Source organism: Maylandia zebra, linkage group LG20 (genome assembly GCF_041146795.1).
Source record: "Maylandia zebra isolate NMK-2024a linkage group LG20, Mzebra_GT3a, whole genome shotgun sequence".
Lineage (NCBI taxonomy): Eukaryota > Metazoa > Chordata > Actinopteri > Cichliformes > Cichlidae > Maylandia > Maylandia zebra.
Genome location: NC_135186.1, coordinates 35,639,137 through 35,890,315, shown reverse-complemented (window position 1 = coordinate 35,890,315; position 251,179 = coordinate 35,639,137). Strand labels below are relative to the sequence as shown.

The window sequence follows — 251,179 nt, the reverse complement described above, 5'->3', positions numbered from 1 at the left end:
CACGTTAGCAATCATTGGTCTACGGCGTCGGTCACTAGCTTAGTTTAAATGTGAAACAGCAGGTTTGACCCGTCTGTGGCCAGTGAGCACGTCAGACCTGCCCTCACTGATGCCACAGTGGCTGTCCATCTTTTATTTACAGTCTCTTATGAAGGTTCTGGAGCTTTATTGCTCAGACGTGTAACAGATACACTTTTTGTGGTGACAGAAAAATGCCAGTGTGGTTTTGTGGAAAATGTTTAGAAACCAAAAGCACAGTTTGGATTTCTTTGTTGAAAACGAGGGGGCGACTTGAACTCCAACTGTGGTTCTTTAGTGAGAATAATTAGTTATAGCTCCAGGTGTGAATACTGCAGTGCAGCCACTCGTAATAAATAAATAATGATGACAAAAAGTAGTTAGAAACTAAAGGTACAAAATATTTTCCCTCAATTTCGCTCCTTGCTGTCCCTTTCAGTTGGAGTGTGTCTGGAATTTAATCAGCTGCACAGGTGAACTTTTTCCTGTGTGGATAAATAAAAACTGGATTCTTGGTTTTCAGTCTTAAAGTTCTGGCCTGTGAGAGAAGAAGAGCAAAAGGAGGAGGGGGCAGACTGAACTGCCTTCACTGCCCAGCAAGAGGCATCATTCTCACACCTTATTGGTGAAAAGGTGCAATGGGAGGAGCTCCGTGGCTTCTTCGTTTGATAAGCAGTGAGAATGAGCCCAGGAGGCAAAGTGTCACAGGGTGTTTTACAAAAGCATCCTCAAACTAGGATCAAACTCAGAAAAATAGCCAAAAAGAATTCAGCAGAATCGGAGACATGGTGACTGTTGGCCTGTGTTACAGGTTCATTTCCAAAATCTGCTGCTTGAAACTGCATTTCCCATAATGTCAACATATCCTACAACTGTTTCCACGGGATAAGCCAGTGAGCTTAACCTAATGCAAGTACAACTGCAATTTAATGTAATTCAGAGTTTCAAAGTAAAGGTTTAAACGGAAAACGGTCCTAACTTGTTTTTAAATAAAATCATATGCAGTTGCAGATAATTACAAAGTTTTCGGATGCTTGGAAAAACCCTGCCTAACTGGACATAATCAGCCTCACGTTAATACTCTCAATGTTATTGATTGTTATGGATGCTTTATTAAGAGATGCACAGTTTTGTATCAATGTAAAAACAAAATGCTCTTATTCAGCTCAGTGAAGTTCAGTAGCCACTTAATTTAAAATATAATGTACCTGAAATTGTTTTTTTTCTTCCTCTCTGGTTGTATTTGTGGTGGCGGCCGTTTTACGGCGCCAACTGTATCCGTTTTATTTGCAATAAAACTTTTGGTGTTTTGATCACCGCATAGAGAAGCATAACCTTTGAGTCTGGCTGCTTCTATGACTCCTCATCCACTGCTTGTATGTTCACCTTTAGAGATTTGGTGCTTAACAATTTAATTACTTGGCAAAATAGCACCTGAAAAAGTGCATTTTTTTTATTATCACGACAAAGTTCATTTGTTTGGGCATTTATACATATACTAAACTACATTGTCTTGTTTTGAGAACCACGGAGTAGCTACAATAGATCTCTGAGGAACTCCTAATTTGGGGAGATAATATATTTGAGGTTTGTAATTTGATTTAAATCTGATGTCTGACAATGGTAAACTCACTGATAAATTGGTTTTAAATTTGTCTTTTGAGGCTTTAAAAATATGGAAATATCATGGAAAATAAAATTGTTTAACATAAATTTGAATGTTGATGCCAAAAAATACAAATAATCCTATCTCTGATGCTCTAGTAAAATTAAAACAGTAAAGTGTCTGGCTTGGAAAGAAACTTAAGTCCAGTCGCTTTCTTTGCGACTTCCTCAAACGAAAGCAGTTTTAATGTCTTTTAGGTCCCTAGACACTTTTACTTAGTTTTATTGAATTATTTACTAGATTTGGGGAACAAACTTCACTTTTCTGAGGTGTCTCTGTGCCAAACACATGCCACTTGTAAGAGAAAATTCTAGAGCCATCTTTATGTGGCGTTTTAACGGACCGTTTATCATTTAACTTTGACGGTCACTGAAACTGTAAGTGTAGGATTAATATTGGAATTTGTTAAAAACAAATAAATGAATTTACCTCAAATTTCGGTTTTAAATTTTTTTTCACTCTGGCTATTTTTTGTCGTTTTATCTTGAAATCCGATACCCGGAAGTCTTACTACGTTTCCGGTTGCCGATGCTAACGGTGCACGGTCGTTTGCTTCTGGCCAGTTTTAGGTTTTGCCTTAATAATGGGAGAAGCTGATGTGACGCTGAACCAGACCGACGAGAAGCCGCCGGATTCGGCGTTGGCTCCCGGAGAGGACTCGGTGGTGTGGAGCCACGAGGTGGAGGTGTGCCTGTTCCACGCGATGATCGGACATAAACCAGTCGGTAAGACCAGAGCTAACGTTAGCATGCGGCTAGCTGGAGCATCTCCTCTAGTTAAACCAGTTTAACTTGGACTGCTTTCAGGAGCCTCTGAATCAATATGTAAACACTAGGAAACCGTTAATTTCAGTTTATTGCAATAACAGGTGTTTAATGGAGGATGCTTATTTAAAAAGTTAAAAACCAGAGATTTCGCCTTGCAGGTGAGACACTTAGGTTAGCAGGTCAAGAGTGAAACTGATTCTAAGGAGGAAAACGATTGTTAATTGTGTTTGGCAGGACAGAGAACCCAAAGAGGGAATTACACGCTGACTTCGAGATAAGTTGAATAAAAATCGTGAGATCAGCTGAGCTGTGCGGACTCTGAGGTTTACTGCTCTTTGTTTGTTTACTTCACTGCATCCAACCCATGGCCAGTATTAAGGAAGCCTAACCTAACTCATATTACACCGATACCTTTGACCAAACCTAACAGTGCTCATCAACACCACAATCAGATTTAACCAACTGCTGCCTTTGTTTCCTTTAATGACGTCGTGTGTTAGTGTTGATCTCATCAGTATTTGAGTTCCTCTTTGTTGGAACAGGTCTTGATCCTTATGTTACTTTGGAGTCTTACTGCTGTTACAGTCCAACTCAATTTACTTGACTTCTTTTAAGGGCCCACCACTGTTGCTTTTAACTTTTCTAATATTGTTTTTGCATTTATGCATTTTGAATTTATTTATTTATGCATAAAATACCTTCATACCGTGTACATTGTAACCCATTTTTGTAATAGAGCTATAATATTGCCTTCTGGATTAGGGCTGCCACAAACGATTATTTTGATAGTCGACTAGTCACCGATTATTTTTGCGATTAGTCGACTAATCAGATCATCATCCATTGGATGTAAAACGTACAGCTTATTGCACCAGCAGCATCTGCTCTTATATAACTATCATTAGCTTACAGCTTGAAGTGTTTAAGGTCTGTGCTAACTAAAAATAAAGACAAGATGATAGTTTATTCAATTTTAATGAAATTTGCAGATTGTTTCAGTGAAGTTTAATAAACTCCTTGCTATCTAAAATATAACAGGACACCAGTAAATTCTCGAGCATCTCACACTTCTGATAATCAGCTGTCTGCTTGAGGTTTATTCAGCTGTGTAAAAACTATAACTATAACTGATTTACTCAGGAACAAATAAAATACTAAAAAAGCCAAACAATAACATTTGTAAGTTATCTAAGTGACTCATATATCATGTTTAACCTGAGTAGGAAAGACGGCGGTGGGTTTGAAAACGATTTGCCAGGAGTCCGGTGTTCTCACGGCTCTAGTTAGCCTTGCCCCCGCCTAGCTAACGAGCTAGTGGGTAACAGACGTCTCCGAAAACGTCGGAGCGCTTTTGAAAATACGTGGTGTCTTGATAAACTGAGCAGATATTTGAGGTTTACACAGCTACATTCTCGCCTGAAAATATGTTAAACGTTTATTTTGTGACCCAGAAAGAATAATAAGAGTAATATTCAAACTAACTAGCTGCCGCCATTGTTGGAAACTGAGCTGGGCTGCGCTATGAATTCTGGGACACAGCTTCTTCTTCTTCGGGGTTTAACGGCAGCTGGCATCCTTGTACATGCAGTGCTGCCATCTTCTGTTTCAGTCCATTATTACACTCTTAAATCCTGCTACTTATTCCTGCGTCTTTTGTGATCTTACAAAGCTTCAAACGACGCGTCAACTATTAAATCAGTCGTCGACGATTTTGATAGTCGACGTAATCGTGGCAGCCTTATTCTGGATGGATGCAAACTGCATTTAGTTGCCTTGTACTTGTGACATGTGCAATGACAATAAAGTTGAATTCTATTCTATTTCCGGGTAAAATAAAGTCCAGGTGTTTGGAAAACTACACCACTTTTCTTGTGCGTCCAGCCTGGTTCCTCGCTGTGTGAATGGTTGAATGCAGTGTGCAGTTGAACATGCTTTGAGTGCTCAGTAAATGTGGAAAAGAGCTGTTTAAGTTCCAGTACAGTTACAGTTTCACTTCATATTTTTCCAATTTTTTTTATTTTTATTTTTGCTCCTGCAGTTTTGTAAGAGTAAAAAAGTTCAAAGAAGTCATTTAAAAATCCAATTTTGGATTTATGTGTAAACAGAGTGACTCAGTATTTTCAAGAAAGAAAACTCTACAAAAAAGAAGAAAGGTGTATAAAGTAGAGAAGCTAAGTCCCTCTAACTGAGGGAGGAGGATTATAAAGGATTTGGGTTCCTCTATAAAATACAGCTAATATGAAAAGTTATGGTCCAATAAATGTACTGATCTGGCTTAGCTGGCCTGTAGGTGGCTCCGTCAGACTGCAGGAAGGCAAAAGAGCTGATGCGTTAATGTGTTTCCTGGGAAAAAACAGTGACCATGATGCAGTGCATGCTGTGTGTCTCTGTCTGCAGGCGTGAACCGTCACTTCCACATGATCTGCATCAGAGACAAGTTCAGTCAGAACATTGGACGGCAGGTCTCCTCCTCCGTCATCTGGGACCACCTGGGAACGATGTACGACATGCAGGCGCTGGTGAGGACGTACACACACATGCTGAGTGTTTGTTACATGCCGCGCTGAACGCGGTCATCACCACTGAGACTGTCATTTCTCTGTGACGCAGCACGAGTCGGAGATCCTGCCGTTCCCAAACAACGAGAAGAGCTTCTCCCTGCCCGATGACATCATCCAGGAGGTGAAGGAAGGTGAGGGAACTGCCGTCAGAAATGCAGCTTTTTTAAATTGTTTACACCAGTACAAAAAAGTTAACATCGTTTCTTTGTCTAAACGGACGCTAATTTGTGCGTTTGTAGGGAAGCTGGGCTCAGAGGAGGAGTCCAAAGAGGAGTTCAGGATGGAGAGAGAACCTCCAGCTACACATGAAGAAGGTACCAGACTGTGTCTCGCATTTAAGGTGCAGTCAGCTGGGGCGTCCTGGCGCCTCAGCGGTTCTTTTACACTTAAATTCAGAGTTAGCTGCTCGCTTTCAGACACATGTGCATGTGATCCACTGGGTTTAAACAAATAATGCACAGCTTGATATAATCAAACATATATTTCTGACCTCTCCTCACGGAGAGCATTTTGATACATTTTGATAGCATGTGAAGTCTGAAAAGGTTAAACCGACTCAGAGCGTCAACCATGTGTAAGGCTTGGAGGTTTCATTGGGAGCTGCTAGAGTTGGTCGATCCGCTCTGTAGTCCAGTCGTTCCATCACACCTTACACCCTCCAGCTGCTTCTGCTCGCTGAGCAGATGATAGTGACACTTGCAGAAGTTTGTAAAGTCAGACTTTGGTCAGAGCACAGCGCCCACTAGAGGACGTCTGGCCGTCGGGCGACCCTCGTGATGTCTGTTTCTGATTGTTTGGTCAGAGACATCAGAGACATTCTCACCAGTGTCCTGCTGGAGGTCATGTTGTAGCTCTGGCTGCACTCATCCTTTTCCTCCTTGGATAAAGGAGCAGATACGGGCCTGGAGGATCCACAGCAAACGTTCTGCTCCAGGTGTCGCCTCGTGCTACCAGTAGTGACACCGACACCAGCCAAGTGTAAATCTAATAAAATCAGTCAGAAAAGATGAGGAGAGATTAAAGTCCCAGCAGTCTTAGAAGAATATAAGCGACGAGGTGAAGTTTGTGCAGTCTGGAGAGTTTAGACCACACCAGGTTTTAATATGATCCTCCGTCTCTCTGCTTCAGGGAGTAACTCCTCTGTGAAGATGTCGGAGCGAACAAGCAGCATTCGGGATAAGGAGAGAGAGCGAGACAAGGAGAAGGGAGGAAGTGACGGAGGATTGTCGTCAGCGGCGACGGGAGGAGGCGGCGGAAGCGGTAGTGGAGGGAAGGAGGCAGAGAAGAGGAAGAGGAGTCGAGCGGCCGAGAAGCTCCTGTCGTCTTCCAACCCGGCGAGTCCGGGAGGAGCCAAGAGGAGGCGCACCTGAGCGGGGGACGGACAGACGGAGGAGCGCGGTGGAGAGAAGGAGGTGAATGTTGCTGCTGCCGTCGCAGAAGCCGAGCTTGCGAGCTTTGTGTCGTGTAATCCTGGAGTGAGGTCGTCTAAGTGCTCTCTGTCCTCTTACAGTCGCCCCCTCTGTGGCTGCTCTCTGATTGGCTGCTTGTCACCCGGCACCTGTGCTTTCATCTCATCGTGTGATTACAGTGGGAGGAAGCGACACGTCTGGAAGCGCCTCTGGAGTGTTTTTAGCGTGCAGACAGCTGACCCGACCGCAGCGTGAGCGGCGTGTGTTGTCTTATTGTTTTTAATGCCAAGGTTGGAGTTTGCCCCGAGTCTTGCCTGTCAGGCTACAAAGAAGCCATCCAGGAGTATTGAGCACATCGTCGTAAACTCTGCTACAGTTATGTCCTGTTGTTGTTTCCTGCCTTTTCTTTTACCTTTTTAAAGCCGTTTCACCTTGTAGTGAAGCAGGAAGTGGAAGAACGTTCCAGTTTTCCTCCATTTTCATTTAAACTTTCTCGGTTGTACAGAGGAGTGAAGGAGCCCGGGTGAGACGGGTTTCCAACCTTTACGCTCTTTTCGCTTCAGTAGAAACGAGAGTAGAAGTGAATATTCCAGCGTGCACCTGCGATCAGAGTGCACGCCATGTTCTCACAGCGTGTGAAATACAAATAATTGAGTCTGTTTTATGTTCTGATGATCATCTGCTTAGAGCAGTGGTTTAATGTGACAGGAGGTCAGCATGTTGGCTGTCTGAGCTGCGTGTTTGTTGCTGCAGTGACTGTTTTTAGTTTCTGATCATCTGAAACTGCAATAATTGTGTTTCTCTCTGAACTGGACGTGGCAGCATGTTGTGCTTTTGTTTCTGTGTGAGGACACGAGCAGCTCCGAGTGATTCCAGTTATGTTTTTTAATCTTTGTTTCATTTGTGTCATTTGAAAATGCGTCTTCTGTGTATTTAGTTTAGTGTCGGCTTGTTTTGAGGCCACGAGAATCAAATGTTCCCTTTAAGTATTTTTGGGGTGTTAATTTATGGCTGCTGATGAGCTGATGTGTGAAACAGCTGTTTGTGTCATTAAAGCTGAAGCCGAGTCTCCCGTCATTCATCGTTTTCCTGCAAAAATGTTTGTAAAGAGCTGAATGTTTAAACATTAAAACTTCTGCCCCTCTTTTAACTCCAAGTTTGTTTTGTTTTCAACAAAGCGGTCGACCTTTAATGTGAAGTTTCCAGACTGTTCGCCTTCACATTAAAGCTCCACAAAGTCTGATATGTCTGTGAAGGTTCTCAGTCATCCAGGTCATCGTAGTCTAAGGAGCTTGGAAAGAAAAGTGTCTGGACTTCTTTAAGTTGCTTGAAGACGTTTCACCTCTCATCCGAGAAGCTTCTTCAGTTCTAAGGTCAAATGGTGGAGAGTCCCAGATATAAACCTAGTGGGAGTGACCCCCCACAGAGGGACAAAGGACCCCCTGATGATCCTCTAATCACCTGAGCCAAGGTGTGAAACTGGGTGTGGGTCACAATCAGCCAGAGTTTCGGGTGAGTTCATTGTGAAACCTGGCCCCACCTTATCATGCGATTTCCTGAGGTCAGATGGCCCAGGATGTGAGTGGGCGTTAAGGCGTCTGGGAAGGATCTCAAAACTGGATTATAGATGGCAGAGAGTTGGTGTCGTAAGCCCCGCCTCTGTTCAAAGATGGTCGCTCACAGTGGACATAGATGCTTCTTTCACTCCTCTTTCAAACCATCTGTCCTCTCTGTCCAAAGTGTGAACATTGGCATCCTCGAAAGAGTGACCTTTGACCTTTAGATGCAGATGGATCTGGGACTCTCCACCATTTGACCTTAGAACTGAAGAAGCTTCTCAGATGAGAGGTGAAACGTCTTCAAGCAACTTGAAGAAGTCCAGACACTTTTCTATACAAAAGTCTGTAATTAATACAAATATTCTAAATCGTGTCATTTTTGCGCCTCAGCCGTAAAAAGCTCACGGGGCATGTCATCGCCTCGCTGGGTGGCGTGGACGGCGAGTTTGTGAATGTGATAACTCGAGAACGAAACGACGTAGGATTTTCAAATTAATAGCATAACTGCAGCTGCCAGGAGGCTGAGGGCTAACACTGTTCTTAATAGTGCACCTAAAAATGAGACATCTATGTTAATCATAAGTAAATAATTTAAGCCTCTTTACTGCTCATGAGAAGCAGAGCTCCAGTAACTCAGTGTTAGAATATTTCATTTTCACTTGAGAGGTCAGAGGACGGACGGTTGCTCAAAGGTCCGAAGTCCTCTTCTCAGGTGAAAGTAAACTTTTTCTTGTTTGTGAAAATCTGATGATTTGTGGTGTCGTCTGCTCGTGTGGTTGGTCCGCTGTGCTTCATCACATCCAAAGCCACCGTTTCGTTCTCCAGGGCCTGCTGCTAAAACTTGCACCAAATGTTTGGAAGAGCACAGTTTGAACCCCACAGCGTCTTGGCAGTGTTGTTCAGAATGAGGTGTGAAAGATGTGATCCAAAAACACAGACCAGCTGAAGGTCGCTGTCTAAACATCCTGGGCTTCAGAGACGCCGCAGCAGCCGCGAGCTCGACGCCTGATGCTCGGCAGCAGTTTAAGGCAAAGGAGCTTCAACCTACCAAAGTAAAATGATAAAGCAGTTAAAGTCTATTTTAAATGTGCACCACTGATTCGTGTCATTAAAAGACCTCTGCATCTTCTTTCTGCTGCAGCAGTGAAAGTCTTACTGAGACTATTAATGACAAACAGCCTCTGTGTGAAACGCTGTGACATCATCAACACTGGACATAAACCTGTTTCTGTTCTGTCCTGTACTGTCGTCAATAGAAAGTTAGGAAAGTACGACATTTGAAGATAATTGCAGAAACAACAAACACGTCAGCATTACTGCTGCTGTTAGAGCCTCGGCTGTTTAAGCTGCAGTGTGCTCATGCAGACACAGGGGGGCGACCTCCCCCTGCAGATGTCAGCAGCTGTGCTGCTCAGTAAAACATGTTCAGGTACAAAATCAGTGCCAGTTCAATGTTTGTCTGCCATCCTGATATCAGTGGAGCAAACTCAGGCCTGTGGCTCTTACTGCGACTGTTGTGTTTGTGTTGTGGGCACCTGCACATGGAAATGATCGTGTAAGTGAAGCTGGTACGATGGGCTCGCTGCTCCGGGCCACTGAAGATGCAGCTCATGAAGTAAAGTGAGTTTGATGCCTTTGCTCTAAATAAGTCTGAGCGAGTTATGAGATGACGGGAAAATTCAAAACAAACTTCTGGACTTATTTTTAGATTTTTATGAGACGTTTGCTGTTTAATATTAGAATATTTGATCAAAGATATTGTATGATTTGATGCTCGTGTGCAGGCCTGTGCCTCTGCATGAAATGGCCTGTATTTATATAGCGCTTTACTAGTCCCTAAGGACCCCAAAGCACTTTTACACATCCAGTCATCCACACATTCACACACACATTCACACACTGGTGATGGCAGCTACATTGTAGCCACAGCCACCCTGGGGCGCACTGACAGAGGCGAGGCTGCCGGACACTGGCGCCACCGGGCCCTCTGACCACCACCAGTAGGCAACGGGTGAAGTGTCTTGCCCAAGGACACAACGACCGAAACTGTCCGAGCCGGGGCTCGAACCGGCAACCTTCAAAAGGTAGAAAAGTCTTCTCCAGAGGGAAACGCGTCCTTTACTTCAGACAGTAACAGTGCAAAAGTCTTGGTATTAAAATCTGCATGCTGTGGTCCACTAGGTCATGTTTAATTCATTAATGTGTAAATCACTTTAATGTTGCAGCTGCGGATGATGACACACATGCATCATATACAAAACATAAAACATTTAATGTATCCAAAATATCCAAATGAAAAATACTTCAATAAAGAACAAGTGCAGTACTTGAGTAAATGCACTGAGCCGCCGTCAGTCTGTGGTCCTGCTCATGTTCTCGTCACCGGGCAGTGTAACAGTTACTGCAGGACCGGTGAGGACCAGAGGGGGCAGCACCTCCCCAGCTTCCCTCTGCATCCTCATGCAAGCTGCTCGTGGAAAACTCTGGAGAGGAACTTTCTGGACCTGCTGCTTCTTGTTCTGCTTCATTTCTTGGTGCAAATGTTTTTATTTATGGAAAGAAAAACTCAAAGCCAACTCGTGACTCTCGTGTGTGACAAAAGCTGCTTTTGCTTCTTGTGTTTGGGAGCATGATGTGCATGATGCTGCTAACAGCAGGCATAAGTGTAGATGTTTAAATGGTCCACAGCTGGATTTTTTGACCTCTGAGACGTGGCTCCAGCCGGACTCATGACCTGCATGCTGGACAGAGATTTGAACACAGTGTGTAATTTTTCGCTCTTTTCTCGTAGATTTGTTCTGTTTTCTTAGCGGGGAGGACATGTCATTGTGAAGAAATAATGAAGTCTTGAGATGTGCTCGTCAGTGCATTTTGTAAAACGACATTTTCTGCAGAATTCCAGCTTTTTAGGAGTTTTTTGTGTCTTCGTACTTTGCTGATACACGGGCCACTTTGGTCATTTCTCCTCCACTAAATCGGACCTGACACATTCTGAATGCTGAAATGTACTTTGACCTTTTAAAGTTTGTGTTAAAGGTTTTGGCCCGACTCTGTGGGGCCCGCAAATGATCGAGCTAAATAATGTAAAAGTAAACAAGACGGTGGATTTGAAACGATCTGTGTGTCCATCGGAGAGGGAAAGGTCACAGAAAGGTCTCCGCCTGTAAACAAACACACTAAAGGTCTGAGCACCGCACGACTTCACCTTTCATCGACTCTCTGTGACTTTCCTTCTTTCTGCTCAGAAAAGCTGCTTTTGTCTGCTTTTAGTTTTTATTTAGTCTCAGTTTTTATGCAGCAACTCCTCGACTGTGAGACACGTCTCCAGGTGCTGCAGACCAAATAAAACCAACATGTGTGTGAAACACGGAGCTTAGTACATCAGGATGATAGCCTCCCGAGACACGCTGCTCCAAGAAAGCCTCAGGCAGCTGAAGACAGACGTGATGAGGAACAGGAAGAGGAACAAGCGTGGACCATCAAGTCGCTGCATGACAGGCTGAGGAAGAGGCAGACATGAAGAAACCAAGCGTCTACCAAGCGCTAGGAAAGACCAGCTTTAAGATACTTTGATCATGGCAGCACAAAACAAGCCCTAAACTTCCACCACAGCTGCAGCAGTAACATAACAGCAACTGTGCAAACACAATGGAAGATGCGAGCTAGGACAGCAAACACCTGGAAGTTTCCACTAAAGGCGGTTTCTGTGTCTAATATCTAAGAGAAAGTTTGATGTTTGCATGATGTGAAAACACTGATTGCTGGAATATTTCATCACCTGTGGAAATATTGTTAAGATTGAGCTCTCTGAGGTCTAAGTAACCATCAGTGACGAGCCCGCCCCTGACAGCCAATAAGAATATGTCATTTCTCTGATTGCCAAGACTTCTCCCACTTCTCTTGGCAATCACAGAACAAAGGAATTAATTATTCCAGCTGACACAAATCAACAGCTATTCACATTTTCTTCCCAAAAGTCAGGTTTGTGTTTCTCTGAAATGTAGTTAGAGAAGGGTCAGACGTTCCTTCAACGATGACTTAAACCAGTTATTGTTTCCAGATCTGTGAGCTTCATGCCAAGCACTGAGGTACGAAGAGTCTGAACTCAGTGTTGTTTAACTAGCCTATCGTGAAACATATTTAAATAGTAATCTGTCATTCTAAAGTTTGCAAAGCTTTTTATTTTTTCACGAGACTTTTCATTTTCCTTGTCTCTCATGCATCTCCTGTTTCTGTAGCTGTTCATATTAAAGACTTAAAATAATCAGACTGTTCCAAACACTCAGTTTCAGACAGTTTTTTTACCCTACTCTTCTGTATGATGTCATCATGAGCAGTTATCCTTATATGGTCATGATGACCGCCATCCTCAGGTAGAAGAAAGCTGGCTTAAATCTTGATCTTCTCAAATTCTTGATATTTAGAATTGGTGCTATTTCTTAAATTTGTCAGTTCTGTAACATTTTGTATTTTTAGTTTAGTCTGTTATTGTTACTGTCTTGGAGCAACTGCAACACACATACTTTCCTCAGGGATTAATAAAGTATCTGATTCTGATTAAATGGGAGGAGCTTGTTTCAGACAGAATGAGATAAGTTAGGATTATTCTGACCTTTGAATCATGCAAAGCTGCTCTAGCAGAGTCCAAGCACTAAAACACGGAGCTGGAAATGAGCCGAATGGATCAATTTAAATATTGTTCTCACCTTTCACCTTAAAGTACACGTGTTACAATAGAAATGCATTATATTCATAAAAACCATCACGTCTTTATCTCACAGCAGTCGGATCCTGTGTCGTAGCTGTCAGTCGCCTCATCAGTTACACCCGGCCACCAGATCATTAGCGACTAAAGGCCATTTCCGATCCGGCTGCTAACTCACCTGCTCCGTAACACGCCGAACTCTGTGGAGTCAAACTTCAAAAATACAGCAGGAAGCTCCGGGACTCCCTCGGCTTTCTCCAACACAAACAGTCTGCAGCATTTTAACCTGCTGTCAGATTTCTGTATTAAGATCAAGTCCACTGACTGGAAAACCAAATTGTAACAGCATGTCTGACCTGCTTCCATGTGTTTGTGATCTTTTCTTCTTTCTTGTTTGTTCATATTGGTAATAATTGTTTTTAAAAGCATAACGCCTTCAAAATAAAGTCACACTCATGAAACATTGACTTTCCTCCATCTTGGACCCACAGACCGCTGTTAATACTCCTGACTCTGAGCTGGAGGCCTTTATAACTCACCTCCACTTAAAACGAATTAATCTGGAACAGCAGAGCCTCCACGCGATGAAGCTGGACGTGCTGAAGCTGGTCTGGAGCTGGGCCCTAATGTTCAAGAAGATATGATGAAGCATCATAACGAAACCTCTAAACTGTTACAAAATATCCAGATTTTAGTCGTAAAGCTTCTAAGACTGCAGGACCAAAGTGAACAGCTTAAAACATAAAACACTGAATATTCACTACGTCTGATGAACAAAAACAACAAAGCCACTGTGGAAATGTTTTAGTTGGTGCATTAAAACCTGAGGAGCAAGGAAAGGAGACGAGGAAGGAGGAGAGAGAGGTCAAAGAGTGGATGACCTCATTGAGAGGCGACCAAAGAAGACATGAAAAGGAAGAAAAGATGGAGAGGAAAGTGTGGCAAGTGAGGAAGTGATGGCTGCCCTGTGTGTGTGTGTGTGTGTGTGTGAGAGGGGGTGGGTTGGTGGGTAAAGGTAGAGGAACAGAGGAGAGTGAAGAAAGAAGTGAAGGAGGAGAGAGGAGAGGCTTAGTGGGACGAGTGTCAATCCAGCCTGAGAGAGCCGTCAGTCTGAGAGGAAAACAGAACGAATGAGTGTGAGAACGAACGACAGAACCGCTGCCTGAATATTCATGAAGCACTGAGATTTCCCAGCAGTGTGTGTGTGTGTGTGTGTGTGTGTGTGTGTGTGTTCACACTGCTGCCTCGTACATGTTTATTCATAAATCATCTCATGTTTATTCATATTGGATTATGTAAACAAGTAAGTAGGCGTATTCAGACACACACAGGTCCTACTGGTCAACCTTTAAACACACACACACACACACGTCGGGTATTCATATCTTGTAGGGACATCAAATAGACATAATGCTTTCCCTAGCCCCTCCCCCTAACCCTGACCCTAAACCTAACCATAACCTAACTGTAACCCTGACACTAAAACCACATTTTGACTCTCAAAAATGCCTTCAAACTTGTGAGGACCTGGATTTTGGTCCCCATAAAGATATGAATACACACACACACACACACACACACTGCACCTGATTCTTTGGAGATAAGGTCGAGAGCAGGGTCAGAGGAGAATCGGGACTGTGACAAACTCAGTGTTGGTCACTGAAATCATCAGAAAGACCTTAAACAGCTTCTTATGTAACAAAGAGGCTTAAAGAGCCTGAAACCTGAATATTAGAGCTCTCATGTTGATGTCTGAATTGTTTTTGTGCTGAAACATGATCTGTCCAACAGAGCTGCTCGGAAATGATCTGATGAAATTCACCCTCCTCATGTAACACAGGTGTAACACACAATCTTTGTGTGCCTGAAAACTGTCAGAAGTGTTTGTTTCAAGTTTCTTTATATAAAAGATTTTATTGGTAAGATTTTATTAATGAATCGATCGTTTAAACGATCAGACAGGAAGTGTCAACAGTCAGACCCGGGGACAGCAGGAAGAAAGAAAAGAGGAGCACAGAGGCCAAAACAAACCGCAGAGACGCAAGTTAATGACATACAAGCACATGGTGTCCACAAAGCCAAGCGTGGACTTTTATCAAGGAAGCACAAATAAGCCAGAGAGAAGTGCTTTACTGGAGTCGTGTGATAGATGAGGATTCTGCATCATTTCTCTGTTCTCAGCTCTCACTTTGAAGCCTAAACGGCTCCCTGAGTGCAAACTTAGAGAGTTAGAGAACTCGTCCTTGTTGATTTCTCTCAACTCGTGTGAATGAGTGCGTGTGATGTCGCCCCGGAGCTCCATCAACGTTCAGCCTTTCTGCAGCAGGCACGAGTTTTTGCACACACTGCAGCTCGACTGAGACGTGTTGAGTCTCATCTGAAGCACCAGCACCGCACCTCCACCTTCCCATCCTCCCTTCTCCCCTCTCAACATCTATTTCCGTCTCCTCCATCCAACCCTGTCCACTCGTCCTCCTCTCCTGCAGAATAGCAATGTCTTTGTAGTCTTTGAAGTGGACGTGCATCTTTCCCAACCAATCAGAGACAAGAGAGTGAGACCGTGACTGGGAGCCGAACAGAAACTGGAGGAGAAAGTGATGTGAGATGAAAAGGGAAGGAGTCCTCGTCCTCTGAAAAGCCAGAGACAGAACCCGAGTGCGAAATAACGTATAAAGTCATAAATTATTCCGCGTGTTGGTTCCCTCAGGGACATTAACGCTCTTACTTAGGACTTCATATTCCAGTCAGGCCATCGTGGAGCGTTACCAGCTCCCCTCGGCTCCACGAACCCTCTGCCCTCACCTCCTGTTTACGGCGATGTGGAGGAAGATGAAAGACAGCGTGGCAAATGACCTCCAGCTCCTGTCAGCTCCAGTAAGAATCAGAATCAGAATCAGAATCAGAATACTTTATTGATCCCTGGGGGAAATTATTTTTTGTTACAGTGCTCCATTTTAAACCAACATTAAGACAAGACAGACAATACGCTAACTAAGAATAGTACAATATATACATATATATACATACATACATACATAAGTCACTCATAAATAAATAGTTGGAAAAGAAACATGTGTAGTTGTAGCAGTAACCAGTGTGTTAAGTGGATGCGTTGTACAGGGAGATGGCCACAGGCAGGAATGATTTCCTGTGTCGTTCAGTGGTGCATTATGGGTAATCTCAGTCTCTCACTGAACGTGCTCCTGTGACTGACCAACATGTCATGGAGTGGGTGGGAGGTGTTATCCAACATTGTCTTTATCTTGGACAGCATCCGCCTCTCCGACACCACCTTGAGGGAGTCCAGCTCCATCCCCACAACATTGCTGGCCTTACGGATCAGTTTATTAAGTCTGTTGGCATCTGCGACCCTCAGCCTGCTCCCCCAGCATGCAACAGCATAGAGGATCGCACTGGCCACCACAGACTCATAGAAAATCCTCAGCATTTTCTGGCAGATGTTGAAGGACCTCAGTCGCCTCAAAAAATAGAGACGACTCTGGCCCTTCCTGTAAAGTGCTGTGGTGTTTTTAGCCCAGTCCAGTTTATTGTCAATGTGTACTCCAAGGTATTTATAGTCCTCCACAATGTCAACACTGACCCCCTGGATTGAAACAGGGGTCAAGTGTTTCCTGGTCTTCCTGAAGTCCACGATCAGTTCCTTGGTCTTTGCCACGTTGAGCTGCAGATGATTCTGCTCACACCACGTGACAAAGGAGTCGACCACAGCCCGGTACTCTGTCTCATCATCCCTGCTGATGCATCCAACCACCGCAGAGTCATCAGAAAACTTCTGAAGATGGCAGGTCTCTGTGCAGTGGCTGAAGTCTGTGGTGTAGAGGGGGAAGAGGAAGGGGGAGAGGACAGTCCCCTGTGGTGCCCCTGTGTTGCTGATCACCTTGTCAGACACACACTGTGGGAGACGTACATATTGTGGTCTTCCTGTCAGGTAATCAACAATCCAGGACACCAGAGAAGCATCCACCTGCATCGCTGCTAACTTATCACCCAGGAGGGTCGGCCTGATGGTGTTGAAAGCACTGGAAAAGTCAAAAAACATGACCCTCACAGTGCTCGCCGGCTGGTCCAGATGGGTGTAGAAGAAGATGAATATCTCAGATTTTCTTTGATTTGCACATATATTAAACTAAATAAAATCCAGATAATGGAAATAAACAGGCGGGACTGAAGAAAACAAGATGCCAAGGCTACTCTGTCTCCGTTCTCTCTTCACTGCAGAAAACTTTGTATTAAAAAGAAAGAAATAGATTTGAAGTGGATGTTTTTTCTCCTCGGGGCAGAGATTGAAAACCGACACAGCGGACGAGTAGCAAATTAATCCTTTTCCTCTCGGACTGAATCCATCTCCTGTGCCGATCTCTGTATTGTGAGAGTATCCTCTGTTCCATCTTCGTATCATCTCTGAGAACCGACACACGACGTTTGGCCTTGCAAACAGAAATAGTTCAGGATGGCTCTGCAGGTGATATCCCTGCTTATCTTCAGTGTCCATTCACTCCAGCAGAAAGGCAACACACAGATAACACCAGTGGCACGAACGATCGCTCATCGGTTTGTGAAGTCACATTTAGTCAGGATTTCTACAAGCTTAAAACACCTCAATGCAGCCTGGACTTAAATTACATAGCAGCACTTATGTTAGCACACAGACTGTATTTAAAAGATGGACACACCCACAGTGAGCATGTTTTTCAGAGCCAGACCATATTTGGATTACTGCTGAGCAGCAGACTATTATAAAACTAGAATTGACCTTTGATGGACCAACAACAGCACCAGCAGCTCAGACGTGGTGGAGGAACTGGACATTTTAACATGGGAGGGTTGACTGCTTCCGGTGGTCATTAGAGGAACTGCAGCTTCTGGATCTATGGTGTGATTCAGCGTTGCTTCATTTTTACATCAAACCGACGTTAAACAGCTTAAAGTGAGAGCACTGACCTGACCTTTAGTCTGAGGATGTGTTGATTTCCTTTGTGCTCAAACTAAAGCTTCAGTGAGGGTGAAAGAAAAGCTTCTTGTTAAATATGAAGTCTTGCTGGTGATGAGTTCAGTGACCCTCACGCTGATCGCACTGGGAGCGCAGTCAGCCTGGCACTCAGCACATGGCTGCACACTTACAGTAAGACTCTGTGGCAAAGAGCCTCTGCTAAATGCCTCCACTGTAAACATTATGTAACGCCGGCCTTTAGAGAGTCTAACCGCACACTGACCGTCTGAACCAAGCTGCAAATGAACTTAGCCGAGCAGAGAGGCGAATGAAACAAATTCTGTTTACTTTACATTTTTATTTGTTGAAACTTGTCGTGTTGAACGCAGCTGAGCTCCACTGCCTTCATGTAGGGATTCAGTGAAATTAGCTAAATGCAAGCTCAGAGAGATGAAAAACATGAAATATTAGATTGTGTCATTATTTAATTAACAAACATGAAGCCAACATGATGAAGCGGTGTGAGGAAAAACTAAGTACTAACTATGTCATGATTCAGCAGTTTGCAGAGCCAGCATCAGCAGCAATAACTTGAAGTAATCAGCCTCCACATGGTCGTAGATGCTCTGCAGCGCCGTTTCACGCGGCTCTGTGTGGTTATGGACTTTGATTCTTTTTCAGCCATCCTGTTGGAGATTGGCTGCTGCTTGGAGTCGCTGTCCTGTTGTATGATCCAACTTCAGCCACGTTGTGGCCTCACGTTTGAGGAGTTCACGGTTGATTTCATGTCTGCAAGGTGCAAATCATCGCCACCTCCCTGCTGATGCTTAGTAGACGTGTGTTCTGAGTGATTGGCTATATTTGTGCACATTGTTCCAGAGGTGGTTTGTTCAGATGCAGCTATGCAGAGCTACACCATGCTGAGATGTTCTTAGAGAGAGCAGCTGTAGCTCAGGAGAGAAGGTCGTCTGTTGGTGGTTTGATCCTTGGCTGCTCCAGTCTCTGTGCCAGTTTACCATTTAGGGCAAGATACCAAGCCCCAGTTGCTCTGCGGTGCGTTCACTGCAGTATGAACATGTGCGAATGAGGCCTGCTGTATGAAGCGCTTTGAGTGCTCAAGTAGAATTTACAAAGCGCTCTATAAAAGCCAGTTTATCAAGCTCTCTGCATCCCTGCCAAACAAGCCAATGGTAAATGGCCTGTATTTATATAGCGCTTTACTCGTCCCTAAGGACCCCAAAGCGCTTTACACATCCAGTCATCCACACATTCTCACACACACACACACACACACACACACACACACACACACACACACAGGTGATGGCAGCTACATTGTAGCCACAGCCACCCTGGGGCGCACTGACAGAGGCGAGGCTGCCGGACACTGGCGCCACCAGGCCCTCTGACCACCACCAGTAGGCAACGGGTGAAGTGTCTTGCCCAAAGACACAACGACCAAGACTGTCCAAGCCAGGGCTCGAACCGGCAACCTTCCGATTACAAGGCGAACTCCCAACTCTTGAGCCACGATCGCCCCACAATACTCTGTTTCTAACTGTGCTGCCATGAACTCGAACATTTAACATGCTGCGTGAGGCCGGTAGAGTCTGAGATGGAGCTCTGGGGCAGTTTCCTAGTTTCTGTGAGCATTGGGGGGAATTTGCTGGGACGTCCACTTCCAGGAAGACAGTTGGATGTTTTTCAGTTGTGAATAATTGAATATTTTAGAATGATGGACTTCAGATGGGGGTGGCACGGTGGTTAGCACTGTTGCCGCACAGCAAGAAGGTCCTGAGTTCAATTCCACCATCAGGCCGGGGTCTTTCTGTGTGGAGTTTGCATGTTCTCCCCGTGTTTGCGTGGGTTCCCTCCGGGTACTCCGGCTTCCTCCCACCGTCCAAAGACATGCAGCTTGTGGGGATAGGTTAATTGATTAATCCAAATTGCCACTAGGTGTGAATGGTTGTCTGTCTCTGTGTGTTGGCCCTGCGACAGACTGGCGACCTGTCCAGGGTGTACCCCGCCCCTTGCCCCATGACAGCTGGGATAGGCTCCAGCACCCCCCACGACCCTGAAAATGAGAAGTGGAAGCGAATGGATGGACTTCAGATTGTTTTTAATGACTTTATAACTTTTCGTTAAACATGGAGGTGCTCCAACTGCTGCTGATCATTTAATGAGTGCATTTGATTAGCAGTGCCTGGCTGCTAATTACCCTGAACTCCTGTGGAAGCACAGGACCTGATATGTAAAACCTGGGAGCTGAAAGAGTCTGTTTCTTTGTGCTGCACCAGTCTTTTGATTGTAATGTTAGCGTAGCTCCACCCAGGTTGCACACCTGAGTGGAACCAGTCAGAAATCCCAGCCCGAGAGAATCCGGAGCGGAAACAGGAAGCTCGTTTTCTCCGCCTCACAGATTACTGGGATTGCTCTCTCATGCACTTTTTATTTGTTATCACATTCATAGAAGGTTTTAATAATGATGATGTGCGAATGAGTGTGTGTTCAGGCAAAATGTGTGAAGAAAGGAAGCAGAGAAACTCCCACGCCACAGAGCTGTGGAAAATTTACATTTTCTCTCGCCCCTCTCTCTCTTCTCTCGCTTTTATCTTTTTCTCTTTCTGGTTTTGCATCATTCTTCTTTCACTGGGTTGATTTTCATTTTCTCTGCGTGTCTGAAGCTTTTATTTTGTGCAAACTGTTGCCTGTCAAACTATCATAGTAATCATTGTAAATGTTAACATCGAAGCGTTTTGTTAGGTCGGGCTGCGGAGCCGAGGATTAGGACACGGCGCCTTCATGTCACAGCGACCACAGAGGAAGCAGCAGGTGTTACTGATAGTTATTAACATTGATCGGTTTCTGCTGCGACGGTCAGAATAGATGTCAGGAAGATGAAAGCAGCGATCGCTGGTGCAGACGACATTTCCTGGACACACTTTGGGTCTCTTAGAACCAACTGAGCAGCATTTAGACACCACGGCCGACCTGAGTGTTGCTGCTGACCATGTACATCAGCGTCTGATGGCTGCTTTCAAGAGGATAACACACCACGTCATAAAGATCATCACAGGCTGGTGTCTTAAACACGACAGTGAAATCTCTGAGGAATGTTTCTTCATCTATTACATGAAGTCAGCTGAAAGGCCGAGTAACGGTTAAAAGCAGAGCTGTGAGCGACTCGATGAGCAACTCAGAAACCGAATCCAAGTAGCTGAAGGCTCTTCGGACTCACTGACGAGTTTGGACCTGAGACCAGTGCGGCCTTTCAGCTCGCACTGTGACATCACAGTTGGCCACTGTGTGTAAGCTGACATGAGAAGTGATGTCATGAATGCTTCCTGTCGCTGACATGATGGGATTTCTTCCTCAAGTGTTAGAGTTAGTGTTCGAAGCCTGAGAGCTGAGACCGATTTAGATGTTCCTCTGTCAGTTTGTTTAAAGCACACAACACACACACACACACACACACACACACACACAACGTGCTCATTAGCCATGTATGGTGTATGTGTGCCAGAAGTCATTTGTTTGTCTTTAAGCAGCTAAACTCTCTTTTATCCAGCTGATAATACAACGATTAGCATCTCAAAACCACAAAAGAGCTTTTTAATCAAACCTCAGGCTCTCACACACACACACACACACACACACACACACACACACACACACACACACACACACACACATACTCGGGGGTCCCAGGCCTCCTGTTGTGTAGCGTGTGATGATTACAAAGACGATATGTGTGTGTGTGTGTGTGTGTGTGTGTGTGTGCACTGACTGGTAGTTTACACAGAAATGTGCCAAGCAGCTCATTTGCTGGTTTTATATATAAACGTATATACGTGTGTGCAGATGGTAAAGGACTCTGTCTGCTCCAGTTTGACTCTGAACCTCTGATGAAATCATTTCTACATTTCGACCTTAAGATGCTCGTCACTCAGCATCTCTCAGCTCAGATGTTTCATATTCTAGCAGTGTGCCTAATATTTTGCATGCACTATAGCATCATATTATCCCACTTTGCAGCTTATTTGTGGTTCCTTGAGTGTGAAGAATGGGAGTCCCATGATGCACCGAGCACTTATTCTCCACTCACTGTGGTCCCCGTGCATTATATGCTACTGCTTGACTCTTTATGCTCTCATTTTTTCTTTTCTATTTTCCCTCAACCTCCAACCGGTGGCTGCCTCTTGCTTGATACTGTGGGAGTTCTTCCTGTTAAAACGAGAGGTAACCTCGTGCTTGTTCCTCAGATATTTTATGGTCTTTACCTTGCAAAGTGTCTTGAGGTGGCTGCGAAAGAGCACCAGATAAATAAAACGTAATTGATGTGAACTACTTCTGAAAAGGGCATGGCTGTGCATCCTGCAGCATCCCCCCCCCCTCCAGATATATTTTATGAATTAAGACATCCTTTAATGTGACACTGAAATTGATCTCTGAGTCACAGTCGGGATGACAGAGGGTACAAACTTTCCAAAACCCAAATGAAACGGTAAACTAATGTAGTTTATGCAGTGAGACAAACTGATCGAATGTGTGGCACAAACAGAGCCTCTAAAATAAAATTATAATATTTGTACTTTGGCAAAACATTTGCTTGATGCTGCATCATAAAAACACATAAGACAGGATTGATGCCACTGACAACCGGGAATGGAGGAGGAGCTTATTGACGTGATTTCAGAGTGCGACAGCTGATCAACAACATTTCAGTTCAATTTGTTTTCCATACCAGCAAATCACAAGAACAGTCACCTCGAGGCGCTTTATCTGCTAAGGACCTTAAAATAATACAGAGAAAACCCAACAATCACATGACCCCCAGCGAGCGAGCACTTTGGCGACAGTGGGAAGGAAAAACTCTCTTTTAACAGGAAGAAACCTCCGACAGTTTAATAAACGTAAAGCAGCCAAAGAGGAAACAAACATGAACAGGAATATGTGGAAAAGCTTAATCACACATTGGTCATGAGAAAGTGACTGTGGGCGTGGTCTGCGGTGCCGCTGCAGGAGAGGGGGACGCACCTGCAATCACGCGTCGTCAGCTCAAAGTGTGGACTCACTCCTATTATTGTTGTTGGTGATGTGTTCGGCTGACGGCTGAAAAGCTGCAGCCGTGTGTGCTGATAAAAGAACAGCATGGAAATGTCGCCGTGTCATTGTTACAGTGACCGGCGCTCTGCTGCAGACTGATTGTCGGGTTTCTCTTTTGCTTCTGTCTCACGTTCCCTCCTGTCTAATTCATGAACCATTTTGCATCTAACTTAATGATTATTCATTGATTTCTGTCACCACGCAGCCACTCTAATATTTTCTCTTTTCTTTCTTGTCAGACCCTCCAGCAGGACCCTTACTGCTAAATTAGTGTTTTTCAGTGCTGATTGCAAACAGTGGGGCTCGAAGCTCTGCACAAATTTCCTTTTCTTCTCTCATTTACTTTTTCTCAATGAAAACTTGCAAGAAAATGGAGCAAATCAACATTTATTCATTTGGATCTCCGTCAGCCGCTAGTTATTCTGGACTAATTGTAGTTTTTCCAAGAACTAATTTGACACACTTAACTACCGCTATTAATCAACCGAAACAAGCAACAAAGCTTCTGTGTTTATGAGATTTTGATGAATTCAACATGGAACACGACTTGGCCTGACGGGAAGAGGTACAGAGCTTTCAAAGACTCCCTCTCATGAGAATGACTGTGCTTCTGCTTGGTTCTGCGGTGGTTCTGCTTGGTTCTGATGTGGTTCTGCTTGGTTCTGTGGTGGTTCTGCTTGGTTCTGCGGTGGTTCTGCTTAGTTCTGATGTGGTTCTGCTTGGTTCTGCTGTGCTTCTGCTTGGTTCTGCAGTGGTTCTGCTTGGTTCTGATGTGGTTCTGCTTGGTTCTGCAGTGGTTCTGCTTGGTTCTGATGTGGTTCTGCTTGTTTCTGCTGTGGTTCTGCTGTGGTTCTGCTTGGTTCTGATGTGGTTCTGCTTGGTTCTGCTTGGTTCTGATGTGCTTCTGCTTGGTTCTGATGTGGTTCTGCTTGGTTCTGCTTGGTTCTGCTGTGCTTCCGCTTGGTTCTGATGTGGTTCTTCTTGGTTCTGCTTGGGGACTTTTTTTTTTGTCATCGCTAAAATAAGTCCCATCATCATCATCGTCCGTGCATACAGCTGCAGAATCTCGTTTCTTTAGGATTTGGTTTCTTTTGCAAATATCTTCGCTCTGTTTGCAAATGGGACAATGGACAATAATCCAAGTCTTCCACTTCATCCCGAAGTTTTTAAGGTGTTCTCAAACCTGAGGACATATGCAATATGCAGTATCTAAGGGCATGCACCGGAGATGTGTACCTCCATATCCTATCGTGAAAAAAAAGACCAGAGTGGATAAATTCAGGGACAGTCTCATAATAAATCCAAGAGTATACCATCTGTTTAATCAATCACAGATCAGAGAAGAAGGTGTAAAAGTTTTAACATGACCTTAGAACATGAAACTGTCACGAAGTTAGAAAGCATCTACCTTTGAATAAAAAGCTGTCAACAAGGAGCTTCATATCTCATCATCAACACACCACTTCAACAGTTTCTCTCCTGCTGAGCCTTTTTAAAAACATTTATGACAGGTACAGAAATCACAGAATGAAGTTTCTCAGAAAAGAGAGAAGCTATTCTGTGATCGTCCATCATAACCTCACCTCCTGTTTGAGGAGCAGCTGCTCTACTCCGAGTTCCCTCTCGATGCCTGAGTGTGTCACCCTTAACTCGTTTACAGTCCCGCCTTTGTGCTTTCTGAGAGTCATCCTGCATGTAGACAGGTCTGAGAGCTGAACGTTGACTGGCTGAATGTGGAGTCATTTTTTTCTGGGAAGAAAACAATGTCAGGCAGAATATTTAGACTGTGTCTGTGAATTGTCAGTGAATTTCTGGCAGTTATTGCTCCCAAAGCCATTTGGCAGAACTGCACCAGTGTTTCTTTCTTTGGAAATATCTGGAGGGGTCACATGTTCTCGACACCACACAATGGTATAAATCAGGTACCTGTCAAAAACATTATGCCTAAATACCCTGTGGAGGAAACTGAAGTTCTGAATTTCAGGTTTGAAAGTACATCAAGTGGTAAATCTGGGTCTTTTTCCGCACTTGGTTCCCTCTTCAATACAACATCGTTGTCAGGTCAGTCCACCCGTACCTTCATTTTTACATTTAATATTGAAACCAACTTGGAGATCAGTCAAACAAATGGCCTGGATGGAACAATCTACAACTTCCCAGCAGAGAACCAGAGATCTCAGCAGCTCCACACCCAATCCTGCCTCGCTCCTACTCCTCAAGGTTGTTCATCAGCATCACGTGTTGCTAAGGGATGTTTACACCAGAAGCTACTAAAACATGTGTCAACCAGAAAAATTGCAGAATAGCTGCTGGTGATGCAAAGTGGTTGATCCCGAGTTAGACTTTTCTCAAGTCTGAGGCCAGCGAGTGCATCAATTACCCGTGAATTGATTCACATGTGGACGGGACTTTAGAGATCGCTTCTTGTCCGTCCCGTGGCAAGACCTGAAATCATCAGGAAAAAGAAATCTGAATATTTAATTAATCCTAGAGCAGGGATTAGTCAAAATAAATTAAACAAAGATAAAATCGGTCAGGTGTCACAGGAGGAGTGAGTCTTTCACTGAACATGCTCGTGTGACTGGAGAAGGTCTGAAGGATTAATGCTCCCTGTAACTCATCAGAGTCAAGCTTCTCACCCTCAGTGTTGCTGGATGTATGGATCTGTTTGTTCAGTCTGTTGTTATCTGCTACCTTCAGTCTGCTAGCGCAGCACAGCACAGCGCTGGCCACTGCAGACTCATAAAGCATCCTGAAGCACCGTCTGGCAGATGTTATAGAACTGTTTCATAAAATAGAGACCGCACTGGCTTTGGCGCTTCATTTAGAGGGCGTCTGTGTAGTCCACTTTGTTTATTTGAGTTTTTATTTTATTAATATTAACACAATTAAATGAATGCAAATGAAGCTCAAGCTAAATACATACAGCGGGTCATTTAATGGAAGTGTTAGCAGGATTGGCAGCTAGTGGCAGCTTTGAGCTTTGCAGGGGTTCGTCACCCTCAGGCCTCAGAAGCTTACCACTGTGGAAGAATCATGATGATTTAAATGAGCTCTGCTTCTTTTCAAAACCTTTTTCCTATTCAGCTTTAAAGGGGGAAACATACTTACCTAGGCCCGCATTCTTTTTAATGACCAGCAGGGGGCGACTCGTGTAGTTTTAAAGTCTGCCCACTGTGACATAAACATGATCCTAATTCCTCTAGGCTCAAATGCTACAACATGGTCTTCATTTATGAATTAGTTTCCAGATTAGTGTCCAGATGGACGATGAAGCTGCTCTGCAAAGACACCAGTCACTAACATATGCACTGAAAACGGAGCGCCTTCAAAGATGGGAGTTTCCATGTATCACTATTTCACAGATGATATTTAAACACAGACTTTATAGTAAAGATGCAGACTGTGTAACAGAGCCTCTTCAGTGACCTCCATGTACGAAGTTTTAATCTACTTTCCATGACAAGAACTCTGCATATGCTGAGTCGTGCTAAATGTATAAAAAAACCGAAGCTCGGACGTTTCTGCAATTTGCACTGAAATCCTTCTTTGTTTAAACTGTGAAGTGATGTGAAACCAAGAGTAGCCAATTATCTCTGACAGCGAGGAAACAGTGCGAGGGGAAGAAGAAACCTAAACGAGGACGGTGCTTCCTTTTATTTTTTACATTTTTTGTTTAGTTTTGATTTTCATTAAGAAGAAAATAATTTACTTAAAAATGAGAGGAAACAATTTCACAGGATTTCGAGTTAATGCGAGGACAGGTGACAGAGATTTCATGCTTGGAAATGTGTGTGTGTGTGTGCGTGTGCGTGTGTGTGTGGACTCCAGTGGTCCAGACCTCTTTTAGACAGCAAACAAGTCATTCATTATTCAAAACGAGCTCCCTCTCTCTTTGCTCACCGTCCTTCCTCTCCGCCTCATCAGTTGTTTGTCAGCTGTGTAGTTGTCAAAACTTCTCCAGATAAACAGATAAATCCGGCGCCTTCGAATCTTATTGATCATCGGAGAAGGTCACGCGGGACGCTCGATGCGTGTTCACGAAACACTTCCTGCCAGTGAGTGGTGTCTTTGTTCTCTCCGGCTCTCCTCTGAAGTGTTTCCTCCTCTGGCTCTGCCTCACGCCGCTGCTTCTGTTCAGCACAGACACTGAGTCACTTCACAGTAAATTGGATTTCCTGAACTCTGATTAGTTTGTGTTGTAATTGAGTTTGTGGATGAGACGTCTTTCTCTCATCCAACCTTATTTCAGACCAGTGCTGTGCCCGTGTGGCCCATTAGGTTTGGGTTTGTTTAAGCTGTGTGTTAAAGACAAATATCAGAAACCAGACGATGTTACATTTAAAGCAAGACTCATGAATTCTGGAACAGCAGCTGCTGCCATGACAGTAGACGAGAACTCTATGAAAACAAAGCATAGCCAATGATCTGGTGGAAGTCAACAGGCTGAAGCCACGCCCCTTTAAGCCAAGTTACTTCTGATTGGTTCCCCTTGTAAACAGACTATATCACTACACGCACACACATTTATACATGCAGCAGCTTTAACACCTGTTACCTGTGACTACCTGACTCATGAATACCGAGTCCTCCTTTCACTACTATGCTGATGATACTGAAACATTTCATCCTCTTCAGTCCCAACAAGTCCAGGCTGGATGGCATCATCACAGAGCATTAAGAGCTGGAAAGCACACAACGTCCTTCAGCTGAATGAGGATGAAACTGAAATTGTTCTCTTCAGTGGATGAAAGCAGCTTTTTCTGTGCCCCGTATCCAAAATTAAGCCTTTTCTTTCTTTGAGAGAACACGAAATTATCAATCATGCCCTCATTTCCTCCCACTTGGACTACTGCAGCTCATTCCACACTGGCCTCAGACCAGTCCTCGCTATTAAAATGTTGCTGTTAGGCTCCTCGCAGGCACCTGCTTTGGCTTCTCTCCACTAACTGCCAGGACTGATTTCGAGATCCTCCTGTTTGTCCACTAAACCCTTCACAGCTCTCCTGTCAAACTCCTGCTCAGCCTCCAGACCCTCGGGTCAGCTGATTGGATCCTTCTGACTCCGCCCCCTCTGCAGAAACAGCTTTACGGACACATCTTTGTATTTTAAAACTGTTACATTTTTTTTATCCATCGTTATTTACGTCTGTCTGATTTGCTTATTGTGTCCTTTTCAGCCGCTGCTGTGCATGTTTAGCACCTACTAACTTGTATTTTATTTATTTCATTTCTATCCTCCTATATATTTTATCCATTCTGTTTTTTGTGCAGCACTTTGGTCAAAGGGAGTTCTTTTTAAATGTGAATAAATTTGAGTTGAGTCATTACTATTTTTACAGCTCGTGTGGCTCGGGTCGCTCGTGTCGTCGGGCACTTGTCATTTTGTTAAGCTTTGTGACTGCAGCAAAATCTGTTCACAAATAAGCAGAAGGATGACTTCTGTGATTTTAAGTCCAAGTTATTATCCTGATTAGTCAGCTCGGTGTGTCTGAACACAGCGGACCCTTCACACGTAGAAAGAAGAAGTTTGAAACCAGCTCGAACAATAAAGTTTGACCTGAGATTAAATCATGGAAGGAAAACAGAAAACAGCTGATGTGAACAGAGATTAATGAAGCACAAAGTCAGGGGCAGGTTTGAAGGGCTTGCTGTTGTCTAAAACAATAATCTATAGCATCCATAGCATGAATATTTGCAGCAGATCATCAGGCTGCTTGGATTTGTCAGGTTTTGTGGATATTTTGATTTGAGCAGAAATCTTCAACCCTCTGCAGGAATCATTGGCCAGCTTCAGTATTTCTCAGTGTGGTGTTACGCCACAGGGGAGCCTCAATAAGGCTTCATTAATTCAACTTTCACTTTAGAGGAAGCTATTAAGTAATCAAGGGTTACGCTTGTTCCTAACAAGAGCTAATCAGGAGGAAATTATTGTTTCTCCATCTATGTGCTGTCGGTCTAATGTGCGTGCTGCTCATTTTTATGACTCCTGCAGAGTTCTTTTTCACAGCAAGCACAAACAGAGTCAGGAGCCGTATTTACCCAGTGCATGAAGTGGATTAATTAGATCATTTTCTTTTTTCTATTCTGATGAAGAATGTGTGCAGTACGCGAGCAGAACTGAACCTTATTCCCAGTTTCTTTGTGCTGCACGTGGGGGGAAAATTAGTTCTCTGAGGCTCATTGTCTGTGACAGATCGGCGACCTGTCGAGGGTGAATCCCGCCTCTCAGCAGCTGGGATAGGCTCCACCCCCCGCGACCCTGAATTAGATAAGTGGAAGAGAATAGATGGAAGCGTTTTCTTCTGCTTATCTGAAGGTTCAGGTTGCGTTAGCACCAGACTAAACAGCTGAGATATACAATCTCCAAAGCTGGCTCCGGGTCTAATGTGGGCGGGAGCTCCTCGGGAGCTTTTTAAGCAGTGGCCAATAAAAATATTGGGGTGGGGCACCAAAAACAAAGTTTCCAGTTTTATTATGCTGTTGTCAGATATATGTTACTTAAAAATATGGAAAAAATGAGAAAAAGGCCGGCTGGCAAATGTGCCCCACCCGAGGTGCCCCTAGTGGCGCCCCTGACTGTGGGGTCTCCACCTGTGCTGGGGAGGCTTCTGGAAGTGTGCGAGCTCCTTACATTTATGAGCTCTGCTGGACTACAGAAGAAGATCCTCATTCTTGCATCAGAGCTCATGATCAGAGATGAGGACCGGATCGTGGCCTGACTGATAATCACAGCCTTTGTCAGTCCAGTACAATGAACGAGTTCTGCAGATAAAACATAAACCCAGCATCACTGTGACGCTCCACCGTCACGGCACTCGTGCAGAAACTCCCTCGCTTGGGCTACCAAGTCTGATCCTGTCCAGAGGCAGCGATACTTTTCCTTCATAGCACAGATCGCAGCACAGCTGAGGAGGAACTCCTTCCTGCTACCACACGTAATGTTGGGAGGTGAGGCTCTACATCCACGTAAAGCTGGATTCCTTAATGAGAGGCAGCGTTCACCATGTTTTGGTAAATTATTATTTTTAATAAATGTAAACAAACTTTCTAAGCGCAGCCTCTAAGAGCTATTTATTTTCCTGTTATTATCCATGAAAGACATTTGCCTCCATCTTTACCTCCTCCTCCTCCCATTTCATTCTGTTTTCACCAAAATAAAAATCTGATGTTCTTTCAGTTTGATTTTCCTTGAATCAAACCCAGACACCTATTATTGATGACACCATGGAAGTACGTTTCCCCTTCCCCTCTCTGTCAGCCGTCTCTTCTTCTTCTCTGTCTGTAAACCTTTCTGTCCACTCAGTCACATCAGCAGCTGTTAACAGGAGCTCATAATCCCCCCCGAGCTAAACTCCGACACATAAAGGCGGCGAGGGGCTCCATAGCAGCCGGCAGGAGAGCAAACCTCGCTCCGTCTCGGTCTCCATTGAGTCATCAGCGGGTCTTTGTGTTGTCATGGTGACCCCCACCAATCGCAGCATTGTTTCCCACTGTGGTGATTGACAGGATGGCATGGTAACTCGTGGCAACAGGTTGTCACAGTGGGGGATGATGCAGTTTTGGGAGAGGGGGAGGTGTGCTCGCGGTATTGTTTTATTGTTTTGTTCCATCCTTTCGACTTGTGACCGGGACAAGAAAGGGTTAATGTGATTTCTGAGGCCACGTCACACTCGTCCCGCAGGTTCTCATGGCCATTAAATCCAGTTTTGCTCTAAAGTGAAAAACGAATTCTCCAATTTCACGCCTTTTTAATGACATAATTATTGGAGATGGTTGAACTTTGGTGGCTCGGTGTGACAAAGCAAAGCAACAGCGGTTTCATCAAAGGTTACAGACTTTGATTCAAACAGTCTAATCTCTGTGGCTTTGTGAGGATTTAAAGGTTCCAACAGAAGATGACAGAATACAAATGAATGCTTTTTTATAGTAAAACATTCAAATCATTCAGTTTAAGCCTTAGTGCTGATTTAAAGTGGGTCAGAGTGAATGAATTATACACAGTAATGTGTACAACAAAGAGCAGTCACCTCAGTTTGAAATGATTTATTACAGGAGAAGATTGTTTACCATCCTCACAAACATGATGCAGATAGAAACTGTGAGTGATGAGTAAACATGCCTGAGCCTCCACATGTATTCAGAGCAGCGTGCACGGACCTGCAGAGGCAGAGCAGGAAATCGAAGCTTAAACGGACGACTAAAATAGGAAGGCGTGTTTGGTATACGAGATGAGATCAAAAAGTTCTGTAAGCAGGTCCAAAAGCTGGACCTGATTTAAAATTTCACAACCAAGATCATCTTCTTAGTTTTATTTCTAGAGGACGTACAAACAGTTCTTTCTGGACTCTGTATCTCCCTGCTAGAAAGAAAAGATAAAGACCATCCATCACTCTGGCTCAGGTGCTCGAGATCCCAACCTGCTCTCAGCCCTGGATGCTTCATCAAAGCTGCCGGCGTGGCGTCGTATGAGGCGTCCTCGTGGCTAAACCTGATCACTGAAGAGCAGGTGACAACGAGGGATGCACACCTGGATCTGTGGGCTGGTAAACCTGGAAGAGTGTGCCACCACCTCCCCTCCAACTTCCCCTTTGTGAACATCTGTTAACATCTGTTAATGTGGCTCAGGAGGCATCTCACATGTTGGAGATCCACAGTATGTTACAGACCTATTGCCTCTGAGGTCCACTATTATTTTTATTTTTATTATTTATTGCGTGTGTTTTCATGTTTAGTCTTTATATTTTGGTGTCTTGGGAGCGAGATAACTTTTTATACATTTTCTTTCTGTCAGCTTCTTTTAAAAACATTTTAATGCACTTTGTGTTTAAAAATGATCTGATTGTTTTACTGAACAACGCGTGATCTGCGAGGGACCACAGGCAGCCCTGCGCCCATGGCGAGCACCAACAAAAGGCCTGTTTTTAATAGATTGGTTCCTCTCAGCCTGTTGTGTTATCCACATTGATTTTGTCCATCTGCAGTGTCAACAGCGCGATGTGTTCGGGGTCGGGCTTTACAGCCTCGGATGTTCACCGGCACGAAACACAACAGAGGGATTTGTAGATTTATTGATTTTCTCCTGAGAGCTTCTCGTGCGTAAAAAACCCTCCTGTCCCCTGTTCAATACAGCCTGATCGGAGTGTGTGTGTGTGTGTGTGTGTGTGTGTGTGTGTGTGTGTGTGTGTGTGTGTCCTTGCAATAGATTAAGCTGACACCCGTTGATCGTTCCTGTGCATTAATCTCATGTTTATGGGTTAAGTGGTCCACGCAGGCGCTTCCAGCCACAGGGGAGATGTCACACACGCAGATAAAGAAATGTGCAATGAAACAATCGTCATTATTTCCTTATTTTTTGAATTTGAGACGAGGACAGAGGAGACGAGCATGAAAGAAATCGACTCGAGTGAGGTAACAAACTTTATTTCTGCCTCATTAACGCTGTTTACTATGAAGGATGCAAGCAGAGGATTACTGATGACGGCAAAATCTGAGTCATGCACGTGGACACGTCACGGGTGAAATCCTGCTTTTGCCTTCCAGGACTGAGGCGAGTTTTTTTATAGGACCAGAAAACTAAAGAAGCTGACCTGAAGTCAGTTGGCAGTAAGATGTGTTGTGTTCAAACCAAACTGTGCAAAAATAATCCAAGTAAGTAAAAACTGAGGCGAGTAAATAAATAGTGTGAGCTGATGGAAGCACGTTACTTTGTTGAGATTAGGAAGCGAGCAGATGAAACACTTCTAGAACTTTAAACGTGATGTTCGTCTCGTATTCGTGATCAAACAAAACAAAGGGAACTCTTTATATTAAATACATACAGTAATTCCCACAATGATCCATAAAGGCTTCAGTCTTAGTTTTAACTGAGTTCGTGTTTCGTGTTATAAAGTCATTCTCCATCTCTTTCATACGAACCAGGCTGCGATCAGTGGAGTCTGCTCACAAAGCTCTTTTTAAATAGGATTAACATTTCAGAGGGATGTGAGGTGGGATATGTGGCTCCTGGTGATTTATCTTCTTGTTTTGGGATTTAGGATGAACGCTGTTTTAGATGTACAGGCCTGGTTGATGAAAACGCTGAAAAATAATAGAAAAAAAGCTTCGTTTCCGAGTTCCGAGTTTCCGAGTGTCTCTGCACATCAGTGAGCAGCTTATGGCCACAAGCTGTAATAAAGACGCGGCATTAATAACATTTATGGGTGCACAGGTACCTGCTGATTAGTGATAATTAACACACTAATAAAATATTTGGGTTTAACTCACCAGTTCTAGGACAGTCTGCAGCACATGGAAATGAACATTATTTGTCAGGTAAATTAATTAAAGTGCTCCAAAAGGCTCCGGCAGTACAGTCACAGTTGCAGAGGTCCGGTTCACTGACTTGCATTAGGCCAAGCAAGCACCAATCAGCACTGGCTGCCAAGGGAAACCTTTAAAATATTTTTCTACCAGCCTGTAAACATGTTTATTTCTGCACGAACTGGCACTTGGACACGGGACCCTTCGGGGACCGTCTCGCTCTTGGAGCAGGTTTCGAGTAGCCGTTCGAGGACCTGGAGGTGCATGTGTCGTTTACCAATCTCATGTTTCCACGAGACAAACTGTCACACTCGAGAACGGAGGAGGGAGAGATGTCGTTTTCTTTTTTTAAATGCAAGAACGTGTCTCTGTGTGCGGGTTAAATTAAAGGACAAGCAGCGAGTTTGCTGAAAAACGAGAGGTAATTTTAGTCGTAGTTATTACTTGGGGAGGAGGTGAAAGATTACCAACCAAAGCAGGTAATATTAAAAAGCCTGCTGCACCTCTGGAGACCTATATTTCATCTGAATGAGACCTAAGCTGAACTGGTTTCGTGAAAATAGTTTTACAGCTTCTCGTACATGTAACGTCACAAACAGGAGGCCTGTGAGTCCTGATGATGGACAGACTGATGCTTTCTGAAGCTTTGGTGTTTCAGACTGCCATCTTTCATCCTCTCTCATCTTACCATCTTATCTAAATGCATATTTAAATGCTCTTTTCTGGGACCCACGGGTACGAAACAAGTTGTTCTTTGCTCTGCGAGAAGCTGGGAGAGTTTCGAGTGCAGTCCCCGCAGTCCTTCCTGTCCACATTATAAACCTGGAACAGCTGCTCCCTGCTTTTGATCAGACAACCTGAATCTGATAACGCCCACAGAGCCGCTCGCTTTCTGCAGATTCGCCGCTGCCAGGACTGAGAGAGGCAAAAATGTAAGGCTCATTAACATTCATGAAAACGCTGTCCCATGGCTCCCACGCGCACACTCTGACATCAAACTTCCCTCCAACTGCAGCCTCCCAGAGAAGCTGCGGCTTTGGAGGGAAGGCGCTGTCCTCGGGGTGGTAATTACCCACAGCCGTTTACTTCATTTCATGTGACGGTGAGTCATGTTAATTTATTTCTCATCACATGTTGTTTCTTGTGCAGCAGCCCCGCAGCCTTTGATATCCACACGGGTAAAATGCATTAATTGGTCTGCTTACACTTCCATAATTTCCCACCTGCCTGCGGCTCTTGTTTGGCTCTGATTTGTGTCTGTAAGCTCTAAACCTGAACTTTGACACAGAGGTGAGCGCTGATGCCTGCATATAACCGAATGCATTCAGGAAACTTCTTTTCCAACTATTTATTTGCTCTCTCTGTGCTGACAAAACCTCTTCCTGTGGATGCTGGGTCCATTTCCGCCTTAAGTATAAAAACGAGCAGCACTGAAGCCATTTAAGTAATGAGCACGTTTTTCCTGTCTGGGTTTAAATTAAACCAGAGGAAGAGAGTGCATTCTTAACTGGTGGCTTTTCAGACACATGTGAAACTTGGATTTGTTATTTTTCATCCAGAGTGTTTGAGGAAGGACGGAAACGAGATTATAATCACCTGCGTTGGTCCTTACTGGCGAATAAGAGCGCAGCCATCGGGTTTTTGAGACCAAGCTGTTGTAATTTAAAGCTTAATGACATTTTCCTCATATTCAGGTTGACTCAGTACGTCACATTTTTCAGCCCATCTGTATCCTGTGATGACTCATCTATAAGGAACATCTTTATAGATAAAGATGATATATAGATCTGATATTGCTGTATTGGTGTTGCTCAGGTGGAGAAGTGGTATCATTTGATGTGGTGTGGCTGCCTGGTCATAAACTCTCTTTATCTTGTCGTTCTGTTGACGTTTAGGTGAACATATTTCTGATAAGGTTTTGTTTCACTTTGTTGGCGCTGTAAAAAGTCCAAATGGTGAATGGGCTGCATTTTTCAGGACGTTTTGTTCACTGAGTCATAAATTAGGGAGCCACCTCGTGTCTGCTCCGATGATGGTGGTTTATGTCTCACTTTTGCAGAATTCTAGCAGATTTTTTCCACCAAATTAACTTTTTAACCTTCACCTAACCTTCCTTCCGTAACAATGGCTTGAATAAACTTATCAGTGGCTCGTGTCATGTTGGCTCTGAGTTATCAGAAACCCTTTTCAACTCTTATGCACGTGACTGGTCGCTGTGTGTTGGCTTGAGTTCAGGGAGTTTGGATTGAAATCAAAAAGTTGCAACTTTAAAAATAAGAATCATGTTTGCATTAAAGTGTGACAACAATTATGTGCAATCGACTCGCTCTGGTCATTTCTCTGGTCCATGAAGGTCATTAGTTGATAAGAACATCAGTCCCTTCAACCCTTGTGTGAACACTGAGCCATTAAACACATAATCTCCACCCATGCACCTCTGATGATATGATCTCCTTCCCTCAGGCAAATGTTACAAGTCCCACAGTGCAAATCTGTCATTCAGCACAACCTCGTTTAGACTTTAAATAGCACCACTAGGACACACAGCTATTTTTAAATTATTGACACTTATACACCTTCCAATTTGTGTTTAATTGCATTTCACTCAGACACACCGCTACACTTTCTGCTGATGGTCTTTGTCTGTGTATAGATACAAACTTTCTTAAAGAATCATTATAACAAAGCTATTGGCAATAATCTTAATGTAGTAATCAGTTTCCTTTTCACTGATCCTCTTGCCCTTTGGATGCACCCCAAATCGACAATCTTGGACTGCAGATGGCAATGGCTGCAGCCTCTGGGACCCCCTTTGCCATCTGCAGTCGAAGACGACAGAGTTATATTCCATCCTACAGCTATAGGAGCAGTCCACCCCGCAAATGAGCCGGAATAGAAAACACAAAATGAGAAAGACCCAGGACTAGCAGTGTCTGCACTTTAGTGTCCACCAGTAAATTGTGGATGGTATTTTATTTTCAGACAGATTAAATAAAGTTCTCCACTGAAAATGTTTGGACTGATAGACGTAGCCACCACGATGCAGCATTAGTGTTTGCTTTGAAGAGAAGTGAGCTAAGCTAGCTGCTAACTTAGCAAGACTGTGCAGATGCAATGCACAAAAACACATATGACAGTATGTGTAAGTAATAACATGCTAAAATTTAACCCACCGTAACTGAAGCACACAACCCTTAAACTTGTTGAGCTGCGGCACACATTGTCAGATTATGTGTCAGCTAGTTCTAGACATAGATCAGTTAGATCTGTCAGTCACAGCGGCCCATGCATGACTCAAAAATCCAGAACGAATAGTTATAACAATAATTCTCCACCATAGTGTGGTAACAAAGGGGAAAACTGCTGAGGAACAATGATGCATTCAGATGCATATCAAATGAGAAAATTAATATGGATCATTATCAACACAGGTTATTCATTAAATTGATTTAAATATTTTGTGAATTTGTGGGTTAAACAAATGAAAAAAGGCAGAACATCTGATCATTTTAACTAACTGGTGTTTTTATGTGACTCTGCTGTATAAAAATCCTGAAATCAGAAGCTTAGAAAGAAGACTCACCTGCAAAATGACACTTATCAACATGCAGCCCTGGGAACGTTACAGGTCCTGATGGAATCCCACAGAGGCTGCTCAGGAGATGTTTCACCTTTCACTGTCACATTGCACAGGCCTAAATGCCTCGAGTCTTCCACCATTGCACTTGCTTCCCCCCCCCCCCCCACTAGTCTCTAAAATAACCAATGACTGCACAAAAACCCACAACACCAACTTAGACATCAAGTTTGCAGATAGGACCACTGTAATTGAATTAATGCACCATGGTGATGAGTCTGCCTACAGGGATGAAGCCTGCTGACCGTCCCAATGGTCCTCCATCATCAACCTGCCAATCAATGTCTCCAAGACAAAAGAGCTGATCAGCTTCAGGAGACAGAAAAATGTTCCATCATGCAGGCAGAGACATTGTGGAGATAGTGCCAAACTTTAAATTCCTCAGCAGACATTTCCCAGGATCTGAGAGACTTGGACCCTAAATCCTAAACACAACTTCTCCTTTGAGGAGGGCAAAGAAGTGGCTCTACTTCTTAAAGAGAGTGTGGCATGTCAACTCCATTGAGGCTGACAAGAAGGCTCTTCATCAAAGGATTCATCAAACCAGCACAGAGGACCACCAACACTCTGCTACCTTCACTTGACCAGATCTACATCAAGGCCTCTTCTCATCCTGACTGCCACCTTTTCACTCCTTTGCCTTCTGAAAGGTGCCACAGATTGATAATCTCTGTACCTCCAGACTACAGGACCTGTATTCAGATCCCATCAAAGTGTTTATCTCTATCACTATGGTCTGTAGAAACGATATGTGCATATATCCTTTGTAGGACCTGCCTGTGTGCATGCATTGCATAAAAACTTTGCAAAAAAATATAGAAATTAGTGTTGATTGATTGTTGTTCATTTCCCCTTAAATGGGCACCAGAGTTGAGCAGCAGAGTTTGTGAGTTGCGTGCAGGAAAAAGCTGCCAAACAGCTTATTCTGCTTGTTTGGTGTCATTTATTCCATTGGATAATTGAAGTATGAAGTTTTTGTTGTAAACCTGTAGAACGACCAATGAAGACATTCTGTTATATTCTATACGACAGTTGTTGTGGTCATATCTTCTTTGTGGCCCTTCCTTCTCAGACACCAAACTCAGAGCGATTAAGTAATGTGGAAGGAATTAAATTCGGTTAATTCAAGAGAAGCCATGATCAGGTCCGAGGTTTAATCTGGGCTTTATTTTATTCTGGGAAAATGCAGCATCAAGTCCTCAGTTGGCAGGAAACCAGCAGATACACTCCTCCCGTGCATCTCTGTGTAATTAGAGAGCAGACTTATGTTCACTACTTTAACTTGCACTAACCTGCGTTTTCAGTTTCTGAAGTCTGTTTGGTTTGGCAAAAAAAGTCAGCAAAGGAATTTTGTGCCCAACCCACGAACAACAACGGTCCCATTCACATCCCACTGTGAACATTTTGACTTGGCATCTGTAGCTAATAATGGCAGAGCTCCACTCGGGCGTGGCAGTGCCGTGACACTGTGCTATTGTGGTGGCGGTTTCACGCTGTAACTCTCTGTTGGACTCGTGATGGACGTGAAACCGTCACAGATATGATCCGAGACTTGTTTTTGCTCCTGCGTCCTCCTTCCTACCTTATTAATGCAAATCTTCACGAGTATAAACAATGATGTGTTGAGCTTATTGGACTGTTTCCATAACAGCTTTAGTGTCACGGTCCTGGGTCTCCTGACCCAGCGTTTTTAGTTCTTTGTGATTTTTTGTATTATTGTACTTGTGTGTGATTTATTCTATGGCTTCTAGTTTTGATCCCTTGCCCTTCATGTCTCTCTGTGTCCCCTCTGTTCTGTGTAATTGTGTCTTTGCATGTTTGAGTTTCTTGTTTTCTGTCACTCTGCATTGTGCATTATGTTCTCATGGTTGGTTTTTTGTTACTCTCTCTAGTCTAGTCTCTTGTGTTCCCAGCTGAGTATTTCCCTGTGTATTTTGGTTCTTAGAGTCCTCTGCCTTATGGTTTATGTCTCTGTATTTCTTAGTTGCTGTCTCCACTGTGTCAAGTTCGCGTCTCTGTGTGATACTTCCTGTTTTACTTTGATGGTCCGTGTCTCATGTGAATGCGTCCTGCTTTGCTTGTCTCGTCAGTCCTGATTTCTCCCAGCTGTGCCCTCCTTCTGTGTCTCATTCCCCTCGTTACTTCCCAGTGTATTTAAACCCTGTGTTTCTCTGAGTCAGTGTCGCGTCGTCCCTCATGCTGTGTGTGGATCTCCCTGTGTCTCGCTGTAGTTCTTAGTTTGTGGCTTCCCAGTTTAGTTTAGTTTGTATGTTTGTTTTACCAGCAAATAAAGCTGTGTTTTGAGTTCATTCCCTCGAGTCTGTGAGTCCTGCATTTTGGGTCCAACTCCCGCCTGCCGCACAGCGATTCATGACAGTACGACGCGACCAGACATGGACCCAGCAGGCTCCTCCCGGGAAAGCGATTTGGCCCGCATCTTCAGCCTGTGGGAGCGAGTTTCCCATGCCTCGGACATTAAAGCAATGTCCATTGGGATAAACGCCATCGAGGCAATTCTCAAGGGGAATCCCCATCTTCACGAGCTCTCAGGATTTTCGGGCCTACTGTCCAATCTGCAGAAAGCCAAGGAGACAGTACAAGTTCGCGAGCTCGTCATACCGCAACAGCGACCGCCACAATCGGGAAACGTTTCCACGCTGCTGCCACTGGACTCCTCTCCATCCACCCTCCACTCTGACTGTCACTCACCCGCTGCTTTTCTCGCAGCAATGTGGTCGGAGGATGAGGAGCTGGCCGTGATCTCTCCGTCGTTGCCGGTTTCCTCCATCACCGCACCTCCGGCTTCCCGAAGAAAACAGCATTCACGCCGCCGACGCGCCACCCCACAGCCGGACATTCGGCCTTCTAATTCACCTGCTGTGGTGAGTGAGGACTCTGTGTCTTTTCCAGACATTATGACTGTTCATTCAGGGGCTGTGTTTTGTGTGGCGGACGTCAATGCAAGCTGCTTATCGCCTGTGCAGCTACCAGAAGCTCAGTCGGCTCCCTCGCAGCTACTTCCAGTTCGGTCAGCTCCCTCGCAGCCCTTCCCAGCTCGGTCAGCTCCCTCGCAGCCCTTCCCAGCTCGGTCAGCTCCCTCGCAGCCCTTCCCAGCTCGGTCAGCTCCCTCGCAGCCCTTCCCAGCTCGGTCAGCTCCCTCGCAGCCACCCTCAGTTCAGTCTCCTGTGTCCCCCTCAGTTCAGTCTCCTGTGTCCCCGCTAGCTCAGCCATTAACTCCACCACACGCTCCATTTTCACCTCTACCATCGCTTCAGTCATCAGTTCGGTCTGCCACTCAGTCGCCCTTAGTTCCGTCATCCACACTACCACCTGTTTCCCTTCCACCCCAACCATCACTACACCCAGCCATTCAGGCTGCTACTCAGTCAGACATTCAACCCATAGCCCCGCCGTTACTATACTCTGTAGCTGAGCCACTAGCCGCCCGACCCGCAGCCACTTCAGCCACTCCTCCACCCGTCACACCTCCACTACAACCATCACTGCAGTCTCTAGCGCAGTCTCCTGCAGCTCTGCTTTCTCCAGTGCAGTCTCCAGTGTCCCCAGTGCAGTCTCCAGTGTCCCCAGTGCAGTCTCCAGTGTCCCCAGTGCAGCCTCCAGTGTCCCCAGTGCAGCCTCCAGTGTCCCCAGTGCAGCCTCCAGTGTCCCCAGTGCAGCCTCCAGTGTCCCCAGTGCAGCCTCCAGTGTCCCCAGTGCAGCCTCCAGTGTCCCCAGTGCAGCCTCCAGTGTCCCCAGTGCAGCCTCCAGTGTCCCCAGTGCAGCCTCCAGTGTCCCCAGTGCAGCCTCCAGTGTCCCCAGTGCAGCCTCCAGTGTCCCCAGTGCAGCCTCCTGCAGCCCTGCTTTCCCCAGTGCAGCCTCCTGCAGCACAGTCATCCACTCAATCACCAGCTCCACTTTCCCCTCAACTATCACTACCACCTCTAGCTCAGTCTCCTGTGCACTCACCTCTGGTTCATTTTCCTGTGAAGTCATCAACTCCACTGCCTACTCCACTCTCACCACCTCCGTTACAACAGACATCAGTTCAGTCCCCTGTGCCAGTGCAGACGCCCTCAGTTCGGTCTCCCGTGCAGTTATCTACTTCACCACCATCAGTAGCTCAGCTCCCACTCTCATCCGCATCTCCAGTAGCTCAGCTCGCACCTGAACCATTGGCCCAGTCCCCGATAGCGATACGGTCTTCTGTTCGGCTTAACATTCAGCCAGGGGTCCCAAACCTCTCTGGCTCTACATCAGCTCCTGCTGGAAGCTCGGATGAGCTCATCCAGGACTCCGCGGCTCCCACGCCGCCATCTACCTCGTCCGCTGGGGGTTCCAGTGAGCCCGGCCAGCACCTCCTCGTCTCCGCTGGAGGGTCCGAGGGGCCCGTTCAGCCTCCTCTGGTCCGGCCTCAGCCTCTGCGTCCTCGCCTGGTCCGGCCTCAGCCTCTGCGTCCTCGCCTGGTCCGGCCTCAGCCTCTGCGTCCTCGCCTGGTCCGGCCTCAGCCTCTGCGTCCTCGCCTGGTCCGGCCTCAGCCTCTGCGTCCTCGCCTGGTCCGGCCTCAGCCTCTGCGTCCTCGCCTGGTCCGGCCTCAGCCTCTGCGTCCTCGCCTGGTCCGGCCTCCGAGTCTTCGTCCTCGTCTGGTCCGGCCCCCGCATCGCCACCGTCTGGTCCTGCCTCGACTGGTCCTGTGCCCACCAGGCCATGGCCAGCACGCCTGAACTGCTCCGTCGTCTCCTTCGCCGCCGCCGCTGCCTTGCGCGCGGCCGGCCTCCTGAACTGTTTCCGCGTCGCCGCCGTTGCCTTGCGCGCGGCCGGCCTCCTGAACTGTTTCCGCGTCGCCGCCGTTGCCTTGCGCGCGGCCGGCCTCCTGAACTGTTTCCGCGTCGCCGCCGTTGCCTTCCGCGCGGTCGGCCCCCTGAACTGCTCTGTGTTTGGGTTGTTTTCTTGGGCTCCGGTGTTTGCCGTGCTCTTCTTTTGTTTTCTGTTCCGAGCCCTCCGTCCTGGGCCCCCGCCGCCCGCCCTGGGTTGTTTTCTGTTTGGTTTTGTCTTTCTGTGTTTGGGCTGTCTGGAGCCAGCCCTTGAGGGGGGGGTACTGTCACGGTCCTGGGTCTCCTGACCCAGCGTTTTTAGTTCTTTGTGATTTTTTTGTATTATTGTACTTGTGTGTGATTTATTCTATGGCTTCTAGTTTTGATCCCTTGCCCTTCATGTCTCTCTGTGTCCCCTCTGTTCTGTGTAATTGTGTCTTTGCATGTTTGAGTTTCTTGTTTTCTGTCACTCTGCATTGTGCATTATGTTCTCATGGTTGGTTTTTTGTTACTCTCTCTAGTCTAGTCTCTTGTGTTCCCAGCTGAGTATTTCCCTGTGTATTTTGGTTCTTAGACCTCTGCCTTATGGTTTATGTCTCTGTATTTCTTAGTTGCTGTCTCCACTGTGTCAAGTTCGCGTCTCTGTGTGATACTTCCTTTTTTACTTTGATGGTCCGTGTCTCATGTGAATGCGTCCGGTTTGCTTGTCTCGTCAGTCCTGATTTCTCCCAGCTGTGCCCTCCTTCTGTGTCTCATTCCCCTCGTTACTTCCCAGTGTATTTAAACCCTGTGTTTCTCTGAGTCAGTGTCGCGTCGTCCCTCATGCTGTGTGTGGATCTCCCTGTGTCTCGCTGTAGTTCTTAGTTTAGTTTAGTTTGTATGTTTGTTTTACCAGCAAATAAAGCTGTGTTTTGAGTTCATTCCCTCGAGTCTGTGAGTCCTGCATTTTGGGTCCAACTCCCACCTGCCGCACAGCGATTCATGACATTTAGGGCTCACCCTGGTTGGTTTGAATCCCTGTGAATGTCGTCACGGTTGTATCATCTACTGGTTTCTTAAATCCTGTTTCAAACCCTGTAATTTAGCATTTTAGCAACAACCATCTTGGCTTTTGTACCAGAAGTGATCATATTGGGATAAGAAGGTGAGGTATTAATGCTAGTAAGTGAATCCAGAGACATTACAAGTGCATACAATTTAAATGCATCTTAAATAGCGCCGCATAGTGTAGGAATAAAAAAAACAGCAGCTAGCCTCACAGCAGCCACAGGCAGTACAACCGTGACTGTGTTAGACTGCTTCTAGTGTCCTGAGTTTGTGGTTCCAGTCGTACTAGTTAGCGAACATAAACTAATATTAGTCCATTAGATGCATTCAACAAACCAACCCTGGCCCGAAGGTTCAAAACATGTTCACAATATAAGTTTAAGTTTTTTACATTTTGGATTACTTTCTGAACGACGGTTTTTCTATTTATTTATCTTAGACACTATTATGTAAATGACTTTTTGGTTTTCAGATAAAGTAAAAATTCAGTGTGTTGTATTCATTGCAGTACTCACTCCTATTATATTGTATATTAGTATGAACTGACCAGCTGAGCTGCCCTTGTGTATTTCTACACTCCTGTCTGATTTAGGTTTGGCCACTAGCATCTTAGTATTGAGCAAATCTAGATTCACCTTCTTAGCTACGTCTTGCTAGTACAGGGTTGGAGCCCTGCCTTACGTCTTTGTAGAACAGAATAATGAATGTAGTCAGCAACAATATTCGGGTTGGCTGTGGTGTTTAAACAATGCTCTCTTGGGACTAAGGAGCTGAAGTGTGTCCCACCACCGGCCTGAACTGTTGTCTTACTTTGGTTAGCTTGTGTGTATTGTAGCCTGAGTTTCCTGCTAGCTGAGAGAGGTGGTACCTGGAGTGGTCGTCTGCTGCCAGAACCCACCTGCTTTGACCTTTGACGTGCTGTGTCTTCAAAGATGGGCTTCTGCATACCTTGGTTGTAATAAACTGTTTTTATTTTCGAGTTACTGTTTCCTTTCTGTGAAGCAGACCTCTCACATCAAGACATTTTCAGTCAGAGAACAGCTGCTCACTGGATATTTTCTGTTTTTGACCTCTCTGTAGGTAGAAACAACCACGACATGTTCAAAGCCACCTAAATCACCCTTCTTCCCTCGTCTGATGCTCAGCTTGAACAGCAGCAGGTCGTCTTGACTGTGTCTATAGGACTAAATGCACTCAGTTGCCATTCGATTGGCTAAACAATTATTTGTGTTACTGCAGATTGGCAGGGGCAAATAACATCTCTGAAGGTCTTGTGCTATTCCTAAAGCTTAATTGCTGTGAGTGCTGCACTCATTAAAATCGATCTCGACGAGCATATCAACATTTTTATCAGCTCCACTCGCCTCTCATCTGAAACATGACTGCAGGACAGTAAAAAGACTGTTCTGGGGGAAATCTTAAGTCAAACATATTAGAAGTTTGTCAGTGGAAAGCATCTAAATGCAGATTTAGAGAGAATGTATGTGGTCTGTACCTAAAGTACACCAGCTGGCTCTAAAGCTGCTGTTTGCATTCCTTAACTGTGAAATAACAAACCAAAAGGAAGCAAATACTGATTCATGAGCATGTGCACATTGTGCTGCGTCACATTCAGCCAGCAGGACAGACTCTACAGACAGTTTGTTCTCTCAGGACATTTTCTATAAGCGAGGGAGAAACCGTGTGTTGACATTTTCCCTTCGGAGCAAAGTAAATGGTAGAAAAACGCTGATTTAGACCCAGTTGTGTAGCGTGCAGCTGCGAGGACAACAACTGGTGTGTGCGTGTGGATGTGACTGCGTAGCCCTTGTTGCCATGTAGCGATGCATCGATGTGTTTGTGCGTGTGCAAGTCAGAGGTATTGATTAAAAAGCGAGCCTGCTGGCTGCAGTTATTAATATTTGAAGCCGACTTCTAATGGAAGCCTTTGAAGCCGAACAGTTTGAAGTGCTCTGACATGAAGTTAAAGCTCAGTCAGGACAGAAACACTTAGAATGCTAGCCTGAAATCTTCACCCAAATATATTTTTTATATGAATAGATTAAATAAAAACAAGACAGCAGCTTGATGCTGGGGTGGGTGTTTGCTGGACTGCTAACCATCAGCAGCACACAGATTCTTCTCCATCGAAGGACTTTGCAAAACAAACTTCCATAGAAGGCTTCTTATGCGTTTTCCCCTTCCTTGTGAGGGATACACATACAGAGATTATTGGTTGGATGACAGGACAGGACAATAGCAGCAGCAGTTTTCTTCTACCACAGATGCAGAGGCACAAACTGGCAGTTTCTGACACACAGTTGTTCATCCAGCATCTAAAGGCTCCACGTGCTTCTACAACCACTGACCTTTGACACTCACCGACAGATGTGTGCTTTAAAATCATTTATTTTTCTAGTTTAATCAGTCTGTATATAAAAATAGTTAAGATCTCTCTTATGGCCAGCAGGAGACGACCGTGGGGTTTACAAAGACCTTTAGTTTTATAGAAGTCTGTTACTGTTGGTACAATTCATTAATAACCACAGTAAACACTTACCTCACGAGTTTATGGCCTCAGTCACAAGTTTCAAGTCTTTTGTAGAAACAGAGTTTGGAGACACAACTATAGTTGGGTTACCTGGATCGTTGGCCCAGTGTTTTGAGTTTTGAGTCTTATTTATTCATTATTAGGTTCTCTGTGTGTCGTTTTCTAGTTCAGTTCGCTTGGGCTCTTGAATTTTTCAGTATTTCTGGTTTAGGTTTCCTTGGTTGTTAATCGGCCCGTTTGTCTCTTTGTCTCGTCTCTGTGTGTGTCTTTCTGTCCTCGCTCCCTCGCCTTCTCTATCCTCCCTCTGTTCCCTGGGTTTTGTCAGTCTGCGTCTCAGTGTGTGTGTTTCCAGTACTTCCTGTTTTACTTTGATAGTAATTCTCTGTTTGAACCTGTCTATTGCTGTTTGCCAGTTAGCCTTCCAGTTTTGTTGTTTCTGTAAAACCAGCAATAAATCCATTTCCGAGCACAGTGCAGCCTGCGAGTCAGCACTGTGGGCCCACAACTCTGCCTGACACCAAGGTGCAAGAGGCTAAAGCTGTACCACACTCGCAATATTATCATCAATTTACTTTTGGCTTCAAACACACGTCTGAGGTAAAAAGAACAATTAAGCGGGGTGCTCTGCAAAAAGGCCCAGTGTAGCTTGAAAGCTACCTTTGGCTGCTCCCTTTTCAGAAGGGGTCACCACAGCAGGTAGCTCTAAATATTTAATTTGGCAAATTTTTAGACTGCCAAGTGATTTATGTCTCTGGCAGGGATCAAACCAGGGACATGTTTTAATGTGGGCACCATTACATCATGGATCCACTGGGACAATAGAGTAGTTGGCCCTTTTACTGTCCTTACATAGTGCAGGGACAGTTCAAGAGAATCAGAATCAGAAAGGGTTTTATTGCCAAATGTTGAGCAGGTTTACAACATTAGGAAATTGCTGCGGTGCTTCAGTGCAAACATACTGTTATAAATTAAGCTTAAATAGACATGAAAAAATAAAAGTAAGAAGAAGAAGAAGAATTAAAAGTGCTACGTAGAAAGATATATGCATGAGATATACATGAGATATATACATGAGAATAAGAATTAAGTGCTACGTAGAAAGATATATACATGAGTGCAGGTGGTGATCAGTGCCAAACATGGAATGATGCAGTGAACAGAGCGTAGGGTCATGTGTTAGTGGTGGGAACAGTCGTACGTTTATTGTTCATGTGTCCAACAGCAGAGGGGAAGAAATAGGATTAAACTCAACTGTAAATTCCAAAAAGATCTATTTAGAGTTGAAGAATGAAAATTTGGAGATGACGACAACAAGTAGCAGGTCTCCTATAATGAACCAGCTAGAACCCACGTGTGTGTGGAATCGTCCTGTGTGGACCCAAGTGGGCCTCATGTTAGATGCCCGTGTGGTTCCCCCTACAAAAAGAACGTGAGACCCATAAAAATGTGGGCGGGATCTTTGTGACACAGACTTTTGAATTTCATAAGACATGCAGCGTGTGTGTATCCTGATACTTCAACAACGTGGAACTGAAACATTCTGCTGGTTTGTAGACATTTGTGTTACTGTCGCAGTGACGCTGGCTGTCTCCAAAGCTCCACATTTGGTCAACGTCGACGTTTCTTCTTGCAACTGCAGTTATACATAATTACACCATTATAAAAAAGTCCCCCTAAAGTGAGCAGAGCTAACATAGATTTTAATGTAAAATTCCTGTTTCTACGTTTTCATCCCAAAAACGGTGAATCAGGAAACTCAGTTCCAGCTCGACTGCGTTTCAGTTTGTATACAGACAGAAAACACTTTTGCTCCACACTTCAGCTTCTCTCTGGTGTTTGCATTGCACCTTAAATTGTTCAACCTTTCATCCTCTTTCTTTTCTCTCTTGCATCCACTGGGATATTGATAAGCCTGGTCCCCGAGGAAGCCATTAGTTCATTGGCTCTGAGGACTGTATTTGTGTGTATGTAAAATACTCCCTCCTGCTGTGCTGGTCCATTCCTGCTTTTTCAGGTTCTGGCTTTAGAAGAAAAGACCTTCATCTATTATTGAATGACTGCAGAGAGCTGCCTCATTGAAAGAGGTGAGCACACAGGTAGGAGGTTGGTGATGTAGACGGGTTAGGTGGACAGACGCAGCAGAAAAAACTCATTTTACAATGTTTGTTACGGGTTGCATTAGTGATTTGACTCATGCCGACACTGTTTGTGCTCCGGGGGCTGTATTTACTGGTGAGGTAATATGAGTAATCTGTAGAAATCACTGAGTCCAGTTCCAAGTAATGCCATCAGTTTAATCAGTTTTAATAAGAGGGTGTTCCAATCCCCTAAAACAAACAGCTTGATTGCATTGTCTCTTTCTATCTTCATCAATATCTTCAAACAGGTTTTGGAAGAATATCAGAGCCAGTGTGGTAAAGAGAAAAAATGATAGAAAAACAAACATATGAGCAACTGTGCTTAGCCTGTATGCTGCAGCAGCACTGTTTATGGAAATATGGATTATATGCAGAAAACCAAACAACACTGCATTAAGACCAGGTAAATAAACCAGAATAGCAAAGGCCTGCAACTATTTCATTTAGCATCACTTAATCCAGTCTTCAGGTTATATCAGTCAAAGCCACTGGCATGGCTCAGTTATGTGTAAATGGACTGGTTTGTATAGAGCGCTTTCCTAACTCATACGAGAAACTTGCAGTTAGTATCTTCCCTGAGGGTGCAGACTGGAGCAGATGAACCACCAACCTTCTGGTTTGCAGGTGACCTTCTCTGCCAACTGAGCTAAAGCTAGCTTGTCTGTGGAGCTGATACTGCCACCAACTTTGGGACCATTGCCAAAGGTTGTGTGTCACGATGGTATCCCACAAAAGGGGGACAACATCCCACGAAAACAAATTTCTCCAGACTACTGAAGCTCTAAACACGGGGTACTTTGTGTTGAAGGATCTTTATTTACCACATAGTTTGTTTCCATATTTATTTAGTGAGATTAAAGGAATGTTTAATGATTCAAAGGAATAAAATAAAATGTTACGACGGATGTAGTTTTTGTTGAACTTGATTTCTGCTGCAAAAAAGAAAAAAAGAAAAAAGATATGCAGTAAACTTTCTGAAACCTGGTTAAACAACAACGCTTTTCCTGACTCATTGTTATAAAGCTGTTAAATGTGATCTGGCAGAAATGTTTTCTCATTCCAGTGTGATGTTGTGCATTAGGAGATTTATGTATTTCAAAGATCCTCCCAGTAGTATCTGATCCAAAGAGCCCCAGGTCAGGCAGCTTTGCCTTCAGTTTGGTAGCGCTCACTGACTTAATTTGTGGATGTTTTGAAGTGAAAACATCCTGGAATAATAACACAGCCTAAATATTACTTGGACTGTGTTTGCTGAAACAATATATTTTCCACGCCTCTGTCAGTGCGCCCCAGGGTGGCTGTGGCTACATTGTAGCTGCCATCACCAGTGTGTGAATGTGTGTGTGAATGGGTGGATGACAGGTTGTGTAAAGCGCTTTGGGGTCCTATGGGACTAGAAAAGCGCTATATAAATACAGGCCATTTACCATTTACAAAGTGCCATAATTAAGCAAAATAAGTAAGAATTAGAGATTTTATATTTTGGACTGCCTGATGAAACGTTATAATCAGTAAAACAATTATTTCAGATACACAACATAACAAATATAACACAAGGTCAAAGATGAGCCTTAAGCCAAGCACTTAAATGAAGAGAAACAAGCGCGCAAAACAAATGACAGAACAGCTAAGAGGGTGAAAATAATCACACTGAACACTGGGACAAGACTCCTTTGTTCTTGTTATCTCTTCCTACTTGATACCATTCAGCCATTAGGAGCCTGAGTTCGGCTAACAGCTAGTCCCGTTTGCATGCAGTTAGTCAATGACGTCGAGCCACGTATGAGACGGAGCGCGACAGTGGAGCCTCGGTTTCTTAACATAAAACTCATTGTTGCACCCGGGGCGGCACAAAGGTTTTAGTTTTAGTGTCCTTGTTTTCCTCTCAGTTACGTCACTAGTTTGCTAACATAAGCTAATGTAAGTCTACAGCTGCAACCAACCAACCAACCAACCAACCGACCATGTGACGTCACATTTCGTGTTGAACATGTTTTTAAAACTTTAACTTTAAGCACTTATATTTAAAATCTAGCTTCACAGACAGAGTTTCATCTATTTTACATCTATCTATTTTTTGAGCGCAGGGCTCCATGATGTAAATTATGGATATGTGTGTGCTACATGTCCCCTTTAAACGTGTGTCTGCATTTCCACACCTGAACGTCTACCGGGGTCCACTGGAATCTAACTGATTTATATTTTACCGTCAGATCAGACTCATCTGTGGAGACTTTGCATTAAAACGCACCAGTTATGCCCCCTTCAGGCAGACTTCAAGCGGTTTTCATTATTAAGTATAATGAGAATGGCTGCTGATCCATGGTGTCTGCAGCTGTCTGTGTCACTGTCAACAACCGAGTATAATCCCCGTCTAGCACTCGTAGCATCCAAACACCCAGTACTTCTGTGATTCAGCACATGTGGCCAGATGCAGCCAGTGAGCTCAGATGATGATCTCAGCTTCAAAATGAAACTACTAAAAATTTGCCGTGATAAAAACTTATAAAAATGACATAAGTTTTGTCATTTTGTGTCGAGTCTCAGCTCTGACTCAGAAGCCTGGAGCGATGATTTTGCATTGCTCGTCATTTTAATTGCAAAGGCATTGTTTTTATCTCCAGATACATATTTTCCAGTTTTTGTGTGTCTGTCTGTCTGTGTGTGCTTGTGCTTTATTTGTCTGCCCCGGTGTCGGGTCCTGACAGGTGTGCTTTGGCTCACGCACAAATGGCACAAAGCTGTGCACACATGCACAGAACGTAGCTGTGCAGGGTGTGCGTGGGCTTCGGGTGACTCAGCAGACATTGATTTGTTATTCAGGGAGTGCCGTGAACCTGGACTTAACCGCCCACCCTCACACAGGCAGACACACACACCCTGTTACCTGTGGGGACCTGTTGCAAGTGATGAATTCAGACTGTTGGATATAAAACTTCTCAGGCTAGTTTGCCCTAAAAACCAATTTATTGATTCCACATCTGTTAAAAATGATTCATTCTGTTTTATGATTAAGCTGTTTTTTTCCCAGTGATGCATTTTCACTTTAAAACTCTATATTAGGATAATATTTTCAGGCTACACAGACTGCCTATGTGTTTCTGCTCCTGTGTGTCCATTTGCCAAAGACTGTGTTGCCTGGTTTTCAGTGTATTTGTGTTCAGTTTTCAGACCAGGTTAAATTAGATTCAGCAGCCACGTAACCGCTCGCAGGACTTGAAACATGTTAACTGTCTGAGTTTCCATATGAATAATTTGAACCTATTAAATCAGACACAAAAGCATAACACTGTAAACTGAGTGAGTGGAGGTAAAGTTGGAGTTAACATCAACACCTTTTTTTAATTTGTGCCTGTTTGGACCATTGAACTTTAAAAGCTCTAACAGGAAAAAACTTTATTGGAAATCTACCATCTTCTACTTCCTGAAAATTTAGCACGAGGCTAAAACGAGACACAAAGGTTGGGTTAAACATGCAGACACAGAGTTGAAAAGTAAACTTTGTGCACCTTCATGTTATTTACCTGTTGATTATAGGACGACACAGTTAATCTTCTCACCTCGTGCAGGCTGTTGCATCATGTTGCATGAATCTTCTGTTAAATCTGTTACCTTCAAACACGTTTCTAGACAACTGAACAGTTTCCTCAGTCGTGTTCAGGTGAACTTATTTATCTTCTTTACCAGCTTTCACATAATTTGTGAACGCTTACATCAAACATAGCTGGAGTTTCAAATAACGGGGTCAGCTACAGGTACTCCCTGAGAGCCAAAGGCTGCTTTCAACGCTTCGTTGCACACTTTTATCACGCTATAATAATTCCCACCATTTCACAGCTTACAGAGCCGACTTGAGTTCCTTTTCACGGAAGGTATAAAAACATTTTTGTTGCATGATTGACACAAATCACACACCTGGATATGCCTCACAGCGCACAGCGTTTGGGAACCACTGGTCTGTGACTGGTTCCTGATCATCTGGCACGATATCTTAATAATTATCTCTTTGCATGTTTGTTAACTCACGAAAGACGTGTCGCTGCACCTGCACGCGGTGTTGTTCTTGTTCAAAACCGCCACTTGGTTGGTTCGGCTCGAGTTACTCTGAACTTTCGCTATGTTAAATCAAAACCCCCTGTTTGCAAAGATACTTTGCTCCATGACTGGATCCTGGGGGAAAACATCCTGTCAGTGAACAGATTATTTAGACGCAAAGACTCCAGCGGCGCGGCTTTACCAGCTGAGCAACGTGCTGCGGCTCGTGGCCTTCGTAGGGGTCATTGCAAAGTGTTTGTGTTTTTAAATAAAAAACAGGAAACAGAAAAAACAGATTATTGAAATGGATATTAAATCAAATTAGATTGTTTTTTTTATTAACAACATCATCACAATATTAACAAATGAACAGAATCTCATTTACTCTACTATTACCTCCTTCTAGTTAATACATATAAAACTTTATGGCACAGCACATGATTGTCTTTTAATAATTGTAAAATGATGTCTCCGCTGATACAAAGAGGACCAAAGCTGTTGCAAATATCATGTATTTGTGTTTCAGCGTTAATGGAGGATGACAGGTTTTCATTGTTGCTCGGTGTGTCCCAGTCTGGATCCACTGAATCCATCCAATCTCCCTCCATCTGTCTCTCGTCTTTCCCTCCGTCCCTGCGCACCATATGTTGGTCATTATGTTGTTAGTGCCCGTGGTCATTGAACCCACAATCCTCCATATCTAACGACCACAGCAACTGGACCACAGACAGAGGGAGGCGTTCGGATGAGATTGCAGTTTCAGGCCCTCCAGTTTCTCAGCACAGGAGATTTATAACCTGCAGCAGCAATGGCAGATTAACAAGGTTGTGGGCCTAATTTCCGAAACCATTTATTTACCTTACTTAAACTGTACTGGGAGTTATAGCTTAAGGCCGGCAAAGTCCTTTCAGTTCTTTTTGGCTTCTGCCTAACAGAGCTTTGGGAAAGGACAAGGCATTATCTCCAGTATGAGCTGACACTATGGTGAGCAGAGCACAATAGCAAGATGTGACACAGAAGGCAAAGTAGGAGAAAAAAGTTGGTATGTGTTAGAGTTTCATGAATTATGCAACACATATTTGCATTTGTATACAAACCTCAGGGTGAAGGTCCTTCCTGACCAAGTAGGCTTGTCTCTGTGTGTGTTTATGGTCCTCAGCAGTTCCTGGACACAATCAGCCTGTTTTCACTTACTAAAGCATATATCAAAGCCTCTGTAAGCCTGGAGATCGAATTAATGAGGATCTATTTTCAAAATGACCACCGGCACACTTATTAGGCAGCCCAGATTTACTGGTTCAGATAATAATGACTCACTAAAGTGGAAAAAAGAGCTTTGGATTTAACCTCGGATAGTTGGAGCTTAATCAGCTGAGCATACAGAGGTTTACAAAGTACAACAGCAAAATGTGACATTAAAGCAAAGTAGGAGAGAAAGATGATATGAATCATTTAACACATATTTGCATTTGTATGCAAAACTTATGATGAAGGTCCTTCATAACCACGTAGACCTCTCTATTTGTGTTTGCATGCTCCAACATTGTCTCCCAGCAGTTCGTGGGCACAATCACCCCTCCCTGTTTTCATTTATATGGACAGTTTCATCGGGCCGTGTGTCATATCTGCTGATAGTGAAGAGTCTCCACATTTAAATGGCTAAAAAAACACACTTTCTGAGACAGACAGGTTTAGGATTGGACGTGTTCTCTACTATCTTGATGTTCAGAGACACAAATGAAAGGTGACTGGTTAAAAATCTCAGTATCACATAGAGGAAGCTTGAAAAAACGGTCGTCTGTTACATTCATGAGGTTAAATCTGACAGAAAAAATATCAGCACATCTCAAAATTAGGCGAAGAGTGTGGTCCAAACTCCTTAGCATTTACTAATATGCTGACTAAGCGGGCAGGTATAGTAAGGGAAGAAGTTGAACATGAAACTTATTATATGACAACATGCTGAATATGGTCAAAACTGTGGACTTAAGGTGGAGCTCCTCTCCACTGCCACGCTCACCTCACTCAACATCACTGTGTCTGATATTGAGGTTTTTAGAATCCACAGTCTCCCAGGAAGTGTACTGAAAGAAAAAAACAGAGCCTAGTTCCTTGTATGTGTACACATACTTGGTCAATAAAGCTGACTCTGGAAACTCAAGCACAGGAAATAAATGAGCCGTTGGCCAACTTGCTAAGGCAAACATCAAAGTCTCTGTAAGCCTAGAGATCAAATTAATGAGGGTTCAGTTTCAAAATGCTCATCAGAGAGCCCAAATTTAGTGGTTCAGATAATAACGTGTCACTAAAGCAAAAACAGAGCTTTGGATTTAGCCTCAGATTGTTGGAGCCTAATCAGTTTAGCATACAGAGGCTGACAGTTTTCACAAAGACTTTCTTGTCTAATGTAAATGTTAACATTACTAATGATCAGTAAACAATCATCATTTAATTGTTTATTGCTACCAGTATAAAATGTATCAGCAACGCTTCACATATAGTTAGATTTGTTATGATTTTATATGGCTGAGATGTCAGGACTTATATTTGTGCAAACAGCAATTGCAGATGCCGGATCTCAGCCACAGCTGTAGACCCAATAATGCCCATGTGGTGCATATCTGGTAATTTTGCATCTTCTCTGGCTGTAACACAAGTGACGTATTTTAAATTAGCGAGGTCAAAGCAGTGGATTCCATTAACATACTACAACCTCGGTGCTGATAAGAGAGTCAGAGAAAAGGATGTTATTCTTTCAAGCATGTCTAAACTGGTCCATTAGAGCCCGTCTAATGTACAGTCAACAGTTTCCCAGAGCCTCATTACACAAACACACACAAGTGCACACAGACACTGATCCTCCGATTAAAAAGGTCACATATTGGACAGTTTGATGGAGCCTTATTACACCCAGACTCAACAGCTGAAGGAGATCAAACTGCTGATCTGCTGACAGACGCACTCGCTCAGTTAGCTGCCACACACACCGGTGATGTATCAGATCTCAGCACACACACCTGCTCCAGATGTCAAATCCCCGCTTTATCTCTTCCCTCTTTCCTCTGCCAAAGTTCACATCGGGGGATCTGTCATAACCAGTCTGAAGGCAAGCTACCATGTCTTGTTACACTTCCTGTTTGAGAGTCAGAAGGTCTCACAAGCTGTTTTGGGTAAAGTCCTGAAGAGTTTTGTCTAATGAGGCCACTACAGCTGAAGGTCAGCCTGTGTGGACACAATCAGACATTAGACGCTCTGAGAAATGACTCAGAGTTTAGAAACTTACCTTATTAAAAATCAAGTTAGATCTTTTACCTTGACTTACAGACTTTTACTTTCTTAACGATATACAGAGTTATTAAGGACCGTGGTGGCTGTGTAGGTGAAGAGATATTACAGACAATTGAGCAGTGTCTTCAGTCAAGCCTCAAATGAAAGAAAGTTTTGATGGACTGTGGTTCAAACTTTCTTGGGTGATTTTTTTTTTTACCTTTGGTTATCCAATGTAAAATTGTGACAGTCTAGGCATCTGTGGATCTCTCTAACCATCGCCTAAATTTCTTCAGGGTGGACATTGAGGCATATCCTAACCACTTGCTAGATGGACGCTCCCAAAACACATTACCTAAGCTGTGGAAGCAACTTGGTCAGACACTCAAACCACGTCCTCCGGATCGAAGCAGTTCATCCTCTCACACTTTATCCAAGGACGAGTTCAGAGGACCCTTCAGAGGATGCTCATTAATAACTTCTTCTCAAACTCATTCTGCTCTTTTTCCAGATAACTTTGAGGTAATAATTCTAGAGGTACAGCTTTGAGGTACTAACTTCTATCCCACTTCATGGTAGCAAGTATATAAGGATGGCTGGATTACCAAGAAATGTGGTTCATGTTCCTCTAGGGACTCATTCCGATACATTTTTTAGTCCTCTATACTCATCAGCAGTTTATCCAGCAGAATTGTTCGTTTACTTTTTGAATTAATCTGATGATTGTTTACATCTCATGTAGTATTTTAAAATCCCTCCATAAGAACTGCGAAGATGATTCGAAAGCTGGAAACTTTACTCACTTTACTCGGCTTCTTTAGAAACTTCATAGCTTTTGAATTTTGTCCAGAAATTTTTCCGGAGCCTAAAGCTCCTCCAGTACTTTGTGTCTGGCATTTCAATGGCAGGGCAAAAGTCCCGGGAAGAAGAAAATTAGTCCATTGTTGCATATAACGTGAAGCAGTTTCTGATTGCCTTGCTTACAAAAACACAAAACAAAGCCTTGTCAGTTCATCTGCTGTGAAATGTTTAGGCTGCTCCAACCCGATTGCAGTCAGCCACAAGCTACAGGCAGAACAGCTCGTTTGCACTTGACGGGTTTAACGCTGTAGTGTTCATCAGTGGGACAATCGCTGGCAATACTTTCACGAGGAGAAAAGCACTATGTCAATAGTCTTTAAACATTGTTACAGTATTTTCTTACACATTTTTACACAGATTTACACGTTTTGAACTTTGCACCTAAAATATCCATATCTCAACAGTTTAAGTGTTGGGAAGCTGACAAATAGAAATTATTGGTTAATTTCACACAGAGAAGAGTTGTAAAATATGTCTGCATATTCAGAGGCAGATGCACTTACATTGTGTTAATAAGACATCATCTAATTGGAGCAACTTCAGCCCGTCTATAACGCTTCCCTTCGTATTTACACCTGGGTTTTGAGCCATCATGTAGTGATTTATTCCTCCAAAGAGACCTGCTGTAATTTTGGAGTTCACATTCTCCTCACCTAAACAGTGGTATTTTACCTGAACATATCCTGTGATGGAGTTCTGAATTGTATTTTATTTTTCATGTGTAGACACAGCACAACCTAAAAGCACCCAGGCCTTGGATTTAAGGGCAAATCTCATCTTCCTCCTGCCAAGTTGCAAAGCTTTTAACATGAGTAACATCTGAGAGAGAGGTGGTAACGGAATCTCCCTCAGATTACAGAGGAGCCTAACTGATTTAAGCTGTTTGAGCTGTTTTCTTTACTACTTGTGTCTTTGTTGGAATACACGTCCAGCACGTTAATGTTAGACGTGGTTCTTTTTAATCAGGACCTGCTGACATTTCACTTGTGAGATCCTGAGTGTATGTGTACACAGCAGTTATTGAGTGCTGGGGTGTTTCTCTTTGATGATTTGAATGGCTACAAACTAAGTAAACTCCTATCCGGGCTTTAAGTCTGACGTCATTAGCCATGTCTGGGCCCAAACTCCGCCGCAGGTCCCTAAGTAAAATGATCACTGCAGCATTACTGAGAGTTGAAAAACTGTCTAAATTCTTTCATCTGTAATAAAAATGATCACTGTTGCTGCTCCACCAGGTGTAACAATTAAGTTTAACATCCAGGCATCCATGAATATGGAATTTATGACATTTAACGGAGTTAGAAGTTAGCAAGGAGTTAGCTCGCTAGCTTCCCTCTAAGTATAATATAGCATGTTCTGACTGAGAGATTTATGAAACAAATTCAAACGTACAGCTCTGCTATCACTTCCAACATAAATGAAGACAGGAAAGTAAACAGCAGTGACGTTTGAAAGGTTACTGAAGTTGGGCTAGCTGGTATATAATGTTGTGCTACGTGATCGCTAGCCACACAACTACGTTAGCATAACAAACACAGTGAAGCTTTTTTCCACTCGATAAAAGTTAACGTGAGGGTTCCCGATGGTTAGGGACAAATGCAATCGCATGGCAGGATGCTGTAAACGGACCAAACTTAATTCAGGAGAACAACTGAGATAATCCATCCACAATATCAGGGTAGTCATTAATATACTGCTGCATGGGCTGGGCTGTAGTTGCATCACAAGGGTCTAAAAACTGAGCTTTAAAATGATTAGCGGTAATAAAAACCAAGAGAAGCCAACTGTGATCACTGACTGTTTTTACGGGCTTGTTGAGATTAAATAGAACAACATTAAAACATGTTAAAAACATGTTAAAAAAGTTACAGACCGGATAGACTCGCATTGATATCGTCCGTGTTTGTGCTATTGGTACTGTTGTGAGCTACTGCCTGTCTAAAAAAAATGTAACTAGTGCTAATTAGCAGATATGTATGCGGATATGATTAACCCGTATAGTTTATGAATCACCTGTACAGTCTATGATGCAAAATTGCTAAACAAGGTAGCTAGCATTAGCTGATAATTTCCATCCTCACTGAAAGGAGCTAATTGGGGTGTTTTGTGCATCTGATTGGGATGGTTTCTTAGCAGGCTCCCTGGTTGAGGTGTTCTGGCTATGTCCTAACAGGAAGAGGCCCTGAGATAGACCCAGGACACACTGGAGAGATTAGGCTGCATCTTTCGGCTGGCCTGGGAATGCCTCAGTGTTCTCCTGGATGAGCTAAAGGAGGTGGCTGGACAAAGAGGTCAGGGCTTCTCTGTTTAAGCTCCTGCCCTGGTGACCCAGCTCTGAATAAGTGGCAGGAAATGGATAAATGGATGGCTCTCAATGAATGGTCACTTCTGATTCAAAGTTTCTTGGGACTCAAACTCAGTCCACTGCATTTCAGCCATGCGTTGTCTGCCCAACCAGTAAGCTAAACTGGTGCCCGGGTTTAGTGTTCCTGAAATATGCAAGACCTAGACCCTTAAAAAGATGTAATCTGGAGCTTATCTTGCTCTAAAACTTGTATATATCTCTCAGCTCTGATGTGATCGTTCCATAAGTGCGAGTTTTTCGCTATTTAAATGAAATATTATTGACCCCCGTACAATCAGAGATGCAGACTTAAGAACTGAGCAATTACAACAAGTCAGACTGAACCTCTGCCTTTTAGTCCGGAGGATGTGGAGTCCATGTTTTCCAAAAAAGAATATAAAATTTTGATTTCCAGTTTTTTCACTTTGCCTCAGTCCATTTTGAGCTTTTGCAGTCTATAATGCTGCACTGCCCGTGGGCCCAAAGATATCCCATATCCAATGTCGATTTTCGACCCCGTCCATCTTAAACGGAGACGTCTGTGAAAAGATAATGAGATGTTCAAAGTCTTGAAAATTTTATATCGAGGAACATTTTTCTGAAATTGTGCCACAATTGTTAGCTACAACGGTTCACTCACTTGTTCAACGGTTTTAGTTTCAGTCCTTGCAGAGCTCTACTCACATCTTAAACATCCAATTTTTTTCTGGGAAAACAAACAATAAATGGTTGAATTGTTCCACTTTGTAATCAATCATCAGATGTGTTAGACTCTTGGCTTGCAGTTTCCAACACCTCTCCCTGCCTTTTTCCTCCTTTTAGGGTCAGTGAGGTGACCTTGTTGTTTGTCTGTCGAGGAGATCCCTGCAGGATCTCTGACAGATGGATAATCCATAATCCTGAATGTATGATGCTGCTGTTGGCTTTAAATCCTCTATACTGGATGTCCCATGTCATGTTTCCAGGGTCAAGAGTTAAAAGGTTGCATCTCTTTCATGCATCTCTAAATACATCAACAGAAAAAAAATGACAGGTGGTGTTATTGCTTCTGTGTGGCAGCCCCCTGCCACATTATCACCCACCCACATAACACTTATTTCTCCATCACCTCCTCCCAGCCTCAGTGTTGGTCTCTTATGAAACGCAGCTGATGAATCCAACCTGCCAGAAGGACGTTTTGCTCATATTACAGCCTTTTAAATCAAGGTTCTCTGTATTTTCTGCAGCAACATTCAACAACTGAGCTGTTCACGTCTCATCATGTCAAACTAGTGACCTGAAGTGAGTTAACACTGAAGGCAATCACTGTACATGGACAGTCATATGAAAAGGAAAGTACACCCTCTTTCAGCTCTAAGGTAGAAATCACTGGGTTCAGTTTTAGGTCTTAAAATGAGGTAAATACAACCTGACATATGACAGATTACAAGATGTTGTTATTTATTTGTCAAACACTAAAGAGAAAGAAAAAAGTGTGAAAAATGAAGTGCGTCTCCATAGGAGTATTCCCACTAATCAAATGCACTTGATTAAATGATCATGAGCCAGTGTGAGCACCTCTGTCAGAGAAGATGTTTTGGATGTTTGCTGGTCTTAAGAATTCAGGGATGTTTTGACAAAAGGCCAAGAAGGGAAAATATCAGCGATCTTAAAGAAGCAATTGTTGTCCATCATCCTACAGTGAGACAGATTAAACATTCATCGCAGACGCTAATCAGGAAGCAACCTCACCCCAATAAGGTGCGATGCTTAAAGAAAGCATCTCAGACTCTGCAGGCATCAGTCAAATGTTAAAGTCCATGGCAGTGTTAGCCCTTGTGAATAAGGTGTTCTCTTATTCATACAGGATTGCCCACAGAGAGTAGCTCTGCATGTTTGACTAAGCAGACTTTTATACAAGATGCCCTTAATGATGCAACCCCAAAGGATTTGTGTCTCCTGAACCCTGGAGTTTATACTTGTTATGCAAATGTGTAAACCACCACACTATGAGCCACTGTTAAAGTTCATGGCAGAGCAATTAGAAAAAGACTGAAAAGGCTTGTTTGGAAGCTGATGATCTAGTCCAGTATTTACTTGGACGTGACCAATTAACCAATACCAACCTGTTATGTGTCAGCTGTTCTATCTATGAAGATGTGATTGGTTAATTTGAATTTTTTTTGTTCCCTGTCTTTTATTTAAGCACACTTCTACAATGTTTTTCTATGACCCTGATGAAGGTCACAAGCCGAAATGCGTTGGTCAATCAATCAATCAATCAATCAATCAATCAATCAATCAATCAATCAATCAATCAATCAATCAATCAATGCTTTATTCGCCACGTGCAGGTTGCCCTGCAGTGAAATGGGACCCCCTCCCCTGACCATACACACACAACACAGACATCACATGGGGATACAGGTCGGAGATCGGTAGCGTTACAGAAAAAACACTGAAATGTACACTACAATGGGAAAGTACAAGAGGAAAAAAAGAGAGCTCTACTCATGCTGGGCTCCTGGGAGGACAGCATGAGAACAGGAAACAAAAAAACTCCTCTGCACAAAAAAGCACATAAATGTCCACAGCACAACATTATGGAACACGTGACAAGCCACAGGGTCGGGTGGGGGGTGGGGAGTAATCTGAAGCAAACACAGCAGCCATCCTGCCCAGCGCTACCATTCCAGCGCGGGCTCAGACCCGCCGTGTTCCCAGGAGGTAACAAGCATCGAAGGCGTTTGGAAAGGGAGGGGTGATGCGTGTGTGCATATCAGTGTATATGTATGTGTGTGCGTGTCCAGAGTTCAGCTGAGACAGTGTCCTTCGCCCTGCTAGGCTAAGTAAACAGTCTGCCAGCCAACCCAGGTAGCTTTGCATGGAATGGGAAGGAACAGACTAAACAGTCGTTATCAGGGTGTTGTTGTTCGGCTCCAGCCTTGAGCCCACAGCTGGCGCCGAAGGGATAGCCGCATCGTAATGGTGGTTTTTCTTTTATGCGAACAACTCATGAGAATTTCAAAGCTGTTCTTTAACACTCCAACACTGGTCTCTGAATCTCCCGTTGGAGAGCCGCGAGCTTCTCCATGATGTTATCAAACTTGCGCTCCGTGGTCTTGTCATTCTTGTGCTCAAAGAGCCGATTCTGAGACCTCACGACTGCAGTGAGCTGCTCCACGATGTAATCCAACTTTCACTCAGAGGTCTTATTCTGATTGAACTTCTCCCTGATGTAATCCAATGTACGCTCAGAGGTCTTATTCTGAGTATTCACAGCAGCTGTAAGGTCTTAACCATGCTGCTCTCAATGAGCCCGTTCTGAGAAGTCGCGCCTCGTCCCATCGTTTCAATCCCAGCGGGCAGCCTTGGGGGGGTTTGAACAGCCGGTTCCGCTTTCTTAATTCTCCGATAAGCCAGGGCCAAGCCAGCTCCGATCAGCAAGAACCCTGTTACCATGGTTCCGAATAGGTAGATATCTTCAGCGTCCTCGATCGACAGTCCCGCCAGGCACACGACCCTCCATGTCTGCCACCCGTCCATCGTGTATCCAGCAGGGAAAGTCCCTCCAGGGCACTCGGGTTCTCCCGAGCCCAGACTTCTCGTTGAGGAAAGGGTGTCAATAGCATTCAGAGACCAGTTGAGCAAATCCATAATTCTCTTTTAGGTTTTAGAAACAGACTGTGAGAGAGTGTTCCAGGGAAAAGTAAAAACACAAGACAAGACAAGGACATAAGAAGCTAAGCAGAGAAGATAAGGGAGAGGAGAGGAGAAAAGTGAGACCGCCTTCGCCGAGAGCCAAACGAGAAAATGTCAGTCAATAAAGTTGTTCCTCTTCCCTTAAGTGTTGCTGGAGTTCCTGCATTGTGAATTGTTTGGAAGAGCTGCCAGAAGAAAGCTCTTCTCTAAAAAGGACACGACAGCGAGGTTCAGGTTTGCAAAGTTGAGCAAACCACAAGACTTCTGCAACGATGTCGTTCAGACAGATGAGATGAAAGTAGAGATGTCTGGCCGTTATGCACAGCACCACGTCTGGTGAAAACCAAGGACAGCGTATCAGCGAAAACACCTCACGCCAACTGTCGGCAGGGCTTAGTATTTGGGAACCTTGCATTCACTGAGTTTACCACCAACTCCTCTGTGTACCAAAATATTCTGCAGTCAGATTTGAGGCCATCTGTCTGTCTGCTAACGCCTGACTGTAATTAGTTATTGCAACAAGACAATCATCCCAACATGCAGATCTCCAACAAAAAGGGAAAAAGAAGAAAATAAATTTCTGCAATGACTCAAAGTCCAGACCTCAACCTGATTTGAAATGCTGTGGCAGGCTCTTCAGAGAGCTGTGCATACACTAATACTTACAGCCTAAATGAGCTGACATGATGCTGTCAAGAGCCAGAATTCATCCACAACTCTGTGAGAGTCTGATAAAGTCAAACAAAACAACATATTCCTTCTAAAAGTGGTTCTACAAAATACTGAATCATTAGGCTAAAACTAATCGACAGTGGGTGTGCTTTCTTCTTCACATGACTGTAAATCTGTCCTGAATCATGTGATATAATTTTGTTCATTACAGATGAATCAGAATCACTCCTGTCAGTGAAAAAGTCCCCTGCTTGTAATGTCTAGTTTGTGCAGATATGATTAGGGATGGAACTTACTGAAGGACTCATCGAGTTTATGTTGTTTTAGGTTCAGGAAGTGTTCCAGACCGGAGTCTGAGACGGCCTCAGAAGGTTCGAGGTGTAAATTTGTTATGGTTGACGAAAAAGACACAAAAATAAAAGAATTTTAGTCCAGACTCACAAAGAAAGCAGAAAGACGAGACAAAACCCTGACAGTAATCCACACAAGTAACTAACCTTCAAACAGAAAAAGAAGTAACTGGAATAAGAACAAAGAACCACTCAGAGTCAGAAACATGAGAGCAAAGTAAAACCCAAGGATTACATCAGAACCAGCATGGAGACTTTGGCATTCAAAGTATTTGCTATATACTGTCAGAAATCTCATGAACTGTCCTACCTTTAAATACACAGTAGTGTTTGAACTAGGGCTGTTCGATATAACGATATATATCGGATGACGATATAAAAACGTCTATCGTTTCATTTTACGCTATCGTTTGTTTCGTGGTGTCGCAAAATCAACTGTTTACAGCAATATTTCTTCATGGTTTTGATGGTCACTGTAGTTATTATTCATTTCTTAAAGTTCTCTCTTTCTCTTATATTTAATATAACCACACTACAGACGGACAAGCGCCTGTTTTTATGCGTTGTCGTTAGCAACAATGACGGTAACAGCATCGCGTGTCCGCTTGTTTATGTTCCACATAAACCTTTCACAATAAAGCTCAAGATCCTGTTGAGACTTTTCAAAATAAACTGAATCACGTGAAAGAGCAGATTATTTACAGATGAGAAGTAAAAAAGAGCCATCAGGTGCTAAAAAATAGACCTTAGACTCAAACGTTAGAACAGGCAGTTCCCTGCAGCAAGCGAAAATGTAACATTACAAAAAATGTTACATTTTTTTGATTTATATCGTTATCGGGACGATAGAATTCTTATATCGGGATATGAGATTTTGGTCATATCGCACAGCCCTAGTTTGAACATCTGTATTTGTGGCAGGAAATCTTGACCTGCAGGGAGTAATCTGTTCCAGCACCATGGCCCTAAAAGTGGAAGAGCTCCTCTTCTTCCGCTACTTTCAAACTGTCCCAGCACACACTGACTTTGGTGTGATGAAGCCAAACACCACCACATCAAAAAAGCAGACTGCCGCCCACTTTCTGAGATTTCAGCAGGACTTTAGTACAACGCCTTTGAAATGTAGGGAAAAAAGCCCCCTCCAGATTGATTAGTAGGTTACCTGCTGATGTGTAATACCTACTCTGATTAGGGATAAAGCAAAAATGCATTAAAGGGAGAGCAGATATCCTGTGACTGCTGTTGTGCTTTCAGGTAAAACTTTGACCTGGGATTAAAAGCAGGCAGATTATGTCTGGAATATGATACTTTTATAAGACGAACCTGAAACAGATGCAATCTAATCCACCCTAAATACAGCTAAGGATGAGCAGAGCCGTGTGCCATGACAGAGACATTAGAAAACAGTGACCCTTTCTGTTAGAGCAACAAAGGAGTGTAGAGGAGGAGGAGGAGGATGTGAGGAATTTGGTTATGTGTCAGAGAGTGAGAGCATGGAGGCTGCAGGAGGAGGACGGCTAGAGTGACACTTAAATTACCATCCTGATGTTTTTTCTCTTTTTGTTTTTATGCAGCCATGTTTCCAAAAAAGTTTGGGCACTATATGAAATATAAATCACAAGAAACTACAAAGATCACATGTCAAATACTGAGTGTATTCAATCGATGAGCGGCTCATCACTGTCTTTGTTACCTGTTAATGTTCAGGCTGCGGTCGACACTCAGCTGTAACTGTGTGTTCTTGGCTAGCTTAGCGTTAGCATGCTGTCTGTGCAGGTGCTTGCAAGGAGCTGTTGTTGCGTTAGCAGCATAATGCGGTTGTTTCTGTCCTGGATGCATTTTACAGTCGTACTCGTATCTTTTTGTGCAGTAACAATAAAAGTCAGGTCTGTATCTCCACTCCATCATTTTCCTCCCCACGCACACGGACTAATACCAGCTGACTGCAAGTGCAAGAAGAAAATTGAAAGTTTGTTTTGTGTTTGTTTCTTTCTGTCTGCCTGCTGCACAGATAACTGAAGAAGCTTTGTTATGCAGTGTAATTACTGAATTTAGTCCAGTAATATGTTACATTCAAAAAGAAAAGAAAGCAGAGGCTGCATTTTTGTTTCAGTGTTTTAGAGTTCGGACGCTGCATTTGTTAAAACTGATGTTCAGAGCCGCTGCTGAGTCCATGCAGTTATTTCCACCACAAAATCCTATTAATTCCTTTACTTTACAATATAACGCAGCTGTAAGTCTTTCCATGATAAACTCTGTCATGTTCTGTCGACAAACTTTACTCTTAAACTGTCAAACTGCCCTCAGAGTCTTCACGGGATCATGAATCAGTATTTCTGAAATGCTGTATTCATCCCAATCATATCAGTAGTTAACCTCTTTAGCTGTGACCCTCTGTGCTCATGTGATATTAATCTTGGATTTTCTGCACTTTACACTTTACACATTCTCCTCAACAACTTTAACTTTGTTCAACTATGTAAACTAAACTCATGTGAGGTCATCCTTAGTTTTTATACTAATATCAAATAGTTATGAGATATTAGCCCCAAACAAGAGGTGTCAGTGTTTGGTTTCCCTTGTCTGTTGTCTGTCTGCCGTTTTCCTTTTTGTAAATAAACATAGTTCTGTGCTTCTATATCTTATGAATCCCACACTGGGTTTCCATAATCACAGTTGCTCTGTGTTGTATTTTCCCATGTCCCGTGAGTTTTCACTGAATGAAGGCCTTGTATGTATATTTTGTGTTTATGTGCAGATGCATGCCCTGGTTTTGAGGATTATCCCAGTTCTGATCACGTTTAAGAAACAATAATCCTAAAGAGGGACGGGGCTCAGCGGGAAACTATATCAGAAATAAATGCCAAACCAAACCTGACTGTACCATTACAGCTGCAGCATTAAAGTAAAAGAATGAACTACAAGGACACAAAGCTGATAAAATGTGTCAAATGTAAACATGTTTCATTGTGTTGAGTGGCTCAAATAAAGGGGCGATTAAACTTCAGGGGTGGTAGGTGTTCCCCCAGGCCGTCCCCGCAGTATCTTTGATTTAACATCAAACTTTATAATAATAACTACATGGAAATGCTCTGAAACACTAACTGTGGAAATATGTATGGTTTTGCTTTTTTCCTCATCTTAAACCAAACTGTTTATAGTTTCAGTATTTTACAGTCTAATACTTTGTGAATCACCATCAAATATATGTGCAGTTCACTGCTCCTCAACAATTTTTTATCAGTGGTGCGGTGTTTAAACGGACCGACCGACTGACGTCCTGCTGCTGTGATGAAAAACAGGACAGAAGGAAAAGAGCTGATGCAGTGAAGAGTTTTATTGTCTGTCTTCCAGGATGTAATCAGACTGGAATCTGCTTAATGGGAGGCAAACACTGAAGTACTGTCTGTACTGACATAGTGTGTGTGGGGGTGTGCCTCAACTAATAGACATTAAGGGTAATAGAAGGCACATGCCGGGAATAAAATAATAAAATCTTACACTGGGCAGCTAAAATAAGACGAGGTAGAAAGAGACAGAAGAAGAGAAAACCGATAAAGGTGAAAAATAAGACAGTTAATTTAGATGAAGAGATGATATCAAGTGGAAAGAGTGAGAAAAAGAGAGCTAGGGGTGATAGATAGAGGTGACCTCTCTGAATATTGATCAGCGTCTCCCAGTCATCAATAAACTGATAGAGATCTGATAGGAGGCTGTCTGCATGCACAGGCACTCTCAGGGCAGCTCGGAAACGGAGGATGCTGCTGTGTTCGCTTTGTGTCTGCTTCCATCTGATAAAACAGGACACTTAGTCTTCATCCCGGCCTCTGCTGTGCTTCTGCTTCCTGAGTGTTCAAATCGAGATGAAGTCACGGCTTGTTCGCGTATTTCCGTTAGTGTTGTCGGCGTCGCACAGCAGGAAAAGATCTCGGATGTAAAACGGGGAGGTGCAACGTGTCGGAGGCCGATGCATCGGGAACTGATAATGAGTCAATAACCTTATTGTTCAGATGGCTGAATTCCTGTCAAAACAAACTACGTGACTGATGTTCTCAGCGCTTTCTCGCAATAGCCTCAGGCTAGACAGGCAATAGACGGGTCTACACTCTACGCCTGCACAACACACTATATATGAGATATGCTCTGAGCTGAGCTTAATTGTCCATATCAGGCCTGCCTGCGAGTGAACACACGGCTCTGTTTTCACTCTTATAAAACTTTCTCAGTCGAACTTCTCGGTTTTAGCTGGAACTGAGTGTAAAATGATGAAATGCTGGCAGCAGCAGTAACTAACGTTACATGTTTGGCATGCTTGATGACAGGTGAAATGAAACTTGAAGAACATACAGGCCATAAAGTGCTAGTCCAGATATCTGTGTGTGGATGAGAAGAACATCGCAGATGGTTTGCTGCTCGCTCACTAATCGGTTTCTCCTCCTGATGTGTTTCTTGGCATTCGTATCGTTGCCAGGCCTTTAATAAGGAAGCTTAGCATGAAGGTGAACCACTTGATTTATGGGTCAATCTACATTTCCACCCTCACCTTTGACCACAAGCTGTTGCTACTGAATACAGGATAAGATTTTTTTTATATATATATTTTTTTTAAGCAGCCGAAATGTGCTTCTCCTGCAGGGAACATGAAGTTACCTTTAGAGAATCTGGACGATTCCTCCACATTAGAAGAGACAAGTTAACGTAGTTTGAGTATTTGACTAGAAAGCCTCCTGCCTTAGGTGTTTTGGGTTTGTACAGCTGAGGAGCCTGCAGCAGATCCAAGGCATGCTGGAGAGATTAGATAGTGGATAGAGACCCTCTGATTCCCTTAGGGTCAAAAGCATTTTAGCGATTAGCCTGAGTGTCTTGCACGAGCGGGGCAGTGAAGGCTAAATTAGCCTGCGGCGCGGTTCCAACTGGTGGCTAGTCTCCCATTGCTATCTTAAGCTGTATTTAGCTCCCCCGGCTGTGTGTCCTCTGGTTTCTTCAGTTTGTTGACTTTCACAGCATCTGGTAGTGAAATATGGTTGCTTGCTATTTTTTGAGTCCCACTAAACAAATCTACATTATAATTTCATTAGTTATGGTGCAATGTATAACCTGCCATCCCAAGATGCTTTCTGTTCAGCCAGTAAGAAGTCTCCTCTTTAGATCCACGTCCCAGTCAGAAGCTGTTAAATGGGGGCCAGTTTCCCTGCAGTTTATCTCGGCCTACCAGCCTTATCTCCTTCTCTTTGTAAACTGATGACTTTGATGATGTTTATTGGCTTCAGCCTACACAGACCGCATCATTCCTCCATTTGCATCAGCCTTCTGCTGCGTTACAGCATCCAGTCATGATGTGGCTGAATGACAGTGAATCTTTGTCTTGTCGGGAGATTTAAATGATGAATGTATTTATATTATTGCAGGATGTATATACTTCCCTGGGCTCTTACACTAAAACCTTTTCATACTCCCTGCATCAACTCTGCCAGCTGCACACCTAATAAAGTAAACTGCATGCCCAAGTTTGGACTCTTTCGTGAACTTGTTGTTGGTGGGTAACAGGTTAGGCCCAGCACTAAGGCTTGCAAGGTGCTCCTCTTGGGCTACGTCCCCACTAGCCCGGATAAATTTGAAAACGGCATTGTCGTCTGAAAACGCTCCGCGTCTGCACTATCGTTTTCAGTCGTTTTCACAGAGTTGTGACGTTCCAGTCCTGCGCATGTGTGAAGCGCAAAACGATTCGACCTGCCTCATTTCTGTCTGCTGTTTATTTACTGTCCGGCTCTTCGAATCGTCGCGGCAAAATGTCGAGTTTTTTAAATGGACTAACAATGAGGTGGAAGGGTTCAGCAATCATTGACAAAAGCAAAACTTTATCAGGTCTTCTGGGACATAATTCAACCTGACACTAAAGCTTTTACACCAACCGTATTCCTGAATGTTGTCAAGTTCGGGCTCTTCCGTTAAGTCATCATTTGACACTGAGATAACTTTATATAGCAAGCTAGGTCTGGTCCTGAAGTTTGAGTACAGCGTTCCAAAGCTGCTCCCAGCCCATCAGGTAGAACCGCTTCCTGCTGATCTGAAACGATCACAGAAGGAAGAACAGCTGCTGATGATGACGTGTGCTGCGACGCACCACTGGAGACATGAAGAGTGTGTGTTGGAAGAAATGATCATACACTCCTACGCACATGCTTCCTCTCTCTCTCTATTAACACTGATGATGTTTCCCAGAAGTTGTTTCTGACAATGAGACCTGTTGGCTTCCAACCACACAGCTGCTAATTACTTTCTGTCACACACGGGCTCATTTGAACATCTATTCTAAGAAAAACGACTGCTGGATCGCAGCAGACTCGAGCAGATCTGCGGTTCGGTCTTGCTTTCGAGCTTGGAGCGAGTCTACAGTAAATAGCTCAGGTTTGAGCTTCACAGGCTGATTGTGTCGTTTGTGTCCTCACGGAGACAGAAGTATGAGACGAGTGTGTAATGAACAGGAGCAAAATAAAATAAAATAACATGACAGGCAAAAATAATAATAATTCAACACTGATAAAGGATGGATCTGTGTGTGTGTGGTGAGCTGCACACACACCACTGAAGGCAGTTAGCCGGGGCTGATTTGTGGTTTGGCTGCGTCACATGTTTATACAGTCGGAGTCCTGCGTGTGTTCATCTTCTTTTTCATTTCCTGCGAAACTTTGACTTTCTTATTTTCTTTCAGTAGTTCAATCATCGGGAGTCATGCACAACAGGTAAATGTTCCACTTTACAAAGGCGGGGAGGAACACGGCGAGCTTGTTTAGAGCAGCAAAATGTAGAAACGCTGGCAATAACTTTGCAGCAGCTTTTATTTAGAGGAGGCTTCTGTTGTTTCACGAGCTGTTTGACATTCAGTCGGAGCATCGCTGTTAAAGCAGAGACAAAAGCCCTTCTCTGAGCTCCAGCTGCATAGACTGCTACAGTCACGTGTAGCGCAATTAATTGTCCACTGAGCAGATAGTTAAGCACAAGATGAATGAGAAAGCTCGAAACCTAGCGTGTGTTTTTTTGGCAGTGCACCTTTTAGCCTAGCAACCTTGGCCACATGCATAAAGCCACAGAGATGATTGGAGGCCTGGTGCACGCAACACGCTGACATCAGGAGGCCTCTGCTGCCAGCACGCTATCATGAAATGGCTCACGAACCACATGGAAAAGCATCTGACTTGTTATTTATGAGCTTAATTTTTGCTTTTCATGAGTCATTTCACTTCATTAGCGATGACCTGAACTTAACCCTATCCTTTTCTTTTCTCCTGTCATTGGACTGAAGGCACACTGGATGCTAAAGTGACTCACTATCCTCTCTTTAGACACAACGTGGTCAGACACCTCGAGGCACTTTGTATTACAGGTAGAGACCTACAATCGTGTCTTCTTGTCTTGTCAGGTGTTTCCAGTCTGCAGTGGGCAGCCAAGGCTCACTGAGGAGCAGTGATGGGAATTACAGCGTTACTATTTTCAGTAACGAGTAATCTAACTAATTACTATTTCTATTGTTACAACGCCTTTACCGTTACTAACAAGAAAATGCGGTCACGTTACTATTTTTCAACAAACAGACGGTTGAAGCTGTGTTCAGCCTTATATCAGTTGCACGGAAGTAGCTGTAAGTAATCTGGGTGCTACAGCTTTAAGCAGCTGCTCGCGCTCCCGCGGACGGCAATCACTTTATGGCACAACACCTGGTAGTGGTGCAACGGATCACGGTTGATCCGAAATCCGAACCGATCCCGCTCCACAGTTCGGTACGAACGTGATCCGAAGATTCGAAAAAGCTGCAGACGGGAGGCCGTCGTCTGTTGTGCAAAACAAGGGGTTTAAACTATGATTTCACGTTGCGCGTCCACTTTAGTGGATCGTTCCAAGCATGTATGAGCAGGAGAAGTTTAAAGTTATGGCTGAACTGTCCCAGGCATCTTTTGTTACCCAACTACAAATGGGTGGAGCTCCAGGTCAACGGAAAGCTACATGACCGTGACCGCTCGTTACATCCCAGCGGAGTGGTAGATACAAGCCCTGTACTGCCCTGTGCTGCACCTTAATTTGTTTTATATAATTGCATGGAATGAGTCTTGAGTTGAATGTTTTTAATAGGCAAAAAATACTTAAAAAGTTAATAAGTAAATGGTAAAATCTTGTCTTTTTTTTCTTTTTTCCTGATCCAAAAGTTGAGCCGATCCATGACTTAAAACCGTGATTTGATCCGAACCGCGAGATTTTTGATCCATTGCACCACTAACACCTGGAGCTAAGGGGGCAAAACAATCGCATGAGTGCTGCTGTTTGACTGAGGAAGGATAAAGTAGTCGTGGTAAGACAATCACATGACCACTTAATGACAAAGCAACAAGGTGACATATACCAGTTTATAAACTGTGTTGATAGGCCACGTAAAACCAGAGTCGTGATAAACAATATATACGTGTGTTTTTCCTCAATAGTTTCATGTTTACTGTCTAAGGACAGCGCAGCGACACTCTCTGCTTATGAGCAACAAATAATAAAACAAAACAAAAACAGCCCGTTTGTGTTGGTGGAAGAATGCACCATGTTGACCAATCAAAAAATGATATGGCAACATGACATTTGGTTGTTTAGGAAGAGAGAGAGAGAGAGAGTTTTGAGATGTGAGAGATTTGTGAGGTTTAGCGTGTTTGGAGTGTGTAGTTAATGTGTTGTGTAGTTAGTGTGTAGTGTTGTGGATAGTTTTGTGTTGTGTGTCAGAACAATGAGGCGACTGCTGTCTCCAGGTAGAAACAGGAGTGACACACCTGCTGCTGTCAGACCTGCAGGTATCAGGCTGTGATGTTTCCTTTATAGTGGACAGAAATTATTATTTTGCAGTGGCACAAATAATTTGTGGCATCTTTTTGAAGAACAGCTGATTGTTCTGTAAATAGTTTGAAATGGTTATTTAAAAAATCAAGGTAAAAGGTAAATGGCTGCAAATAACTTGTTGTTTGCAAAACTTGTGCATAGGATTTTAAAATTGACAATTTATATTTGCATTTAAAGTTATGAAATATGATTCATTAAACATGTTTGTGGTTGTTACAGTAAAAATATAACTTTTTAAACTTGGATTGTATGTTTTTTTGTCTGATTTTAGCTCAATTGTGTTAATACAGTTTGTCAAAATGAAAACATGACTGTAAATTCAGACACGTGAGGTTGTGCTGAAAAGGATGAGACCAAACAAGGCAAAGTAACTAGAGGGAACATCAAAAGTAGTTAAAAATGGCCAATTATAATCTGGACCTCAGAGGGTTAAACATTTTTTTTTAAAGTAACGCAGTAGTTACTTTTCAAGTAATTAATTACTTTTAGAATCTTGTAACTTAGTTACTAACTCAGTTACTTTTTTGTAGAAGTAACTAATAACTATAATTAATTACTTTTTCAAAGTAACTTGGCCAACACTGCTGAGGAGTGAAGGCTGGTCCGTGTGGTCCAACAGATCAGCAGCTGTAGCTCAAACTGCTGAAGACGTTCATGCTGGTTCTGATAGAAGTGCAGCGCAGGCTGTTGTCTCTGAGGCTGCATAGCTACACGCCAGTCAGCGTGCCTATGCTGACCCCTGTCCACTGCCAAAACAGCCAACAGCAGATGCAGTATGGAAAGAAGGCAAGCCAGAGGAGACAGCGTGACGCTTTGGGCAGTGCTCTGCTGGGAAACCTTGCCCACAGGAAACCTTGCCTGCTGACACCACAGCACAGCTCCAGGGATCTTAGTGGAGTCCATGCCTTGATGGGTCAGGGCAGTTCTGGAAGAAAAAGAGGGACCAACACAATATTAGGCATAATTTCAAGCCTGATTGGTGTATAGATAAGGACCAGACACATAATTCAATGAAGTCTTTTATGAAATGTAAAATTTTATTGATAAATTTTGGTAGTTTTTGACTTTTACACAGTGGCTCTAACTTCTCAGAGATTTCACTTAATAGTTAACAATGAAAAAAGAGTTTCAGATCATTTTTAGTGAGAGAAACATTTTCCTTATTCATTCACTTTACTTTTACACTGTTTTTGTTCCACTTTCAGAGTTTTTATGCCCGACGCATGAGATTCAACTCCTGTTTGATCATAGACAGCGGTCAGATGATCACGGCTCTTTGCTTCATCGTTTCATCACCTCAGACTGTTTTGTGGTCTAAGAAAAATAGATTTTCATCTCCTAAACGTGAGCGCCGGGGACTTCAGTTTGAAGAAGCTAACATAGCAGTTTGAGAAAACACAAATATGTGTTTTAAACTAAGACTTCAGGTAATTTGATTACTTTTTATTTATTTTCAATCTAATTATTTACACATCTTTGCTGGAGCTGTATTTTCGTTCCCGCTGCAGGTGGGTGCAATTTTCCAAAACTTTGTGACCAGCATTCTCAAAAGTACAAAATAATCCTCATTACTGAAATCATGCAGGCTGAATCAGTTTGGTTTGCCAGTAATCAGCCATCCTACAGGCACGGATGATTGAAGACAGATTCTGCTGACAGCAGAAATGTGTTTTAGATGAAGTGGGATCCCTTTATATTCAGGACTAATGATTTGTTTTGTTTTACTGCACTACTGCTTTGACCTCTTAAGTGTTTTTTCTTCAATTCTGGATGCGGGCGACTTGATTAGCATGCTAGCTTCCCCTTAAATGACCAACAGCCTGCTGTACCAGGAAATAGAAATATGTGTGATGTCTGTGAAGCTGTAAGAATTCAGGTAGTTTAGTTATTCATCTGAAACAGTTCCAGTTTAATCATTTAAACTAATGGATGCTCGCTGGAGCTGTCTTCTAGTACATGCTGGGCCTGTGTAATAGTTCCTGCTGCAGGTGGATGCAATTTTCCCACAAAATTGTGGCCAACATTCTCCAAACTAACAAGTTAAACTGAGTGAGTGAGGAAGATTTCTGTAATAAGGATTAGTTTCCCAGTAATCAGCTGTCCTGCAGGCAGAAGCGATTGAAGGCAGATTCTACTTACAGCAGAAACATATTTTAGATGAAGCAGGAGGTCTTAATGTTCAAGACTAATGATTTGTTTTGTTGTACGGCACTACTGCTTTCACCCCCTCAGTCTTCATTTTGTTCATTCTGGATTTCTGCTGAGTGTTGTCATGTAAATGCTGCAGAGTCGAACTCTCTGCGCTGTCTGCAGCGCTGACGCAGGAGGAGCTGCAGTTATCTCTTATCTCCCCTCTCTCATAGACATGCATATGTGTGACTCGAGAACATGACTGTTTTAAGAGTTTTTGTGCATCCTTGCTTTTAAAGGATGATCCCATCTGTTCGGGTTTTAGGGGAAAACACAGTTAGGACCAGACAAGGACACACCAAGGAGGGATGTGTGAGTGTGTTTGTGTCCATCAGCTACAGATACGATCTGACACTCAACAATGTTGCTCTGACAGAACGCCTCGTCGCTGGAGGTGATGAAGAGAATACACGTCCAAATATGGGCAAAGAGTGATGGATGCTTCCTGTTGACATTCTGACCTTCAGGTGAGGCGTAGAGGTTAGTCTTTAATTTGTAGGAAAATGTGGCCAAGAGGAGGAAAACCGATGATTAGATGAGAGTGAGGCAAAGGGGAAAGGAGGAGAAGAATGCAGATAAGGAAGTATAGTAACAAGGACGAGATAAGACCAGAAGAAAGATGATCATGTAGAAGAGAGAGGTGGGAAAGGGGAATGGGGGGTAGACAAGAAAAATGGTGGTGAAATAAATGAACCTCAGAGGGAGGAAGGGAAATCAGATGTATCACATTCCTGTGTAGACCTTTGTGTTTTGCATGTGATTTAACTTTTTGAAATCCCAGATTAAAAAGACTGCGACTCTGTTTCCTGGTGTTCAGCCAGAGCTACACCATCCAAAGTGTGATGGAGGCTGTCGCGCCTAATAAGACCAGGTTTCCTCAGGAAGTTTTCCAATCATCCATAGATTGGGGTCACTCTGGCTCAGCAGATAGGGTGAGGTCATCTACCAATCAGAAGGTTTGGTGGTTTGAGCCCCAGCTACTCCTGTTTACATCTCAAAGTGTCCTGAGGTGACCCACAGTTGCATCCAGCAGAGTGTGTGTGGGTGTTAGACAAGGTGCTTAGCTTTACAACAAAATTCTACATTATATGTTAAGAGCCCTACAACATTAAAGAGAGAACCACAATGATCTCTCAGAGCAAGTATCTGGTGATGGTGAGGAGACAGAACTCCCTTTTTACAGGATGATCCCACTGGAAGAGCCAAGAACCACCATGACCAGTTGATTGCTTATAGAACAAGAAGCCGAAACAGAGGAGCAAAGAGAGATGGGATTAAGCACAAACTATGGAAGAGAGAGAAAAAACAGGTAATAATAGTCGCAAATAAATGAGTGACAGCAGGGAAGTAGACAAGAAATATTCGGTGCATTATGGAAAGCAACCAGCCTGATTCTACCTGTCTTTAAGTCTGACGTCATTAGCTGTGTCCGCTTCAGGTCCCAAAGTCAAACGAACACTGCAGCATCACTGAGAGTTACAAACTGTCTAAATCATTTCATCAGTAATAAAATCATCAGCGTTGCTGCTTTACCAGGTGTAACAATTAAGTTTAACAGCCAGGCATCAACAAAAACAGGATTTATGAAGTTTAACAGAGTTAGAAGTTAGCAGGAAGTTAGCTTGCTAGTTTCCACCTAAGCATGATATAGCATGTTCTGACTGAGAGATTTCTGAAAATTTCAAACGTACAGCTCTGCTGTCACTTCCAACATAAATGAAGACAGAAAACTGAAGTTGGGCTAGCTGGTATATAACGATGTGCTACGTGATTGCTAGCGACACAGCTATGTTAGCATAACATAAACACAGTGAAGCTGGAGCATGAACGCTAACTTTTTTCCACTCAATAAAAGTGAACGTGAGGGTTCCCGATGGTTAGAGACAAATGCAATCGCATGGCAGGATGCTGTAAACGGACCGAACTTCATCGTACACTACAATGTAAAGTTTTAAACTGAGTTTTAAAATAAACAGTAGTAATAAAAACAGAGAGAGGCCAACAGTGATCACTGACTTCTTTTAAGGGTTTGTTCAGATTAAATAGGACAACATACAAAGAATTACAACATGTTAAAAACACAACAGCCTTAATAAACACAGAGTAGTTTGGACCCAAAACCATAGTTCATACGTCATCACTTAAAGACCGGCTAGCAGTATTGTTCAGGGTCACCTGATACATCCCTAAATAAAAGCTTTATCAAAAACAAAAGTTTGAAGCCTCGAGTCCTGTTTGATGGACATGTGGAGGTCGTTGTTGAGAATCCCTGGTTTGTGGTTTGAGGACATGACTTTGCTAGGAGCACTGGAAAGATGTTAAGAGTGGATAATTGGCACAGGTGCACTGCTCAGAGTTGTTCCATCCATACTGTTGCACCTCCTCACTGAGGTATCTGAAGGGTTGTGCACATCCCCAGAATTCAGGGGCTTATCTCAGAATCTTTTTACAGGAAAGTTTGGAAAGTCCCTAAGCTTTTACTGAATGTGTGCTCTCCCAGTGGCTTACGTTGTGGCGACAGCTTTGAAGAACTGAGGCTGGGAATCGAGAAGTGCTAAGAGAGAGACGGAGACAGAAAACTAAAGGAGAAGAGAAGATGAAGAGACAGGAGAGGAGCGGAGTTATCAATAAGCCCCAGGACGTTGAACACTGTGCACTTAACTTTGCTCACCTGCTCTCACTACTGTGTGTGTGTGTGTGTGTGTGTGTGTGTGTGTGTGTGTGTGTGTGTGTGTGTGTGCCTGTGGGCTAATTAGCCGCACTCGCTATGAATTTATTTAAACACAAATTGGACTTCACTGTTGCTATGGTTACGAACATACATCCCTGCTCGTCTCTTTTTCGATCCACTGCTGTCGCCCCCCAAGAGGACCTAGGTCTCTGACCACACACACACACACGCACACATGCACAGTTTCCGGTTATAGCTACTGTAGCTGTACAGTCCTCAGCCTGTTGGCTGTTGCTTAGTAACGGCTGATTTGGAGCCAGCGGACGTCGACAGCATTTCTCCGTTTTGTTTTTCAAGTTAAAGCTGCTGGAGGCAAATTTGGAGAGCAAAGTTTGAAAGTACACATGCAGCATACCCACAACACTTTTTTATTCCACAGTGTCACTGTTGCTGTTAATGCTGGAAGTTCTGAGGCTGAAAACTGATGAAAACTTTGACGGTAACATCTGTGCACACGGGAGAAGATGGAGCTTCAGCAGTAGCACTGACTCGCAGCTCACGGAGGCAGATGAGGAACTTTAATGCCCCTGGGGTGTGTTCGAGTTCTTGACTCAGTCACTATAAAGTGAATCAGCCATTTCGTACTGCTTCAGATTTTCAACTGTTAATTTTTTCCACTATATACCCACCCAAAGGTGGAGTGCAGAGATTTATGCACTCAGTCTGTGCATAAGAAGACATGTTTCACTGCACAGTGTGACCGCGAAAGAGTGGAAAGTAATACAATTCAAACAGTTCATCGATCGTGTCGTTTGCTGAAAAGTGAAAGCTCTTTTCACGCGTGCACTGCAGCGTGAACATCTTTTTAAAGCCAAAGTGACCAAACCTTTCTTGGCAAGCCGCTCCACTTGGCAGCCATCTTGATAACATCATGAGGGAGTTATTCCAGGGTAGTGAGACCAGGCTAATCAGTGAACCGGCAGAGAACCACAACTCTAGTTTCAATGGTAAACAGAACATTAAAAAGCTTATGAATAGATAAAAATGTTCGGTGACTACGCCCTGATATAACACACGCACGCAGTTTCACATTCATTCGACCACCAAGCTAAAGTTCACTTTAGTGAACCTTAAATCAACATTACATCTATGCTGTACGTAACTGCAAACCCCTCTGAAAGACGACTGCATCATTTCTTCTCCTTTTCTTAAAGAAAACTAGTGTTTTAAAATGCAGAGCAATGCAGGCACATCACACACAACTATTAGCCTTTTCTGTAGGTTCGATTTGTGCATATTGATTGTATATAGTAGCAGGTTCTCAGTAATCCAGATCATAGGTGGATAGGTGTTCTTAAATATTCAACTTCTTTAGGTTTTCTGGAGACATTTCACTTCTCACCTAAGAGGTTTTTCAGTTCAGAGTAACTTGGTTTCCAGTTGACCCTTTGTTATTTTTAATTGTTCGGGTAGTTAGGGTCTAGGGTCCAGACTTCATGGGGCTATCGCTCATCTTCCCACCACATGGTTGAAACTGTTGGGAACCTTAGGAGTTCTCTTGCTTTGATGCAACAAAATGATTGGTTTGTTTGTTTATCTGGTTGGGCTATTTTAAAGCAGATGATTGGCTCTTTGGGGAGATGGGTTAGGCCACTTGCAACTTTAATGATACCCGTTCATCAGTCAGTGTTTGTAGACGACAGGTGGCTCCCATATCTGATGGGAATATTGCCAATGGAAGGTTATTTTAGAGGAATTCCTGGATTCCTTAAGTCTACTCATCGCTTGCTGGGCAGGAATGTAGATCCATCACGTTCAGCTCTCTGTTTACCAAAACAGGTTTCAAGCATCAGCTTGTTAATTAGTAGAGTGCTCTTTGTGCCTGTCCTGCTCCAGATTTCCTCCAGTCAAGAACAGGATAATAATGTTGGGTATCACTGCCACATTTTCCATGTTGTACGAGGACAGATTGCAAAAGGCGATTAAACAAAGTTTCTGTATTTTCACTGAAAAGCATTTTCTTTTCTTTTTTGTATGATTTGCACCAACCCATATTCTTGATTTTGAAGTAAGTTATGATTGTATTTCATCTGCATAAACATATTTGATATAGTTGAAAACTTGAGCACTAATATTTTAAACGCCTCACTTGTTAAAATGACTCAGTTTCCACGTCCAAGCATCTCCTGCGTAAGTTTTTTTTTCTGACCCGACATAAACATCCAAAAACACTTTATTTGTTGTTCTCAGCCTCTCTGGGTTTTTATTAGCATGACTCACGTGCTGCACACCCGTAGACGAAGGTTTTCGAAAAAGCCTGTGGGGTCGTTTTTCAATGCTTCCAAGTATCTGGACCTGGAAACGGCTAATAAGCTGATTAAATAACGTGTGAGCTCACAGGAACTGTGCTTCAGTGTAGTCCTGTTTCATAAATCAGTCATAATAGCAGCGGTTCGCACTGTTTGACAAAGTGCCACGAGTCTTGGCAACATGATGCAACAGGTGCAACAGCCTCCACCGCGTTTCGACGATACGTGAATTTTCCCCTCACAGTGTGACTGAAGCACGATGCATGTATCGCTATAATCATTTTTTCACATTTCTCAGTGCATGTTTGCATATTTGCATCCAGACACATCCATTCATCCTCTCCTCCACCTAAACTCCCAACTGTCTGCTCATTCATCGATCCAGCCAGCCTGTCCTCCGTCCGTGCCTCCATCCCTGTACACCCACCATCTTCACCCATCTGTCCATCCCTCCATCCATCAGCGTCTGCTTTAACTGTTCTGCTGCCTTTTCTGCCTCTATTGTAGAGCTAATGACCCTCTCCCCCTCGTTTCCCATGTCTGTCTGCTGTGAATGTGTGTGCGTATGTGTGTGTGTGTCTGTGTGGTCTGACCGATGGCCGGTCTGTGTGTCAGGCCATGACAGGGCCTCTAAAGATGGGAGGCAAAGTGAAAACAAAGAAGAGAGCCAGCCAGCCAAGACGAATAGAGCGAGAGGGCAGAGAGCATGCTCGGATTGTGTGTGTCGGTGTGTGTGTCGGTGTGGGTTGGGGAGGTTCTAGGAAAGGGTCAGTCTAATTTGCAGCTCATTGAATAGGAACAAGCTTCCTCTGATGGATGGGTTGAGGGGTCGTCTGTGTGCTGGTGCGTGTGTGGAAGAAAGCAGCAGGAACAGTTTATATCTGACAGCAGCTCTCCAGCTACTTTACAGCTATTTTACTCTGAGATGCAGTTCATTTATCAGCATTTTGCCCACATTAAGATGCCACAAATAGTTCAGCACCGGCCTTTTTTCACACATCAGACCTCCGGACAGTGCCAGGAGAATCGCATCAGCTGCTTGTAGAGTTGTCTTCTCTCACATGCCACAAACAACAGGAGAAAGCGCTTCAGGAGAGTTCTCAGTTTGCTTTAGCTGCAGGAGACATGACATCCACCCACTCCAGACTCCAGACACTATTTCATACTTTTATGCAGTTCACAATAAAGTAATGCTGTTTCATTTGCCTTGGAAGTTGGATGTTGGGGCTGAGAGTGACGTCACTCCCGAGTTAAGCGTGTTCTGGTTTTAAAGTTGGAAAAGCAAAGAAAAACTGGATTTCTGTTCCTCCTTAACAAACCGGAGCCATTCCTGCATCTCTGGCAATACAGCCTCAGCGATGTATTTCTGATCTATATGCACTGAATGGGCCACTGCGTCCAGGCGGCATGTGGTTGCCTGCTCATGCAGGGTCGCCTGCATTTTACTTCTCTGCATGATCCACACAGGGAGGGAGGATTAATCGGTATCGTTAATGTAAGTTTCTCATTGTCAGTGTTGGTTACCGCCGCTTCAATTATGCTTTGTCTCTGTCTGCGATGTAGCTTCAACATAGCTAACTGCTAATCTAACACTGAAATACTTATAGTTACAATATAAAATTCAATGTTTATGCTGCTTCAAACGAGGGATTTAAACCCAGATGTGTTGTTCCAAAGATGGCAGTGTTGCTAACACGCTATGTAGCTAAACTGCTCACATGCCCCAAACGTTCTCCAGGCTACCCAACATGTCTCGTGTGGTCGTACAGACAGAGAAAAAGCTTTGGTGAAGCAGATGTAAGCAACACCACCCCAACATCTCACTGATCACCAAACTACACCAGCACTATGAATCCTGCTCTGAGGAGACTCACTCAGCGAGAGATGGAACAAAGGCAAAGCAGCACTAAGCAAGGAAACGACCTCTTTCCAATAAGTAAACGCACGTCTCCGTTTCAAAGTTACTAAAGCCAAGCACACAGCACATACAGGCTACGTCAGCAACACGTCGCTACGTCTGAGGCTGTGATCTCAGCCTCGCCGAGGAGGAACAGAAATCCTGTTCTTCCTTGTTTCTCCAGCTTTGGCACTAAAATGCACTGATAGTGACGGACGGTGCTGTGTGGTGTTTTTCTGTGATTAAAAACTCTGCTGCACCACATTCATGGTCAGTGCTCTGCATATGGTTTATTTAGTGAGTCACAAATACACAACAGTGGGAATCCAGATGAAAGGTTTTAGGGTTGCTGCTGTTTACGTTCACTGTCGCCATCCCGGATTGTTAAGTCGGGGTAGTGGGGCTGCTCCAACTGGGAACTTGGAAATTCCAACCTCCAACTTCAGCTGGAATGCACTAAAATACAAACACATGACACACAGTCAGATATCCCACTCAATAACCATGCACACATAACCAGTATCTGAAAGGCTAAAACTTAAGACTTTCCCTTTGAATTTGAATTCACCAGAGAACCGTCGACTTTATTAACACACACGGTGTGAAAAATTTAAGCCGTGCTCGACTTGTACCAGCTGTACCTGTGCACCTCCAAAGGTGGTACATCAAGATGTTGGCATCAAGCCCCAAGTGACATCTGACAAACTATATTATTTTACACTGAGAATAATGTGAGAATACCGAGTTAAAGACACGGGGTTAGATCTTTAGCTGTGTGCACATTTGTTACATTCTTAAAAGTCTGCTTGTGTTTCCAGTGTTGTTGTGTTGTGTGTGCATAACTGCATTATACATAGAGGGGAAAAGGTACTTCCTTAAAAACTGGTGCTCAAGCAGATGCTGTGTGATTTTAAAGGTGGGCTTCACAACAGGCCAACTGGAACAAATTTGAACCTTTATTGCATCCATAATAGGTGCTTTGGTCTGGCTGAATAAAGTTCAGTTCTTAATTATGCAGGTTCAACAAGAGGCTTGAGTGGTCAAAAACGGATCATCACTGTGTGCTTTGTTCAGGAGAGTTTTCTGTGTGTTTGATTCATTCATTAGAGGCAGTGTGGTTGTGCAGGATTAGTAGAAGAGATGGGGAATAAAATATTCAGGGAATTTAACTCACGGTTCATTGCAGAGAGTATAAAACAAGAACTCATTCACACATTTTAAGGGTTTCTTTAGCTTCACTGACGGCTGTCTGTGCATCCACAGGTATGTTACAAACAGGAGCTGCTGTTAGCTGATTGGCTTGATTTTATGGGCTCCACTTCAAAAAATAAGTACGACTACATGATAAAAATATGACACTTGGCAGAACCTACATGCACAGTGAGCCTGTGGGCTGCAGCTCTCCTGTCTGCTTTAATTTGCTCAACACATTTTCAACTTCCACCACTTTTCCAAAAAGGCTTGGTGTCACACAGAGCTGTTAAAGGCTGACGTCCACAGCTGCTTTATACTAAAAGCTTTTTGGCATTTCACGAACCCCCAGCATTAAATCACAGCAACCCTTCATACCATGTTTACTGTAATTAAATCACAAATTACATCCAAATAAAACTGCACACATCAGAGCGGCCAGTTAGGACTCTTTGTGCAGCCTCAGAGACGTCGCATTAACAAGGCTTTCTGAGCAACGGCCTCCTTTTACTTTCCTTACTTAAAAATGAGCAATTCATGTTTTACTTTTCAGACACTTTAGGGTTGAAGATGCAGCTGTGATGTGAACATTTGCGTAGGGCAGGAATATACTGGAAGAGTTTCTCATAGACAGTCAGTCAAATTCCTCCACCCAGGAGAAGGTGCTGGGTTTTAATGATGTTTCTCAGCTTCTTCTTCATTGTCTGAAAGAAAGGTAGAATATCTGCTCCAGGCAGACAGCAGCATGAATTATGTTTCCACCCATTAGTTTTATTAGTTCATGCATTTCTTACTTTTAGATTCTGCATGTCCATAAAGCGAGCCATCATGTGAAGATGGCCACATTTATCAGTGTGATTAGAATCATCTGCTTGGTCACCCGATATGGAAAAGATTTATATAAATCTTATAAAGTTTGTGTCTGTCTGGTGTGAAACTTGTATGAAAAGCATAAAGAGTGAAAACAGATATAAGAGCCCTTGAAAAATCATATAAATGAAACTTGTATCCTTTGGATACTTCCTATAACAATATATGAAAGTGGCCACTTTCATGAGTAAATCATATAAGCCTTACATGATTCACTATATGAAGTTGGCCACATCTTATGCAAGTCGTTTTTTCTATTTCTTTTCCATATGGGACAGTTCTCTTTGTTTAGACAACCATATAGCATAGCAGAGGAAGTCATACAGACTGATTACCTATAAATTATTTTCAGACATTTAAACAGTGTTGGTCAAGTTACTTGAATAATAATAATAATGGATTGCATTTATATAGCGCTTTACAATTCCACTGTTCATTCAGTCTCGCATTCACACACTGGTGGAGGCAGCTACAGTTGTAGCCACAGCTGCCCTGGGGCAGACTGACAGAAGCGAGGCTGCCATATCGCTCCATCGGCCCCTCTGGCCATCACCAGTAGGCGGCAGGTGAAGTGTCTTGCCCACGGACACAACGACCAGGACAGAGAGCCCGGGGATCGAACCGGCGACCTTCCGGTTACAGATGCGCTTCCCAACCCCCAGCGCCATGGTTGCTGAAAAAAGTAATTGGTAACTAATTACTGATTACTTCTCCAGGAAAGTAATCCTGTTACTTTACTGATTACTTATTTTCATAAGTAATTTGTTACTTTATTACTTCCTTTTTAAAAAACATAATACACAACCTGAATACGTAATAAAGCGAGAGACCTTTCAGCCCAATTCTACTTTTTCTGCATAATCCATCATATACAATTGAATCAAATGAAAAACTGTTTTATTAGTTTTACTCTTTTCACTTTGAATTAAGCAAAAATTTAATTATATGCAACTCTTTGACTGGAAGAAATTCTTTAACATTTAAACCTGTTTTCTGCATATTCCAGCATATAAAATAAAATAATGTTTTGTGATTACACTCAGTCTGTCGAGCAGATGAAATAATAAATACAATCAAAGATTCCTGTCGCTCTTAAATCTATTTTCACCTGTTTAGCAGGAGTGGGGCGGGGGAGGTTTGCCCGGTGCTGCAGTGGTCATGTCAGTGGGCGTTTCTCTGTGAATTTCACATTTCGGCGACTTGCTTGGTGTTTGCTCTGATTTGAAATTACATTTTTCGCTCTAGAAAGAGGGTTTCTTCCCACGTAGAGTGCACAGTGGACGCTAATGTTTTTGTCACTTTTTACGGACTAAATACTTATGGAAAAGGTTCTTTTACAGCCTTAAAGTAGACTGAAGACTCAAGAAGTTTATTGTCATTTCGTATGGTGTTACCCAGTCTGAAACGAAATACTGTTTCTCACCTGCCTCTACAGTGCAATAAGCAATACAGTTTAAAAAGAATAAGTTTAAAAAAGAGCAGCAAAAAAAGACATAAATAGCATCAAATCTAAAACAAATTCCAGTCACGTTTGTTCAGGTAGACAGCAGCAGTCCTTTCACAGAAGGGGATGGTTAAATTAGGTAGTGTGTGTATCTGGGGAGTGTGTGTGTGTGTGTGTGTGTGTGTGTGTGTGTGTGTGTGTGTGTGTGTGTGTGTGTGTGTGTGTGTGTGTGTGTGGGGACAGGGGCAACACAGTCTGCTTGTTGATCTTACAGTGTAGCTGTGTGGGTGGCTGTGTGGGTGGGGAGGGGGCACAGTCCATTTATCCGTCTCACCGCTTGTGCAAAGAACCCTCCAGCATCCTGGTGGTTCTGCAGCTGATGCTCCCGTACCTCTTGCCAGACGGCAGGAGGGTGAACAGGCCACGAGAGGGGTGGTGGGGGTCTCTGATGATGGAGATAGGTCTGCGTATGCAGCGCTGTTTGTAGATCTCCTCCAGTGGTGAGAGAGGGGCACCAACAATCCTCCTGGCAGTCTTAACAATCCTATTAAGTTGACGCTTCTCGCAGGACTTGCAGCTGCCAAACCAAGCTGCAAAACTTTGTGTCAGGATGTTTTCAATGGTGCCTTTGTAGAAAGTTGTGTATGAAGTGTGGAGAGTCCTGCTTTTCTGAAACTTTTGTGCTTTTCTGATAACTCCTGTGGTGTTAACGGAGAAGGACAGGTAATGTCAGTACTTCCACGCTTTGACTGCTGCATGGTCGTACTCTCTCTCTCCCTCCATATTAGCCACTGTTGATCTGCACACGTCTGTTGATGCCATGAGCGTCACGCACTCGTACGTCATTGTCATGAGACGCTCTCACAAACAAAATCACCAATTAGTAACGCAGTAACACAGCGTGCTTACGGGAAAGTAACAGTAATCTAATTACTTTTTTGCAATAGTAATCCCTTACTTTACTTGTTACTTGAAAAAGTAATCAGATTACTTTTGTTTTGTTTAAATCCGAAAGTAATCGGACTGCCCATATCTGCATTTAAATAATGGATTCAGCCCCATTGTGTTAAATATTTTTTACATTATAATCTTTTTGTGTTGCTGCCTGTTTTATTTATATAGCAAATGTAAACAGTGGAAGTTGACTTAAAGAGCTTTAAAGACAGGCACGTTTACACTCCAGGTCTCCATAGAAACCCAGTTTCAAAATAAAAGATGTCTAAAATGTGTTATTTTTGTTTTTGTGCAGAGTTCAAATCATTAAAGGTTCATATCTGGCAAACTGATAATGTTTCATCTCATAAATCAAATCGATACCAAAAATAGCAGTTGTGCCTGTGTCACTGTTATCCCTGAATGACAAATAGTCAGGTGATTGCCGTGCATCATTTCAAATAAGCAAGAGCTGTTAGAGGTGTGGAGGAATCCCAAAGCTCACTGACGGTTTGATCTGTTTTCACTTCTCTTAAGAATCTCACAGATGCAATCAAACTGTAAGGGGACAAATAAAAGCATCACATCTCACCCGTATGTGGCTGTACTCTGATATATTTTCTCTTTGGTGACTCATTACAGCCTGAGAATAGAAATACGTGCACGTGGAAACATGAGAAAGAGAGAAGTGTGATCTAGCACAATGAGTCAGCCCAGGAGTTGTTTCTCTGGAGGAGAGGTTAAAATGCTTAAGTTTTTATCTTGGGATGAGAATGAAATAGTTTTTTTTGTGGGAGATTTTCTTTCTTGAAGGGAATATGTGAAATGCAAGTTTAACATGAGGAGGGTTAAAAGCAGCACTTTTTTCCCAGAAAATTGTCCCCGCTCCAGCAGGCGATAAAAGTACTTTCCAGCACTCAGCTACAGACAGTCAATCCAGATGCATTTCACCGAGGATTTCAACAAGGCTAATATTAAGTCTGTTTTACTCCATTTCTACCAGCATGTTATATGCACAGCAAGAGAGAAGATATGTTCACATGTATTCAAACATTAAAAATGCATTGACTGGAGCCCTGTTTGCCTCATATTGGCAGCTCTGATTATCTCACTGTCCCTTCAGCGTACAGAGAAGAGAAGAGCCCCTGGTAGAGAAGGACATTGTGTGTGGAGGCTTTTCTACCTTTACAGGACAGCTTTGAGTGCACACAGTGGTGCATTTTCAAAAAAGACAGTAACAACTGGGGACTGCGTAGACCTTGAGCCATATACTGAGGGTGTGATTGGATTTATTAAAAAATGCAATGATGACGTGACTGTTATTAAATCTGTCAAGCTGCATTCCACCAATACACCTTGGCTAACTGGGGAGATCTGCTCCTTGTTGAGGCTCTGTGATGCTGCGTTTACAGCTGGTGATATAAGACAGCAAGAAACAACCTAAAAAGAGAAATCAGGGAGTCTAAAAAGCCTCATGGGAAAAACGTTGTCCAATCACCAACACCAAAGACATGAGGCACACACAGACAACAGAGCACTACAAAGATAAGCACTGCCTCCTAGCAGCCAGGGTGCTGCTGGTCCAGATCACATCCCAGGTTGTGTGCTTAAGAGCTGTGTAGAAAAGCAGGATGCCTTCATGGACATGCTCAGTATCTCCTCCAGCCAAGCCAGATCGCCATTCTGTTTTAAAAGCACCACCATAGTACATCTGACTCAAGACCTGAAATCAAGTCTCTATGAACAGCTGTTGGCCTTGACCCCCACAGTCATGAAATGCTTTAAGAAGCTGGTCATGAATCAAGTCATACCTCCCAACTGATCTGGACCCACCCTGTTTCACCTCACTCTGACTCGTGACTTACTCACTTATGGAGTGAAGACCCAACAACACCTTTGCTCCCTCTGCAGGCTGAGGAAAGTGGACCTCCCCTCTTTTACCATATTTTACAGAAACACCACTGAGCAGATTTTCACTCACTGTATCTACTCCTGTTTCTGAAACACTGTGACAGAGGAAAGACATAAACTGAGCAGGGCAGTTCACACTGCTGAGGAAATCACTGCCACATCTTCAGGACCTCTATACTGAGGTGTAGGTGCGACTCAGTCAGTTTGATAATGGCCTCCATTCACTCTCATGGTTTGTGCCTAGTAATGCAGTCTGGACAAAGATACTGAAGTATCGGATCAAAGACCACTCAACTGTTAAACAGCTTTTTTTCAGACAGCATTCAGACAGCTAAACCTGAGTGTGAGGACTGTTCATGAGAAACTGTGATTGATTTTTACAGTATGGAAAGATGATGACAGCTGCATAGAGTCTATATAAAAGACAGAGGTAACATGATGTAACGTCAGTGGTTGTCTGTCAGGGGAAGCAAGGCAAGTAGTGTTTTTCCAGTGAAATCTAATTATAGCTATCAATTAAAATGAGATGAGATGAGATGGCCTTTATTTGTCAGTTGCAGGTCTTTTGCCCACAACCGAGATGACAGATCTTGCCGACCGTACATACAATACAAACATCACATTGGGGAGACAGATCAAAGTGAAAGCATCGCAAACCGAATTCTGTCCCATAATCTTCTCTCATTGCCTGTTTGCTCCAGCCTTACTAAGGTTACGGACACCGTGTGGCTGCAGTTGGTTATTGTGCTGGAAGCAGGATGAACTCCGCTTGCCTTTGATTCCACTGAAAGCTAAAGCATCTGTTGTTTTCATGGGTGTGTCTGTCCTGAGGCCTTCTTTTGGTTGTTGGTTAAACTCCTGCTGTTTAATTGGAAACTGAGGGTAGGCTAGTGTACTAGTTAATCTGCCACTGGCTCTGCATCGACTGTTCTGAGATCAGTTACCATCAGCACTTGTGTGGAAACAGATCTAGCATTAGCGAATGAAAAAGGGTTCTGGTTTAGCACTGTAGCAGATGTGTTTTCTCTTACTGACAACCTTGGCCAGCATGTGTGATGTGGATAAATTACAGTGCTGTATGATAAAACTCCTTTAGCATGTGAGCAATGGAAGCCTCCATGATAGCCTTCAATGTCGTGTTTAATAGAGCAGGCAATAAAAAAAAAAAGGATAATTTTAAGCTCTAAAAAGATTTTTTAATCTTTTACCACACAGTTAAAGGCATACAGCTATAAAGACCATTTTATTTTGTATCAGGCTGTAAACATGTTTGTTTTTACTGGACAGTTGAATATTTTAACATTGTTCTAAATTACTTTCATTTTTTAGCTTCGAGGGTTGCTTTGAAGAGAATGATAAGACTAAAAACATCATTTATTTCTAAAGAAAACCCAATAAAATAGTTTCCTGTTTATCTTTGATTTAATTTTACTAAAAGTTAAGTATTTTATTTATTTATTTTATTTTTCATTTCCAAACACAGACACCAAATCCGTGCTTGTTTCTTAAAAAGTTCAGTTTTTACAGCTACCATGATCTCTGAGAAAATTTGGGAATTCAGTAAATAAATAAAAAAAATTAAAAAAAAAAAAAATTAAAAAAAAGTAAATAAATAAATAATTTTGGAGATCATACAGTGGGAAAAATAAATAAGTAAAACCCTTCCATCTTTACCTAGCTGGAATGGAAACAGCTTTAATGTTGTTTTATTTAATTGTTTGAGGGAAGTGACCTTCTCAGTTCGCCCTCAGTGTTTCTGCATTTTGTCATCAAATTAAAACCTTTGAGTACTCAAAGGTCAGTAATGCCTGAAGGTCAGTGTGTGATCTCATTGGTCCTCCAGAGATGATGTCACTGTGGTATCAGGGCTTACTGCTCAACACCCAATGACATCACTTCCTGCAAAACCATGGAAAATTTGATTTCAGATGAAATAGTGAGGCCAAAGTCGCTCTGTTCGGGAATGTGTGTGTGTGTGTGTGTGTGTGTGTGTGTGTGTGTGTGTGTGTGTGTGTATTTGTCTTGGCTGTGGTCCTCTATTAATCCTGTTCAGTCTGACATTAAGTGTTGTTCAGGTTGAGAAATGAATTACCCTGCAGGGTGGCTAGCACACACATTCATCACCGTCTCTCTTTCTCATACAAACACGCACGCACACATGCACGCACGCACACATGCACGCAGACACACACACACACACACTGTTCACATGTCTAGCTGCAGTATTTTCCTGTCATTGTGTTTCGGTGGCAGCAGCCGTCCTCCAGTACGATGGTTTCTGTGCCACACTTTTCATCCTGAGCTGAACCTCTGTAGCACTCTGGAAGAATCAATCTTACTCCGACTGGACCTTCAGGTTTATTGATTTGAGACCCTGAAAGAGACAATGAAACACAGCGGTGTGTATTTTGCTCTCTCTGCCACTAATAAGTACCTGCAGAGAATGTATAAAATCCCCCATTTTTGAGTAATGTCTCTGCTGGGTAAACTGCACATGCATTCTGATTTCTTTTGTTCTCTCTCACACTTTTAAACATGGAAATGGTGACTGACCAGTACAGCTAGCCTACCTCACCTTTGAATTGCTAAAAAGGTCAAAATTGAGCTGTATATGTCAACTCTTTTGGAAGAAAGGGTCCAGCGTTTAATTTTCTTACCCTGTTGCACTGTGCAAGCTGCTTTGCAACCCACACCACGCCTCATCATTAATGCTCTGACTTACTTCAATCATTATCATGTCTGTTTTTATTCAAGAGCATCCTGTCAAAAAACTCGATATTCTGTTGTTCCTTCATCTGCAGAAGAAGATCAAGAAAAACTGGGATTAATGGGAAAACATTGTAACATTTTTAAAGGAAACAAAGTTACAGTTATAGAAACTGACTGACAGCAGGTTGTTCTGGATTCACCCAGAGGTTTGTTAAGTATCTGTGAAGTATAGTCGTGTTGATCTCTCGATGAAATTTCATATATATTTGCCATTGCATCAGAAACTGCTGGTTTTTCAGAGGTAAGGCAGTGAGGACAGGTAAAGCGTATGCTGTGTCCAGTAATAAAACCTTACTTTGGTATGGAACTTTGACCTTATTTCCAAGTCTATGTGTGGCTTTCCTGCTGGTTTCACAGCTCTCAACCAGACTGTGAACTTTCCATGAATTTTTTGAACAATACAACATTAATGATCCTTTAAAAGTGCTAGCTAAAAACAGGAAGCCAAGGTTGCTGATGTTGCAATAATGGAAGACCTGCTTTCAGAAAGGAGAGTGTTTAGTCCTTGATTATCTCTCTTCTGTTTTGTACATCACTGATTTAGTCAGGTTAATTTGGTTATTTCCACCTGCAGTGAATTATATTTGGTGACACTGGCCTGTTCCTCCCCACCATTGCATTTACACTGTTGCAGCACAGAGCAGGCATCAGTGACAGCACAAAAAGAAAATAGTGGAGGTGGGTTTCACAGTAGCTTGCTGCAAAAAGGCGTCTTAAACAGTGGACAGTCTTCATCTTGCAGGACTGCAGCTGGCATTGACTTTGTGGCCTGCCTGAACTAATGCTATGCTCAATTTGTGCTGTCTTACATGAAGAGACATTGCTATGCCTCTTAGATCAGTTTGTGATTTGTAGATCACAAATGCATAGCTTACAAATTTGATGCTCAGAATCTTATATAAACTGTTTGGTGTGATCTTAAAGGCTCACGAGGGCTCATAGGTACAACTGACTGCTTTACTAATATTCTAAATCATAATGCAGGATTTTCTCTTCATTGTTCAGTAAAAAAAATAATCAGAAAATTTATATATTGTTATTGAGGTGGATGCGACCGTTACTCAAGACACACATTTTTGATTTTTAGATATTCGGATGCTCTGAATTGGCTTGATTATTAGAAAGCTGCAGTGAGAGAGAACAAGCAGCATCACAGTCAGCTAATTTGCTGCTCCATGGAAGACATTAGAGGAGGATAATGTAGTGAGTCATGCAGTCAGAGTGCTCACGTTTTAGTGAGAGGAGAAAAAAAGAAGAGAAAATGTGTGCTTGGTGGGTTTTTTATGTTTTTTATGATCCTCGCTGAGGTACAGTGCTGTGCAAAAATCTTGAGCCACCCCTTATTTCTTCATATTTTTCCAGTAAAATGGGAAATACGTGCAAATTTGTACAATTGTAACAACCTTGGTGAGTCATATTTGATAGGAGGACCTTTACTTTTAACAGATCTTGCTTAGGAATCGTTCTTGTAATTTCTTTGTTGGCTGCCTGTTGCACTGGGAATCAAAATCACACGCTTGAATGCCTTCTCCAAGTCTGCAAAGCACATGTAGACTGGTTGGGCAAACTCTGTGCACCCTCGAGTATCCCTGAGAGGATAAAGAGCTGGTCCAGTGTTCCTCCTCTATCTGAGGTTCGACTCACGGATGGACTCTCTTTTCCAGCACTGGCAGACTTTCCCGGGGAGGCTGAGGTGTGATCCCCCTATAGTTGGTTCCCCTTCTTAAAGATGGGAACCACCACCCCAGTCTGCCAATCCAGAGGTATCGCCAATTTGATCCAAAAACTTTAATTTTGGATTCATCCATCCATAAATTCAGTTACCATTGATATTCAGTCCAGTTCTTGTGTAATTAGAGATACCTCAGACTTTTCTCCTTTTTCACTAAAAACCTTGAAAGACCTTCGAAAGGCCTGGAGAATTAAACTCAACTCCACAACACTTTGCTGCAATTCCAGCTGCCAGTCTTTTAGGGTCTGTCTCTACCAGCTTTGCACATCTACAGACTAAAATCTTTGCTCATTCTTATTTGCAAAGCAGCTCCAGCTCAGTCAGATTAGATGCACAGCATTTGTGAACAGCAGTTTTCAGATCTTGCCACAGATTCTGGATTGGATTTAGATCTGGACTTTGACTGGGCCATTCTAACACATGGATATGTTTGTTTTAAACCATCCCAGTGTTGCCCTGGCTTTATGTTTCGGGTTGTTGATGCTGGAAGGTGAACCTCCGCCCCAGTCTCAAGTCTTTTGCAGACTCCAAGACTGTCCTGTATTTGGCTCCATCCATCTTCCCATCAACTCTGACCAGCTTCCCTGTCCCTGCTGAAGAGAAGCCCCCCAGAGCATGATGCTGCCACCACCATATCTGACAGTTGGGATGGTGTGTTCAGAGTGATGTGCAGTGTTAGTTTTCCACACATAGCGTTTTGCATTTTGGCCACAAAGTTCCATTTTGGTCTCATCTGACCAGAGCAGCTTCTTCCACATGTTTGCTGTGTCCCCACATTGCTTGTGGCAAACTGCAAACGGGACTTGTTATGGTTTTCTGTTAACAATGGCTTTCTTCCTGCCGCTCTTCCATAAAGGCCAACATGGGCCTCTGGGCTGCATTTCTGATCAGCGCTCTCCTTGTTCGGCCTGTGAGTTTAGGTGGTTGTCTTGGTAGGTTTACAGTTGTGCCATACTCCTTCCATTTCTGAATGATGGCTTGAACAGTGCTCCGTGGGATGTTCAGGGCTTGGGAAATCTTTTTGTAGCCTAAGCCTGCTTTAAATTTCTCAATAACTTTATCCCTGACCTGTCTGCTGTGTTCTTTGGACTTCATGGTGTTGTTGCTCCCAATATTCTCTTAGACAACCTCTGAGGCCGTCACAGAGCAGCTGTATTTGTACTGACATTACACACAGGTGCTCTCTATTTAGTCATTAGCACTCATCAGGTAATGTCTATGTGCAACTGACTGCACTCAGACCAAAGGGGCTGAATAATTACGCACACCCCACTTTGCAGTTATTTATTTGTAAAACATGTTTGGAGTCATGTCTGATTTTCGTTCCACTTCTCACGTGTGCACCACTTTGTGTTGGTCTTTCACGTGGAATTACAATAAAACTGATTCATGTTTGTGGCTGTAATGTGACAAAATGTGGAAAAGTTCAAGGGGGCCCAATACTTTTGCATCCACTGTAGTAAAGAAAACAGTCCTAAAGCATGAAGTCCAGTCTGAGGAATAAACTGGCAGTTATCCATGTTAAAACCATAATCTCTGTCAGCTGATCACCGCTTGATATGTTTTTTAAACCTTCTTGCAGATCCATTTTGCTTTAATTAGAAAGACAGTCAGAGCTTATCTTCATACTTTCTGTCAGGATGTCTTTGCAGTCTCTGCTGTGAGTGCCGTACCTGCCAGCAGTGCAAATAACACAGCACTCCAATAATAAACCTGATTCAGGAGCTCTGTGGACCGAAGCAGACAGCAGGTATTTTAACAGACACTGCGGTGCTGTTAGAGTCCAGAGCACAGGGCCATTTGTCTCCTTGTCGATGGTATTGACAGTTTCAGAGCCTGTTGGGAGCCTAAAGAGAAAATCAACACTCCACAGTAAACAGGATTTATGTCCAAATAGTGTTTTCTAACGAACTGAAAAGCTGAAGTGTCGAATCTGGAACACTTGTGTGATTTATTGTGTTTCAGTTAGGTGGCGTCCCTCAGGACTGATAATTACTTTTTTTCCATTTCTTTTCTTTATACAATGTTAAATCTGTGGATGGGGATTCTGGGCATAATTGTAGTTTTACAACTTTGCTGGACAGAAAAGCTTGTTGAATGTTGAAAACAGGACTGTGAAAGATTGAGCTGATGAATCTTCGCGTCTCCTGAGGTTTCAGACTGTTGGTCAGAATCAGAATAAAGCCACAGAGACGACGTGCCATATGTGAGGCATCCAGACTTCTGCTGGTGGTGTAATTCTGTGGGAATGTTTCCTTGGCACGCTCAATACCAACAATCATAGCTTGAATGCATAATAAGCATTGTCACTGATGGCTCGCATCCCTCGATGGCCACAGTCATTCTCTTAATGGCCACTTCTACCGAGATAATACTTCATGGCAAGTCTAACTTGTCTAATGAAACAGTGATTTCAGTGGCCTTGAGTGGCCTCCTCGGTAAGCAGATCTGGATTGAGTATAACAGCTGTGAGATGTGTTAAGACCAGGGCATCAAATACTGTTTACTAAAGCTGCTGGTGTCTTAATGAGATACATTTCCAGCGTCATCAGTTATGGTTGTAGGAGGATGGGCCTTTCAGTCCCAACTCATCATAAATCGGGGCCTCAACTTTGCATTTAATCACACAGGGTCAGCGTAATTCTTGATCCCACAATCCCATCCAAAACATAACCACGTAGTTATTCCAAGCCTGAACCAAACGAGTGAGCAAAAGCCAAAAAGCAAAATAAGGCCAATGCCAGTGGACATGTTGATGTGTTGGATCATCAGGTTTTCTGACGGAATAGCGGCATCGTACAAAATTACTGCAACAAATAAAATCTCAAAATGCAGCAGAATCTCATAGGAAGGGACACGCAATTTCCACTCAGTGTGGCTCAAACCTTGTGTTTGTGAGGGGCAACCAATCAGAAGAAAGCGGCCTTAAAGGGAGGGCAGGGCTAAGAGGGAGGAGTTATTTATATTTACCACAAGTTATTTAAGATAAACAAGACAGATAACAGTGTGAGATAAATTAAATTATTTTGAACTGTCAATCATGCAGCGCTGTTCTCGCACTGTGTAAGAATAAAATATTGAACTGGAAACTTAAAATTATAGGTCCATTTAAAACAGATAAACCAGTAAACAACTAGTAGAAGCATAGTGTTTCAATGTTGCCTTCTGGCAAACACTTTAAAACAATAGTACCAGCCTTATTACTAATATTTCAGTAAGGTGTAAAGTTTTCTGTCAGTGGTTCTGACTGAGGTGAAACATGTTCAGGCGGGCTGAGAATGCACCACCTTAATTTGAAAAATATGCGTGACACAGTAAAGGGAAAGTCAATCTGTATTTGGTTTCCCAGCCATCAGCAGAAATCAAACAGGTAGGACAAGCTGAGTAATGGCTTTTGGTTTCCCTGAGCTGCATACTTGACAGATGCACCAATCTGCTCATTAGATCTAAACATTTCTTGAGCGGATGGAGACAGGAGAGGAAGTGTCACATGCATCTTAAGAAATCATGTATCCTTAGAAGCACAATTATTGATTTGATATGTTTTAGAGTAATTCTAACCAAAAAATTAGCATGCCATTTAAAACTGGATGCAGTAAATTGGCATAACCTCTTCAAACATGTTCTACAAAGCAGACAAACCTCTGGGTTGTCACTATCCATCCATTTTCTCACACTTAATGTAGGTCTAGTTTGACTCGTCTCTTCCTCCCATCAGTCGATCAATGGATAGTGATAGATGGATGCTGTTTTTCAAATGCCAAAACTTTCAGGAACTTGAACCAAGTGGTTTTAAAGTCTAAAACTGACAAGACCTGAGAACCTTGGCTGAATGCTGCTGCCTAGACTCCTCACCTCTGTACGTCCACTGTGAACTGTGACCTTAGGCCTATATAAGGTTCTCCAAGCACAGAATCATGGCCCTAAAATAACTCTTCACATAATCAATGGAAAATGAAAAGCTGTAAAATGCCATCTGCGTTTGGATGTTTCAAACAGGAAGGCTGTCAGCCAGTTCGCCTTCAGAACGCATCTGGTGGTAAAACAGGAAAAGTCCATTCTGACTTGGAAAATCTGCACGGACGAAGATTCAACCTGAAGTCGGAAAATGTTAGTGACCTAAATAAAATAAAAAAACTAAATCTTTGTTGGTTGCCAGAAAACTAAGGTCAGTGGTTTGACCTTATATATTTCACTGCAGTTCACTTGACAAGAATACTTCGAAATCTCCGCTCACCCCCAACCGGTTGCAGCTGAGTTTTTACTTCCCACTGTTGCCAAGTGAAGCTTGAGGAAGTTATTTTGGCATACAGTAAGTGCCCAAGGAGGAACTTTTACAAGAATGAATGGGGAACAACCCTGTATCAGTTTCTATTGCTCCTTCTTCACATCCACGAGCTAGTCCAGCATTATTGTTCGTCTCCAGCACTGCTCCTGCCTGGGTAAATATATCCACTCGGAGGCAGATCAGGGCTGCATCATCCCTGGCTGTCACATTTTCTTTTGAACCAAGTAAACACTCTGTGTCACTTGGGGAGGCTGCTGTATTGTTAATGAGAAACAGTAGAAAATGCTGCTGTTTCTCTTAGGTTTCCTGCATACATGCTGTAGTTTATTCAGAGTTTGCTGCTGAAGCATCCAATTCACACTGTTTCTTCTGCACGCCTAATTGTATCTTACAGAAACTGCATTTAGCATTAACATCTGACAACACAGGATTAGAGCTTAATGCATGGGGTGAATTGTTATTCATTTATTTAGTTTTGGCAAAATATCGATCATGTATATTATGTTCAGAGGGATTTCTAAGATCCGATATGTTAAGAAATTATTTTAATTAATAGTGAAATTTTCAGCGACAGTCGTGTAATTGTTTATCACACGTTAACTGTCATCAGTTTTAGGTTAGTGGATGGATTTATGTTGAAACTGTAATTAAAAGATCTTGCAGATCTTCTTTGCATGGTGGTTTGTAGATGATGTTTGGTAAATTCAGTCTGTCAGGAGTAAAGCTCTGCATCTTCTACATAATATTAATATCATGTACAGCAGCTCACCAGGCAGCCCCACATGTTCGATTTGACAGATTTTTATACCACATGTTCCTGACTCAGCTCCAAAAAGCCTCCTCCTGAGACTGGAGCAGCGTCTCACTATGTGCCCTGATAGAAAAGATCCTGTGATCATCTCCCAGTGGTGTCTTCTTCAAAGGCTGTTTTCTTGTATTTGTGTCAGTGTTGACTTGGACATAAACCACTACAGTGGACACTGATGTGTCACTCCATACCCTGCCATGTTTAAAAAAAATGAAAAAAGTACATGTATATAAGTTAAAAAATGATTTTTTCATGCCTAAAGATGAATAAAAATACTTCCCGATTGAGGTTTTCATAATTAATGCATGAAAGCGTTAATGCTCCTTGTTATTGCTAAACTTTGCTTACCTGAATTACAGAGCTGAAGTTCGTAAACCCTTCATCCAGGTTTGATGCGAACGTCCTCAAATTAAAGCTAGTAGTCGGCACAATAGCCTGAACATGGTTTAAACAGCAAGAAAATGTGCACCCAAAATATAGGAATCAAACTTTATGTATGCTGAGAATGAAAGAATGAAAAAGAAATATAATTTTGCCTTTAGGAAAGATCAAGGCCGGGAATAAAAGTCTTTGACTGATCAAAAGCCTGAGCCGCTCATTATTCTCCACAGTAGGCCCAAGAAACAAACAGAGGCCTCATGTAACGTCAATAATGCTGCAATTTTAAACTACAGCAGAGAGTCAGCAGCAGCAAAATATATTCGCGCACTTTAGTTTATCCATAGAGAATCTATTAGAGATAGACATGGCCACCATAATATACATTTGACTGGCTTTTAGCTTTGATGACAACTGAAGGATGCTGCACATTTTATTTTATTTTATTTTATTATATTTTCCCCTACTGTATCATGCTGCTGAGTGACTGCTGCTCGTCAAACACATTTCATTGCAATGTTGACCCTGTGCTAACTTGCATATTACAAATAAAACTGAAAACTGAAAACATTCATAAAGCATCTTGTAAATAACCCAAAGTCTATCTTTATTTTACTATAATGAGACATAATTAACATTGTGTAAGATGTTTAACAAGTGACTGAGCTGGAAACTAACAATTGAATTTGAAAACTAATTTCTCAGACATCTGTACAGTCAGGCTTCTTTTTGCAACCAGATGACTGAACCCCTGCTGGCCGTTATAAAGAATGCAGTTTCAAGGCACTTCAAGATTGGTTCACTGTTCAGACCTGGAATAATAATAATAATAATAATAAGTCACATAAAAACTGTAATAATCACCAGTGTGAGAACCTTCACAGACACCAGTGTGATGTAAGCAGCTGTTTCTCACTCAAAGATTGACATATTATTATATAATATTATTGAGAAAGAAAAACCTCACCTGGTAGAAAATGTATTTATTGAAATTGTAAGATGTCAAGTATGAGCTGTAATGAGATTGCTGAAACTTGGATCCCCTGTCATCATCAGTTGTTCGGTAACAGGAAACCCAGCCACACTTCTCAGGATACTGTAATGTATATAGCCCCGCCTTCCTCTGTGACCTCATGTATACAAATTAAAAAATGTCCACGCTGAACATAAAGAATGTAAGTGGAATTCATGGCAGAGCAGTGTGGGTGTTTTTCTTGGGTGATTTCTTCCATTTGTCTGCAGATGTGTTCTCACAGGCTTGTTAGTGTGTTGCAGGGGATCGAGTGCAGTTCAGTCAGTGAAGGCTTGACTGCAGAGAAAACAGACTGCTGAGTAAATATCTGCAAGTCTGTCGATGATTTAATGTGCATTTTTTCTGTAAATGCCTCAAGGCTGCAGCAGCTGGACAACTGCTTTCCCAGGATGCTTTACAGCTCAAAGACCCAGGAGGGGGTGTGTGTGTGTGTGTGTGTGCGCGCAGCAACTTGGGCAGATTTCCAGATGGTACCATTCCTGTGCCGTCCTGGAGCTGTATGCATACACTCACACAGAGATATTAGAGATATGCGCGTGTATACTTTCTCTGACTTGCACATTCGTGCTAATAACCCTGCTCTGGTTTTCACCTACACCCCGAAATCCCTCCGGGTGCATTGTAGCCTGGTCTGTTTCTCATTAATGTGTCTGATGTCTCTCTGTGGGTCACTGTAGCTTTGCACTCTGTACAGTAAAACAGAGTGACGCACAAACAAAGAGCCAATGCATGATTTCTACATATCTGAGGAAGACGTCTCCCAGGTGTTTTGATCCGAGGGGAACGTCGGTCAGGTGGAGTTCCTCAGTTCTTTTGTTAGGATCAGTTTGCATGATGGAAATTGCACAATGTGTCACAAAACGGCCGGAGGCCGAGCACCAAAATTCAAACCCACGTGCAGAAAACCCAAGGCGGAGGCAGAGTAAAGGGTTTAACAAAGGTTTATTTACTAACACCAAAAAATGACGTGGATTGGATTTAAGGCTTGACACGTGGGGTGTGAGGGTATTGGCCAGGGGAGTGGGGATAAGCAGGGGACAGGTCCAAGAAAGCAGCGGCAGCTGGCTGGTGATTAGGTACGTACTGGAAGAGAGGAGAGCAGTGTTAGAGCGGTAGCCAATGAAGGGTTCTGGAGAGGGTGGAAGATATGAAAATCGTCGTCTTACTGTGCAGGTGAGAGATGGAAGCGTTGAGGGAGAGGTGATGCGGTCCGGGTGGGTTTGGTGGTGTGTGGCAGCTGTCCTGAGCGGCGAAGGTCCAGAGGTGGTGTAAGGGCAGGAGGGCAGGCAGGTGAGGCAAGGAGATGATTCTAAAAGCAGGCGGGTTAACCAGATTTCCAAGACGAGTGGTTCAGTGTGATGGAGTTTTCCTGGAGTAACTAGAACACGAGATTACAAGGTTAGTAGAGCACTTGAGATTCATAGACATGATGCGTGAGGCCTGGTTACCAACATAGGGTAGTGGACGAATTGGCGAGGATGCAGTGTCAGCAAGCAGCTTAGATCTCCAACCTGATTGCTTCAATCAGCTTCAGGTGAGAGAGGCTGTAGGCCCTGCCCATGGGTGGATACCAGGGAGGTCCAGACCTTCAATGGAATTTTACAGCCACACACCCAGACCATGACACAATGTTTCTTTGATACGTAACTCTGCAAACACACAGCTGCACACGTGGACACAAACAGGTATGAGACGATGAAAATGCTGGAAATGGAAATCAATGAGCTAACAGCTTTTGTCTTAATATATCAAAGTCCCTCCAGAAGCAAGTCTTGGTGCTCAGCAGCCATCTTTGAAACTTCTGGTAAGGTATTCTGAAGCTCTTTAATTAATATGAAGAGAGCAATAAAGTTCATCTCAATGGTCACCAGGAAATAAAAACTGCACAGAACAAATAGTCTAATCAGATTTAATAAATGCTAAAAGTTTACTGGCTCTGATCAAAATAAGGATCAAAATGTGTCCCTTGCACAAGTTTCACTTCTACAAGACATGCACATAGTTACACAACAGTATGTTTAATTAACAGCTCAGATCCAGAGAGCCAGCACAGTCAGTGGCTCTGTCTCCTCCTGCATACAGGAGGGAAGCAAAAAGAAAGAGAAATCTCCCCTTTAAACTTCCCCCTTTAAGTGTAAAGAATTACAAGTGTATAAAAAAAATCTGCATAATGACATACTGTATTCTGTTTCTGAAACAATCCCCAGAGCAGGCGTTTAAAGGGCGTTCTCACAGAGTCCCTGCTTCTGGCACCGTCAGCGGAACAAATAGGCCGTTAGAACACTAAACATCTGATTTGCTCACTGCACCACCGAGGATTTCCTCAGCCTGCATATTTCATTCTGTTTAACTGTCTGCCATTATTCATTGCTGCAGTAAAATTGCAACGCTGCTCGTATCAATACTGCAAAAACCTGCTGGACAGAGTGGAAACGTTTTGATGTGGATGCTAATGCAAGTTTCAGCCACGGAAGCCAGTGAGTCCCAGGAGCATAAAACTACAGTTAGTGCTAAAGATGGTCTACTGAAAAAACCCACACTTACCAGCAACTGGACAACGCAAGGTCACACCCACCTACGAGCAAGCACTTGGTGATAGTGGGAAGGAAAAACTCCCTTTTAACAGGAAGAAACCTCCAGCAGAACCAGGCTCAGGGAGGGGCGGGGCCATCTACGGCCATCATTACATTCCATGTAAAGTCTGTTATGTATGATTGGTCTGTAGATGCACTCCAAAAATCAGGTACCACAAATCTTCTCCATGCATTCATATGATGCATGTATGTTTATACAGATTACATACTGTACATGGAAGTTAGCACGTGACATCATATTGCGGGTGAATGCTGAATAGGCAGATTTTTTCAGAAAATTGAATAGATTAAAAGACACTAACTGAAAAGGTTATTTTTCAGATTAAAAGTTGCCTTCACTGCTTCTCTGTGCTTGCAGTAAACAGATTGTGCCTGTTGAAAGTCAGGCTATTAAATCCATTTAGAGTGCGATGCTAAAAGTCGAAATATTTTGAAGTGAAGGCACTCCGTGCCGTGAAAACATGCCACACTCTCAGCTCTGTCAAGCACATGAAACAGCAGCTCGTTTATGGAGAGCAGGAGGCGGCAGAGGAGGTTTCTGCTGCCGTGTTAGCCGGGTTTTGTCAGCTGACTAGTTCATCTGCCAGAGGCTCGTGTTGGTTTCTCAGCCAAGAGGCAGACCTCTCTTAAAACTGAACTAAAGAACCAAAAACACTCGTTTGATTTACATACAGCACACACATGTACATCGTTCACGTTCATGGTCACATTAGAGATGGCTGGCCGTAAAAAAAGTTCATGTGTAATGTGTGGACACTCATTTTCCTCTCTCACATTATTTTTTCATCAGTTCAATCCGGCCCATCTTCAAGAGTTAGCACGAGCTGTGCTGTTTAGTGTTAGAACATGTCTGGTTATAGTATCAGTAAGATTGATGGTCACTCCCAACATGTCATGTATCAATGAGGAGGATTACTATTGTACAGAGATGTGTTTCAACCCACCATCTTTCCCTAAGAAGGCAGGTTTTAGTTCCTGAGCCTAACCAGCAAGTGGAAGCGACAGTAAAGTGAAGAAAAAAAAAGAGAAACTGTGTCCAAAACAAAAAGTTCTCAAGCAGACACGAATCGGTGTCCGGTTTGCTGCTAATCCTGGAAAGTACACCTTCCTATGAGGATTTTGGACATCTCTTAAACATGGCTGTTATCTCTTGGCAACTGATGCAGCTGTGGCTGGAATGTCAAGAGTAGCCATGCTAAAGGACACTGTGTGCATAATGGAGAGACACAGCAAGTACCTGACAAAGCAGCACTGTACAGGAAAACGGTGCGCACATCGTTCCCTCAACAAGTACAAGATACTTCACTCGACTGCAAAGCATGAATAACGGTAAAGGTGTTGTGTTCATGTCATCGGTGACACAACCAGCTGGTGGGAAAAATGAGTTTATGTGAACTGATGTTGAGATTTAAAGCACAATCCTGACAAAGTGCAAGATTGACGTGCACTTTAGGTCCCGTGACACACCTGGGCTAATATGGTCCCTCGCTATAACGCGGTTCACCTTTCGTGGGTGGCCTCGCTGTTTCGCAGATTTTTTTGTGTGTGCAATTTTGCATGTTTTTTTTGTTTTGTTTTCGCTTTTTTTTTTTACACCGCATTGTGTTCTGTGTCCTGATTGGCTGTAGGCCATTGTCAAACAATCCCCTCCGTGCCGTGTCTCCTTTACAGTACAGAATGTGTTCAGCTTGTTAAACATACGTAAATCTTTGATCGCTAGCAGTGTGGAAGATGCTAACCATCACACAAAAAGTTGGACTTGTGGATGTGCTAAAGGAGGGTAGTATGGAAGGTTTTGGATTATAAGGCGCATTAAGCGAAACAAAACAGTCAGGCTTGCCTGGAACTCTGAAGTCTATACCCAAACGCCATGACCAAAGATGAAAATGAGAATTGATACAACTGCAGAAGCTGGACTGCAACATGTTCACAGCTCTGCTACAGTAATACGCTTTACCCTGACCACTGCAGACTTTAGTCAAACTGTCACTGAACAGGAGAAACTAGTAATGCATCATCCACCATGTCAAATCAACAGTGGCACTACGTCGTGCAGCAAAGACAACTGTTTTATTAGCGTGGCTGTTTCTTTATATTCATGTTCAGTGATAGAGTAGAACGACTTGTTTCTGTTTTAGGGGTCGTGTAATGGTTTTATGCAAAATGGATGCAAAAAACGAAGGTTGTGCAACATTTGCGCACAACCTGAGAACAAATTCCACCTGAAATTCACAAAATATCAGCGCGGCTGTCAAACACGATCTTTCCAAATATCACGCTTTCTCTGCAGCCCTGTGACTCATCACAGGCACTAATAGAAATGTCAGAAACACTGCCTTTACAGCCTCTTACTCATATGAAAATGTGACATGTAGCATGAAATTGTACCAAAAGCTACACACGAACACCTGTGTTTGAAGCTCGTCTTACTGCCTGCTGGTTCCTGAACATGCTGCTTCATTTACAGCTCCGCACCGCGTGAGGGAACGCTGCCTTGATTTGGTTAAGTAAACAAAGATGACTGCAATCTGCGAAAATTAACTTCTAAATGCACGAGTCTCCTCACAGACGATTTTCGGATGTTAAAAGCCCTCTTTTTAGAAATTGCACTCAGTAAACCTGCTGTGGCCCTGCTGGAGACTGCACCGTCTGCAGGTCTTCACTGCACGTTCTGTCTGCGATGCCTTTACCTGCTGGATTCATAAGCCCGTTGGACGTGTCGAGTCGCTGTGACATTTAATTTAATTGAATGGATCTGAATTCACCATTTAACATGTCTGCAAGTGTTTGCACGGTGCTCCTTGGAAAGGGCATAAGTAGACTTCTTGTTCAGTTGAAACTCAGCACCCCCCCCCGCCTCTCTCTGTTCGCTCCATTTAACTGAAGCCACCAGCTACATGAATACCCATGAACAGCCAGGAGCTCTGCCAACAGCTCCATTACAATCTGCACTCTACCTCCTCTTCATCCCTCCCTCCCTCTTTGTTCTCTCTCCATCGCTTCACTCTTTTCCCCTGCTCTTCTTCTCTTGCTTCAAATCTCTCTCTACCTTGTACTCCATGGCCAAAGTATGGGGACATCTGAATGTTGCACCTGTACAAAGTCCACTGATAGTCTGGTATCTAAATAGACACGCCGGCTCCTCGTTTATGTGATACTGATAGATGCCAAAGTAGTAACTATTTCTAGTTTGCATAGATCTGAAAAGGAGTTACTCAAAGTGTCACAGGAAGCCCATTTTGATTGTTCTTTATCAGCATGTCAGTAAAATTTACTGTTTTGCAGATAAAGTGCAGTCGTATACTTTTTTTTCAGCTTCTCCTCACTGACGCCAAATTTAAGCTCCTGTAAATCTTGTTTGTAACCTCTCATCTTGCAGCAATAATGCACGCGTGAACTCAAATCATTCCCTACACAGTCTGTAGCCTGAAGCTCTCCACTGTGTTTGTGGTGTTGATGCCTTTTGGAATATTTTAATAGAGTTCTGTGAAAACTAATGTGGCTTTCTCTTGCAAATTCTAGGATTTTATTAATCTGTTTAGTCAGCAGATTCGCGTGTCTGGGCTTCACACCTGTAAAGTTCATGAATGCAGCACGCTAACCAGGCTAGCTAGCTCTGCCCTCTGGTCACGTGTGGCTAAAACAAATCAGCAGTAAATCCATCATTTATATACAGTCTGTGGTTAAACTGTGATATCAGTGCACTGGAAACAGACAAACGTTTATCTGTCACTGCTGGTAACAATTTCAGCAACACAGGCCCAAATACCTCCGCTCTGACCCTACACCCCCCTCTGACCACATGCTCCTTTCATTCAAACTGTGCAGCTCTGCAGCAGTTTGGACAGCAGGCTGTCTGTCGCTCACACATCTTTAACCCGGACGGACACCAGAGAACACGGCACGCTTTTGACTTTTGTACAGTTTTATGAAATTGTAGCTTTCATGCAACTTTGCCCAGGTGTCTAAAAAAGTTGCTAGCTGTCTCTGTAACCCAGGACTTCCTCCCTTCATCGAAACTGAGAGGACACTAAAGCATTGTCTGCATATTTTTGGCCTCATACTGTCACGTCTGCGTCTCTGCGTTTCCCTTCTTGGGCCACCTCCCCTCTCTGCGTGTGTGTGTGCGTGGATATTTGCCTCTTGTATTTCTCCTTCCCTCCTGTATTTATTTCATTCTGTCCTCTCTGCTGCTGGTCCTCCCCTTCCAGTCAGGGTGAGGGATCTGTGCGCCTCCCCATTGGTTCAGAAACAGGGCAAAGTCCCGCCCCCTCCTCTCTCTCTCCGTCTCCGCGAGGCAGAGTGAAAGTGGAGGAAGCAGGCAGACGTGTTGCAACAGATGGCTTCACCAGCGGCGGCTCGGCGGCTGCAGCACCGCCGTTAGACACACTCGGATGCAGACAGGGAGGGAGGGGAGCTCGTGAGCGTGGCTGTGGAACAAATCAAGAAAAAAAGGAAGAGAGGGAGACTTTTACCTCCTCCTCTGCCTCGGCTCACAAACTCACTCTTCCTCTCCAGACACACAGGAGCACATGCCGGTGTGAGCGCAAGTTTAAAAAACATTATTTTATGGATTTCCGAAACTAAGGGGAGTTATGGAGGTGGCGGTGTGAACCCAGCCTTCCTCCCCTTCCTGCCGGAGGGGTCAGAGGGGAGAACACCTGCTGACAGTGAGGAGTTCCTGAAGGAGGCGACGCAGCCGCAGGAGGAGGAGGAGGAGGTACAGCACTGTCTTCATGCTTCTGCAGGAGCGCCTGTGTGTGTGTGTGTTTGTGTTTGTGTGTGTCTTCAGTTCTGCTCTACTTCACTGTGTGTCACTTTCTGTGGTCAGAGCTGTTAGTCAGAGCAGCTTTGTTAATGTGTGTGTGTGTGTGTGTGTTGCTCCACTTTACCGATGTGTTCCTTGCATTAGTTTTGAGGCCATCCTGTACTTAGACTTGGTTGCAACTGTGTTTCACGTGCTTTCCCACCTTTTTCAAAGTGTGTGTGTGTGTGTGTGTGTGCATTTATTTATTGCTTCCTGATTGCTGAACACGTGGGAGTGTGTTATAGCTGCGCAACACTGAGGCCAGTCAGGATAGACGGAGAGGGAGGAAAGACAGAAAGAAGAGGTAGATGAATGGAGGGAGGGAAAGAGGAAAAAGGAAGGAAGGGAGGAAAGCTGTTCCACCCAGCTCTGTTTTTATTATAATCATATTTTTTATGCTCCACTTTACCTAAGTAACAAAGGGCTTCATGGGGAATATAAACCGTGAAAAGAGGCTGTAAAGAGCAACTCAGACCAATAGAAACCATAAAAACACAAGAAGTGTGCAACAACTACAGTGAACTGAGACGTGACACACACACCGTGCTGAGTTATGTGAGACTCCATGAATCCAGTAACAATAACTGAGCTCTTTCAAAAGCTCCGGGTGGAAAACGGTGACTTTGTTGTGTAATTATGCTGAACTCATGAAACGAGTCAGTGCTGCACAAACTTGTAATTGTTTTATACAGCTACACTAATAAAGTGCAGACACTATAAATATTCACACGCTGTGATTGGACGACACTGCAGACCTGGATAACTATTGGAGACTGAACGGCTCATTAAGATGAAACGAACTGTTTTGTACATGACTTCATGATAATGATGCTGCGTAGCACCTGTGTTTTGACTACATGTGTGTGTTAACCTGTTGTTGTGTGTGAGTGATGTAAATTACATCAGAAGGTCGGTGTGGGGCTCCCAGATAACCACGAGCCTCCAATAACACCCAGCAGGTCACTGATGGAGCGTTCAGGGTCAGGGGACGCAAAAGCTTTTAGTAGGAAAAACTGTGACGCTGTGTTTGAGGCTTTATTTGAAAGGTAACATGTTCCAGCCACGGGCGACCAGCAACTGATTGGAAATTAAGCTCACAATGAAACACTTTTTATATTTCTCCCCTTCGAACCATCTAAGCAAAAACTTTCACTGCTGACTGACCCTGGAAGACTCGCCACAAATGCTCCAAACATTCATCTCTCTCACTCTCATGAGTGAAATCAGACGTCCTCCTCTGCACCTGTGCATGGACCAGTTTCAGAATGAATACTTTGCGTGAACCTGGTGGAAAAGGTTGTTGCGATCAGTCCTTTTGTCGGCTTTGCTGTTTGTTGGGTTGGAATTCTGTTTTTTGCTGAATTAGAAAAATGAACTGTTCCCCGTCAGTACTAAGCCCCGCCCAACAGTTGGCCCTGAAACACCTCCCTGTTTATGCTCCAGTACTTCCTGCCTGGTGAAAACCTTTGGGGCAGATCTTTAAGAATTCAATATTGTTGTCTGGCCAAGAGAGCCGAGATCGTCCCTGCAGTTTTAGTTAATTATGCTGTAATACAACAATTTGGAGCCGTGGCAAAAATGAGCCAATGACAATCATCAGGAGTCAGAGACGGTGATCCAGATTGAAAAGGCCGGAAGACTGACACAGTTGTGATGTTTTGGGGGGAAATTATGCAATAAAATGTGATGAGCGATTGAGATATTATTTCTTTAGTTCCTTAGAAAGATGTCAGATATTTGTTTATAGAACTTTTGGTTTTGAGATAATCGACAGTTTTGCTTTATCTTTGAGCGCACTGATTACTAAAGACAACAGATCAAAGTATAAAGTTGAGCAGCAGCAGTACACTAAAACCTGTCCTCTGCACCTACTGTGTGTGTGTGTGTGTGTGTGTGTGTGTGTGTGTGTGTGTGTGTGTGTGTGTGTGTGTGAGAGAGATGGTGGAAACCCAGAGACCAAAATCGTAATAATTGTCAACACAGTCCCCGCCAACACTGACCACTTCAGCCCACACACACACACACACACACACACACACACACAGCACGGGGTAAATGAGGCTTATGGCTACTTTGCCACCACTGGAATGTAAACATTCACTGACCCAGACTCTTTAAATATTAACAGACACACACACACACGAGTTTTACGCTCGCCACTCAGCAGAATTAATATTTAATGCCAGTAAGTCCTCACAAAACAACAAATAGAAAATACTACAGCGTACCAGAGTATTCAGAAATAAACAATTTTCAGCGTTTGTCCTCCTAAACTGAGGAGGAGGAGTCAGTGCAGAGGAGCTGCACGGAGTTAATACGTTGTAATGCACTGCAGAGCCACCAGAGGGCAGTCTCTGCTGTCAGATGAGGCTGCTGAGCTCGGCGAGCTGTGAAAGAAGGCGAGCGGTAAAGAGAGAAAAACACAGCCACCCTGTTTGGAGGCATCGGGGGTTTAGCCCCATTGATCGAAGTCAGCCAGCCAACACGGAGGAAGCTGTGCGGCTAAAGAGGGTAACGCTAAAGACTCCACCCCACACAGGTCATCGCTGCGTGAGCCACAGGAACAAGTTATAGGAGGTCATTCGGATTTGTGTTCACACCTCTGGACACCACGTGGCACTTCTTTGTGTTCGCTGTGTAATTGAGTGTTGTGTGTTAGGAGGAGGCGGTAGAGCAGCAACAGGTGCTCGCCACCCAACTACGTGGGTTCTCCAGCATTGATCTTTGGAAAAAAATATAACCAATCATCTAAAAGAATTGATTAGTTTAAAAAGTAATAAATAATAATCGATCTGCATATTATGTAGGATTCATTTTCTGCAGCATTTTTGGCTGCAGTAAAGAATAAAGCCACAGTCTCGTGTTATAACAACGACGTAATTGTGTCATAAATGAACTACGTGTAAAAACGCTCATTAATAATTAAGGTTAATGTTGGTCATGTGACACACTTTCAGTAGCTGGACCTGCTTTCTAAAACATGTCTGTAACTACCATGATGTCACCGTTGGTTTCCATGGTTCCCAGGTGTAGTTTGAAGCCTCAATCGTATGTTGGCCACTGATTGTTGATTTTTGGGGGGTCATTTTTAAGTATTTATGATTTGTTTTGTTTTTTAGTCAGAAGTGGCCATATTTGGACGAGAGGTTTGACTGTTAAGCTCATGACACAGAAGTGACACCTGCTAATAAACAAATTCTAGAAACAAATTCTAGAAACCAAAACCTGTGTAAAGACTTGTGGGATTGTCTGAGTGACGTGTCCGGCCATATTCTTTGTTAGACGATACCATTAAAAATGCTCTGAAAGGCACAAACACAGTGACTCCATTTAGCAGCGGTGAGGCTCCGCCTGTCAGTCAAAGCGACCACGCCTCTAACTTCGAGCCCATGAATAAGGCTGAATAATTTAGTTATTAAAGAAACTGATGCCAGTGTTGGTTTGTTATAAAGCAGGATCAAACCCACAGATTTGATTTCTGCTTCTAATTTAACCCACGAGTCTGTGGGAACTGACCTGCTGTGGGAGCCTCTAGTGGCCATAAGAGGAACTGCAGTTTTTGACACTTTTGTGCTGGCTTCATTTTTTAAAAAAGTGTTGTTAAAAAAGTCGAACACTGTCCACCTCTGTGCTTCTGTGTTGTCAGGTTTGTGAAATGAAGCGAGCGGCTCAGGGCTGTGAGTTTTGTGTGTGGTACTTCTTGAGGCTTTGTTTCATATTGATGGGCGGTCACGCTGGTTTCCCCTCCATCGCTGCTCTTTGCGGAGCTGCACCGGCGCTGTGGACTCACACTGTCTGCACATATTTCAGCTTCTTTTCTTTAAGTTTGTCGAGAGTGAAATAAAAACTGAAGCAGCTTCAGGACAGACGGCTCGCTGTGACGCGTCGCATCTGTGTGTGCGTGTGAAGCGATGATGACGATGACACTGGAGCCTGGAGCCGCTTCACATCGCTGTTGTCCTTTGACCTCCCGCCCTTCTGTTCCTCTCGCTGCACTTCCAGTGTTGTCACTTCGTGTTTCATCAGAGACTTCAGCTGGTTTGTGTCACGTGACTCTGTCTCCACATGAGCTCAGACCCGTTTCAACAGTCAAAGCAGAGAATGTGTGTTTTTGCACATGAACAGAGAGTGCTTTAAAAGAACACACAGCAGTCACATGAGTGATGTCGTGTTGTGAGTCTTTTTGTGTTGCAGATAGTGAGTCTGGTCTCTAAATGTTGATTAAATATGTCACGCAGTGAAACAGCTGCTGTGTGCTGTGGGGCGCTGATTGTCAGTCGAAGCATGCTGAAATGAACTGCAGCATTATGTTACATTTGGCTCTCAACATTATTTTAAACTGTGGTGTGAAGTTGTTCAGAATGTCAAATTGAAATGTTAAAATCGCTGCGTGACACTAAATATGTATCAAATTTGCAAAAAGGGTCGATGTTCCCACAGAAGCCTCACGAGACAATTTTCAGGCTTTATTGACAATCGAATGGTCGAAAAGCTCCAACCTGAGTGAATCTTGCTCTGGGCAGCCTATCAACACCCAGCTGAGCTGCTGCAGTGCTGCTGAGCACAACGACGTCATGCCCGCACGTCAGCTGATCCTGCTGAGCAAGGTCGATACCACGGCGATGACGCTGGGTGACCTTCGAACTTGTTACAGGTTGGAGCCTGACACATGTGCAGGGTCTCACACACACACACACACACACACACACACACACACACACACACACACACACACACACACACACACACACACACACACACGCACACACACACTTCCTGTGCTTCGGTTTGTTTTCGGCACTTTCCCTCTTCCTGTTCTTGCCCTTTTCTTCTTGTTTATTTTCTCTAATATTGATTCATTTGGAAAGTCGGCGGTTTGAAGCGTGCGAGGCGGCTCGGCTTCTCTCTGTGTGTGTTTGTACTCGTATACCTGCCTCTGTGAGGACCAATGAGATTGCTTTTCCTTACAAAGTGAGGACATTTTATCCGGTTCTCAGATTATTTCAGATCTTCAAAAAGCTCTTTATGGTTCCGACCTGATAAAAAGAGGTCGGGTTTGGGTCACGTGCAGATCAAGGGTTGAATTTAGTTGTGATTTAAAGGTTTTTGTAGAGTTTCATCATATAGGGGAAGAAAGAAAAACCTCAAAAGTCCCAGAACCACAGCTGTGAAGCCAAAACGTGCTACATTATGCTGTGTGGATAATAAAACATTGAGAGGAAATTAGGGGCAAAACTACCTCTCAGGAGTCATCTTGGAAACACCTCCAGGCAGTTCTTTGGGTTTTTTAGAAGGCCTTAAGTTCACATTAGCATCTCAACCTGGGTTTGTGGCCTGGTCATTGTCTGACTCCTTGCACCATAATGTTGATTCATGCCATGAATATACACTGCTCCAAAATTAAAGGAGCAATTTGAATACAGTAATGCTGGGCGTCTGTAGTGATGTGTTAGGAATGGAAAGATGCCACATCATTTCATGAAAGTAATCAACCTTCAGGGCTGAGTTCAAAGACACCTGATGTCTTCGATGGTGCTCCGTAGTTTGGATGGCCCCCACGTGCTCGTACGCATGCCCGAGAACCTCGGACCGTGCTCCTGATGAGCCGATTGAGGATCCCCTCCCAGATCTGGACCAGGGCATCACTGAGCACCTGGACACTCTGAGGTGCAACCTGGTGACATCGGACAACAAAATGTGTTCTGTTAGATTTAGGCAATGCAAGTCTGTGGGAACCAGCCAATGATATCACTGTCACGTGGGGCGTGACAGTGGGTCCAAGGACTTCATCCCGATACTTAATGGCAGCGAGAGAAGTCTGTGCAGGAGACTCAGCGGCTGCACCTGTAAGACCAGCCCTGCTCTGTAACACCAGTCTGATTAAAAAGTGCATCAGGCAGTGATGCAGCGCAGCAGTGGAAGTGATGTGTCACCACCTGATTGGGCGTGTGTGTTTGGTTTATTGTGCGGAGCGTAAAGCACGCTGAGCGTGCATGATGCTCTGAACCAGGTTGTGACTTTGGACTGTTTTCATTGGTTGGAGATTTTAGTCAGTTTTCAGCTTGTAGTTTGTCGTCTGCATCAATAATGTGATTGGACGGAAATGTTGTTGTGTCGTTGGTCTTCTAATAACATGTTGTCTGGTCTGTTGATCTCTGGAGTTCTTCTGAAATTTACAAATTTTATTGAAAGTTTTCTTTAAAAGTTTTTTCTTAACATCCACCCAAAGCTCCTTTTTTATTAGTATTTTTCCATTTTATTGTTTTATTATATTTGCTTATCTTGAGTGGTCCTAATATTACTTCCTTTTTGTTTTGTTTCTTTCATCTTTAATTCATGTTTTTTCACTTCCTGGATGTTTGTTTCCTCACCTAGTTTTGGTTTAATTTGAGTTTTTTAACTGAAGCCTGCATGAATACTTTCCATGAGCTCAAGTCTGCTTGGTTCAGAGTAACAAAAATGTTGTTACAGTGGGTGAGCGTGAGGATCCACGTGCCCGCCTGTGTTTTTGTTTTTTCTTGACCCCTTGTTCGCATCTGCAGAGAATTTACATTACAATGCACCGAGTGTGCGTGTGCCCCAGCGGCAGAGTCCCCGCAGACTTCAAAGAAGTACAACGCGAATGCCTACTCAGCCGTCGGGTCTCCAGCTGTCCGTGTCCACGTTCAGTGTAATCTGGGCTTGAGTGTCCTCACAGGGATGGAAATCTCAGCATGTGTGAGCGACTGAGCGAGCGCCGGGTCACCGAGGTCACATGTAGAGATGTAAAGAACAGCAGGGACGCTTCTGGTCTTTAGAAACGAACACACACACACACACACACACACACACACACACACACACACAGTGGGACGAGGCTGCTCGTCTCTGTTGTGGAGCTGTTTAGATTCCACTCAGCATTACTTTTTAATTTGCTTTATCGCTGCTCTGAAAGTGAAAACTCGTCTCTGGACTCGTCCACAGTCACACGGCAGCAGTCTGCTCGTTCCCTGCAGCTCTGAGTGTGTAATGAGATGTGCAGTTTACTCAATGTGTATCCAGATGGAAAACAGAGAGCATTTTGGACCCTGGAGACTTTGGGAGAGTAAGTGCAGGTCTTTGTGGCTGCTGGAGCTGCTTTTCACAGTGTTGGAGGTAAATGTTAAAAAACACACAATTAGACCAAATGTGTAATATTTTGTAAGGAGGGAGGTGTTATTGTGTCAAATGTGCTTAATGTAGCAGTTATTAATTCTACTCAGGACAGTTTTCGTTGACCTTTTTGTTGTTGTTGTTGATCCTCATGTTGAAATGGTCTTTACAGTTCAACATAAATGATACTTAATAACATTTTAGTTCAGCTTTCAAACATGTCCCCCGGGTGTTCCTAATAAAGCGCTCGCTGAGTGCAGGAGCACTGATGCTGATTGGGGCTGATGTATCACCTCTGTTTGCATCTCTGCTCGTTCTCACTCACATTAATATCTGTGTGTTGCAAAAGTGAGACTGCTTTAAAATATTTGAAGTAAAGCTTTAAAAAAAACCTGACAGAAGTGCTCCTCCTGCACGTGCGTGATGCAACAAGCACCAAGAACCTCAAACAATCGACACAAACGGCGTCTCCGGCTACGCCAAAGGGAAAAGGAAGATATCATGCTGGTAGCAAAGTTAGGAGGCAGCCTCAGACTACAGAACCTCAAGAAAAGGAACAATTATTTTAGTGAGTAATAAAAGTGTCAGGACAGAATAGAAATAAAAGAATAGAAGATTATGTCTCACTGTGTCACATGAGTCTATTTACTGTCGTGTACTCGCTGGCAAGGAGACTGCTTAATTCAAAAAACCCTCAAATTAAACATACAGAAGCATTATAAATAGAATAATGCAGAAGGTGGCGTGCAAAATCACATTTGCATGGGCAAATAATAGAAGGATTACATAACTGTCATCATGCACACATTGATATATATAAATCATCAAGAGTGAAACAGCATATTGTGGAATGAGAGCCATAAAAACGTAACATGTTTTTCAAATATAACACAAATGATTGAAGGTAGAGTTTTTTTTATTCTAGCTGCAGTTACTGTTGCATGTTATGCCCTTCAAACTCAAACACGGCACCCTCAGCTCAGCTAATGGGAAACACACACACACACACACACACACACACACACACACACACACACACACACACACACACACACACACACACGTGTGATACAGAATTTGATCTGCGTCATAACATGGAAAGTAAAAAAAAGGTGCCAAGTAGCCCACGTGTTGGTGTATTTGCATTTTGTTATTTCCTCTGCATGTGAATGGAAAAACAAACTGTCTGTTATCTAAGAGGTTCAAATTTCACATCCAGGAAATCCCGTGTGGACCTGATGCAGGGCGCTGAAGCTGGTGCGTGTAAATATTGCATGCAAAGGGAAAGATGTCGTAGCGTTCTGAGTCTGGATGATTGTGTCCGTTGTGTTTAATAAACTAAAAAAATCTGCTGCTGACATCAGTAACCACAGATGTGAACGACACTCGGTCGGTCAGTGTGTCCTTTGAACATTTCATTTTATTATTATTCCTGTAACATAATCATAACACTGTATTAAATGTAGTAATCACATTACTGTTATCTATCAAACTAATATGTAGTTACTGTTGTTACATTCTTTAATTATCTGCACGATGGGTGGTAAAAGAATTTGGGAAGGAAAATAACAGAGTGGTATCCAACGTTTGAGCAGTTTGAGCAGTGGTGATGTGAATGCAAACTTTACTGCACGAAAAACAAAAGCACGACGTAAAGTTCAAACTGCAGGTCAGAAACAACCGTCCACAACTGGACAACGCGACATTGACTCTTTAAAAGCTCCCGCCAAGACTGCATGCTAACACCAAGCTAGCAGCAAGCAATGCCCAATCCAAGCAGCCGGAGCAGATCCTAACAGGAAACAGGCACACTGCATCTCACGCCACGCTGTGCTGTAACACAACAGAACAGTTACTTTATGTGGGTAGGTTCTCACTCATCCAGGTCATGGTAACCTAGAGAGAGCTGAATGAAACCACTGGTGAGAGCTTGCCCGACCACCCAGTGTGACCAATAGGGGTCACCTGAGGTAAGGTGCACGGGGAAGGATCTCAAGACTGAAAGCTGATAGCTGGTGTCACAAGCCATCACCTCTGTCAGCCATGTAACAACAACAACAACTACTTCATATGGGGAGTAGTTAATGTAGTAAAATGTAATGCATGTAATGACCTCAGCCCTGTGGCCTTCAGGGTCCTTTAAATCTGCAGGTGTTTCTGCTGTTCGGCATCTGGTCATGCAAAGTCCCAGTCAGGATTAATGGAGACCGGATTCATATTCCTGAGTCTGAATGGGAAAAACCATTACTTCTGTTGACCCCTGATCTCTGATAGTTTTCTGATATCATTTCTGTGGACGATGTTTGCAGAAACTCAACCTTCTCCCAAGAACATTTAGCCTTCCTCTTGTTTTAGGCTGTAAGAAGACATCAATCTTTGGGATGTTCTTTTTCCGTTCGTCACCTTCTCACTGTGACTGCAATGACACCTGCGGCCTCCAGGGAGCGCCGACAGCATTCCCAGTCGTCCCCTTCTGAGCCCCGGCACGCCGCAGTGTTTTCTCGGCGGTTCTGTTTGCCGTGTGACTTTTCATCAGCGTCTCATAAATCGCCTCATAAATCTCCTCCACTTTAATTGTCCTTTTCACTTTGTTTCATTTAGACAGAAGGTCACTTAGGATGTACAAAAAATACAGCTGGAACAGCTCTGATTGGTGTTCGCCCTCCTCGCACTGTTATATTTAAAACCCCTCCTCGCCCTCCCCCTCACTGTAGCAGAATTGATGAAATTGGTAATCGTTATAGACCGCTGCTTTGGAGCGGCTGACCTTCAGAGACGCTCGGTGAGAGCGATGGAGGGAGGCAGGAGGGGAGGTTTTAGTTTTTAATGAATGTAAATTCTTCATAGAGCAGCAGTTTTAAAGCGCGATGCTCTCTGCAGCAGCAGTGGAGCCAAACTAACTGCAGGCTGTAAGAAGTCATTTGACTGTGGAACATCCACAACTGCTGTGATAAATCAGAGACAAAGACGACGAGGAGAGGAGGAGTCTGCTGTTTAAATGGTAACACTAAATCCACATTTACTGCCAGAGGTTTCTGGGCCCAGTCTGAACCTGTCTTTGCTTTTCCTGTGAAAATCTGCTAATTCTGTCCTGAGCAATCAATAAAAATGATTGCTTTTTACTTCATGCTCTCAAACTCTACTGATATGAGCCGGTGTGGGAACCCATCGTCTGGTCTGCTGACTTAGCCTCTGGGGATAACGGCTGGTATTTAGTGTAGTCAGCAGTCATCAGGATTAAGCTTCTAGAAGCAGATACTGAAGGAGCTCATAAAAATGATATTTTCATTGTCAGGCTGATGGCTTTGAACAATAATCTGTACACACACTGTTTATTTTCTGCTTTACAAAGTCCGCTCCAGTTTGATGAAATCAGTGAGTTCTACATTTCTGTGGGTGAAGATCCCAAGGCTAGCTCCAAACCCCATCCAAAAAAGTCATTTAGGATAAAATGATTCTAGTTCTTTCTGCGTGTTGGTTAGAGCAACTATTTTATTTTGGTTTCTTCCCAGATGGTTGAGGACAGCTGAGGGGAAAAGAAACCTGTATATTGTGGTAGCGTTAGCGACAGGGTTGAGGTCATCACCAGCGATGACTTGGACCTCACAGGGTTAGAAGTTGGACAAGTGGACCCAATACTACAGATGGAGTCCCTTATATTCAGTAGTTTGATCAGTACAGAAGGCCAACGAGGTAATTATAATGAAACTGTATTCATATTTTATAGTTTTTATTCAGTTTGAGCAAGACTGTGGCTTGTTTGCACAAGATGTGTGAACAAGCTGTTGTCTTGTGGATAGAAGAAAAGCATCTTCTTACCCTCAGTTATTTACCTTGTATGTAAAATTTAACTGTGAGTGTATTAACTGAGGATAAGCAGCAAACAGCATGATGTGAGGTGAGCTTATTTAAAAAGAACAAATCTGTATCTGATTTCGCACTTTTTAGCTATAAAATCCTTCACAGGGACAAGAAAGTAAAAGAAAATGTCATAAAATCCGACTTTAGAAATCAGTCATCAAGGAGAGTTATAACCCGTGCGTCTCTGATGTGGTCTGTGCACGGCGGTGGGAGAAGTTAGAGGTGTCTTCTTAAAAGCTTAAAATCTTCAAGATAACATCCACGTGTTTTAGTGCCGCTGGCGTCGCCGAGCATGTTGGGTACGTCTGAAGTGGAAGTGCTGAATAAAACAGCAGCAGTCAGACATGATCTCATGATGGCCCATCGGATGGAGGCGCACACAAAGAGCTGGATAGAGAATTAAACTCTCCAGCACCGTCTCCAGGAGAGGTACTGATTAGGTCACTGTGTGTGTGTGTGTGTGTGTGTGTGTGTGTGTGTGTGTGTGTGTGTGTGTGTGTGTGTGTCCGTGGGGCTCCATTAGCAGTGACACGCTGTGCAGAAATGGAGCAGAGTGATTCAGACTGACAGAACAGGGTGAAGACAGACAGCAGGAGGAAGTGAAGTGAGTTTCACATGAAGGTCACAGATGATTTTCTTGTCCCCCGCGGGAAACCTGTTGGTGGTCGAAACGACTGTTACCACGGTCACGGACACCGACACCATCCCAAAATACTCTGCTTGCTTTCACTGCTTCATCTTCTACAGCGGGGACACACCTGATGACTGAATACTTGTAGAGTTCATGTCCTACAGCTATCCCGGGATCAGCTACCGGATCGACCCACATTTTCCAACATTTGTTTTGACAAAGACTTTTAAAGGACAGACAACAGTTTGACACCTGCTGTATAGTTTCTCTGATATCTCATGTCCAGGGGTTCGTCTGTAGGGACAACATTTTAGCAAATCCTCGATAACATTTCAAACACGTCTCTAAATGCCGTGCTGGGTTTACCAGCAAAAAGCATGAGCTCCTCGCAACTTTCCCAAAAAGCTGAATTGTCTATGAATCATTAGAAACTTCAGAAACTTGCTGTGTCTGTGTTTCCCTTACGATCGTGCAGAGGTCACCATGTTAACGCGTTACACCACCACTGTTTGGCAACAGTGTTACAGCGTTACTGTAAATACATTACATTTTTCAGTATTTACATTACAGTAACAATTATGCTGTTACATCCATTACAAAGGTTCTTCAGTTATCTTATTTTTACTGCACAAAAAGACAAGAGCATGATTATAAATAGCAAACTGTATCCAAGACAGCAACAACTGCGTTAGACTGCTAACACAGCGAGCATGCTAACGGTGAGCTAGCCAAGAACCCAGAGTGCAGCCCAGCAGTCGGACCCTGAACTTCAACAGGTAACAAGTAGTAATTAAGTAATGTACTCCAGAAGAGTAACGGATAATGTGTAATATATAAACACGTCTCACACCTGCCTCACCTCATAAAGAACACTGTTATCACACAGTGAAGTGTCATTTCTCAGCATGATGTTTCCTAAATATGAACCAAGTAGTTTTTGTTTCATGATCTTAAAAATGAAGTAAAAACAATAAGTGAGTGTAAACAAAACGAAGGTCAAAGCTCCCAAATGATCCACATCTTCTCTCTGACCATCTTAGTGCACCGCCCCCCCTCCATCCTCCAAATGTGCACAATGGTTATATATCGCCCATCATCATCATCATCACTGCCGCTGCTTCAGGGCACTGCCGGCAGTATCTGACATAACAGTATTTCTCGATGCCCTGGGATGTCTGTTATCTTTTTCTCTGGCTTTTAGCTCTTTTTTTTTTTTTCTAGATATGGCTATTTTTCCCCAAAAGCTCCTCATTATACGTGTAACATCTTTTTGTCCAGTGACTGCTCCCCCATTAGCACGTGATCGTGCTCTCACGCAGCACGCAAAGCTGTCTGTGACTGGACTCTGTCAGTGAGCGAGCAGCTGTTGCAGGGTTGTTTTAGTGGTTTGTTACCCAGATGTTGCTGTCAGATAGGTATGAAGAAACTCTGTGTGGTTGTTATGTACCTGGGGAACATTTGAATCTGATCTCAGTTTACTTCTGTTAGATTATAAACAAACACATTTTTCTATAACATATCTGCTCCTCATGTTGGAAGGCCAAGTGAAGTGTGTAATTGCTCACTTACAAAGAAACGAACAGTCTGTAATTTTTATTGTAGTTTTATTTTAATGCAGAGAAACAGAATATCAACTAAAAAATCCAGAAAAAAACAGAAAAATATAAAAGGTTACTTTGCAGTTTGGCTTTTCACTCCACATTTTGAAGGTTAGTTTGGCCTCAGACATGTTTTTTTTTTTTTTTCTTTTCATAGGATCTCTGAAAAAAATCAAACGTACAGCTCTGCTATCACTTCCAACATAAATGAAGACAGGAAACTAAACAGCAGTGACGTTTGTAGGGTTACTGAAGTTGGGCTAGCTGGTATATAATGATGTGCTACGTGATCGCTAGCAACACAGCTATGTTAGCATAACATAAACAGTGAAGCTGGAGGACGAACACTAACACTTTTCCACTTATAAAAGTTAACGTGAAGGTTCCTCATGGTTAGAGACAAATGCAATCGCATGGCAGGATGCTGTAAACGGACCAAACTTCAGTCAGGAGAACAACTGAGATAATCCATCCACAATACGAGGTTAGTCATTAATATACTGCAACAACATGGGAATAGAGCCGCTGCCAGAGAATTCAACATTAATGAATCAATGGTACAGAAGTGGAGGAAGCAAGAAGAATGAGTTTAATAAAGTTTGATTTATCTGACTGCTTTGTTTCGCTTAATGTGCCTTATAATCCCGTGCACCTTATGGTCCGAAAAATACGTACTGCACACTGCAGTTTAATGTTGCAAAGCACCTCTTTTTAACTTCAGTGGATATTATACATGGTTATGCTCAGGATATGTCAGCCCATTTCTACTGGAAATGCCTTTTTGTTAAACTTTCAGCAAGGAATTTGCATTTGCACTGTTACATTTTTATAAAGCTTTAATGTACATAAAAACCAGCTTCTTGTTTAAGTGAAAATAAATGGAAGGTTGTCTTTTTGCGCTAGTAATGTTGTGGAGTTGTATTTTGTCTCGCATCAATTATATCGTCGGTTATATCGTTATCGCAAATTTTCAAATATATATCGTGATAAATATTTTTGGCCATATCGCCCTGCTCTAGTTATAAGTTTACAGCATTAAAAAGCATGTTAGTGTAAAGTTTTCCACATAAGCTTCACTTTTCACACTTTATTGTAGCAAAACATTTTTTATCCCAAATACAGGTTTTTTTCTTTTCTTCTTTTAGTGGTTTTATGGCACCGACACAGGTGATGGATTTATTTCTAAACTGTCCCAGAAGTAGCTGCAGGAGAGGAAGAAGGGCCAATATCATTAATGTTTAGAGAGTAGAGGAACAAAGGAGAAAGAAGACGAAACAAGGATAGAAGGAAAAAGATTAAAGGATGGAAGAGGTAAGGAAAAAGGAAGCAAAGGGGGAGAGAAAGGACAGAAAAGAAGGAGGGTGATGAAGAGGAAAGAAGGTGAGGATGAGAAACAACGATGGCTGAAAAGCTTTTCACTGAAGCATGAAATGAGAATTGGGGGATTCTTTTACACACTCGTGCACAAAATCTCGGACCCATCACCTCCTAAAAAAGCTCCTCCTCTCCTTTCTGACCTGGTGGCGCCTCCCTGTGTATGTGGAGGCGTCAGAGCAGCACTCGTCGATACGAAACAGACGAAGAATCTGGAAACTGGAGATTCTCTCAGATGTCGATCACTCTGCTCCCTCAGAGTGCTGCTGCTGCTCAGCGTTTCTTCAGTTTTCCTTTAAATTCATTTGCCACTTGCTTTTCTCTACAGATACTTTTCATTTATACACATGCACGTCCTTCAGTTTTTAAAAACATAGTGCCGTCAGAAAGAATCAAGTTAAGTGATATTAAATGGGCATTTGACATCCGTAGTGAACTCTGCAGTAAAGAAACAGGAAAGGTCATCTTACTTCAACGTAAAACAGAAAAAAATCAAAGCATCAAAGAGCTGCAGTGCATTCTCCAGCCAGTTACATTTGTACAGTTTCTGCCGTCTACCAACCAAAATCCACAACAAGACTTTTAGTGTGTTCCTCTATGGAGGCGTAGAACTGAACTGTGCTGTCAGTAATGCAAGGTTGCTGAATAGCCCTAAACTGACCCCCACTGGACTCGGCATTGGGGAATTTTAAAATATTTCATAAACTACCCGCTAAGCAGTTATGAAACAAACCATTAACCTTCAAAGTAAAAGCTGTGCAATTTTTAAAAAAAAGTAGCAAAGCTTTTATACCAAAGCTAACCATTCTCGGTGGTCAGTTAGCAAGTATTTGCAGATAAGTGCTCGAACTCGGGCGTTCGCGTGTCTCAAGCCTCATCTCAGTTCAGCTTGTTTCTCCGTGTTCTTGAGGGATGCCTGAAAACAAACAAGCCTTTTAAAATCTCACCGTTGAGGTGCACAATTTAACAGTGCTTGACAACAGCTTTGACTCTCCCTGTTGGACTGATTGGCTAATTGTTAGTCGCTATGGCAATGCTCATTTGGTCAATTGTTTCAAGAAACAGCTGTTTCATGTTACAGTGCAGGACCGAGCCCGTCAGCTCAGCTGAGCAAATGGATTTAAGAATCAGCAACAACAAAACCTCCTCTGTTACAGATTCTCTGCTTTGTGTGCCATCCAGCCCACATCTACACTTCACGAGTATCCATCCTGCAGCTAATTTAGCTCAGAGAAAAAAGCACTTCCTGCTTCATGTTGCTGGGAATAACCGCAGTTCTGAAAGTTCAAGAAATGTTCGATATAACTCGTGTATTTTCTGCATGACTGGATAAAAGATGCTGTGCACGCTGAAAGAAAGAAGATCAGTCAGTTTCAGTGCTTGGACTTTATTTCAACTTTTTAAAATCTGACAGAAAAATGGAGCAGCATGCATCCGAACCTTTGCCGAAGATATTTGGCATTAAAGATCCAGCACCATAAAGCTGGTTGTTAATGTGAGACATTACGGTTGTTAGAACATGCTGAAACCAGTGTGGGCAGTGGATGTGGGCCTTTGGCGAGCACGAGGCCAGTACACACTGTGACCGTGCAGCAACAAATGACTACAGCACCATGTCTTTAAGCTTCACAGGAAAACTGTGTGCAGCAAAGAAACCCTGAGACAGTTCAGGGTTAATGAAAGCTACAGCAGTTTGTCCTAAAGTTAATTACCAGAGTTATCATAGTTTTAATTAGTGTCAGTGTCGTGCTTGTCTGGTCACAGCGCTTTGATCTCAATTAAAATCGCAGAGTTTGTGATTAACGTGATGATTGGAAGTTTTAAATCATGGATGGAGCAGTGTTTCACCCACACGGAGCGTCCGCCCGCGAATCGTAAACTCTCAAACTTTTTTTAGTTTAGTTTTATTTTTTATCCACCCAAGAGAATGATGACATCATTGATCGATTTACTATCGTGACCATCATTCTTATTTTGTTTTGTTTCTGCCAACCAGCCCTGGCCCTTCCTGTTCTGTTCTATCAGATATTTATTGTTCCAGAGAGTTTCTCACCCTGGGTGGAGTAACTACACTGTAAAGGCCTGCTTTACAGCAGGTTGGAAACTATGTGCTGCTCCATCTGTGGGATGTGGAACTCACTGGAGAGGTGGCTGATCACTGCTCTGGTATCCATGGTTAGTGGCCGTGAAGTTACAGTGAACACTTGTGTTACCTTTCACTGTTTCCAGTTCACTGTTGTGTTCTTCAGGCCTTCATCACTGGATACTCAAATTCTCAGTGCACACGCTTTTTCTCAGATGGACCATTGAAAGTATTTGACTCCACATACGCACACGTCCATCTTTTCGTGTGTCTCGTAGTTTTTGGCTCGTTCCAAACCTTGTTAAAATTCAGTTACTTTAAACGTGAGCGTTTAACCGTTTCTACCACTTTTCCCAACCACAGTAACTGAAAGTGCTCTGTTAGAAATCTCACTGAATCAGCTTTTAATGCAAAACTAAAAAGTGTGGTCAGGTTCTGTTTTTTCAGTTTTTTTAAAGTAGCCAACTCCTGACTGCACTTTGATGTGTGGTTTGATAATCAAATTCAGTTATGATAAGCAGGTACACGTCTGGATTTGGTTACGATAAAATGCCCAGCGAGCTCCGTCTGCAGACCTGCCGCGGCTGTTTGCAGGACGCCTTCTGCAGAGGGCGAAAGAAAATACATTTTTGCAGACAGACTGAGGTCTTTAAGTGGAATCAGGTGGATCAGAAAGTCCAGAGAGCAGGTTCAGGTCCTGAACCTGCCTGAAGACCTCCACCATGTGGTTTCATTATCCAGCCACACACACCAAACCCCCCAAACAGACCACCAGCCCAGCTAATTGGAGATGTTGTATCACCTCCCTCGTGTCTTTTGCTCTTTCTGTTTCCCTCTCTCTCACACACACACACACACACACACACACACACACACACACACACACACACACACACACACACACACACACACACACACACACACACACACACACGGTGACCCAGTGGGAGTTGGCAGCTCGGAGCGAATTGAAAGAGAAGGCAGAAAGTCATTACTTCTCTCACTAGATTGTGTGTGTGTGTGTGTGTGTGTGTGTGTGTGTGTGTGTGTGTGTGTGTGTGTGTGTGTGTGTGTGTGTGTGTAATCCCACCATCAGTATGCTGCTCATGCTTTGCAACAGAAGGGAGGAAATTGAAGAGAGAGAAAAAGAGAGGAGGGAGAGAATAGTAGGAGGGGGGAGGCGACAGTCCAACACGGAGTTCTTTTGATTACAGATGGTAAATGTGCCTTCAGTTACCACCTCCTCCTCCTCCTCTTCATCGTCTCCTCGCTCCTTCTCACTCGGGGGATTTGAGGTGGACGTGAGCGGAATCGCTGACTGCGGTGTGTGTGTCTGTGTGTGTGTGTGTGTACGCGCTGTACTGTATTTTGTATGGCGGTGGTTTTATTATGGAGCTAAGCTGGGGTCACAGAGGTCGTCTGCTGGAAGTTTTAAAACTGAAAGTGCTGTCTGTTACCAGGACGGCCTTATTATGACGGGGGGGATAATCCCAGTTATTTTGGCCAGTAATTACAATTTGGCTTGTTTAACATAATTTTAATTAGCGTAACACTTGCCATGGATTCAATTAACGTTTATAGAAGAGTTTTCTTGAACTTTAAATATATTTCAAATGAAAACAAACAAATATCAGAGAGAAGCAGTGGAAGGATACGGGGCCCTTCGGTCGGTGTGCAGCCCACAGTAACAGTATTAGTTTATTCTGAGGCCTCGTGCTGGTCCGGTGCAATCTAACCCTGGTGCGTGATACGCGCCTCTTATAAATTCTCCCTCTACGCTGCATTACATGCGACGTGCCCCACTGGGACCCCTTTATTTTTTCTTTTCTGTCTTGAACTCCTTTCTTAATTTCACTTTAACTCACCTTTTGAGTTTAAGAACTAAAAACTAGTTGGTTAGGTTTAGGAAATCAGGGTTTGGGTTGCTTTGGAAGAAAGTGACTCATGCACACGAGCATGTTCTGCATCTCTGTGGGCTGCAGAGGAGGCGGGATTAGATGTTACACGCCACGTTTGTCGATCATGTACCCACCGCTGCCGTGCTGTCTCCGTACGGTTAGGTTTATAACTTAACATCGGTTGCTGACCTCGGCATAAGAGAAACAGTTTTGTGTTGTTCTTCTTCACTCCCAACAACACATTGAGGGAAATCTTAGATACCGTTAGAATGACAGTCTAAAACGGATTCGTATCAGGAAAACCTTTAGAAAATAGAAACGAACACCAAATGTGGATGACGCAAGAACTATTTCTGCAAAAAATCCGCCCAGTCAGCCGACTTCAAAGATTCAAAGAGGTTTAACAGGAATGAGCGCGGTGACATCGGTTCCCCAGCTGTCTGCGTTCACAACTGAGTATAAACCCAAAAGCCAGCTGGTTTCCCAGGGTCTCCTCCTGGCAGGACGTCCCACAAACATCTCGTCTGGGACTCACCAACGAGGCATCCTAGTCAGGTCTTTGAACCATGGCGGCTCCTTTCAGTTTGGAGGTGTCTACTCTGAGCCCCTCACCACTAAGGGAACACAATAGTCACATTTCATGGCCATAGGTGAGCCTAGGCTCGTAGCTCAACCAGGAAATGCCTTAACTTATCTTAGTGAATATTATTTCCAGGAACCAAAATCATTGTAATTATGATTTCTGTTTTTAATCAGGCAGCCTTATTGACATCGTTGCATTGTAAAAGACGCGTGGAGCTTCCACCTCTGAGAAGTTAACCCAACGAGTGTGCGCTGTGTCCACTTTTACGCCTCACTTCCAGCTCCATAACAGAACTTCATCAGTGCCTACATCAATAGTTATACTGTCTATGGCTGCAGCCAGTGTTTTCACCACTGTATGTGGTTTAAATGTGGCCGATGAGCTGTGACAGGCTACTGATTTAGCAGTTCATTAAGGTGCCTGCGCCTGTACTCGCCTGACGTCAGTGTAAATGTCAGTCAGAGCTCCTCGTTAACAGCTTCTTCTGTCTCTGTTTGTCTCTGCAGGACTGAACACAGCAGGAAACGCCACACACACCTGACAGGTAAAGCTATTTTTGCTCTTCGCTAATTTGGCCACGCCGTCTGTTTGCTGGTAACGAGGAGCACGGCTGCAGACAGATGCAAACAGCTGCAATGGATCACAATTATCTTGTAGATTTGTGGCACTCATGCTTGCAGAAACAATGATTACACTTATTACTGAAATAAATAAAAACTCTGCTTTTATTCATTTAACTTCCCCCAAACGATTTTCTTGGGACTCGATGGTTCGCGATTTCTTACTGTAACATCTGATCTCAGTCTGTCGTGTCATATGAAATCTCTTTAAAACCACGACGCTGTCATCGTGGGGTAATAACAGATGAATAGCAGCTTCACCAAACTGCTATTTTTAACCCTGTGAAAACAAGATGGGAAGTTGTAATCACAAGGAACAGCCTGTTATCCCAGGATATCAAGATCGCAGACTGTTTTACCGAGCTCTCTTAAACCGAAAAATAGAGTGTGAAGGAAACAAAGGTTAGAAAAACTCCACACGGGAATCCAAAAAATGAAACGTAGACTCGCAGTGATGCAGATGAGGAGGTGAGACTGAGCGTTGCAGCCTCGCACTCTCACGTTCCTGATTAATGACGGGGCTGTTCCCAAACAATGACAACTCACGGACACGGTCAGATTGTGTGTACACCTCACACTGGGGGGGGGGAATTACACACAAGTGCAAAGTAGAAGCAGTAAAGCATGCATGGGTGTGACTCAAAAACACATACTGATCTACACTAGGAAGCTGGTAGTCCAAATCAGGTTAATCAGACCAAGACACGACCTAAAGACCGCCACAGTCACAGTGCAGGAAACAGCGGTTGAAGACCACAGCACGCCCAAGATGAATGCAACTGACTGCAGTCAACCTTTGATCGTTGTTGTCTTTGGTTGCTTCGAAGTCAGAGATCAGGGCTACGAGCGCTCTCAGCCAGGCACTGGTGAATTTGGTGCATCGACATGGTGATGATCCCTCTGACTTTAAAGATGTGCTGCACAGAAACAGGAGACGCGGCCATTACATCATCATTTCACAAGCTGACAGCGGCGCAGTCACCACATACACAAAAACTCTCTGATGGCCATGTTTCTCCATGAAATGTGTTCTTCTACTGCACCTGCCATGAAAGCGTGGACGTGGATAAGGACACGTGGATCGCTCAGTGCAAAAACAAACAGATGTTCGAGGCTGTAAATAAGACGCCTGCTTAAACAAATGAAGAGAAATGAAACGGCAGTTACATAAACACACCGTTGGAGCTGCATCAAGAACAAATCACGTCTCTCTCGTGGAGCGTGGCTGAACTTTCAACATTTAGTGCAATGAAATTCTGCCAGCTGGCGAACAAGCACGGGCAGAAATATCAGAAATATCAGTGCTGCAGATGTTTTCAAGACCAGCTGCATACGAGAAGTACGATGTTAGAACTCTGACAATAAAATGACTTGAATCGTGCGATTTGGGAGGCAGAGGTAAGTGTTTCATGTTTCTGTTAAATCTGCTGTGTAAAAAGCACAGAGTGGATCATGGAGACGCTGCAGAGTGAAGGAGTTGGTGCTTCAGCGTGAACTCTGCAGCCTCGTTTGTTTCCCTGCAGCTGATTTCTGGTTCAGCTCCAGATGACCTGTACTCCTCCACATTCCTCCCTGTGTGTGTGTGTGTGTGTGTGTGTGTGTGTGTGTGTGTGTGTGTGTGTGTGTGTGTGTGTGTGTGTGTGTGTGTGTGTGTGTGTGTCTGTGTGTGTGTGTGTGTTTTCACACACTGAGAGGACACAGACAGAGGCAGAGAGAAAACTCGAGAGTTGTCACGTCGACGGATTTTTTCTCTGCATTACAAACAGCAGAATGATTAATTTACTGGTTTATTGATTAAGTGACTGGTTGATTGATTTGTGGGCGGCCTGTAAAGCGTGTCATGTTTTCCTTTCTTTTCTTTTTCTTTTTTAAATAGCAGCAGTGATATCCAAACAATCCATGATCTGATTGATTAACCTCACCCAGCAGCGCCCCCTGGTGTTTGGCATCTGCACTCTGTCTACATGTGAAATAAGCTACACAAAATATTTCCATCTTCCAAAAATTTCTATGCAACGTATACGTTACAAACATGTGACGATTGTCTCTGTCTGAGGTAACGACACTGATTGTGTAAGTGGAACATCATTGGTTCAAAGATCCGTCTGAGGATCTTTGCTGCTCCGCGGTCTCTCCCGTGTCCAGTCAAATGAAGTAATAAAGTAGAAATGCTCTTAAAATAATAAAAGTCTTTGAGTGGAAGCGGGTCAGAGGAACTTCAGGGATCATATCTGTCAGCGTTGTAGCCACTTCATCTATCAAGCATAACTCAGCTGTAGTGTTCACTCCCAGCGGTCACTGCAGTGAGGAGACTCACAGTGTTGTCAGCATGATGCATCACTGCCCCGTGTGTGTGTGTGTGTGTGTGTGTGTGTGTGTGTGTGTGTGTGTGTGTGTGTGTGTGTGTGTGTGTGTGTGTGTGTGTGTGTGTGTGTGTGTGTGGGACTGTTACTGTTCGGATGTGGGACTTATGGATAACCTACGTCTAATTGGCCCGTTCTCACTGCAGCCTTCATCCCTGCACAGTACGGGAGTTACCAAGTGATCGGTGCCTCACGCTGATTGTTTTTCTCTGGAAAGGAGACAGAATTAAATTCGCTCTTGTTTTTGATTTATTGAGTCTGTCACTTTTTCGGGCGGCCTACAGCAGAAATAACTTCGGATTGGAGGGAGCGTTGTGAAGCAGCAGCACATCAGAGGAGAAAAAAACTCACTGCGTCTTACAATGCAGATTGCTCATTGGTTTTGATTGATTGATCATACTTTATTCATCCCGAGGGAAATTGGGTTAAGGCTGCCAGCCGTGCCAGCGCCATCTTACCCTTCCGACCATACATACATTACACAAACATCACATGGGGAAGACGGGTCAGAGAGGTATAACAATGGAAAATGCACAACATGAGGAAAGAGGCACTGGTCACAGGTCTCTCAATTCCCGTTGTTCTTCTGCAAGATCTTATCCAGATTGCATTCAGTAAACACAGTCTGAGTACTCACAGCCCTGCCCATCGTCTATCATGTCGAACAGCCTTGTGGGATTTTGAACAGCTGTAGCCGCTTCTTGTTCTTCGATAAGCCGGGTCCGATCAGAACTCTGTTATTGTGGTTCCGAATTGGTAGATGTCGTTCAGTGTCCTCCATCGAGAGTGTCGCCAGACACACGACGCAACGGACCATCAAGTATCCGACAGCAAACATCTCCACAGGACAATCAGGCTCTCCCGAGCCCAGCAGGGGGTCAATTCCATTTGACCAGTTGATTAAATCCATAATTCTTCTTCGGGTTTTTAGAGAACAAGTCTGGGAGACTCTTTTAGGGTTAGAGAATGCGCGAGACTATACAAAGGCCATGAGAAGCCAATCGGGAAAGATAAGGGAGAGGGAGAAAGTGCGACCGCCTCCATCAAGAGCCAAGAGAGAACGGAGAATTTTGATGTTTAATGTTAGTAATTGTCATATTTGTGCCTGTTTACATTTATCTTTTTAAACATTCATTAAATCAGATCAGCAGGCCGTTTGCATGCTGGATCAAGGCGAGACCAAGAAACGGAGTTTTGACTAAAAGAGCTTTAAGAAAGGAGCACGTGGCTGTCTGTGGATATATGAATGTGTTTAAGTGCTGCTGAGGCCTGCTGCTGGCCTCCGGGCCACAGCTTGAGAACCTCTGTGTGGAACGTAGCTGTAACTTTTTATTGTGATGATGTGATGATGCTGACTTGAATCATCTGGTTATCATGGAGCCACTCACTAACGTAGGCTGCCTGTGCAGGTTTACCAAGTGGTTGTCGTTACCTTTTTCTCTGTGAGATGAATGTTTGTATGACGCTCCTGGGAAAACGTCTCTGTAGCCTTTGCGTTTGTTGAATTTCCATTACTTTGTGTCACCAATAAGCTTTGTAACAAAACACGACACAAATTCAGCTTCAGAGCCTCAGCATTTAAACCTGAGCAGCAGGCTCCCGGCCGGCTGAGACAGTCAAACAGTTTGTGACAGAAACTCATATTAAATGAAATGTAATAATCAGTCTGTAATTGTTTAAATGTCAGGGCAGCCGATTGAGTGTGCGATCTTTGTGTGTTTAACCTTTATTTAACATGTTTATGTGTAAAGCAGCCAGCAGATTGCCTGAATGGTTTCAGAGTAATAAAGAGTCAAATACAGAGAAGAGCAAGATATTGATCTGTGAGAGATTTAGACTGGAACTGTGTCCTCACAAGTATAGGAGTGCAGGTGTGTGTGTGTGTGTGTGTGTGTTACAGAAAATGATAAATGGCTCCTTTTCTTTCTTTTTTTTTTAAATTTCCATTACGTCAGTCCAATCCTCCGAGGAAATTATTTGCAAAATTCAAATGTTCTCTGCAGCAGTGATCTGGAAGCCGATTGGCTGACAGATCAGCCTCACACCTACAGCTGAGGACTAAAATGACTGTAATGACTGTAACTAGACCTGTTCCTGACTCTAAGCTGTCCTGTCTTCAGCCACATGATGGCCAATCATGGACTGCATTTCAGCTAAGTAGCTAAATCATAGCCAAGTGATGGGAAGAGGAACAAAAAAATCCTTCCGTCCTTCCATCCTTCCTTCCTTCCTTCCTTCCTTCCTTCCTTCCTTCCTTCTGGATGAGTTGTCTTGCTCTTTGTGATGCTGTTGCACCGTTCAGTTCACTTTTATTTATATAGCACCAAATCACAACAACAGTTGCCTCAAGGCGCTGAAGTCTCTGCTACACAACTTGCACTTCCCTTCAGAGCAGCTTTCTTCACTTCTCCATTGTCATGCAGATTTCTTCCAACAGTCTTGATCTTATCCTTGTAATGGGGACATGCTGTCCTTCCTCTGCTCAGTGTATGGCATCACGGGTGTTGTGGCCGGTCTCTCAGAGTTGGTGCAGCATTCCTGAGGCGGGAATCATGGTTTCCTTCAGATCACTGATGTTGGCGTCTCCATCGATTGAGTTGATCTTCGGGATCTTTGGTGGAGCTCCATTGTTCTAAAGTGCCTGCTGTGGGCGCTCCATGATTCAGCAGCATACAGAAGGGTTAAGAGTCAGAAAACCACACACCCACACTGACCACGTCTTTGGACTGTGGGAATAAAAGTGGGAATCCTTCACAGGGACAACAGATGCACTCTGTACAGAAAAATCCAGAAACCTGGAAGCTTTTTGCTTTTCTCTGCACCACAGAGCCACCTGTAACTCTTTAAATCTTTATTTAAAATCGTATCCAGAGCCTGCTGCTGTAACTCACCAGGCTGAGTGGGTGAGCTTTATGCTGAAGGCCACTGCAGGGTCCCAGATCACTTCCTGTGTGCCATTCCTCCTCGCTCTCTCCCGGCATTCCGGTTTGCCAAAAAAGCTCAAAATGCCCCAAACAATTCTGAAAACTCGCTAACAGTTACATTTAGTTACATTTTTGTTATTTAACATGAAAACCACACGTTTCTGCTTCATTCATACCCACTAAAAAATCCCTCCACAGCTGAGGTCCACCATCATATCTGCTGCTATGCAGGCCCCCCTGGCTCAATGCAGGCAAACCGAAGGCATGTGTGTTAAATGACTCACTGACGTTCTATAATATACGCTCAGTTAATTAGGCACAAACAAACGCACGCCACTACAACCGCCAGGATGTAAATCCTGCCGTCATCAAGGCTGGAAGCTGCAGTAAACCAGAGGCTGTGAGGAGCACGTAAATATTAAAGGAGTCGAATCCCGTCAGACCTGCTGTCAGCCGTGAATCAGGTGGAAGAAATCTGCAGCAGGGTCTGCAGGAGCATACATTACATGTTTTGTCTTAATATATGTGTGCATACAGTAAAGTGAGTGTGTGCGTCCGGTGGTCATCTCCCAGCAGAGCGCTCCTGCTCTCCATCAGTCTATTTCTGTCTCTGAGTGGGCAGGATGGATGAACCGCCCGAAGGGATGGAGAGGGGGATGAAGAGAAAGTGAGAGAGGTGGAAATAGTAGAGGAAGAGCAGCGTATGTGATGCCGCCGTCCTCTCGTTTTGATCGACCTGTGTCGCTTTGTGCTCAATCTGTTTTTGTTTTTTTCCAGCTCGTAATGAATTAATTAGAGATGACATCACGGAGTGAGAGAGCGGCAGGTGTCGCTGCAATGGAAGACTGTGATAGGCTGTGAATGATGAGGGTGACAGACGAGGGGTGAAGAGGAAAGGACAAGAAGATTAGAGGGTTTAGAGTAAGGACACCTCAGAGGTCTAATTATCGCCCGTCCATTAGTGAAGTCTTTGGACACCACTGGTTGTCACTGGCAGCAGACTTAAAGATCTGCAGACTGAAAGGAAGTTTTGTTTAACCGCTCATTGAAAGCTGAGTAAAAGTGCGTGCACCTGTCCAGGTGTCTTGTTGTACTCGTGTTTCCCTCTAACAGGCTTGAGCATGAACATTTCAGTCAGCGTTTCCTTTTCAGGAACGTCTCAGCAACATGTCTCCTCTCGCCTCTCACTGCTTGCTGTGTGGGAAATTTGATCGCTGTAAGTTTGCCAGAAAATGAAAATGGTGACATGTTGGAAGAAAGACATCAGCAATGATCTTAAAGAAGCAAATGTTGCTGCCCAGCACTCTGGGAAGTGTCATAAGTCCACCCCAAGCAACTTGAAGTCGATCATTCTACAGTGAGAAAGATTATTAATAAGGGAAAAACACTGAAGGCTTCATGGCTCCTGTGGAGGGTTTGCCAGGACAAAAGCCTGAATATGTCAGCACAGCTTGGTTTGCGGAGTTGCATCACATAAACCCAGAGACCTCTGGAACTGCGTCCTTCTAGCAGACAAGACCAAAGTGGAGATGTCCGTCCATGATTCACAGCACCAAGTCTGGAGCACAAACACCTCACACTAACTATCAGCACGGCGTGGATGGGTGACAGTTGGGGCACCTTTCACTTACTGAGTCAAAGTATTCTAGAGTTAAATGTGAGGACATGTGTCCAACATCTAAAGCTTGGGTCCTGCAGCAGGACAGTGATCCAAGCTCAGCAGCAAATCCACAGCAGAATGGAGAAAAAGAATCAAAGTGCTGCAGTGGAACAAGTCCAGACCTCAGCTTGGCTGAGATGCTGTTTGGGAACCTTCAGAGAGCTGTGCATGAACAAACGCTCTCAAACCTCAATGAGCCGAAGCGATAAATGTGGCAAAATTCCTCTAGAATGATGTCAAAGACATAAAACCATTACTTCAGGTTATTAGTGCTAAAGGAGGCTCTACAAGCTACTGACTCTGGAGCCAATCCCAGCTGACGCAGGGCTTTTTCACTGTGAGCCAGCAATGCTAACAACAGCGCCACCATGCTGCTCATTTAGGGTTTCTTAAACGAACAGCTGTTCTTCTGAGGATGCATTTGGCAAATTTTTAAGACCTCCTAGAAACTCCTGTTACATCAAACCTCATTTTATTTTTCTCATGATTGTGTCTTACCTGTTTTAAAGATCATTTATGCCTCATGTCGGGTGAGCAGCTGCATGAAAAAGATAAATGTCATTATTAAAGAGCTGCATTAATTACCTAAAAGTAAAGATAAACTTTTGAGGAGGAAAATGACAACGTAGTGTTAATAATTACTTTTCTCTTGACTCATTTTTAGACCAACACTGATTAGATAAGTGTGCTCTTTGGCTGCTCTGCCTCTAATCCTGCCTCAATGGTAGCCGAGGCATTTATGTGTAATTTAGCAGAAGCATCCATTACACAGAGCAGGATTAGGTTCGGGTTGCTGATGTGACTGAGGTCAGACTGAAGAGTCGCTGGCTCCGAGCGAACGTCGAGTCAGTAAATGAATAACAGAGAAAACTCGGTGAATCTGAGAGAGAGCGAGGCAGCAGCTGCTTCTCCTCCTGCTCGCAGGAAAACAGCTGCTTCACTGGTGGAGGATACCGCCTGAGGGACTCGCAGTGACACACACAGATCTCTTGTGTGCTGAGAGGTCAGCAGGCTACCAGGTAAAGGTGGAGGACGGGTGAGAGGAAAGAGAAGGAGCTGAGGGAGGCGAGGAGATTGAGGAGGAAAAGAAGGGGGAAGTGCTGAGTCTAACTGATGACCGCTGCTTGCTACAGCCTTCAGCTATTTGTACGTCGCAGGAAAAAAAGATAAATAAATAAAGAAGACAAATGTCCCCTGCTCTGTGGAGGACAAACTAAATCTTCCCTGCGGCTCTCTTCTGCTACTGTTTCAGAAACTCTAAACCAGAGAGGAGAGCAGCTAAAGAACAACAAATACATCCTGGGAAATGCGGCTCGCTGGCTGCTGCATTCGCCCGGTGTGGGCAGGGATTTGGTGACCTGCATTTCAATCCAGAGTAAAAGGACAGAGAAAGACAGAAGGGAGAGGAGAACGTGGACGTGCTGATGGACGGGTTGTAACAGAGACTCAAAACTCAAAGACTCAGAAAGACTGGAAACTCCTCCCACAGCTTTATTACTCCTCGTGATGAATGTACGGAGAAAATGGGCTAAATGAAAATTACATGCAGAACGAGTGAGTCCTGCAAAGGCCTCAAACTGAAACCTGAACCCTGTGTGACCAGTTCCCCCCTAAAAACATTGAATTTCATGACCTAAACCCCTCCTACACTGGGGATCTCCATCTGGGACATCATATTAGCTCCGTCTTCGTATCAGTGTGTTTACATAAGCTGCGGCTTAATACTGTGAAGGACCATAATGTTGTGAGTCGTTTTACCTTGAATGTTGGCTGTGTGTGATAACACACTTTATATTGTAGTGCAGTAGATAAACTTTAGTTAGTTTCTATAAATTGTAGCTTAAACTAAATCAAAGGTAACACAGCTGATGCTGCACACAGTCCTAGAACCTGCTGATAGGATAAACTGCATATAAAAGATGGCCTTCTGCTCTAAAAAGGGCCTAAAACACCAGTTCTTTCCAGTTGCCAGCAGGGGGCATCTCTCAATTAACTAAATGTTTGTTGGAAAACGACCCTTGATCTGTGACATCAGTGAACACTTTCAAATCTTATTTAATACAATGTTCAGTGTATTTTATTTATAAATCACCAAATCACAACATCAGTCACCTCGAGGTACAACCAGGGATCTTCATCAATCACAAGTCATTAGCCAATGAGCTGCGAGCGTCTTATTGGTAAAGTCCGTCCCACTTTTCTGATGTCTGGTTTCAAAAAGCCAAGATGGCCTTGATGTAATGCTGTTCAGCTGCACACATCACAGTTATTCAGGTTAATACTGTAATCGTGGTTGTTTAGCAAGTTAACAAATGTTGCAAATGAATAAAAATGAGGCGAGGGTCACGAGGGACACGGGTTTAACTGGTAGGGGGTGGATCCCGGAATATAAGACCAGTTTCCCAAGGCCAGCCAGCAGTCACTGCAGGACAGACTCCACAGTGGGAGCAAAGAGAGCTCCAGGTCAAAGTGAACTTGCATCAGGTCCCTCAGAAGACCTTGAGCTAGAGAGAATAAACCAACAGCCACGTGCCTCATGCCACTGGCAGCAGAGCAGGAGACAAATCCTGAGACGAGGGCGGCTGCAGATAATCCTGGGACAGGTTCACCTACAGAAACCCTCTGAGTTTTATTTCCTCTGGTGTTGTTGATCAAAGGCTCTCTGTGTGCCAGTTAGCTGATATTAAGGTTTAGCTTAAAGTTAATCACAATAGGTGACATCACAGTGCGCTACAGCCATCTTTTATGTACAGTATGTGGTCAATATGCACATAGGTGAGAAAATCCCAATCGTGAAACTAAAACTAACGAATCCAACTAACGTTTGATGATCTTTATTCTGGAGATTATTTCTTTTAATTGAAAGACAAGATTAAAACAGGCTCCAGCAAACACTGGCCGTCCAAAGCTGTTACAACGTCGAAAAAGTAATTTTATCTGCTGATATCATCTGTTATGACGTCACCATCACCAGCTCAGTAAAAGGAAAGCTGTCCACGGCCTCACAGATGGACGCAAACCTGCAGGTGATGGTGCAGATGGTTGGGTTGTCCATAACGCAGTTAGCAAAATATTAATTCCAGGTGTTTCTCTCAGCAGACGGAAAACGAAACATTTGAAATGATTCATGTTCACTGCTTTGTTTGACTGTTTCTCCAAATCTCTGTCGCGCCATGCAGATGGAGCTCGCATCAATCTTCACTCCTGAAATGATCAAATGTAGAAAGTTTGATAGAAAATATAAACATTTTTTGCAGTAGTCACACACACACACACACACACACACACACACACTCTGCACTGATGTGCAGCAGAGAAGACGAGCCACCCGGGGAGAGACTCTCCGTTTCCTGTCAGCCACGCCAACTTCCTGTCACCATGTTGATTTACTGTTCCATTACTCTACCTGTGGAGCTGTGTGTGTGTGTGTGTGTGTGTGTGTGTGTGTGTGAGATAATTCTGTGTTTTAGCCTTGTGAGTGTGTATAAGATAGTCTTTCAGTGTTTTGTGTGTGTTTCTCCCCAAAGGCAGGCATCACTGGCAGAGTGCCTCACTGGAGTAATTATAACACACACACACACACACACACACACACACACACACACACACACACACACACACACACACACACACACACACAGCCTCACAAGCAGCAGTAGTTGTTACCATGGTGTCATCCTCTCTCTGACGATTAGCCTTTAGACTTTCTTCTTGTTGTGCTGAATATTTTTGCACTGAAAACACGAGTCTCATTTATAATTGGAAGTAAAAGTTCTTAAATGTCTCGGTGATGCTTTAATCTGGCTTCTTCTTTCTTACCACTTGTACATCAGTGTCATGATGGTGGATCTCTGCCTTGATACCGATACTGTGATCAATAATATCCATATGTATGTAATCGAGTGATGTCTGAAAGAACAGTTGTGCCTCGTGGTGTACCTCAGAGGTCTATTTTGGGTCCACTTCTCTTTTGGCTTCTCCCCATTGGCCATATTTTTAGATGTATTTGTGTTATGTTAGCAATTTCTTATTATCTCTATGCTAATGAGGTTCAGTTACACGGTTGTTTCAGCTTCTGAGTTTTCTAAAATGTTTCGTTTTAGTGATCGAATGACAAAAATCAAGCAATAGTTCACTGACACCTTCCTTTAAATCCTTTAAATATTGATTTAAAACAAACTATGATTATTGTTTCTTCAGAAATTAGGCAGAATATCAGTCTCAGAGATTTGGGTGTCATGTTTCTGGCTTATAAAAGAAGACGTTTTTATACAGTCAAACTTTTAACTAATGTCACGAGTTCGAAAATGTTGAGCAATGAAACAAACCAACAGGGGCCCAGGAGATGCAATCCCAGATAGCAAGGAAACATTGAAACAATGTTGAGTCAATATCAGGCTGTGTCATTGAATCAACGTTGAAGTGTGACGTTGACCTAACGTCACTCTTGCACCCTTTTTTAACATTGAAACAACGTCAGGTTTTGATGTTGAATCAATGTTGAAACCTGACGTTGATTCAACGTTATATTTTCTAATACTGCTGACATTGAAACAATGTCAGATTCTGATATTGAAACACTGTTGAGCTATGGTGTTGATTTTCCACCTCTTTCGCACAGTTGCTTTTTATTAAAACAGTTAAATCATGACTGGAAATCTACCTTTCTTTATAGGTATTTTAACCAATACTAAACTACTGCATGTTTCCATCAGTACTTCAACCACCTAAACACATAATTGTACTTATTCCTTAAACTGGACACCCTTTATAAAAAAAACCAAATGTCTCACAATGTATCATGTCAATATCCTAAAATAAGAAAGCATTGCATGTGATGTAACAGAGAAAAAAAATAAACAAAAAAAGGTCAATAGGCATGTTTCGTTTGCTAAATACTTTATTAAAAGACAGTTTCCTATTTACGTTTATATGATTCACAGAAGTTTGTAATTTTTTGCATGATGTGCGTCCTGCACCACCCAAACGATCTGGGGCGTATCGGAGCCATTTCTGCACTGCTTGTGCAAAGACAAACTCGGACATAGAGTTTGCCCCTAACTGCTGCGTCAGGCTCCAATCAAGGCAAAGCGTCTCACCTATAGACACGTTTTAAGAGATGGAATTAGCGTGTCTCATGTCTTAAATGTGTATGCAAGTGCTTGTATGTTTAATCAACAGGCCGTTGTTATGTATTTAAATCACATCTGACAGCTATTACACTTTATAGTTACAAAGTGTACATAACCTTTCTATACTTACCATTGCCTTATTTGCCTCTTGTGATTGAAGAGCTGGCTCTGCATTGTTTAGCTCCTCAGTGTTGTGCAAGGGCAAATCCAGAGGCAGTACCCCAGCATCTACCGATTCATTGCAGCCGGTATTGCGGATGGCTCTGACCTCCTCACGGAGTTCGTTAACAGCTCTCGTCAGGTCTGACAGAAAAAGATAATTTTTTTTTTAAGCATTTAAGAATACAGACAACTTGTCAAACGTTTCCTTGTGTCACACACAGATATGTACAAAGACACTAGACAGTATTTTATTACCTGGTATTTTCACTCGAGGGGCCTGGGGAAACCATTTCTTTGTGGGCTGCTCATCCTCTGAGTCACTATATGTGTACAGGGGATTTGGTCTAAAGAAAAAAAGTTGAAAACGGTCATAAGTAATTACAAATGTGCTTTTGGAATATTTTTTCCTAAAGTTACAGTTTGATTTATAACAACACACACAGGAAACGGAGATGTGCAAGAAGGCACAGTATACAAGGGATTTTTGAAGTGCACAAGTGTACACGGCTTTGCATTTATAAAAAGTTTACAAGCTTCCACTTTTTGGACTATATTATGTGGTGATATTGCAGTATGCAAGCACCACAGATATGTATAAAAGACAAGATCATAAATTCTTAGCAATCAAAGATATGTTTGTGAAATAAAAAAAGTTTTACTTGTGCTTTCTTTTATGACTGGTCTGAGTTTCAGCTTCGGACTGAAGGTCAGACATATCACAGTGTTCACTTAGATATTTCTGAAGACTGCGTTCTGCTTCGTGAAATGTGTCTGGAAGTACAAACACAATGTATGGCCAGACATAAATTAGGACACGAAAAACTTGTTATTGTTACATTTATACAACACCAATCCAGATGATACCCACCATGGCTTAGAAGTCGGACTGGTGCATAGGTGAGCCATGTTGCACCAGGATGAACTCTCCTCTTTACTGCGTCATGGATCCTGAATGTGTCTCACGGAGGATATGGAGGCCATGACAATTTCTCCCCATTTATCCATGATCTAGGGACTATTTCTGTACCACCAGTGCTAAACTGCACAATGCACCAGTCTTTCATTTTTATCTTTTTTTTAATTTGGAGTCCTTTTTTGCCCTGTCTAGGATAAACAGGAAACAGATATTTACAATATATTTCATAGTCACTACAAAACTTGATCTATTGATTGAACTAAATAATAAATAATAGCTTAAAATGTATATAGGCAACAATTACAAGCAAACCCGTATATGTAAGCATTTAAACACTGAAGATAATAAAATTAACAGTATTTTGTCTAAGTCTGCCATTGTAGGAATTCATGGCACCGAGACAAAAACTTGGCGCACAGTGTGGCGTCAAAATAGGCGCACACCTTTGACGCTGCGTTTTCTCCGTCTTCCTCGTCCACACGTAAATGCTAAACGCAGTTTACGTGTGGACAAAAGGTGCAAACGCAAGTTAGGTGAGCGTGCAGCGTAAAGTTAGGTGAGCGTGCAGCGTAAAGTTTGAATTGAGTGCGAATCGAAGCGGGTGCTCTCCAATCATTAAAAGTAACAAAGTCATTGAACACATTTATACAGTTACCTTTACGTTTATCAATCATATATCACAGATTTACAATTTTTTGTAGTACTATGCTAAAAAGCAACTACAGAGCGAAAGTCTGGGTCAAGCGCCAAGGCGACGGCAAGAACAAAGGAACCCTCGAAGCGTTAAAGCTAGCTTTGTAAGGGAATATAACGGAAAAGTATGAAACGAAAATGTTTTCTTTGTTGATAGACTTTGTTTGCAGTGCAATTTACTTGTTGCCGGATTGTAAGATGAAAGTAGACACAATTTCGGGCTCCCACATTTTATCCGAAACTTTACATTAACAAGTTTTTTTTTTTTTTTTTACTGTTATTCAAATGCAACCGTGGAAATAACGAATAGAACAAAAGTCATTCATTCTTACCTTATACTATACTTATACTGGTGCAGGCCAGTGCAGTGCATGAACTGATGCCTTCTCCGGTCAATTCCGCTGAGAGTAAATCTAATGTCCCGCTCTACTGTACAAGACAATGGTTACCTGGAGGGATGTACCAATGTGATAGGGGTGCTGCGGAATAGTCCAAGTGGTAGCAGCTTTAATTTCCCGCTCAACCATAAATCGATGGTTTTTCAACGTGATTGTTGTCACCTTGTCAACTATAAATAGATCAACAATCAACGATGACAGAACAACAGTGAATCAATGTTATTTCAATGTCAGTGTCAGGTTTCATCAGCATTTCAATGTTGTTTCAACATTGAAATGTCAACACAAAACCAATCCTGACGATTCTGATGGTTCAGATGGAAAATCAACATCTGTTCAATGTCTCCTTGCTATCTGGGATCAAACGATGAGTTTATTAAAACACACGCAGGAGTCTGCAGCATCACATCAGCACACGTCTCCTGCTAAGAACACACTTGAAAATGATTTTATAACATCAGGGTTTACGCCCCTTCTTGCGTCGATTACAGATCAAATACATCGATTACAGTAAATTGTACATCCTAAATGGCTAAAAACAGACACAGAAGTTCCTCTTTCTATAACACCTTCCATACATGGCAATAGATTTCAAGCCTAGATGGTCTCTGAGGGCTTGTCCTTTTCTTAACTGGTCTTCTGTCATCTGTTACTAAGCAAACTGAAATGCAGTTAGAAGCTAAATGAATTTCGGGCCTCCTGCCTGGCAGGCTTCTGGATTATATGTGTGTTGTAAGCGTGTATGCTGTTCATCCTTCTGTGCTCCAAGTCACCTACACAATAGATTGTGACGACATAGCGCTTCACAAAGCTTAAAACCTTCTTTAATAGACTGAGCATCAACTCTGAATGAGCACAAACATGCAATGTGTATAAAATAATCATAGCTGCACCTGGAATAAAAAGGTTAACGTGGTGGCTATAGCTTTAATAAACATCTTTAATGCAATATCAAGGCTGTAGGGTATATTATTAATGCAATTAATAGTGCAGGTTATATTGTAGCAGTAAAATAATTTCTGTATCTCCACACTAACTTCATGTTTTATGTTGTATTCTATTGCTTTACATCGCTATAGTATGTTTTATTTCTAACATTTTATTTCGAAGCACTGGGTCATTATCTGTGAATTACTTAGTCACTATACAAAAAGAAAAGGAATAAGACTTCTCAGAATGTTAATTTAAAAGCTTTAGAGTAATTTTAATATTTTCCTCATTTCTTTTTCTCCTGATAATGCACCTTAACAAATGTAAGTAGAGGAATCTTCTATTATATATGTTTTGGACATCGTTGGCTTTAGGTCTGGTAAATAGTGCACATTCATACACTGCTCACATATTTTGTGCTCTAAGAACAAACCAAAACCAGCGAGTGATGTCACAGTGATTGTGTCCATCTTTTATATACAGTCTGTGGATATATCCTGGTTTTAATGCCTCTGACAGCTTGTCATAAAATACAATGTGATTAACGTGGTTTTGTTTTAGAGCAGCGGTCCCCAACCCCCGGGCCTCGGACCGGTCCGTGAGTCGTTTGGTACCGGGCCGCGAGAGTTGAGGCTCAGGTGTGAAATGTATAGTTTTCAGGGTTTTTATCGGTTTTCAGCGTTAACTCTGTTTTCACGTGTTATGGTAAAAGTGGTAAATGGCCTGCATTTGTATAGCGCTTTACACTACATCCAGTCATCCAGCCACTGGTGATGGCAGCTACATTGTAGCCACAGCCGCCCTGGGGCGCACTGACAGAGGCGTCACTGGCGCCACCGGGCCCTCTGACCACCACCAGTAGGCAAACACGGGGTTAGTATGTTGCCCAAGGATATTTGGCATGCAGCCAGGAGGCAGCCTGGGATCAAACCACCGACCTTCTGATTAGTGGCCGACCTGCTCTGCCACCTGAGCTACAGCTACCCCAACGAATAAATTACGAATAAATCTTCTTTTTTCGGTACCGGTACTAGTTTTATTTTGTTGTATTTATCCGCGACACCTTAAAGGCCGGTCCGTGAAAATATTGTCGGGCATAAACCGGTCCGTGGCGCAAAAAAGGTTGGAGACCGCTGTTTTAGAGGACTGAGGGACCTCCAGGGTCAAGAGGGTTGCTTTTTATTTTTGTAAAGAGTCACACGGTGTGCTCGGGTGCTTGAAAATCTCTTCATCTTCACCAAAGCCCTCTGTTGGTTTGAGCTCAGTCTAAATGTGTTTGTGGTTTTCCGTTTGAACCCTGAAAGAAAAATGAAACTTCCACTCGCCGAGCTAATTTGCTTCATAATGACTCTGCCGGGGATGCAGTTTCAACAAAGAAAAGTGGCCTTTCGCAGAAAAACACAAAGCATCTACATGGGGACCGAGCCCCCTCCCGGTGCCCCCCGTTGATCCCAGCCAGGTTGTTTTGCAGCTGAGCTCTAATGAAACTCTGAGTCTATTTTGGTTTGTGCGACATGCAAACATTCGGGTGCCTCGGGCTGCACGCTGATCACAGTTCACAGGTTTTAAACAAGCGAGAACACGAAGACGACAAGTGTTTCCTGTCATCGGAGATTTACGCATCTGAGAGTGGAAACAGGATCAAACAATCAAATGTGTCTGTGCAGACAAACGAGCTGAAAGCACACGAAAGGATCCCAGACTGGCCCCGTCTCTCAAAGTGATCGACACGAAAGCTCGTGAAGTTTCATTTGAGGTCACGCAGGTTACATTTTCTTTGAAACTACTGATTATGTGTCAAATTCAGAACTATTGCTGCAATATGACCCAAATAATACTTTTTATTCTGTATTTAATGAGATTACAGTCGTATCGCTGTGAGATCTGGCTGTTACAATAAGGGAAAAGTTAATGGAGTTATCAGTCATCGCTGTACTTGAAAGGAGAGATGGTGGCCCAGCCAGATTTATTGTAATAAAATGTGTGGACAGCAACATGAGCCCACAGTTTTATGTCTCTATTGTTTTATAGTTTAGAAAATGATTTGCCAAAGATGAGTGCTTCCAGTTTTCTGCAGACTGCACGACCTGACTGTGGAAGTCGGTTTCTGCCACCGAAATATGAAGTCGATAATAGTTTTGTGTTATTTTCTCACAAGCTGGAGTCAATAAGTGGAGATAATAACCTGTTAAGTTTTGAATCATGATGATCTCTGTCAGTGCCTGCACAAAAATCTCAACTGTAGCTCAACACAACACAACCAAGTCCAGCACAATGAAAACACTGACCCCGGGTTTAAAGAGGACCAGAATGATCCAGAACAGAGTCAACGACTAATTAAATCTGACGGGTACTTCAATACAAAAACACACACAGAGTTCATTTTTCATGATCTGCAGCCTCACAAACAGCTGATGTCATGGAGGTATAAAGTCAGAGCAACAACGTTACTCTTACTGCGCATTTTTAATTTCTTTATTACTCCTTTATCATCCAACCAGAGTCAGAGAGGAGTCTACCCCACCCACCACAGGGCGAGAGGCGGGGTACACCCAGGACAGGTCACCACTGAAGTACCATAAAATCAAATCAAATGAAAGCATCCTTACAATAACTCTGCAGTGCTGTTTGAAGTACTTTTACGTTGCGCCATTGCTGCACTTCAAACTTGTCCTCAGAGCAAACATCAAATTCTCTTTCAAACTCTGAGGCTGTGGAAGTCTCCTGCATACTCGTAGAATAAGACGCCAACCAGAGTGCTGCTGTGCATGTGGTCAGCACTGACATGGACTTCAGTAGAATATTTTCACTCCCTCACCTTCCCCAGACAGTTCTAACGTTACGCTCTTTAAACGCCATCAGACTTTGGCAGGACGGCGTCTGGAGGCTGCCTCATGGAAGAGAGGAGCTCTGCCTGTTTGGCTACATCCACACGTACACGGGTGTTTTTGAAAACACGGAGTTTCCGTTTTTGTTTTTTGTTTTGTTTTTTTAAATCCCGTCCACACGTGCAGTTTTGAAAAATATCTCCGTCCACATGTTAACGCCAAAAACAAAGTCAAACACTGTCGAGAACATGCCAAATCCTAACTGTGTAGAAAGGTTGGCCAATCAGAAGTCTCGAATCCTGGGAGGGAAAGACTAAACAGGGTTTTGTGCCGCTGAAAAGGTTAAATACTAATGAAAAAGTTGTGTTTTTCTGGGATGGCAGCTCATTTTGTGTTACTTACTTACTTACTCCGATGCCTTCATCGTTTCAAATGTTAATAACTAAAAACAGTATTTTGGCTGGTGTAGACTCACAACTTAGGAATCAATAAAACACATATAGCATGCATAAATTTAATTTTCTAAAATTTAATTTATTCAAAACCGACGACGCCGTTGGCAGATAGATTAGCAGCAGCAGTATTTTGTCTCCATTGTAGAAATTCATCTCATGTAACCAACAACGTGGCCCAAAACGTGACATCAGAAAAGGCGTACACCTTTGATGTGGCGTGACTAAATCTCCTTTTTCCTCGTACACACGTAAACGCAAAAAAGACGTTTTCAAAAATCTCAGTTGTCAGTGAAAACGGCGTTTACCTGTGGACGAAAGGCGCAAACGCTCAGAAAAATCTGCGTTTTCAAAAATCCCGGTGTACGTGTGGGCGTGGCCTTACTCAACTTTGATGCTGCTCATGTGTTCACTGAATAAAATTAAGTAACCGATCAAGGCAGCAGTGGAAGAGCAACCCTTACATTCGGTTTCTTGTATTTAAAAAATGCTCAGTTATAGCGAACGTTTAAACAGATGATCTTTGTAGGTGGGATAAACCTGTCTCCTCCCAGCAAGAAGGTCCTGGGTTTGAATCCATGTCTGCATAGATTCTCTCCTGGTGGCCTGACATCCTCCCACAGTTTAACTGCTTCTTGCCTAATAACACACACACACAGTCCTGTTTTTATATCTCCGTGGGGACATCTAATTGATGTAATGCTTTACCTAACACCTAACCCTAAAAACTGACTGCCTGACCCTAACCCTCAGCCCTAAACCCAACCATAACCTAATTGTACCCCTGACACTAAAACACCATGTTGTCTCAAAAACGCCTTCACACTCTTGGGGACGCTCGTTTTGTCCACACGAGTAGAGTCACATTCCAATTTCTGTAAACATGCTGCAAACACGACCCTGAACTGAAAAGATGGATGCATGTGTAAAATCCACATTGCTGCTGACTTGTTCACAGCAGGACTTTGTTTAGCTTCTGTACCAGTATTCCTGAATTGGCTTCTCCAAACCGACAGCCTGCTGTTACCATCAGCTGTGGGAAATCTACAAACTCATTACAAAATATCCAAACTAAGACTTGTTTATCTGTTTAATCTTCACGATTTCTTCATCTTTTATTCGTAATCTGTTTTTCCCTTGCTTGTAAAAATCAAGCCTGTGCACACTTACGGTTCATTTTTGACGTTACGTACAATCAGCATGCACAAGATGTCTCGCAGGCATTTAGAAAATGTCCTCCTTGATAACTGTCTGCTGGAATGAGCACCGGCGCCTCTGGGGACCGCTGGCAGGACTTTCAAACACATCAGTGATGTTTCCCGTGATGGCGTCACGTCGTTTGTTTGCGTGTGTTTAATCTAATGTGTGTGTCTGTTTCAGGTCCCTGCTGAGCCCAGCGCTGTCAAACACTTGCCACACTCTACAGCATCAGAACAAGGTAACACGCGCACATACACATACACATTGTGCGCCTTCACCAGCCTTTCACACGGGCCAAACTAAATGAGTAACTGTAACCAGAACCCTCAAACGGTCCTTTGAAGCTCCGCCCCAAAGTGAGTGAGGACCGAAAACGTCCTCACGTCCAAGGTTGGTCCTCACAAAGACATATGTGCCGCTGTGCAGTCAGACGCACTCAGGACCAATTAGTTCTTGGTGTGTGATGAATTCGTCACCGTGTGCCTCCTGCGGCCAGGCTGCTACAGCTGGTCAGACGCAGCATCCATCACGAGAACCAACAAATAACTGAGCCGTGCGTGTTTCTCATCTGTAACCATGGTTACATTTGGGTGCATTTTATTTGAAAAAGCTTTTACGTGGCCGGCGGCGTTGTGATGCGCTGTTGTGTGCCGGCGACGTGCGAGTCTCTGGATGTTTCAGTGCTCTGCTGGTTTTCATGTTTTAATACGTCTGTCAGAGCAGCCAGAGGTCAAAAGGTCAAGCCGCGCTGCAGCTAACCCGCTAACTGATTAGTTCAGCCCGCTGCTGGCAACAAGGCTGACTGCGGGAGACACACACACACACACACACACACACACACACACACACACACACACACACACACACACACACACACACTCTCACACACACACACACACTCACACGCTCTGCCAAATGATGCCAGAGGCCCAGTAGGCTGCAGCATGCCATTACTCTCTCTCGGTGGATCTTGTTTCTGAGGCGCCTCAGTGGCTCCGTCCCTGCAAAGCTGGAAACACTCCCATTCTTCTTCTTTACCTTCCTCTGCTCCCAAAGTTGTTTTTTTTAATGTTTCTGCTGTTTTATCAAAGCTATATTATCCATCTTTAGTGCAAAACTCAAATCTTTATTAGCATGTATAGAGATGCCCTGAAGCCGGCACTCTCTGTTTTCATACGAGCGTCTTAAAACGTTGGAAGAAGCAGGTCTGGGCATTTGCCAGAGTTTTTCTTGCTGGCAGGAAGCTCACAGCAGGAGATGGTCTGCGACAAACGTGGTCTCACTACTGGAAGTACTCCATCTGGTTTGGGCAAGAGAGCCTCGCTGCCTAAGATGTCATGATTAGCTGGAGAGAGGAATCAAGTGAAGGCGTAAAGCAGGTTAAACAGCAGAAAGCAAACCTGTTGTTGGAAGATTAAAAAAAAAATCTCAAAATTAAAGCAAAACTGAAATTTAAAAAAAGGTTCACAACATGAAAAACAAGTGAATTATTCAAAAAGTTTGCAGAGTTAGACGTTAAAGACGCCAGCCCGATGTTTGGATCACATATCAGTCCACCGAAGCTGGACCGGATAGTCGACATAGCGGCAACGTAACGTGCTGCTGACACGGCAAGTGAAGTTTATGCAGATAGCAAATAGCCCCCCCCCCCCCCGAAAAGTAGGAAAAAGGACAGATAAGATAACTTTATTGTCATTGCACAGTCATACATAGCACAACAGTACAATGAAACTGGAAAACTGTCCCACATCGGCACTACCTGCAACACAACACAGTAACTTAACTTAAGTAAAGAAGAATAAGTATGTTTATTGCAGCTTGTTATAAATGTAAATATTAATATTGTTCTTGTTGTTACACCCCAAACAAGTCCAGGGAGGCCAATCAGGTCAGCTGTTAGCACTGATTAGGGCTGACAGAAATAATAGGAAAAATAATAAATAATTAGTTACAACAAAAGTAACGACAGTTACAATGATAATGATGGTGAACCCATCGGACCTAAGGATGGGTATCGTCACTGATTTCTAGAATCGTTTCGATTCGATTTGAATCGGGGAAATTTTTGCCTCAGACAGTCAGAAATATTATAATTCTGATCATGCATCAGTACATTTCCATATTTTTATATTTATAAAAAGAAAGCTGACACTTGTGAGACTTTATCAACGGTGTAAACATCACAGCAGAGGCCTTTGTGTCAAAGTAGCTGAGGATGAAACAGAAAAACATGAAGGAGATTTTCCTGGCCTGAGATTTTATACAAATATTCTGCAGTCGATCAAAAACGAAGGAAAACCATTAATCAACACATGAACATGACCTGATGCTGCTGAGGTGAAGCAGAGCAAAGTTACAGAGGTTTGATTACAGACACAGCTGAGAGTTTTGCAATTTTGCACAACTGTAAAAATTTTAATTTTGTTCAGTATTGAACGGCAGAAATTAGGTTTTCTTTTTGGAAGTAAGTAAAAGGAAAAAAACAGCGGCCGACAGGCTGTAAACAGCAGTAGACTTGTGCACAACAAACAAACGAATAATGAAGAAAACAGATTTTTAGACGGGAAACTGTCCTTGAAGTACAGAGAGAGAGAGAGCTGTGCATGAAGTGTGATTTTATCCTGGTGGAAGCAAAACAGCAAAAGTCAGAGTGAATTCATGACGATGTTTATGTGAAGCGCAGTTTGGATCTTCTTTTGCTGCCGGTTCAGTCAATATTGTTTGGAGAGAGATAAAACCTGCAGCTTTTGAATCTAGAGCAAAAAGGGCGTGAACACAAAGTAGTGATGTGCGATACCACTGATTTCCTTTCCGATCCAATACCAAGTAAAATTCAGGGTGGTATATCGACGATACTGATCCGATACCGATACTTTGTACAAAATCTTTAATCTTTTATTGTATCTCAAATTATAGCATCATAATGATTACAGGACATCAGGTTACTTGTTCTTATCACTTAATAATGCAGAGTTCATCATATAGAAATTAAAAAAAAAATGAAGTTGTGCACTATTTGAGCATGTTGCCTGCCTGCAGCACTAAAGGACTCCGTGGAAGACGTCTGTCTCGCCCTAGCAGCACCTGTCCCTGTCCACTACTCCTCTTCAGTTCGCCTCAACATACGCTCGTTATATTCTGTGATATGGTTTACTCTGAGGTGTTTGACAAGGTCAGTGGTGTTGCCACAACACCTCACTGTCTTACCACATGTATCGCAAACCACGTCTTGGCTGTTTGTGGATGCAAAATACGTGAGCACATGACTCCAATTACACTCAGCTATTGTTGTGAGTGCGCACGCAAAGGGGCTGCGACACAGTTATACAGCTGTATTTCACACATGACTATGGAAGGCGGAAGAGGAAGTAGTTCCTTCCAATGTAGACAATTCGAATGTTATAGTTTCTTTCCACTGTGTTAATGATAAACTACAATTTAACCCAAAATTATTAAAATATCGATATTTTAATGTGAGAATCGATTCTAGAACATAAATGACTGGTATCGGAAGAATCGATATTTCAGGATCGATCCACACATCACTGACACAAAGCTCGACTCGCCGAAACATCAGAATCAGCGAGCTGTCGGCTTTCAGCCCCGACTGTGTCCATGCCGTCGGTGAGAAAGGCGACATTTCATTGATCCTGATGCGTCGGCGGGTCGAGCTTTGTGTTTACGTCTTTGTGCAGAATCCGTGTTCCTGCTCTCAGTTACTGCTTTAGCTGTTTGATGGTTGTTGAAATTTTGTGAGCTTTAACCTGAGATTCTGGCATTTCTGGCAAAATATATATTAAAAAATTCAGGATTTTAATGAACTGATATCACGTTATCCAAGTCAGAATCGATTTTAATCAATAAATTGATCATCAAAACCCAGCCCTAATCAGACCCACCAGGTGTGTATCCATGAAACATGTCAGACATTACAACCAAATGATTTATAAGCAATGAGTAATGATCCTAACTGAGTTAGCCGCCCTGTTTAAACTGAGCCTGACACTTGCTTAGACATAAAGAACTATTCCCAAATCATCCCCACAGTGAGGGATAGAGATTATTGATTGGTAGACTGGTATCGGATCACTGCTTCATACTGGATGATACTCAAGCCACGCCGCGGGTATCAGGTCAAACCAGAAAAAGATGAATGAGGAACATTTTAACTTTTGCAGTGTCACCGTGGGCTTCAAACTGGAGGAGAAGGTAAACATCAGAGAGCCTGGAGCAGAATAAAAATGGCAGAACATCACTGGAGGTTGACGCGTGGTCAGGGCGACCCTCCAGAGGCATTTACAGCTGAACTTTTTCACATTAAAACACGTTTCTAATTAAAAGCCATGCAGATGTCAGCAGTTAATGAATCTCTGCACTGTCTGAGCCTTTCAGCTTCACTCTAAATCATCCATTTCTCATTACTTCAGTTCATCTTTAGTTGTTGTAACTCATCATAATTAGGACTTGATCAATTCTTTGTAACTGCTGGACCAAATTTAGCAAGAACAATCACTCATCCTGGGAAAGCACAGGAAAAACCCGATACACGGATTGACAGAAATCCATATTCTATGTTTCTCACAGCCGTTGATGAAAATGAAGTTCTTGAAATTGTCAAAAAATGTAAAAATCACAAATCTTTGGATTGTAATGATATTGATATGATAGTGGTTAAAAGAGTCATTGAGGCTATTATAAAACCATTTACATACATCTGTAATTTATCATTTCAAACTGGTCGATTTCCAGACAGAATGAAAATAGCAAAAGTTATACCTCTATACAAATCTGGAAACAAACACCATTTCACAAACTACAGGCCTGTCTCTTTACTACCTCAATTCTCAAAAGTTCTTGAAAAACTGTTTAAAAACAGACTGGAAAAATTTATAGATAAACATAAACTACTCACTGAGAGTCAGTACGGATTCAGATCAAGCAGATCAACATCATCGGCACTATTAGATTCAATAGAATACATCACAAATTCCATAGACAAAAAGCAATATGTGGCTGGGTTATTCATAGACTTGACAAAGGCATTTGACACTATAGATCATGATATATTAATAAGAAAACTGGAACGTTATGGTGTCAGAGGGGTAGTTTTAGATTGGGTCCGGAGTTATTTAAGTGACAGAAAGCAGTTTGTGAAAATAAATGGTGGTTGCTCCTTATGTATGGACATTGCTTGTGGTGTACCCCAAGGGTCAGTTTTGGGTCCAAAATTCTTCAACTTGTACATTAACGACATCTGTAAAGTGTCCAAAGTATTAAAAATGGTTCTCTTTGCTGACGATACAAACATTTTTTGCTCTGGTGATGATCTGCAGAATTTATTGGAGGATATGAAATAAGTAAAGTGAAGTTCTGGCTTGATAAAAACAAATTATCATTAAATTTGAATAAATCTAAACTTATGTTATTTGGAAATAGTAGTTTAAATACAAATGCAAAGATTCAAATAAATGGTGTTGATATTGAAAGAGTCAGTGAAAATAAATTTCTGGGGGTAATAATAGATGAAAAACTTAACTGGAGAGCTCACGTAAGATATATTCATTCCAAAGTATCACGAAGCATTGCAGTACTAAACAAGGCAAAACAGGTATTCGACAGAACATCACTTCATATTCTCTACTGTTCACTGGTTTCACCATACTTAAGCTATTGTGCAGAGGTCTGGGGCAATAACTATAAAACCACATTACATTCACTTTTTACTCTTCAAAAAAAAGCAATTCGAATCATCCACAATGCAGGTTATAGGGAACATACAAACTCACTATTTTTGCAGTCTGAAATATTGAAAATTGACGATATAGTGAAATTCCAAACAGCACAAATTCTATTCAAAGCAAAAAATAAAGAACTGCCAGGTAATATTCAGAGTATGTTTTTTTTTTTGAAAGAAGGAAGTTATAATTTAAGGGGTTTTTGTAACTTCAAAACAATGAAGGTACGTACTACAAGAAAAGGCTTTTGTGTTTCTGTTCAAGGAGTGAAACTATGGAACAAACTGAATATGGAATTAAAGCAATGTCCAAACATAAAACTGTTCAAAAAGAGTTATAAAAATATGATCTTCTCGATCTATAAAGAAAAGGAAAATATTTAAATTAAGTGAATGTCTCTATTTAAAAACAAACAAACAAAAAATCCATGATGTGATATTATAGAATATAGTATATCAGAAATCTGTTCACTATTTTTATTACAAATTATATCAGTAAGGAAGCTGACTAAATATTCACTGATAATTTATGGGACAGGGGTGGGATTAAATAAGTGTATACTTCTTCCCACTCCCTTTCAACATGTAAATTAATCAGAATGTTTTTTTTGTATGTAATTTGTATAGTATATATATTTTTTTCTCTCATTTCTTTTCTAAATGTACTTGTATATTGTTCACATGTTGAAATAAATTACCAATCAATCAATCAAAGAAAGCACTGATTGACTGTCACTGGTCCAAAATACAAGTTCAGATCTTTAAGTTGAACAAATTCTCGTATCTCTCCATTGATTTGTACTCGTTTCAACAATTAAAAATCCTTTTATCTGAACCTGGATGAATGTAAATTATATTTCTGACATACTAAAATATACAGGAGATGACTCAGCGTCATGCCCTTTGCTGTCATGTGCCTGAACTGTGATTAACAACCCTGCAACAAGGTTTGAAATTTTTTTCGTTGTTTGTTTATTCTTTCCTCCATTAGTCTGTTGTCCTGACGTGATCGTGAGAAACCAAATATTGTGCTGATTGCTGAACTCTGCTCACCGTGAGCTGCACAACAGAAGAGCAAACACGACTATCATTTACTGGGATCCGTTTGCAATTTGTATTTCTGTGTTGAGTTCAGTTTCCTCGTCCCCTGAAAGCAGACTCGCCATCTGCCTCAATCGGATGTGATGAGCTCAGTGTGCTTTCCAACTGCGGAGGGTGGGGGGAGCTTTCAGACCAATCATCATCTCCTGTTTGTCAAAAACACAGAGCACTTCTGAAGCTTTCGTTTCTGATGATATGCCTCTTTGTGACGTGAAAGGGGGGAAAAGGGACCTGGTAGTAATAGGATGGATTTGTAGGACGTCTGTTTGGACGGGTTTCATCTGAGGCAACAATAATCAGAACAAATGACATATTTGAGTCCATTTCGTGACGTTATCACTTCAGTTTTTGGTTTTGTTTGTTTGTTTGAAGTCTGTATCGAAGGATCCATCACATCCCTGCAGCATGCAGATCATTAGCGCCTCAACATTCAGTCGCCTTTGTTGAGAAGATTGTAAATCTTGCTAACAAAGACTTTAATAGGTCTCAACAAACACTGTTTGGATCATTTTGGTGCGTTGAGGTTCCTCTATGTTAGCAAGTTTGGACTTTCAGGGACGGCTGATTGACATCGCTGTGAAGTAAAGGAGTCCACTGGATGCAAAAGTCAAGACTGAAGAAGAACATGTTGAAAAAGTCAACACAGTAATAGTTTTATTTCATTTATATAATTATTGTGTGCTAAAGTTTGTATTGGAACTGGAGGAGTAGGAGGAAAGATGGGGTAGAAGGGGAGTTGTGTGGAGCAGCGGCTGTCCAGAGCTGCACGAGGACACCACCCTGAAGGGGGGATCTGCCAGAAATTGCAAAAACCAAAACAAAGCATATTTTGATTTTTGTGGCACGTCGACTGCTCTCTTATTTCTGCGGTGTAGTAATTCACATTTGTACAGCAGTGTGACCGAATGATGCATTTCGAAGAGTTTTCGGGAAACGATCGAGCCCTGCGGCGGGGCGAATGAAAGCCTTGTGGTTCTAATTCGGATGTATTTTTCCAACACTCCTCATATTGTGAGGATATAATAAACACGTGTGCCTCGTAGGAACACTGGTGTGGCTCTAGATGTATTTCTCACTGACTGCTTGGCTGTATGGCCCCCTCACTGTGGTGTTACAGCAGGGATTTATAACGTTATTTTCTCACATGCCGGCGGGGATCAGCTTCTGTAAGCAGGCAGAATCCGATGGAGGGACCTGGTACTGGCCTGTCATGCTTTTCTATTTGCTTTAATGAGCTCACAAAGGATGGATGGATAGATAGATCGTGTCTGCAGCTGCTCTTTAAGTCTACATCTCAGTGTAGCCCATAATAATCAGCATCAGCCTGGTTACCATGACAACAGCAATCAAATTGTGGAGTGAGAGATTTTTTCTCCTCCTCTCTCTCTCCTGTGTCCTTTTTTCACTTTGACGTTTTTTTCTCCTGCAAACTCACCATCATCTGTTTTGCAGGACTGAATTTGAATCTGAAAGCTCTTTTGTTGTTTGTCTGAAAGGAGACAAACACACAAACAGCCCAACGTATACACACACACACACAGTGTCGAGTCGATCAGCCAAGTCAGTGCTGCAGAAACTGTGAAGCTTACACAACTCTTGCCGTGCGCAGGAGAACAAACGAGTTTCTGAACTGAGTGTCGATTTAAATGAGTGAGGCTTGTAACAGTTTGTGCCGAGGAACATAAATTCACTGCTTTAACTATTAGAAGAGCAGGACCTTGATAGCTGGTAGGGAGGTCGTTAAGTAGAGTCTTAAGGTCTTGGTGTGTGTGGGCTTTATACCGCACAGTTAGTCATTTTCCTTTAGTGGCACTTATTAAATATCTTTTATTCCTTAATTAAGGTCTGCCTAATGTGGACTGAGTTCTGCATTCTTAAGTGATGTCTTGCTAATAACTAATTCTCCAGCAGTTTGACACTTATTAACCTACACAGGTTCATTATTCTAAAGTTGTCTCCTGTTCACACTTCTTAAATCCATTATAGCACAAAATTACAGCAATTAACTGCCTGTATTCTTAAGTGAAGAGTGAGAAACTGAAGGTCTGCAGAGAAACACTTTGCTTTTCCCCCCACTCGATAATAGCTCAGGTATCTGTCATTGATGAGCCATTTCATTTTCAAACGTCACTATGGAAACATTTTATTTTAAGTGTCATGGCGTTCCAGCTTTTGGTGTGATCACATGGATTTTCATCCATTAAACTGCGTTTTTTCCACAGAGTAATTCACTCCAGCAGAAAAAGGAGCAGTCATGTTTAAAAGTCCAGTCCTTTCCTTTCCAGTCACCTTTCTCGCTCACTATGTGTTAACAGACCTCTCTGCATTGAATCATATCTGTTATTAACCTCTGTCTCTCTTCCACAGCATGTCTTTATCCTGTCTTCCTTCTCTCACCCCAACCGGTCGCGGCAGATGGCCCCGCCCCTCCCTGAGCCTGGTTCTGCCGGAGGTTTCTTCCTGTTAAAAGGGAGTTTTTCCTTCCCACTGTCGCCAAAGTGCTTGCTCATAGGGGGTCATATGATTGTTGGGTTTTTCTCTGTATCTATGAAGTGCCTTGAGGCGACTTATGTTGTGATTTGGCGCTACATAAATAAAATTGAATTGAATTGAATTGAAAAGTCTGAATTTAAACTGAGCCCCTAATGGACGATGTTAAACACCTGCTGAACAAATACACTGTGCGTCTATGTGTTCGAGGCGTCTGTAGCTCAGGAGGTCAAGCAGGGCACCTACTAATCAGGAAGTTGGTGGTTCAATCCCCGTCTGCTCCATTCTGCACTCCTGGGCAAGATACTAACCCCGAGTTGCTTTCTGATGCATCCGCCAGTGTAGGAGCCATTTTTGGGTTGATACCTTATGTAAGCTGCTATAGGTCACCTTTTGAGTTTTTCTGCATGGTATGTTTATGTGAAGGCATTTAAGGTAGACACACGTAATTAGTGGAAGGTGTGTTGTTGATCAGAAGGAGGCAAACAGTTTGCTGCGCTGCTTTGTTAAATCGTGGAAATAAAGAATTTAAAGGACAAGATGAGTAAGGCTGGAGTTATTGGACTGTATCAACTTTAATAAGTTAATTCATGCAAGTGACATCACGTCACCTTCGCCAACGAACACCTCAGTGGCTTCAAGCGAAGGCTTAGCCTCTACAGTCGGAGTATGAATGTGTGTGATTGTTAGATAGAAGCACTTGTGAAGAAACATCTTGTGTAGATGGGTGAATGTGAAGCACTTTGAGTGCTCAGAGTAGAAAAGCGCTATATAAGAACCAGTTCATTTAATAAGTATCAGCTTCCTGATAAATTAGTCATGAGCAAGATCTCACTTTAGACTGTGAAGGATAGTCTGAGTTTGAGACACTTACTTTAGAGTCCTTTGGACACTTTAAACCACGTTTTATAGATCAAACTTTGTGTTTTGATTGGTTTTCAGGGTGCTGAGTCCAACCCTGACCAGACACTTCCTTCATCGTACAACTGTGTGCTATGTGCTCTGGACTAGCTTGTAGCCTGTTTGCAGTTAGATCTTAGCCTGTCCGTCCTGTAGATGCAATCTGAGTGTTTTAGTTTCAGTCATCGTTTTTCTTTTTAAACTAGACATAATTCTGACTCTAGTAAGGACCATCATTTACAAAAAACCAAACATTTTTCAGTAGTGAGCGAGGCAATGAAGTCATCAGGAAAACTGTTTACTAAGGTCAAGAAGTAGGATCAGAATTGGTTTTGCTGCCTGCTGGATATCAGCCTCTCTTCTATTTGGATTTGGGACACAGACACTTTCTCTGCTCCTAAGATTGGGCTTAAAACTTTGCTTTGTCATAGTTGGGGCTGGATCAGGTGACTCTGAGTCATTAGCTAGGCTGTGATAGGTGTAGGCTGCTTGGCATCATGGATGGGTTCCCATGATGCACTGAGTGTTTCTTCTTCAGCCACTATGTGTTGCCACACCTCTCGTTAGTTGTTGTTAATCTGTCTCTCTTCCACAGCGTGTCTTTGTCCTATCTTCCTCCCCTCATCACCAGCCGGTCAGCACATGGCCCCGCCCCTCCCTGAGCCTGGTTCTCCTGGACGTTTCTTCTTGTTAAAAGGGAGTTTTTCCTTCCTACTCTCGCCATAGCGCTTTGTCATACCTTCCCATACAATATAAAGCACTTTGAAGAGACTGATCTTGTGATTTAATGCTATAGGAATAAAACTCAATTGAATGCAGGTTTAAGGTGCTGCCTCTCTCTGTGTGTGCGTGAGGCTGCACCCCACACAGTCACATTTTAGAAACCTTGATGTATTTTTATGTTTTCACCACAGTCTGATTGGAATAAATGTCCTTTCAAGGCCTCTGCACTGCTTTTTAAACTTGTGGAATATCCTTTTCCTCTGTGCGTGTGTGTGTGTGTTGTTATTGAAGGTTTTATTATGTTAAATCTGTTACTTTATTTCAGTTGCTACGAGTATTGTAGTTGTTATTTATGTGTGTTTATGAATTCCTTTGAAAAATGTTATATGAGGTTCAGATGCCAACGCTTGGGGTCGGTTCTAATGTGGCACCGTGATTCACTTTAATGATACAAAATAGCAGCTTTTAGTTCCTCAGAGCTCTGCTGAGAGCTTTTAGACATGAACACACACACACACACACACACACACACACAGATCAAAGTCTTCACGGTGTGCGTCTCTTAGTGTGTGCAGTGTCAGGGGTGAGCATTTAACATGAACACATCTTTCTAATGGAGGCAGTAATTACCTTCTGGCAGCCCGATAACACAACTTACTGACACACACACACACACACACACACACACACACACACACACACACACACACACACACACACACACACACACACACGCCGTCTTTTGCTCGTGTTTTATTTTCTGCAGTTTTGTCTTCAGGCTTTTGTGAAACTTGGTCTCGTCCAGCTCCGGGTTACAGTCAGTAAAAATCAAAAGAACTGGTAAACTGAATTAATTAGGATCATAAATCTGAATCTGACTGCAGACAGTAGCATCACCTCAGAATCTGTTATGTGTCAAAAATAGCTGCACTCTGTCTTCTTTGAGTGCATGTTTTGGGTTTTGTTTTTACAGTTACAGTTACTGCAGCACAGTGTTGCTAAAGTTCATTTAAAGCAGGTTTAAATATTTGTCTCATAAACACAAGAAGAAACTCTCAGGTTAAAGAATTTGCAGTGCAAAGTTGAGCAAGATTGGCTCATTAAAGCATATGTGCAGATGAATAGCCGGGCTAGTTAAGTGATGAGATCCTTAATGCACTTAATAAAGTGTCGCTTCCATCCATCCATTTTCTGCCACTTGTCCAGGCCCCGGTCAGCGGGATCGCAGGCTGAGCCGAGGTGCACAGACTTCCCTCCCTCAGGAGGACACCGAGGTGTTCCCTAAATTCATCTGTGCAGCTGTGTCCTCTCAGTCAGTTTAAAAACAGTTATTTAAAATGGTTTTGTTTTGAATCTCTGTAATGGCGGTTAACAGTGCAAAGTTGTTATGAGCCACACAGATGCAGTAGAAACACATGATAACCCACATAATAGAAACACATGACTCGTGATAATAACGCTGGCCTTCCGAGTCTTCTGGTTGGCTTCAAATCACACGAGGAGTATGTCAGAACCAGAGCATTTTGTCTTTTATTTTGAAAAGCTGACCTAATGATTTGTGGCATTTCTCACTTCCTGCTCTCCTCATCTTCTGCATCAGAGCTGGAAAGCAAAGCGGCCGTGCTCGGTCTGTTTGTGGGGTAACAAACGCATTGTCACCATGGCCAGACTATCAGCCTGAGAAGCCCCGCGGCACAATTATGTAACTTAATTAATTAGTAACACCTGTTTGAAACGCCACAAACCACAATCAGCTGATCCGAGCAGAGCTGGGCAGAGCGTGAATGAGTAAAAAAATATTTTAAAAAATAAAGAAACACCACATAACAACATTTGGGGAGATCTGCTGGTTATGTGTACCTGAAAATGAAAACATAAAAAATTCCACTTATACGTCCTTAAGTCAGCTTTTTAAATCTCCAAATATCAGTAACTGTAACTGTCTTAAATATTGTCTGTTGGTCAGACTCTACTAACCATACTTTTGGTTATTTAAAGGGTAATCCGAAGATTAGCCTGAATAAATTAAGCTTCGGGGAATTTTCACTGTTTTCCGATGAATATTTTATACTCTAAACTATCTGTACTGACGTATGAAGTCTGCTTCCGGCTCCAAACTACTCTGTGTTTATTAAGGCTGTTGTGTTTTTAACGTGTTTTAATGCTTTGTATCTCGTTCTATTCAATCTGAACAAGCCCATAAAACAGTCAGTGATCACTGTCGGCCTCTCTCGGGTTTTATTTCCTCTAATCATATTAAAGCTTCGTTTTTAAACCCTTACGATGCAGCTACAGCCCAGCAGCAGTATATTAATGACTAACCTCGTATTGTGAATGGATTATCTCAGTTGTTCTCCTGAATGAAGTTTGGTCCATTTACAGCATCCTGCTATACGATTGCATTTGTCTCTAACCATCAGGAACCCTCACGTTAACTTTTATCGAGTAGAAAAAAGTTAGCGTTCATCCTCCAGCTTCACTGTGTTTATCTTATGCTAGCATAGCTGTGTCGCTAGCAATCACGTAGCACATCCTTATATACCAGCTAGCCCAACTTCAGTAACCCTACAAACATCACTGCTGTTTAGTTTCCTGTCTTCATTTATGTTGGAAGTGACAGCAGAGCTGTACGTTTTCATTTTTTCAGAAATCTCTCAGTCAGAACATGCTATATTATATTAGCGAGCTAACTTCCTGCTAACTTCTAACTTTGTTAAATGTAATCAGTTCTGTTTTCATGGATGCCTGAATGTTAAACTTAATTGTTACACCTAATAAAGCAGCAACGCTGATCATTTTATTAAAGATGAAAGAATTTAGACAGTTTTTAACTCTCAGTGATGCCACAGTGGGACCTGAAGCGGACACAGCTAATGACGTCAGACTTAAAGACCGGATTCGTTTTTTATTAAATGCAAAGAGAGTGAAAAAATGCAACCGTGCATTTCGCCTGTGAAAACACAACATGACTGACAGAAATGGCCCAGCTGGTTCAACTGTATCATTTGTGACACAAAGAGCTGGTTCTGAGATAAATATTAATTATTGTGATGATCTGGAGTTATTGTTTGACACGTGCAAAACCACATTTAGAGCAAAACAGTCAGATTTGCAATTTATCCAATAATTGTAACTTTTGACTGCTGGTAGGAAGGTTCTTGAAAACGGCCGAGGTGCTGATATATATTCAGTGCAAGCACAGCTCATACAAATTGTTTTACAAGTCATTTATTTTTGACTATTTACTTTTTCATGCTCATGTTAAAGGATTTTCCCTCGGGCAGCAGTTATTCTGGGCGAGAAGTGTGACGTTTAGCCGTCAGATGTATGCGAGCCGTTGCATTAGCATTTCATTTCATCACCCAGACGGGAGCTGCTGTGAGAGGAGCTCCTCACCCGGGGACAAAAGGCCGTCTTTCAATCCGTCACTCCCTCCGTCCGCGACGCTGCTCGTCATTCAGGAGTGCTGCGAGATAAGAAGAGTTCATTATTCTGATAACTCATCTCGCGCTCGTCTCTTTGGCTTTTCCACTCTCTTCATTCCTGCCTCGCGACCGCTCCATCCACTCTGGCCTCGGCGCTCCATTTCAGCTCCTTGCGTGTTTATGTATCCCTGCTTCAGGGCGCAGACAAAACAAAATGTTAGTTTCACTTCAATTTGGATTTCCTACAAATATAAAAACAAGATTATTCAGATAAAATGATTCTTTTCACTTCCTGACATAACAAAGTCTAAAGTTCTGTTGCCTAGCAATGATATACAAATATCACATACATTTCATTTGCAGCTGAAAATATGTTTTACAGGAAATTCTGTGAAGATGAAGCATTGCCTTCAGACAGCAGTACCGGCAAACTGGGACCGACTGTCAGCTGTTTCCTTAATGCACATCCTAATAGCAAATCTCAAATCCAAGCTGCTTCAGCCTGCATTAACCTGCAGTCCACTTTGCAACCCACCTATGTCCTGTCCTGTGCTACTGATGCCTGATTGCTGCTATGGGAGGTCTCACTGCTGCTTTATCTGTCTTTAGACTTTCCACGTACACTGAGAGGAAGAGCAGGATGCTCCCAGAACAACACCATCCATCCATAATAAAAGTTAATTATTGAGTATATATAAATATAAACTACTGCAGATTAAATACTGGGTTTGATTTAAGTGGTCCTGATGTTGATTGGAAATGAGTTGATTTAATCAAATAGAAATAATGGTAATTTGTGTATTTAGTCAAAAAAAAAACATTTCAGTGATGCAACAGTCACTGCAGGGAAAACTGTGGATGGATTATTGCAGCTGTGTGAAATAAACCTTTGAAATGGTTCCTTCAATCGGGGACGTCTGTGACCGTTTACGCTCAGTTGTTGTCTTCAAAGTGACTCTAGATATTAGAGAGATTCCTCTAGCTAAAATCAGCGGTTTACAGGTGATTTCATTTTTTTCACATTCAAGAGTTGAGGTGAGAACTGCCAACTGATTCCAAGCAGATTACACAGATTGCCTGTTGGGAGGCAACCTGTCACATCCAGCTCAGACTGACCTCGGTCCTTCTCCGACTCGTTGACCGCAGTTTGTAAAAACCAGAAACAGATCAGCACAGCCATGAATATCGCAAATGGGAACTTGATCCAGCTGATTACCAGCTGATTGCATTCTTGTTGTATTCCAACATAAAACACGGTTGCCGAGCACCTACATGCATTCAGCCAAATTCTCCTCCTGTAAATCCTTCACCTGTAGAGGACTTTCTGTATTTCTGTGCAGCATCAATGAATTTCTGTCTGGACTCTAAATGTAGTCGATGTGAATTTAGAGAGAAACAAAATTGATGAGCATCTGCTTCCTCCTGTTTCTTTTTCATATTCATTTGTTTTTATGTGTATTAACACTTGTTACTTGTATATTGATTGACTGATTTCTACTATATTGATGTACCGTCCCAAACAGATTGCATGTAAAGGCAGCTTCACCCCATCCAATCAAACTGCCAGCAGGCTTGTTGTCTTATTGCTGTTTTATCACTTTGAAGTCGGCAGCTGACTGCGACTGGTTGCAGACCTGCTGCCAGTCTTCAACCATTTCAACAAGATTGCAGGTTCATTGCATACTTCTGTCTTAATTTTGGTCATGCTGTTGAACGAATACCGCACACTAAATCATTCTACACGTGTAAATCCAGCGAATTCTCACTGTGGGCTGTCAAATGCAGTCAGGTCTCATCATTATGTGCATAGCATGTTTTGGTGTTGATACCTTTGTACAGAGAGAGAGAATCCCAACCAGTGTTGGGAGGATGAAGGGAAAGTGCTGCCGTGAGTTTCAGGTTCACCCACCAGCCCGGGGTTTGCATTAGCCTGCATACGTCTCTGTGGCACTTCAGTTTATTTCTTTTTACGCTGATACATTTTTTTAATGATAACGATAAAAAGCATTTTTATTGTTAGTGTTCAAAAACACCAACAACACCGTTATTATATCGATGATCAATTTGTTATTTTTTCAGGTAATATTTCAGCTAAACGACCAACAGATAATAAACTTTCTTTCTTGGCTTTTATAAACACTGCGTGACCACATAAACCTGAAGGAGCTCTGATGATATTAGTGCTGAAGGCTTTCTGTCGCTGACTGTTTTCTTTAGCGTAAACTTATATGAAAGGAAAATCCCAGGATTCTCTCTTAGAGGAGCTCGAGTGACCTCAGTGCATTTAGAGGACATTTGTATCTTTGTTTTTCATCTGTCGAGGGCGAGGTTTTTGCTCTGATGGTGGCAAATATTCATGGAAATCAGCCGATCATCAGCATCGTCAGCATTTTTAAAATCGGCTGGTTGGCTGTGCTCTTTCAGAGAAATGCCTTTTCATTCGTTGTTTTCTCTTTTCATTCTTTTCTCTGACCTTATCGTCTTTGACTTTTCTGATGAGAAATCAGATTTTCATCCTGTTCTCTTCATTATTATTACTGTGTTATAGTTAAAGGCTTTCAGCTTTCAGGAGGATGGTGCAGTCCTCCTTTTTCTCAAAGTTGATTTCATTAGTATGCCTTCACCTGTGATATGTAGTGCACTCTATGAAGTCTATAACTGTATGTATGACTGATGTGTGCAAATGAGATGGAGGATAAAGGCATAGAGAGCTGATGCACATGGGAGGTGTACAGATGGAAGGAGCATTAAAGAGATGAGTGGAGGTGTAAAAGAGGCAGTGGGCGGAGTCTGTGGTGTGGAAGATGTATGAGATGCGAGAGGACGTGTTGTGCAAATGTGTGTAAATGGCCGACTCCATGTTTAATATGAACAATGGACAAAATGCCACATTGGCTGAGAACAGTCATTTGAGAGGTGTCTGTGGTTGAGAGTCATCTTTGAAGAATAAATGATTATTGAGTATCTGATAGGATTGAGTGGGAAAAGTCCGTACCTGCTCTGCACCTGCCCACACTGGGAGCACAGCAGATGTGTTACCATAAGTGCAATAAAAGCTTCCCATCAAGTGCTAAACTGACACACAGGGGAGTGAGCTTCACTAAAGGCGTCACTTCAATGCAGCCCGCTTTTCGCTTAAATCACAAACTACAAAAAGGAAAAAGGAAAACATCCGTTTAGCCTTTGCCGTTCGATTGCTTGTTAGCGCTTCTTCTGGGACCTGGTTCACTGCAGCTGACTCTTGGTAATGTAACAGTAACAATGTAAAGTGAATGCACTGACCAGTTCACACTGATGCCTGATCTGGTTTTTGGTTTATTGTGGCTGGTAGCTGGTAGCTGGTGCAACAACAGGCCCGGTGAATCTGTAAGGACAACCAAAGTGATAATAATAAATCCAGTGTTAGGTTTGGGGTTTGTTGGGCCATCCAGCTTTCTTGGATGTTAGCAGAAGTCATTTAGGGGCACTTGCTGTAAAATCTTCAGTCTTGTCTTCTCAGAGGTTTTTCCTAAGCTTATTGAAGTGGTTTTGTAAGTTCTGATGGTGGTAGAGACACTGAAGACATCAGGACAGTGACACGAGACATCAGCAGGCTGAGAGCTGAAGTCGATGCGCTATGTCTAAAATGTATCGTTTCATGCATCGGTTAAAACACTCGACTCCAGCTCACGCAGCTGGAAACACTTCACGCAAGTCGAGCTGCCCGAGATTCACAGAATTTACAGAAAATGTTACATTTTTGTGATTTATATCGTTATCGGACGATAGATGTCTTATATCGGGATATGAGATTTTGGTCATATCGCACAGCCCTACCTGAGTGTGCATGAACAATTTAAAGATCATTACAGTCTAACCGTTCTCTGCAGAGCATGAATGTGTTCAGGACAATTCAAGACAAATCAGATTGTAGCGTTTATCCACATCATCGCTGCCTACATTTACTAGAATTTGTCTCTGCTAGTTATCGAATGTAATGCTCGGTGTTGAAAAGGCTTTTCTTCTCCAGCTGGTTATTAATAATAGAAGCACCGTAATCAGCTTTTGAACAAGAGGTAGGAGTGTCCAAAGGTCAGAAGCTGCAGTGTGTGGTTCCCAGGTGGCAATCTTCAGGGCTGAAAATGAAGCCGCTGCACAGGCGACACAAACCGCCTCTTGATTGGCAGGTGCTGCTCTGCAGGGAGCTGCAGCCAATCAGTGTCTTCGAGGTCTCTGATCCGAACTGTCCTGTTTGTGTTTGTTTTACCTTTTGGAGCATTTCTGGTGGAACCTTTGATGAGTATTATGCTTCTCCTTGACCGTGCTTTTAGGATTTAAACAAGTTTAAAATTACTTCAATACACTGAAGACATACGTGACTATGTGTTGCACCAAGCTTGCTAACAAAGCTGGCTAGCGCTAGCTTATAATTTAGCACTCCACCCTCTCATCCAGATATGGTCACTCCTGGCTACAAAAAAACAACATGGTGGTGTCCAAAAATGCTAAGGTTGAGGCTTCAAATTGCAGCGTTCAAAACCAATGGGTGACATCACAGTACTTCCACCTTTCATATCCAGTCAACGGTGCTTCCACAGATTCATGGAGGTTGTGTAATAAGAGCTTTTGTTATGCCTTTTGTGGATTTCTCCATCTTTGATGTTACCATTTATGGTTCTTTTGAATGGGACACTCCACCAGAATAATTTACTGTCAGCGCTGTCCTTAGTTAACCCCGTCTTTCATTCGTTTAGGGCGATTCATGAAACGTATTTGTACCAAAATGGAAAACAGGATTTGTTTTTCAGACTAAACAGGTTCAACATAAGAAGACGAATTCAGTATTTGACACTGAGCAAACTTTACACTGTATTAATAAACTAGGCAGTCATTTAACATCCTTATAAAACTAAAACTGTAAAATGTAGTCTGATGATTATTATTGCTGTAATTTTAGAGAGGTGTCAAGTGAGGACCACTTTATTCTTCTGTCAGGGGTGTAGCGTGGGTGTTACACTCCACAGGACTGTGAGAGCCCAGTTGGAGTCCAGTTGGAGAGAGTAGCTCAAATTTACAGGGAGACGTTTGTACTGTTTTTCACATGAGAAAGCTCCATAAATAACAGTGTGATAAATGAGAAAAGACAAAGACTGGCTGGTTCCTGTACAGCTGCTCACGGCATGAAAGTTCCAAAAAGTGCAGGTCTGCCCAAAGCAATGGCCCTTTAAGGCTGTGGAGGTCGGGGTGTTGGATGGGTGCGTACAACATCGTGCTATCCTGAAGAAAATGCAGATTTGCTTAGCTTGATATTGTAGTAAATGCTAGGTCACAAATTTCAGACAGTCACAGAAATGGTCGGTCCATCAAAAGTCAGAAATCTGTGGAGGAGCAAGCACTTTGAAAACGTCCCATCAAAGGTTGTGGATAGGTGTGTGATTCTTTTTTGTGCTCAAACACACCAATACACTTTTTTTCTAATGTGTTCAATTTTTTTAAATATATATATATATATATATATATATATATATATACATTAGGGGTGCAACGATACACAAAATTCACGGTTCGGTTCGGTTCGATACTTTGGTGTCACGGTTCGATATTTTTTCGATACAAAAAAAATGTTCATGCCTTTTTAATTTGTCATTTATTAAAATTATAAATATATATTTTAACTCAAAAGTACAGTTTTTAAATTTAACCCTAACCCTTGTGCGTGTTTTTTATTTTGACAGCGAATGCGCACCTGCGGACCACTTATGTGCAGCCCTGGTTATTTAGCTCGTCATATTGCAGCCACAGAAATTATTTTGTCCATGAAACCATAAAGCTGCACTTTCTTTTTGCCTTATAGTCTGATTTGTCATAACTTCTCCGTTTTGTGGTAAGCTTTTCTTTGGCTGTCACTTCTTCACCCTGACCTGTCTTATTTGGCTCAGCAGAACTAAAATATATATCCTGCTGCTTTTACACACACACACATAACGCTCAGCGATTCTCTGCGCGATCAACCTCTCATATGTTTAAGCTGCGGGAGATTTCACTTGTCATGTTTGCATAGTAAGCTAACGATTAATAAGACGATGTCAGAGGAATTGGTGCACAAATTATCATCACTCACAGATCAGTGCTGTCGCTCTCTATACACAGTTCGCATGATTGCAAAGTGAAAGCAAAAAAACAAGCCAAATTCAAACGCGATTTCAATATGTCACATATTGGCAGTGGCTCACCGATGCCAATGACATAATTACCCAGCTACATTTCTGAAAGAATGCAAAAGCATTGACATATATTTTTCCTTCCTACAATAGCCCGACGGGCAGGGAAGAGATAGATTTTGGTAGCCACCTGAAAAAAATCGCTAGCTCCAGGACGTCGGGCTAGCGATATTGCGAGCCCTGTATCTGATTGAGGAATCACTCGTCTTTGGAAAAGAGAGTTTATTACAGAGAAATGTCTCTTTCCAAAATAAAAGCTATACTATCCGCTTCTTCTGGGCTATATTCTCAGCAGCATAAGGAGAATCATGTGCTAACAGCTGTCTAAATGACTCGGCTAAAGTTAGTAGCATGCTTGCTTTTTTTGTCTGCTTCCACTTGTCTTTGCACTAGGATGATGTCGGCGTAAATGTGCAGTCATATTCGTTGTGTTCCCACTAGTGCTTTCAGGTTAATCTCGTTGAAATGACCTTAACGCCACAACACGGCAAATCTCCGTTAACGAGCTACCGCCGATCGCCCCGTGCATGGGGCTAGACGGCCAACACGTTAACGAGCTAACTGCGCTAACACACTAGTTCCCACCCATGTAATTGAGCATTGCATGGCACATCCAACATACTGTTTTACTTTAGTCCATGACTCGCTTACCTTCAGGGTCATACGTCACATGAAAACCAAAATAATTCCAAACGCCAGATCTGAATGAGGGTGCGGGAGGTCCATGTTGTAAGGAGAGCTTAACTTCTGTCTCGCTAGCTTGCCCTGTGCTCTTCCTTCTGACTATGCTGTCTGTGTTGAGCGCTCAGTGGATCTGCGCTCGACAGTGCAGCCTAGGCGGAGTAGTCGAACGCAGATTCACAGAGCGCTCAACACAGACAGCATCGTCAGAAGGAAAGTTGATAAAATAAATTACAAATGTTGTATTGTTCGATACATATGCGTACCGAACCGAAAGCACTCTATCGAACGGTTCAATATCGATACGAATATCGTTGCACCCCTAATATATATATATATATGTATGTATGTATGTATGTATACACAGAAAGTTTGTTGCTGCAAATTAATCTGAAGAACCAGAATCGCTCCTGACCTCCTGGTTGTTTCTTCTTCTTCTTCTTCTTCTTCTTCTCTGTTCAACAACTGCAATTCAAAATAATCCAGACAGCAAATTAACGAGCACCACAACTAATTCACATATTGGTGAAATGACTGTAAAACTGTAAATAGGAGGAGGACATCGGAGGAATGGGCAGAAAGATATGAGAAAGTGATGAAGCGATAGAGAGACAATAGAGAGCGAGAGCCAGAGAACGAGGAGGGGAGGGAGTGATGGAGAGAGCCAGAGGAGAGCAGGGAGATACAGAACAGGAGGTATAAAAAGATCAACACAGAGAGAGAGAAAGTGATAAAGAGGGAACGAGCTGGAGCGAGCGAGGGAGGAGGGGAAGAGGACTGAGGAGGTTGAGGAGCAGCAGCAGCTCAGCTGTTGTTACAACAGTGAGAGCGTGCGGTCGCCGAGGGGAGAGAGCTGTTGCCACAGGGATTATTGTCATGTCTGCCACCTCGACAACAGCCAACAGGACCTAGGCTGAGAGGAGGCTGGGGAGGTTGTTGGTTTGGCGCCGGAGCCTACGAGCAAGGCAGCGTGGCCCATGAGGACGAGGTAGGAACGAGAGCAGAAGTAAAGAGCGATGTGAAGGAAAAGACAAAGGAAAGCAGAGCGGGAAAGGAAAGGGAGAAAGAGAGAAGTGTAGTGAGAGATTTGAGTGTAAAACATCATCTGAGAGGAAGCGAAAGAAGAAGTAAAAGCAAAAAGGAACAGAAAGCAGAAGTGGAGCTGTGCGTTCGGGTTATTCTGCAGAGTTTCAGGAGAATTTCTGCCTTCTTCTCCTCCGACTTGCGTCTGTTCGCTCTCGTGGTGTTTCTCTCTGTTTGATCTCTTCACGTTAAGCTTCATGTTCTTCGCCTCGTTGCAGTAAGTGCTTCTGCTTGTAAATGGTTTCGTGCCTCTGTTTTGGAAAGCTTGATTGATAGAAAAGTGCAGAGAAAGAATGAATGTCAGCAAATCTGAGCAAACCAAAAATGTCAGTCTGTTGTTAAATACTTTGTTTCTTCTCCATTTCCTGTTCAGTCACTTACAGATATACATTGTTTAAATATACGACTAACACATCAAATATATTACACACAAGGAAATCCAACATCCCCACAATAGAGAAGCTGGAAAGACCGTTTTTACATCAAAGCTGAGGATTGTCAGTCAGCGAAAAATGTGAATTTTGTAGAAAGAAAAGTTTCTGACAGAGAAAAGACATCAGACGTACGTCTAGAAGTCTTACGTGTGTCTCTGGTTGTAGTTGTTACAGAGATAAAGGTTTAAGGTTAAATCTGGTGATGCTCTGGATTTTTCTTTCTTGACCACCAAACACAAAATTTCTTGCAAACAAATAAAATTATTGAGATGTTTTGAATGAGTGAGTCTTAAGGGTGTAGAGTTGTCAGTGGATACTCTTATTGATACTTTTACTGATATTACTTTCTGTGTTTTGAAGCAAAATAAAGGCATTATAGTGGTAATGGCTACTTTTGACGCTTCAGCTCAAGTTCACGTGATGCTTAAATTTGGACGTACAGCTGAGAGGTCTCTTCCTGTTAAAAGGGAAGTCTTTCTTCCTGCTGTTACCAAGTGCTGCTCGTAGGGTATCGTCGAATTCTTGGGGTTTACTTTCTTTTCTTTTTTTCTTTACCTGCAATACAGAAGCAGTTATTGAGGCAACTATTATTGTGAATTGTCGCTGTGGAAATAAAACTGAATTGAATTCAGTGGAGCTGTTACCAACTGGCTCATTAGCATACAGCACCTGTACTTCACTGCTGTGATGGGCAGTAAACCTTTTACCATTACTGTGCCAGCAGGCCTGTTACACTGCTTATCTAGCAGCTGACGGTGGCTTTGACTTGGGTGCCTGCATGTGTTGGAGCATTGCTTGATTTATTTCATTTATCTGTGTCTTTATCTCAGAAATACTCCAAATGTCTGTTAATCCACGGCTGAAAATCGTCCCGTCAAATGAACTACGTCCATCTGTCAGTTCGATAAATGATTTCCATGTTTAGTAACACGTCGCCGGTCAGTGATATAAATGAAACATTATGTTTGTTGCTCTAAAGAGTTGCCTTTTTGGCAGGAACCAGTGGATTTGGAGTTGAGGGCCATCAATACGAGGTCAGAAGGTTTGGGGGACACACAAACTTTGGTGTGTTCATAGGATTTGTTGACAGTAAGAAAAATATACAGTTAAACTCCAGAGGACTGAACATCCTGTTTGTCCCCAATCAAAGTTTGGCTTCAGTGCTGGACAGAGAGAACAAACAGAAGATGGTGTCCAGTTTCCTATTTCTACTTCTCCAAAACATTTGGTAATATGATATCGCTGTGAACCCTGCACTCGAGGTTTATTGTACGGAAAACAGAACAGAGCCGCATTTTTTTGGGTGTCCTCGGCCATCTGATGCGTATTAGTTTCATCCGTGTGCGTCCAGTGCAGAGACTGGAAGCAGCCAAAACTGTCGTCTCATTTTATCAACAGAGAAGAAGGAAAAGAATCCAGTGCAAACAGAGCTGGACTTTTTCCATAGTTGCTGCTTATTGTAACCGTAGCTGTTACTTATTATAGCAGTCACACTGAATTTCCATTAGTTGGCTTCTGTGTTTCGCTTTAAAGCTGAGTGTGGCCAATTCACATTTAGCACCATTTAACTCTGAAGTCCAACTAAAAGACACACCTGCACCGTCTCAGTCCAGCCTGCAGCATCCAAAAATGTAAGGGTGGTGTTTGACGGGGTCAGTCACAGGAACGGATTGTGCACGTTTTCTTGCTATTTACCTTAATGGCAACAGAGGGCGCTGTACATTAAAATAGCCCTCAACTTTACCTTGTTCACCTCAAGTGAGGGTTCAAGTGGCCCTAGCTGATGATACAATCGGAGGTGGTGGTGAAAAGTCATGTTTTTAACCAAGAAAGGACGTCTAAATGTTTTTGTCACACACGCCTCCATTCAGGGCAGCATGTTTGATTCTCAGGGGGGCAGAAATAAGTTCAGGAATTTCATGACGTCTACAGCTTCTCTAGTTATAAATCTGTTTGCAGAAATGAATGCTCAACTTGTTGGTTCATCCTCTGAAAAGAGGAAGTGTGTGCTTTTAAAGATTTCTGTCTCTTGTAGGAGGAATCCATTGACGTCAGCCTTCCCCTCTAGCTGACACCCTGAATGAAGGTTTCACCTAATTGTCCACTGTTTAGTTCAATATGCTGTGTTTGTCTAATCTGCTGCTGCTTGTTAGAACAAGCTCATTAGGTTGTGGAAGGAAAGAAAGGGCGGCTTTATTTATAGTGCACAGTTATTCCATGGAAACATGATGTGCTTTGCAGGTAAAAGGAGACGTAAAACCAACAAAATTAAAAAAGCTATACATGAAGGTTTACTTCTGATGTAGCTCTCAGGTAAAAGACAGAAATGATGTTTTTTAGTCTAAATCTTCAGCGTGTCGTTGACTTGCTCCGTTCTATGCTAGGACCCACAATGAAGCAAAAACTGACTGTTATTTCTTTTTTGCCTATAAAAAGCGTCTCCTGAATGTTTCTGTAACTCTGACCGGTTTATTTCCTTTTATACTTCTGCTATATTCAGTGAAAAGCTGGGAAATACAAGTTCAGCACTTAGAATCACCTTTTATCTGCTTAATTTCCCACAAAGTAATGAGGGAACAGGCCTCACCTGCTGCCTGTCAGTTGTCTAATTACTTTTAAAAGAACTTTTGGCGGCTCTCTTACTTCCCGAGGGGAAGCCACAGTGTTTGATTTGGCACAGGTTTTACACCTTTCATTGCGTGCAGTGCTTTTGTTACAACCCATGAATTAAAGCTGTAGATTGTTTGATTTAAAGTCCACTGAAGTGTGTAACAAACCTTTTGGGTTATAGCACCACTAGGGGGGGTTGCCCAACTATTGTAGTAGCTGTGGGGGTCACCTAGTGGGTGTGTGAGTTGTTAGCGGCAGCCATTTCATGCTGCTCATGTTCCATGCTCCAAGAAAGCACCTTACTTACTGTTGTGACAAGCTGGCGCTGGTGGTACCAATCCCCGCGCATGTAGGTTCGGACGAGTACAGCCGAGGAGACCTGGCTTATAAAGTGTAATGTTGCTGACGGCGAATAAAGGTCTGTTATTGGATTTAACCGACTGGTTCCGTGTTATCCGGCTAACCTCCACACCACATGCCCGCTGGACCGGTTAGCCGCTCCTTCCTCGCCAGACTGCTGTTACAAGTGGTGCACGGAGGCAATACTACACAAAATCAAATAAAATGTGCTGTTGTCCAAAAATGTAACACTGTAAGTGAATTAAACCTGCAGTGGCCAGAAAGGGGTCACATCCCTGCTCCTTTATCTGTGAGCCTGTGAACACTTTAATACTGAGCCTGTGGCTATCCCCAGTATAGTGAAAAGTAGGGATGCAACGATACCAATTTTTTCAAACCAATACTTGGATCTGAGTACTTGCCGATACAGAGTACAAAAACCGATACTTCTACCACACACACACACACACACACACACACACACACACACACGCAATGAATTGGAAGACAGGTTTTATTTTATTATCTGCCGATAAAAAATAAAATCTTAATAAAAATGACCACAAAAAAATTTCAAGTGAATAATAAGCAATTCTGTTAAATTATTGCAGAGTCTCCACATTGTAATTTAACAAAATATCACTGAACTATTGGGCACTGTCTCGAGCTTTCAGAATAATAAATAAACACTTCTGTTTGGAATAAAATAAATACAAATTAGGTTTGAGAATAAAATGAACTTTTAAATTATTGCAGAGTGTCCATATTGTAAACAAGCAAACAAAAGCCGCCAGTCTCACTCGCCTAACCCTGTGCCTGTTTAGCGTCCCCCTAGTGGCCAATTTAAAAAAACTACAACAGAAATGACAAGCCACCCTCTGATTAATGAAATAAGTTAGTATCGGTTCATGGTATCGGTTAACTTTTACGAGTATGAGTACACACACATTTTAGAGTATCGGCCCCGATACCCGATACTGGTATCGGTATCGGGTTTGTCAGCTGTTATCAGAGAACGGAGAAAGCGGCCACGCAGCAGCATCAAACATAACTGGAACCTGTGTTAAAATAAACGTGGAACCTGTGCTGATTTGTTACCGGCCCTTAATAGAAATTCCTACTGCTATTTGACAAGAACTGTTTCAGTGGTGCAGTGCGATACAGAGAGGTATTGTTGGATGGACTTTAAATAAAGCAGAAGGTTAAACGTGGTCTGAGAGCCTCAGTGGCGATGCTGCCGGAGAGAATTTAAAGTTGTGTCCAGAAATAAATCCATCACGCTAAATGCCTCCTGACATGTTTATTAGTAAAAGTCGAGAAATATTAGCCGACGCATCAATTACAGCCAAATGAAAATGGCAAATGCATTGATATTTCTGTCTGCGATCAGCTATACGTCATATAGTGTATGTCAATAACCGCAGCCGGCTCTGTAATAAAGGCTAAGAGGCTAACGTGTCACCACAGCAACCGCAGCACTTTTCATTTTCTCATCTGATACTTTTTAGAGTTTTGTCGAGAAGCATTGAGCTGACCTTTCACCTCCGCGCAGGGAGATATTAAGTCTCCCCTGCTGGTCTCTCTGCATGTAGAGATGCTAATGAATATGAATGAGCAGTTGGAGCCATATTATGGCTGCAGTATCTCTTTATTGACATTCACCACATTTCATATTGAGTCACTTGGTGGCCAGCTGCTTCGGCTGCGAGGCCCGCCCACGGCGCATGAATATTAATGAGCAGATAGATGTGATCGAGAAGCCACAGCCAGAGAGGGCACATCGGGATGACAGACGAGAGAATTTATGATCCGTGGGGCTTTGGAGCGCTTGTTCACAGTTCAGGAGAGCGCGACTGCACGTGTAGCGCATATTATAGCCTGATAATATAGTTTCATTCATTGCTCTGCCGAAAGCGTGCAGTCGCTCCGGTATTTCGGCGCTGTCTGAGAGCGGAGCGTGACTGTGACTCCACGTTCATTAATATGCAGCTCTAACAGCCTTCCTTGTCTGGATTCAGTCTCTCCAGCAGATGTTGAACCTGCTGCAGGGATTAGCTCCCATTCAGACACTAGAGCGTTATTGAGGTCCAGCACTGATGTTGGGTGATAAGATCTGGCTCACAGCTGGTGCTTGGGTTCTTCCCAAAAGGGTTGGATGGGGGGGATTTAGGGCTCCATGCGGACCAGTCAAGTTCATCCTCACAGCACTTGGAAAAGCATCTCTGTATGGTGCAGGCTTTGTGCATGGAAGCATCTTTATATAGAAGGATAAAGTCTGCCTCAGAGGTCTGAGAGAAAGCTTCTCAACCAGTCTTTCATACACACTTTTAACCCTCGGGCGTCTTCGGTCTTCAGATGTCTGGATGTCTAAAGATGTCTCCCATGCAAAGCTGTCATGTTGGCTTTGGCTAGGCAGCATCTCTACAAGTTATTGAGCCATGTATTGAGCCAGTTATGAGCCAACAGCTCCCAACACTTTAAACGCTACTCTTGGCTTTATGATGCCATATTCAGTTTGATTTTATTTATATAGCACCCAGAAAGAAACCTCCGGCAGATGCAGGATCAGGTGGGGACCAGATACTGCCCTGATATATGGTTATTTTAGGCACACATATAGGCTGTATATAGACACCACGGCTTCAGTCACTGGTGCTCAGATCTGCATTTTGAAGCCTCAGTTAGTGAAGTTAGCATTTTGGCAACAGTCCAGACTGGTTTTGGAGGCAGAAGTGGGAAAATTTGGACAAGAGCTTAAAATGCTAAGTTATCAGCTAATGCTAGCTCCATTTATAAATTGCACAGGTGCAGTGCACAGACCAATACCTGCTCTTTAGTGTCCAGATGAATAAATACTGGGTTTCACTCACCTACAAAAGGACAGACGTCTTGGGTGATCTCTACCACAAAAAGCCACAAACGCAGCAGATTTGTCCTGTACAGTGAGCATATGTGTGGCCAAGCAGACAGTTAGCAGCTCACTGAAGCCCCTCCCACCTACAGTTCAAATGCCATGTTTGTGAGGGGCAGCCAATCAGAAGAAAGCTGGCTTATTTTTTGCTGCGTGTAAATAAAGATTATTTACATCTGGAATAAACCAAAGAAAAGCCACAGTACGGCTCTATTGTGTCTTCTGAGGATAAAACGTGGTTCCTCTCTTGTTAATTACTCAGGAAATGAAAATTTCTCTGTAAAGTCTAAAAACTTCACCGTCTGTTTTAAATAATGCAGTGACTCTGCTCTCTGCTGCTTCCGCCTGTGTGTTTACTGATGTTCCTCAGACTCCAAGGTGAGGATATAATATTTCAGCGGCTTCACGAAAAGGCTCTGAATATCAAATAAAACAAACTATCTGGAATCAAGAGCAGCAGCTTTATTTTCAGGCTCGACTCCATGAATATCAAATGAAAAGAAAGTATTGGGATTCAAAACAGCTGCTGTATTTTCAGCAGATTGAAATTACAGCACTATAAAGGCTTTCGCTCCCGAGCAGTGAACCAAAGCATCTTCAATGCAAAACTGAATCTTCAGAGCGGTGAGTGCATGTACATGATCAGGACATGTGTAGTCCTGCAATCAACATCAGAAACAGACTATTAACTCTGCGATGGCCTTAAAACCCTCGTTTTAACAACACTGGCTCGACTAAAGCTTTATTTACAAAGACGAGTTATGCTAATTTGTGTCGTTAATCAAAGTTATGGGGCTTTTAACTTGTTCACATGATATGCTGGCAGCTAAGATGAGCCTATTAGGGTGTAATTGTCTGGTCTGATGGGAGAAACAACCGGCTGTAATTAGAAAATTAAATATTCCTGCTCAAATTACCTATTATATTTCACCAAACACGGAGGGTATTTCATGATATTAGTCCTTGGTGGCTTGCCAAATGAGTTTTCTTTTTAATTAGCTGTTTCTTGACTGTTTCAGGTAGATAATTTTAGAAGCTACAGTAGAAATGATTGATGAGCAGGAGGGCTGGAGGAGCAGCAGGAGAAGCAGAATTAATTACCCACGGAGACAAACAGAAGCTCGGCACTAAAACTTTCTTTTTATCTTGACTACCAAATGTTTGAGCGCAGCTTCTTATTCAAAGGACTTGAATGTTCTACAAGGTAGAGCAAAACTGCAACACCTTTGGAGCTGTGAAGTAAACAGAATTCCACATCCTTCACATTATCCTCAGTTTGCTTTGGTAATAGTGTTGCACTCTTTTACTCTACACACAGTTTAGGTTTTGGTCACCTTTGATGCTTTTATTTTGAAGGAATTCTCACTTATTTTCCTTCGCTCTGCACAAACTCATCCCAGACCAGCTGGGTTTGTTTAGAACGTCCAAGTGCTTCTTAAAGCTTAACATCATTGAACCAACTTTTAACATTTTATGTACGTTAATAAAATCTATGTTTAATCAGCTGGTATTTCTGCTGCAATATTTAAACATCTTGTTGATTAGTTGTCCACATCCCTGCTGGAAATATGGTTTGGATTAGGTGAGAGCATGCAGGTGGCAGTACACAGGATGCCAGTTCATTCATTGTAAATTAATCAGATGGTACTAACAGGTGCAGGTGAGCAGCACATGGACTTCACACCAGAGAGCTTACAGTTTAAATATGTCTGATCCGACTGTGTCAATATCACAGGCACCTCTGCTGGGTATTTTCAAGAAGTTTCCATTCAGTGATCCATTAATTCCATCCATATTCTTCAGTTTATCTAATCCAGGGCTGCAGAGCCTTTCCTGGACCCGGGGTACGCCCCGGACAGGTCACCAATCTGTTGCAGCCCTGCGAGAACAAAAATGACAGATTCCCATCACGATTTCTACTCTGAGTGTTTGAGATTCGATCGGGGGAATGGGCTCCACAACTATGAATCGGCTCGTTTTTCTATAGCAGTACAAGCTGATATTACCTTTGGATTTTTTCGCTTTGGTGCCCGATTAATTATCAGAATTGTCTTTTTTCCTGTGTGACCGTGGGGATAAATAACTCAATAGCATGAACTGCACGAATAAATCAAGAAGTCAGCGTTGACACCTTTATGATCCGTTAGTGCTGCAGATCATTTGCACTTTAACCGTGCTGCGTTCAAAGCTGACTGTGACCGAGACTGAGACCGAAAAATAATCCTGCAGGTTGAGTCGGGGGTTAGTCTGGTCTCAGGTCAGTTTGTAGGTCAGTTTCATAATGACGCTCAATGACATAACATGAATATATTGCAGTAGATTACCGACAGTGGTGGGCTGAACATGGCCAACAGCTGGACCGCTCCACTTCAGTCCAGATGTTGGGTTGGATCCATAAACCAGGTTAAACAATGCAGAGTCTCGCATGTGTTTATTCTCAGTTTCACTTGGTTCCTGTTCAAAGTCAGCATCATTACCCAGTCGTATTCATTTAGAGCCAACATCCCTAAAAGGACAGCGATAAATGTGTGTATCTACCAGAGTGAAACATATTTGTATCATATTTGTTTGATGGTTTTGGTATGAAAAGATAGAAACGTAGAAATAAAAACAAATGAATGAAATTCAGCCGTAATAACCAAAGGAAGAGGTGCTTGTGCTAAAGCTGCAATAACATCAGTGCCATATAAATCATAATGCAAATATACGAAGTGGGAGTCTGTGTGAGGGCAGCTTAAGTATCAAATGTCAGAAAGTTTGTTAGAACAGTTTCTGTTAAATCAGATTACAAATGCAGATTTAATGTCACTGAACACTCCATTATAAATCTGCACAGTTGTTCAAGTTTAATGTAATCAGTTTTAGCTGTCAGTCATTTATGTTGGTGCTTTATGAAGAATTATATTTTAAAAGAACGTCAGAGTTGAAGTAGCTTCCAGGACTGAAATATGAAGCAAATGCAGAAGTGTCAGCATTATTTCCTTTGGCCAGCAGAGGGCGACTTATCTAGATATGGTCCCAATCCCTATTTTCAAGTGTTACTGATGACAACATGATGTTTATTATTAATGTTATGATCCCCATTAGTGATAAAGTACCGTAACCTTTAAGGTAGGCCTCCTGCGTAACTGCTCCGGTGCTACATTTTCAGGGTTTTTTGGTCAGCGCCTCACTTTTCAACATCCAGTTTCAAAATTCCAACATAGCAGCAACAGAAACAAGATCAGTGTGTGACATCAGTCCATGTTTAGGGTCCTCACCACACGAGCATGCCCTGAGCACAAATAAATCAAATAAATCTGGGATTTATGGTCCAGTTCTGACGTCTGTTTGTGCAACCTGTTGCCTCTGCAGACAGAGGGATCATGGGAACCAAAGCACAGACTGCAGAGATGCAGCCGTAGCAATAAAATGTGACCTCTGTATGTTCAGGCTGAATGCTGATTGGTTCAAAAGTTGGTTTGAACAGGTAAGAATGTGAAATTGGAGTTCATCTCCAAGGAGAGAAAAATATGGGAACAAACATTAAAGATGAAAAATTGTGCACATGAGAAGCTGCAGCTGACAGTTTTAAGGCTGTGACGCATTTAAGGGTTTGAGCTGAAATGTAAGGACAGTTGAGTTTAGTTTAGTTGTAGTTAGTGTCTTTGAACTTTGGGAAACAATGACGTAGACGACCACATTCACCTCCTGACTGAGACTCATGGTACCACAAACAGCCTTACAAATACAAGAAAACAGCGGAGACACTTTATTCTTCAAGCAGACCAACACGTCTTCATTCTTACTCTGTCACAGGACCCAGAATATTCCAGCCCGGCTCACCCTTTCTGATTTCATCGTTACTGTGTGGGTCCTCCTTTCTCTGTCTGTGGATAATAATCTTGTTATCACATGAATATGTTGATGGATTTGCATTGCAAAACCTCCCAACTCCCAGAGTTCCCTTCCTCTGTGACCTCTTTATACTGCTGTGGAGTATCCAGGTGGCTTCATTCTGGATTCTTTGAGCATTTTTACACAAACAGATGAGCTCAAAATATGTTTTTTTGGTGAAGATTGTTTTAAAATGAAATACGTGATTGTGGCTGTGGCCTGAATGGAGCGTGGAGGTCTCTCTGCCAATCTCTCTCTCTCAGCAGGTCGTGCGTAATCTCCAGTCTGTTCACAGCTGGAGCCACCAGACCACTTTAACATGAGAGCTCCATCAGCAGCCACACACACACACACACACACACACACACACACACACACACACACACACACACACACACACACACACACACACACCACCGTGGGTGTGTTCAGAATGAGCACTGAGCCTCTTCTGTTTTGATTACTGGCTAATTTGCATGATACACCCTGCTGTGAGCTCTTTCTCTCTCACACACACACACACACACACACACACACACTCACACTTGCAGACACACACATTTCTACTGTGCTTTACGTCAGTGTGACTGATAAGATTTCAGCGTTTTATTATCAGAGAAACAATAGACTGCAGCTAATGACAACTGTGTGTGTGTGTGTCCTGTAACTACTGGGACCAGAAATCTTTGACTTTTTTATTATTATTATTTTTGCTGTGTGAAAGCAGCGCTCTCTTGGATGGATCATCAACATTCCCGCCCTCGCGCAGTAAATAAACGCAGCGCGTCACGTACCGCAGCCACATTTCAGCCAAACGCTGCTGCAACAGTCATAACATGTCCGACAGCTGCGTGAGCAGCGGGGCATTCGTTTGGCCTTTTCAAATATCTGACCCGCTACTGGCCAGATTACTGTGACATTTGCTGCAGGTACTTTTCGCCTCCAAGAGGATCAATCCTGATGACGCTGATGACCACCTGCAGGATTCCAATCAACTACAACAAACATGCATCTAGGAAGCGAATGTTAGCAACAGATTGAGGAAGTGTTTGCAATATCAGAAGGAAAACAGTTTCCTAAAATATCTATAACTAAAGCAACATTATGTGGTTCTGGTACAGTGTAGACGCCACTTTGAATCCTTTTGTAAGGTCTTCTCTTTCAGTGGCCAGTTGAAGGTTTATATCAGTACACAAGCCGTTCCCGTGAACCTAAAACGCAGGCGTCAGCCTGTCATAAACACTCTGTTTCATACATATTTCTTCTTCTATGGTAACTAAACTGTGGTCATCTTAGACTGGTAGCACAGGAACTCCACCATCGACTGTTCAAATCTTCTGTTTGTGAACGGTAAGTCAGAGGAAAGCTGTCTTGCAGGCAGGGTGGCCTTGATAGGATAGGAGCTCAGCTTGTTTGAGAGACAGCATAAACTGAGGGGGCACCAAGATAAATATGGATTATCCTGAGTCCTGGGTCATGCCAAGATTCTCTAAGTGGAGTCGAGGAATAAAAATATGGAGCTGGAAATGGCGAACGTTGTAAACCGGTGGCTCAGTCTCACGCAGATTTGTTTGAACCTCGGTTCTGAACTCGAGGCGGTCTCTTTGTGTGTTTTCCAGAAGCTGAGACAACTTGTGGGAAGCAGCTGATTGGTTGACCTTTGTGGGGAGGCCCGGGGGTCAAAGGCCATGGCAGGTCGACTTCTCCTCTTCCTGTTTGTCTCCGTGGCGCTCTGTCACGCTCATTTTTCTTCTACGCAACGCCTGAAGCCCCGCCTCCAGAGAGACAGACGCAACATCCGACCAAACATCATCCTCATCCTGACTGATGACCAGGACATGGAGCTGGGTGACTGAAACTCCACTACAAGCCTTATTATAAGCATTAGTCTGACTGTCTGTACTGTTAATGTAATTGTTGGTAACACGCTGGTGTGGACATAAAAAAGTCTCAGTTTAACAGTAATACACAGTTAACATAATATTACACTCGTCATATCAATACATCGGACAGATCTCGTTTGAGCAGCTTGAGCAACTGAGCTTTACTTCCAAGTCAAAGTGTTTGAATCATTAAGTAACTCCTTTATCTTGTTCTTTAACAGGTCGGAGTGCAATGATCACTGTCTGGGAGCCTTTTTAGGGCTAACTTCCTCTCTGCGATCCAAAAATTTATCTTCTATTATTAACGACATACAGCTGGAAATGGCTGTTGTCTGCTGCTGTCTGAGATTATGATCCCATTTTTAACTGTATCGTAGATTGTGCAGGCGTGTTGCAGGAAGAGAGAACTTTTGTTACTCTGTAACCTCTTCGCTGCTTGTTAGACTCATTGGGTCTTGTACTGGCTTAGTAGCTCATTGCTCTGACCAGAACACGTGTGGTAAACTCTTTAAACATTTAAAGCTTACTAAGAGTAACGCCTTTCTGAGCCGAGCAGTTTCTGTCATATTTCAGGCTAGCTCGTAGAACAAAGCTGCTGGGTTTGCGTCAGAAGTTGGTGAGCGTGGTCTCCGCCAGTGCAGCTGCCCTCAGAAGAACCTGTAAACTGTTCTAATGGTCGCCAAACCACGACTTTACTGATATAAAGCGAGGTGTCAGAACTCGTTATTGAGGGCAGAGGCGAGGAAAGAGTTGATCTTTAATCATCGAGCATTTTAAATAAGAACCATGTTTCAGGTGTCGCTCTCCATTTTATGTCGAGGCTTATGAGGCAAATGATTTTGAACAATTTTCAACAGAAACCAAGGAACTTATCACCAAAGCAGGTGGACAAGCTTTACAATGTGCTAACCGTGGGTTTCTCCATGTAGGGTCGATGCAGGCAATGAATAAGACTCGCCGCATTATGGAGGAGGGCGGGACTTCCTTCTCTAATGCCTTTGTGACCACGCCCATGTGCTGTCCGTCACGCTCAAGCATGCTCACTGGGAAGTAAGTACAGTTCCAAAGATGGAGGTGCCTACTACACCCGAAAAGTGAAGCCAGAGCCGTTGGCCAGCAGGGGGCGACTCGTCTAAGTGCAAAAAGACAGCCGATGTATAAACTGTCTACAGGAAAAAGGTCGTTCCTGACCTCAGTAAAGACTTCAATGATGAGGTCATGGTTGGGTGCTAGTTTCAAATCTTTTAAATACAAAATGATGTTAATTTTATTAATCAAGTCAAAGAGGATAATGAAGCACATTTACACTTAAGGATCGATCAAGTTCGACCTATACCGAGCTTGATGATTTGCCGAATGCTGTAACCAGTTATTCCACCAATTATTACATGTCAAAGGCAATTTGCTCCTCAGTTGCTCTCCATCGGCTAGTCTACTCACTTTCCCCACTTACACCACCTTTAAGTAGTGGCTCCTCTCTGAGTCAGAAGGAGGCCCGTGGTTTTGAAGCAACAACAACTACCCAAGAGCAGCAGTGGCGTCTGACAGATCACAGGTTCCTTGAACAATGACAATAACGGGTTATTCTATTCTTCTATTCTTATGTTTTGTAAGCAACCAGCTGCTTATGAGTCATTTACAGCTTTTTCCAGTTATCGTGTCTTGGCTGTGGGTTTCTGCAGAGAACCAGCCTGATGCAGGTGTTAAATTAATCAGCTGCATGCCTCAGTGTGAGATAATCTGTGCCCCAACAGGTCAAAGCTGGTTTGGCGGCCCAACGAAGACGTTAGTAATATTAGACAGGTGATTTTAATGTCTTCATGTGTAAAGGAAAGAGTGAAAATCCTATAATGGATGTGTTTTATTACCAAAGCGCTATTAGCAGAACTATTAAAATAACTTTACATGAGACTTGGGATACAAAGTGCGAGCCTCTTGTAGTAACACGTGTTCTGTCTCCCTCAGGTATGTTCACAACCACAACACCTACACCAACAACGAGAACTGTTCCTCGCCGTCTTGGCAACGGCAGCACGAGCCACGGACCTTCGGCGTTTACCTCAACGACACTGGATACAGGACAGGTAGGCAAATACACAAACACGCACTCGGGCTTTGTGAGGCTTCTGTTAATACATCTGTGCTTTTTCTCCAGCCTTCTTTGGAAAGTACCTGAACGAGTACAACGGTTCGTACGTTCCCGCCGGGTGGAGGGAATGGCTCGGTTTGGTGAAGAACAGCCGCTTCTACAACTACACGCTGTGTCGCAACGGCGTGCGAGAGAAGCACGGAGCGCAGTATCCACAGGTGAGGACACACAACACAACTCTGTCGCTGCACAGCAATGCAAGTTTAGCATGTGGCTAAAATTGAAATGAACTCTGATCCTGCGCTGACTGCTTCGTCACTGATTCGGTGGATGTTAAGTGAGTTTTAACTTAAAGTGAAGAAAATCAGGGTTACTAATAGTGATGTGTGTTGTTGTGCTTCCAGGACTACCTGACCGACCTGATCACGGCAGAGTCGATCCGTTACTTCCGCTCTTCAAAGCGACTTTATCCTCACCGCCCTGTTCTGATGGTTCTGAGTCACGCGGCCCCTCATGGACCCGAAGACTCTGCCCCGCAGTACAGCACCGCCTTCCCCAACGCATCGCAGCACATGTAGGCCTCCCACAGACACACACAGTTATCTTTTCCTCGACTTGCATTCATTTCCTAGAGAATTATCCTAAAAAATAAACCTGCCGTCATGCAAAACGTCATGATTTACATTGTAAGGACTTAATTTTTGTCCCCATAAGGAAGTAGAGTCCCCACAGTGCGACTGTGGAAACACATTTATGTCCTCACAAAAGTAGTAATGCAAGTGCACACACGCATGCACACATACAATGAGACTAAGCCACTGTAATCCAGCAGAACAATGGAGCAGCTCTGTTCTGCACCACGGGATAAATCCTGAAGCAAGACGACTGAAACGGCACAATCCTCCTTAACACGTGTGTGTGTGCTTGTGTGTGTGTGCTTGTGTGTGTGTGCGCGTGTGTGTGTACGTGTGAGTGTTAATGAATACATTAGTTTTATTTACTCTCTTTACATGAATTTGAGTCCAATTTTAGCGAACATGACAAAGTCCATGAGCGAGTCTCGCATCAGAGATACGTTTCCTTGTTTATGATCTGACTGGGAGACGGCTGAACAGACAGAGACATCACACTGAAATCTTTTTCATCCCGCAGATATAAACAGATGCCCGAGGAAACTCCGGCTGGACTCCTGCTGTCAGGAGACCATTTAAATCCCATTTAAAGCTCACAGGGATTTTTATGCAGGTTTTTCTATTCTTGTAACACAAAAACGCTGCTGGAAGTACTCGGAACAGACAGTAATCCCTTTCCTCTGACAGTCAGTGCATAACTCGACGCTCATACGCTGGAATGATCAGCGTTTGACAGTTTTGTCTTTGTGCACAAAGAACAAAAATGCAGCACAGGCGCAGAGTTGCTTCTCCTTTTATTATTCAGTATGAATTAGAAAGCAGGAAACCAGCAGCACTTGCAAAGTCTAATTTAAACCTTATTGACGGGACCGAACGATGGCTGATTAAGACCCAGCGAATCAGTGCGACTGAGGAAACGTGTGGTGCTGCAGACTTTAATGAAAGTGGAGACCTGTTGTGTTGTCAAATTCTGAAGAAAAGGTCGGGTTTAGGCTGCAGCTTCTCCCCGAAGTAATAAACAGCCGTGCATTCAGCTTTAGTCTCGTAAATAAAGACAAAATGAAGCAGAAGGAAAGAAAACATTTTACCTTTCTGCTCTGAAACAGGCGCAGAGGCTGCAAGCTGAACGCTGAAGACAGCAGTGGGAGCGTACAGCCATAGATGCTAAAACCATTTTGTTGTACCAGCCTGTAAACCTGGGGTTCTGTGGGGATTGACTCACTTTTGGACATGGTCTCATTGCCGATTAGAGGAAATGCATTTCTGTGTTGGCTTCATTTCATTTCTCAACACCTCAAACGAATCCAAAGCCAACCGACATTACTGGACCAGAACCAGTAGACAGTGATCAGGCGAGGAAGGCAGACATTCACCGTCCTTGTTTGCCTACCGATCTGCTTCAAATGTGCTTACTGTGACGCATCATCATGTCAGTTACACGCAGTTTAACAGTTGAATGCAATTCTGCTTTTCGGTAGCTGCACTTGCAAAATGCATGAAAATGCAATGAAAGTGAATCTGGGAACAGCGCCTCAAAGAGAACCGTTTAAATGTCAACAAACTGTCTGCTTGTCGCCTGGCAGGTTTGAATTCAGCACCTCATTGCTGTGAGGTAACGGTTTCACCGCAGCTGCACTAATGAGGCGCGCTGCAGTCCTTCAAAATGAATAAAGTCAATCTTCCCTAAAACGAGTTCACGAGCTCCACACGTGTCAGCTGACCGCCTGTCAGACGGACCGAAGTGTTCCAGCCCGCCTGCGCCCGTGCAGATGCTTCCAGCTGCCCACAGCATTTCTGTCCCGACGAGGAAATTTAATTATGAAGCTGCCGAGCAGGAGCAAGGAGAGGAGTAAACGAGTTAGCTGATGGGAGTCATTCATTATCCACGCAGAACACAGTGCAGGAACATCTTCTGCAGCTAACACAGCAGGAGGACAGAGACTGTGTTATTAATGAAAAGGAGCATCTGCTGTCATCACTCCTCACACAGCCTGATGTGTCCAAACATGATATTACACTCAGCTACACACAGACACGCACACATCACACGTGCGGTTCATTCTAACACTGCGTGGAATACATTTGTATTCATATTCAGCCTGGTGTTTTGTTTATTGCCTCCATATATACATAAAAGTTAGAGGAAGCATTCAGACTCGGTGTCTTAAACTTGGTGGGCAAACCCATGCTGATAAGAACAGCAGTAAGATGCTTCCTGTTGTTGGTCACATCTCAGGAGGGTGACTGACCGGCTCCTCCTTACAGAAACTCTCTCAATCCTTCAGCTTTCTTGGATGCTGTTCAGCAACTCCAAGCTTCAGCTGTCTGGACAAAGCCATGACCTTTATGTGCTTCTTCTTCAGTCACTGCTTTGTTGCCTTGGTGCCTTCGGTCACTGTCTTGCTGAAAGACTCATCAACTCATCTTCAGTGTTCTGGCTGAGGGAAGGAAGCTCTCATCCAAGTTCAATCCATGCAGCTCCATCCTACAGCCAAGTTGTCCTGTATCCTTAACAGAAAATCTGATGATGTCCTCGCCTCCGTGCTTGACTGTGGTTGTCGTTTGAGCCGTCTTCCTTCCAACCCAGCACGTCCAGTTGGTGCCAAAGAGCTCGATGTTGGTTTCCTCAGCACTTTCTTCCAAGCCTTCTCAATCATGCAGTGTGTTACCAGTGGGGTTCATGGTGACTGTCGTCCCAACTGCCTTCAGATTATTAACAACCACCTTTCTCATGGTCATTTTCACCCTGTGAGGCAAGACCTTGCATGGAGCTCCAGACCCAGGGTGGCTCATGGTCATTTATATTTTGTCCATTTGCAATAATCTCACCAACAGTTGTCACCCTCTCACCAGGCTTCTTGCTGATGGCCGTGTAGTCCAGCGCTCCCCCGCCACGGACCGGTTTAATGTCAGACAATATTTTCACAGAGCCTTTAAGGTCTCGTGGATAATTACAACAGAATAAAACGATACGACCAAGACAAAAACTGTGGTGTTTTGTAAATATAATAATAAACGGGAAGTCACTGTGTAGCTGTGTAACTTTATTAGCAGCGTCCTCCTGAAATGCGCCAACAACACTGAGAGTAACATCCTCCTCGCTGCCCCTTAATGCTCTCTGGTCGCTATGGTAACGTGTAAATATTTCTTTCAAAATAAAACACAACTACAACACGGGAAATGACCCAGGGAAACCGAGTTACCGATAAAAACTCTGAAAACCACCCGAGCCTCAACTCTCCCGGCCCCGTACCAAACGACTCACGGACCGGTCCCGGTCTGTGGCCCGGGGGTTGGGGACCGCTGCTGTGGTCCATTCTAAACTTGTGCACGTCTACAGTCTCGTCCTTTGAGAGTGAGCAAACTTACAAATTCATGTTTTTCTATTTTAGAGATTAGTCCTCCTTTAAAATACGGTCATGCCATAAAGCAGGAAGTTGCTGTGAATCCAAAAAGCATGTGGAATGGTTCAGTTTTGCAGTTTCTGCTGTTATCGACACATTAAACCATAATCACAAAGAGAAGACGTATTTTTAGAAGAGCAATGTTCAGACTGTTCGGCACATCGCTGGCTCGCTCACTTCACTTTTAGCCTAAACTCTTCTCGGGTAAGTCTGTAAGCAGCTTGTGGATCAGGCATTGCTGCCTCATAGCCAGTAGACTTTTACAACCCTGCTGGAGCTCATACAGTTTTTCATTTCTTCCATTTCCTGTTTTTCTCATTTAATTTCCTGTTGCTGCTGCAGCAGCTTTAGTAAATACAAGTCTTGTTCCTGATCAGTTCACACAACTTACCGAGACCTGACATCAGCACAGACATCGAGCAATTACTGCCAAGGTCTGCAGGCCACAGGCCAAGTCTGAGGGCCTTCGTATTAAGTGATATTTCCTCTTGTAAAGTTAAGTGAAATAAAAATAACAAAAAAGACATTCAAAGGACCAGAAATGGAGACAAACTGATCACAGAGACGTTAACCAGTGAAAAAGAAGACACAATAAACACAAGTGGATGTGGAAATTTCTTGAAAGAAGCATGAAGCAGATGAAACATGTTTGCAGACTGAACGACCACAAGCTGACACAAAACAACCACAGAGAAACACACAAAGATGTTGGAGATGAGAAGGCACACAAAATGAAAACAAGGATGCAAAATGATACTAAAGGATTGCACAGAGTCTCAAAACGACCACAAACACTTCAAATGGACTGAAAGGAGACACAAAAATAAAACAAATGGGTGCAAAACCACCACAAAGACACACAAAAGAAAAGTTCAACATAGACCAAAAACACATTTCTGTCATCTGTAGACCTTTTTTTCTTTAGCATGCTGCTCTAGTGCCCATTGTGTCATAATTCATCCTCGACCACAGATACAACAACACATCCAATCATCGTGGAGCAAAGTCACTCACAGAGCTAACTTGGCTGTTACTGTAGAGCAGGGCTCGGCAACCTTTCTAAAATTTCAGTGTGCCATATGATTGCATTAGCAATAAATGTAATAAAGCTCTATATGAACAGTTACACACTATGTAGAACCACTTTATAGGATTATATTTGTTCGCAGATGTTGGCAGCTATCAGCGAATAGTTATCAGCTATTTGGAAACAAAAAAAGACTTTTTATACACAAAAGCAAATGAACTGTACAACAGAAAATACAAATGCTGTTTATGGTCTCCTCACAACAATGATAAGAAAAATAAACTGGGCCAACATGGCATGTTTGTTAATACAGAGACACACATGTTAACGTGATCTCTGGTCTCCCACTCAGAGACACAGGTCTGCGAGTGTCCAGCATTCAGACGGCTACCTGAGGACCCATGTGAGAGAAAATCTGCTCACACAGACATGTAGAGCCAAACACTGTCAATAAGGCCTCTGCAATGTTCTGAAGACAGTTAAACTTGTCCAGTGATGTCCAGCAGGTGAACATGCAGCTCCATGAACACGCACAGCTGTGGATTCCAGCTGCTTCGATGTTGCATTAACTGACATTAACTCAGCCAGTTAATGTGAGACAACCAGCTGCTCATTAAAGCTTTCTGGTTTGATCAGAAAAGAAAACATTGGTCCAAACACCTGAAAGTCCCGAAAACGCATTGTGAATTCTGTCTCGAATCTACGGATGTATCCGTGTGTTTCCACGGTGCTGATGCTGCGCTGAGCGGAAAGCTCCTGAAGTATTTGAAGTGTTGGAAAGTGGAAATTTCAACATTGCTTGAAAAAACTGCCAGCTAGCAACGTCCCTCTCACCAGTAAGCTAAGTTATTTTTAGCCAATTACAAGCTGAATCTGGTAGTTGGGGTTGTTAGCTAAGATACCGTCATTAAGAAGCAGCACAACTAATGTGTCTATGTGAGCTGATTTGTGATGTGCACCGCTGGCCCGGCCATTTATTTTTTAATGCACCTTCTCAGATTAATGCACTGCATTTTGACTACAGACCGGCCCACCAGGTATTATAGGAAAAGCCATAAAGCCTTTGAATGAAAACAGACGCTGTTGTGACAGTGATGTGCAGTCTTGTTGGTATATGTATGATTTCTATACATTTTATGTCATACTAAAAACTTTGGTTGTAAGATTCAGATAATTATTTATTAAAAGCGAGACATTTTAAATGAGAATAAGAAAGAAAAGTATTTCTTTGTGCCCCCCTCTCCCTGTTAATGCCCTACATGGCCCCCTGGCAACACTTTGCTAGACCCGCCCCTGCACAGTTACCAGCTGTCAGCTACTTAGAAAAGGATCCTGGTGTTATTTGTTTCTCAGAAACAGTTCATAACTTCCCTTCAACTCATTCATGCTGCTGTTGTTTACCGCGACATCCGCTGGTTTCCTCTTTCTGGCGCAAAGTGATAAACAAACAAGAGAGAAAAGCTGATCAGCTGATCATTGATCAGTTTCATGATTGAAGTAGAAACAGGAGAGGGAGGGGAGAGGATGAGAGGAGAAGAGGCAGCTGTGCAGCGTAAAGACGCAGAATAAATCCAGCTTTGTGTCTTTTTCCATTCTAGCTGAAGTTCGGGACAAACTGCGTTCCTTCTCAGCTCAATATGAAACGCGTAACATTTTCTCTGAATGCGGGACGATTATGTTTTTTACGGGATGGTCGACAAGTCTGCTAACTAACCTTATGAATAAAATAAAGTTCACTATCAGTAACATCACAGCACCCACCCAGCTGTCATGCTAGCTAGTACGCAATACGAGTTATTGTAACTGACGGTTAAAAGTCAGCACAACGAAAATAAACTCCACCTAAACTTTGTTTATATCTGACCCAGATAGACTGCAGGTCATAACTTCTTACCTGAAGTTCAGTTCACCCTTGGACCGGCTTCCGCCTCTGGTCTCTCCTCGTCCTGCCTCCCCTTTCCCTCATCCACCTGCTGGCCTTTATGCTAGCTCCGCCATAGCCACCACCAAACAACTGTGTTATTTCTACACATCGGCCAGCATCTGGCCAATCCACCACCTTTCATTGTTTATACCGTTACAAAAAAAAAAAAAATCATCGGCCCATAAAAACGAAAAATCACATCGGCCCACTGGGCAAATGCCCGGTATGCCCGATGGCCAGTCCAGCTATGGCCGTGTCTTCAGTTAACCATGCGTGCTCAGGGTTGCTGACCCCTGCTGTAGAAAGTGTGTGGCAGTTGCACAGCTTTGCCCTGTGATTTACACATATATACGACTTTGCACAGTTTGTCTTTGAGTCGGTATTTTGATGGTAGTCAGTCGTTTCTTGATGTCAGTGATTAGTGGACTCCATTTCTCAGAAGCTGGGATTGGAAGTACTTGGGGGGAGGAAAGCCTCAAATTCGTGATCATTATGCTTGGATTTGTCTGGGAAATCCATCCTGTATCTTTCACATAGAGGTTTCTCCACAACATGTTTGAGGCAACCGAGAGTCAGTCTCATGATTAAACTTATAATACAATCTGTTAACACACTGGAAAAAGCAGAACAGAGCACATTTAAAGCACTCGCAGCATTCCTCTCTGATCACATGGCATCACATTGCTCTGATATACAGAGCTTTGGTTGTAAACGGTGCTATCACAGACTATCCAAAGCCAGATCGTCTTTTCAGCACAAATAACTCAGGATTTACCCAACACTCCACCTGTCTTATCTCCTTTCCTGTCACTGTTCTTCTCACCAGTACTCCCAGTTATAACTACGCGCCGAACCCAGATAAGCACTGGATCATGCGTTACACCGGCCCCATGAAGCCAATTCACATGGAGTTCACCAACATGCTGCAGAGGAAACGGCTGCAGACGCTTCTGTCTGTGGACGACAGCGTGGAGAAGGTGGGCACTAACACACAAGCACACACACGTCTGGTATTGCTATCCTCGTGGAGACATCTCATTGACATAATGCTTTCCCTGGCCGCTTACCCTAACCATCAAAAATGAATGCCTAACCCTGACGCTTACCCTAACCAGAACCTAATTGTAACCCAGACACTAAAACCACATTTTGAGTGTGAAAAATGCCTTCAACCCCGTGGAGACCAAAATCCAGGTCTGTTGGTCCCCACAAGGATAGCAAATGTCAGATTTTGACCGGAACACACACACACACAAACCACCAGCTACACACTTGATGGCTGGAAAAAGATAGCTTGTGTTATTAGGCAAGGCAAGGCAAGGCAAATTTATTTGTATAGCACAATTCAACAACAAGGTGATTCAAAGTGCTTTACAGAGACATTAGAAACAAAAACAAATAAAAAGCATGATTTAAAATTGATTAAAACAAGCAAACAAACAAACTAACTAAACACACACATTTCACACCTGTTCGCGCGATCTGAACCCTTATCGTAAGGGGAGCTACCAGTCCTTCTGTGGACGAGCTACTTTCTATTTTAAATTCCCTGAATTTAAAATACTCTCTAGACCCAGCTGGGGAGCTACCCAGAGCTCTAAACCCACTTAACAAACAAACAAACAAACAAACAAAACAGTATATAAAATCAAAACAGATAAAATCAGAACAGTAGATAAAATCAGTAGTTAATGTAAGTTTTGAAATTTAAGCTTAACAAACAAACAAAAGAGTATATAAAATCAAAACAGATAAAATCAGAAATAGATAAGATCAGTAGTTAGTGTAAGTTTTGAAATTTAAGCTTAAAAGTGTGGATTTGGTGCTTTATTCAAATGCAGCTGAGAATAGGTGAGTCTTCAACCTGGATTTAAATAAACTGTTGTTATAACAACGACCAGGACAGAGACCCGATCAGCCAGAACCCTGTTACCATGGTTCTGAATAGGTAGATATCTTCAGCACTCAGGCTCACCCGAGCCCAAACTTCTCGTTAAGAAAGGGGTGTCAATTGCATTTAGGGACCAGTTGATCCAATCCATAATTCCTCTTTTAGATTTTAGAGAACAGACTGTGAGAGAGTGTTCTCACTACTGTGTTCAGTTATACACCGTTTTGTGATCACTGTTGTTGATATATTTGTGGGGGCTGAAATTTTACTTTCAAAGAAAACACAGTAATGATCAGACACGCCCACATCAGACACAGTAACCTTTGAAATGCTCAGGCTCTTGGAGATCAGTAGGTCAACAGTGTGTCCTCTATTATGTGTGGCCTCTGTTACATGCTGAGTCAGCCCAAAGTTGCCCAGAGTGTTACTCAGGTCTTTAGTCCCTTTGTCCTGAGGGTTGTCCACATGAATGTTAAAATCCCCAACAATAATTACACAGTCAAAATCAACACAGATCACAGACAGCAGTTCACTGAGGTCATTAAAAAAGTCTGTGCAGTATTTGGGAGGCCTGTAAACATTAAGAAACACAACTTTGGATGGGGCCTTCAGCTGTAAAGCCACATATTCAAAAGACTGAAAACTTCCAGGAGATAGCTGCTTACACTGAAATGATTCATTAAATAAGACAGCAACCCCTCCTCCTCTCCTGCTCACCCTGGCCTCACTGATAAAACTGTAGCTAGGAGGGGTCGTCTCGATGAGAACAGCTCCACTGTTACTTTGGTCCAACCAAGTTTCAGTTAAAAACATAAAATCAAGGCTGTGCTCAGTGATTAAATCATTAATTAAAAATGTTTTCCCAGCTAAAGATCTAACGTTTAATAAAGCCAACTTAAGTGTTTTAGAGGCATTATTTGCCACATGTCTCCTTCTGTCACCTAAAAGTACAGAAATGTTAAAACCTTCTAGTAAACAGGGTCCCAGCTTCTCCTGGGAAAAGTCACCACTGCCATAATCCTCGCAGCCCAGACCCTCCACACATCACACATCAGACTGCGGAGACAGAGCATGAAGGTGGTAAGGAGGAACTAAGGGGGACGAGGCTGGGCAATGTGACTTCGATTGCTTTGTTGAGGGCGGGGCTCTGGTGGGGGGTTTATGGGGGACAAAAAGGGATTGGGCCGGGGGGTAGATCTGAGCCCAGCATTGACCCGCTCCATCATCTCCTCAGTGAATTTCAGGTGTGGCGAGGAGGGAGAAAGGGAGGGGGAGGAGGGTGATGGCCTGTCAGGGGTTTGGGGGACTGGGGAAGGTCGTGGTCCCTGGTCCTGGTCGTTGGTGTTGTTGAGAGAGTTGGAGGCAAATAGGGACCCCTCTTCTTGCCTCAGATGTCTCTCCTTTCTGAGGCTCTTCCCAGGTGGGGGCAGATGGAGCTCCTCCTCAAGGTTTCTGCTGGGCTTTGTCTGTTCTTGGAGTACTGTTTGTTCCTCTTTATGAGATAACTCCTCTTTTATCTCAGCCTTGGCACCAAGCACAGATGGATGACGTATGGAATAAAACAAGTTGGAGGTGAACAGTTTCACCCCTGACTTGTTAAAATTAAATCCATTTGCTTTAAACAGATGCCTGCGTTCCCAAAAAATATTAAAGTTGTTGATAAAATGCACTGAGTGGTCAGTACATAATAGTAATGGATTGCATTTATATAGCGCTTTTCAAGGCACCCAAAGCGCTTTACAATTCCACTATTCGTTCATTCTTACATTGGTGGAGGCAAGCTACAGTTGTTATAACAACGACCAGGACAGAGAGCCCGGGGATCGAACCGGCGACCTTCCGGTTACAGATATGCTTCCCAACCCCCTGAGCCACGGTCGCCCGTACATGCTGATATAAGCCATTTATTCAGTGCAAACAACCTGCTGAATCTCTCGTCTCCTCCTCTGACCGGCAGTACAGGTCCACTGATGAATACAGCTGCATTCAGAGAGTTTACAGTATTTAATAATCCAGTAAAGTCCCGTTTCAGAACCTCCGACTGTTGTTTGGACACATCGTTTGACCCTGTATGCAGAACAATGTTTGTCACAGTTGGATATTCATCTGCAATTTGAAGAATTCTCTCCTTCAGGTTGTTGACCATATTGTTAGGAAAGCAGAGGACTTTAGTGTTCTTACCGCACATCCTTTGTACATCCTTTACGGCAGAGTCACCCACAATCAGAGTTTCAGGCCTAGCCTTTAGCTTTCCCTGTGGTCTTTTACTTTTCAACAGATTTTCAGACCTTACTTCGCTACTTTTAGATGGATGGTTGTCCAATATAGATCCAGGGTCCTTTGATAGTGGAGCAAATCTGTTCTGCAGTTTCACATTCAGTTGTTTTGGAGGTTTGTTGTTAACCTTCCTATTCACGGTTGTCCAGTCCTGTTTCCTCCCGTATACAGGGGTAGAAGAGCTTCTCTGTCTCGTAGGAAGTGAAGGCCAGTCGGTTTCAGAGATTTCAGCTCGCTGTGCCCTGCCTGTGATACGTCCTCCCCCTTCCAGGAGACATGATTTATGTCTTGGTTTTGCACCAAGACAGTCCAGGGGGGGATTATCGCTTGAGGATTTATAATAATGCACAGAGTCTACTTTCTTGGTCATGTTATCTGTGCTCCTTAGCTGTGTACTAGGTTGCTCATCGCCATTGTTTTGAATCAAAGGCAAGGTTGTTTCATTTCCACACAGTCCATTTACCTCCACGTTTACTTCTAAGCGATGAATTTTTGTCTCCAGTACTGCAATCTTCTGCAGGAGGCTGTGGTAGTCATCTGTGGAGAGGGAAGGCATCTTGTTGCTAGTTAGCCTAGCGGTTAGCACCTTTCCAGGCTATTGAGGCTGCTCGGTGCCCAGATGCTGTAATCAGGCTTCAGCTGTGTGTAGGCCACAGACACACGGAGCGCTGAGGATAAGGTAACTATAAAAATGTTGCTGTTTCTGTTAAAAACGCTTTAGTCCTAATGATCTATAAGTGTCCAGAAGCTATCGCAGGTAAGCTCATACAGGAAAAAAGGGAATAAATCAGCATAAAAATCAATAAAAGAAGCAAAGCATTTAAAGAGCAAAGAGAGGAAGCGTCCACACTCACAAAAGTGAGTCAAGTTTGGTGGAAGTGTGAACAGATAAAAGATGACCAGTGTGCAAAATCACTCCGTTTTTTTAAGCCACAGACTGAAATGGTGTTGTTTGTTTCTCAGCTGTATAACATGCTGGTGGAGACGGGCGAGTTGGAAAACACCTACATCATCTACACGTCAGATCACGGCTACCACATCGGCCAGTTCGGCCTCGTTAAAGGTACGAACAGAGAATAAGGTTCTTGTGTCTGCCTGATTCTTTTTCTGCCGATGGAAGAAAGAATTTGTGATAATTTTTATAACTGATTAAACTTGATTATCATCTGGAAACATCCTGATTTGTGATTTAAAGGATTAGATTTTTTTTTTAGTAGGAAAACAGCTGCAGTGCAGGGAGGAACATTGTGAGATGTGTGCCAGACTCATTTTAAGAACCCTTCTCCAGCAGATGAAGCAGCATTATGTACAAAATAAACAGCGAAACAGCACAAATTCTAAGAGTCTGGAAATTGGACAATCGCTCTTTGTGAGTACGGGCTGAACAGCAAACAGAATTTCAGATGCACGTAAAGAACATCTGAAGAATCCAAGATAATAAAATGTTTGAGTTTAAAGGAACAAATGTTTTGTGTTTGATCATCAGAAAACTGTGCTGAGCATGAAGATAACGTCAGAACGTGACAGCAAAACACACCTGTGTGTGCGAGCTTCAGTGTCACCACCTCAGCTACAAACCACAGCATTAATAACGTGTGTGTGTGTGTGTGTGTGTGTGTGTGTGTGTGTGTGTGTGTGTGTGTGTGTGTGTGTGTGTGTGTGTGTCTCCAGGTAAATCTATGCCGTACGAGTTTGACATCAGAGTCCCGTTCTACATCAGAGGACCTAACGTGGAGCAGGGCAGCATGTAAGCACACACACCTCAACAACAATTCACTGCACAAAGGCGCCGCCGATCCTCTGAACTCAGTGATAACTTTAAACGTTACTTTGTTCAGTCCATAAAACACAGACAGCTGTGGCCGCCTGCTCATGACCACAGCAATCGCAAGAAGGGTTTTAGTGCACCCCCCTCTATTTTCACAGACTCCACCTCCCACATGCCAGCTGGTTAGGGAATTCACATTTTCCCCATGCAACCTGCATGTCAGGGGCTCACTGAGGCCCGAGGTCACCTTCCCATGCACCTGTGGACCCTTCCTGACCACCTGCATGTGCACATTTACAAGCAAGCATCAGCTTCTTTGTCAGACTGATATTCAGGTAGAAATCTGGTGATGAGAGCTGGCTCTCCATCCACACACCAAACAGTCATTTTCAGGTAATGAATCATTACCAGCCACTCAAACTGTGGCGCACGCCATCATGTCCCAGCACACGGACTTGTATGATCCAATTCTAGCAATTTGTTTTTAAAGAGCATCTCGTCAAATAATACATATATTGATGGTCTCTGTTGTTGGCAGTTGATTAAAAAAAGCACTTTGCAGGGTACTTTTAGGCCAAGCAGTTAATTAATTTACTGAGTAAATAATAATGCAATCAGTAATTAAAATGCATGTTTTTTGCAGCCCAATTAAATGTACAGAAAAGAAAAATAAGCCTTAACCAACAAGGCTCAGCTATCAGCAACGTCTCTGCTTCATTGGAGTCGTTCCTTTTTTAAATTCCTGTTCCTGTTTCGAGCAGCAAACAAACCCTCAGTGCTCAGCACCACATGGTGGATGCAAGGGAAGAGAAGCTGATGGAGCATGTACAAAAACCTGCTGGTTTTGGTCTCCACCACGAGCGTACAGGCTGCTTTAAAAAATCTCAGAACCAAAAATATAAAGAATCTGTGGAGACGTGAAGCAGCAGAAAGATCGTATCCATGAAAAATGTGACAGCACTGTTTTCTTCAGAGTGTGCTACTGTGTGCGTTTGTGTGTGTCAAATTGAATTACCACAGTCAGAGCGGTTCCACGAGATGATCACGGGTTCAGGGCAAGAGTTTCTTTCCCTTCTTCGGAGCAGACGTTATTGAGATAAAAAACACTTTGTTTGCAATACTTCACAATAAATGTCCCCGTGAACTTTCCCCCCTGCTCTCCAAACCCAACAGAAGTCTGTAAAAGCTCTCGGGTCTGTTTTGCCTTCAGCAATTCACTTTTAAAATATCAGTACAAAGCAAGATGCGACGAGTAATTTGTCCTTTTTTAACATTTTCCATTATGTGTATTTTTTTAATCTTCTGGTGTTCTGCTGTGGCAGCAAACACCGTTTTCATGGTGGAAGATTTCACTTAAAAGGTTTTGAGGTATAACAAAAAACAAATTTTTGCCCCTTATCTCCTGTGTCTTTCAGGAAGTGTTGTTACCTACAGTCTGTAAAAGAGGCGTAGCATAGGCGGAGGAGGGCTCGTCAAATAAATGAGTTAATTTAAGAAGATCTGACTTTGTGTGCGTGTGTGTGTACATGTTTAGATATCTTTGTGAGGACAGAAAAATTGGCATGCTTGTGGGGACCAATAGTCACTCATGAGGACACAATGCCCGTCCCCACGAGTTTGAAGGCATTTTGAGGATGAAAATGTGGTTTTAGTGTCAGAGTTACATTTAGGCTGTGGTTGGGTTTAAGCTGAAGGTTAGGCACTGATTTTAGATGGTTAGCTTAAGCAGCTAGCATTATGTCAATGAGATGTCCTCACTAAGATAGCAAAACGAAAGTGTGTGTGTGTGCGTGTGTGTATGTGTGTGTGTGTGCACAGCTGCAATAAAACCATGTATGATGCATCTGTGCCACATGTCACATTTAATGAATGTCACATGAAAATTGAAGCCCTGTTTTGGTAAAAAGGAGACATTTATTAAAGTCTTATTAACAGTTTCTTTTTCGGATTTCGCTATGACAACATGAAGCTAAAACAGGCACACATATAATAAAATAAGCGCTCATACTCTGTTTGCATGTTTGTGTCAGTAACCCTCACATGGTCCTAAACATCGATCTGGCTCCGACCATCCTGGACATCGCTGGCGTCGACACGCCTCCAGATATGGACGGAAAGTCGATAATGAGTCTGCTGGACACAGACAAACCTGCCAACAGGTACACACACACACACACACACACACACACACACACACACACACACACACACACACACACCTAAATGCCAGATTGTTAAAGCATTTCACTTCCTTGTTTTGTAACCATCTGAAGGAGCTGTTGCGTCACCGTTTTCCCAGCTAAGATGCTCTTTAACCATCTGAGCGCTCAAAGAGCTTCTAAATAAATAAACAGTTGTTTTTTCATGCCATTAATCATCCTAAACACACAAACCATTAAACACAGATTGAAGTTCATTTCTCAGAGTTCACAGTGAGGTAATCAGCTGCTTGTTGAAAACAGAGGTCAGAGAACAGAGACACATCACCAGTATGTAAATCATCTTCGTGCAGAGAGTCGTTGGAGCAGCAGGGCGTCTCTCAACTGTAACGACCTCATTTAAACTCCTGGTTGCGCCGCTATTCGGCAGCACAAAGAGCCATCTGGTTCGCCTGGAGCGAGAGAAATATTCTATTAATATTTATAATGATCAGAGCGTCAACAAAGGCAAACATAAAGGTCAGGAGGTCGGAACAAACAGGAAAGCGTTTCGGGGGGCTGTCAAACCCGCCGAGCTGAGGCGAAAGGATTTTGCACACAGGTTTAGTGCCGATAACCTAAACTGGTGATTATTTCATCTCCATACACCCTCCTGTGAGGACTCATGATACCAAATGTGGATTCATCCATCAGTAAAAATAGTCCCCAACTACAGGAATGTGTCAGATTTGATTGGTAAACGGACCGTGACCATCTGTGTAGGAAACATCGGAGCTGCTTTCAATTAATGAAACTATATCTGTTTGTCTTCACTGAGAACCGCTTCACTCTGTGTTGCTCATAATAAGTTGTACATGCTGTCAGGTCAATGGAAACAATCCATTTGGTGCTCAAGTCAATTGTAAATGACTTCATTAGGTAAGTTATAGGTGACTGGACTTATTCTGTGAGTGGCTTCTTCCTTCTAAAGCTGAGGTTTCCTTTCCTACTGTGGTTGGGAGATCTTTTCCACAGTCACTTCATCCTGTTATCCCGCTGTGATTGCCAGTGACCAATACATCGCTGTCGGTAGCTGAGGGGGGGTGAGGTGCACTTGCTAAGGTTTGAAGGTTATATAGCTGCTGGTGTTGGACACACATGCAAAGGAGTTTAATTCCCACTTCCAGGTTCAAGGGAAAGTAGATAAACTACACCAGCGTGAGAGTCTCAATCACTTCTAATGATTAATGATTTAGTCTGGCTTAATTAGTGGACGGATATCAGCTGAGCAGCTAAAATGTAATTAAGTCTCTGCAGACCTAGAGCTAAATGAAGCCCTAAGGGAGGGATGGACGGAGGGAGGGATGGATGGATGGAGGGAGGGATGGATGGACGGAGGGAGGGATGGATGGATGGATGGAGGGAGGGAGGGAGGGATGGATGGATGGAGGGAGGGATGGAGGGAGGAGGGGAGGGAGGGAGGGATGGATGGATGGATGGAGGGAGGGAGGGAGGGATGGATGGATGGATGGAGGGAGGGAGGGAGGGAGGGAGGGAGGGATGGATGGATGGATGGAGGGATGGAGGGAGGGATGGATGGAGGGAGGGATGGAGGGATGGATGGAGGGAGGGAGGGAGGGAGGGATGGATGGATGGATGGAGGGAGGGAGGGATAAACCCGAGTTTCAGTAGATTGCACAGGTTCACGAGGGTTCGAGTAGTGAAGGTTTTTGAGGTCCATGTTAGGTCAGAGACTTTGGGGGATGTTGCAGCTGAATGAGAACAATAGTTCAGAAATTAAAGTCTTCTAAAACGTTGTCCGTACAAGCAGACATGCTGTTTGTCTTTTTTCTGGTTAAACATGTTGTGATGCAGCCGTATCTTTGTGTTTTTCACGTTGTTGAATTTAAATCAAACCAGATATGTGTCTTTAAACCTGAAACGTAGCGTTTTTAGCTGTACTCTCAGTTCTGCAGCACACCGAAGCCTCTGAGGATATCTGTCTGAACATTTGAATAGAGTCCTTACATTCTGTGCTGAGACGAACTTTACAGCAGCTGTTCCCTTTTTATTATCTGTGAGGTGCAGAGGAAACACCAACAGTAGCTGAAAGACTGATTACCGAGAGTTTATTCAGAATAATGGACTGATTCTGTGCAGATTCTCCCAGAACAGTCTGCTCTTTGCAGTTAGGAGAATTAAACCAGACTCGTCTTGCAGCAGCTAACAGCTCACAACAAGCACATGATTATAGATTCCTGGTGTTTTTCAGGAGGAGCCAGATTTTCAGCAGCACAGGACAAAACAGTGACTGATAGCAGTTTACAGCCAACAAATAAAGAAAGAGGGTCCTGTTGTGCTACAAACATGAGAACAGACACTGCGCAGGCATTTACAGATAGTTTAGTCTTCCACGTTTGACTGTTTCGCTGTGGTCAGAAATCCAGTGTGCGCCTGTCTTCACACCTAAAAACACAAGTGTAACTCGTGTGTTATGATTCTAGGTCATGAATAAATATGGTTTCATATACAGTTGACCAAAAATGATCATAATTCTATTTTTATTTGTGCCAGTTTATTGCAACCTGGACTTCATCTGTTTGCTTGTTAAACATATTTCAAACAATACCAGTGTAGTGAAAAGGCGTTTGATGTTTTCCATCAATCCATCTCCTTCTGCTTAGCCAGTTCAGACTCATAGATAAGCAGAAGTCGAACACCAGTCTATCACGGTCTGCTATAATCGCAATGACAGTATCGACAGCTGCACTGCAGAGCCAACAAGAAGACAGCCCCCTGATAATGAGGGTGCATTTGGTGAAATGGGTCTGCTCTGGATCCTTTACTGCTGAAATCTGCAGGCAGGAAGAGCAACAGAAAGACATCCAGCACATGTGAGCAGACATCAGCAGCTGTTATGACAGTCACAGATGCAGCGTGAAAAAGGAGGCGTGGGTATGGTTGCAAAGCGGCTTGCAGATGTGCAGTCACTGTGAGCAGGTTAAAGCAGTGTACCGGCTGCTGCTGCGAGTTCTCCACAGTAACGTTGGGCAGCAAATCTCACTTTCACAGTTTTATTCAAACATTATTTTTCACACAGTCTCTGACTCTCTGTGACCGGCTGTGCTGCACCGGCTCTCAGACTCACCGCTGAGCATCTCGTGTCTCTCATCTGCTACAATCTACATGCTGTCGGGGGAGGGGTTAATTAGACGTCCCCAGCAGGTGTCCCACCCTCCTCATCAGACACACTGCTCTACCTCTCCTTCCTGTGACTGCGCCCAGAAACCACAACCCGCCTCCACAAGCCGCTTAAATAGCGTGCCCTGTATAAGACAGCCAATTAGATGCTTTAAAGGGTATTAGCAGAGCCATCAGCTGATGTGGGCTGACACCGAGGTCAGCTGATTTGCCACAGCTGAGTTGGCCTTCATGGTCTGCCTGAGCTAACACCAGGATCAGTGTTATGCTGTGTTTTTTCACGTATAAAAAGAAACTAAATGATAAAAATAGTTTAAAATAAGGATGTTGGGCATTTGACAACAAAGCTTCTGAACGTGCCCGACTCTGCCCGGAGCAGACACAGAACAGGCAGGAGGGATTTTGTTGTGAACACCTCGCTGTGGCCTCAGACGTGAGACGACTCGACAGCTCGGCTCCCACTTGTTGCTTCTATCTCTTTAAACCGTTGTGAACAGCAGAGAATCGGTGGATAGCGGTGCTGTCCTTCAGGTCACCAGCAGCTTCTTAATAGTTGCACTTAGATTTAATTCGCTGACTTTTTACAGACTTTCTACATGTTTTCACATAAGAAACAAAAATCTTATGAGCTCCGTTTGGCCAGGGTGTGTTTAGCATCTCCCAGCTTGTGGCTAAAGTTCAACCCAACCCTAAACCTAAGCGCTGCGCTGGCAACTGTTTGGATGTAAAACTAAAAGAATCCAAATATTTCGTTGTTAGCTGCGCTGATGGCTGTCATATTGGAAACTTAAATGAGTCCTTCTTCATTGTGTTTCAAACTTTGGAGACAAGCTTTTACATCGAGCAGCAACATTTTCCGCCGCCTTTGTGTGTAAATCCTCGTCGCAGCCTCATTATCATGTTTGTGTCTTTCTGTGCTGTTTATTCTGTGAATCAAACAACTGGAAAAAGTCCTGCAGTCGTTTCCACTGCGGTGACTGTTGTTCTTTTAAGTGTAGGAGGAAAATCAAAATGTTGTTCCTGAAAGTTAACGTTACAAACATCCCAGAATAGAAACCAGATGGAGTCACGCGCTTAATGAGGGGACGGTATGAGTATTATATAAATGTGTGTAATGTTCGATGATTTGAACTGAAATGAACTCGCTGCTCCTGACGTGGCAGCGAGAGGAGCTCCAGCCCGAAGTTTAGGGGTGTAAAATGAAGCGGCGATGCACATTTAGCAGCTCGTTCAGACGCCGCTTCAGTAAAGGCAGTCGTGCTTAATGGAGTCGACGTGAAAAAAGAAGAAGGTGAGGTGAGGTGAAGGCGGGCGGAGGGTGCGACAGTGTTGGTTGTGGGTTAAAAATAGCAGGAGAAGTGCAGGAATTCTGATTCTCGCTGTTTTCATCCTCTTCTTCAGGTTTCAAGTGAACAAGAAGCCGAAGGTGTGGAGAGACTCGTTCCTGGTGGAGAGAGGGTAAAGACGACACATCACTGCTGCTGCTCGGGAAAATATAACACATAACAGTCTACGTTCAGTGCAGAGTGTAACACAGCAGCTGCTCTCACTGCTGGGAAAACATGGCAGCCAGAACTACTGTCCTGAGTCATGGACGTGCAGCTGGTGTCGTCCACCCGGTGGAAGCAGATCTGCCTGATGATATTTGGTTAATTAGTAAAAACTCATAATAACTCTGAGACAGATATTAATCACAGCTTAAACACATCATTGAGCTTTGATTCAGTCAAATGTTCTTCTAACGGAGGGCTAAAGGTTAACTTTTAAAAGTTTGTAAAGAACTCTCGAGTGAGTCGCTCGCTGGCTTCGTCTCCGTGGCATCGACCCCCACGCTCGAGGCCACCGAAGCATTTACACAGAAAAAAGCAGCTTTCTTGATTCAGACAGAAGAAATGCATAAATGTGCCAAAATAAACTTTTATTAACTTTGAATCATGAATTCATTAAACATGCAGATTTCCTCCCTGCTCGTGTTTTTACAGGAAGCTGCTCCACCAGGTCGTCGAAGGTAAGGAAGTATCGCAGGAGGAGAACTTCCTGCCCAAACGCCAACGAGTGAAAGACCTCTGTCAGAGAGCCGAGTACCAGACGCCCTGCCAGCAGACGGGACAGGTACAGTAAGACTTCTGATTCATTTACTCCTCGACTCCTGATCCTACTTCTCCCAAAGGTATCACGTTCCTTCTCCATCCTTGCACAACAATAGTCAGATTTTTTTATAATCTCCTGAATCCAATGACTTCACTCCTGATGTTATTATTGTACTTTTGATCTAGCTGCTTATTCCTCAATGCATTATCTTATTCCTCTCTTTAACTCTGGAATACCTTATTTTTCCTGAGTCAGTCATATGAGTTTCACTGCGTAGCCGTCCATGAAACCACTCAGAATTCTCTGAGTTTGCATCCACTGACTTCACTCCTGATCTCATTACGTGTCCCTGATTGCATTACCTTACCTCCAGTCTTAACTTTACTCCAGAATACGTTCCTAATTTTCTATTTTCTCCAGAAACCTTATTTCACTCCGTTCACCAAATTAATCAAATTCACTCATAAAATTATCAGTATTCCTATAAATTTGGCTCCATTGAACTTACTTGACTGTACTTTTGATCCCATTACTTAATTCTGATTGTAGTACTTTATTCCAACCCTTTGCTCCACACACCACACTTTAGATCAGAAGCAGGTTTGGAGCGTTCCCTTTCCTTCCACTAAAATGCTTTTTCTCTAAACTTCCTTCTGGTAACCCATTCCTGGTCCCATTATCACTCTTTTAAATGACTCTTATCCTTTTCCTTACTCCAGAATCCTATTCTGTGCTCCATTCTGCTCCCAATCCAATTAAATCATTCTTTCAAACCTTATTATTTTCCCAATATCCTCACATCCCATTTCTAACTTCTGAATCTGAGACTTTATTCCTGATTCTACTCGTTTTTATTATTATTTCATTCACATCACATTATCACATTCACTCCATTCCTCAGTCATAATCCAGTAAATGTTCCTCTTTGGTAAATTGCTTTATTCAAGATCTCGTTGCTTTGTTCTGCACACTCCTATTTTACTCCAGAATAATGTTCTGCTGGGTCTCTCCTGATCCTGTTGTTTGTTTACAGCACACCTTACCACTTTATTCTAGTCTTCATCTCGTTATTTGAGTTGTGACTTCATCGTTTCGTTCCTCACTCGAGACTCTACATTTCTCGATCCACTTATTTCTTCCTGATTCCATCATTTTGTTCATAATTGAACTGATTTACTCTTAATCCCTGTTTAATCCTCGTCTAATCACTTCATCCAGATGCTATTTACTCTCAACTCCATAACTTCCAGAAATCCGAATCCCATATGTTTAATTTCTCTGTGCTCCTAACTGCTCCTCCTCTGCCAGTCTCATCGTTTTACTGCTACGATCCTGTCGTTCACTCCTGATCCTGTGGCTTCAATCACAGTCTTATTGCTCATTATTCCTGCTTCGCTTTGACAGAACATGCAGGCTATAAAGTTTGCACTCTTTCCGATGCAGTTTTTCTTTGGTCTGTGCAGTCTTCGGTAACAAGCTGTTTCAGGCGGGAAAGCTGGGATGGCTACCGCTCCAATAAACAGAGACTTGAAAGAAGCAGGGTAGACTTGTGCCACAGAGATGAAAAACCAGATGTCATCTCTGTAAACCAGACACATACAATAACTGCAGTAACGACTGGAACGACCAGAACACAATGGACTCGCTGAATGCTGCAGCATCAAAGAGACGTGGAGAGAATCGAGATGCGACAGCACAACAGAAACTTTTCTGCCAGACATTTAGAGCTGTGTCACTGTGTGTTTGTGTTCACGCTTGTTTGAGGTTAATTACACTTGTCGAAAAATCCCTTTAGCAAGTTGATTAGTCTCTTAGCAACAGAGTCTGCCGGCTGCTGGGTTGCTGTGATAAACAGCCCCAAGAAAACTGCATTTATGTGTGTGTACTTAATAATTCAGGCATTTGTCGCTCTTTAATAAGCGTGAGTGACTCAGGGCAACAGTCGCAATTCATTCGGGTCATGCTAATCTTCTAACGAACAACTACAGAGTCACGATGCAGCCGCCGCTGAAAGCAAAAGAAGACTCTGAATGTATCGTGCGTGTTTACGAGGCAATCGACGGCCTCTTCCCAGCCTCGCCTTTCCTACCTCACCCCCCTTCACTCAAAGCCCGGCAGGTTTGGTTCGTGCTGATCAAAGCAAATCCACGTGAATGTTTCGAACCCTCACAAGTCCTGAAGCTCTCTTCTCTCATCGTGCAAACACCTGTCCAAGGTTCCCTCTCGTTTTCAGAGGCACTCTGCCTCTTCTTCACCTCCTTTAGTAAAGTGACTCTTTTCATAGCTTCTATCAGGATCCTGCAGGAGCTGTCGGAGAAAACGGAACCATTGTTCTTTTGTTCTTTTTGGTTCCACAACAGCTTTCGAGGATTTTGTAGCCGGTGGCAGAGCGCAGTCAAGAAGCCAGTGTGATTTGTCCTAGAAACATTGTGTAATCAGCGTTTACCTTGGGATGATGTGTGAAAGGAACCTACTCATGTTTCAAACCTACGAACGCCACTCAGTGCAAGTCTGGCGTGTTGAAGCTCGGGTGTCGCTGGTTGCTACCCCTGGAGTATCACCGTAATCAGCGGTTTAAAACAAGCTCACGTGCATGTCACCTTATTTAATATAAGATTAGGATAATCAGCCAATCAGTGATCAATAGTCAATAATAGAACATCACTGCTGAGAGTTAACGGCCCGACCACAGAAGTATTTCAGGGTCTTTTTCAGTCACATGGACAGGATGGAGTTCGAGGCCTTGTGCAGTAATGAGTATAAGGTGGAACTCTGCTGTCGGGCAAAGCGTCTGATTTATCTGCTGTGAGTCAAAGAGCTGAAACGAGCCTCTGCTTGGAGACTTGTGGACATTCTCCCTACAGACTGACTGAGGAGCTCTGAGTAGAGCTGCTGCTCGTAAGCGTCTGGAGATTTTGCTGTTTCACATCAGCTGTTCATGGCCCGATGTACGTGAGGATCTTTAGCCTCAATCCAAAATTTCATCGGCCTGAACAAATCAAAGCCTGACATCCGAGACCAGCAGCAGTCAGATGCTCAGTGTGATTACGGCGCTACACCGAACCAAGTGGACCAAACAAGGCCTTTTGTTAAGCGTGCGTGTTGTTGTAAATTAATTCTGAGGTAAACAAATATTTTTCTGTTTAATTTTGTGATTCATGAACTTTTGTTGCATCTTTTGTAAGTTGTTGTATATGTGACATCACATCCTGCCTGAAGATAATCCTTATATGATTATCAGGATGCCGTTTCCCTTTTAACTTCCAGCTTTCAATATTCGCGTTAAAGTATTTATTTATATTTTATTTATGGAGCTTTTGTATACTAACATTTGATGTTGGGAAAACTAAACCGGCTCCTCTGAACTGTTAAAAATAATTCCTCGCGCTCGATTTTGTGTGTGCAGAAGTGGCAGTGTGTGGAGGACGCCACGGGGAAGCTACGGCTCTTCAAATGTAAGAATGAAGGAGGGGCCACAAGCTTCCAGAGGGGTGTGATTGGCCGTCAGCGTCCAATCAGCATCAAGTCACAACTGTACCTTCCAAATTCTGGTGCCTGCGACTGCGATTTCCGTGACCTGCGACCTCTGAACCTTCGACCCTCCATGATGAAGCCGTTCAACAAGAAGCCTTTCTTCTCCAAAAAGAGTGAGTGTTAACGCTTCAGTCCACCAGGGGGCAGCAGTGATTATTAGGCATGCGCAGTTTGCCTCATGAAAAAATAATTTTGTGTTGGGTTTAAAATGGAAAACTGTTGAGCGCCACGTGTGAGCAGTTTAGCAGCTTTTCTGGAATTCTCTGATTCCTTTATTAAGTTTCATCCATAAATCGCTTAAAAGCCTAAACAGGTTAAAGGTGCGATCAGTGGTGGGGTTTGTGTCATCATGCTGCTCGCGGCGTCTGCAGGATGCGAAGGGATGATTGGATACATTTGGATGATGCGTTTAAAAGAGTGCCAGGACAAGATGATTGTTGTTACTGACTTTACAGTGGTTTCATTGTTGTGGATGACTGGTGTACGCAGATGTTTTAATCCCAACGATTAATAATTCAAACGAGCACCTACTCACCGACACGTTGGAATCATCACTGTGACCAAGTCTGACAAACTCCTGCAGATATGACACATTAGTGCCGGTCATACTCACAAACAGACGAACCTCTCACCAAAGAAATGTCAGAGCTTTTGGAAAATAGTACCAAAATGTTTTTGCATGACACTTATTTGCAGTTTTTAATTTTCCAGCTGCTGATTGCTGCTGATTTTAAACTTTCATTTTTTTTTTCAGCGTAGCTGTCGCTGCTTTGTGGTAATAAGTTTGTCATGAAACAGGAGCCGCGGTTCATATGAGATGATACGAGCACTGCTGTATGTGCTCAGAGAGAAAGACGGTGCATAAAGTCCTCAGACGTGTCAGCTTTAGATCTCTTTCACTCCTCTGATTGACAAACTCATCTCGCCAGGATGACACGTTTGATGGCAGGTTTGAGGCGGCTCAATGCGGTCGTAGAGGAGTGCACACTCTTGTCATGGTTTGGATCTTTATCTCTGAGTTCAGCAGTGTGTTTGGCTGATCCTGTGTCTGATGGATTGCTACTTTGAACTCTGTGGTTGGAGGCCCACATGTTTAAATAATCCATTTGTCAGATTTGTTCAGATGTCACATTAGAGCATAAATTTAAGTCCTGCAGCTGTTTTTCACAGCACCACTCGGAGCAGTGACTGTTGTGCACGAGGCTGGGTTTGTTTACCATGTGCATGCAAGCACACGTGGTAAAATGTCCTTTCTTAATTCCTTAAATTGAAGCAGGAACAGGATCGACTCTTAAGTCCGTGTAACGAATAAAGAAGTTAATTTCTTTTTAGGTCAGTTTCCAACAGCTTGCCACCAGAGCTTCCAACCTTTCCTTTAATGACTTTTCTATTTCCCTTTCTTTCTTGTGAAGAGGCTGTGAGCGAAGATGTTTTTAGATTTAGAGATAACCTGGTTTCTCCTGTTTCAGAGCTGTTGTTCTCAGGCCGCAGCTTCCACTTTGTGGTGTGATGCTGACCTCTAATGTCTGAGGACAGCACTGCATCACCCTTATGGTGGTAGAGATGCAGATATTTGAGGTTCTCCGTCAATGATGAGCTTTAGTTTAGCCATTACTATAACACTGAGGCATGTAAACGTGTACTTAGAGACTGCAGGAAGTGGATTTTATTGTGTAGGGCAAGAGCAGTGTGATGATAAACTTCTTATTCTTCTCAGTGGTGATATTCGCTGAGGTGATGAGCTTAATTGTGTTTGTCTGTCAGAGTTCAAAGCCCTGAAGAATTACTCCAGGAACCGTTACAGCCGCTCTCTCTCCATGACGAACAATTACCCTGGAAACCAGAGCCTGGCAGGCTGGGATCAGCCAATGAGAGACGAGTCTGAGGACGAGTTTAGCGGGATGGGAGGAGATCCCAACGCCGTGGTCACACCCAACTCTGTCAAAGTCACTCACCGGTCAGTAATGCTTGTTTTTTTCGTGTTATGATATGATGCTCTTTAACCAAATACGACTGATATTAAATCTGTTTTCCTGCAGATGTTCCATCCTGTCTAATGCAACAGTGAAGTGTGACACGGGAGTGTATCAGTCCCTGCAGGCCTGGAAGGACCACAAGCTGCATATCGACCACGAGGTAACGTCCTTCTCACGTTTCTGTAAAAGCCACACAGCAGTACGAGTTAGCGTCTCTGCACTGTTGGCACCACAAACTGTATGTGAGGTGGACATGAAGCGCATGAAAGGAGCATTCTGTCTGACGGCCTCTTCTCTTCTGTATTTGATCTCTGACCTGAGGACACACTTTGCTGATGGTTTTGCTTTCTTTTTTTTAAGTCTTATCATTTCTAACCTGTTGGTTCTGAAGATTTTGGACCTGTTAGAGTCAAAAACATAAAGGAAGGCACATTTTAGGCCCGCCCTACCTCGTGATTGACAGGTCACTATCACTGCTTCACGGTGAGATCCATCACTCGCTTGTGACTTCCGGGTTCAACAAACTAAGCTGCCAACAACCAAAACACTTCACAACTTTAGTGACTATGAACAGATTTTAAAACAACTTTTTTAAAGGCTTTAATTTAATCTAAACTTGACCTTCTCCAAAGGTAGTGCTGGTACCTAAACCCTAGTCTCCTGCTTAAAGGTTTTTTGTGAATTACCCCCTGAAGCTCTGGTTTATTTAGTGATATTTCCACCTGAAATAACGTCCCACAGTCACATGCAGACACAGTAGTGCTGAGATGTTGAATCAGTCAGTGCGCTCTTGTCCCTTTAAACTGAACTGTCCTCGAGCTTTGAAGCTCCTGACTCAGCTTTTTCTGAAAGGTGGAGGGAGGATGTTCATAAAGTGCTTGAGCCGCTCCGCTTCCCCACGATCCATCTGCATGTTTGATCAGGCACAGATTTTGCACCGTACGCCCGACCTAACAAAACCCTGGGGTTGTGCATGTGCGAGGCAAGTGTCGTGGAGTCGGTTTATAAAGCAGCAGAATAATCAATCAAATTAGTCGTCATGTATAAAAGTAAGAAAACAGTCCAAATTAACTCATTCACTGCCATTGACGTCTATAGACGTCAATTACGTTTCCAATGGGAGGGGCTAGAATACAACCTCGGGCAGCTTGTCAGTGAACATCAGACTGCTTGAAATGTATTTTTCACAAAAAGCTCGTTTTCTCCCTTTTTGTGGTCAAAACAGGCATTTTTGGTGGAACCCACCTCTCTTCTACAGCTGATTACTAAAGAATGGAAAATGGTAGAAACAAGCTTTTTTTTTTGGATGGAAGAAGAGAGTCTGTTCTTCATTTTGGTAGGTTCAGCGTTTATATGATCATAACACACAGTTTTCTGTGGCTCTTCAAAAATGAGTGAAAATGCTCAAAAACCCTGGCAGTGAATGAGTTAAGCACAATTTAATGGGAAAGGTTAAACACAGGGCACATTTAAAAGTCAGTGATCGCAGTGATTACACCAGTGATTACACCAGTGATTACACTGTTCATTGATCTGATCCTATTCTAGGTGCTGGGATGTGCAGAGTGTGGATAACATTAGCAGCCCTGCCTCCTGGCAGGTTAGCGTTTCCGTGTCTGTGCAGACTGTAGCTGCCCGCTGTTCCGGGTGAATGATTCTGTGACAGATAACTGAGTCTGCCGGGTTCCTCTCTCTCTCCACCTCATTGGTTTACAACTTCCTGCTACATACTGGGATGCTGCTGTCTGCTGGACTGCAGCCCCGGCTCCTGTCAGGTGTGCACAACACGGTACACCTGTCAGGTAAACCTGGGAGTTGTAAATGAATGAAATAGGACTAATTGGTTCATCCAGCTAACAAGATCTGCAGCATCTAGGCAACCAGTCGTGCTCACCCAGCCAATCAAAACAGTAAGTTAGAGAGTGAAAAAGACTTACAGCAGTGACGCTTGTTTTAAAAAGTTTGGGATGTCGCTCTAAAAATCCCAGCTCACACCCGACGCCGCAGAAGTGAAGTAAGTTTAAGGTTCTGCAGAATATTATTAGTGGCTCTGAATGATACCTGTGACATTCTCTCAGATTGAGACTCTGCAGACGAAGATAAAGAACCTGAGAGAGGTCAGAGGTCACCTGAAGAAGGCCCGCCCCCAGGAGTGTGACTGCAGTAAATATCTGTAAGTAGCAGAAAAGTGCACGCCACAGTTTTAGATTCATGCATGTGATTAAACGCGATGTGACGTTTGTGTTTCTCAGGTACAAATCCAAACTGAAGAACAAACTGAGGTACAGAGGAGGGAGTCTGCATCCGTTCAGGTGAGACCATTGTGGCGATAAGCCAGCACGCTGTGTTTTTACATAAATGGCCCTGGGCAGCTACATCCTACAAGCTTTATCTGTGTGTGTGTGTGCGTGTGTGTGTGTGTGTGTGTGTGAGCAGGAAGGCCGGGGCTCGGGACAAGAAGGCGTGGCTTCTAAAGGAGCAGAAGAGGAGGAAGAAGATGAGGAAGATGATCAAGAGAATCAGAAACAATGACACGTGTTCAATGCCAGGACTCACCTGCTTCACTCATGACAACCAGCACTGGCACACGGCGCCGTTCTGGACGTGTAAGAGCCAGTGCTTTACTTTGTGATGATCATCACAACCCTGAGCGTTTCGACATCACGATGTTTGAGCTTTCGATCGTTGTTGTTGCAGCCACTAAAAGAGTTTGCTGTGATCTGTGTTTGTGCTGTGCTTATAAATAACGCCATCAAAGTGCTGTCCCAAACCGAGAACCACACTTTCTAAAAATCTCCTCGTTCTTCGGGTTTAACCAGCACAGCAAGAAAAATATTGTTAATGAATATGTGTGTGTTTGTGTTGGTGTGTGTGTTGCAGTGGGTTCATTCTGCGCCTGCACCAGTGCCAACAACAACACGTACTGGTGTCTGAGGACCATCAACGAGTCCCACAACTTCCTGTTCTGTGAGTTTGCGACTGGCTTCCTGGAGTACTTTGACCTCAACACAGACCCGTACCAGGTACAGAGCAGTTTTCTGATTTTAGCTTAAAGGTGTTGATTTCCTGCGTTAGCTCGCTGACATGCTTCCCATGACATAAATGCTTCCCAAAGTCCCAAACTCTAACCTCATTGTGGCTTTAACCCTCAAGCAGGTCTGTGAAAGGGAGGGGGGGTCTAAAAGTCAAACTGGTCCTCGTGAAAAATATGTGGTCATGTTCTATCTCATCATCATCTTTAATCTTCGGTTTCCTGTGAGAAATGACTTCACTCACACAATCGTGTTGTTCTCAAGAAAGCTGCAGTCTTCTCATCTAAAGCATTCAGTGAGTGTTACAGCCGACCTCTACTGTGCGACCGCCTGTGTATGATACGTTCAGGAGACATCTGGAAATGAAAGCTCCAAAACATAGCCTGGGTTGCCTCAAGGCGCTTTATATTGTAAAGTAACCCCCTGTGAACAAGCGCTTTGGCAACAGTGGGAAGGAAAAACGTCCCTTTAACAGGAAACCTCCTGGGAAGGCCATCTGCCACAACCAGATTGGGGTCAGGAGAGAAAGACGGGACAAAAACACACTGTGGAAGAAGTTAGGGATGAATAATAACTAATGATTAAATGCAGAGAGGTGAATAAACACACAGTGAGTGAAGAAGAAGCACCCAGTGCATCATGGGAATCCCCCAGCAGCCTACACCTATTGCAGCATAACTAAGGGAGGATTCAGGGTCACCTGGTCCAGCCCTAACTATATGCTTTAGCAAAAAGGAAAGTTTGAAGCCTAATCTTGAAAGTAGAGATAGTGTCTGTCTCCTGAATCCAAACTGGAAGCTGGTTCCACAGAAGAGGGGCCTGAAAACTGAAGGCTCTGCCTCCCATTCTACTTTTAAATACTCTAGGAACAACAAGTAGGCCTGCAGAGCGAGAGCCAAGTGCTCTAATAGGGTGATATGGTACTACAAGGTCATTAAGATAAGATGGGCCTGATTATTTAAGACTGAAGGTTTTTCAGGGAGCTTTTAGGAAGTCCTGATAATAACAAATTACAGTCGTCCAGCCCAGAAGTAAAAATGTGTAAACTAGTTTTTCAGTGTTTCCCTGAGACACGATGTTTCTACAGGTTTGCATATTTCTTTCATTTATAAATGACACACATTCAGCCCGACAGTCACACTCACAATGCACGCGTCCAAGAAACTTGCATGACAGCAGAAATGTGGAGTTCCTGAGGCCCCACGGCTGTTGGGCTGATACACCTCATCTAATTTACCTGAACACAAACCACACAAACTACCGCCTCTCTCTTTGTCTCCTCATTTCTGCTTCCAGCTGATAAATGCTGTCAGCTCTTTAGATCGGACGGTTCTCAATCAGCTCCACGTGCAGCTGATGGAGCTCAGAGGGTGCAAGGGACACAAACAGTGTAATCCTCGCACGCGCTCAGTGGAACCAGGTAAGACAAACACACACACCTTGGACAAACGTCATTCATATAGCTGCTGCTAAACAGCACAGTTTTTATTACTCTGGAACTGTTTCACTATTCTTCCTCAAAAATATGAAGACTGTCAACTTTAACTCCAACGCTCAGTTGGAGCTGCTGTACTTCTGCAATTCAGACAGCAGCTTTATGCATTTGCATATTTCCACCTGCAGATGTGAATGAACAGCATTTGTTCCCTCAGCAGCCTCAGAGCCTGTGCTCTGCTATACTGATGGCTGAATTCACTTTAATGCTGGTTCACTGTCGTGGGGATAGAGATGTTGTTGCTAAGGCAGCTTTGAGAACATAAGAAATCTTCTCAGCAATGAAGTTTTCTGCGAGAGAAAGCAGCTTCAGGGTTCTTTGTTCTTTTTAAAAAGGTGCAGAGTACGTCAGACCTGTTCAGCCAGTATTCATGGAGGCGTGTCTGTGCTTCCCACAAAATTAGCCTGGATTCAAATTAAGAGCCAGTGGCTGCAACACTGCCTCAAAGGTTTTAAGCTGTTCAGGGTTCCAGCGAGATGTGAACTTTCTGAAATTTAAAATAAAGATACAGGTTTTAAAATTTTTAAAAAGCACGGTGGTTCGAACTGTTGCCTCACAGTAAGAAGGTCCTGAGTTCGATTCCAGCATCAGGCTTTGGTCTTTCTATGTGGAGTTTGCATGTTCTCTCCAGGCACTCTGGCTTACTCCAAAAGTTCAAAGACATTCAATTAGACTTAGAATTTGAACTTTTATTGTCAATGTACAGTTGCTTACACACTGAAATTCGGAGTTAGTGGGATTAGGTTACTTGGTAATTGCCCATAGGTGTAAATGGTTGTCTGTCTCTATGTTAGACAAGTCTATCCCTATCCCATGACTCCTGGGATAGGCTCCCTGAAAAGGATGAAGCTTTTAAAATTGTATCAGAAGAGATGGAAAGATGCATTTATAGTCAATAGCAATGGGCCAAAGTTAGAGCCCTGTGGCACTCCATTACTGAAAAAGGTGAGCATCAGCAGCAACTTAACGCTTAACTTAATTCCAGCTTCTCATTGTGACAAGTCAACAACAAACAACATTATTCGTCACATACACAATCATACAGAGAAATGCTTTGTGTCCGAGCTGCACACAGGCTGCAGACGCAGCCTCGCCATTCCAGGGCTTAGTTTTAGGACCCTTACTGGATACTGGGTGGGAATCGAACTTGCAACTCCCACTCCAAAGGTGTGTGGTCTTACCACTACACTGCAGTGTGTGTGTGCATTCAGATGATCCTTGTCAAGTTGAGTGATCACATGATGCTGCTGTACTTGATGATCAGGGACAACAAAATACCTCATCACAAGTGGCCTTGCCTTTGCTCATCAACCAATCAAACTGTCTTTTCAGCAGGAGGCCGGGCACATGGCAGCTTTCATGACTACAGGTACACACACACACACACACACACACACACACACACACACACACACACACACACACACACGCTCGTATATAATGTTTTTCTGCTCTGAATGCTGCATGATTTCCTGATGGAGCTGAGGGCTGCTGGTGGTGAAGCAGAGAGAGAGTGTGTGCGTGTGTGTGTGTAACATGGTGTGTGTTTGTTGCATCAGGCTGTTTGAGAGGAGGAAGTGGCAGAGAGTCAAGAAACCTTCATCGTCTCGAACCCTGTGAGTCTTCCTCCTCATTTTCCTCTTCATCTGACCTGCATGCTGCTTACTGCCTTTAACTGTGTGTCTGTAACATACAGTAGAGATGTGAATAAAAATAAATAAATACAGTAAAAGCCTTAGTTGAGTTAAACAAGCTGGTCTCCTCGTGCACCTCTGGACGGTTCTCAGCTCAGCTGAAGTCTCGGCCTGTCCACCTGCACTTGAAGTACACAGTGAGGCAAATGTGGCGAGTAGAAGCACATGACCGCTGTCCTGGTGTGGAGAAATGTGGGCACGCACCACAGTTTGGCTCATTTCATCTGAATGTTGTTCCTCAGACACTGGAGGACATTTCCAGCTCCACTTTGACAGGCTCAAATATCACACTGAGCTATAACCTCACACTGGAGTGAGCTTCAACCAGAGCCCAGCTCTCGCTAACAACAATGATCTTTCACAATAAATTTAAGCCAGTTTGAAACAAAAGTTCATGTTTGCACTTAGTGTCACTGCAGGACTTCAGCCTTGCTGAAAGAGGTCTGCAAGTGGCTGACAGGATGACTTCGAAGGGTCGAAGGTCATATGTCTCCTTCAGGTCTCAAAATAACTTCCAGCTGTTATACTAAAAACAGACCTGAGAGTGATGGATCAACCTTTACTGATGCTAATAGGTTTTTCTATCCAAAGGAAGTGTAAATATGACCTGAATTTCAAAATAAAACACTGCCGGTGGAAATGCTAACTGATGTCTGTTTGCGTCCACATGAGTACTGAGGAGTGTAATTGTTACCAGCAGCAGGAAATAACTCATATGATGTGTTAGATGTTCTGGTTTTATCAAAAGTGAAAGCCTGAAGGTGCAGAAACCTAAAAGTAGAGAGTGTAATTCATTTACTGACTCGTGCTGTTTGGCAAACAACCTTAATAAAGCGCGTTTGTGTCTGAGCCGCCTCCTGTGCTGCTGCCTGCATGGCCTCTCTGCTGTAACTACTGTAACTCACACTCTCAGTGCAGACACACAACTGTGGTTCAAGTGTGTGTGTGTGTGTGTGTGTGTGTGTGTGTGTGTGTGTGTGTGTGTGTGTGTGTGTGTGTGTGTGTGTGTGTGTGTGTGTGTGTGTGTGTGTCCAAACAGGGGTCCGATCTGGGATGGATGGAAGGGCTAAACCTTTATATTGGTTGAACTCCACCCACATCAGCTCGAAGGTGGAGGGCGTGGTCGTCAAGACATCATCACCAATTGACCACCACGGCTCCGCCTCACCTGTCAGCCAATCAGCTTCTTTAGTCTATGTGACATCACCAGGACCTCCCACCCTGCCGCTCAGGGAGACACTGGGACAAAATAGTCGACGCACCCTTCCACTGGGTGCTCCCGCTTCCTCCTCTTCCTCCCTTGACAAGGAGGGGAGCACCATGTGGAGGAGCAAGAAGAAGGAGGAGGATGGGGATGAGGAGGAGGATGGGGATGAGGAGGAGACAGAGAGGTAGACGAGGAAACCGTGATTGTAAAATAAAAGCAGGCTTGTTTGAGGAAAAACGTTTTGCTGTTTCACACCACCGAACATCAATCTGCTGAAATTCTATCTCTTCTTATCGACTCCTGTTTTCATCTCGTCTCTGACAGAAATCATGTTGCTTCAGGTGTTCATTAAGCACTCTTTGATTTTAATCAGTTTTTTTCAGACAGCAACGCTGGAGCGTCTGTTTATAAAAAAGTTTCTTTTCTCCGTTTTTTTCAGCGACTCTGTTAAAGATGGAAAAATTCAGATAGATGTTATTTTCCCATTTTTGTCTCCAGTGAGAGAACAACACAAACAGCTTCTGCCGTGATGAAATAAATGTTGTGTACCAACCTCTTAACTTTATTTTTGATACATTTTCTTGCTATTACACTATGTTGAAAATGGTAAATTGGTATTAATAACAAGAAAATGTTCATAAGGAAATGTTTGTCCTTGATACAGGAAACTTTGCTTGTTCCACAAAGATGGAATAAATTAAAAAGAGGAAACATGTGAACCCACTATGAGGACGAACATTTGTATTTTTTATGGCTTTACAGTTTTTTACAAAATATAATAACCTAAATCATAAATATCATAAATACTGAAAGCAGATGAAAACTGTCACAGTATAACCAGAATTTTGTTTCCACAATAATGAATAAATAAGTAAAACAAATTCACATCTCTTTAAAACAAGAACAAATATTTTAACATATTTTTGAAGCTTTGGGGGGAAATGTTCCAGCTGCAGTAAAAAACTTTTTACATGAGACACATTGTTTCTGACATTTTTATCATATCTGAGTTTTATAAGAAACAATGACATGAATACTAAAAGCTCTTGGAAATGTGAAGTATTTTGAAATTTACATTATTGTCTGACACATTTCCTTAGGGGGGAAAATTGGTATATCACAATAACAGGAGAATAAAGTCTGATGAGATTAAAAAGTAGTGAAACTTTGTTGTGACACAATATCCTGAGTCCGTCATTATTGATCAGCTTTTTAAAGGTAGTAGAAGTTTTGACATATTTTCACATTCTTAGAAAAATATTGTTATCACTTGATTCATCTTCAAAACTCAGTGGAAGAAATCTAATGATGACAAAAGAAACCATAAATAAGTGTAAACCAGTATAAAAGAACTTTAGGCTGTTTTCATGATATGAAATAAAACATTCAAAAGGTAAAAGTATGATTTTAAAGCTTGTTGAAATTTAAAAAAAAAAATAGTAACACATATAATCATAGTTTCACTCTGATTATGTGAAGTTTTACAAGAAACATTGTTAACATGCTGACAGCTGGGTTTGTGTTATTCAATTCAGTTCTATTTACACAGCTCCAAATCACAGCAACAGTCACCTCAAGGCGCTTTATATTGTGAGGTAGACCTACAATAATACATACAGAGACAAACCCAACAATCATATGAGCCCCTATGAGCACTTTGGTGACAGTGGGAAGGAAAAACTCCCTTTTAACAGGAAGAAACCTCCAGCAGAACCAGGCTCAGGGAGGGGCGGGGCCATCTGCTGCACCGGTTGGGGTGAGAGAGAATTATAAAATAAAACATTTCATTTTCATGTTATTTTGACGTATTTATCAGTTTCTTCCTTCTAAAACAATAAATCATCTCATCGTAAGGAGAAAACACAGAGTACATCCAAGTACGAATTGGTTTTTACGATGTTGCTTTTCATGGTTTCATGGGCTGTTAAATCATCTGTTTGGGAATAATAGCCTTCAAACAGTTATTTTATTATTATCATTGTTTTAAACTAAACGTGAAAGATGGTTTTAAAGGCTCAGTGTTTTGGTGGTCAGAAACCTTCATCAATGAACTGCACGGGGGCATCACTCAGACATGCATGCCTGCTAATTACAGCTAATTAACAGGCTGATAAAGAAGACGAAAGCACAAATCTCTCAGAAAGTCCTGTTAGAGTTAGAGAACTTGTGTTGCAGACACATTTTAGTCTGTAGTGACCTTGGTCGTCGTTGGCCAACCTTTGATTCCATCTTCTAATAACGATCTTATAAATGTAGGTCATCAAACTATTTTCAACACAAATGGACACTTTGTCACTGCAGTAAGAAACCTGCCATATATGTCTCACGTTTACATTATTACTTGTAAAAACGGAATCTCATGATAGCAAGAAAAAATGTCAAATATAAAAATGAGAAGTTATTTTTCTATTGAAACGTTTTTGTCATAATTTAGTATAAGAAAGTATTTTAATCTCTGATATTCTGATCATGATGAAAATGTATTCGTGTTGAACCTCGCAGTGAAGAGGCTCGCCATTTTTACAGAAGTATAGAAATGAAACCACCTCTTCCTCCTCCTCCTCCTCCTCATCAGGTGACCTCCCAGTGGCCTCATTTGTTCTCCATGTTCATATTTAGTCTTTCTAACCATCTCTGAGGACTTTAAAGGACCTGCTCTCCCTTTTCCTGTTGTTACTAAACGGAGACTGAAGCGGACGCCACAAACTTTCACGCCGACCACTCTGACATCACTGCTGATGCAAATGTGATGTTGCTTTTTCCCCCTTCGCTAACTTGGGTGTCGGTTACCGTAGTGACCGACAGCTTTATTGATGACAGAGCTACAGTTGTACTAACCTGGTGACTGACTACAGTTCCCATGATGCAATGCAGCAGCCCCGAAGTGAAGAACATGTCAGAGTCAAAGAGAACAAGCGAATGAATGAAGCGAGGGCACGGTGATGACGTCATCAGGTCTGGAAACAAAGGAGAGTTCACGGAGATCTGGTTCGGTGTTTTGGTTTTTTTAACGCTTCATCGTCCAATCACGTTGTACCTACACACCTTCCTTTTGGTTCAGTTGTTTCGTCCGCTCAGCTGAGTTTTAAAGTATTTTTTTTCATCTAGATCAACAACGGAACATATAAAATGTAAATTGTAACTGTAGAAAAGCACGACTGGATTCACACAGGAAGTCAAAACATTGAAATCATGTATTTTTGAGTTTCCACGTCTGAATATTAACGCTGAGTGTTGAGAGAAGATCACCGTCAGTACAGCTGGACAGGAAGTGATTTCAGGCTAAGCCCAGGTTTCTGTCGGTGTCCCCTCAGATACTCTGGCTCTGTCAGATAGTTTTCTTACTTGCATCTGGTCCCGCTTGTGTTTCTTATATTTCCCAGAATGCTGTTCAGCTGTTCGTTTTATTACTGCAGTGGACCTGTTCTGCGTTTCAGTATTTTCTGTAACATATCAGCTATCCAGTATTGGATGTTCATATTAAACATGGCCAAAGTTCAAAACACAAAGGTCAGTGTGTACAAATAATCACCGCGAGCGCTGGGCTTCAGACTCTCAACAGTCAGTTTCAGCCCATTTTTTCAGTGCTTGGGTCTGTGTGATGTCATAGAGAGGAAATATCCCTAACATTGTCATCGCAGGCACAGCCTCACCCACCTGCAGCAGAAACAGCAGAAATCTGGATTGTAGGAGCTAAAACAGGCAGTGAACCGAGCACCACGGCCCTGTTTGACATAAAGAAGGATTATTTTGAACTTGGACTCAGGAAAAGCTGCTCCAGAGAGTCCAGGGCTGAAAATGTGGAGCTGGAAATTAGCAGAACAGATGTCGGTGAACTCGGTGATCCAAATTATTCGTGACCTATTATTCCCTGAAGTTAGCAGTCATACGTTATAACAGTCTGTGTAATATCATTTTTTTAAAAAGTTTGGATTTACTGTATATGGAGTACCGAACAGCTCAAGGGTCAAGAGGGAGAGCACACAGTGACCTAACATGATATCACAACACCACAGTGAGACCACTGTTCATTGGCTAATCTGGGCTTTTAGAAAAAAATCAACACATTACATCACGTTAATGTCATATCAGAGTTGCCATGATGATGAGTTCTGGAGGTGATTTTCTTCCTTCCTGTGTGAATGCAGCTGTCACTCTGCTGTCTGTAGACGTTTTTTCTTTCTTTCTTTAACCCCAAAGTGTATTTTGCTCTGCGGTGCTATTTGCTGTCTAACAGATATCTAGGAAAAACCTTCTGGTTGTGTTTGAATGTATTTGTAAATGTGTAGGCGTGTCTTCTGAAGACGCACACGAGAACCGGACCGATGTGGTCCAGCTGAGCCTGGACGGACGCGCACATACACACCTTCACTTTATCCACACGCACACACACACTGAAGGACAAACTGCAGAGCACTTTGATTGGAGGATGCAGGGGACGAATGAACCAATGGAGGGTTCGTGGTGAGGCATGATGTAAAGCTGCCATGTGCAGCCAGTTAATACTGATCTAACACACCTGTACAGTCACCCACTGACCTGTGGATACAGTGATTGGTTTTAGTTTGTGAATAAAGTGTTGAATGCCAAACTGTGCCTTTTCTGTCCAAAGTGTTTTTGTCTGCAACCTATCCCAGAATTTGGCTACTGAACTGAACATGATATATAAGTGACTTAGATAACTTCTAAATATTTGGCTGAGATTGAACATAGTTTTCACACAGCTGAATAAACAGAAAACTGATTAAACTGAAGTGTGAGATGATCGAGAATTTACTCCAATGTCTTGTTATATTTTGACGCGAATCTGAAGGCGAGACCGTCCCATTTCACAGCCTCGCACTTCTGCCCTTCTCGGTCTTCGGAGGACCCGGCCCACGTAGACCGCGAAGGCTGGGTCCTCCGAAGGATGCAGGCCCTGAATTGAGACACGGCTAAAGATCCCAAGCACTGCAGCAGATCTACAACAAAATGTTGCTGCAACGGCCCAAAGTTCAGACATGAACCGGACTGAAAGGCTGTGACGGTATTTTACGGGAGCTGTGCAGAAACCTGAAAGAACAACATATAGAGGAGTGGACCAAAAGCAGCAGTCAACAGCATCAGGCTTTTATTGGTCACTACACAGTAAAACAAATAATTATAAAGCCACACATCAACATACTTACAGTCTGAATATAGGCACATTTCTTTCGTTTGAACTCCTTCCCATTAACATGCTTTTGGCCATCACCGGTGGGCAGAGAAAAATCCAGCACTGATGTTCCATCCAGCAATCAGAAAGCTCTTTTAGCTCCGATTTTGGTCTCCACCACCTCGAGTATGTTTTTTCCCCCCTTCAGTTAAACAGCTGGTCTCTAAACGCTGTTTTTTCTTTCTTTAATTGGGAAGTTACAGTCTGACACCACAAAACATTTACAAACCAAACTTTTTATGCACAAAAACCACAAAATCATCTGATTCAGTACTGACATAAAACACTGCTAAATTGATTTAGCAAAAACATTTTTTATTCATTTATAGTTTTATTATTTTTTTATTGTAACGACGCTTCTTTGCAATACATCCTGTCCCAGTTGAAAGCCGGTTTATTTCCTGTTTGTTAAATGGTTCCACGTGTGTGTTGCAACCATGAAAAACTTGCCAAATCTTCTCTGCCGGTGTCAAACAGCTCATTCTCATGAAGTACTGACACATACGAGAAGTAAAACAACTATTTTTTGGCCTTCTTTCTTTCTTTTTTTTGGTTACATTATTTTTCCAGGATCGCTGACTGTGGAAGGGGGATTAAACTGCTATTTTAAAAAGATCTTTATAGTCTTCTCTTTAATTTGGTTAAGCATGCTGAACCCCTCTGAAAACAAACAAGCATAAAACTGTTCAAAACAAATTTAAGGGGGTGAGAACTGATGCTTCCCCCTCTGGGCTTACACACGGCTGACCGCTCGTATGTTCTCGCAGCCCTCAACACTTCCCTTTCAAACCAGGTTATAATACTTTTCATTGAAAAAACGCATTGTCGTACAGTAGACGCAGATGTACAAACACACTGGATAAAAACACACAGCAGGTAACAAACAACACGTCAGTTAATCAGTGATGGAGATGCTGCAGAGCTTCATTCAGTGATCTGCAGAGACACGAACGGCTCATTAGGAACACTGATGGAAGTGAAACAGTGTTAACCTCTACTTCGTCCAAGCGTAACTCACCATGGCGACCTTGCTGGTCTGTTCGCGAGTTCGAATCCTCAGCTTGTTGACGGTCGTCTCGGCGATATCTGCTCTCTCCTCGGCTTCGTCCAGCTCGTGTTGGACTTTGCGGAAACGTACAGTACTGCAGCTCACCTGCTCCTCCTGGTGGACAAAAAGACGATCCCTTTTAAATAGATGTTATTTTATATGGATTAGAGCAGCTCTAAAAAGAAAAAAGTCCCTTTTAAGAGGAAGAGACCTCCAGCAGAACCAGGCTCAAGGACGGGTGGCCATCTGCCGTGACCACTGAGGGGCGGGGCTTTTCTGGGTTGCTCTCTGTTGATGTCAGTGTTTGCATGTCAGAATATCAATTAGTAAATGCAAACTGTGCATTTACTAAAAGTCCCAAATATCTGTGGTGCTCAGGAAATGACTGTACTTTCATGAAGGCTGGCGTGGGTTGACTACACAGGTAAGCACACTAATTGTTCTAAAAACAAGCAAATAAAAAATGAAATAATAAATGCTGTTTTTGTTTAAAGAGAATCTCCCAGGATCATGTTTTTTTAAGGGTAATCTTGAAAATCTGAACATGCTGATTATGATCTAAATTTTCCTTCTGTGTTGTCTATGCAGGAAACGTCCTGCTAGTCATTTGTATATTTTATGTACACTCAACAAAAATATAAACGCAACACCTTTGTTACTGCTCCCATTCCCCATGGGATGGACGTAGAGACCTAAAACCTAAAAGACCTAAAAGTTTTTTGCGCTATTGGGGGTCTGGGGACCCAGAACCGGTCAGTATCTGGTGTGACCACCATTTCTCTGAAAGGCCTGTGGAGACGGCTTATGGTTGAGAAATGAACATTCAATGCACGGGCGACAGATCTGGTTGACATTCCTGCTGTCAGCATGCCAGTTGCACGCTCCCTCATTGCTTGTGGCATCTGTGGCATTTTGCTGTGAGACAAAACTGCACATTCCAGGGTGGCCTTTTGTTGTGGGCAGTCTGAGGTACACCTGTGCACTACTCATGATGTCAGATCAGCATCCTGATGTGGCACACCTGTGAGGTGGGATGGATTATCTCAATATAGCAGATGTGCCCACTACCACACATTTGGACTGATTTGTGACCACTGTTTGGGAGGGATGGTTATATTGTGTATCTGGAATGAATTTTAGGTCTCTACGTCCATCCCATGGGGAATGGGAGCAGTAACAAAGGTGTTGCGTTTATATTTTTGTTCAGTGTATGTTTATGTTTACATACTTGCACATGTTTCACATTAAAAGCTCAGACGTGAGTCCCTCCGTGGAGCGATATTGACTTTATAGAAATAAAAAAGATGTTTTTTAATCATTTTGATGCTGATTTGCATTGTATTGACGAGAGCATTACTGAACACTCACAGCGTTCTCAGCTTGTCTCTTGTAGCTCTTCACTTTGGCTTGCAGCCTTTCAATCAGCTCCTGCATCCTGAGCAGAGTCTTTTTGTCCTCCTCTGACTGCACGAAAGCACAAAGATCCAATGAAAACACAGAAGACGGGACCAACATCTGTATGACAGCAGCAGCTGGATGCAGTGAGGACCTCACACCTGGTACGTCAGCTCCTTCACTTTCCTCTCGTAGCGTCGAACCCCCTTCTGATACTCCTCGCTCTTCTTCTGCTCCAAAGTCAGCTCCGTCTGCAGCGCCCTCACCTGCACACACAGCAGCTGATTTACTTCCTGCTGGTTACCTGTTACTGATATAGAGGAGCAAAACTGCCAAAACCAAGCATGAATAAATAATTCAATGACTCAGTAAAAAATATGCATGCATCAATTAATCTATGACAAAAGGTAAAATCAAATGTAAAAATGACCAATAAGAGGAATTGATTTAAAAAAGGAAAATTGAAAAACAAAGTATCAAATGATGTTGCATTTTATAACTTAATGTCTTTTTATTATCAAGTGCATTTTTTAGTGCGTTTAATAGTGCGTTCAGTTTTGGATTTTTTTGAGTCATTTACTTTTTCAGTTTTCATTTTTAATGATATTGGGGCAAGCAGAGGAATCTTAGCAACAAATCCTCCCTCAGAGACTGAGCTTGCTGTTCCTCCCCAAACAGGTCAGGAGAGTTTTTAATTAAACACGTGCTGCACCGCGCTCCCGAGCGTCAACAACAACATAACCGACCTCACTCCTGGTAAAACAGTAACTGTCAGTGACTTTGTACCGCTGTATAAACAGGACAGTTAAACGTCATGTAACCGTAAGCAATAAAACAAGAACATCTTAACAGCAGCACGTGTCCCAAGGCATGATGGGAGATAACTGGCCGCTCCCCCAAAACACAACAATACTTTAGTTCATACAGTGCCAGTTTACAACAACAGCCACATGAAAGTGTTTTATACTGTAGGCTTAAACCTCAACAGTCAAACAACCCTCCTGTGAGCCAGCACCTGGCAACAGTGGGAAGGAAAAACTTCCTTTTAACAGGAAGACACCTCCAGCAGAAGGTTTTAGCAAGTTTATGCATGCTGCGTGCCTACATTGTTATGCAGCAGATGCCAGTAGAGGAAAATTGTTCCCAGCACAAATATTCTTTGGCAATTACTTTTTTGATAAACCTCAAATAAAGATGTTTTAAAGACTCTTGGCAGAGGCACTTTTTTTCTGTAAATGCGCTTTTTTGGAAACTGACCTAAGAAGTTACTCAGACGTTTTGGGGTTTTATTTATGTAATGCATGTAACACATCCACCGCTGTATAGAAGAGTATCTGTATGACAGAAACAAGGAAAAGTAGAAAGTGTCCTTGTTAAACTACCAGGTGTTGCAGTGAAACTTGATTTAACTGACAGTGAGAAACAACTCTGTGACTGAGTTTTCACTCACTGTTGTCTCCAGTTTGTGGAGTTGTTTCTTTCCTCCCCTCAGAGCCATCTGCTCCGTTTCATCCAGTTTCACCTGCAGTTCTGTCAGAAGAACATAGATGCTGGAAAAACACGGTGACATCTGCAGGTGAACTATGTGAACAAGTTATCATCTACAAGTGAGGAAATACGAATATACAGTATACTGTGCGTGTTCAGATAACCCAGATAACAAATGTGCCAGAAAGCAAACAGACAAGAAGTCTGTGCTTTTGTTTTGGCGAGCTAATTTCTATTGTTTCTATTAACCTACCATGACAACAGGTGACATCACAGTCGATACATGCATTTATTTTTGTCAGTAGTGTTATTGTACCTTTTACAGTAGACTCCATATTCTTCTTCATTCTCTCCAGCATAGTGCTGCTGTCCTGCTCCTTCTTCAGCTCCTCCGCCATCATGGCCGCCTGGTGAAGCACAAACATTAACAGGATTCTGGTAATAAGTATTAGAGGCTGACAGAGTGTGTGATGGATGCATGAATCGCAGCTTTATGGGGTAAATAAATGATTAAGAAATGCTAAAACGTCTGAGTTATTAAATTTAAAGATTAATAAAGTTTTCCAGCATCAAACTCGGTTAACATGTGATGAAAACTACAATTTAACAGCAGCAATGGTTTTGATCAGGGATCAAAGGTCATGGGTCAGGACTAACATCACTGATGGCCTTTTTGGCTTTCTCCTCAGCATTGTGACTCTCCTGCATCGCCTCGTCCACCTCTCCGGTCAGCACAGACAGGTCAGCCTCCAGCTTCTTCTTCTGGTTCATGAGGCCCGTGTTCTAAAACAGGAAGTCATCAAACCGTCTGTCATGATGAAATGCTCATATTTCAACATGATTGTATTTGATGTGCCGTAATTAATTAACCTGTGCAGCGAGCAGGTTAACTCTCTCTGACACCTCCACCAGCTCATGTTCGGCCATCTTGCGGGTGCGGTCAGTCTGTTCCAGGACCCCCCGCAGCTCCTCCTCCTCCGCTGACATCAGCGAACACCTCCGCTCCAGGAGGGCGATTTGCTCTCTGAGCTGATTGGTCAGCTGGACTTTTTCTTCTAGCTCCACCTGCTGCTCTTTAACCTGCGATAGAGTTCAGCACAGAAAGGTTGGTTTACATGTTATATCATTTGCCACTAGGGGGCGGAGCTTTGTTTTGGTTGAAGTTTTCACTTCTGCTGCATTTTTCAGTCCATGATTGATGTGATAATGAAGCACAGTGCGGTCAGTAAATAGCACATCCCTGGACACTGTTTTTACTCATCATTCTGATGTGAACAGGTGAGGGTACCTGTATCTGCAGGTGTCTCATGATCCTCTGGCTCTCTGCTTGTTGCCTGTTGGCGTTTCCCAGCTGAATCTCCATCTCGTTCAGGTCAGACTCCATCTTCTTCCTCAAACGAACCGCCTCGCTACGATGACGAATTTCTGCCTCCAAATTGGCCTGCATAGTCTCCAGGGAACGCTGCTGGCTCCCCCTGGTGGACAGCATTGGAGTTACCTCTCCATCAACACTAAGGTTGCAGTTGTCAGTTCTTTCTCTGGTTATGAACCTTTTTTTTCCTGGTATGACTGGTTGAGGCAGACCCTACACAGGGAAAGAGCTGCTGTGGACTCCGTACTTATGTGCCTTAGGACGAGGCTTTAACAGAAATATAGACAGTCACTGCTCACTGCACTTACAGGCCGTCCATTCAGTGCAGAGCCTTCTATGTAGCTCGCCAGCTAACAGTAGCTAACAGTAGGAAGAATAACCTGGACCAGAAGCACTGCTTGCCTTCTGCCGCCCCTCAGTGGAGAGCGTGCTCTCCTCCTGCCTGGTGTTTGGTATGCAGGGACCACAACTGACAACAGGAAGGCTGTGCAGAGGGTACAGCCCAAAAAAATCATTGGCTTCCCTCTGCCTCGCCAGATCCTCCTGTCTCAGGAAAACCAGGACCATCACAGGTGACCCCTCGCACCCCGCTCACCACCTGTCTGACCCACTGCCCTGTGGTCAGCGCCTCAGGTCAATCTGGCCCCACGCCTACCTCCAGACTCACTAACAGCTTCTTCCACACAGCAGTTTTTCCTTTGCACCACTTTCAAGCATTTTCCAATGACAATAAAAGCCTATTAAATTTAATTCTATTCTATTCTATTCCATATATTAAGCCCCTTTCAGTCTGTTATTAATATATTTATTACCTGAGGCTGTCGATCTCCTCCTCTTTCTCTGCAATCTTTCGGTCCATCTCTGCCCTTATCTGCTCCAGCTCCATCTGATATTTCAAGATCTTGCTTTCCTCATGTTCCAAGGTTCCCTGATCAATGGAAAGGTAACAGTTCAGGCAATAAAGACTTTATAGATAATTGATTACAGCAGCTAATTACCTCTGCTTCCTCCAGGGCAGCTCTAATGTCGCTCTTCTCCACATCGAGGATCTTCTTCATCCTCTCCAGCTCATGGATCGTCTTCCCTTCCTGACTGATCTGATCTGTCAGATCCACAATCTCCTCTAGAGATATATAAAGAAAACACTTTGATACACTGGAATTTAATCCCTTAACTCCCACAATATTAAAAAAGGATTAAAAAATTGAAGTAGTTTGTTCGCTGGACTACAACTTCTCTTCACATCATGATATTCTCCATGATATTGAGCTTGTAAGACCAGGTCCCTGAAATGAAGATACCAGTGTGATTGTAGTAAGTTAAGAGGACAGGGGAGGGACTGCAGTACCCTGCAGGTTCCTGTTTTCTCGTTTAATCGTCTCCAGCTGGTCCAGAGCTTCTTCATAGCAGTTCTTCAGTTTGAAGAGCTCAGTGCTCAGACTGCGAGACTCTTTCTGTGAGGCCTCCAGCTCCATCTGACACTCGTCAAACTTCAGCTTCCAGTCACTGAGCACCTGCATCAAACCAGTGCACACATTTGTTTCTGAGCACACCTACTTATGGGCATTAAAGTGTAAATCTCCACATGGGGAATCGTGCCATATGTCTGACCATGTCAAAGTTGCGTTGCCTCTTGTCCAGAGCCAGAGCTGCAGCGTTGGAGCGCTCCAGTTGGACCATCAGGTCTTCCATCTCTATCTGCAGACGCTGTTTGGTTTTCTCCAGTGAGGAGCACTTGGCCTGAGACGCCTCTGCAACTTCTTCGAGAGTCTGCAGTCTCACGACCAGTTTCTTCCTGCAAATACAACAATTCAACTTATTAAACGTTACCAGTCTAAAGTCAGTAGCTGCTTTGAAGGAAACTGGATAAAGAATTTAAACTGTGGTCTTTGCATTCTCCTATAATGTGTTAGTATGGCACCTCAGAGTGACGTGCAGCTACAGCAGTGTTGTCTTACTTTGCTTCCTCCAGCTCCTCTATCCTCAGCACAGCATCAGTCTCATACTTTGCTTTCCACTGAACCACCTGACTGTTGGCTGTAGACAGCGCCCTCTGCAGTTCCGCCTTAGCTTCCTGCTCCTCCTCCAGCTGTTCTCTGAGAAGGCTGCAGTCGTGTCGGGATGCCTGCACCGCATGAGCCAGCGCCACGCGAGCCTGAAACACAGACACAGGATACATTTGTTCCAATAAAATACCTTCAAAAAGGTATTAATAAGAGCACTGAAGTGACCTGATGTGTTACAAGTGTAAGAGTTAAGTATTACTTTGCTCTCCTCCTCCAGCTGTTTCTTCATATCCTCAACATTCTGGCAAGCGCCCACCTTCAAGCGCTGGAGCTGAGCGATCGTAGCGTCTCGCTCCTCCAGACGACGTCTGTACTCGGCTGAAAAGGCGACAGCCAAACATACATGAGTACGATAAGCTTGCTGCATCTTAGACATCAGATATTCATTTACCATTTTTACAAATTGTATTTTTTTGTTGGCGTGTTTACTAAGAATCGTGGACAAAACATAAGCACAGATTCAAAAACTTTCATCGTTTCAGATCAAACATAAAATGATGTTGGACCTTTTTATGACTCAGAGGACAGAACACTATCAAGAACAACCCTCCGATACTCAAATTATCCACCAGTGCGATAGGTCACTATTTACTACTGTTAGTGCGGGACGGCGTGATGACTCCATGAAGTCAATTACCACATCAAAAAAAGTCGTGGGTCATTATCAGCAGAGGTTTCAGGTAAAACCATTGTGAGACCTTGCCTCACCCTGTCATGTGACCTATTGAGATCACCTGACGCCAGATGTGAGTGAAGACTAATGTGCCTGGGAAGGAATCTCAAAGCTGCATTGTAGGTGACTGACAGGCACTTCCTGTCATTTAGATCCTAACAAGGGCTGCATGTTTGTAATCTAAAGTAAATACAGAAAGTTTTTACTTTTAAGGTGTTTCATCAGTTGAGCCTGAAATTCTTTTTTTAAATGGAAAAATGGGGAAAATCTAACAGGAAATTTTTGATGAAGGTGTAGAAACCAATGCATCGATGTTGGGAAACTAAAGAAGTTCAGTTTTTAAAAGTTGCAAAATCTTCTACCAGTGGTTCCTATTTCAGCCATGATTGTAGTGATGGACATCATCACTAGCTTTAATAAGCTTATATTAACATTTTATGACCTTCTACTTGTCCTGTTAGCAAAGCTTAAGCTGAGAGGGAGAGGAATTTATGCCATCTCAATAATTCTCCATCACCTTTCGCTGTCAATTAATGTTTAATATTATTATGTTGATCACTAAAGAAATCATTTTAAATGCTTTTTTCTATAGAGTACGCTTTAAGCATTTGTCCTAATAATCCTAACACAACAGACAGGAAGGTGAGGACATCCACACAGAGTGCTGCAAGATGTAGGAGAAAGAAAATTCATGCAGCCTAAAATCAGGTGTTCAGATCTGTAGAATCAGTGTCGGGTGTGTCTGTGTGCTGTACTGGTTTCTGTGACTGCTCGTGCTTTCTGAGCGTTGACTTCAGACAGCTGTCTCTGCAGCTCGTCTGCTCTGCTCCTGCTTTCATTCAGCTGGTCCTCATAAACCCTGCACATCTTCTCCACAGCAGCCTGCACACAAAGATCAATCAACAGAGAAGTCACAGTTAATGTGGTCTAAGAAACACGATCAACGTGCGGTGGTTACAATGTGACCAAATCTGGTCGCACTGCACTGCATTAACATGTTTCACCTCCTCACAGGTTTAAAGTGTAAACAGGTCAAGAGCACGAACCACCTTGTTTTGTGTCCCATCATCAGTTCTTTTGCAATAACGCTGCTTAAAGGAGGACAAAGCTGTCAGAGCATTGGAAATGGCCTCTGGGCAGATTAAGATCAAGGATGAGAGGCAGCACTGTACCCAGCTCTGTTACTGCATCCATGGCAGCATAAACAGGGCCAGCAGGACTCAACATGACGAGTAGACTGACACTGATGAACCTGGTGGAGTGGCCCCTTAAGCGGGAGGTCTGTTCCTACCTTTGACCTGGAGAGCTGCTCCACGCTGGCAGCCAGGTCATCAGCCTCCAGCCGGAACTCCACCTTCTCCTTCTCCAGCTTCTGTTTGACTCTCTGCAGAGCATCTATCTGCTCGCTGAGCTCCGTCACCATGTCCGAGTGCTTCTTCCTCAGGGTGGCTGCTGTTGCTTCGTGGTGAAGCCCCGCCTCCTCCAGCTCCCGCCGCAACTTCAGGAAATCTGCCTCTCGCTTCCTGCTCAACAAAGCAGTATTTGTGATAATCTGGGCAAATCTCAGTATTGAGATACTAATCCATCCACTGTCGAACTCTAAAGGTAGGAATCTACATCTGCATGTAATCTTTAAGGGGTTTCTCTGACATACAGCTAGAGCTGTGTTCTTGAGATCACCATATTAGTCTCAACGCCTCACAGGAAATACCTGTGCATACAATGACCATGTTATTTTAAAACAGCCATCATTTGAGCGCTTTGTATATGACCGAAAGTAAGGGTCACCTCTAACGTAGCTACTGTGGCTCTGACTAACTGACCCCTAATGGATCCCTTTGATGGAAGTTAGAAATCACCAAAGCCCATTTTAACCTGTTGAGGGCGATCTGAGCCGCTGAGGCTCCTCCTGCCTCCTCCAGCTTCTCTCCCAGCTCCTCCAGTTCTCTGGCAATGTCGTTCCTCTGTCGTTCCGCCTTGGAACGCCATGCCCGCTCCGCCTCCAGGGCCTCCTCCAGCTCCTCGATACGAGTCTGAGGAGGGCAAGTACAAAACAAACTACAGCAGCAGCAGTGAAGAAGAGGAAGCTGAATAAGATCCTCTCTGCACCAACCTGAAGCTCTTTGATCTTCTTATGAAGCTGAGCAGCCAGACTCTGCTCATCCTCCAGTTTTGACTGAAGCTGCACCAACTCAAAGTCTTTCCTTTAGAGAAGGGTGAAGAGAGAAAAGCATTTTGTAGGGATTGGCAGTAATAAAGTACCTTTTTTCAGTTAAAATGAGCCCTTTCAGCTAAACATTTATATTCCAAAACTCTAGACATTTCTCCTACTTTCTCAGTCTCTCTTCCTGCTCTTCCTTCTGGTTTTCCAGGTCCCTCACTGAGTCCATGGACAGCTTCAGATCCCCCTCTAATTTCCGTTTGGTTCGTTCCAGATCGGTCCGCACCTTCTTCTCCAGCTCCAGCGAAGTCTCAACCTGCACATGAGTTAGAAACCAGTAATAACAGCAGGGAACATTACAGGTCTTTTCTGGACCAGTGCTAAACAAGCTTTCAAAAGTTGGTTGTAGAAATTCTTTTGGGTATTTCAGTGATTGTTTAGGGACAGAGAATTAACAACCTGCAGGGTTGAAAAAGAAATCAGTGTAAAGGGGCAAAATCTGCCAAAAGCCCAGACCTGTGGCGTCCACTTGAAGCTGGCTTCAGAAATAAGTCAAAGCTCTAACACACTCCTGTGCTGAAATGTCCAGCTTCACAGCAGAAGTAAACATGTTTACTCTATCGTGATGCTGTATGAGTGAAAGTTTTATCCACTCGTTTGGATTTTGTTAAGGTTGGGGTGAGATGCTAATGACCAGCTAATGCTAGCAGGTTTGAAACAAACAGACACATTTCTGCTAATTAAATAACAGAAAAGCAAAATACTAGAATTTTACTCAGAAAAGCTGAAGCATGGATACAAGGACTCCACAGCAACACTGATTATTTTTCGTGAGACGTGTACGGGGATAGAGGGATGGCAGTGTGTTTCAAAGCTGATATCCCATAAACAGCAAACTGCACAGCGTGGAGTGTGGATGACAAAAAGCCCCACAGGTCAGAGGATGTTCAGTGTGAACCATCCCTTCAAGACGCTTTATCTGAGTTTTCATATGAAGATTTTTCTCAACACTAAAACTTAAAAACAAATGAAAACGTTACCTGAATAAACTTCAGGTAATTCAATTTTATTTATTCAGCACAGGTTCAACCAGTCGTCTCAAGCTGCTCATCCTTCCACTCGAGTGCCATAAATAACAGTTTATATTGCAGCCTACTGTCAGACATCCAGGAATATCTCTCCTTACACTGTCCACTTGCTGCTCCAGTCGAGCTTTGGCCTTGGCCAGCATGTTGACTTTGTCCTCCTGCGCCTGGAGGTCATTCAATGCCTGCTGGTGAGCTTCCAGCAGGGCAGCCTTCTCTCTGCTCAGAGATGCTATGGATTCATCTAGAACAGACATCTCCTGTGATAGGTTCTTCACCTGCATGGAGAGAAAAAACAAACATTATTCTGTGAGTGAGGGAAGTGATGGAAAGCAGCACTGATATGGTCTCTTTTGGGGAACAAACCTTGTTCTCAACCCCATGTCTCTCTTTCTCCACTTTAGCCAGGGTCATCTCCAGGTCATCCACGTCTCTCTTCAGCGATAACACCTCGTCCTCCAGCTGACGCTTCTTGGACGTCAGCGTGGAGCTCACCTCCTCCTCATCCTCCAGGCGCTCCTGCATCTCCTTCAGCTTTGACTCCAGAGAGATTTTAGACTGAATCAGCTGGTTGCAGCGGTCCTCAGCATCCATCAGGTTGTCCTGCTCCTGGATTGTTTGGATACAAAAAGTTATTTAAATATATGAGGCCAGTCTGCATATCAGAAGCTAACAGCTGTAATATGGACAGGGTATATTAAAAATTATGAACAAGTGCATAAAATTCTTGCATAATGGACTACGCAGTATACAGAGTGACTAAAATTGTGCTCGTATGACTGCACATGTTCCATGACCATGACGAGCTGGATCACTAAAACAATGAGAGTTTGTTTATTGGTGGGTGCTTAAACCCACAGAGGGTTTGCTGAGGCTAAAACAAGCACCCAGAATAAAGGAATCAACATATTTTAAATAGCAAAGCAGGAAATATATCACTATGACCTCAGAGGGCGAGAACGCACGATTAAAAGTGACTAAAGAAATCTCCAGCAGAACTACGCTGGGTCTACTACCAGTGGGCAGACGATAAAGAAGAGATTTATAGAGACCACGAACAATAAACAGGACAAAACACGATCTAATGTAGAAACCTATGTTAACCTTTTAATGCCCACCAGGTTTCTGCCCTCATTGACTCAGTTCTGTGTTTTCTATTACTCTGTGAAGCCCTGCTGTAAGGATCCTGCTGTGGTGAGCTGGCACCACTCGTTTAAATTTCTTTATGTCTTACTGCTTGAAGCTGAAGAGCCAGGTCATTTTTCTCCTGAACCAAAGCCACCTGCCGCTCCTCCGCCTCCTTCCGCTTCACCTCCGACCTGATGAAAAAAAACAAACAGAAACATGGCAGGACATCAGACGTCTGTCTGCGTGCAGCTCAGCTGTAGCCCCGATTCAAGCGCCGGCGGATTAACGGACCTGCCGTAGGCCTCTTTTAGTTTCTTGAACTCTTCGTTCAGAGCGGCCAGTTCCTTCTCGACCTGGGCACTCCTGAGCAGCGGACGGAGCTTAAAGAATAATATCATCCACGGCCAAGTCCTCACTGAGAAGAATGCCCTGATGGCAAACTGGATCACCATCACTGCGTCCCTGAGAGGAAGAACAATAAAAAAATCACATCAGCCCCAAAAAACAGGTGATGAGAGTCAAAACAACAGCAACATGCTGCACTAAGCAAAGTTTAAACATCTTGGCATGGTCATATATTCATTAAACTCTGTCAGGTTGCTTTTCTTTCTTACGAATACAACTTCCTTCTTACTTCTGATCAACTTTTCTGGCATCAGCACTTAAAAAGTTTTTAATCTCCTTTTTACTGATTTGTTATCATTCATTCCCCTGATAGATGTGACACTGACCTTTGCAGCATCAGTTTCTGTCGCTCCATCCTCATGAGCTTCCCTCTGCATATGGCCTGAACGGTGGTGAGGATCTGAGACAGACGGTTGTCCCGCATGTCCTCCAACTGACCCAACAGACCCGCCTTAAAGAACACCTGAGACGAAGCAACGGGACCATCAGCTGAACTCCAACAACATAGGTGTCAAAGGCAGGGTAAACTTGAATTTGTTGTACCTTTGTGTGTCCAAACTTGTACTGGCTGTGGTCTATGTCAAGAGAGCCCAGCAGTTTCTCCACAGCCTTCCTGTTGTCCACAAATGAGTCCTCTGGAATCGCAAAAGGGTTCAAGATGCGATAACTGAGAAGAAAAAAAAGTCCATTACTGAAGAGCAACAGCAGATGAAGTAAATAAATATGTGTTAGATATGCAACTCACCGCTGTCTGAACTCAGCGTACAGGATGCGGTTTGGAAAGCCCTTCCTGCAAATCCTGATCCCCTCGAGGACCCCGTTACACCTGAGCTGATGGAGGACCAGGAAGGGATCCATCACACCTGGAAAAACAAAGGAAGGCATCTCAAAAAATAACTTGGAGAATACTTTAACTGTGCAGTCCAACAATATTTTTATTTGGGGCATGGGAAGGAACTAGAATTTCCCTTTCAGTGCAATTAAGTAAAAGTCATTACTTCAGATGGTTTCTTTACAAAATCGAGCATTACGCTAAAACCAAACTGAAAGTGCATCAACAAATGCACGTAGACATAATATGTCTGTTGAGACTTGTAAAGTAGTAACAATATCTTTGGTAATATTTCTGGCACGAGACAATAAAAACACCTTTAGTGGTGCCAAGGTGAAAAACACCTTTTACCCCACCACATACAGGTCATTCATTTAGCAAGTTTATTTTTCTGGGTGAGGACGACTCACAGACACCAGCTGTCAGTAGATACCAGGGTTCGTGGTTTTACCTGGAATCTTGCTCTCATTGGGGATTATGCAGCGCACAAAGTGAGGTTGAGTGCTGCGAAGGTTAGCCATCAGCTTATTAAGATTTTCCTGGAATAAACACACAATTAGTTGAAACCTCTGTCATAGTGTACAGCAGGGGCTAAAGGGTCACATGACAAACTGAGACTGCTGTGGAGGCCCTCTCAGACTTATAAAGAGATCAAATTAAGCTTACTGGTTATGCCCTCCAGTAACAGTCCCAGTTTCTCCTGTGGCACCTTGGGAAAATGAATTGCCCCCCCCCCCCGGTGTACTGTAATGGTGTCTCAGGGGAAGCTGCCAGTCACACCCACCTTGTGCAACTGTGACACAGTTTGGAAAGAAGCTGCTTTCTTCCTCCTCTGTTTGGTTTCAGCCTTCGGATCAATAGCTAAAATAACACAAAAAAGCAAGACTCAACCCAAACACACTCATATAGTTCAATTCCTTGTTGTAGTTGAACGGTTTTCCATTAAATATTTAGTGAGGCTGGTGTTTTTACGCATATCAGAGCTGATGTAGTTCTCAAAAAGTCCAGCCATCAGTTTGTTGGAGGATTTCTGGAAGAGGGCCACCACCGTCTCATTCAGAGGATCTCTGTTCTTGTCCAGCCAGCCTGTGATGTTGTACGGCACCTACAACACACACCAGTCAGTTGAGCTCTGTGACATCAACCTCGGCCAGATCTAACTTGAGAGAGAGGCGTTGCAATCAAAGCGTATTTGCATGACAGACACTCTCAGGTCAAAGAAAATGTCCAGATGTTAGCTTGTAGATGTACCAGATGTTTTTCCCACCTGTCAGTCAACAGTGTCCTTTAATCTCACTGACAGTTGTTTTAACTGTAGAGCCATCCAGTTCACATTGCTATCAGTTAGTTTCCTTGTGTCAATACAAGTAACCGAACTTCACTGATGTTCTGTGGCCACTTTGCTGCTGAGCTCTTCTAGCCACTGGGCTCTCATATGACTTAAAGCATAAGCATGATCCTATATAATAAATAACTGGATGTGCATTTATACCAAAATAAAACATCATAAGATTTTTTTTGTCAACTCGAGCTTTTAAAAACAATGCTGAGAATATAACACAATTTTTTCCCCCATGTTTATATCTTTAGGATTTTTTGTGTTCCTTATTCAAAGTCACACCCGACCAATTCCCATCCCGACGTTCCCAGCAACATTCTACATGTCCAGAGTTTCAACCCAAGCTCAAGAGTAAAATCAAAAGCTTTATGGCTTCACCTGAAAAGGCCAGAACAACGTCTCCATCACCCCGCTGTAGCTCTGTAGCTTATCTGAGCTAAGACCAAAGTTAAATTGTCCTGATAAAACTGGAGAACTTCACCTTCAAGTAGACTTCAAATGACCAACAACAGAAAAAGTGACTTTATGAAAGGATACCCACCACTCCAGCATAGTGAACCAACTCAAAGTGCGTCTCATATTTGCGCTTCTTGTCTAGACGCGGCCGCTGGAAGTTGGGTGACTTCCCAAGATGGTTGTCGTAAAGTTTGGTTTTAAAGCTGTGGTCCGTGGCCTTGGGGAACATACATTCCTCCTCCATGATGGACAGAATACCCATTGGCTGGACAAAGGAGCTCTAATTAATTCATTTCATATTCACACAGGCTTCATATTGGAATCATCCAATACAACCCATGTAACACGCAAACATACCTTCTCTATGAGGTCTATGCAGGCCTGTAAGTCCAAACCAAAGTCTATGAAGGTCCACTCGATGCCTTCAGCCTTGTACTCTTCCTGCTCCAGGATGAACATGTGGTGGTTAAAGAACTGCTGCAGCTTCTCATTGGTGTAGTTGATGCACAGTTGCTCAAAGCTATTGAACTGCAAACAGAAATGAACCATGTTTTTGGAGTTACTGATCAAAAGATGTTCAATTCTGCAAAATGACCGAACCGCGAGTGACACCAAAGAAGAAAAACCTTTTCTCTGAAAAGCTGTCTGCTAGTGTTTCCTGTGCTAGGTTTGAGCTGACATCTAGGATATCCTTGCTATGATTTCACGATTTTTATTCCAATGGTTGCGCACTATTTTTACAGTAGCATTTATCTTCAAAACATATATTTGGTGTCACTGGAAAGACCTGGACCTTGGCTGGATTTGAAGGTGCTGAAAGTGTCTCTTTGTACCTCAAAGATCTCAAAGCCGGCGATGTCCAGGACACCGATGAAGTACTGACGAGGCAAAGAAGTGTATAAGGACGAGTTGATACGACCCACCAGCCACTTAAACATGCGGTCATAGGTGGCTTTTGCCAGGGCGGCCACTGCATAGTTCACCTAGACACAAAACACGACCTGTTAGTTTTCCTGGAACCACAGATAAACATGTTTGGAAATTTACAGTTAAGTTTATGTAGTAAGACAGAAAACTTTGATCACCTGTTCTACAGTCTGTCCTTTAACAATAAACTCATTTCCCACTTTCACTCGAGGATTCAACAGGCCTTTCAGCAGGTCAGCAGAGCTGATGCCCATCAGGTAAGCTGCCTTATCTGCACCTTAACACACAAACCACATGCAGGTAATTATCTGAGGTCTCTACCAGCACAGACTAGACATGTTTTTCACAGTTATACAAAAAGATTTAAAAAAAAGGTGAGGACTTGTTCACTTCAATGCCAGATAGTTATAAAGATCAACTACAATGGACCATATGTAACTGATGGCTGTCGCAGCTCAACCACAAGTTCATAATACATCCTCTGAGGTTGTGTATTGTGAGATTTGGGCGAGGTCTGCAGTTAATCCCAGCTCATGACCTTTCGCCTACAATTAGTATTGCATTGGTACTTTCTGTACCTTAACCAAGAAATTGAAATTGAAAAAGTAATTTTTGTTTAAAAAGGCTAAAACTCTATATTGTTGCTTCGTTATCTTTCCATCATATTCTACCAAAATCATTTTAATAACACACTGCGAGACAACAGAAAGCTCTGTCCAGGCAGCATCACCTGCATCCATTATACAAACTAACTGTTGTGTCTTTGTGATGGTGTTTAGTGGGTCATACTCTCTGTGCCGTCCGCTTCGGCCTGCTCTTCTCTCTGTTTCTTCTTGAACTTCATGTTACCGAAGTGCATGATGGCTCCAACAATTTTGTAGCAGCCATACTTCTCCTCTGGAGTGAAGCCCAGCGTGTCCATGGCACGCTGCACACAAACAGAGTACAGTTTACACACATCATCAGAGAGAGTTTTCTTTGAGACGCTGTGTTCCTCTTACGTCGGTGAGCCTCAGTTCCTCTCCGTCACTGATGCCCTCCACCGTGGTCACACCCTGAGAGCAGAAGTGGTAGTCGTAGGGGTTGGTGGTCACCAGCAGCATGTCTGCATCATGAAATTATTTTATCATTAGTTATCACAGTTAACCCTCTCTTTCTTCCCACGCTCCTCACACTGTAAATGGCACGTTTCATATTTTCTGTGGTTACATTTCATAATGTTATTGTTCAGTTATTTGGTAAACAGTGTAACGTGCGGTGGAGATGCAGCTGGGTAGCGAATGAGCAACAGCTTCTGACTTTCCAAAAAGTACTCATTTATTTACAATATCAAAAATAAAAGTGCCACCTCTACCACACATTACTAAAGAGCACACTAGTCCGCGTGCACACGGGAGCATCCATTACAGGAGGAGTGCGAAGAAGAACAAAAAGGGGGTGACACACCAGTCATGAGACAGGAGGCGCCGCCATGTGGTCATACACTGCATTACAACAGCAACTGTTACAACAGGCAAAGACAGCAAACTGTAGTAGCTGCCTTATTGTTTTAGGTCAGTCATATTTGTCGGGGGCGCATAAACCTGCACCAAAGCCTCCCCAGATTGCTGGGTTGATAAATTCGATTTTAAAGACATGCATTGTTTTTGTTGTTCTGCATGTTCTTGGTTTTATTTCTGTTTCTGTTAATAATGCAGTTCTATTAAACGGAGTGTCATTTATATAGCTGGTGTCTTTCATTGGACAGGTTGCAGCACTGGGTAGTTTTTTTGTTTGTTTTTTACCTTGTAATTCTGGCTTATGATTGGACAGGATCTGGTAATAGATGTGGTAGCTTCTCTCTCCTGGTTGCTGGAAAACAACTCTTGACTTTTCTAAAAGGTCTGAGGAAAATAAACACAAACTACGTCACTCATCAGCCAAAGCATCGCGAGACACCCACAACACCTCACAACCGTTCAGTGTCTGACGCTGAGATGTTAGTAACACATCTTGTCTTGCAATACCACTAAGCCATAAAATGAAGTATGCCCAAGAAATGTAAGATATTGGAAACTTGGAGGACTGTATAGTAACTGCTGCATGACTTAAACTGTTCCTCAGTCATTTGTCACAGTGTACTAGGAGTGTTTGGGATGTACCTCTGTTTCCAACAATGCCCCAGAGCTTTTAGTTGTTGAGACAAGTTTCCAGTGAACTAATGTGCTGTTTCAGCCCTTTTTACACCCGCATGCCTTACAAAATTCTACACTAGATGGATGGATGGTTTCAATTAAAACGTATTTGTGGCTGTGTGATAATAAAATGTCATTTGAAAAATGCTGAGTAGAAAGGCTAACATGTTTGGCTAGTGCAGTTTAACTAACAAATTCAAACGTGGAATAACTTTTTGAGAACACTTACAGATGTCGATGTCAGCAGACGCCAGTTTCCCTGTTGGGCCAAAGTGAATTCTGATGAACTTGCCCTGAAGCACACAAATACAAACCCACGGTCTTTACAACACGTCTACACAGAAATCCACATGAGACACAAAGCTGTGTTCTCCACTCCAGCCTTGAGGATGAACTCACAAAGCGGGAGGAGTTGTCATTGCGGATGGTTTTGGCATTCCCAAATGCTTCCATAGCTGGATTAGCTTCAATAATCTGATCCTCTAAAGATCCCTGAATACAAAGAGAAACATTGCAAAGACATATTCCCAGTATGGGTATTTTTTTTCACTATGGACTGGAACAGTTAAGGAAAAGGGAAACTGTTGAGGCGTCTTACTCCTTTTTTCACATTTTCTCCTAGAGCAGCGACGATGGCAAAGTACTGTATCACCCTCTTAGTGTTGACTGTTTTCCCGGCACCTGACTCACCTCTGAAAGGATGGTGTAAAAACAAAGTCAATTTTCATTTAAACAATTTAAAATATGCTTTTATCAGTGAATGAGAGCAATAACATATTGGTGCTACTTCATCATGACATGTATAAACTACAACTCTGAGGCGAAAGACAGAACGAATACACTGAGGCACATATTAAGTGAGAACATCACTCTCTGTTCTCGGTTTAAATCATGACATTGTGCAGTCACGCACAGGCTTTGAAACCTTCAGCTGAGTGTTTTTGCTATTTCCGTTGAGCTAACTAACTGGATGTAATGAGCGATGGATGGGTCTACAGAAGAAACCACGGCCCTGTGCTCTCCTACAGTAGTGACTAGGGATGTAACACTTCCACAACCAAGACTGGAACCTTGTTTGAAACAACTGGAAGACCTATTGCCATCCCTATGCCATGATACCCATGTGGAGTACAGTTAAATCATGCTAGTCAGATGAGAGCTGTGATGTTTAACGATCACTCAGCTACCAAGAACTGGAAGTAATTCAGAATCCAATCCTGGTATGTGGTTTATACTTTTCTGCTCCTAAAGAAGAACCAAGGTGCCTCAGTATCCCTCAGCCATGTGTTCCTCCAGCTTTCTCTCTTCCTCTTTCCTTTTGGATACCATTCCAGTCTCGACCTAGTGATGTTAATGGTTGGCTTCCCGAGGTTGAGACCAATCCACCTTTAACTGCAGCACGTACTCCTTTCATAGGGAAGATCCTTCCTCATCAAAGTCGATTTGAGTTTTCTGTCAGTGTTTCTCTGTTTGGGTCTGGGGCCCTTTAGCCATATCTCAACCCCCAGGGAGAGGTGGTCCAAATCTGTGTGGCCTCTACCCTTTGACTTGTCTACTATGGGTGTCTCTGTGAACAGAAGTGTAGTTTTGGAGTATTTTGGATACTCATTAGCAACTTTTCGTCATCTCTGCACCATCTTATTTTAAAATTTGGATTTCTACAATACATTTTTTTCAATAAGACCATAAACTCTTGATTGTGACCATCATGAAATATTTACTAAATAATCAAGGGCGTGGCAGAGGCATTCACCCATAGACTTGTACACGACTTTGAAACTAGAGGAGTCTCCCCCTGCTGGCCAGTAGAAAGAATGTTCCTGGTTAACAGCTTTATGCTCTGACCTAGAAGCTACTTCCATCTTTTTATATGTAGTCTGTGGTTTAAATGAAATAAACTGCAAGTTTATATACAGGACATGGTTTGCTTTTCTCATATAATTCCTATTTCCATTTGTATTTTTATTATGATGTCATATTACCGACCGTAATGTTAGACCAGCTGTGCTTCTGACTTACGTGATGAGCATTGACTGGTTCTCACGATCTGTGAGGGAAATAAAAGCAAGTGAATAAATATTCAGAAGAGGCAAATGAGCTCAAAGTTTATCCACTAAGCAAAAGATTTATTCACGCATTCACCTAAAGTGGTCCGTACATTGACACCACAAACACAGACTATACCTCTAATGTTTAATTGGAATAAAAGGTGCAGCATAGAAGACATTGTCAACTGGCTGGTTGCCAGGTAACGACTGCAATGAGAAAGCTGACAGCATGGCTGATGAGGCTAAAGGTGACTCACTCTGCAGCAGGTCAGTGTAAGCGTTGTCAGCGATGGCGTAGATGTGGGGCGGCATATCTGCACGGCGCCTCCCTTTGTAGGCTGTCACCACCTCAGGAGTGTAGACCGGCAGCCATTTGTATGGATTGACTGTGACACAGAACAGACCAGAGTAGGTCTGACGCAGAGACACACAGTTAGAAACACACAGTGAGGAAGATGGAAACGTGTTTTTGATGGTTGCACATTAGAGTAGATGCTAACATAGATCATCCACATGCTGTATCTCCTGCTCAGGTTGAAGAGGACAGATGCTTCGTTCAGGTGTGTCAACATGGCCATGTCCTCTATCATGTCGAACTTAGGAGGGTTCATTGGCTGGAGGTCGTCTTCTTTTACTATTAGAAACTGAAACACAAACACACATGAAGCTTTAGTTAAACCCCTCAAAGTGAAATTTAACTGTTTGTTTTTTGATTGTGAAATAAGAAAAACAACATTCCACACATTTTAACTCAGGACAGCAAAACGGTGCATGGAAACAAAAGATCAAAAGGAGATGTAGTTTTATTGTGGGGGATAATTGGGGCTTGTGTGTTTCTACTCAACATATTAAATGACTAAATAATAGTAATGAATAAACAGCATATCGAGTAATTAGAATTAGCTGGCTGACTAACCCGTCCGTCTTTGGTCTCCACAGTAGTCTTGTCTCCATTCAGCTCTCTGATCTCCACTTCAGTGTATGCTTCAGTTTCATCGGGCATCCAAATGCGCTTCGTGCCTAAGAGAAATGGATTACATAGCATTTTATTTAGTATGCAGTAGCATATATATATATACATACAGCATCTAGACCTATGTACAGAGCAGAGGTTGGAAGTACAAATACTTTGTTACTTTGTTATTTCCTAATTTTCAGGTATCTGTACTTAACTTGAGTATTTATTTTCCTGAAAACCTTTTACTTTTACTCCCTACATTTGAACATGTATATCTGTACTTTCTACTGTTTACATTTTCAAAACTGGCTCCTTACTTCAGACATCAAAGCGATGTGAGCCTAAACAGTAGTGCATGAAAGACAGTACTGTTTGTGTATTAATGACCAGGGTTGCTGCATACTGTGTGTCATAGTCTGGTGTTAAAGTGGGCCTGTGTTTGTTTGTCTTTTTACAAAGGTGAGGAGTGCTCAGGTTAGGAGTACCGGTTTTAAAGAACAGTGTGTGATTGGTGCACAGCTGTGGTGTAGCACAGATTGATTGGAAGTTGGGTGATGATGCTGAGATTCAGTCACTGAATTCCACCTTCATACCTTCTAGTATAAAAACAACATAAACTGTATAGTCTCAGTGTAGAGGATGGAACTCAGCTGGGGCAACTAAACCTCAGAGCAGCAGTACTTAAGCAAAGAAGTTGAATCACTACTTTGACTTTTACTGGAGTAGTTTTTTTACACTAGTATCTTTTCTTATACTTAAGTACAGATTGTCCGTATTTTCCACCTCTGGTGCAGAGAAATATAAAAAGGAAACAGAGACCGTCAAAAGCTTGGGCCTTGGCAGCCAGCTGTTCCAAGTTGGTGAGGCGGAGGTAGTGAGCCGCTTCTCCAAACTCCGCCATGTCCAGGAACCGAGACATCTGAACACACAAACATCACAGATATGAGCATTCATTAAAGATCCTCGGAGGGCTGTTATTTCCCAAACAATGTGGAAAAGATGTGGTACTTTCTGCTTTAAATGTTCTGAAGGCTCATGAGCAAACTTTTAAAGCATTCTCAGACAGCAGCATTTATCACCATGCTAATAAATAACAGTGCTGGCTTTCTTCTGGCTAAGGTAGGGCGACACTGATCCAACTTCTGCACCAACTTCTTCCCGTTCTGTTACGTTGGCTGCAGATATGTTCTGATACAAAGTTCAGATGCTCATTTTCCACCAGTCACACTTGAGAGGACGTGCACCGTCATTGTTTAATGCAAACGTCATCAGTAGATTTCTCATGTAGAGGCTGCGTCTGTTTCTTGAAATTATTTACAGTGAGAAAAAAATAGAACATGCGCACATTTATCTTTCCCGTCATTATAAGCCACGATCATTCATCCCATCGGCTGCACTATAAATCTTTATTTAGCTGCGAGTAAATCCCAGGCATGGACTGAACTAAACTGTGATGTCAACAAATTGGCATGGCAGTCATTCACAGTAGTTCTGGCCTACCTCGCTGCATTACTCAGGCTTTCCAAGAGAGCTAACAGCTGCCACATCAGCTCAAGAGGATCCCTTTGCAAATTCTTCTAGTAAATATAACCCTTCAGTTATCTCCCTTTGTGTGAGTCTGAGTGCCTTAACAAAGACTCACAAGATGAGGTGAAGCGTCTATGTAGCATCTGTGGTTCAAAAGGTAGGTTGTCTATAAATGAGAAGGTCAGTGGTTCTATCCCTGCCTCCTCTACTCGTTGAAGAGTCCTTGATACTGAATCTTGGGTTTGAAATGTCTTAGTGTAAAAGTGATTCTGCATAGAACAAAGTGCTTGAATGAATGAGGCTTTTCATAAGAAACTCTGAGTGCTCAAATACTCTAGAAAAATGCGGAACAAGTCCACTTGGCTTTTCCTTTTCAACATCAGGACAGAGTTAAAAGAAGACTATTATATTAGTGGGCAGAAATCTTCTGCTTGGCCACATTTGACCTAATAAACCTAAATCCATTCACCTGAGTCCAAGCTGAGTCCACATAAAGTCCACAGTTCAAATATGGTGAGTAAAGTATTGCACTGTTGATAAATACACAGAAACCTGTTTCTCAGTCTGCTTCTTATAAAATAAGTGCAAAATAATAATGTTTCATTAGTACTTGTTTATATTTTGAGGCTTCTCTTCTTTTCTAGTTTAACGAGGTTCAGTAAGAACATTCACATACTTTTGAGCACCAGTAAAAGACTCTGTAGTTGTTGAAGCTCATGAAGCTAAATTTTCACCTTATTTCATTAAAAATGAAGCAGATTTGAAACCAACTCTCCGGGTCTTTTAAATTCAATTTAAATTGATTAAATTAGAAACGTATCTGTTGTCAAATGGACCAGAAATCAGCTAATACAAAATGACATTAGTGAATCAGCAGGGACACAATTCTGTTTCTGAAATTTAGGATGACCATCTCACAATCTGACTGCAGCCAGTCGGGATGCAACAGGAAATAACGTGCAATTTTGGCAAAATGAAACAAAGTAAAAAATATAAAACAATTTTTTTTGTAGGACATTAGTAAACAGGTACATCTAACTTCATCACTGCGTCACAATCCTACAGCTGTTACCAAGGAGCAGACAATAATGGTGTTAGCCATTAGCCGTGCATCTTGTCCTCAGTTCAGTAGCAAACTTGCACTAAACTTTTCCCAAGTTCACTAGATGAGTGTCACACAGTGTTGCTCATACTGGACTCATACAGTTACACACTGGGTAACACCTTCAGATGCTGAGGTTGCTGGGAAATTTGAATCCTTTACATTTTTGCACTTTTTGTATTAAAAACTCAGTTATCCAAGTTGCTGTGTACAAGTAAAATTCATCTTAGGATCTATTACAGTCATGTCAAATATCAAAGCATACATCACAGAAATCTGATGATTAAAATGGGGGCAGTGTACTTACTGTGCTGGGTGGCTCTGTTTTGAAGATCTTTGAGGATGTGCAGAAAAACACAATAGCGCAACTCAAAGAGCATCACTTTGCTTTATAACCTCACTGTGAAAGTCACTGCAGCATGTGACCCCCTCCCCTGCAGCTGACTGGGCAGACTGGTCTGCTGGACGGTCATAAAAGGCCTGCTGTGGTCAGGATAGAATACCAAACTAAAGCAGAACCAAAGCCCCATCTGCTCCCTCCTCATCCCGGTTTTCTCCCACTGCATCCCGGTCTATCTATGGAGACTGACTGTCCACTGCTGACTTTCCCCTCTGTGCTTCTGCCCATCTGTGTTTTGTTCCATCTTTCTGACATGTATTCCATCCAGGCTATCTCTGGGTATTAAACCCCAATTATTCTTTATTTAACCCCGTGGCATCAAACTTAAGCCAAGCTGTCAATGAACTGCTGATGTGGTAAATCAGAGAAACCTGTCAGCATTGCTCCTCAGGCTATAAAATCTCTAAAGGTAAATAAATGCTGGAGCCTCAGACTTTTTAAAAAAATATTAATTCACAGAAATTTCCTGTTTATTCTTCAACTTTTTTTCCTCATAGACCACCTGTAAACAAAAATTCTTATATTTACTGGCTTTAATGACAGCACAGTGCTAGGACTTTTGATGGGTGAAAGTCATTCGTGTCTTCAGTAGTTCAGTAGTATCTGCTTCTATTCATAGAATATTCATTCACATAAACATTGAAAGCAAAGATGTAATTGAATAAAGTCTGAATAATTAGTTATGTAGATGTGAGCTATGCTAACTTATATCAGCAGATTGAGCAGCTATAAATTCATTTATCTGTATGCAGTTAAAATTTAAATCATTTTCGTTTCTGAAATGGAAACAAATGAGCAGTTCACTTTGTACGACTGCTTTTCTTTTTTGAATGTTTATAATTGCTTCCCCACATAAAATACTGTGTAACCACATTCAGATAATGCTATGCTAACTGGAAACCCATGAACTACCTACCACTACTTTAATTAGAAAATAATGGCATTGGTCTTCTGAGTTTTGGCTTCTTTATCTGTTAATAATAGAAAAGATTCACTCTAATAAACTGTGATTGTCTTTTCAAGCAAACACCAGCCTTAGAAGCTGCTTGTAAGCTCCCATCATCCTCTGTTTTCCTCCATCAGTTACTGACAGTAATAAATAAGGCAATGATGCACATCATGTCTCACTGACTGATAACCTGACACACTGAGCGAGTCCAGGCAGGATTTGGACCGCAGTGGATTTTGACATTAGATTTCTCTGTGCAGAGTTGAAATAATAGATCTGCAGTGGGGATTAAACTCGAGGCTTTCAGCTTTGATATCGTGCTATTTTTACACTGAGAACAACCAGCCTTCTGCTGCCTCTTTAATCTCATGAAAACTCAGCTCGCTCCACTGTTCGGCTGGTTTTTGAGGACCAGCTCACATATCAACAGGCAGGGGAACTGAAAATTACATAGCATTAGGTGGTGTAAGTTGGGGCAGTCACATTATAAAGATTACCAAAAGAATCTGCAGGCTACAGAGCTACTGTCCATGGCTCCAGCTTTGAGCCCAGCAGTACTGTGGCAGATAGATTTAATATGACGTCGGCCCACATTTTGCAGCTCTAGTAGCGTCAGCTCTTCTAGGAAGGCTTTCCTCAAGGTTTAGGAGTGTTTATGGGAATTGTGGACCATTCTTTAAGAAAAGCATGTGACGTCAGACTCTAAGGTTGGCTGCAGTCTCTGTTCTAATTCATCCCAAATATCTTCTGTTGGGTTGAGGTCACAACTCTGTGCAGGCCAGTCAAGTTCTTCCACATCAAACTCCCTCATCCATATCTTTATGAACCTTTCTTTGTGCACTGGTGCGCAGTCGTGTTGGAACAGGAAGAGCCCATCCCCAAACTGTTCCCAGAAAGTCTGAAGCATGAAGTTGTCCAAAATGTCTTGGTATGCTGAAGTTATACGAGTTCCTTTCACTGAAACTAAGGCCCTGAGCCCAACTCCTGAACCCCACCTGAGACTTTACACTTGGCACAATGCAGTCAGATAAGTACCGCTGCCTCTGCAACCACCAAACCCAGACTCATCCATCGGATTGTCAGACAGAGAAGTGCAAACTGTCTCTCCAGAGAACACGTCCCCACTCCTCTCTAGTCCAGTGGCAGCGTGCCGTACACCACTGCCCATGCTTTGGTGATGTAAGGCTTGGATGCAGCTGCTGGACTATGGAAACCCATTTCATGAAGTTCTCTGTTTACTGGTTTTGAGCTCATCTGAAAGCCACATGATTTTGGACCTCTGCACACTATGTTCTCTGTGATTTTATGTGTCTACCACTTTGTGGCTGAATTGCTGTCTTTCCTAAATCGCTTCAACCTTTTTATGACACCAGTTCACCGTGTAATATTTAGTAGCAAGGACATTTCCTTTTTTTTTTTTTTTTTTGCCTGTCCCATTTGGCTCTTTTATTGTCTAAAGGCAAAGAAAGATGCCCAGCGGATTTACTTTACCAAACTGACCATCCCAGCCTTGCCGTAATGGTCCATTTGATTCACCTTTTATTGTTCATTTTATTTTCACTTGCTGAATACGGGACAGACTTGACTGGGGGAAAGAAGGGGAGAAAAAAAGAGGGAAAGAGAAACAGCTGAGAAGAGGGACGGGGGAGAAGGGCAAAAGACAAAAACCAACAGAACGGGCAGAGAAAAAAAAATGCATATATCAATCACCTGGATCACCTGCTGAGAAAGAAAAAAGAAAGCAAGCAGAAGAGAACAAGAGTAATAGAATAAACAGCATCACAATGATATATGGGAATATGACAGTAAATACTAAATGTTAAACATTATTGTGCAGCACATAAGATCAACAGAACACAGTGTGCTTTGAGGTAGGAGCCAAAAAGGGTGTAGTTTGTGGGTGTGATCACCCGTGTGTACACCTGTGAGCATGGACGCGCTTGTTTTTTGTTTTTTAAAAGGTTCCTTCATGTAATGATCTGCTAGAGGGTGTGGGGGGGCCACAGCCCCGTCCTCCAGGGCATGAAGCAGGTATGGAGGAGATCAAAACTCCAGACATCCAGAGGCCCCCAGAACACAAGAGACCAAGGAAGACCAACAGAGGGGCAGCCGCGCCACTGTCCCAGAAAGAGCTGAGGAGAGTCCCAGATGAGGGCTCACTCAGCAGCCGCGGAGCAGAAGCCAGGGGGAGTTGCAGTGACGCGCCCGTGAGCTCCGCCGGCAGCCAGCCGTGCCTGAGTGACCGAGCCCCAGGCCGAGAGGCCGGGGGCACCCCACCTCCGAAGTGGCCCGAGCGAGCCCCAGGCTCCAGGCCCCGATAAGCGGCCGCCAAGGAGTGAGCCGGTGTGTACCTGGACGCCCATCCCCGCAAGGACATTTCCTGACTGGACTTGTGACGTCCTATCACTGTACCATGCTTCCTGAGCTCCTGAGTGACCGACAAATGTTTGTAGAAGTGGTCTGCATGCCTAGGTGCTTGACACCTACGGCCATGGAAGTGACTGAAACAGCTCAATTTAGTGGTTTAGTGGTTTGAATACTTTTAGCAGTTTGGTGTAGGTGGATAGTTACATGAGGGATGAATGGATTGACGATCGATCTATGGATAGACAGATGGACAACAGCGATGGCCATGTTAGCAAGTGAGCTGTCAGAAAGAGTAGAAATACTGATATTTATCTTTGTGTCGTATTGATTTTTGTGTATCATATCAAACAAAATGTTCCGAGTTGACTTCAGCCCAGAGAGAAGTCCGTCTTATGGTGTTTGGTTCACTGTGATCCTGTCAGGTTTCCTGTCTTGTTGCCGTCCTGTTGGCTGAGCCCTTTGTGACCCTTTTATAAATAAAGGTTTACGCACAAACTTACTGATAACGCCACACATATCTATGTAAGCCCTGCACCCATCCACCCATTCAACCGTTCCTACCAGCTGTCTCTCTCGTCTTCATCCCTCAGCTGTCTGACAGAGGAGAGAGGGAATAATTAATAGTTCATTTTCCAGAGTGCTTTGACTTTTTCTTGGAAATGACGAAGACGCCTGCCGAATTCATGACTTTTTCTCTCTGTTGTGTCCGTTCTCTTTTTACCTAAACCATCCTTCCACTCCCGTCCCAACCACCTTTTCAGTTTTACGTTTTTTCATCCATCTCGATGCTCTCTCTTTCTCTCTCCAGTTACGCTCTAAACCAGGACAAGTTTGTGTGAAGCCTATTTACTGACTCACACAGCCACAATAAATCCCTGCAAATGCTGCGCTCACACACACACACACTGAACCACTGACTCTGAAATGCCTTCTTTAAAAATTCTGTTTTGTTTTTTTGCTCCCTGCTGAACTGATGGACTCAGAAATAACTTTAAAAATATGATCTAAGGGTGAGGATCATATTGCACATAGTGGAAAAGTAATGCAATTTTATTTTGGGTTAAACTTTAGCTTCTATTTGACGTTATTCATGTCAAGAGCGCCATCACCACCAGGCCTATTTGAGGCCAAAGAAAACAACAAGAAAACATCTCAATCTGGATAAAGGTTTAGGACTTACATTCCTGTAATAACAGTCTCTTTTTCAAAATTGACTCAAAAGCTGTTTCATAGACTGGTGTGGGTTATTGTTTCTTCATCATTTACGCTGGAAAATGACTGGAGACGTTTCCAAAACACGCGACTGGTCTTTAACCTGCCAGCTCCCCTCGTAAAAAGCCAGAGCGACGCATTGTGCCAAGGTGCAAATAGCACAGGTGATAGTCTGGTAAATACACAGAGCGAGTGGCTGGCATGCATCTCTGCTCTGGCCTTTCCACTGCCCTAACTATTCACAGACAATTTAATGCACTGCAAACTGATTTGAAGTGAAACGATCCAGAACCCGCTGAAGTTCAGACTCTCGACTTTAATGAAAAGGGTTGAACAAAGTCATAGCATTAGCTAACACTAGTTTTAAGGTATCTATGCATAAGCAGCAGATGATTCCCTGGATGGTGCTTTGCAGTTTATATGGACAGTGGCCCAAAACATGCAGTTGAAGCAACCCAGATAAAGTTAACAGCTATTACTTGATCTCAGTCTTAGTGTTGAAGACGAAACTAAAGGCAAGAGCCACAAACAGCAGACAACAACAGGCAGACACAAAGGAAACATGTATCTGAAAACAGTGCTGCATTTTAACAGGATATCCATTAATTAAGTTAGTTTGTCCATTTACATTTGGGCCCCTGGGTATAAATGAAATACTCAACAGTTAATGCAACAATGCAGTTTTCCTTTTTAAATCTGTCATGATGGAGTACAGGACCAAAATTAGGAAAATGGTTTTACTGTGCAAACATTTATGGACCATTTCGATTGTAGTTTAACTTTTAAATGCACATTGGCACATAGCATTTGTGCATAGTGTTAATGCCTGCATAATACACTATAAAGTCTGTAAGCACAGACTTAAACAGCTGTCGGACCAACCACAGCGCTCTCATCTCGTCTCCCACATACAGCCCAGTGTATCCCAGAACAATGGGTGGATGCTATAAACTTATTTTAGTTTGGAAACACAGAGACGCCATGGGAACCCCGAGCTAGTCCCCCCAATCCCTGGCTGTCACTCCAAATGACCCCACAAACACAGACAGAGATCTATATATTAAACCTCCTTTTAATTAAAAGCTAAATTAACTGCAGTGGTTAGAATGAAAACGCAGCAGCAGTGTGCTGATGCTCATGTTGTACATGACTCACAATCCTAAGCTGTATTCTTGAAATAATTTTTCATCATCCAGCCTGAAAAAGTTGGAAAAATATTAGATTTATGTTCAAAGTTTTGTTGTTCTGTGGATTCTTGGGTCACATTTGATTTGATCGACTTAAGCCATGTTTCTATGCGATCTGATTTGTTGTACACATGTGAAGCAGGCTTCTCTCAGGTCCTCCCGTTATGTCTGTTTATAAAAGTCACTCTACAGTTTGTGGATCAGGAGGATCAGGGACGTGTCTAACAGTCTGCTGCTTTCCACACTACACCTCTCTGCGTAACACAGCCTAATTCAGTCATGTACTTGTAACTGTGGGACACATTAAGTAAAATATCACAGAACAGAGCACCGACCGATATAATCCGGGGCACCTTTACACCCCGCGTTGTAAAAATGAGATAATCTGCTGATGTGTCTGTTGCTTAGTTTCCTGTAAAATAATTTCAGCTGCTTTGCTGGTTCGTTTTCTGTGATTCTTTGAAGCCTAATTAGCCAGCAGCTGCTGCAGCCTGACAGCAAACAGCTGGAGGGGATCGATCCAATCAAAAGATGAGATTAGCCAGACCGCAAATGTATCCGAGACAGTTCAGAAATGACCTTGACCTGAGGTCACAGGCGCACACACAACAATCTCACATCACCTTAGAGAACTTCACAATGACAGACAGATTTTCTAGAGACTCACTAAAACTGAAACTGTCATATTTGTAAGGAAGCCACACACACACACACACACACACACACACACACACACACACACAGCAACTGTGGTCAACATTCCTCTGAGGCTCCACACCAAAGCTCAGTAATCCTTCACTCTCTCACACACACTGAAAGACACACATCACTACTACAGGCCAGGAGATTACCTGTTATAGAAACAATGTATCTAACCATAAATATTATTTAAATGCCAGATATTGCACAGCACTGCACATGCACAACTCTCTCACACACAGAGCCGAATGAACTGAGAACAGTAAACACTATTTATAGCCTGCACAGAAACACAACCTCACTGTGTGTGTGCTGTTTACAGATCCACGGGTCACATGTTGCATCTAAAGGGAAGCTGATGGTGGAGTTTTGGCTTTGTGGAGAGCTGCCGTTCACTTCCTGTTAATCCAGTTCTGAAGAAAAACTGGCTGTGATTCAGTTTAGGACACAGTCAGGCCGTTTGAGAGACGAGCCTCAAAAATTGAAACAGCTCGTGCCTTAACAAAAACAAAAGCTAAAATTAGTTTCCCATTTTTTCTCCCGCGTTCATCTTCAGTCGCTCGTCATCACACAGGTTGTTGCACACCGTGCTGTGAAAGGTTTTCCTTTATTTCCTGTATGTGAATTAAAAAATTCTCTGAATCACAGTCTTTAACAGTTTACATTT

At 43.1% G+C, this 251,179-nt stretch overlaps 3 protein-coding genes and 2 long non-coding RNA genes across 12 annotated transcripts; 2 read left to right on the top strand and 3 right to left on the bottom strand.

Annotated features, from left to right (window-relative positions):
• The first annotated feature begins 2,186 nt into the window (after positions 1 to 2,186).
• Positions 2,187 to 7,571, top strand: mrgbp (MRG/MORF4L binding protein). 2 transcript variants are annotated; one of them, XM_004573234.3, is made up of 6 exons: positions 2,187 to 2,409; positions 4,849 to 4,970; positions 5,062 to 5,143; positions 5,252 to 5,326; positions 6,141 to 6,424; positions 6,523 to 7,571. In XM_004573234.3, exons 1-5 carry the CDS (start codon positions 2,268 to 2,270, stop codon positions 6,380 to 6,382), a joined length of 663 nt encoding a protein of 220 aa, XP_004573291.1. In that variant the 5' UTR covers positions 2,187 to 2,267; the 3' UTR covers positions 6,383 to 6,424; positions 6,523 to 7,571. The 2 variants fall into 2 exon arrangements, with proteins under 2 accessions (XP_004573291.1, XP_076734975.1); XM_076878860.1 differs by having other exon boundaries at positions 6,141 to 7,571.
• Positions 7,572 to 98,644: 91,073 nt separating this feature from the next.
• On the bottom strand, positions 98,645 to 100,296 carry LOC101479136 (uncharacterized). The gene is made up of 4 exons (XR_191823.4): positions 100,257 to 100,296; positions 99,165 to 99,375; positions 98,879 to 99,090; positions 98,645 to 98,795 (listed from the first exon to the last, which is right to left on the bottom strand). It is a non-coding gene; the product is annotated as an uncharacterized LOC101479136 (long non-coding RNA).
• A 4,339-nt stretch (positions 100,297 to 104,635) lies between these two features.
• Positions 104,636 to 218,916, top strand: LOC101479993 (extracellular sulfatase Sulf-2). Of its 7 annotated transcripts, none has more exons than XM_076878436.1 (25): positions 104,637 to 105,026; positions 124,779 to 124,816; positions 144,731 to 144,788; positions 178,677 to 178,905; positions 179,870 to 179,990; positions 180,906 to 181,024; positions 181,096 to 181,247; positions 181,434 to 181,603; positions 188,843 to 188,993; positions 193,148 to 193,247; positions 193,856 to 193,931; positions 195,983 to 196,111; positions 200,693 to 200,749; positions 201,274 to 201,403; positions 204,789 to 205,029; positions 206,681 to 206,873; positions 206,956 to 207,052; positions 208,971 to 209,065; positions 209,145 to 209,204; positions 209,329 to 209,498; positions 209,773 to 209,915; positions 211,221 to 211,344; positions 212,755 to 212,788; positions 212,979 to 213,035; positions 214,153 to 218,916. In XM_076878436.1, exons 4-25 carry the CDS (start codon positions 178,746 to 178,748, stop codon positions 214,181 to 214,183), a joined length of 2,610 nt encoding a protein of 869 aa, XP_076734551.1. In that variant the 5' UTR covers positions 104,637 to 105,026; positions 124,779 to 124,816; positions 144,731 to 144,788; positions 178,677 to 178,745; the 3' UTR covers positions 214,184 to 218,916. The 7 variants fall into 7 exon arrangements, with proteins under 7 accessions (XP_076734554.1, XP_076734551.1, XP_076734550.1 ...); XM_076878435.1 differs by having other exon boundaries at positions 212,752 to 212,788; XM_076878438.1 differs by lacking the exon at positions 212,979 to 213,035.
• On the bottom strand, positions 137,168 to 137,998 carry LOC143414265 (uncharacterized). The gene is made up of 3 exons (XR_013094784.1): positions 137,793 to 137,998; positions 137,389 to 137,477; positions 137,168 to 137,274 (listed from the first exon to the last, which is right to left on the bottom strand). It is a non-coding gene; the product is annotated as an uncharacterized LOC143414265 (long non-coding RNA).
• Positions 218,917 to 220,046: 1,130 nt separating the features above from the next.
• On the bottom strand, positions 220,047 to 244,051 carry LOC101480958 (myosin-7). The gene is made up of 46 exons (XM_004573242.3): positions 244,006 to 244,051; positions 241,889 to 241,988; positions 241,028 to 241,131; positions 240,612 to 240,755; positions 240,369 to 240,525; positions 240,083 to 240,110; positions 238,662 to 238,755; positions 238,463 to 238,555; positions 238,293 to 238,356; positions 237,674 to 237,772; positions 236,891 to 236,994; positions 236,679 to 236,817; positions 236,048 to 236,166; positions 235,796 to 235,945; positions 235,320 to 235,490; positions 235,048 to 235,227; positions 234,140 to 234,272; positions 233,952 to 234,028; positions 233,619 to 233,706; positions 233,081 to 233,198; positions 232,879 to 233,002; positions 232,662 to 232,798; positions 232,222 to 232,392; positions 232,037 to 232,121; positions 231,169 to 231,411; positions 230,904 to 231,080; positions 229,888 to 230,033; positions 229,670 to 229,760; positions 229,432 to 229,589; positions 228,848 to 229,079; positions 228,312 to 228,438; positions 227,083 to 227,201; positions 226,776 to 226,972; positions 226,429 to 226,612; positions 226,166 to 226,331; positions 225,816 to 225,940; positions 225,630 to 225,745; positions 224,734 to 224,920; positions 224,316 to 224,525; positions 224,103 to 224,228; positions 223,762 to 223,852; positions 223,408 to 223,487; positions 222,119 to 222,223; positions 221,931 to 222,026; positions 220,533 to 220,676; positions 220,047 to 220,450 (listed from the first exon to the last, which is right to left on the bottom strand). Exons 2-46 carry the CDS (start codon positions 241,986 to 241,988, stop codon positions 220,439 to 220,441), a joined length of 5,811 nt encoding a protein of 1,936 aa, XP_004573299.3. The 5' UTR covers positions 244,006 to 244,051; the 3' UTR covers positions 220,047 to 220,438.
• Between the last annotated feature and the right edge of the window lie 7,128 nt (positions 244,052 to 251,179).

Excerpts from the sequence above, each read along its gene's own strand:
- mrgbp (XM_004573234.3), top strand. The coding sequence starts at position 2,268 with ATGGGAGAAGCTGATGTGACGCTGAACCAGACCGACGAGAAGCCGCCG. Across the intron at positions 4,971-5,061 it reads TGTACGACATGCAGGCGCTG|CACGAGTCGGAGATCCTGCC; the intron begins GTGAGGACGTAC and ends TCTGTGACGCAG. Across the intron at positions 5,144-5,251 it reads CATCCAGGAGGTGAAGGAAG|GGAAGCTGGGCTCAGAGGAG; the intron begins GTGAGGGAACTG and ends GTGCGTTTGTAG.
- LOC101479993 (XM_076878435.1), top strand. The coding sequence starts at position 178,746 with ATGGCAGGTCGACTTCTCCTCTTCCTGTTTGTCTCCGTGGCGCTCTGT. Across the intron at positions 178,906-179,869 it reads TGACCAGGACATGGAGCTGG|GGTCGATGCAGGCAATGAAT; the intron begins GTGACTGAAACT and ends TTCTCCATGTAG. Across the intron at positions 209,499-209,772 it reads CACGGCGCCGTTCTGGACGT|TGGGTTCATTCTGCGCCTGC; the intron begins GTAAGAGCCAGT and ends TGTGTGTTGCAG.
- LOC101480958 (XM_004573242.3), bottom strand. The coding sequence starts at position 241,988 with ATGTCTCGGTTCCTGGACATGGCGGAGTTTGGAGAAGCGGCTCACTAC. Across the intron at positions 234,029-234,139 it reads CTACATCAGCTCTGATATGC|CTATTGATCCGAAGGCTGAA; the intron begins GTAAAAACACCA and ends GTGTTATTTTAG. Across the intron at positions 232,799-232,878 it reads ACAAGTTTGGACACACAAAG|GTGTTCTTTAAGGCGGGTCT; the intron begins GTACAACAAATT and ends GCTTCGTCTCAG.